The sequence below is a fragment of the Callithrix jacchus genome, chromosome 6 (assembly GCF_049354715.1).
Source record: "Callithrix jacchus isolate 240 chromosome 6, calJac240_pri, whole genome shotgun sequence".
NCBI classification, from domain to species: Eukaryota; Metazoa; Chordata; class Mammalia; order Primates; family Cebidae; genus Callithrix; species Callithrix jacchus.
The window spans coordinates 45,883,063-46,160,900 of NC_133507.1; the positions used below are offsets into that span (position 1 = coordinate 45,883,063).

The 277,838-nt window shown below is 37.1% G+C and overlaps 4 protein-coding genes, 3 non-coding genes and 1 pseudogene across 17 annotated transcripts; 2 read left to right on the forward strand and 6 right to left on the reverse strand.

Annotated features, from left to right (window-relative positions):
* Positions 1-3,402: 3,402 nt before the first annotated feature.
* On the reverse strand, positions 3,403-44,110 carry NUP35 (nucleoporin 35). Of its 6 annotated transcripts, none has more exons than XM_078327195.1 (9): positions 44,029-44,110; positions 33,615-33,785; positions 31,477-31,604; positions 28,122-28,179; positions 13,431-13,572; positions 8,929-8,998; positions 8,048-8,176; positions 6,817-6,981; positions 3,403-5,212 (listed from the first exon to the last, which is right to left on the reverse strand). In XM_078327195.1, the coding sequence occupies exons 2-9, from the start codon at positions 33,772-33,774 to the stop codon at positions 5,135-5,137; spliced, it is 930 nt and encodes a 309-aa protein (XP_078183321.1). In that variant the 5' UTR covers positions 33,775-33,785; positions 44,029-44,110; the 3' UTR covers positions 3,403-5,134. The 6 variants fall into 6 exon arrangements, with proteins under 6 accessions (XP_078183321.1, XP_035160226.2, XP_002749290.3 ...); XM_035304335.3 differs by having other exon boundaries at positions 8,048-8,197; XM_002749244.5 differs by lacking the exon at positions 44,029-44,110 and adding an exon at positions 37,921-38,023.
* An 18,950-nt stretch (positions 44,111-63,060) lies between these two features.
* On the reverse strand, positions 63,061-81,124 carry DUSP19 (dual specificity phosphatase 19). 2 transcript variants are annotated; one of them, XM_017973365.4, is made up of 4 exons: positions 80,741-81,124; positions 76,177-76,223; positions 72,095-72,129; positions 63,061-63,526 (listed from the first exon to the last, which is right to left on the reverse strand). In XM_017973365.4, exons 1-4 carry the CDS (start codon positions 80,964-80,966, stop codon positions 63,469-63,471), a joined length of 366 nt encoding a protein of 121 aa, XP_017828854.1. In that variant the 5' UTR covers positions 80,967-81,124; the 3' UTR covers positions 63,061-63,468. The 2 variants fall into 2 exon arrangements, with proteins under 2 accessions (XP_017828854.1, XP_002749292.1); XM_002749246.6 differs by having other exon boundaries at positions 72,095-72,247.
* Positions 64,969-65,382, reverse strand: LOC144576623 (ATP synthase F(0) complex subunit f, mitochondrial pseudogene; annotated as a pseudogene).
* Positions 81,125-90,548: 9,424 nt separating the features above from the next.
* Positions 90,549-90,660, forward strand: LOC118155147 (small nucleolar RNA SNORA77). The gene has a single exon (XR_004745368.1). It is a non-coding gene; the product is annotated as a small nucleolar RNA SNORA77 (small nucleolar RNA).
* A 15,335-nt stretch (positions 90,661-105,995) lies between these two features.
* LOC118154533 (uncharacterized) lies at positions 105,996-107,123 on the reverse strand. Its single transcript, XM_035304339.3, has 2 exons — positions 106,494-107,123; positions 105,996-106,245 (listed from the first exon to the last, which is right to left on the reverse strand). Exons 1-2 carry the CDS (start codon positions 106,856-106,858, stop codon positions 106,122-106,124), a joined length of 489 nt encoding a protein of 162 aa, XP_035160230.2. The 5' UTR covers positions 106,859-107,123; the 3' UTR covers positions 105,996-106,121.
* NCKAP1 (NCK associated protein 1) lies at positions 106,590-221,924 on the forward strand. 5 transcript variants are annotated; one of them, XM_035304330.3, is made up of 32 exons: positions 106,590-107,090; positions 120,505-120,522; positions 121,583-121,693; positions 143,121-143,213; positions 143,415-143,471; positions 144,167-144,309; positions 144,393-144,483; positions 149,935-150,072; positions 150,886-150,934; positions 156,681-156,837; positions 159,629-159,685; positions 162,470-162,566; positions 162,917-163,023; positions 164,451-164,583; positions 166,993-167,074; positions 168,972-169,030; positions 178,755-178,900; positions 180,970-181,102; positions 181,883-182,002; positions 185,446-185,585; positions 186,457-186,588; positions 189,388-189,606; positions 189,794-189,924; positions 190,215-190,312; positions 202,958-203,051; positions 211,949-212,031; positions 212,483-212,563; positions 215,826-215,919; positions 217,615-217,731; positions 218,330-218,439; positions 219,625-219,714; positions 220,996-221,924. In XM_035304330.3, exons 1-32 carry the CDS (start codon positions 106,983-106,985, stop codon positions 221,110-221,112), a joined length of 3,405 nt encoding a protein of 1,134 aa, XP_035160221.1. In that variant the 5' UTR covers positions 106,590-106,982; the 3' UTR covers positions 221,113-221,924. The 5 variants fall into 5 exon arrangements, with proteins under 5 accessions (XP_035160221.1, XP_035160222.1, XP_035160223.1 ...); XM_035304331.3 differs by having other exon boundaries at positions 143,127-143,213; XM_035304332.3 differs by lacking the exon at positions 120,505-120,522.
* Positions 114,894-114,955, reverse strand: LOC118154970 (U7 small nuclear RNA). Its single transcript, XR_004745212.1, has one exon. It is a non-coding gene; the product is annotated as a U7 small nuclear RNA (small nuclear RNA).
* Positions 221,925-271,236: 49,312 nt separating the features above from the next.
* Positions 271,237-271,343, reverse strand: LOC118154895 (U6 spliceosomal RNA). Its single transcript, XR_004745146.2, has one exon. It is a non-coding gene; the product is annotated as a U6 spliceosomal RNA (small nuclear RNA).
* Positions 271,344-277,838: the final 6,495 nt, after the last annotated feature.

Here is a 277,838-nt window from a genome sequence, read left to right on the forward strand (position 1 = left end):
GGCCAAGGCGGGCAGACCAACCTGAGGTCAGGAGTTCGAGACCAGCCTGACCAACATGGAGGAAACCCTGTCTCTACTAAAAAACAATAGCCGGGTGTGGTGGTGCATACCTGTAATCCCAGCTACTCCAGAGGAGTAGCAACATGGATGGAGAGGCAGGCCATTATACTAAGCAATCTAACACAGGAACAGAAAACCAGATACTGCATATTCTCATTCTGTGTGTATTCCATGTGGAAGCTAAATATTTGAGTACAAATAAACACAAGGAAGGAAGCAACAGAAGTTGGAGGGTGGGAGAAGGGAGAAGACTGAAAAACTAACTATCATATACTATGTTTATTACATGAGTGACAAAATAATCTGTACACTAAATCCCTGTAACACACAATTAATATATTTAACAACATTGCATATGTACTCCTGGGCCTAAAATAGAAACTAAAAACACCTAAATCTCAAAACGTCACAGTACCACAAAACTGCTTTCTTAAAAAGTTTTTGTCCTATTGCTGTAATATCTATGTGACCTTAGACAAGATATTAATGTATTCTGTGTTCTTACCCTCTGTTCTAGTTACTGTGTACCCTACCACAAATCAAAAAATGAATAATCAAATGTGGTAATATACACATGAGAATGTTATTCAGCCTTAAGGAAATTCTGATATGTTATAACATATATGAATCTTGAAGAAATCATGTTAAATAAAATAAGCAAGTCACAAAAATACCAATACTGCAAGATTCCATGTATATGAGGAAGCATAGTCAAAACTGTGGAGCTAGAAAGAATAGTGGTTGCCAGGACCTTGGAGAAGGGTCGGATATTATTTAATGGATAGAGTTTCATTTTTGCAATAGTAAATGAATTACGGCAATGGATAGTTGTGATGGTTGCATATTACGAATGTATTTAATATCAGTGAACATCTCTTAAAAATTAAGATCAGATCAGCACAGTGGCTCTCACCAGTAATCCCAGCACTTTGGGAAGTCAAGGCAGGCAGATCGCTTGAGCCCAGGAGTTCAAGAGTAGCCTGTGAAACATGGCAAACTCTGTCTCTACTAAAAAATACAAATTAGCCAGGCATGTTTGTATACGTCTGTAGTCCCAGCTACTTGGGAGGCTGAGGTAGGAGGATCTCTTTAGCCCAGGAGATTGAGGCTGCAGCAAGCTGTTATCACGCCACAGCACTCCAGCCTGGATGAGAGACCCTGTCTCAAAAGAAGGGGGGAGGTGTGGTTAAGATGGTAAATTTTATGTAATAAGTATTGTACCACAAGAAAATGCAGAGGATAACCACACTAGTTAAGTTATGAGGGCTCCATTGGTATGCAGCATGTTAGGACCACCCCTCACTAAAGGATAAATTATTTCATCTTGATCCTCCTATGATTAAAAAGAGATACAGCACTTCACAGGCTTCTGGATTTTAGAAACACAAATTATACACAAGAAAACCCCTCTGACCCATTTCTTACGTGGCTTAGATTTCAGTGAGGCCGAGTGAGGGAGTTCTGGAGCAAGTTCAGGCATATAGTACAAATAACTCAACATTTAGGTCATGTAACATGGCAAATCCCATGATGCCAGAGACATTCCTGGTAGACAAATATGCTACATAGAGTCTCTGGCAACCCCTGATTATCTAAGTCCTAACACAGACCTTTAGGTTTCTGGAGCTAGGTCATTTTTTCTGAAGCAGTTAACTAGTCACTATTTAAAGAGTAGCTCCTCACATCAGAGCACTTCAACTGTGACCAGAGCTATCCATCACAAGCTGGGTACTGTCAGATCCAACAAACCCTAAGACTAGACCAGCATAGTAATAACTCACGGTACATTCAGGATGGTGCCCACGAAGTTCCTGAGGCTCCAACTTTCATGAAAATGTGCCCCAGGTAACTTACCTCCAAGACACCAGCACCTCACTCTCGGTTCATGGCTTCATTGGGGTTCACCACTACTATCAGGTGACAGAGGAGGAAAGACCCTCAGGTTTGGTTCACAGATAACTCAGCTTGGTATTTTACTGTAAACCAAAGACTGACTCCTGCCCTATTAGTGTGAGTAGACCTGAAAGAGAGTGAAAGGGAAAAGCTACCTTCTGGCCTGAGCTTTAAGCAATAAACCTGGTCAGCACTTTGCTCATTATGTAACAAAATGAAATGCTCACTAGACCTTATGTCATCTTTCTAGGCATTTAGCTTGCTGGAGGTGCATTTTCTAGTCCATTCCTCAGGACACACTCAAGGGACACAACCCCATTCCCTGAATTCTTGCACACTGATAATGTCTGAGGAGTTACTTTTATACTTAACCAGTTTGGGTAGATACAAAATCTTTTACTAACATTTTCTTTCCACAGGTATCTTAAAGGCTTTTCCTCCTGACATAGTGCTGCTCTTTTAACTCTTGCTCTTATAAGTCACTTGCTGTTTCTGTCTAGTCAAATCCAAAGTTTGTATATTGCTATTGGCTTTTCCAGTATAATAATCTTGGGTAGGCAGGTTACTCTTCCAATGTGTAGTTCCAAATTTTTTCCAGCAAAGTAGTCACTGATTTTTTTCTGTATATTGCATTTTTTCTTTTCTGTCTCTAAAACTTGTTGTATCCCTACTAATCCTTTTTCTTTTTTCTTTCTGATTTCTAAAAGTCCTCCATTTTTATCTTTCATTTCTCTTAGGGCATTATCTGTTGTTCATCAGCTGTTGTTTATTCTAGCCTTAATTTCTGGCACTGATCTCTCAAGTCCTCCACTTGGCACTCTTCCAAGTGTACTTTACTTCCTTTTTGTCCTGTTCTCAAGCTTTTAAATAAACTTTCACTCCTGTTCAAAAAAAAAAATTGAGTGATTTTTTCCTCTATTACTAATATTTTCCCAAGTTCTTCAGTTTTATTTTTGTTGTTCTTTCATGTCTTGTATCATTTTCTAAACATCTTAAATTTAATTTTAAGGAATACTCTATAGCTTTTATCCATTTTATAAGCATGCTTTTCTGGTGTGCTTTCAATGTCTACGGGTATGCTATTTTTTTCCTTCTAGTCCTTTTTTTAACAATCTTGCATGACTATAGTTTCATGTTATTTATTTTTGTTTGAAGTCAGCTTCTCTGAGCTCTTAAAAGGAGGCTTGGTTCAGGGTAACTTTCCGAACATCCCAGATATCTCACTTTTGTTGTTTTTATATAGTGTTCAAAACTAAGATGGCTTGCTTTCTGAAATTCTCCTGGATCTCTTTAAATAAATGACAGATACAAAGATGGGTAAGATATATATGATACTGGGAGAAATAACAAAACAAAATATAGTAAACAAATATTTTTGGGCCAAAAGCAAACTTCACACTCCATGAAGGCCTATGCAAATAAAACATCCCCTCCAATAAACAACAACCCTTTTAATAAAAAGTGTTTTAATTCAAATACAAATGCAGGACTTTTAACATGGAATTTAGTAGCCAGTTCTACCTTGAATAATTGAGTTCTGCACATAACGAAATAGGATATAAAATGTAATCCTAAATTGGAAACAAAGACTTCAACATGAAAGTTTTCAGATGAAAAAATACTTTATAAATGAATTTTCATTCATGCCAGTACATTCCTCAGTATTACTTTTCAGCACTTTGGGAAGCCGTGGTGGAAGATTACTTGAGGTCAGGAGTTCAACACCAACCTGGCGAACATGGTGAAAACCCGTCTCTACTAAAAATACAAAAATTAGTCAGGCATGATGGCACATGCCTGTAGTCCCAGCTACTCAGGAATCTGAGGCATAAGAATCACTTGAACACAGGACGTAGAGGCTGCAGTGAGCCAAGATCACACTACTGCACTCCAATCTGGTTGACAGAGCAAGACACTGTCTCAAAAAAAAAAGATATTAAATCTGTCCAGTGGGAGTGGGATACTGACATTGTAATTCCATGTAGAAATATTCTTTTCTGATATATCCTCAAGTATTTACAGTAAAATGACATCTTATCTGGGATGTGCTTTAAACAAAATTAAAAAAGGAAAAGAAACAAGTATGGCAAAATTTCATGGTAATTAAAGTTGGGTTACAGGTAAATAACAGTTCATAACATAGTTTTTCTTTCAATGAACACTTAAAGCTTTTTATAATAAATCACCCTTTCAAAAATGTTCAATACATATTGATATCATTCAGATATTTGTCCCCTCCAACTCTCACATTGAAATATGATCCCCAATGTTGGAAGTAGGGACTAGTGGGAGGTCTTTAGATCATGGGGCCAGATTCCTCGTGAATGGCTTGGTGCCCTCCCTGCAGTAATGAGTTCATATGAGATCTGGTTACTTAAAAGAGTCTAGAACCTCCTTCTTCCTGCTCTCTTCCTCTCCTTCACCATGTGATATGCTGGCCTTTCTTCACTTTCCTCCGCAAGTAAAAGCTCCGTGAAGCCCTCACTGGAAGCAGATGCTGGTGTCATGCTTCTTCTACATCTATAAGCCAAATAAACTCTGAGCCAAATAAATCTCTTTTTTTGTTTTTAAGTAAATTACCCAGCCTCAGGTATTCCTTTACGGCAATGCAAACAGACTAATACACATATCATTGACAATGTTTATTATTAAGAAACTTTAGCTGTAGGTTTTTTAAAAGAATGTTGGTTTTAGAATACACAAAGAGGACACTCTGTGACAAGATATATACAAACAAGGATAATTAAAATATTAAATACTATCTAAATTAAAATACCATAATTCAAATTCCTAATTATAATCTTTGTGCCTTGGTAGAAATAACTATGGTTCCCCTTCATGAAATTCACCCTCATCTTTTCACAAAGACAATGAAGTCTCACCACAATTTCAGTTATTTAATTAACAATAATCAGTGCTGAGTTTTCTGTGCTGAAGCATGCACTGTTACAGAAAGCATAAAATCCTATTTACGGGGACTTTTAGTTTTCTTTAAAATGTATCTCAAGCATCTTTTAAAGTGCGAGCTACAAATAGGCTGTATCCTTAATGAAAAAGGCTTCTTTCTAAAAGAAGCATGAGATAGTATCCAATACTGCAGGAATGGTTATATAACTAACCGAAGGAACCAGCAGCACTCGGCTAACTGTTTTAATGTAGCAACCTCCTCCTTGATCTTCTACTACCAGCCAAACATGTACTCCATTGCTTTGGATACAAGACTTTCATCTTTTTTTGGTGTTTGTCTGTCAGAAATAACCTATTAAAAAAAAAAACACACACACACACAAAAAAACTGTTAGGTTATTGTTTCTTCAGTGTCATAGTCAATTCTAGAGTTAATTGCTCATTTAAAAGAGAAACATCAAAATGCATTTATAGCACTGAATTGTATATTTTTTTAATTAAAATATGGACTTAGAATATCCTATGCTTTTAAGAATAACAAAATTTTATACCTTTGGCAAAGCAAATAACATCTGTTTCTTAAATCAGAAAACTGAATAGCTGGGTGTGGTGGCTCATGCCTGCAATACCAGCACTTTGGGAGGCAAGGTGGGTGGATCACTCAAGGTCAGAAGTTCAAGACCAGTCTGGCCAACATGGCCCCATCTCTACTAAAAATACAAAAAGTTAGCTGGGCAGTGGTGGCATGTGCCTGTAATCTACTCAGGAAACTGAGGCAGGAGAATTGCCTGAACCCAGTAGGCAGAGGTTGCAGTGAGCTGGGATCACACCACTGCACTCTAGACTGGGCAATAGGGTGAGACTCTGCCTCAAAAAAAAAAAAAAAAAAAATTGAATAAATAACACAAAAGCAGTCACGCGAGTAGGCTCACACCTGTAATCCCAGCACTTTGGGAGGCCGAGGTGGGCAGATCACCTGAGATCGGGAGTTTGAGACCAGCCTGGCCAACATGGAGAAACCCCATCTCTAATACAAAATACAAAATTAGCCAGGGGTGGTGGCGGATGCCTGTAATCCCAGCTACTCAGGAGGCTGAGACAGGAGAATCGCTTGAACCTAGGAGATGGAGGTTTCGGTGAGCTGAGATTGTGCCATTGCACTCCAGCCTCGGCAACAAGAGTGAAACTCCATCTCAAAACACACACACACACACACACACACACACACACACAACAGCTGCAAAAAAAAAAAAAAAAAAGTTGGAGAATTTAAAATAACAGTAATAGAAACTAAAGGAAAAAAACAGTTCTAGAATAATCTCTAAATTTCAGAGGAAGTCAAAAAACTGAACTACCACTATCTGCCCTACTAAAGCACAAGTGTTTCATGTACCGTGTTTTCAGGACCTATTTCTGCAGCTGGTTAAGTTCAGAACCCTTGGCTAATCAGTAGGAGACAATAATAAACTGAATGAGGTTATAATAAATCTATGATTCTTCGAAGACATAGTTAAGCTTTTTTGAAATGAGAAATTTTTTCTGTCTAAATGGGAGTTGGTCAATGTCTTCATTTCAATAACCAAAGATACTCCAACCTAAGATTCTGCACTTTGGATACCATCGATTTGGTCATCAATTTAATAGTTTTAATGTGGCCTCATGTCAAAGATGTACACAGTATATATTTTGTATGTATGCAACTATAACTTAGAAAAAGTTAAAACAACTCTCTAAAAATTTTAAGGAATGGCAAATAATTTTTAATTCATGATAAACTTCCGACTAGCCAAGATGCTAACTTTAAAACAGAACATTTTTAAAGTATGAAGGTTTCATCAAGGTAATGGCCTCATCAGGAAACATTAAAGGGCACACAAATCAATACAATGAAAAAGTTAAGAATGCTATGCACTCAACCGTTAAAGTACACCTTTTTAAATCCAATCCTTAAAATACCTGATAATCACTAGTAGAAGCTTTGTATGCTGTAGCAAGAGGTCTCATGGTAGAAATCCTAGGAGTACTTCCAGGTTGTGTTGGTGTACCTAGAGTTTTGATTGGTGGTGTAAAGGTTAAAGATGGTGATGATAAAGCACATCTGTCATTGCTTTCCATAACACTCTGGAGAAACAAAGAAACAACTCCTTTGTTTATAAACATAATACATATCATCCAGTATTACATCCTGCTTGGAAAGAAAATTTAATTAAAAGATAAAGATCAAATACTTTATTTGATCTAATTAAACTTTCAAATAATTTTAGGCTTGAGAAAATATATGCTTATTAGGTAGCATTTGAGACTGAATGCTCAGCCAGAAATCTCACTTCAGTGACCTCAAACAATCTCAATATAACTACAGACCACAGAAACAAGAATTTCCTGAAACACTATGAAAAATCAGCAAGGACAAAAAAAATCTCAGGGAAATGTGGATTGGAAAGAATCAAAATCCAAAGCTATTTAGTGCTCAGTAATACCAAATACTCTTCTGTCCTCTGCAAACATTTGTTACAGCACAGTATGATAACTATATAACTACACAGCTATAACAGATTCTAAGAATAGGAACGTCTTGCTTTGTTCATTAATGTGTGTATACTAGCACCAAGCACAATGCCTGGTATGTAGAACAAGTTCACATAGACTTAAGAATGTTCACGATGATTTAACAAGCCACAAAGAAAAGTTTAAATTGTACTCTGTACTATTTAATGAGTATATACAGAATAATTTAAAAATATTTGAAATAGAAATATTTTGAAGCAAAAACCTTTGGAATTTAAAAGTTAACATTCACAAGAACTAATTCATTCTGAAATAGCACCATCCCGTTTAAGTACTTAAAAGAATCTGGTATCACTTTGCACAAGAGAATGGATTAGCAGTCAAGAGACCTAAAATCTAGGCCTCACCTTTAACAACTCTGGACAAGTTACTTAAGCCCTCTTGCTTTCTTTCCTTTAAGTGAAAAATGAAGAGGTGAGGATGGATTATCTTTAAATTCTAAAGTCTATGATTAAATACCTTTGGCTTACCACGAAGAGTACTGTAAATATCATCACATTTTACAAACTAAGATAAAGAGATACAGTGAAACCAAGTGACAATCACCACCAATTTCAATGCTTGGTCTTGTGCTCTTCATATAGATTAAGCTACTTTCCTTACATCACCAATAACTTACTTTGTCAATACATGGTTTCACACCAATCATGATGGATTCTCCAAAAATCCTTCCATCTTTGCTTAAGGCTTTCCGAGCCTGCAGTTTAGACTGATAACGAATATGCATCCAATTTCCTGTGTTAGACATCTGCAAAGAATGAAACTGTCTCTAAAAATAGAAAATATATAAAACCTACATCTAATGAATTGTACTAGAAAATAGAAATGTGAAGACAAATTTACTTCCATTTCATATTTGATGCCTTACAAAAAGTTGTAAAGTTCAACAAAAGTTGCATTTAAAACAGCTTCAACAATATCTCAATTCTCTACAATAAATATGTACACATTCTCTGAAAGTAAAATGCTTCTCAAAATGTTTCTTATAAAGAGATCACAGCAACACTTGCCATAAAATTATTTAAAACTACTCAATTTGATTTTGTATAGGAGTTAATTAAATCAATCTCTAGTAACAAAAAAGGATTTGTTACTTATAACTTGTAGCACAAGGTAGTTTTTTAAATGTTAGAGCTATAAAGCTCTAAATACTCTAAAAGTTCAGGAACCTCCTCCCACTTCCTTTATCCCCAATAAAAGAAGCTCAAACTGGAAAACAGTATATAATATTTGGTATAATTTATCTTTTTTAAGACTGTAAACTATGTAAGAAAAGGGGTGAGAGGAGGTAGATTTTCAAACTCTCTTCTCCATATCTTCTCACTTTATCTCTTTTTATCAAAAACTATGCAACTTCTAGCCTTCCAGACTTCAAAAGGACATATTATACAAAACATTTTTTAAAAACTAAGTTAAAAAAAACCCACAAAATTCAGAATCAAAGTTTCTCTCAATTCACAACTTAGTCAAGACTTTGAACTGAAAAAAATTAAGCCTTACCACATGTTTTAAGATATTCCCATACTGTGCAAACTGTAACAATATGTAGGAAGCAGATGCTTGAGGAAACCTATAGAAAAGAGTTTTCCAAACAAAACAGTCAGCTTCTACTATCCTGAATGCAAATTAATACAAAATAATGTTTCAAGAGAAATTCCCCCAACTGTGTAGAACATTAACAAAAGAGCCCTGATCATCCTGTTTACCCCGATAGGTGCTAATTCTGTGAATGACCAGTCAGTCAGTCACTCAAAAGCAAACACCTTAAAGTCAGTCTTGATTAAGCCATCCTTCTCCATCCTCAGATTCTACCTCTAAAGTCTCTAAAAATGCTACTCTCATTGCCATTATCCAGGTCTTAGAAAAAAGCTATAAAGTTGCTGTTTTATATATAATTTATTTCAATATGTGTATGTTTATATGCAATATATTTAGGTATACTAGGGTTATGAAAAGATAAAGAATTTTTGGCAAGGCACAGTGGCTCATGCCTGTAATCCCAGCACTTTGGGAGGCTGAGGTGGGCAGATTACGAGGTCAGGAGTTTAAGACCAGCCTGACCAACACAGAAAAACCCCCGTCTCTACTAAAAATACAAAAATTAGCTAGGCTCGTGCCTGTAATCCCAGCTACTCAGGAGGCTGAGGCAGGAGAACTGCTTAAACCCAGGAGGCGGCCGAGATGGCGCCACTGCACTCCAGCCTGGGCGACAGAGCAAGGCTCCATCTCAAAAATAAAAAAAAAGGAATTTTAAATTATAAACAAATCACTATACATTGAGCATTACTTAAAAATACTGAAATTTAGCCTTAAAACAAAAATAAAATTCAGCATCAATATCTATGATATAGAATCCCTTAAAAGGATGGTTACCAAAATTTAATTAGCCATATCTCTGCATGAAAAAATTCTAAGTAATTTTTACTTTCTTCTTTATAAAGTTCTGTAGGGTTTAAATATTTTACAATCACACATTATTCTTTTATAGTTCTAATAAAGCTATTTTCAACTTGAAAACAACCACTACCAATAGCATAGACATGGCTATCTGGAGGTTCTCTAATCTCGAACTTCAGTTATCTGAAGACTGAATTAGAACCCTGAAGAAAAAAAAAAACCTGAGTCTCAAAAATAAATGAGAAACTAAACACGTTAAAATCTATGTGAGGCCAGGCGCGACAGCTCACATCTGTAATCCCAGCACTTTGGGAGGCCGGGTTGGGCAGATCACTTGAGGTCACGAGTTCAAGACTAGCCTGGCCAACCTGGTGAAACCCCACCTCTGCTAAAAATACAAAAAATTTGCAGGGCATGGCAGTGGGCACCTGTTGTCCCAGTTACTCAGGAGGCTGAGCCAGAGGAATCACTTGAACCTAGGAGGTGGATGTTGCAGTGAGCTGAGATCACTCCAGCCTGAGTGACAGAGTAAGACCTCGTCTCATTAAACAAAATAAAATCTATGTGAATAAAATATTCACTGTAATCAGAACTGAAAATTCATTTGCATAAAATCTGGACATGAAATTTCTAATCACAAAGAAAAACAAATAGGTTGGGTGCCTACAGGGGAGAAATAAAACAAAAATGAAAATAAGAAAGAATGGCTGCCAGTGAGGGAAGTGCTGAAAAAATAAAACATAATTCTAAAACTCTTGGACCACTTTAAGTAGAAACTTATATCCCAATACTCTATAGTAGAATCACCCAAAACAATGAATATTTCATAACCCTAAGTCAGTAGGAAAAAGTTAAATTGCCAAAGAAAGAACATATATAATGTATCTTTTAGAGGTACTTCCCCATAAATGATCAAAATAGCATACTTTATCCCTTAAAGGAGAATGCCTCAGTTCTTAAAATTAAAGTCATAGAGGGTTATTAAAACATAAAAGTAAAAAATAAATAGCTGGGAAAGTTAATGTCTGAAATGTGAAAGAAGACTAGGAGTGCTTCAAGTAATTTACCTAATTACTGAAAATCTTAAAAGTTAAACCACTACTATGAGCCTGAAAAACAGATTTAAGAGTGGATATCTATTTTCAAAAACATGCATCCAAACTGGCTCATGCCTCTTTTCCCAACTATTCATGAGACTAAGCCAGAAGGATTGCCTGAGGCCAGGAAATGGAGGCTTCAGTGAGCTATGATCATGCTACTACACTCCAGCCTATGTAACAGACTGTCTCAAAGAAAAAAAAAAAAACATGCCAGCCCAATTGCTACTGATATAGGACTGAGTATAGGCTTTCTAGAGAACAACAGAATGCAATGATCCTGCTTTTTACCTAACAGAATCAATAACACATAAAATCTCTCTGGAAACATACACAAAAAAACAGGTGGCAATCATTGCCTTAAAGAGGAAGAAAACTAGCTAGGGACAAAAGTAAAAGAGGGCCGGGCACAGTGGCTCATGCTTATAATCCCAGCAGTTCGGGAGGCCAAGGCAGGCGGATCACAAGGTCAGGAGTTCAAGACCAGCCTGACCAACATGGAGAAACCCCATCTCTACTAAAAATACAAAAATTAGCCGGGCTTGGTGGCGCACGTCTGTAATCCTAGCTACTCAGGAGGCTGAGACAAGAGAACTGCTTGAACCCAGGAAGCAAAGGTTGTAGTGAGCCGAGCCCATGCCATTGGCACTCTAGCCTAGGTGACAGAGCAAGATTCTGTCTCAAAAAAACATAAATAAAAATAATAATAATAAATAAAGGAAAAGGGAAGACTTCATTGTACTTTCTTACATATCTTTTAAATTTTTTAATTTTAAATAAATTGAATACATAAAATCCACTAAACATTTATTGTGCACCTTTCTTCCTGCAAGGAGCTCACGTGTTATTTTTATGTTTTTTAATCCCCAAAAATATATAGTAAATAGAAACATTACAGTATCAGCATGTGATTCAGTTTGGCTGTGACCCTGCCCCGCCCAAAATCTCAACTTTAACTGTACCTCCCAGAATTCCCACGTGTTGTGGGAGGGACCCAGGGGGAAGTAATTAAATCATGGGGCCAGTCTTTCCCACACTATTCTGATAGTGAGTGAGTCTCACGAGATCTGACGGGTTAATCAAGGGCTTCTGCTTTTGCTTCTTCCTCGTTTTCTCTTGACTTTGCCATGTAAGAAGTACCTTTCGCCTCCTGCCATGATTCTGAGGCCTCCCAGTCATGTGAAACCGTAAGTCCAATTAAACCTCTTTTTCTTCCCAGTCTTGGGTATATCTTTATCAGCAGCATGAAAATGGGCTAACAGAGTAAATTAGTACCAGTAGAGCAGTGCATTGCTGAAAAGATACCCAAAAATGTGGAACTGACTATGGAACTGGGTAACAGGGAAAGGCTGGAACAGTTTGAAGGGCTCAGAAGAAGACAGGAAAATGCGAAAAGTTGGGAACCTCCTAGAGACTTGTTGAATGGCTTTCACAAAACTGCTGATAGTAATATAAACAATAAGGTCCAAGCTGAGGTAGTCTCAGATGAAAATGACGAACTTGTTGGGAACTAGAGCAAAGGTGACTCTTGTTATGTTTTAAAGAGACTGGTGGCATTTTGCCCCTGCCTAGATATTTGTGGAACTTTTAACTTGAGAGAGATAATTTAGGGTATCTGAAGGAAAAAATTTCTAAGCAGCAAAGCATTCAAAAGGTGACTTGGGTGCTGTTAAAAGTATTCTATTTTAAAAGGGAAACAGAGCATAAAAGTTCAGAAAATTTGGCCTGGCATGGTGGCTCATGCCTGTAATCCCAGCACTTTGGGAGGCCTAGGTGGACTACAAATTGGGTTCAGTGTATACTGCTCAGGAGATGGGTGCACCAAAATCTCACAAATCATGTGAAGAACTTACTCATGGAACAAAAAGCACCTCTTCCCCAAAATCTATGGAAATAAAAACATTTTTTTAAAGGTATTTTCAAGTATTTTGGACCTAAAATCTATTCAAAAATGTAACTAGGACTGACATATTCTGTTTCTATTAATAGTCAATATTTTGTGACTAGAAAGTATCAACTCTGTGACAGTGTATGTATGTGTACGTGTGTGTGTGTGTAAATGTTCAATCTGTTAGTTCAAAACTGAAGTCCACTAGAAGTAGAGAACTAGTCACTAGAAAAAGGGGAAGGAGTTCCCTAAGTCTAAAGGACAACCCTGTTCCATCCAGCAAATATGCTTAACAGAAAATAATTTGGGAAGAAATAAACAGACAAGAGATTTAAAAAACTACAAACCAATATCAAACTCTAGTTAATGATATGCATGCTAAAGTGTGAGAATAATACGTATTAATGCCTACAACTTATGAAATGTACCAACAAAAAGAATAAATTGATAGACAAATGATAGATAAAGCAAATGTAGCAAACTGTTAACCATATTATCTAGGTGGTAGTAATATGGGTGTTTGCTGTGCAATTCTTTCCATTTTTCTGCATGTTTGATTATATTCATTATAAAAAGTTAGAGTGGGGTTTTTAAAAAGGTAAATGATCCAAAAACCTTACCCAAACACAGTCACCCAAGAGTCATCGAGGTGATCTTCGGAAGTCAAAGAATCTCCTTGAGTATAAAAAGGATCCAATTGGGCAGGAGATAATGTCGTCTTTCGTGGCTGACCGATACTTGCTGGACTAAACATACTTTGCCCTATATTAGGATATTTAGCAAGTTAGTTACCAGAATAAACATCTTAATTTTAAATCAAAAATCTTAGTTTTAAATAAAAAAGTCTAATAAAGCTTGCAATTACATAAATAGTTCAAAACATACAACTGTGGTCAAATAGCAATTTCATGCTACTACACAATTAGAGAAAGTAATTGAGCATAGTTTATAATTTTGCAAATGTTTTACTAGGTATGATAAATTATCAAAATGCTTTATTAAGCATGTCTGGTTAAGCCGACATCAGAAGATATCCAGATCTTCTGTTGGATATCCAGATATCCCAGGAAACCTCAAGGACTTCTGTTGGTTTCACCTTCCAAATCTACCACTTTCATCAAAGCACCTCTGCCTTAAGAACATGTAAAAATGCAATTACTCACAGAACAAAATCTGAATGCCTTGGCCTCAGCTACATGGTTGCAACCTTACTTTTCCAGTATGCCCCTAAACAGTATCTACCCTACTCCTTAAAATGTGAATGGAATTCTCTTTTATTCAGACCATTTCCATCTAACATGTCTTATCCTTTTATTTCTTATTCTTCAGTAACAGCTACCAATTAATGAGTACTTCTGTGTCTAACATGCCATGCTAAACACTTTACAAATTCATTTTACCTCAGAAGAACTGTCCAATCAAGGCTATACATTTGTGAGAAGCAGAGACTATTTCCCTTTCATCTTCACAGTAGCAATAATAATTTACTCATTCAAGAAATATTTTTTCAGCACTTAAATATGCACCAAGCATCATTCTAGGTACTGAAGGTATAGCAATAAACAAGCAAGACAAATAAAAACAAAAAAATCCATCCCTAATGGAGCCTACATTCTAGACAAAGAGAGACAAATAAGTAAATATTTAGTGTGCTACAAAACTAAAAATGCTATGTAGAAAAAAAAAATAAAGCAGAGAAGGGAGACATGGACAATTTGTGTGAAAGGGTTAAAAGAAAAGAGATTTCACTGAGGTGTGTTAAAGCAAAAACCTAAATGACAAGAGAAGCAAAACATTTTGTAGAGAAACTAAGAACAAAGGCCCTGAGAAAAGACATGACTGGTCTTAGATGAATGCAAGAAGGCCACTATTTGCACAGTGAGTGAGGGGGATATGAGATGAGAACAAGGAGGTGAGAGCAGAGAGGCAGCAATATGGGGATGGTGAAGAAAAACTTTACAAAGCCACTGTAAAAGCCAAAGCTTTAAGTGAGGTAAGAAACCAGCAAAGCCTTTACAACTAATAATATCTCAAAAGCAAATGCAACAAAATAAAAGATTGACAAGTGGGACCTAATTAAACTAATGTCCTTCTGCACAGCAAAAGAAACTATCAAAATAATAAATCGACAACCTACAGAATGGGAGAAAACATGTGTAAAGTATGCATCCAACAAAACAATCTGTAAAGAACTTAAATTAAAAAAGAATCAAAAAGTTCTCAAAAGACATGCAGGAGACCAACAAACATGAAAAAAATGTTCGATGTTACTAATCATCAGAGAGACTGCAATTCAAAAACACAATGTGATACCATCTCACACCAATCAGAATGGCTGCTATTATTAAAAGGTCAAAAAATAGAAAATAGGCCAGGCTAGGTGGCTCGAACCTGTAATCCTAGTACTTTGGGAGACCGAGGCGGGTGGATCACCTGAGGTCAGGAGTTCGAGACCAGACTGGCCAACTGGGCAAAACCCCATCTCTACCAAAAATACAACTAGCCAGGTGTGGTGGCAGGCACTATAATCCCAGCTACTCAGGAGTCTGAGGAAGAAGAATCACTTGAATCCAGGGAGCCGAGGTTGCAGTGAGCCAAGATCACACCACTTCACTCCAGCTTGGGTGACAGTGAGACTCCATCTCAAAAAAAAAAAAAAAAAAAAAGTTAAAAAACAACAGTATTGTTGAGGCTGCAGAGGTAATCCTTATATGCTGTTGGTGAAAATATAAATTATAAATTAGTTCAGCCCCAGCAGAAAGCAGTTTGGAGACTATTTGAAGAACTAAAAACAGAACTACCATTTGAACATCTTGTTTTCTAGTAAGGTCTAGGACAGTGTTCTGAATAAAACAGATCTTAAATAAACTTAACAGATGTGCAGTAATCTGAAACATCTTTTTCCTAAAGTAAAGTTTACATTAGTAGGTTAAATTAGATTAGTTCTAGTTTCTTTTCTTTTTTTTTTTAAAGGAGAGAAGGAAAGAAAGAAAAAAAGGAGTAAAGAGAGGAAGAAAGAGGAAGAAAAAGTTTAGTTCGTTTCTAAATTTGAATTCAAAGAATGTAGAAACTCAAATTGTTTAGTAAACCTAAAGAGTTAAGATTTCTGAAATTCTTTTTTTTTTTGCACCATGGCACAATCTCGGCTCACTGCAACCTCTGCCTCCCAGGTTTAAGCGATTCTCCTGTCTCAGCTTCCAGAGTAGCTGGGATTAAAGGCATGCACGACCACACCTGGTTAATTTTTGTATTTTTAGTAGAGATGAGGTTTCACCAGGTTGGCAGGCTGGTCTCAAACTCCTGACCTCAGGTGATCTGCCCGCCTTCACCTCCCAAGTGCCGTGAGCCACCATGCCCAGCAGATTTTTGAAATTCTTAAGTGATGGTATTTTTTCTCTTCAGTTAGAATGATATCGTTGCATTGTAGGTTTTCTTTAATAACTCTTTTGATCCTGTCCAAGCTGTAGTTTTGTTTTGATATCATTTGGAGGCAAGACATGGACATTATTTCTAGAAGTCTTTTAGATTTGACTTTATGAATTGATATTTGTGCTCTCTATGCAGAATAACTGAACCAAATGCTTAATTTATATTGAAGTTATGTACTACGAACAACAGTCAACTTTTTTAAGTTCTTGTCTATTGTCCCATCTTATTTTTGGAGTTACACCTAAGTCTTGTGTTACAGGTTCGCTATAGACATAATAACTAAGTAATATTTGTTAAACCTTTTTAAAAATTCTCTTTCAGGTAATCTTCAACTATACTGGATATTGTTGTATTTGTACAAACGTTTAGGTTACATGTGTAGGAATATTAAAGTATATTGTCCTCTAATACATTTAACAATTTTTTCCCCTCATCACCACAGAAGCATTTAATAGGTATAGGCTGAGTATCCCAAATCTGAAAATACAAAATACAAATTGTTTCAAAACCTATAACCTGTGAAGCACCAGCATAACACTCAAAGGATATTTCAGATTTTCAATGCTCAACTGATAGTTATAATGTAAGTATTCCAAAATCTGAAACTCTTCTGGTCCCAAGCAGTTCTGATAAGGGATACTCAACCTGTTCAATATATTTTAAAACAAGGCTGATTTAAAATGAAACATCCCACTTTGACAAGTGCTATTATATTTTTAAGAAGCTGGTTATCAACAAACTTACCAACTATTGCTTTAGTAAGTAAGCAGAAGCATATATTTATATCAAAGATAATCTTAACTAAATTTAGTTCTTCCTACAAAGACATCCATTAACAAACCAAAGACAGTAAAAGGCATTTTACTATATAATCTGAAGCCAATCCAAATTTTCTATGGTCTATAAGTATTACCATTAAGAAGATAAAATTTAGTTAATGCTACATCATATAATAACCTTCAAGCAAGAAATTGAATGAAGGCTAGAATCGTGACAACCATTACAACCTTTAAAAATAAAACAAATCAAAATTAAGTCTCAAACGAATAAGCAACCTAATTTTTGCCCTGTCAACTACTCTGAAAAATATAATTACTTATACATAATCTAAAACTATTTATATAACTTTAGCATAATTGCCCCCCACCTAGTTAATGTTTAATTGCTCCACTGATTTTACTTCCTTTTAATCAAACTTCTGGTGCCCACATGCCATGCTTTATAAGATGGAAAGCAAGTGTGCCTATCAAACCACATCAAAACATACTGTAACGTGTCTCCTTGGGTAAATCACTATTCAGACATTCTTCCTAAGACTGGATTAAAGCAGAGGGTAAAAGACCTTATTACCCTTTATGAAAATGTCTTCAATTAAAGAGCAGATTCAATTATTTCAAAATAGGCCACTAACCTAAATGAAAATAAGAGATAAAAAGACTAGTAAATTTTAAACAGATAAAAGCCAAAGGAAATGTGGAAAAAAGAGGTTCCCCGTAGTGTTAACTTCTTATCATGAAACAAAGCAGCACAAAACTTAAGGAATTTGGTCTCCGCTCAATGAGAGGTCTGGCCTTTGTTCTGTTCCTGGAAAGTAACATCTAAACCCTGGGAACTTCCCCAGCAATATAAGTGCCTTTGTTACACATGTTGGGCCCCTAAAATGGTACCTGATAGTTTATGCTAACAAGGTGGTTCCTGGTGGGGGTTGGTCATTCCAGAAAGACAAACTGTATGATAAAAAGGTTGAAGCTTTGAGCTATATAGTATCAACCTACCTCTGGGAAGAGGAAGAAGACTGGAGATAGAAATCAGCCACTTGCTCCATAATTCAATCATGCCTATGTAAGGAAACTCCAATAAAAACTGTAGACACAGATACTCCAGTGAGCTTCCCTAGCTGGTAGTACACCATGTATATTGCCATATATTGACACTGGGAGAATAACACATCTCCCTGAGGACAATGGAAACAAAACTTCACATTTGGAACCCTTTACAAACTTCAAATTTGTTTCTGTTTGCTTTAATAAAATTGTAACCATGAGTACAGCACTTTCATCAGTGGGGTTGTGAGTCTTTCTAGTAAACTACCAAACATTACAAGCAGTCTTGGGAACCTCTTAATTTATAGCCAGCTGGTCTGAAGTGATGGTCCCAAACTTAGTATCTGAAGTATGGATAATCTTATAAGGACTATTTAATCAGACTTTGCAGTATGGCACACACATTGTACCCAAAGAGCATATTGAACAATGGGTACATGTCCCATCAAGCATGGGGAACTGTATTCATTTGTAATCCCTCACAAACACCTAATGACAGACCCTCTTAAAAAAGTCTCAGATTTTGGGGACCAATGATACTGTAAAAAAACCTCCTGGCTGAACTTAAGGAAAACTAGTATACGGTATATAAAAAGAGCTTAGAGGCCCGGCCTCTCTTTATCCCAGGCAGCCAAGTAGCTGTCACTTTACCACTCCACCCTCAAAAGACTAAAGATTTTGTCTCTGAAGAAAAGGAACCTCAACAGTTCAAAATTCAATTAGCCTTACAGCAGAAAACAACTATTGAAGTGAAAATCTGCAAATTGAAAGAGACATGCCCCTGCCTATGTTCTGAACACCAGCTGAGGCACTAAGGCTGAGTATTAAAAGATACTTCTTTGGGAACACTTAAAAATGAAGCCAAGCAAGATACAAAACAGCTTCTCTCCAACAATTCTACCTCACTGCCAATACTGAACCCTATACATACACTTATTCCAAGTAGCTTTTTAGTGCCTCATTTGCTAAATATTTGCTCACCAGCAATGACAGAAGGGTGAAAAAAAAATACCAAGAACTAGAAGGGATGAGACAATAAGAGCAAGTATAAAAAAAGACTGCTATTAACCTCACTGTTATGACATTTTACCTATGAAAGAACATAATGCTATATGTCTAAGTACATTCAAAGAACAACAACAAAAAGATTCTTGGAACTGGAATGACAGAGAAAATAAAAAATTGATTGACATGGTGGGGCACAGTAACTCACACCTGTAGTCCCAGTACTTTTGGAGGCTGATGCAGGTGGATCACTTGAGGTCTGAAATTCAGGACCAGCCTGGCCAACATGGCAAAACCCTGTCTCTACTAAAAATTCAAAAAATTAGGTAGGCATGGTGTGCAACATCTGTAGTCCAGGCTACTTGGGAGGCTGAGGCAGGAAAATCACTCGAGCCTGGGAGGCAGGTTGCAGTGAGCCAAAATTGCACCACTGTACTCCAGCCTGGGCAACAAAGCAAAACTCTGTCTCAAAACAAAACAAAAGCCAAAAGAAAAAGCACAAAAAAAATTGAGAAAATCTCTCAGAAAGTAGCATACAGGTATAAACAATACCAGAAAGGAGAAAAAAATAGATAATTAGAAATCTCTACAGTAATGCAATATACAATCAGAAGAAATTCCAAAAAAAATGGAATAGAGAAAGCAATTATCAAACAAATACAGGGAAGTTCCCCAGAGCTGAAGAATACAAGCATTTTGATGCAAAGGATCCATCAATTCTCCAGCAAAACAAATAAAAAAGTTCCACACCAAGTCACGTTTGTGAAATTGAGAATACCAACCACAGAGAGATCATAAATTTTGGGAAACAGTTCGCATACAAAAACTCAGGAATCATTACTGCAAATTGCTTCCACATAACACCGGAAGGCAGAAGACAATGGAATGATGCCTCCAAAATTCTAACCTGATATACCTAGATATACTATCAATCAAGTGTGAAGACTGAAAAAAAAAAAGCATTTCTGACATGAGGTCTTAAATTTTTACTTCCTAATAAAACTTTCTTAGAAAGCTACTCAAATATGTTCTTCACCAAAATTAGGACATAAAGAGGAAGGCATGCTTTCTAGGAAAAAGAACTCAACACTAGAAACTTGCAAGTCCTAGAATGATTGTCATATATCACCCCAAAACAAGAAATCAAGACAGAGGCTAAGAGAGAGAAGTTCTCAGTTTAAAACAAAGAAAAAAAATGTGCTTGAAAAATGAATGTACTAAAGCAGGTAGGTACCATAGCAACAGAATGTTTGCTTAAAATAAAGGGAACAAATGGCACATAGAAAATTAGACTAACAGAAAAAATTACAATTATTAACTACTGGAGAATCAAGAGTTTTACAGAAAGAATCCTATTAATTGGTTCAGCACTGAGCAGTATTTACACAGTCACAATAATACAAACACTGACAAAGGAATAAAGTTAGATATAACTATATTCAGATAATGTGAGGGGGAATATAATAAATATAATATCTTCAATTACTTTAAGAGAAACATAGCAAAAATAAAAACTGAAAATTAAGAATTAGCAATATTTCTTAATTTTTAATAAAATGTGGCTGGCTAAGTAACAGTCCTCCAAGATGGCAACATCCTAATCCCTGAAATCTTATGTGCAAAAGGGACCCTGCAGATGTGATTACAGATCCTGAGATGGGGAGATTATCCAGGTGGGCCCTATATGTAACCATTAAGTATCCTTACAAGAGGGAAGTAGAAGGCGATTTTACTTCAGAGAGGGTTATGTGATGATGGAAGCAGAGACTGCAATTATATGCTTTGAAGATGGAGGAAGGAGGCACAAACAAAAATCCAGCTAGATGCTGGGGGGGAAAAAAAAAAAAAAACAAGGAAGCTGATTGTCCACAGAATCTCCAAAGGGAACCAATCTTATCAACTCCTTGACTTTAGCCCAGTGGAACTGATTTGGATTTCTGACTTCCAAAACTCTTAACATAATAAATATGAAGTGTTTTAAGCCACTAAATTTGTGATAATTTGTTACAATGGCAGGAGTAAACTAATACAGCATCTCATTTGGACATGGAAGTAAATTCCAAAAAGATAGCTCTAAGATCTGGTCTGGCTAGTTCATAATAAGGTTAAATATTACTGCATTTCATTATAAGCATTAAAAGTTCTATTTATTTATTTTTTGAGATGGAGTTTCACTCTTGTTGCCCAGGCTGGCACACAGTGGTGCAATCTTGGCTCACTGCCACCTCCACCTCCCAGGTTTAAGCAATTCTCCTCTCCCAGACTTCTGAGTATAGCTGGGATTACAGGCGCCCACCACCATGCCCAGACCAGCCTGACCAATAGGCTGAAAGAGTTTTACCATGTTGGCCAGGCTGGTCCTGAACTCCTGACCTCAGGTGATCCACCCGCCTCAGCCTCCCAAAGTGCTAGGATTACAGTAAGTTCTATTTAATTTTCTAAAACTATCTACATTTGTTATTTTGACTAAAACATAAAATATCGCCCCCACCATAACTAGAGACCACTCAATGGTACCACAGCTAATCTGACATGAGATTTTGGTGACTAGCTAAAAATAAGATAATCCTAGATTATCCAAATAGGCCCAATATAACCAACAAGGTCCTTAAAAGGGGAAGAGGGAAGGAAAAGAATGATGTAGAAAGACTCACTGGACACTGCTGGCTCTGAAGATGGTAGAGGGACATAAGCCAAAGAATATGGGCAGCCTCTAAAAGTTGGAAAAGAAAAAAATAAATTCCCCTCTAGAAAGGAATGCAGTCCTGTTAACATCTTGATTTTAGTCCACTGAGGCCTATTTTTAGACTTCTGGCCTCCACAACTGTAACAATAAATTTGCGTTGTTTTAAGGCATTAATTTGTGATAATATGGTTCACCAACAATAAGAAACTACTATAGTCTAGAAAAGATTAGTGTTTATTAGGTATTATTAAAGAAAAATCATGCCTTGCCAAGTTGGATGCAAATACTGCAAGCCTCTTATTCAGTAGTAGATACTGGTTTTGGAATGTCATTGTCTGAAAACACTATATACATATATTAGTTACCTGTGGCTGCTGTAACAAATTACCACAAACTGAATGGCTTAAAATAGAAATTTATTCTCTTACAAGTTCTGAAGGCCTGAAGTCCAAAATTTTGTTGTTGGCAAGGTGGCATGCTTGCTGGAGACTCCAAGGAAGAATCCACTGCTTGCCTCCTCCACCTTCTGGTGACTGATGGCATGCTTTGGAAACAATACTCCAATCTCTGCCCACTTCTGAACATCACCTTCTCTCTCTTCTATATGTTTCTCTTCCTCTTCTGTTTCAAATTTCTTTCCACCTCTTACCTACAAGGACCCCTGTGATTGGATTTAGGTGCCATCCAGGCAATCCAGGATTCTCTCCCCTTCCCTCTTTAACTTTTTAGATGCTCCTTGAGAGCCTCACCTCTGGAAATCCTTAACTTAATCAAATGTAACAGTCACAAGTTCCAGTGATTAGTATATGGACATTGTTTTGGAAGCCACCATTCAAATTTCTACAGCTTATATCCATCAATACATTCAGTCAACAAACATTTACTGAGGCCCTTTGTACCCAGCTCTGAAATGGGTAAACACTGAAGACACAGGAAAAATCGGTCCTAAAGGAGTTCATAATCAAGTAATAAAAACAGATGAAAGCCGAGCAGAGAGGGCTTTAAAAGGAGCACATGTAGGGAGCAGCTAACCCAAACAGGAAAAATAAGAGTCCCTTTTAGCCTCCTCTTCCAAAAACACTATCAAAACTCTGATGTCCTCGCATCAACAAAACCAGCCATAAAGTACTACTATCACTTAATATCACACTTAACCTGTTAACAATATGCTAACACAAATAAGGATTCTAGTTAATTAACTAGTGACCTACCATGTGGGAAGAGAGCTGATATATAAGTGAAAGAACTTCTCAAAAAAAAAAAATTAAGAAAAAATATAAAGCAAGAAGAAAAGCAGAAGATAACTTAAATAGCAGCAGGAAAAAATACTGAGGAACGAGGAAGGGGAAAGTAGAGCAAACTACAATGTTCTTTACCAGGGCAGTAATATACCATAACTAAGAGTTCCTGATATTCTTTAATGTAGAATTTTAACTTATGACCAAGGTTTTCCTGCACCAGAAATAATATTCTAAAAGACATCTTAACATCCATTACAGAATGTTAAAAAAAACAAAAACAAAAACAAAAAATAACCCACCAGCCTCCTTACTGAATGCAAAAGAAACTAAGCACAAAATGGCTTATATCCATGCCATTGTATCCCATGACATCTCTTTATAAAAGTTGCCGATCTCAGAAAGCTAAGATTTACTAATCACCAAAAAAAACTTCACTTAACACTAAATACAAAAGCTAAGAAAAAACAGCTCTAAATGAAAAATCTAGGTTGTCCCCTTAATTTTCTTGTCAATTCCCTTTTCCTATTTCTTACCTATCACTGGGCATGCATAATAGATCTCCACAGCTTGTCATCTTTTCAAAAAAATTCTTCGTTACTTAGGCCCCATTAAGACTTTCTATATGTAAAATCCTTAAACTCAAAGTAGAAGCAGCAGTGGCTCCCAGTGGCCAATTTATGATAGGTATATTTTTCCTATCACAGCTCTTGTATTTTCATCTATGGTTCCTACAATTACAAAACCTCACAGAAGTTATCATATTAGAAAAAAAAATAAGTTGGCCAGGCACAGTGGTTCATGTCTGTAAACCCAGCACTTTGGGAGGCCAAGGTGGGCGGATCACCTGAGGTCGAGAGTTTGAGAACAGCCTGACCAACATAGGGAAACCCTATCTCTACTAAAAATACAAAATAATTACCCAGGCATGGTGGCACATGCCTGTAATCCCAGCTACTCGGGAGGCTGAGGCAGGAGAATCGCTTTAACCTGGGAGGTGGAGGCTGCGGTAAGCCAAGATCACACCACTGCACTCCAGCCTGGGCAAAAAGAGTGAAACTCCATCTCAAAAAAAAAAAAAAACCACCTTAAGTTAACAAAATAATACTCATTAACTTTAATCCTGTGCTTTTCCACTTGACAGCAATAAGAAAATTAAGATGTTTACTTTTCAGTCAACTAAGAAAGCCACTAAAACATAAAACATTACTTAACATCATGTGTTTTTGCATTTCTTTTTAAATTTTTTTTTTGAGAAAAGGTCTCACTGTCACCCAGGCTGGAGTGCAGTGGTGCAATCATAGCTCCCTGCAGCCTTAAACTCCCTGGCTCAAGTAGTCCTCCCATCTTGACCTCCCATAGTGCTGGAATTATAGGCATGTGCCACCAAGCCACACCCAGCCCTGTTTTTAGATTTTCAGTGTCCCTGGGATCACTTACTGACTCAATTAGTTATTTTTCTTGAAACAAGGTCTCACTCCATCACCCAGGTTGGAATGCAATGGTGTGATCATTGCTCACTGCAGCCTCGACTTCCCAGGCTCAAGTGATCCTCCTACTGCAGCCTCCGAGTAGCTGGGACTACAGGTGTGTGCTACCATGCCAGGATAATTTTTTAATTTTTTTGTGGAGACAGGCATCTCACTATGTTAGCCAGGCTGGTCTCAAACTTGTGGACTCAAGTGATCCGTCTGCCTCAGTCTCCTAAAGTGCTGGGATTACAGGCGTGAGCCAGTGGCACCTGGCATGACTCAAATAACTGAATAGTCACTATTTCTGTGTATAACAAAGCATCATCATCCACCCATTTGTTACAGTTTGATCAGCTTAAAGCTGTTAAAAACTTATTTTCCTAACATTCAACCTCAGTTATGTAGCTAAAAAGACTAGGGTGACATTCTAGATGTTTCACTATGACGTACATGATAGACTTCTACCAAGGTCTCCAAGATTTCTTTTGTTTTTTTGTTTTGTTTGTTTTTGAGACAAAGTCTCACTCTGTCACCTAGACTGGAGTACAGTGGCTGGATCTCAGCTCACTCTGACCTCTGCCTCCCAGTTTCAAGTAATCCTCCCACCTTAGCCTCCCAAGTAGCTGGGATTACAAGAGTGTACCATCATGCCTGGCTTATTTTTATATTTTTACTAGAGACAGGGTTTCCCCATGTTGACCAGGCTGGTCTCAAACTCCTGGTCTCAAGTAATCCGCTCTCCTTGGCCTCCTAAAGTGCTGGGATTACTGGTTTGAGCCACTGCACTTGGCCAAAAGAGGGCTCCAACATATCTGTCCTCTGGTTTGACTGGTTGGTAATCCAATCAACCACCAACTGCCAATTAACTTAGGGTTACTACTCAGCTGACTTTAGAATAAGGAACTATCTTAGATTATCCTCATAGGCCTGATATAATCAAATGAGCCCTCAGCAGCAGGAGAAGGCAGAAAAGTAAAGTTAGAGATACGGAAGTATAACAAAGGACTTGATCTGCCATTGCTATATCTGAATATGGAAGATGGAGAGCCATGAGCCAAGGAATGAGGGCAGCCTCTAAAAGTTAGTTAAGAACCTTAAGGTAACAGCCAGCAAGGAAAGAGGGACCTTATTCATTCCTATAACCACATGGAACTAAATTCTGCCAACAATTTGAAGGAGCGTGAAAGCAGATTCATACCCAGGGCCTCCAGAGAGAAACACAGCACTGCTGACACCTGAGCTCTAAGCAAAGGCCCAGATATCTGATCTCTAGAAACTAGAAGACAATACATGTGTGGTTTTAAACCACTAAGTTTGTGGTAATTTGTTATGGCAACTACAGAAACACAATACAGATTCTGGTACCACAAGTCAGGTACTGCTGTTAACACACAGCTAAAAATGTGGAAATGGCTCTAGAAATCAGGCAGTGGGTAGAGGCTGGAAGAATTCTGAGCATCGTGATAGAAAATGCCTACGTTGCCTTGAATAACACTCTACTAGAAATCTAGACTTTAAAGACACTACCAATGAGGGCTCACAGACTGCCTGAAGAAATTCAGACTTGGAGGATTCAAAGAATCTAATTTGTATTGGGTATTCCTTTTGTTATCCATTCTGACGACAACACCGGTCTTGCCCAGAGTATTTAATACATTTTATGTAATTATTAATTTGGTTAGGTTTTTTCCTTTTAAAAAAAAAATTCATTTATTTACTTTTCTTAGAGATAGGGTCTTGTTCTGTCACCCGGGCTGGAGTGCAGTGACAAAAATCAGCTCACTGCAGCCTTGAATTCCTGAGTTCAAGTGATCCTCCTGCCTCAGCCTCTCGAGTAGCTGCACATTCCACTACGTCTGGCCTGATTTGCTTAGATTAAAATCTACTGTCTTGCTATTGTTTCCCATGTTCCATCTTTTCCTCTTATTGCTTTCTTTTCCTTTTGTCTGCCTTCTTTTTGTCACTATCATCTCTCCCTAGTTGCTACAAGTAGCCTCTTAACTTGTCTTGCTTCTAGGCTAATTTTTACTCCCAAATTATTTGAAGCCAGCAACAGTCTCGGCCTTATTGTCTTCTACATTTTCTGGGTAAATACCAATTATTACAATAACCTACAAGGCCCTGTAATACGTTTGTCCCCATTACCTCTCCTCTCTGACCTCATTTTCTACTATTCTCCCGCTCACTTATTCTATTTCAGTCACACTCACCACTTATTCTTCCTTGAACACGCCAGACATACTCCTACCTCAGGACCTTTGTGCTTGCTGTTCCCCCCAACTGGACTACTATTCCCTGCCTCTCTCACTTACAGGCTTTTGAGTAAATTTTACTTGCCTCCTAACTGTCAGTGGTAGGTGGAATAATTTGGGTAGGTCCCCAAACAATGCTCACGACCTAATCCCTGGAACCTGTACAGGGATTAAGGTTGCAGGTAGAATTAAGGCTGCTAATCAACTGACCTTAACATACAAAGATTATCCTAGATTATCTAAAAGGGCCCAATGTATTCACAAGCATCTTTAAAAGAGAGAGGGAGACGTGACTAGAGAAGAACGATCAAAGAGTTATAAAGTTGGTGACTGTGAAGATGGAGGAAGAGAAAAAGCCAAGAAATGTAAGCAGCCTCTTGAAATGGAAAAGGAAAGAAAACAGATTATTGCCTAGAGCCTCTATAAATGAACACAGCCCCACCAATGCCTAGATTTTAGCCCACCGAGACCCATTTCAAACTTCCGACCTCCAGAAATGTAAGATAATGAATTTTGTATTGTTTAAGCCACTTTTACGTTTGTGGTAGTTATGGCAGCAACAGAAAACTAATACATTACCCTATTTAAAACTCTAAGTCTTCACTCCCTTTTCCCCTTTGCTGCTTAATTTTTTCCTCCACGAAATGCATTACCTTCTAACAAACTTTATAAATTACTTGTTTTGTTTATAAATGTAATTTCTGCAAATCAATGTAAGTTGCATAAAAGCAGGGATTATCTTTGTTTACTATTTCCCAGAGTACATAGTGAGGTGCTCAAATATTTGTTGAATAAATATTCAATGGAATTATACACATCTGACTACATATACACATCTGACTACATATGAAGAACTGTGCTAAGGATAATGATGATGATCATGATGATTAAAAAGCCATTAATCTTAAAGAAAAACTAGGTATATAATCAGTAGTTGCTTCTACTCAATGGCATTTAGATTTAGAACTATGCATTAACATCTCTCAAAACACCTTCATTATTCAGTGTCTTCACTATTCCTTTTCGGTCCAATTGCAACAGCTTTTTTATTGACAAGTTGTAATAACTAAGGAAACACTTCAAACATCTATTAAGAATATCATTAAAAAAAAAAAAATTCTGAATATTCACCCCATCATACCTTTGGGGTGATCTGATTTAGAAAAGAATCAATACACAAAGTATTTCCTTCCTGAAAGTAGTTATGGAGATTTCAGAAAATCTCCAAGTTTGAAATATAAAATAAAAAATTTTGGCAACTACCAACAAACGTCTTATATTATTTTCACTCAAATAGAGAAGTCTTTGGTGTTAGACAGAGTGGTTAAGCCCATGTTCACACCACTGCACTCCAGCCTGGGTAACAGAGCCAGACCCTGCCTCAAAAAAAAAAAAAAATCACTTACCTGTCCCAGGAGTAGACGTAACTCCAACCAGAGGACTTTGCATTACTGAAATGTTTGGCTACACAAAAACAGAAGAAAGTGTTATGGTAAAAATGCAAAACATAAATACTGTAAGTGTTAAAAGGCTTCATTAAATGGATAACTGAATTTTTATCAGGTGCTGGAGGTGCCTCTAATTAGCTCACAGTACAAGGCACTCTTTTTTCCATGTAACAGTATTAACCTAAAATATACTAGACCCCTTAGTATTTGTTTAAAATAAGAAAAGTCATACGTTTTTAAAAAAAGACATTATCTTCTATAAAAGGTGACACAGTAACTATTTGTTTTAGTTTCTAATGTATAATAAGTAAAATAACAGAGATAATGGTAGCTTTTAAAATGACCCAAATTCACACAGAAAAACAGAAGGGTGACAGAATCTGATTTTCAAAGATGCTTAGAAACCATGAAATATGATAGATTCAAATCAGTCTAAACAATAAAAGACAGCATATCCCTACCACTACCAGTAGAAAGTTCCAAAACTGGTAAATTATCCATTTTAGTCCCTTAAAATATAAGAAAATTAAGGATTAAAACAGTTAAAAATCCTTCTAAAACAAAGACAACATCTAATCAATAAATGAGAACAGACTCTCTCTAGAACTCAATAAAGATTTTTTAAAACAGATTCTAATTAAACTAAGGAAATCTAAAATAGCTTCATCTAGCAACCAGAACTAAATGCTAAGAGAATGTTAGGAGAGAGATAAAATTTATTATTCAATTATTAATGCCAATTCTTTCATGATTAGGAAAAGGTTGAGCAAAGTCCAGGGGGCATAACTAATTTGGCCTCTAATTTAGCAATAATATTCTTACCAACTTTCAAATCAAAAACATTCTCTATAAATTATGACCCATGAGTCTTTCAAACATTTTGAATATAGCAATAACTGTAAGCCTTTATCTGTATCATTGGAAAAGTAATGAAAACTTGCACAAATTTAGGAGCCAGTGGCTCTCATAACAATTTTTAAATTTTTATTATTTATTTTTGAGACAGTCTTACTCTGTCACCCAGGCTGAGTGTAGTAATATGATCACAGCTTACTGCAGCTTGAGCTCAAGGAATCATCTCAGCCTTCTGAGTAGCTGGGACTACACATCACCACACTCATTCAGGTTTGGCTTTTTTTGTTGTTGTTTTGTATTTTTAGTAGAGAAAGAGTTTCGCCATGTAGCCAGGCTGATCTCAACCTCATGGGCTCAAGTGATCTGCCCAAGCTCACACCTATAATCCCAGCACTTTGGGAGGCCAAGGGAGGTGGATTACTTGAGCTCAGGAGTTCAAGACCAGCCTGGACAACAGGACAAATCCCATCTCTACAAAAAACACAAAAATTAGCCAGGCATGGTGGCGCAAGTCTGTAGTACCAGCTACTAGGGAGCTGAGGTGGGAGGATCACTTGAGCCCAGGAGGTCAAGGCTACAGTAGGGCATGAGCATGCCACTGCACTCCAGCCTGGGTGATAGAGCAAGATCCTGTTTCAAAAAATAATATCAAATAAAAATACATAAAATCAAGCAATCGCCCACCTCAGCTTTTCAAATTACTGGGATTACAGGCATGCACCAACACGCCCAGCCCTCATACCAAACTAAACACAAGCTTTACTTATCAGCCTTTAAAATACCATCCCAGACCAGGATATCTATCCATTAGAAACAACAAATACATGTAATTTTACATTTTCTAGTAGGCATATTTAAAAAGTACAAACAGGTGCAATTTAGTAATAGTTTATCTAGCTGAACACATCCAAGACATTATCATTATCATTTCAATATGTAATCAACGTTTAAAAATTAATAAGAGGCCAGGTTCGGTGGCTCACGCCTATAATCCCAGCCCTCTGGGAGGCCAAGGCAGGTGGATCATAGGTCAAGAGTTCGAGGCCAGACTGGCCAAGATGGTGATCCACCCCCATTTCTACTAAAAACACAAAAATTAGCCAGGTATGCTGGTGGGCGCCTATAATCCCAGCTACTCAGGAGGCTGAGGCAGAGAATTGCTTGAACCCAGAAGGTAGAGGTTGTAGTGAGCCAAGATCATGCCACTGCACTCCAGCCTGGGTGACAGAGCAAGACTTTGTCTCAAAAAATAAAAAATAAAAATAAATTAATAAGATACCTTACATTCTTTCTAAGTCTTCAAACTCTGGTGTGTATTTTACACTAAAAGTATATCTCAATTAAGACTAGCTATATTTCAAATATTAATAGCCACACTTAGCTAGTGGCTACTTTTGAACAAGAAGGCAGGTCTAGAAGTGTTGGAAAGAAACAGTAATCTATTTAACACAGTGAACGAATTTTGCCTTACTTGACAAGTAAGCCTAGTATGCCAGATATGTCAAGCCTAAAAATATCACAAATCCACTGAAAAATCCTTTCTAGTATTCTTCAACTCTCAAACAACCTTACTAAATATGATTTAGGGAAAGGCATAAAACATATATCTAAGGTAAAGAGCAGACATATCTTTATATAAAAAAACTTATCAATTCAGTTGATAAACTTTGTTTGCATGTCCTACTAAGCACAATAATAATAGGAAAGAATACTTGTGTCTGTGAAGCTACTAAATTTTCTACTTAAAAGAAAGTCGGCCAGGCACAGTGGCTCACACTTATTATCTAGCGCTTTGAGAGGTCAAGGTAGAAGGATCACTTGAAGCCAGGAGAGCAAGACCTCGTCTCTACAAAAAATAATACAATTAGCCAGGTATAGCAGCACATGCCTATATCCCAACTAATAGGACAGCTGAGGGAGGAGGATTGGTTGAACCCAAGAGTTCAGGCTAGAGAGTTATGACTGTGCCACTGCACTCTAACCTGGGCAACAGAGCAGGACCCTGTTGGGGACCCTAAAGAAAGAAGAAAATAAAGAGAAGTCCATACTACTTCTCAGCTGACAAGTGCCCTACATCTAGATGAAACTCTAAATTTTCATTTGTTCTTTCACATAATTTTTAAATACTAAACATTAAACTTTATGACTTAAACTATAACCACATTCTACATGTATATTAAGTAGGCTGGAGGCATGGGCAGATGGATAAGGCATATCTGTAAAAACCTGAGAATTACCTATGAGAGAAAACAATCTAGAGTTTTACACTGTTAATTAAGTACAGATCATGATCAACAGAATTGTAGATTCTATGATAAATGTGTTTAATGCTTATTCTGTGCAACACAGTTACATTAAAGTAGACGTCAGGGAAACATTTCAAAGTATTGACCCTCACAGAATAGTCACATAAAAACATGACCTTATTCATTGTGGATGATGAGGGTATTTATATTACCTGTCTTCTTGAAGTTAAAGGTGTTGATCCAAGTCCTGGGCTAGAAATGTCATCATATATACTTCTAACTGGTGGAGCGCCACTTTTATCTTTATGAGCTGGTACAACTGGTTGTGGTGGTGACCCACCTACAGTGTACAAAAAAAAAAGGGTGAGAAAACAAAGGATTCTTCTATCTTTTTGGTAAGATTTTTAAAATTTGTATATTTCAAATACTGACTTAAAATTCTGTCTCCTATTCTATTCAAACTTTAATATGTTGAAGAGTCATCTAGGGATCTTGTTAAAATTCAGGCTCTAATTCAGAAGGTGTAGAGTGAAGCCTGAGATTATAAAGTTCTAACAAGCTCCCAGGTGATGCCAATGCTGCTGATCCACAGACTGCACTTTGAATAAAAGGATTCAGAGTTAAGTAGTTAATGAAAATCTTAGTTTTTAGAAAACACGTAACTTTTGCTCTCTCTACAAAATGTTTAACATTTAAATACAAAACTTGATCTCATTTCTCACTTTAAAGTAGGTATTAAACAGCTCCAGTCTGGATTCCAGAATAAATATAATTCCCTAATGTGGAATATGACTATCTAGATTAAGAAGATCCCATTCATATTTCTCACAGTAGAAAATATTTAAGTACATAACGAAGACAGAGTAAAAGGACCAACTTCAGTGACATAAAGATGTCTTTATCAATCAGAGAACATGCAATGCCAAATAGCGATGCAGCCCAGACCATCTATAAGACTAATGTCTGAGCCAGGACAGTAGAGCTTAAGCTATTTAAAGCACAGTCCATGGAATAAGACTGACCTGGGGTTTATAATGCTCTCACTAGCAAGTGAGCTTCAGCAAATTATTTATTGCATTCAGCCTCAGTTTCCTCTTTTGAAAAATGGGGATACTTTTACCTACCCTTTAAGAATGACAAAAGAAGGATCAGCATGCTGCCAGGCTCATAAGCAATCAATATATGTTGATTACCATAATAAAATAATACATTTGAAATTTAATGTTTAATGTAAAGTGAATTACTTCAAATATAATTCATAATTTTCCCTGATAAATCCTAAATAATAATAAACCATTTTAAAGCAAAAATACTTTAAGGGACAATTAAGGTAAGAAGAATTTTCATTTAAACATCTACTAAAGGATATTAGCTCACAATTAGAATTCAACCACTTCTGTAGCTAATTCTCACTACTCAATTAAAACTTCGAAGCTATTTTTTAAAACATTTCTTTGCTATAGGAATTCTGAAATTTTAAATACAAGCTTCATTAACATTACAATACTTTGCCCTAACAATCTCAAATTCTGTGTAAAAAAAACTCAGTACTTTCATTAAACATGCTGTATATGAGAATTTCAATTCAACTAAGAGTAAAGGCAGAATTCATATCTACATCTTCAAGTTACACTTCTTTTGACCGATTATTTCCTATTCTTGTATCCTAAGATGGGTAACTTTAAACGAATTCAGCTGAAGCTAAATGATGGCATTTCATCAACTCTAAGAGGCACTCTTCCCTGACCATAGTCTGACATCCCAAAACAGGAATTTTACAAAAAAATGGCATCTTAGCATTGTGTCATATTTAGGGTTATCTTTCCTGGTGGTACTTAAAATAATGCTGAGTTTTACATGTAAAGGCATCTTAGAATAAATAAAACAGAATACATCTTAGTAGTTTAGAAATTATTATAGCTTGTACTGCTTATACCTTCACTCCAAGAGGCTTAAAATAAAACCTTTGTTTTATAATAGAGGCATTGCTGAATTAAAAAAAAAAAATCAATGATTGTATTGATGAGGGTGAATGCTGCACCATTATACTTTTTAAAATTCTAGCACAAGCTTGTCCCACCTGTGGCTTGAATGCCCCATGAAGCCCAGAATGGCTCTGAATGCGGCCCAACACAAATTGGTAAACTTTCTTAAAACATTGTGAGATTTTTTTGGCATTTTGTTTTTCTTTTTTTTTAGATCATCAGCTATTATTAGAGTTACTCTATTTTATGTGTGGCCCACACAATTCTTCTTCCCGTGTAGTCCAGGGAAGCCAACAGATTGGACACCCCTGTATCTAGCATGTCTACTGATAGTACTATAAGATTATTTTAAGGAATTCACCTACCTGCAAGTAAAGGTGATCTCATTTCCATTACTCCTACTGAAGGGCCACTAATTGATCGAGGTTGTGGAGTCACTGGAGCTGGCAAATCCCCCATTAAAAATCCAGGTAAGAACTGGGCATTAACTCCTGGCTTTGGAGATGTGGGTGAACCCAGCATCATTGGTTCAGATCCTACACAAATCAAAAAATAAATTAAGGACTTTTCTGGTACAATATTTGATAGAAACACGCAAGAATCTAGCATAATTTTTAAACTTTAATCAAAACTTCTAGATATAATAGAACTATAGTTGCATTTATTTTTTAAAAACCAACAAAAATTATTTCTAGAAAAAAGTAAAGCTATCTTGTAATCACATTTTTTCTTTTAAATACAGAGGCTTGCTTTGTCACCCAGGCTGGAGTGCGGTGGCGCAATCTCAGCTCACTGCAACCTCCACCTCCTAGGCTCAAATGATCCTCCCTCCTCAGCCTCTCAATAGCTGAGTCTACAGGCCTGAGCCACCATGCCCAGCTAATTTTTGTATTTTTTGTAGAGATGGGGTTTCACCACGTTGCCCAGGCTGGTCCTGAGCTCAGGTGTTCCACCAGCCTTGGCCCCCCAAAATGCTGGGATTAAAGGCGTAAAGCCACCATGACTGGCAGCACAATACTAATCTGTTAGTTAACAGCTATTTTTGTTTACATTATTTCAGTGTTTAAAAATCACACTAATAACTTCTTTCCATTTCCGAATCCTTTTTTTTTTTTTTTTTTATTAAGACAGGGTTTCACCATATTGGTCAGGCTGGTCTTGAACTCCTCACCTCAGATGATCTGCCTGTCTTGGCCTCCCAAAGTGCTGGTATCACAGCTGTGAGCCACTACAACCGGTGTGACCAGCCCTGCAACTATGTATCAACTGAAAACAAGGCTAGGCTGTACTACTTACACAAAGTCTTAGCATACTAAACACAATGGTTTTAGCTTAATAAATTGTCTCTTTTTCTTCCCCATAAAAAGTGCATTATTATTGTGATAAAACTGTAACCATGCACATATTAGAGCACTTATGAAATAACAGTGATAACTAGCACCCTAACTCAGAAACATGCTGAGAAGAGTTGAAAAACTTACTTTTGGATCGTTTTTTAATCATTATTTCACATCAAGAATAAACACAGCCGGTCGTGGTGACTCTCATCTGTAATCCTATGTAATCCTACCCCATCACCTTGGGAGGCCAAGGCAGGAGGATTATTTGAGCTTAGGAGTTCAAGACCAGCCTGAGCAACACAGTAAAACCTTATCTCTAAAATAAAAAAAAATAAAATCACTAAATATCTCCCTAATATAAAGCCAATTTATAGAGACAACTGAAACTTCACAATTGTTGATACAAAAATTATCCCAATCTACAGAGAAGATATTGTTTCCCTTACGAAGATGAGCGAGCTATGTAATTCTAAATTCAGAGCAAAATAGCAGAATAAGGAAAACAATGTCAAAGATAGGGGTTCAGGTTCTCTCAGCAAAAGGGATTAAGCATAGCTAGCATCTACTTACAGAGCTATTGTTACAAGTATAGCAAGTATAGCACTTGACCTGGTGCCTGATACACAGTTAGGTGCTCAATGAATACAAATTCTTATTTTCTACAAGTATTTTATAATAGAAAAAAATGAATGATTAAAGTATAAATGTAGAATTTGCAATCTCTGCTTGTGAAAATAATTTTCAACTAGGTGACACACCTGAGTGTGACTCACGGCACTCAAAAGGGTCAAATGTTTGTTACGTTATTTGTATGCTTTTTATTAACTATTACTTAACTTCCAGACAGTCTTAAAAATCTGTTTCTTGATATCCAAAAGCTGCCAACTATTCTTCCTCTTATTTTCCACTGTACTACACCTAGATATTAACAATACAAGTGTATAAAAGATGAAAAAGCAAATTCGGTAAATGGATAAAGCAAACACTAAAACTCTAATTACATTGTAATTATTTTATAAAGTCCTAGTTACTATGTTACATGGCACTACAGAAATATTTCCTAAGAACATCCACTAAAATTAAACCAAAAGTCTAAACAAAAGCATATTCTTAACAGATATTTAGAATACCATATTAAATGCAAAGTTTTGATAACATTCACTATTCACTCCCCCTCCCTAAAAGAAAAAAGAAATATGGTAACATAAAGTAAGAATTGTTTTAAGAAAAGTTTTGATATATCTGGATACATACAGACACAGTAGAAGGCTCAAGCCTGTAATCCCAGCACTTTGGGAGGCTGAGGCGGGCAGATCGCTTGAGCTCAGTCAAGATCAGTCTGGACAAAATGGCGAAATCCTGTCTCTACCAAAAATACAAAAAGTAGCTGGGCGTGGTAGCACACGCCTGTGGTCCTAGCTACTGGGAGGCTGAGGTGGGAGGATCGCTTGAGCCCAGAGGCAGAGGTTGCAATGAGCCGAGATTGCGCAACTGCACTCCAGCCCGGGTGACAGAGCAAGACCCAGTCTCAAAAGAGAGGAAGGGAGGGAAGGAGGGAGAGAGAGAATAAGGAAGGAAAAGAAGAAAGCACCAGAAAGCAAGGAGGGCACATGGGTTCATAATTAGGACCTTCACTAACCACCCCTCAGGCTAAATTTCACTTAAAGCAAACTTAAGGAAAAGATGCCGCATGTCCTCAATTCCACTTCACAGCCTGTGCTCCTAAAAGATACGTACTCAGCTAGCACAGTTTGTTGAAGGCAACACTTAGTTTTACTACACCAGTAGGTACCTGGAATATCTGTGAAATGTGGACTTGATCATTAATACTAGCTAATGTCAGGTTTCTGGAGAGGCAATATATAGGGATTGGTTTATTCACGTTTGTAACCCCAATAATGGGCACTCCAAAATGTTTCTGTTGAATACAAAACTTTGTAACTGGAAATGAAGAGTTTTCTGATCTCTAAAAATATATTAAATATCAGGACGATATCTGTATATAAATTTTAATGCAGAGTATCTGCATTATTGACGTTATGCATTTAGTTTTTTACGACATACTAAAGTAATTCAAGTTATTCTTTTTTTTTTTTTTTTTTTTTTTTGACATGACCTCTCGCTCTGTCGTCAGGCTGGAGTGCAGTGGCACGATCTCGGCTCATTGCAGCCTCCCACTCCCGGGTTCAAGGGATTCTCCTGCCTCAGCCTCCCGAGTAGCTGGGATTACAGACGCGAGCCACCACGCCAGGTAAATTTTTGTATTTTCAGTAGAGACGGGGGTTTCCCCATTTTGGCCAGGATGCTGTGGATCACCCGACGTCGTGATCCGCCTCGGCCTCCCAGTGCGGGAATGACAGGCGTCAGCCACCGCACTCGGCCAAGTTACTCTATTCTCGAAAGGGAAGTATTTTACACCAAACAGGGCAAGTATTACATACCCTTCAAATCTAAAAAGACTAGTTCTGCACTATATATATCACACTTGCTTTTCCAAGCTCATAATATTATAACCTTTCAGGTAATCTCTGTAACAGTAAGACGGTTTATTTTCTGTTCCAAAATCTTCGACGGTTCTCACAAGTCGCAAAACTCAGCAGGAAAACAAGGAACTCGCGTGCTGTTAATTGGTAGATTTTTTTCAAAGACGACATATTTCAACGAGTCTCCTTAATGAATAATGGGAATAAATCTTTAAAAATTCAGACCGTGACTTATTAGAGAAAAACACCTCCTATAATACTTTCCCCAGACAATGGCGAGAAATATCGTGCGAACTCCTAGCTTGCTATTAAGACCAATATCTCAATGATTACCAACCATCTGGTTGACTAAATGGTAACAATTAAAGCTTCCATTAATAACAGATTCCTTCTGCAAAGCCCGGAAAAGAGGAGTCCAAACAGGAACTAGAAGCAAAAGAGTTCAAGAAGCAGTGGACTGTACCCACTCACTTCAGGGCACCGCCCACCCACGTGTACCGCGGTCAGTTTCTCCCAGGGATGCTTCCGGGGACGAGAGAATCCAGCTACTAGCATTGCTTCTCAGGTATTAGAAGGAAGTTAAAGTACGGGCCAGTCTGGCGTGGCCGACGTGAGGGGGCACAAACACAGGTCAGTCACCGCCCGACGGCCTTTTCTTCACCCTCCCAGGGCCCACAGCTTCCCGGCGCCGCCTTGGTAGTACCGAGGCGACGCACCGAGTAGGGGACCGACTAGGAACTTGGGGGCACCCAAGGGTTCCCCCTCCGCGACTGCATTTCAGTCTTGTCCGCTTCCAGGCCGAGAACATGGATGGCACAGCCAGCAAGGAAAAGCAGTTTTTTACTCACCTAACGCGGGCGCCTGGGGTTCCACGGCAAAGGCTGCCATTGCGTCGGCAACCACAGTTAAAAACCAGTACCTTCCCAATTTTCAAAAATGGCGGAAACTCTCCCCACTTGTAAAGGCGCGCTACCTTATGGGGTTGCGTAACTTCCGGACTTGCGCTATACTTAAGTTGTGGGCGCTGGAGCCATTTTGGAATAGGGTAATGTCTTTGTGCTGACTAGGAATTTCCGAGAAAGGGGTTTTTTCCGCCGGGAAGGTGGCGAACCAGCCTGGGAGCTGTGGTTCTGGGAATGTTTTTCGTCCCTTTGTGAGCTTCCTGATTTGCTGGTACTTGACTTACATAGAAGTACAGATTATTTTACTCGTGGTTTCATAATTAGCGTGAGTTGGCCCAGTGCGCTTTCATCGGTCAGCTTTTCTGAGTAACACCTGGAAAAGTCAACTTGATGAAAACAGTTGGTGCCTCTTTCCAATGTCAATTTCTGGGCCTAGTGCATTACGCTTTTTTCTCAAAGCATGTTTTCTGCTATCTGTATGCCATTTCTTTAAAATTTTTTATTACATAGACAATTATACATAACGAATACGCTGTTTTGTTGCATATTAATGCATACAAAAATATTGCTAATGAATGCATATGTGCACATGTAAAGAATGGAGGATAATTATAAACACCCATGAACACTCCACACCGTGGACTCTTGCGTGCTTCTGCCTGTGCCATCCCTGCCGGTCCATGTCCCCTCACTTTGCTGCTTTTCTTTAGGGCATGGTCATACGTAGATCAAATACACATATTCTGCATATGTGTGTTCAAAAATATGTTCTTTAGTTTTGCTCAATCACTTTTATAAAATAATGCGCTACATATGTATAACTGGGATATTCTCTGCTCCATACCACGAGAATTATTTCCAAAATATCCACCCATGCTCAGCTATTTCTTCTGATACCTCCTAAAATCTCAAATCCAGAAAGAATTTTGTCTTTGGAATGAGGCAGTAACAATTCCAGGATTAAATGGTAGGTTCCCAGAAATCAGATTTTAAAACCACTCACAGATTGAATTGACTTTTTGAAAATGGGTGTGTGAATTGAATTGTGTCCCCCAAAAAAGTTATGTTCAATTCCTAACCCTAATACTTATGAATATTACCTTATTTGGAAGTCGGATCTTTGCAGATGTAATAAAGTTCAGACAAAGTCATATCGGAGTATCACAAGCTCAGTAACCTAAACCAGCACAAATATATCTCTTATACTTCTGGAGGCCAGAAATCCAAAATGAGTATGGTGGAGCTAAAATAAAGGTATCAGAAGGACTATTTTCTCCTGGAGGTTCCAGGGGACAATCTATTTCCTTGCTTTTTCTAGCTTTTAGAACCTATTTATATCCCTTAGCTTGTGCCACCTTCCTGCTTTTTCAAAGCCAGAGATGCAGCATCTTTGATCTATCTGACACTGCTTTGTTCAGCTTCTGCCATCACATAGCCTTGTGGTTACATTTAGGGCTCACCCAGGAAATTCAGAATAATCTTCCTATTTCAATATCCAGTAGATGTGATTAAGTTAATAATTGCATCTTCGAAATACTTTTTTGCCATATAAGGTAACATTCACAGGTTCTAAAGCTTAGTGTGTGAGCATCTTTGGGGACTATTCAGCCCACAGCACAGACCAATCCACTTTTTAAAATTAAGCTACCAAAAAAGGTACATCAGTGAAGAAATTTCTATACACATTGAGGCTGGGTGTGGTGGCTCACACCTGTAATCTCAGCATTTTGGGAAGCTGAGATAGGTAGCTCAATTGAGCCTGGGAGTCTTAGACATAATGAGACTCCACCTCTATACAAATAAAAAATAGATTTTTTTAAAAAAGAAATTTATATACAAATTATGATCTAGCCAAACAAAAGAACACTATACACATGCTGAAATGAATTAGATGGATTTAATATGAGTGTAAATATTAACCTATGTGGGTGAGCCCTAAATATTAGCCTAGAAAAATCTCTGTGATAGATATAATGGAAAAAAAAAACATTATTTGAAAACATAAATACATGTGCATATATATATGGCACCATTTTATTTTTATTTAGTAACAGGTTTATTTAGGAACAGATGCAGAGAAAGACAGAGAAGAGTGATGCTTTTTTAAATAAAGGAAAATATTGGAAAAGATTTGCACCAAGCTATTAACAGGAGAGATGGTGGAGGAAAGGGTTTCTATATTGGAGGATTTAAGAATGGCCTTTAACTTATTTTATGCAAGTTTTCTTGTGATTACAGCTGTTATTACTATTTTCTTTATTTTTTTAATTAATAACTTTTTCCCATTAAGGAAGTTATTTTCCTTTCTTTACCTGCATTTCAATCTTTTACCCTTTCAACAGGCTCTTTCCTTACCAAGTTATAAAGAAGCCCAATATTGAAACCCTCCCTAGATCTCATTCTTGGGCCTACCTACCATGTGATAATTTCTCTCTCATTTCATTTTTTTCATGATCTCAAAAGAAATGTCTATATATTTTAGTAAATTATCTGTTTCCCTATCTTTACTATTGGGATTTTTAATTAATTACAGATTGGCTTCTTTGTCATGCTCTTCTGAAATGAAACTACTGACTCCAACTATTTTTTTTCTAATTGCCAAATTAGACCTGCCTCGCTGACATCTGCAGTATCCAACAGCTTCAACGATCTTTTCCTTAGTACAAGTGTTTTATTTTTGGTGATCCTACCCTTTCTACTTCTCATAACTTCCTATTCCTTTTCTGCTTTTTCAATAATTGAACCCATTTTCTTTCTAACCTGGAATTATTATTGTTGTTCAAGCCTTTGATCTCTCTTTTCTTTTTCAACTTTTAATGGTCTCCTTGGAATCCTTATTGTTGTCACACCTATGCAAATAATTTTCAATACCTATGCCCAACATCTCTAAAGCCAAATGCCACTTTTCCAGATGCTTGCTGGACAACCTACCTGTATATCAAACCTCAAAAGCAAACTCATCTTTTGTCCCTTTTTCTGTTCACCTCTTAGAAACTCAAAATTAAATGCATAGTGTGTTAGCAGAATTTAGAGTCAGACACACCTGAATTCAGAGCCGAACTCTCACTACAACCTATAAAACTTGGATTTGTATTTGATATCTAGATTTTGTTTGTAAAATAGAAACAACACCTACTTTGAAAGGTGGTTATGCTTACTTAGTACAGTGTCTGTTCCACTTTGCTTTTTCTGACATTCACATTCTTGCCATCAGACATTCAGATATTCTTTCTGCCTCTTCAATTCCTATACAATTGCAGTCAACTCTTCACATCTCCTTGCCTTCAGTTTCTCCCACCAAGCCTAACACACCAGTAACCAAACGTTCTTTGCTTTTTTGAGACAGCGTTTCATGCTGTCATCCAGGCTAGAGGGCAGTGGCTCAATCTTGGGTCACTGCAACATCTGCCTCCTGGGTTCAAGCAATTCTTCTGCCTCAGCTTCCCGAATAGCTGGGACTACAGGCCCATGCCACCACATCTGGCTAATTTTTGTACTTTTAGTAGAGACAAGATTTCACCATGTTAGCTAGGCTGGTCTCAAACTCCTGACCTCAAGTGATTGCCAGCCTTGGCCTCTCAAAGTGTTGGGATTACAGGCATGAGCCACTGCACCTGGCCCAAAGCTTTCTTCTTCATACACATTACCCAGCTGTCTGAAAACACTCACTGAGTTTTTATTTTCTACAGAAGCCTCCTTTCCTTCAGCCTCCACAAGGCTCAAGAGTGCAGCACATGTCATCTAGTAACATCCTTCATTATACTATATACATTCTCAACTGGACAGCAAAGAAGGAAAAAATCAGAATCTCTCACAGTGGGAGGGTGGAAGCATCCCTTTTAGAAACTTCCATAGGAACCCCTAAAGGCAATACACATTGTTACCCTACTTTCACCTTGGGGTAACTGAGAACCTTGAATTCAAAAATAAAATCCCAGGGCATGGTGGCAAGTACCTTGTCGTCCCAACTACTCAGGAGGCTGAGGCAGGAGGATCACTTGAGTCCAGGAGTTCCATGATGCAGTGAGCTAGGATCCTGCTACTGAACTCCAGCCTAGGCTACTGAGCAAGACCCTGTACCCTGACCGCCCCCCAAAAAGCTAAAAATTTTCTTCACCTCCTCACCCTAACCATTTGCTCCAATCAATTCTCTCATTATTCCCTGTTGAAACACCTCATTCTCTTGTGAACAGCTCTTCACATTGTATTTTTGGCTCACATCAGCCCTCTGCCTAGCATCCCTTAGCTTTCCAACCCAATTTGCAAAGTCTTGTGTTGCTTTCAAGTAGCAGCTCAAGCCTCTTTCTGTCATGAAACCTGCTCCAGCCATGCCAACTGTGAATCATCTTATCTCTGCACCTCACTTTGCTCTAAATACTTGTCTTTTAAGTTTTCTTTCCAGTCCCACTAGATGGATTTTTTTGAGGCAGGAACCATAAGTTTTTCTACTTTGTATTTCCATCACTTTTCAATGAATGTATGTTGAAAAATAAATGGTTATATTAGGTATCAAGTCAAGCATAAACAGGGCAAGAGAGGGCGCCCCCTGCCCCAATTAGAATGTCAGGCAACCATCAGGTGATGGTCAGACTGTTGTTAAAGTGTCTCTTTAAAATAACTGGTTACAGCCAGCCCCAGGGAAAGGCAGTTTCCCAATAGAAAACTGGTGGTCAGCAGCTTCCCAATAAGATCTCAGGAGTTGGCAGACTGGGCTCAGGCATGCATATTAAGAGGCAAAATGGAAGAGTTTAACTGGTTTAGGACCTCTGGAACATTCAGCTGTTAAGGGAAGAACACCTCTAGTGAGCATGCGTACAACTCCAGTAAACACACTGCGCATGCTCACCTCCAGAGTGCTAAGGGGCAGCCCACTCCAAGGGGAGGATCAAGGGGAAAGGGATGCAAAGTGCTGGGAGTCTAAGGTCAAATGGGGAAGTCCAAGGTCAAAGAAGTACACTCTTGTAAGTTTACTTTACTTTCCTTTTATTCCTGCTCTAAAGTTTTTTTTAATAAACCTTCACTCCTGCTCTGAAACTTGCCTTGGTCTCTTCTGCCCTATGCCCCTTAGTTGAATTCTTTCTCCTGAGGAGGCAAGAATTGTTGCTGCAGACCCATATGGATTTGCCACTGGTAAGATATTTTGGTGCTGTCTAACTCAGATTCCCACCACCGATAATAAAATGATTAAACATTAATTACAAGCTGTAAATAAACATTAAACAAAGGATAATTATCTGACATGACTTATTTAATGCAATTTTGCATGTTTGCCAATTTTAAAAATCATAACTGCACATTAATTCTATTAAAAGTGCTTATTATCATAAAATAAAGACCTGTTTACAGATATGGTGAACATGCAATATTTAGAAATATTGTATGTTCACTATATTCCTCTGTACATGAGTATTTTCTTGATTACAATACTTTTTTCTCTACCTTCTATTCTAAACATATTAAATAAACTGTCAAATGGAACCTGTTTCCTATTTCTGTTCTGAATTCAGGGTTCCCCAAATGCCTCCCTCCCAGGACATCAGATTTGATCAAAATGCTATTTTTGTAGACCATTGATTATCAAACTTAGGTAGGGAGCCCTTTCTTCAACAAAGGTTGGTGCAGATGCTTAATAAATACAACTGCCCAGTTAGGAGGGGAGCAACAGAAAGAGTACAAGTGTTCTTGCCCCCTAAACTGCCAACTATCACAACTCTATGTGACTCTTGAAACAATAGTTTGGAGTACCTAGGGCTACAGAGAGCTGGGCTATATTTCAACTTTCTTCTAAACTGAAATTTTGAAAAAGTCAGAAATATGTAAAAATCTCATATTTAAAAAATTTTTCAATAAGTTTAATATATTCACACCCAAACTGCTTGTGTATCTGTCATACATACTGAATATTCATCAACCTATTTTTAAGTGTCTAACAATATGCAGCATTTGTATATAAATATAAAATCAACTTGTTGCTCTTAAAAACCCACTCTCAGTTTATTCTATTAAAAAAACAAATAATTTTATTAAATTGAAGTGAAGAAAAAAGATTCCCACCTTTAGTAAGACTTCAGAAAAAAGATGGAGTTTGTCATCTTCAGAAAGAGAGCATCTTATCACTCACGCTCTCACCATCTCTACCTTCAGCACCTGATGTAGCATGGGCTACCATTCAGTTAGTGATGTCACATAAGCACACAGAGGAACCATGACTTTATAGGGACCAAGGACAAGTGATCTGCAAACACTCTTTGTGATGTATAAGATGTAGAGATCTGGCTGGGTGTGGTGGCTCAGGCTGAAGCAGGAGGATTGCTTGAGCTCAGGAGTTTAAAATCCACCTGGGCCACACAGTAAGATCTCATCTTTCAAAAAAAAATCATCTTTAAAAAAAATCAGAGATCACCTTTAAAAGAATACAAATATGAGGGAGGAGGGTGGCTCATGCCTCTAATCCCAGAGTTTTGGGAGGCCAAGGTGGGTAGATCACCTGAGGTCAGGAGTTTGAGACCAGCCTAGCCAAAATGGAGAAACCCCATCTCTATTAAAAAAAAAAAAATACAAAAATTAGCTGGGTGTGGTGTAATCCCAGATTACAGGTGCCCACATCAGGAGGCTGAGGCAGGAGAATTGCTTGAACCCAGGAGGTGGAGGTTGCAGTGGGCTGAGATCACGTGATTGCCCTCCAGCCTGGGTAACAAGAAACTCCATCTCAAAATAAATAAATAAATAAATAAAATTTTGCTTATTGTTATTTGCATTATCTGACCTATAAACAATCATGACCAAAGCCATGCCTTTATAAATTTTAAAATAAAATATTACATGTGAAAATTTATGAAGTTTTTCTGATCATTTTACTATAGTAAACAACTGGCAGAAAGAAAGCAGCTAAACTTCAAAAGAAACATCAGTTTACTTGAGTCGTCTGTTGTCTTTAAATCAATTATATGGTTCCTTTCACCTGTAGGAAGTGAAAAACTAACTTTAAATCTTATGTAACTTTCATGTGTAATTTTATTTCCTGCTCTTCTATTCGAACTATCAGATAATTTGATCAGATGTTTAAAAGTGGAAGTTTATAGCAGGCAAAACTGACAACTTTAAATAAAAAATGCTATGGATTTTAGAAAGAGCTTTGTCTGGGATTTGCCTTGAAATAATTCGCTAGGGTAGGGAGGGCAGAAAGGGAGGAGGGATGATGGCTAGGGGTATACATTAAACCAGAAAAGCCATGAGTCAATAAATGTTGATGGTAATTAATTATGCTATTCTTTTTATTCTTTTCCTTCTTGAGTTCTAGAACGTAATGCTATTTTCTATAAATTTGTGTATGTTTGATATTTTCCCTAATTAAATTAAAAAAAAAACAATAAGCCTAAATTCTAGAGTGTTCACAAGTCATGCATTCTGTCTCAGCTTATATGAAAAATGAGAGGAAACAATCGATGAAAAACTCTGGGCATAGTGGCTCTGGCCTGTAACCCTAGCAACTCAGGAGGCTGAAGCAAGTGATCACTTGAGGCCAGGAGTTTGAAATCAGCCTGGTCAACACAGGGGGACCCAAGAAATAAAGACAAAAAGTTTTGCCAGGCATGGTGTTGTATGCCTGTAGTCCCAGATACCTGGAAAGCTAAAGTAGGAGGATTGCTTGAGCCCAGGAAGTTTGAGGCTGCAGTGAGCTACGGTCACACTACTGCGCTCCAGACTGGGTGACAGAGTAAGACCCTGTCTCTACAAAACACAAACAAAAAAGGAAAACATGAATCTTTCCTTGCTTGATAATGCCTTTGTTTATCGAATCAGCATGTTGTTGAGCAGGTGCAAATCTTGACTTTAAATACTTAATAGTTATGTGACATTAACATCTCTAAGACTCACTTTTAAAAATCTGAATAGTGTGAATAATTTTCCTACCTCACATAATACATTGACTTATTTACCCAGTGACAGATATATATAATATATTCAACAACTGAATTTTAGCCTCATGGTCTTACCTGTGATTCAGCATATGGCATAGCCTTTGATAAACTAATTTGGCTTCTTCTCCCATTAATCTGCCAAAAAAGTCTTTCCAAAATCACCAAAGACCTCTGATATGTTTTGGATCTGTACCCAAATCTTAAACTGAAATGTAATCTACAGTGTTGGAGGTGGGGTCTGGTGGGAGGTAATTGGATCATGGGGGTGGATTTCTCATGAATGGTTTAGCACATCCCTCTTGGTACTGTCTTTGAGATAGTGAGTTCTCATGAGATCTGGATGTTTAAAAGTGTATAGCATCTCCCACCTCACTCTCTTGTTCCTGCTTTCACCATGTGAAGGACCTGCTTCTGCCTGCCTTTCACCATAAGTAAAAAGCTCCCTGAGGTCTTTCCAGAAGCAAATACCACTATACTTCCTCTACAGCCTGCAGAACTGTGAGCCAATTAAACCTCTTTTCTTATAAATTACCTAGTCTTTAAGATTTGTTTATAGCAATGCAAGAACACACAAATACAACCACCATGAGGCTAAATCCAAAACATTTTTGGTTCTAACCTTTTGTATCTTCTCAGCATGAGTTCTTGAACACTCTCTTTGAAGACTTTCAGTTTCTCTGGCAATATATTCTCTTGGATTCCCTCCTATTTCTCTGATCATATGACTGTGTTTTTCTTGATTCATCATCCTCTACCTCACCACTAAAAACTGTTCCCATAGCGAGGTGCAGTGACTCACACCTTTAACTCTAACACTTTGGAAGACTGAGGCAGGAAGATCACTTGAGCCCAGGAGTTTGAGACCAGCCTAGGCAACACAGCAAGACCCTGTCTCTATTAAAATAGTAATAATAGTAATAATGATAATAATAATAATAAAATTGTGCCCCAAGGCTTTATCTTATGATCTGGTCTTACCCTACACTCTTTCCTTATATGTTATCATCCATGCAAATTGCCTACAATGACTCTCAGTTCATACTACCAGCCCAGGTCATTCTGTGTGGTACAACTTTATGTACTCAATTACCTATTTGACATATCTGTTTGACTTGGATATCTCAAAGGTACTTCAAAATCAAATGTAAAAAGCCAAACTCATGGTCTTTTTTGTAAAACTTGAATATTTATCTAAGGGAATGGCACCACCAGGCATCTAGTTATCAAAGCATAAAACTACGAATGGTCTTGAAAACCTCTCTCCAATAACAACTCAATGCCAAGCCCTGTGAATTCTTCCTCCTAAGTACCACTTAAATTCATCCTTTTTTTTTTTTTTTAATTTTTACTGCTTTAGCAAAATCCCAATTTCATCACCTGAGACCTGGACCCAGCTTCCTTAATGATCGTGCTTTCCCTCCCTAATCCAGTCTCCACAGTGCAGTCAGAGTGATCATTTTAAAGTAATATTCTGCACAATTTTCTCTCCTGCTTAAAACTTTTCCATTTTGCTGGGTACAGTGGGTCGCACCTGTAATCCCAACAGTTTAGGAGGCTGAGGCGGGATAGCTACAGGTAGTCCCAGCTGCTTGGGTGGCTAAGTCAGGCAGATTGCTTGAGCCCGGGAAGTTAAGGCTGCAGTGAGCTCTGATCATGCCACTGCACTCCAGCCTGGGTGACCAAGCAAGATCCTATCTCAAAACTTTTCAGTTTCTTTCACTGTTTAAAAGGCCAAAATCCTAGAGCTGCCTACAAGCTCCTGCTTGATGTAGCCTAACAGTCCAGCCTCATCTGAAACCATCTTATTGCTTCTCGTTCACTGCTCCAACCATTCAGCCCTCTTTTCATCACTCCAATGTGTCATGCTCCTTCCTAACCCTGGGTCTTTACATATTCTCTTTCCTCAGTTCTGGAAGACTTGCAACAACCCACTCTCCCTCACTTAGTCAACTCCTGCGTCACTTTTATAACTGATGGTAAATGTCATTCAAAAGTCAGAAAAGCCTTTCCTCATAACTAGATGAGGTTACTGTTTGAGCTATATACTTCTGTACTTTAAAAAATAATCCATATCTCCCTTCCCAACTAGATTATAAACTCCATGAAGTCAAAGACTTGGGTTTTTTCATTAAGCCTTTTAAAACTGTTTTAAATTTTGAGATATTTATAGATTCACAAGCAGTTATAAAAAGATAATGCAGAGAAATTTCATATGCCCTTTAACCAGTTTCTCCCAATGGTTACATCTTGCAAAATTATAGTACAAAATCACAACCAGGATATTGAACGTTGATACATCAAGTTAAAGGACATTTCCTGGATCTTTCATGTTGCCCTTTTAAAACCCCGCCAACTTCCTTCTGCTTCCACCACTTCCTTAATTCCTGACAATCACTATTCTGTTCTCTATTTCCAATTTTGTTATAGTAGTGGAATCACACAGTATGTAACATTTTGCAGATTGACTTTTGTACTAAGAATGATTCTTTGAAGATTCATTCGGCTTGATTCACATATTATTAGTTTGTTCATTTTTATTACTGAGTGGTATTCCATGGCATGGATGCATCACAGTTAAGATGGCCATTCAACCACTGAGGAACATTTGGGTTGTTTCCAGTTCTGACTATTACAAATAAAGTGTCTATAAACAACCATGTACACATCCATGTACAATGTTTTGTATTAGTATACATAATCATTTCTCTGAGAAAAATGCTCAGGTGTATAGTTTCTGGGTCATACAGTAGTTGTATATTTAGCTTTTATAGAAACTGCCAAAATATTTTCCAGAGTAGCTGTACCATTTTGTATTTCCACCAACAGCATTTAAGTGATTCTATGTCTTTATATTTTTGCCAGCATTTGGTATTGTCATTATTTGCCATTATCTCTTTCTTTAGCCATTCTGGTGGGTATGTAGCGATATCTCATTGTGGTTTTAATTTAACTTTCCTGGTAGCCATGATGTTGAACATTACATCATGTGCTTATTTGTCATCTGTATAGCCTCTTCTGTAAAGTGTCTCTTTATACATTTTGTCCATTTCCTAATTGAGTTGATTTTTTTTTCTTGTTGAGTTTTGAGAATTTTTTATATATATTCAAGATGCTAATCTTTTGTCAAATATATGGTTTGCAAATATATTCTTCTAATTTTCATCTTCTTAACACGTTCTTTCAAATAGCAAAGTTTTTAATTTTGATGAGGTCCAATTTATACATGTTGCTTTTGTGAGTCACAAGTTTAGTGTCAAGTCTAAGGACATTTGACTAGCCCTAGATCCCAACAATTTTCTTTTATTTTCTCCTAAAAGTTTTTAGTTTTCCTTTTAAGTCTGTGCTCCATTTTTTCAGTTAATTTTTATTGAAGATGTGCGACTACATGGAATTTCCTTCTCTTTTTTTGGCCTATGGCCTATATGCATGTCCATGCAGCATCATTTGTTAAAAAGTCTATCTTTCCTTCATTGAATTGCTTTTGCACCTTTGTCAAAGATCACTTGAGCATATTTGTATGGGTCTACTTCTGCATTTTTTGTTCTGTTCCATTGATTGAAGTGTCTATTTCTCCCAATACTACACAGTCTTGATTACCATAGCTATGTAACCAGTGTTGAAATCAGATTATTTTATTCTTTTTCAAAATTGTTGTAGCTATTTTTGTTTCTTGCCTTTTCATATACATTTTAGAATAATCTTGTCTATATATATAAAAAGTCTTGCTGAGTTTTTCATAGGAATTTGATCAAGCCTGTCTATCAATTTGGGGTACATTAATATCTTTACTTAATTTTTTAATACAATAACAATTTTCTACATTTATTTAGATCCCGTTTTATTTCTTCATTAGCATTCTGTAGCTTTTGACATATAAGTCCTATACATGTTATATTAACTATTTCTTCACTTTTATTTATTTATTTATTTTTTGAGACAGTCTCACTCTGTCACCCAGGCTTAAGTGCAATGGTGCAATCTTGGCTCACTGCAACCTCCGCCTCCCAGGTTCAAGCAATTCTTCTACCTCAGCTACCCAAGTAACTGAGATTACAGGTGCCCACCACCATGCCCAGCTAATTTTTATAATTTTAGTAGAAATAGAGTTTCACCATGTTGGCCAGGCTGGTCTCGAACTCCTGACCTCAGGTAGTCCACCCACCTTGACTTCTCAAAGTGCTGAAATTGCAGGCCTGAGCCACTATGCTCAGCCTCTTCACTTTTTTTTTTTTTTTGAATGATTATACATGGCATTGTATTTGGTACTGTTTTGTTTTTTTTTTTTTTTGAGATGGAGTCTCGCTCTGTCACCCAGGCTGGAGTGCAGTGGTGTGATCTCAGCTCACTGCAACCTCCGCCTCTTTGGTTCAAGTGATTCTCCTGTCTCAGCCTCCTGAGTAGCTGGGATTACAGGTGTGTGCCACCATGCCCATCTAATTTTTGTATTTTTAGTGGAGACAGTGTTTCACCATGTTGATCAGGCTGGTCTCCAACTCCTGACCTTGGATTTGCCTGCCTCGGCCTCCCAAAGTTCTGGGATTACAGGTGTGAGCCACTGTGCTTGGCCATTGTATTTTTAATCTTAGTGATTGTGTTTGTTGCTAGCATGTGGAAATATAATTGCATTCAGTTTTTTTTGTAAATTCTTTGGAACTTTTTATGTAAACAAGCATGCAGTCTGCAAAAGGAACTCTTGTATTTCTTCCTATCTGATCTGTTGCCTTTTATTTCCTTGTTTTGATTTATTACACTGGCTAGGAGTTGTAGCAATATATTGAGGAAGAGCAGTGAGAACAAAGCATCTTTGCTTTGTTCCTGATCTTAGGAGAGAAGCATTTAGTCTTTCACCGTTAAATATAATGTTATCTATAAAGTTTATTTTATTTTAATTTTTGAGATGGAGTCTTGCTCTGTCCCCCAGGCTAGAGTGCAGTGGTGTGATCTTGGCTTACTGCAACCTTCAACTCCTGGGTTCAAGCGATTCTCCTGCCTCGGCCTCCCGAGTAGTTGGGACTATGTGTGCATGCCACCATGCCTGGCTAATTTTTGTATTTTTAGTAGAGATGGGGTTTCACTATGTTGGCCAGGCTGGTCTCAAACTCCTGACCTCAGGTGATCTGCCTGACTCTGCCTCCCAAAGTGCCAGGATTACAGGCATGAGCCACTGTGCCTGGCTATAGAGGTCTTTTTTAAATGCTTTTGATCAAGTTGAGAAAGTTTCCTCTCTATTCTTATTTTTCTGAGAATGATGAATTGGTGTTGAAGCTTGTCAAATGCTTTTTCAGTATTAATTTACATGATTATGTGACTTTTCTTCTTTCACCTGTTAATATAGTTGATTATACTGATTGATTTTCAAAAGTTGCGACAGCCTTTCCTCTCTGAGATAATCCACTTGGTCATAGTACATAATTCTTTTTATAAATAGCTGAATAAAAAGCTGTCACCTACAGGAAGGAATAGCTGAATTCTTTTTTCTAATATTTTGTTAAGGACTTCTGCATCTATAGTCAAAAGTGATATTGTCCATATGCTTTCTTTGCCTGTTTTGATTATCAGTCTAATATTAACTTCATAAAATGAAACGAAAATTGTTTTCTCCCCTTCTGTTTTCTGGAAGAGATTGTGTAGATTTGGTGGCACTAGGTACTATATTGTATATACATAACTGATCACAGTCTACTACTGTTATCATTTTAACCATTTCAAATAAAATACGGAAATTTTTATGCCCCTTTATCCTTCCCCATTTGCAATATAATTGTTTTAGATATTTCCTCTACATACAGTGAGAAACACATCAGACTGTTAGAACTATGGTTTAAACCTTCAGACTTAATGTAGTGACTCAAGATGACATGGAAAGCTTATTCTATTTAGTCATGTTTTGTTTGCAAAGTTATTTCTTGTTCCAAGATTTTTTTCCTTTATCATTTTGTCTCTCTTTAGAGAATTTCTTTTAAGGTATTTTTTTAGAATAGGTCTGCTGGCCACAGCTTTTCTTCATTTTCCTTCATATAATAATGTCTTGAGAATAGGCACAGTGGCTCACAACTGTAATCTCAGCATTTTGGGAGGCTGAGGCAGGCTGATCACTTGACTCCAGGAGTTTGAGACTGGCCTGTGTAACATGGTGAAATCCTGTCTCAACAACAACAAAATACCAAAAAATTAGCTGGATATGCTGGCACATCCCTGTTGTCCCAGATACTTGAGAGGCTGAGGCAGGAGGATTGCTTAATGCTGGGAGGCAGAGGTTTCAGTGAACTGAGATTATGTTACTGCACTCTGGCCTGGGCAATAGAAATTCGAAACTAGCCTGGCCAACATGGTAAAATTCTGTCTCTATTAAAAATACAAAATTAGCCAGGCATGGTGGCATACATTTGTTGTCCCAGCTGCTCAGAAGGCTGAGGCAGAGGAATCACTTAAACTCAGAAGGTGGAGGTTGCAGTGAGCCAATATGACACCATTGTACTTCAACCTGGGCAAAAAGAACAAAGCTGCACCTCAAAAAAAAAAAGTCTTATACAGACAGAAAGATAGATAAGGTGTCATTTTCTTTGCTGCTTTCATGAATTTTTCTTTGTCTTTCAAATGTTTGAGTGTCTTGATGTGCATTTTTTTTGGATGGGTGGTTATCCAGTGGGGTCTGTTCTGCTTCTTTAATCTATCAATTTATTTCTCTGGCCAAATGTATGGCGTTTTCAACCATTATTTCTTCAAGTACTTTTTCATCCCTGACCTTTCACCCCGCTTTCCAGGACTCCACTGACAGGAATATTCAATCTTTTGTTATCATCCTACAAGTTTCTGAGCATCTGTTCATTTTTTCAGTCTACTTCACTCTGTTTAAGTTGGATTGTTTCTATTGTTCTATCTTCCAGTTCATTGGGATTTTTTTTCTGTCACCTCCATGCTGCTGTTGAACCCATCTTTGGAGATTTTTATTTTGTTTATTTTTCAGTTCTAAAATTCTAATTGGGTTTTTTCTTATATTTTCTATTACTTTCATGAGGCTTTCTTTTTTATCATTTGTTTCACACATATTCATAATTTCTCATTAAAACATTTTTGTCAGTGTGTGATTCCTGAAGGATCTAGAACCAGAAATACCATTTGGCCCAGCAATCCCATTACTGGGCATATACCCAAAGAATTATAAATCACTCTACTATAAAGACACACGCACACATATATTTATTGCAGCATTATTTACAATAGCAAAGACTTGGAACCAACCCAAATGCCCATCGATAATAGGCTGGATAAAGAAAATGTGGCATATATACACCATGGAATACCATGTAGCCATAAAAAGGATGCGTTTATGTCCTTTACAGGGACACGGATAAAGCTGGAAACCATCATTCTCGGCAAACTAACACAGAAACAGAAAACCAATCACTACATGTTCTCACTCATAAGTGGAATTTGAACAATGAGAACACATGGACACAGGGAGGGGAACATCACACACTGGGGCCTGTCACGGGGTAGGAGGCAAGAGGAGGGATAGCATTAGGAGAAATACCTAATACATGCAGGGCTTAAAACCTAGATGACGGGTTGATGGGTGTAGCAAACCACCATGGCACATATATACTTATGTAACAAATCTCCATGTTCTGCATATGTATCCCAGAACTTAAAGCATAATAATCATGATAAGACACATTAAAAAAGAAAACTATTGGCCCATATCCCTGATGAACATTGATATATACCCAAAAGAAAGGAAATAAGTATATCAAAGAGATATCCGCACTTCCATGTTTATTGTGACACTGTTGACAATAGCCAAGATTTGGAAGCAACCTAAGTGTCCATGAGCAGATGAATGGATATCACATGTAGTACATCCACACAATAGAGTACTATTCAACCATAAAAAAGAATGAGATCCCATCATTTGGAAAAACATGGATAGAACTGAAGGACATTATGTTAAGTCAAATAAGTCTGGCACAGAAAGACAAACCATGTGTTCTCACCCCTTTGTGGGAAATAAAAATTAAAACAATTAAACACATGGAGATAGAGAATAGAATGATGGTTACCAGAAGTTGGAAAGAAGAGTGGGGGTATGAGGGGTAGTGTGATTGTTAATGGGTATAAAAATGTAGCTAGTCTGAACAAGTTCACAGCAAAAATAAAAATCAAATTAAAATGTAGCTAGATAGAATAAGATCTAGTATTTGATAACACAACAGGGTGATTACAGTCAACAATTGATTGTACATTTAAAAATAAGAGTGTTACTGAAATATTTGTAACACAAAGAAATGATGTTTGAGATAATGGATACCCCATCTACCCTGATGTGATTATTATTATTATTATTATTTATTTAAGACAGAGTCTCCGCGGTGGCTCAAGCCTGTAATCCCAGCACTTTGGGAGGCCGAGGCGGGTGGATCACAAGGTCAAGAGATCGAGACCATCCTGGTCACCATGGTGAAACCCCGTCCCTACTAAAAATACAAAAATTTAGCTGGGCACAGTGACGCGTGCCTGTAATCCCAGCTACTCAGGAGGCTGAGGCAGAATTGCCTGAACCCAGGAGGCGGAGGTTGCGGTGAGCCGAGATTGCGCCATTGCACTCCAGCCTGGGTAACAAGAGGGAAACTCCGTCTCAAAAAAAAAAAAAAAAAAAAAAAGACAGATTCTCACTCTGTTGCCCAGGCGGGAGGGCATTGGTGCAATCTTGACTCACTGCAACCTCTGCCTACCAGAAGCAACCTAAAGGTTCAAGCAATTCTTCTGTCTCAGCCTCCTGAGTAGCTGGGATTACAGATGCCTGCTACCACACCTGGCTAATTTTTGTATTTTGAGTAGAGATGGGGTTTCACCATGTGGGTCAGGCTAGTGTCTAAATCTGACCTCAAGTGATCTGCCCTCGGCCTCCCAAAGTGCTGGGATTATAGGAGTGAGCCACTGCACCTGGCCTCCTGACATGATTATTATGTATTGTATACTTGTATCAAAATATCTCATGTGCTCCATAAATATATACACCTCCTATGTATCCATCAAAATTAAAAAGAAAATAATTGGTATAAATTATAGGCTGAATCAGTCTGGATCTAATCTGGAGAGATAAACCACACAGAGAGTTTAAGTTATAGTTAAATACATATAGTTAATACATAAAGATGTATTAACTATAATGGGATTCAAGTAATGAGGGATTGTTTAAAAAGTAAAACAAATTCTAAACAATATAGAAATAGCAACTAAAAAGAACAGCCATTCACTCCTAGGGCTAAGATAGAATATTCAAGGAAGAAAGTTGGGTTTAGTCTGGCCAATAAATAAAAAACAAATTAAAGATAATAATAAAGGAAGATGGACTACAAGTTGAAGTACAGATCTTGTTATTTAAAATATGTACAAATTTAAGATATGTACAAATAATCTCAATGCAGTCATGATTGGAATGTAGGGTAGTTTAATCTGACAGTCACTCAGCATCTTCTCTTAACTTAAAGTAATAAGTAATTTAAGATTGTTTCCATCCCTAACACTTGGGCCGAGTGAAGTCATGGCTCTGGATTACTGAGCTGTTAACCAGCAGAACTTACTGAAACTGTGCCTTCTAGGATGCCAAGAGTTGAAAATGGCTCTCTCGTGCATATAGTCTTTTGACCACTGGCTGCCACATAATGAGTCTTGGGCCTGGAATACTTCCCAGTGAAGAGAGAAGGAGTTTTCCTAGCCTGTACTGGGTTTATTGCCTTGCCTGGAATTATATTTTCCTATCTTAGATACAATATGTACTCCTTTGTTCTGCTTAAGCACATTTATCAGTGGACCTCAGGCGTGTCCCCAGATTTCTATATTTTACATCCCATGGGGGAGAAGGTCAAGGTCTTTCTACTGCAGCAGAAAGTAAGGTGTGTGCAGCTACATGGCCTGTGTTGACTTAGAATGGATCCAATCTTCCTCTCCTCTTGCTGTAAGCAAACACTATCATTTGAGCCTGATGTAGTTATGGTCTGTTCTCCGTGACCTCGAATTATGCATTGGTCTCTTCCCCAGGTAACACTTACATGCCTTTTAACTCTGACCACATGGCTCGGCCACTCAGTGAACACTGAAACACCAGGCAAAGCTGTTAACAGACGGTGTCTCACCAGAGGCACTCTGCTATAAAACCACCACAGGGCACTATCTGGAAAAGTTGCTAGCTAGGGTGGCGGTGGAGGCAGGTGGGGGCGGTGCTGCAGGTGCCAAGTGCTAGAGAAGCCACTTGCACAATAGGCCCAAACAGTAAAGCTGTGAGTACTGAACATTCCTGACGCTGGAAATATTGTCTGTACTGAAGGAACTTGCCAAGCAAGCACAACATAACCAGGTAGAAAACTCCCACTCTCGAAAGATCTCTTTGGCATAGCATCCTCTACTGACAAAGCATGACATCATTCCAGTTGTCAAGGGAAAAATATTTAAAGGGTACCTCTCCACATTCGGAGAGTGGGCAATAAAGAGTGGGCTTGGAGTTGAGAGACAGTAAATTGATAATTAGTACATAAGCAGTTCTTTTATATCTTGAGTGAAGGAAAAATCCTATTATACTGAATATACTTGCTGGTTATTTGATCAGCTTTTTAACTTTTAAGTAATTTGGTAGACTTTAGGAAAAGTGCGCACATATTTGCTGCTGTTTAGGGTCCTGTGTGGATCCTGTTTTAGACCTATCTTTCCAAACTGTCATCTTCATGCACTGTCAGAACATGGCTACACATGTGCATTGTGGGTCATTTGCCAAAGCTTGTACTGTGATCTCCAATATGTAGCTTATTGTAACAACACACATCCTTTTTTTCCCTTCCTTCCTCCCTTCCTTCTAAAACCCAATTTTTGAATGTCTGATATGGTACACATGCATTTTTAAATGCTTATTGTAGATAAAAAACATAGTCAGGGAAGGGGACAATTTTAAATAAGGTGGTCAGGGAAGGCTTTACTAAGTAGGTAACATTCAGAGATATGATAACTCTAGGGGAAAAGTGCTTCAGGTAGAAGGAAAAGCAGTGGTGAAGGGAAACCGGGGTTATGTGTTTTCAAGGAATAGCAAAGAGGCCAAGGGGGTTGAAGCAGAGAAAGAAAGAAAGCAGTCAGCAATGAAGTCAATGTAACAGCCTGTTGGCATGAGCGTGGGAGGTGGGTGCCAAATAATCTCAGTGCACTCATGATTAGAATATAGAGTAGTTTAATCTGACAGTAACTCAGCATCTTCTCTTAAAATAAGGTATTTCTATTGAATTTTCATTGCCAATTTGTCCACAGTGATGCCAATTATAAGCTCTTACTTTGGCATTTATTTATTTATTTTTGAGATGGAGTCTTGCTCTGTAACCCAGACTGGAGTGCAGTGGTGCAATCTTGGCTCACTGCAACCTCTGCCTCCCAGGTTCAAGCAACTCACCTGCCTCAGCCTCCCAAGTAGCTGGAACTTACAGGCTTGTGTCACCACACCTGGCTAATTTTTTTTTTTTTTTTGTATTTTTAATGGAAACACGGTTTCACCATATTGGCCAGGCTGCTCTCGAACTCCTAACCTCCTGCCCACCTTGGCCTCCCAAAGGGCTGAGATTACAGGAATGAGCCATTGCACCCAGCTGGCTTTTCATTTCTTGAAGAGATAGAATAAACAAATCTTCATAGATCTAAACTAACTTACATTCTAAAATTTAAAATTATGTGTCTTGCCAACAGATTTTTTTTTTTTTTTTTTTTTTTTTTTTGAGACAGAGCCTCACTCTGTCACCTAGGCTGGAGTGCAGTGGTGCTATCTTGGCTCACTGCAGCCTTTGCCTCCCAGGAGCAAGTGATTCTCCTACCTCAGCCTCTCGAGAAGCTGGGATTACAGGTGACCACCACAACTCCTGGCTAATTTTTGTACTTTTAGTGATGGGGTTTTGCCATGCTGGCCAGGCTGGTCTTGAATTCCTGCCCTCAAGTGATCGGCCTCCGCGGCCTCCCAAAGCATTGGGATTACAGGCGTGAGCCACTGTACTTGGCCATTAACAGATTTCATAACACAGAATTTAACAACAAGTAACTGTTATATCTTTTAAAACAAATAGTTTCAAAGAAATATACTAATGGGGAAATATTAAAGTTATCATATTTATTAAAGTATATCAACACCTAGAAACAATAAAGGGTACATGATAAATATATATAAAAATAAGTAACTCAAAACTTTACTTGAAATAGAAAAGTTTAACTATAAGTTATTTTTAAAGTATACATCAATTGTAACAAACATTGATTATAAATGCCATTTTATGTATTGCAAGAATATACAACTTAAAAGCCTTCTGGTTTAAATTCCAAAATAACTACAAGGTAACTAATTATGTTCAGGATCCTTTGGGCAGAAAAATCAACTATTTAGAGTCACCTGGAACAAATAAATAAGTAATCATGTCACATTTCTGTTGTTTTTAAATGTATCATGGTTTTGCTTATAAAGGTATTAACTCATTGGGTTAGCTCACTCTCTAAGGTTATAAGATGATATTCTGATTTATACTTTCTACATTTATGACTATTTGGAAAAACACTTGAAGGGGACCTTCTATATATATTTGAACAATCTGAGTTACAAATAATCATGCTGACAAATTCAGGTTTCCCCACTACCACTGAAATTATCAGTCAGAGTCTGAGCTGAAAAAAAACCAAGTATCGTATTCATACATTCTAATCAAGGTTCAATAGGAAGAAGGAAAGAAAAAGTAAAATTGCAAATAAACTGTTAAATACTATACTCCATTTCCCCTGAAATATTAGTCTTTGAATTAGTATAGTGGTCTAAATTTTGTCCGCAAAAATCTAAGAAAAATATTGTTTGGGTTTTCCAAAAATCTATATACTTCTTGAGTTTTCAATTCAAATTGTATGTAATCACAAACCTGTTTTAAAGCATAAAATTAGAAAAACATTTAAAAATTATTAACCTTGTGGCTCACGCCTGTAATCCCAGCTACTCGGGAGGCTGAGGCAGGAGAATTGCCTGAACCCAGGAGGCAGAGGTTGTGGTGAGCCAAGATCACGCCATTGCACTCTAGCCTGCGTAACAAGAGCTAAACTCCGTCTCAAAAAAAAAAAAAAAAAAAAATTATTAACCTCAAATAAATAGAATTGTATGCTCCAGTGCCTTTGTTCTACTCATCTTTTTCAGTTTGTTGTTTAAAGCCTCTATATTTATTTTCAATGTTTAAAAAGACATGCTGTTTTCAGTTTCCCTTTCCTTTAAAAAATGGCAGAATAGGCCGGGTGCGGTGGCTCATGCCTGTAATCCCAGCACTTTGGGAGGCTGAGGCGGGTGGATCAAAAGTTCAGGAGTTTGAGACCAGCCTGACCAACATGGTAAAACTTCATCTCTACTAAAAATATTAAAAATTAGCTGGGCGTGGTGGCATATGCCTGTAATCCCAGCTACTCAAGGAGGCTGAGGCAGAAGAATTGGGAGGCGGAGGTTGCAGTAAGCCAAGATCATGCCACTGTACTCCAGCCTGGGCAACAGAGTAAGACTTCGTCTCAAAAAAAAAAAAAAATGCAGAATAATCTATGTAAAAAACAAAGAAGCAAAACTCCTTGAAATATTTTTCCTCTCCTTTAAAACAGACCTATATTATGTACATATCTTTTAAGTTTACAATATGTGAGGAAGAGGATTATAATGATAGAGTTCCTTTTTTAAAATAACTAGGAATGACAGTCATTTATCTCCATGGGAAGTGCAATAAACATATTGTATATATGACCTAATGCTTTACATGGTACCACTAAAAGACTGAATTATATTAACTGATCTATTTTAATACAGCAAACTACAATTTGAGATGAAAACAAACTTGATGCTCAAGGCACTTCTGTAGAAGATACAAAATATAAATGTTTAAATTTTTTTTTTTTTTGAGACAGAGTCTTACTCTGCCACCCAGGCTGGAGTACAATGGCGCAATCTTCCCTCACCGCAACGTCTGCCTCCTGGGTTCAAGCGATTCTCCTGCCTTAGCCTCCCAAGTAGCTGGGATTACAGGCACGCACCACCACTCCCCGCTAATTTTTTGTATTTTTAGTAGAAACAGTGTTTCACCATGTCGGCCAGGCTGATCTTGAACTCCTGACCTCGTGATTTGCCCGCCTCAGCTCCCAAAGTGCTGGGATTACAGGTGTGAGCCACCATGCCCAGCCAAATGTTTGAATCTTAACCAGATCACTGCAGGCAACAACTAAGCATACAAACTACAGACATAAGTAATATACAATCCAGGCTGGGTGTGGTGGCTTTGCTGTAATGCCAGCACTTTGGAAGGCCAAGGCAGGTGGATCACCTGAGGTTAGGAGTTTGAGGCCAGCCTGACCAACATGGTGAAACACTGTCTCTACTAAAAAAATACAAAATTAGCTGGGTGTGGTGGCACAGGCCTGTAATCCCAGCTACTTGGGAGGCTGTGTTAGGAGAATCACTTGAATCTGGGAGGCAGAGGCTGCAGTGAGCCAATATCACACCACTGCACTCCAGTCTGGGCAACAAGAGCAAAACTCTGCCTCTAATAGTAATAATAATAATATCACGATCCATTATGAACAAATTCTATCAAGGCTTCATGTGACATTTAATGGCTGAAAACTAAAAAGGACACAGCAAAATCAACTGTATTTAAATAAATGCTTTCTTGTGAATGGAGAAGGCTCATCCAGAAAACCCACAGTGATACTGACTATAGAAACAACCTTATACATCCATCTCATATTTAAGAGACTTCTGCCTGCCTTGGTTGACTTCGAAGAGCTCACTGTAGGTTGATTATATTTAGACTGCTTCTTAGCAGAAGTAAAGCGTTCATAGCATTGCAAGTGATGGCATCTTGTCAGGGTATAAGCAGTCTCAAAACATAACTTGCATTTATCACTTCTACTTTTTGTTCATGACAGCATATGAAAGTCTGCCTTCTCAAATGCAGAGATGTGCTCAATATGCACTTTCCATCTATACTTGCTCTCTATAATATATATTTAAGAAGAGCTCAGGACTTTTAAAAATAAAATCTACATGGCAATGGTATCTTGTAAGTCATGAAAAACTATCTGGAAACTATCAGGCCAGGTGTGGTGGCTCACGCCTATAATCCTAGCACTTGGAGAGGCTCAGGTGGGAGGATCACTTGAGTCTAAAAGTTTGAGATCAGCCTGGCCAACATGACAAGACTCCTGTCTCTACAAAAATAAAAATACAATTAGCCTGATATGGTGGTACACAGCTGTAGTCTCAGCTACTCAGGAGACTAAGGCAGGAGGATTGCTCAAGCCCAGGAGGTAGAGGCTGCAGTGCATTGTGTTCACACCACTCCACTCCAGCCTGGGTGACAGAGCAAGACCCTGTCTTGAAAAACAAAACAAAAATACTGTCCTAATTAATTTTAACTACACCTTATTCTGAAGAAAAAATTAAAATCTTTAAGCAAATTTATAATGTGCAGAGCTCAGTCTTGCAAATATGGAGACATTAAAGAAAAAAGAACCTATTCAAAGGCCAAAGATAAAACTGTAAACAATTGTAGGTCTCCTAAAAGTATGTAAGTTTCTTACAAAACCATAACTCTTCACCCTTTAAAAATATGTTCTCCAGGCCGGGTGCGGTGGCTCATGCCTGTAATCCCAGCACTTTGAGAGGCCAAGGCAGGCAGACCAAGGTCAGGAGTTCAAGACCAGACTGGCCAATGGTGAAACCCCGTCTCTACTAAAAAATTCAAAAATTAGCTGGGCATGGTGGCTCATGCCTGTAATCCCAGCTACTTGGGAGGTTGAGGTAGGAGAATTGCTTGAACCTGACCCAGGAGGCAGAGGTTGCAGTGAGCCAAGATCACACCACTGCACTCCAGCCTGGGCTATAGAGCAAGACTCCCATCTTAAAAAAAAAAAAAAAAAAAAAAAAATGCTCTCCAGTAGAATACTGAAGTAGAAAACAGGCTACTGAACAAATCATATCTTTAAAATGATCTTGCAGTATCAAACATTTTCTCAAAAAATTATGACATAGCATCCAAAAACAGAATGCTAGTCACCCAAGATAAAATGTACAAAATGTAAGAGAATAAATCACCTATTCAAAGTACCAAAAGCTCACAATAATGTATGAGAGAACATCTATACATTTAAAAAAAAGAAAGAAAGAAACTCAAATAGAATTGAAAAAAAAATGAGGCCGGGCACAGTGGCTCACGCCTGTAATCCCAGCACTCAGGGAGGCTAACGTGGGTGGATCACCTGAGGTCAGGAGTTCGAGACCAAACTGGCTTACATGTTGAAACTCTGTCTCTACTAAAAATACAAAAATTAGCCAGGCATGATGGTGGGCACCTGTAATTCCAGCTACTTGGGAGGCCGAGGCAGGAGAATTGCTTTAAACCAGGAGGCAGATGTTGCAATGAGCCAAGATCATGCCAATTGCACTCCAGCCTGGATGACAAGAGCCAAACTCTGTCTCAAAAAAAAAGAGAAGAAAACAAAATGAAAAGTGCATATTTTTCATAAGCGAACATAAGAATTTTGTGAATACTGTAGCCACTATATACATATTGCATAAACCTTCAGATACTTATTACCTCTTTTGGGAGATTTAAGGTATTCAGTTTTAATCTTAAAAAGATTTTTTTTTTTTAAATTGAGATGGAGTTTCGCTCTTGTTACCCAGGCTGGAGTGCTATGGTGCAATCTCGGCTCACCGCAACCTCCATCTCCTGGGTTCAGGCAATTCTCCTGCCTCAGCCTCCTGAGTAGCTGGGATTACAGGCACGTGCCACCATGCCCAGCTAATTTTTTTGTATTTTTAGTAGAGACAGGGTTTCACCATGTTGACCAGGATGGTCTCGATCTCTTGACCTTGTGATCCACCCGCCTCAGCCTCCCAAAGTGTTGGGGTTACAGGCGTGAGCCACTGCGCCGAGCCTTAAAAAGATTCTTAAAAAAAATTTACCTCACTTTGAAATAGTAAGTTAAGTAGCACTTCAAGTTTTTTCCTTAATAAAACCTGTTGCAGAAAAATAGGCTTCATTAACTGATTCTCTCCATGCTCTAAATACATATTTTAAATTTAAACCTTTTTCTTCTACAGAAAGCAATGATTAGGAATACACTGTTATTTTCTCTTAGCAATTTACAAAAGCATTTAATCACACATTATAATAACAGATAAAGTAATGACATTTGAAATTTATTTACACAGTAGTTCAGGACAATCAAATTGACCTCCATTTATGCTTAAAAAAAGACAAGAGGGAAAAAATGAGTTTCGCTAGTCTACTCTCCACAAAAGGGAAAAGATGGCTATAGAAGCAAATTCAGAAACTACAGTTGTCCATCATCTGCTACAATGCAAATCATGAACTGTTCTCCTGTATTCTGTCACACTTATTGCTTTCTTTGACCTCTTGATATGTATGAAGCTGCTCCATAAAGCCAGAATTTGGACATATAGAAGGTCTTGCATTTTTCACCACAGAAAAAGCACTGGTAAATGAGGTTTGTTCAGAATTCATCAGGAAGCCTATTACAATTGCAGCAGCCCTGGAAACTCCTGCATTACAATGAACAAGAACCACTCCATCCTACAATAAAATCAAACAAAAATCTTCATTATTCATTTGAGAAAGGTTATTAAATCAATTGCACTTTCTTATACTACTTGAAATCATAAATATTCAATTTTATCTATTTATTTGATTCAATTTATTTGATAATTGAAATAAAATTCATCACCAGCAATGAATGGAAACTCAATCAATCAATCAATCAACCTATACTTCCCTTACTTACTATCCCATGATTGAAATGCTTTAATGATGTTTGGAATTCTGAAACAGTATCTTGCACTAAACTAAAGTAATCCAGGAAAGAGCACATAAAAACCTAACAACTTAGTAGACAAATGTATATAAATAAGAAAAAAAAACACAGGGAATATATGTGGAAACAGAAAATAAAATCCTAACTATAAACGAAACAGAAAGCCAGAAATGTTCCAGAGAATACGTAGTGTTCTCATAAAGAAACTAGTGTCAGTGGCTTACAACTCTGCTTAAATAATCAGCAAGGAAAACATTTTCTACCCTTGAACATATTTTATGCTGGCAGGAAGTTACTTAAAAATATTTAAACTTATGAGGTAGCAAAATGTGACACAAATAGCTCATAACAATGTAAAGTGGAAAAAGTAATCAGACACCAGGATGAGGTCAACAAATGAAAAACGTTTCAGGTAACTTGCAAATGATACTTTCCTAGTGAAAAGAGACACAGTACAAGACCAGTGCTGATGGGGGCAATATTGTATTAATAATGAATGTGATAGCTCTGATGGGACAATATTGATATAGCTTGGTCCATCTGAAGCTTCTAAAAAGTTAATGAACTAAATGAAATGTGGTGAACTGTAAGCACACCCTCCGGAATTACACACTTTAGTTACTTCATCTCCTGATTCTTTATTTGGTACAGCACACAAAAAAAGAGGAGGGGTGGTGGGGAACTTACTACTAAAGCACATATCAACAATACTATTGTTATGACTGTTTTATTTTACTTTTGCAAGGCAGTTTTCTGATTCGTACATCTGTTGCAAAATTCCTTTTCTTGATCTGCTGTAACAAATTTACAAGTATGTCTCTTTTCAAGAAAGCCATATGATTAATAACAAAAGTTAGTTAACATTTTGAAAATCCTCATATAAAAAAGGACAATATCAATTGTTTTCTTTTTTTCACATCTTACATTACCATGGGATAAACTGTTTTCTATAGATATTTATGACTCATTTCCAAACTCTAACAGTTTATATATAAGAAAAGCAAAACACAAATATTCATTAAAGACCTTGGGAACTTTTCTCATTTTGTAGTGATCACCCATTTTTCATAAAACTTAAGATGTTTAAAAATTATACTAAAATAATTGATGGAAATTATTAATGAACTTCATTTAGTGTAAAATTATCTAGATATGCCAAAGAAACTTGCAATCATAAACTTAATAAGCTTCAATGTCACTTTTTTTTCCAGTCATCTTTTATTTGGAGGTTAATTCCCATTAGGATAGGAAAGGATTCAACAATGATCGAGATTCTCTTCCTTATGGAAGGGCTTGGGCCAAGAAGGTCATGGCGGAGAGTGCAGAGCTTGTCCTCTTCTTCAGTGGTACTTGTGTAGCCACTCATGCTTGAGCTCCTTGCAGAAAAGGCAGTAGCTGAAGAGCATGTAGCATCCCAGCACCATGGTAATCCTTGAGATGCTCCCTTTCCTCATGTTGATGTACTTGTTACAGTACCGGTATTAACCTCTTTGAAATGTTCTGGCAATGCTACTAGGGCTGAAGTCCCACATCAAGATCCACTTTGGCAGCTCCCCTAGTTTGACCTCCAGAAGTTTCTTGTCCTTCACTGGGACGACTGACACCATCTTGGAGTCCTGCTGTCCACTCCAATGTCACTTTTAATATTTTCTGCTTATACTATATTTCCTGCTACTAATTGGCTCTACCTTATGATCCATACATAGGCTTTTGAACATTAAACTAGCTTTATTTTCAGTCTCATACATTGTGCATCCAATTTTAGCTAATGTTTCAAAATGGTAATATTATTTTCTTCTTTCTGCTTTATATAGCAGCTGTTTTTCTAGAGCTTTTGAATTTACCTACTTTCTACCTTTTGATTATTCCTTTAGCATCATACTGTCCTTAAAAGTATTTCCAGAGAAATTATTGGGTTTATATCCCTTTTCCAGAGCTCAAAACAGTAAAAAACAATTTACAAAGCATTTTTTCACCCTTTGCACTTGCTGTTTTCCTATGTCTAGAAGAACTTTGCTCTTTTTGGTACAGCTTAATTCTGACTTCTGTTCTAAGACTGCTTCTTTCCAAGTAAAATAAGGGCAGGAGGAATGTCTTGGCCATCTTTGTATGCCTAGTATTTAGTGCAATTCTTGGCATATATTAGGTATTCCATAACTGTTTGCTAAGCCAATAAATCTGTTCTACATTTCTGAGAGGAAAGTTTTTTTTCAAAAATTCAAATCACCATTTTGCTATGGGCTAGTAGTAATTATGCTAGAGGCAGATAGTAATTATGCTATGATATTTCCATTTCATAGAGTTCTCTTTGTTCTCGTGCTGTTATGTATAGTTTAAAACTAGACCGCAAGCTCCTTGAGGACAGCAATGTGTATCCCTCACGTATTCTCAAAGTAAGTAATTAACAGTTGTGAATAGTAACTAAGCCAAGCCCAGGTGTTTTCCCTTATATTTGACTTTCATTAAAACTTTAGCATGGCCAGGTGTGATGGCTCACACCTGTAATTCCAGCACTTTGGGAGGCCGAGGCGGGCAGATTGCAATGTCAGGAGTTCAAGACCAGCCTGGCCAGCATGGTGAAACCCTGTCTCTACTAAAAATACAAAAAGTAGCCAGGCATGGTGGTGGGTCCCTATTATCTCAGCTACTTGGGACGCTGAGGCAGGAGAATCACTTGAACTCAGGAGGCAGAGGTTGCAGTGAGCTGAGATCATGCCACTACACTCCAGCCTAAGCAACAGAGTGAGAGACTCTGTCTCAAAAAAGAAAAACAAAACAAAAAACCTGGGCATAAGCATTATTCACAATAGCAAAGACATGGAATGAACGCAAATGCCCATCAATGATAGTCTGTATAATGAAAATGTGGTACATATACCCCGTAGAATACTATGCAGCCATAAAAAGGAATGAGATTATGTCCTTTGCAGGGACATAGATGGAGCTGGAAGTATTATCTTTAGCAAACTGACGCAGGAACAGAAAACCAAGCACTGCATGTCTTACTTATAGGTGAAAGCTGAACAGTGTAAACACATAGACACATGGAAGGGAACAGCACAAAATGGGGGCCTGTTGGGGTGGGGCGGGGTAGGAGGAGGGAGAGCATCAGGAAAAATAGCTAATGCATCCTGGGCTTAATACCTAGGTGATGGGTTGATAGGTGCAGCAAATCACCATGGTACACATTTACCAATGTAACAAACTTGCACATCATATACTTGTACCCCAGAACTTAAAAAAAAACACCTTGAGCATAATGTGGTAGTCTACAAGTATCTGACAACCACCTATGATGAAATAAGAATTCTGCAGTGGAATGAAAATCAATTGTCACTAAAAATATACTGCTTAGTTCAGCTTTTGGGTGGGGTGGGGGAGTAGCCAAAATCTCTCAATGAACTAAGCAATGTCTTGGTTTATATTCAGACACAACCTTCTTATCTTGCAGAGGTCTGGTAGCAAACTGGACAACACTTTGAGGAGCACAGGTCAGAACAGTCCACTCATGACTCTCCACAATAGTAGAGGGCAATGTAAACAAAGAAATACAAAAAAGTGATGGGTAGACTGCTTTGAAACAAACTGGAAGAAGTAAGGCAGGAGAATAGCATCTGGAGGCAGGGAACCTAAGGCTGATTCACGACAACTTCCTAGAACTAAACTGAAAGGAAAACCCTAAATTTCCTTGCCTAAATAACAAAAGGACAAGAGGCTACACTGCCTTTGCAAACCCCTCACCTTTTCCACATGTCAGACGGGAACTTTGCTGTCCACAACCAATCAGACTGACTGCAGGCCAAGTCTTTGTTTGCACAGAAGTATAACTTTGTAATTTCACCCTAGCCTCTCATTGGTTGCTTCAGGCATCCAATCAGATGTTTGCACAGGAGCATGACCTTTGTAAATTCCGTTCAGCCTCTGGTTGGCTGCTTTTTGCAACCAATCAGACTGACTGCAGACTACCACTTCATTTACATGAGGTGAGCATGAAGTGGCCAATGGGAAACTTCTAGCGGGTATTTGGACCCAAGAAGATTCTATATCCTGTCCCTCAGCCTGCTGCTTTGGCCTACTCCTACACTGTGGACTGTGCTTTTGCTTTCAATAAATCCCTGCTTTCACTCTTTTTTGTTGCTTCATTCTTTCTTTTCTTTGCTGGGCATTTTGTCCAACTATGTTCAAAACACCAAGAACCTGGACAACTTGCAGTCATAACTTTCTACCGGTAACAGACGCATCTAAAAACTTAGTGAATTTAGGTACTTATTTAGATTCATGTTTCTCTAATGAACTTTTACTTATATTGAACAAAAAACTATGAACAGCTTACATGTTTCATAGTAGGAAATAGGATAAATTATGGAATCACCAACTACCAGAATACTAGGCAAAAATTTAAAATGATTTAATATCATTAAATACAAAAAGCAGGCTACATAGAGGGGACCAGGGCTGGAGACGTGACCAGGAAGGAACTGAGGACCAAGAAGAGCAAAGATCAGTACTAAAGACCCAGAGGTCCCCATCTCATGTGTGATGTCACCCTTCACCCCTCCCCTCCTGAGCAGGGATCCAAGAATGTGCCAAGAGTCCCTCTGGCCTAAGGCAGGTGGGCCTGTATATAGGGTCCACGTGCAATAGGGAAGGACGTTTTCTATTTTTTGCTGCCCCTTTCCCAGCCACTGTCTAGGGCAGAGAAGGTATTTTCAAGATAAAGCACAGGCACCACAAATAAAAGTCATGAAGTTGCCCAAAAACAAAAAAAAAAAGCAGACTTATATCTAAGTGTGGAAGTAGGGTGATCTTAATTTTTACCTGTATTTTCCATTTTTTTCTATAAAGAACATGGACTACTTGCATAAATCACATCTTATAAATAATAAACATGAAATATCAAATATACATTGTCATACCTTGTACCTTTTGCACATAAAAAGAAGGGGCAAATAAATTTAGTTCCTAAAAGGACTCTTTGGGCTATACAAACTACCATTATTGTTCCTCTCCGGTGTATTTCTGTCCCTTCAGGCATAAAGGAAGGACAGAGAAACCAAATAGAGTTTTACAAGTTCAGAAAGAAACGAGGAAAGACTTGGGAAATGGAAACCATTCCACTTGGCAACTGTATGTGAAAAGATGAAAACAACAAACTAGGGCCTAGAAAAGTAGTTTTGAAACATGTAATTCACTGAGTAATTAGATTTAACAATACTTGAATATAAAATAGACAAAGCCATGAAGAGATCTTTTCTTAAAAAAAATAAAAAAATATTCAAGAATTCTATTGCTAAAACTAAATATATATATCAGTCTGCCAGGCATGATGGCTTAAGCCTATAATCCCAGTGCTTTCGGTGGCTGAGGCAGGTGGATCACACGAGGTCAGGAATTTGAGACCAACCTGGCCAACATGGCAAAACCCCATCTCTACTACAAATACAAAAATTAGCCAGGCATGGCGGCATATACCTGTAATCCTAGCTACCCCTGGTAGGTTGAGGCAGGAGAATCACTTGAGCCCTGGAGGTGTAGTTAACATGACCTGAGATTGCATCACTGCACTGAATTTTTAGGGAAGGTAAATATTGGCTGAGGTTATGATCCCAGTATGAAACATAAGGCTTGACAGGGTAGAACATATTCATCTAATTCATCTTATCAGAAACATCTTCTGCAACTCCTCAGATTCTTGTGGTGCCACCATCTCACAGACCCTCTCAGCATGCTCCACCTAAGCCACCACCTCCATGGCTGACTGCTCTCCCCTTGGGTCCATTCACTTTTGTCTGTCAAAGAAGGGACTCTTCTTCCATGATGTTCACAGCATAGACAGGCATACTCTGGACAGGCATACTCTGAGTTCTGGATTTTCTATTTCTTACTTGGTTGAAAAGTTGTATTACAGGGCATTAGATTTGGCTTCATGGTGGCTGCTGAATGAGTGAAATGTTATAACCCAGAATTGTGGGGTTGGTTATATCCCCACTGGTAAAGTTTGACCAACGGGAAACAAGAGCTGACAGAAAGCCATGTAGATAAATATCTTTCCCTCCTCCCTCCCAGGCTGTGTTGAGGTGCAGTTTCTTTACACTGCCTGTCCAGAGATATTTGGGGTGGTAGAGTAGCTGTCCCTGCTGAGTATGCAACTATTTCCCAGTCAGCTCACTGTGAAATAAGCCCAGCAGAGTAAACACATCACTTTGTATTGCTTCTCATCCCACCTTGAATCACTTTTCTTTCTTGCCACTCTCACTGCCTAAAGATTGTACGTCTCAAATTAAGCATCAGCTCTAAATCCTCATCTCAGGCTTTGTTTTTAGGAAACCCAAGCTAAAATCCACTCTAATTAACTACTGGCCCAAATTAAGGCAAACTTCACTTTTTTAATTTATTTAAAATTCCAAGCTTATTAGAATATTCAATCTCTTGCTTTTCTTTCTAGATACTATTACCCGCTCCAATTTTTACTTGCAACATTTACATCTCATCTAATGTTAATATGAATATGGATATCTATACTTTGCCATCTCTGGCATATTCTACATTACCTTAGAGAAGGAGCTAATACAGAAACAGCATTTTTATTTTTAAAACTATTAACTCACACACTGGAATGTAACAATCCAGAGCCTGTAAATTTTTTCACAAGAAAACAGAATGGGTAATATTAGGCTTTGAATTAGAAAACCTCTTCCTTGGCCAGGCACAGTGGTTCATGCCTATAATCCTAATACTTTGGGAGGCCAAGGCGGGTGGATTGCCTGAGCTCAGGAGTTCAAGACCAGCCTGAGCAACATGGTGAAACCCCATCTCTATTAAAATACAAAAAATAAGCCAGGCATGGTGGCAGGTGCCTATAGAGTCCCAGCTACTCAGGAGGCAGAGGCAGGAGAATCGCTGGAACTCAGGAGGCCTAAGTTGCAGTGAGCTGAGATCACGCCACTGCACTATAGCCTGGGTGACAGAGCCAGAGATTCTGTCTCCCAAAAAAAAAAAAAAAAACCTCTTCCTTTGCTTCCATCCAAATACAGTCATGTATCACTTAACAATGGTGATGCAGTCTGAGAAATGTGTTGTTAGGCAATTTCTTCATGGTATAAACATCACAGAGTGTACTCACACAAACCTAGAATGGTATGGCCTATTGATCCAAGGCTACAAACCTGTACAGCATGTTACAATACTGACTTGTGGGCAACTGTAACACAATGGTATGTATTTGTATATCTAAACATAGAAAAGGTATGATAAAAATACATTATTATAATCTTATGGGACCACCATCATATATATAGTCCATCTTTGACCAAACATCACTCTGTAGTGCATGACTATATCTGCTATTAAATAAAGTAGATGGACACTAGAATTGAATAGTTATATATTTTCCAGGTAGTCTACTAGGAAGCACATAGAATAGTGCTGGGTACATAAGGCATTCAATAAATACTAGTAAATTAAAGGGAGAGAAACTGGGAAGGAGCGAAAGTAGAAGGGAGAGAAGGTAGGCCAGAGTTCAATTAAACCCAATTCTAATCCTGTCACTGTTAGGTGTTCCAGAAGAGTTATTTCTCTCCGTAAATGCTCCTACTTTCCCATCTACGTATCTTACATAAAGTCTGTAAGAATTATTTGCTGACTAAAACTGATGCCATTTCAAGTAATAATTATTAATAACAGCCAACAAAGAAACCTTGCCTGTCAGAATGTTGACTAGAATCCAATAACAAAATTGAAGTACTATATGACATTGGCTATTGGTCTTCTAACTTCAGAAAACCAACAGACAGCTTCTGATCAGCATTGTCATACAATCCAAGTAAAGCAATACACATTTAGTCCTTAGAGTGTCTTAAAATTTTATTGCTAAAAATGCATAGTTTCATAATAACTAACTCATTCATAATTTCATTAAAATGAAATGCACAGCAATCATTATAAATAACACTCATAAGTCTAGAGCAGTCTCTGTTTTATAGTCCCTCTGATTATCCTGCAAATTGGTGAGAGGTCAGGTGGCTATAAACCCTCAAAGGAAATCTAACTACATGTCTACAGAGAAAAACTCGGTAAGTAGAGGATTTTATCTCTTAACAATTCTCAGTAACACACAGGAAAATGAGAAACTGAATTAACGTTAAAGTAAATATATCATTAAAAAAAGAGCAATTAACCAAATAACTGTAGAAAATAATAAAATATTGTTAGAAGGGAAATTTCTTAATGGATTTTTTGGAGATTCATTGCAAAAATAATAAAGATTGGGTAATGAATCCCTACTTTCAAATTTTTGCTTCTGAAGAACTATGGATCAAAACAAAACTCACCTTCCTTTTTGCTTCTTCAATAAATTCAAAACATTCTGGAAAATAAGACAGGATGTTGGTTTCAGGCAGATCCAGTATAGAAATGCTCTTATATGTAAAGTCATTGAGGAAAGCATTTTCAACTCCATATGCAACATTAAGAATATGAGTCACCTTAAAGAGAAAGAAAAAAGATGATTTTTTTAAATCCCATGAATTAAGTTATCTAAAAAGAGACTAGGGTGTTGATATCTGTAACAAGAATGGTAAAAAATTTAAATACAACTCACTTAAATGATAATACTGCTTCATCCCACACCAGAAGTGCTCCTTCTACTATATGTTCTCGTTTTCTCTCTCTCTCTCTCTCTCTCTCTCTCTCTCTCTCTCTCACTCTCTCTCTCTCTCTCTCTCTCTCTCTCTTAACTATTATTATTATCATCATGTAGAGACAGGGTCTCTTTCTGTCACCCAGGCTGGAGTACAATGATGCAATCATAGGTCACTGCAATCTTGAACTCCTATGCTCAGGTGATCCTCCCGCCTCAGCCTCCCAAGTAGCTGGGATTACAGGCAGGTACCACCACACACAGCTAACTTTTTTTTTCAGGGGAGGGGTTTCACTTTTTTGGCCCAGGCTGGTATTGAACTCCTGGCCTCAAATAATGCTCCCACAGTGCTAGGATTATAGGTGTGGGCAACCACACCTGGCCTATATATTCTCATAGCCCTGGACTTGCCCTATTATAGCTCATACCACTTAGAGACTGTCTCTTTCATTGAACTAGAAACTCCAAGGGGGTAGGGAACATGTTTAACTTAGTGTTACAAGCAAATGAGCAGTGAGTTTAGCAGAAAATGCTTAAAATCTTGTTGAATTAGTCTGTGAATATCCATATAAAAACTTCAATAGGAGAAATAGATCAGTGGTACACAACTTTCCTTTCAAGAGTCATTTTCCTATTTTCCTTCATATTCTACACTTAATAAAATGGTTCTCCAGGAGGACTGCACATTAGAGTCACCTGATGAACTTTTTTTTTTTTTTTTTGAGATGAGTCTTGCTCTGTCGCCAGGCTGGGGTGCAGTGGCGCAATCTCAGCTCACTGCAGCCTCCAACTCCCTGGTTCAAGTGATTCTCCTGCCTCAACCTCCAGAGTAGCTGGGATTACAGGCACGAGCCACCACGCCCAGCGAATTATTTTATTTTTAGTAGAGAGACCTGATGAACTTTTAAAAACTATCAATACTACAGGGTCTCATACCCAGAGATTCTGATGAACTAATCTGGCTGAAAAGTAAGGGGAGGGATGGTTATAAAATATTTTCTTTCAGGTGGTACAGTTGAGGAACCTCCTCCTCTTCCATCTATGTATTTGAGCCCCTTTTCCTAAAGTCCACCAAGCATGTGGAAGCCACATAGAAAGTCCATTAAGAGAATCCAAAGGTTGAGAATCACTTGAACTTGGGAGGTAAAGGTTGCAGTGAGCTGAGATCAAGCCATTGCACTCCAGCCTAAACAAGAGAGCAAGACTCTGTCTCAAAACAAACAAACAAACAAAAAAAACTAACAACTCTGTCTACATCTGTACCTTCCCTCTGCCTTCTGATTACATGGAAGGATGTGCTCATGCATCTTCGATATAGCTTATTTCAGAATCTTTGCTTGGAGTCACAGTGCTTCCTACTTTCTTGCCATCTCCCTATAGCCATAATTCTTGCTTTTCTGTATCTTCAATTCCTTCCTCTACCATCAGCAAACATGCTCAAAGTTCTCCCATCCCCCTCCTCACCTATGGCTCCTCTCTCTTCCCTCCCTACGCCCCATGATATCACTTCTTCACTTCTCAATCTTTTGCAATATGGCTTTGACCTCCAATTTAAATGAAACTTGCCACAAACGCACTTTTTAACCACCTCTCTGTCAGCAAGTCCCATGGACATAATTTAGTCCTAATTGTACATAAACTTTTGCAGCATCTGACATTGGCTTCCATGACACCATCTTTTTGTTTTATCTTCTTTTGGCCTCTTTTAGATCTTCCTTTTCCACTGCAGACTCTTCTTCCTTTCATCATTTCATATAGGGTGATATTCCTCAATTTATCAGTTCTGTGATAAGATTCTGTCAAAGACCCTTTTCTCTCTTACTTTACACTTTTCCCCAGGCAACTTCATCTATTCCAACGATCTCAGTAACTACTTAAAAGTGGAAGATTCCTAAATCTATATATTGACCTTCACATCCACATATCCACCCACCTAGATGATCTACATCACCCAAAATCTAAAATATTCAAATCTGAGCACATTGTTTTTCCTCCAAAGCCTGTTCCTTCTATGTTGTTCTCAAGCTCGTGGAATAATAACCTTACTTACTTATCAAAGAAAGCTAGACATCAGCCTTGACTCCTCCTTCTCCCTTAGCCCCACTCCCTATCCTGCCAAATAAGTAATCAATCACAAAATTGTAAGAATTCTGCCCTCTAAAAAGCCCCTCACATTTATCTAATTCTATCTCCACTACATCTTAATCTCAGCCACTATCATCTTTTCCTTAGACTACTGCATTAGCTTTATAGCCGGTTTCCCCATCTCTAACTTGAGCAACCCTCCAATCAATTTTCTACACTGCTTCTAATTAAAAATCTTTCTAAACTGCATATTTGATCCTGCTACTCTCTGGGTAACTTCTCAGTGGCTTTCCACGGTCTTTTGGATAAAATCCAAACAACTTAACTCTGGCTTACCTGGCCTTTTGTGATCTGGCTCAAGCTTATCTCTCTGGCCTTGTCTCTTGGTGCCCTTCTTTCTCACACTCTCTATTCCAGGGTCACAGAACATTTCTGTCCCTGAAAGCATTAGCCTTTCTCTTCCCTGTCTCTTGAAAGCATTAGTCTTTCTGCGCCTTCACACATACCATTTATTCTGTTTGGACACTTTTCTTTCCTTTTTTGAGACAGAGTCTTGTTTTGTCACCCAGTCTGGAGTACAGTAGCAAAATCATAGCACACTATAGCCTTGAACTCCAGGGGTCAACCAATTCTCCTACCTTGGCTTCCCAAAGCACTGAGATTACAGGCTGTTGACTCCTTTCCCCACCTCTTCAGGTAAAAACTTCAATATCACTTTCTCTAGGAAGGCACCCCTGACTCACCTATCCCCCAAAAAACAAAACAAAACAAACACAGGCTAAGGGCATCATCTCCTATGCACTTCTACAGCACCCTGCACTCCCCCATCAAACCACGCAACACGCTGTTCTGTAGCTGCTTATTTGTCTCTCCTCGCTGTCTACCCCTTAGGTCAGAGGCTTCAAGTGAACAAGAATCTCATGCACTCCTGCAACTGCAGCAATTCTATGACCTGAAACAGTGCTCAAAAAAATGGTAGATGGCTAAAAATTCTTTTGAGTAAATATGTAATAAATCACATCAGTTGTAATGGAGTAGAGTGGCTAAAAATGGCATTAGAGAAGACACAGTATGTGAGTTGGGACTCAAGGCATGGGAAGGTCTTTGATAAGCAGAGATGAGGGAAAGTTTATCTCATACAGAGGAACTACATAAGCCCAAGCAAGAAAGACATGCCTCCAAGGTCAGGTTCATGAGGGTACATGAAGGAGATCGAGAAGAATGTAAAACTGGAAAGATGGATTACAGACCCACATATTTGAATTGTATGCCAATTCTTTTTTCGACTCTATTAAAATAATAGCCAAAATGTTATCAAATAAACTCTGTAATATATCAAAGATGGACCAATACAGTTTTTCCTAAAGAAAACTACTAAAATATTCTGTGTATATGGTGCCAGATTTAAAGCATTTTTTTTTTTTTGAGATGGAGTCTTGCTCTGTCGCCAGGCTGGAGTGCAGTGGCACAATCTCGGCTCACTGCAACTCCTGCCTCCTAGGTTCAAGCAATTCTCCTGCCTCAGCCTCCTGAGTATCTGGGACTACAGGCCCACACCACCATGCCCAACTAATTTTTGTATTTTTTATAGAGACGGGGTTTCACTGTGTGGGCCAGGATGGGCTCGATCTCTTGACCTCGTGATCTGCCTGCCTCAGCCTCTCAAAGTGCTGAGAGCATCTTTTTTACCTTGTGTTTTTTCAGTGTATCCAAATCATGAGCAGCATCTTGTGACCCTAGAAGAAATAAATGATACCACCTTGAACATAAATATAATCATCTTGACCTTTTATACAAATTTCTACAGCAATTCTGTTATTTACAAAAAAATGACCAACAACTTGGAAGGACCTTAGTCCAACTTTCTGAAGCACAATTTGATAACAGTCATTCCACATAAACTCTTGGACTCTAAAATTCTTCTTCTAAAAATTTGTCCTAAAAGTTATAGATGTTGTAAAGATTGGCTGTAAGGATGTTCACCACAGTTCTGTTTGTAATACAAACAAAACAAAAACAAAAGAACACTAAAAGCCCAATAATAGCTGTTGCGTTAAATTAAAAAAAAAAAAGGTACAATTGTGTAGTGAAATACATACAGTCGTTACCACCATTAAAAATAAGAAGTCTAAACCTGAACAACATTGTGAGACCCCATCTATAGAAAAAAAAATTTAATATATATTTTAATGTCCAGGCACAGTGGCTCGTGCTATAATCCCAGCACTTTGGGAGGCCAAGGTGGTGGATCATCTGAGGTCGGGAGTTCGAGACCAGCCTGACCAACATGGAGAAACCCTGTCTCTACTAAAAATACAAAAATTAGCCAGGCATAGTGGCGCATGCCTGTAATCCCAGCTACTCCAGAGGCTGAGGCAGGAGAATCACGTAATCAGTAGAACCTGGGAGGCGGAGGTTGCAGTGAGCTGAGATCATGCCATTGCATTACAGCCTGGGCAACAAAAGCAAAACTCTGTCTCAAAGAAAAAAAAATTTTTTTTAATTTGCCAGGCATGGTAGTGCATGCCTGTAGTCCCAGGTACTCACAAGAGTAAGGCAGGAGGATCCCTTGAGGCTAGGAATTCGGGGTTACAATGAGCTATGGTTATGCCAGTGCACTCCAGCCTGGGTGACACAGCAAGATGGAAGGGAGGGGAGGGGAGGGGAGGAGGAGAGGGAGGGGAGAGGAGGAGAGGGGAAGGGAAGGGAAGGGAGGGGAGGGGAGGAGAGGGAGGGGAGATAGAGAGAAATTAAAAAATTAGCCAGGTGTGGTACTGCGCGCCTGTAATCCTAGCTACATGGGAGGCTGAGGCACGAGAATTGCTTAAACCTGGGAGGTGGAGGTTGCGGTGACCTGAGATCGTGCCACTGCACTCCAGACCAGGTACCAGAGCGAGACTCCATCTCAGAAAGAAAATTAAAGAAAAGAAAAGAAGGAAGAAGGATGTTCCCAATATATCTGTTGATAAAAGCAGGTTACAAAACACCATTGTCCATTTTTATAAGAACAAAAAATATGTATATCCTTAAAAAATGGACAGAAAGTATATAAAGAACAAAATGTTAATAGTGGGGTTGCAGGTGATTTTTTTTTCTTCTTTATGCTCATTCTGACTTTTTACAATAAACATCTCTTTCTTTTGTAACTTAAAAAAGGATATTACAAAAACCACACACCCACAAGATGACTTCATGACAGCTGGTTTGGGAACACCCAGTAGCTTAGAGCAAATGCTGTTGGTCTGCAGGATCCCACCCACACTCCATGTACCACTAGGGCTGTGCCCTTCTACAATCTCTTTCTGTCACAGCCGGCTTCCCAGATCTCCCACACTTGGAAACTGGTTCCAGCTAATAAGTACATTCATATGGAGAACAACTACTTAAAATAAAGTGAGTTTCACAACTTTAAGATTTCAAGCATTTTACTTTCCTGAATTAGGTTCTATTTCATAAACTTTGCTTTTAACTTACCTATCTGGGAATTCAGCCAACTTTATGTGATTTTAGGTAGCTGAAAGGCCAACAAATAAGCTGTTTGGCCAATTATCTTCTTGATAATAACAAGTTTACAGGTTCCTTACTGAACGCACATTCAGCTTTATTCTACTTAAAAGCCTATCAAAATATTAACATTTGTTAAAGCTGGGTGGTATATACATAATTGTCTATTATTTTCTGTAATTTTCTATAAATTTGAAATACTTCATAATTTTTTTTTAATTCTATTTTGTAATGTAGAAAGCCCTACCAATTCCAGGAGAAAAAAAATAGGTTCAAAGAATTGAAACTTGGTAGTTTAGCCAGGTGTGGTGGCTCATGCCTGTAATCCCAGCACTTTGAGAGGCCAAGGTAGGTGGATTGCTTGAGCCCAGGAGTTCAAGACCGGCTTCAGCAACATGGTGAAACACCATCTCTACAAAGAGTACAAAAAATTAGCCAGGCATGGTGGTGTGCACCTGTAGCCCCAGCTATTATTCAGAGGCTGAGGTGGGAGGATCGCTGGAGCCCAGAAGGCGGAGGTGGCAGTAAGCCAAGATCATGCCACTGCACTCCAGCCTGCATTTATTTTGAGAACCTATCTCAAAATAAATAAATAAATAATAAATAATTACACACGTGTGTGTGTGTGTGTGTGTGTAATTTGCAACGCCTTGGACAAAAATGCCGTCTAGAAACTTTTATCCATCCTTTAAATGATTTGAAGGCCTATGTAATATTTTTAAAATTCAATCACTTTTTAAGAGTTTATAAACTAAAAAAGATTACATTGTTACAACTCTTCATTTTCTTTATTCACCACCAAAACCAAAAGTTGTTTGGCATGTGATGCTAGGAAGAAGCTATGTCACTTTTTTTTTCCAGAGCCATCAGTCATGGGTGATAGATAAGGAAGCTGTGTCATTTTGAGGAGGTGAAGGAAGCTCTTAGAACCAACCTGCAGACAACCCCAGTCTCCCAAACATAAACTAAGTCGGGTCAGAAACAACTCTTTCATCATTCATGTAGAAGAAGTTGAGATGTAACCACCCATGGGTCCTTCAGGAATAAGGCACATGTAATTAGGCAGAAAAAGGTACACTTTCAGAAGAGAGGAGGTTGTTTGGAGAAAACCTTATTAGGGCTAGTTTCAGAAGTTCCTCCCAGGACTCTCCCACTATCCTGGGGAGGTTTCCAACCCCAATCTGAGAACGCTAACTTGATCAGCTCACTTTGGGTAAGTCAACAAAAAAATAATAATAAGCAAACTCATGAAGACCCTAAATTGGTTAATGATAAATTAAAATTCTACCGTAATTATTCTAAGCCATGATTACTACAGCGGAAGCCAAATAACTGAAAAATGTGTCGGGACATATTTTCTTTCCTAGATATGGTGAGCAAGACCTAGGTGAACGTTTCAGATTACCTAAATAACTTGATTTTTCAGTGTAAATGTGACAAGAATATGATATAAGTTTTCACAGGGCTGCAGAAACTAATTAGAGATATTTATTCGGTGAATTTAAAGATAGCCGATGTAGCAATTCATATAATATATAACTCATGTATGCTGCAATTGATTTGCATCAAAAACCTTTTACAACAACCTCAGGGGGGTCCAATGACATAAGCAGATATTGTTACTTCATCTTTACAAATGGCTTTTTGGAGGACCAGAAAGAATAAATGACTTGTGCCAGCTAATCTAGTAAATTAGAGGCAGAGCAGGGCTGAAAACTTGGTCTGTTTGAAGCAGTCTAGTATAACAAAGCACAGCAGGAGTCCATCAGACTCGGGTTTGATGCCTACCTCTGTTATTTACTAGGTGTGTTACATTGTGTAAATTACTTCACCAATCTTAAATTCCGGTTTCTATTTCTAAAACAAAGCTGATAATCCCTACTCCCCAGGATTCCTCAAAGGAGTGAGACACTAGGTTAATAGTACTTGGGCTCTTTCTCAATCTTCTGTCTACTCAAGAATGCCTTAGCTGCATAGTGACAAGTCATTTAGTCTTTCCAAGTCTTAATTTCGCTATGCATAAATGAAAATAATTCAGACGTACTTGAAAACATTCTTGACTATTTTTTTTAAGAACACCATACCATATTCTCACCAAATTAATAAGTTTGTACTTTTATAACGTTGCTTCATTTGCTATTTGTGAACTACACTTGTATAGGGACTCAGTATTTCCACAATACAAAAAAAAATCATAAAACCTTCAGACTCATAGCTATAAAATAAAAGCTCCCATTCTCCTAAACACTCCAAAAACAGACACCATAAATAGATGTGGCCACAGGAGGCATGTATTCCGCACAGTTTGTAAGAGCTGCACAGGCCAGCAAGCACAGGATTATTTCAAGTATTAACTTTTCTATAACTTTAACCCTTGTCACTTGTAGTTCTGCCTGATAAAAACATTCTTTTTCATTTTTTTTTTAAAGCTATATCCTTTATAAGCCAAAGAAACACAACATCAATGTGTTATTCTCCAGAGAAGTTAGAGAAACTGGAAGAAAGCTTTTCTAAAATTCAACTATGTGGTGCCAAGTGCTACTAGGATAGCATCTATGCTTCCTATGGGTACACTGTGCGGCAGAAACGGCTCTAGCTGGCTAATGGAAGTTCCATATCCAAAACAAGGAAACATTCAGCTTTTCGGCAGGATAGCTGATAATACAGACTACTACGCATAAAGTGGGGAAATGAGAACGTAATCTGGCTAAAAGGACTCAGTGATTTAGTGGCAAGTCGATATACTCACCTAGGAGCAACCATGGCTTAATAACGCCAACTTGCAGGTCCGAGCTAAGGTCCTGCACATAACCACAACCACCCCCACTGCTCGGCTCTACTTCTTCCACAACATGAATTCTGGCATCTTTCCATGTTTCTATAATTTTCTTTCCAGTTAGCGTTGTCACCCTGGTGCATTGCTTCCTGAGATTATTCCGGGAGAATGCTTTAATTTCCTGGTTAAGGGAGTGCATTACATGAGCAGTGGCTGGGAACAAATACAAACAAATCCAGCAAGCACAGATAATGGCTGAACTGCTCGTCCCTTAGTACCCAGTAACAAAGACACCCTCAGAGGTGCTCGCCAACCCAGGTAACAGCAGCAGCCATAGGCCAGAAGACGGAGTTGTGCAGCTACGTTTTTTCCAGCGACGCAATGTAAGGAGAAATTTGATTGGTCATTGAGACACAAGTGTCGATTGGATGCTGTTTCTACTTCCTGTCGGGCAGAAACCGGCGTTTTCCCGAAAGGCTCAAGGGGAGATCTTACTGTTGCTGTTTAAATTTACCTTTATTATATACGCGGAATGGGAAAATATAAGACTTCTTTGGAAAGAGGGATATCTCCTGGTTCTTTGAAGGCAGTGATTTTTTATTTATTCTGTTGATGTCACCTACAGCAGTAGCAATAGACGATCCGGTCTGACCTGGGTATCGCTCCCACGTAAGGCCGGCGGAGTCACCTTGCAAATCATCCTGTGTTCCAAAGCCTTTCCTGACCGTCTGCTTTTAGGCTAGTCCAGGAGGGCTGGCGCAGACGTTAAAAGTTATTTCTCGCTTCCCTTGTCCTTCACATCTTCTTTTGCTGTTACTGCAAGAGGAACATTTACTAGATAAAGTTGCTTTGCATATTTGTGAGGCAACAGTTTGAATATCCGGGAAAAAAGATTTCTTTTTAAAATTTATGCTTATATTTGTAGATTGACAAGAGCTTAAAATTTATGTATTTTCTGACTTTCCGCCTACGTTTTCATTTCATACAGTAAATATACACTCTAAAGAAGAATTGCAGCAAGTCCATCTATACAAAGAATTAAGAAATCAATTATGCAAGCGTCCAAATGTATAAAACAGATAAATTATAGAACAATGATTCTGATTACCAAAAAAAATTTTGCAAAAGGAACTACAAGATTCCTTTAAAGATAATTTTTTCAAACCCCTGTTCAAATAAATCCAATTTTAAATAGATTTCACACAATGTATAAACACATATATAAAATGAAGAAGTTGCACTTATGAAAACTTTTTTTCCAATACCACATATTAAAATTTGTGTTGTTGTTGAAACTTTCTGAAATAAAATAAACTGTTATGGACTGAATATTTCTGTCCCTTCAAAATGCATATGTTACAGCTTTAAACTTCAGGGTGATGGTATTTGAAGACGAGACCTTTGGGAGATTTCCCAGCTCCTCTGGGAGATGAACCAAAGAAAGATGGTATGAGGACATAAAGAGAAGCTGACTGTCTGCAGGTCAGGAAGAGAGCTCTTGCTAGGAACTGAATAGACCAGCACCTTGATCTTGGATTCTCAACCTCCAGAACTGTAAGAAAATATATTTCAGATGTTTAAGCGACACAGTTAATGGTATTTTGTTAGAGCAGCCTGAGCAGACTGAGGTATAAACCAAATTTCTCCCTCTTGAAAAAAGAACAGGCCCGGTATGGTGGCTCATTCCTGTAATCCCAGCACTTTGGAGGCCAAAATGGGTGGATTGCTTGAGCCTGGGAGTTCGAGACCAGCCTGGGCAATATGATGAAACCCCAACTCCACTAAAAAATACAAAAAATTGGCCGGGCGCGGTGGCTCACGCCTGTAATCCCAGCACTTTGGGAGGCCGAGGCGGGTGGATCACGAGGTCAACAGATCGAGACCATCTTGGTCAACATGGTGAAACCCCGTCTCTACTAAAATTACAAAAAATTAGCTGGGCACAGTGGTGCGTGCCTGTAATCCCAGCTACTCGGGAGGCTGAGGCAGGAGAATTGCCTGAACCCAGGAGGCGGAGATTGCGGTGAGCCGAGATCGCGCCATTGCACTCCAGCCTGGGTAACAAGAGCGAAACTCCGTCTCAAAAAAAAAATACAAAAAATTAGCCAGGTGTGGTGGCATGTGCCTGCAGTCCCAGCTATCCAGGAGGCTGAAGTGGGAGGATCACCTGAGCCCAGAAGGTTGAGGCTGCAGTGAGTCATGGTTGTGCCACTGTACTCCAGACTGGGCAATACAGTAAGACCCTGTCTCAAAAAAAAAAAAAAAAAAAAAGAAAGAAAGAGGGCAAAATATAAGCTCAGGCTATATACAGGGCATCCTAAAATGAAAAACTGAAGAAGTTATTTGCATCCTTTAAATAATAATCACAGGCTCATCAAAAACAACTCTTAAATCAATCCATATATTTATCATCATAATGATCAAAAAAAACAAGTGCTGTTAAGCACTTACTGCATGTTAGGCACTGTGCTTATATAAAATTTTAGATTCTTAGTATTATCCCTTAGCTGCTTAACAATGCTTTACACACATTGTCCTATTTCATCCTAGGCCTATTATGTACATACTACTATAATCATCTTTATTTTACAACTGGCAAAAACTCAGGTACAGAGAAAGCATATCACATATTCTATTTTTCACAACTCATAAGTTTAGAATCACAAATAAAACCTATGTTTGTTTTAGTCCAGTGCCATAACTCTTATTTACTGTAGAATACTGCCCTGCTTCCAAAATAATTACAGTTAACGAATATTTATTGTGCATCAACTATGTGCCAGGCAAATACAGCAGTAAATTAAAACAAAAGTCCTCTCTTTCATGGATCTTATAGCCAAGTGAAGGGAGTAAGAAACAAATATATATATATAACCATGTTGGGTCGTAATTTAAATGCTAAAAAATATCAAACAAAATAAGGGAATGGAGTGAGAGGGCAGTGTGTTATTTGCTTTAGGTTGGTAAGAGAAAGCACCTCTGATACAGTGAAAATTGAACAGAAACTTGAATAAAGTGCAGAAGCTAGCCCCATAGATATTTGGGAGAATAGCTCAATAACCAAGTATTTAAATCTTCTGAGAGATTTGGAGTGTCTATGCCAAGTGCTGAAACAGGAGCGCACTAGTAAGAGATGAAGAGGTTCAAGAAGTACCTGGGTAGCTAATATGGCTTTAAAGGAGTAAATTAGGGGAAAGAGTTGGAGGATATGTGGACAGAGAGAAATGGTAAGAACTTTTGGCTTGTATTCTGAGTGAGATGGGAAGCCACTGGAGGGAACTAGGGAAAATAATCATATGATGGATCATGTGTTGTGCTACCCAGATCCCTCTTCAATGAATATTGTCTATTCATTGTCCTACTACCATGGGTACTATTGGCTGACTGGTAACAATCACTTCAGGGGCTGCTGCAGCTGTAGAGGGCTGCTTTGTTGAGGTTGTGTGCCTCATGGAATAGACCATATCCATGACTGATTGGTGAGGAAGCATAAAGGTCTGCATGTTAGCCCAATTTGGGACAACTCTGAGGAGCCGTTCTAGCTTTAAAAAGCGAACATATGGTTGGCTAAGCCTGTCTGTCATTGGATCTGTATAACCACTTGCCTTCTCTGTCTGCCTAATTCTGCTTTCTTCTTCCCTTCCACAGGTGTTGATCCCAAGGGCACTCTTTTAAAAGTCTTGCATGCTAAACTCTACCTCAGTCAGCTTCCAGAAACTTAATTTATGACAAGTGACATGATATTGCTGATGCCATAGAAGGGACTTCCTGGCTGTTTTAAGGAAAGGGAGCAGGATGGAAGCTCCCTTTCCTGCTTGCTGTTAGGAGACTACTACAGAGATCCAGATGGAAGATGATAGTTGCCTGGGCTAGAATGGCAGCGGAGGGAAGGTAAGAAGTACTCAGATTCTAGGGATACGTGAGAATTATGCCAAGAGAATCTGTTAGTAAATTGATGTGGAGTGATTCAGATAATTCCAAAGTTCTTAGCCTATGCTACCAAAGAATAGATTTACCAGTTACCAAGAAAGAGGTGACATGAATATGAGAAGTTTGTGACCTGTTAAGTTTAATACTCATATTAGTCAGCCAAATGGAGATGTCAATTAGCCACATGGAGACACCAAGTAGGCAGCTATACGTGTGAATCTGGACTTCATAAGAGAGGTATCTGCTGGAAATGCAACTTTTGGAGTAATCAGCTTAAGGATGCTATTTAAAGCCACAGAACTGAATTAGATGGTCTGATAGTGAGGGTTGATGGAGAAGCCAAATGTATACCAAACTGACTTAGAAGTAGAGGTCAGGGAGTTGAATGAAAATGAGTGAGAGACAGTTCTGAGAGTACAAGTAAAGAAAAATGTATTAAAGTGGACAATGTGATCTGCTGTGTCATACACTGCTGATAGTGTTGAGTAAGATGAAAGACTGCATACTAGACTCCTTCAACAAGAACAGAGATCTAGGTCCCAGGAATATACAAACAGTAGCTGATTCAATCCACATGATAACCTAATAAAATAGATATTATCCACTCTCTTTTTATAAAGAAGAACATTTAATTTGGAACTTAAGGACACGGGCTTTGTCACACAGTCCAGATCTGTTAGGTAACAGATCTGAGTAACAAGGTTGAACACAGTTCTGTCTTACTCAAGAGCCCATATTCTTTGTACCACATCATTCTATAGAGGAGAGGTAGAGCTGTTGGTTATACACTGATAGCCTCAGCTAGAATTAATATTCTAGCTGGTAATACTAGAATATTAATGTCTGCAGTAACATTGGTTGTTAGTATTCTGACACCTGGATGCTATCCAACTCATATCAACATGTTGCAGAAGAACCAAGGTCCAGAAAAGTTAACTGATTTGCCTAAGGGCACATCACTTGTGATCCCAGGTCCCTTGACTCAATATACAATTCTTGTTGCACTGCACTGTATGGCTTTCCAAAAAAGTCCCTTAAGGGCAAAAATCCTTTTCACAAAGCTAGCCTAGAGTGCTGGCAGGAGAGAAATAAGAGGCAAAATGTTATTAGACTCAGGCCAGAGGGGAAGAACAGCATTCCACCCCTAGAGAAGGGATTGCTTATGCTGAGACATGAATGGTAAGAGATTGTCCTACAAGAAAGGGCACATTCTTACAAGGGCTAAGTGGCCTGGGATCTGGGGAAAAGGGAAAAGTGTGAAGTGAATACATCCTAGAATATGTTCCTGTGTTCTCTATATAAGTCTTCTCTCCTAACAGATTTAGAGTATCTACATGAAGTGCTATGTGAAATGCCTAGGCATTTTCTGAGCATTACCTCTAATCCTCACAAAAATCCCACTTTTAAATAAAGTAACTAAATCGCACTGAGGTAGTAAGCAGTGGATCTTTTGTATTCAGTCTCAGGTCTGTTGAATTCTTTAGCTTTTTAATTTTTGTTTTTGAGACTGAGCCTTGCTCTGTCACCCAGGCTGGAGTGCAGTGGCTCGATCTCAGCTCACTGCAAACTTCACCTCCTGACTTCAAGAGATTTTCCTGCCTCAGCCTCCTGAATAGCTGAGATTACAGACATATGCCACCATGCCTAGCTAGTGTGTGTGTGTGTGTGTGTGTGTGTGTGTGTGTGTGTGTGTGTGTATGAAACACATATATATGGGGTTTCACCATGTTGGCCAGGCGGGTCCTGAACTCCTGACCTCAGGTGATCCATCTACCTCGGCGTCCCAAAGTGCTGGGATTACAGGCATGAGCCACTGCGCCTGGCCACCAATCTGATGAATTCTAAGATCCACTTTTATCCCACTACATTACATGCTTTGACATGTTACATAATAAAATCTGCCATAGGAATATGTAATCCTCATTAATTCAAATGTGACTTATAGGGGTAAAAATCATTTACAAATAATAAAAAAATCCTCCCCTTTGCATTACAGTTTCTAGCCTGAGTTAGTAATCTCAATTTTGCACCCCACTGACAACATGCAGACGCAGCCTGAAATGAATATAGAGAAAAACAAAATTGGCCAAGCACGGTGGCTCATGTTTGTAATCCCAGCACTTTGGGAGGCCGAGACAGGCAGATCACTTGAGCTCAGGAGATGGAGACCAGCCTGGGCAACATGGTGAAACCCTATCTCTACAAAAAATACAAAAAAAGTAGCTAGGTATGGTGGGATGTGCCTGTAGTCCTAACTATTTCGGGGGCTAAGGTAGGAGGATTGTTGGATCCCAGGAGGTTGTGGCTGCAGTGACCCAAAATCATACCACTGTACTACAGCCAGGGTAACAAAGTGAGATCCTGTCTCAAAACAAAACAAAACAAAAAAACCCACGAAATTCCTCTCATAATTATGGTACCTGCTTCCTGTGTGATCCTTTAAAAGACTTAAGAGATGGAGTCTTGCTCTGTCACCCAGGCTGGAATGTAGTTGCGTGGTCTTGGCTCACTTACAACCTCCTCCTTTCAGGTTGAAGAGATTTGCCCACCTCAGCCTCCCAAGTAGCTGGGATTACAAGTGCCCACCAACACACCTGGCTCATTTTTTGTATTTTTAGTAGAGATGGGATTTCACCATGTTGGCTAGGCTAGTCTCCAACTTCTGACCTCAGGTGATCCACCTGCCTCAACTTCCCAAAGTGTTGGAATTATAGGCATAGGCCACCGTGTCCAGCCTTAGTTATTTATATATTGATAATATAAGAAGTCATACAAACAGAGATAGAAAGTTTCTTTCTTTTTTTTTTGTGAGACAAAGTGTCTCTCTGTTACCCAGGCTGAAGTGCAGCGGTGTGATTTCGACTCACTGCAACCTCCGCCTGCCAGGTTCAAGCAATTCTCCTGCCTCAGCCTCCCAAGTAGCTGGGATTATGGGTGTGGGCCACCATGCCTAGCTAATTTTGTATTTTTAGTAAGACGGGATTTCACCATACTGGCCAATCTGGTATCAAACTCCCGACCTTGTGATCCACCTATCTTGGCCTCCCAAAGTGCTGAGATTATAGGTGTGAGCCACCATGCCTGGCCAAGATACAGAAACTTGCTGCATTGCCTTCCAAATAACAATTCCTTGCATGTCTGTGCTAATATTTAAGGATTATTTTTACTTTTATTATTATTTTTACTTTAAAAAATACCATATATTGGCTGGGCATGATGGCTCACTTTGTAATCCCAGCCTGTAATCCTAGCACTTTGGGAGGCCGAAGCAGGTGGATCATGAAGTCAGGAGTTCGAGACCAGGCTGACTAACATGGTGAAACCCTGTCTCCACTAAAAATACAAAAATTAGCTGGGTGCGGTGGTGCGCACCTATAATCCCAGCAACTCAGGAGGCTGAAGCAGGAGAATCACTTGAACTGAGAGGTAGAGGTTACAGTGAGCCAAGATTGTGCCACTGCACTCCAGTCTGGGCAACAGAGTGAGACTCCATCTAAAAACAAACAAACAAAACACAAAACAACCCCCAAAATGCCATCTATCACAATGAATAGAATTCTAAATTTCTAAATACAGAAATGTAGAAATTTAGAATTCTATTCATTGTGATATATGGTATTTTTTAAAAGTAGGCTCCATATACTCTTCCAGCTCTTCCAGCTGTAAACTTCTGTGGCCAGTGATGCTTTTACCCAAGTTTTGCTCTGGCCTTTTTGACTCATTCTGCCCACTCAGCCTGGCAGGCTGTGCTCAGCTCGCACAACTAGCCCAGATCCCATGCCTCCGAAGAGACCAGAGCCAGGCACGGAGGAGTGAGCAAGCAGGGGTCCGGCCACTGCGCAGACAGGCACATCGGCCTCTGCAGCAGGGTAGTCAGCTCCAGATGCCAGCACAGGCTCTAGACTTGAAGTCCTGACCTGGTGATCCACCCACTTGGCCTCCCAAAGTGCTGGAATTATAGGCGTGAGCCACCGCACCTGGTCGACATGTCTTTATTTTAATCTTCAATCCTTTCTTTTTCAATTGAGTCAGGAGTCACTTGTAACTTCTTTTCTCGGACATACCCTTAAAAAGCTATATATTTCTCTGAAAGTATTTATGTAGATATTTTATAATGTTGAATGATTAAATGCTAGAAGCACTAGAGCTATACATGAAGGTGAAATGCTAACTTTTCAAACAATGATTATTTAAAGTCATACTAATCTGAATGAGGCTATGTAGAGTGAAAAGACTTTTTTTTTCTTATTTCTGAGGGGTCTCTCATTCTATATTAAAAATCTTTTACTTCCTGAGACTTAGATTTAAAAGATTAAGATTTTAAAACTTTATGTAAATTTTTAAAGGCTTGAATCTAATTATTAATACATTGACAAATAAATGTTTCATTTTAGAATAAGCCATGTTAGATGGACAAATTTGGGGGGAAATTTTCACAAGTCATTCAGTACTGAAATTCTAGAAAGCCGTGTGATAATAGTACTAAAATGAAAGCAAATAAATGTTATATAATCAGCTTTTTTGCTGACCTGGGTTTTGTATTTTGTTGACTTTCAGCTGAAAAGGTTATCCTAGCTCTAAAACTACATAATGCCTAACTTTGAAAATGGCAGCAAATACTAAGAAATCTTACGTGATTTCCTTTTTTTTTTGGAGATACAGCCTCACTCTGTCACCCAGGCTGGAGTGCAGTGGTGTGATCTTGGCTCACAGTAACCTCCACCTCCCGGGTTCAAGTGATTCTCCTGTCTCAGCCTCCTGAGTAGTTGGGATTGCAAGCATGTGCCACCGCACCCGGCCAATTTTTGTATTTTTAGTATAGACAGGGCAGGGTTTCATCATAATTCTTGGCCTCAAGTGATCCACTTACCTCGGCCTCCCAAAGCTCTGGGGTTACAAGTGTGAACCACCACACTCAGCCCATACATGGCTATTTTTAATGAAAAGACTCTGAAAGAAGTTTTATAGTTTTACTTTTTGTATGTGCTTTAGCTATTGTAGGGTGTTTGTTTACTAATCAGATGTGTTAAAATCGCTGTCTTAAAAAAAGCAAAAAACATTTATTTTGTTTATTTTATGTATATTTCTTGTGATTCTATAAAACAAGACAAAGTACATGGCTTACTTTATTTTTTTATTTTTTTTTATTTTTTTGTTTAAGAAAATTTAACTCTGAGAATTCCAAAAGGCTTACTTTAAAGATACATTTAAATACATATGCAGTAATTAGTCTTGAAAAAATTAACTCTGGTACATGAGAAAAGATTTCTTTTCACACAAGAAAAGAAATAGATGAATAATGGAATGTAGCTTCAAAGCTAAACGTGGCTAAATCATTGGTGTATTTCATCGCTTGCATAATCGAAAAAGCATTATCATTATTCTAATTCTAGTTATTATTACTTACACTACTGAATTTAGTACCCCACATTGTACCCTATACACAATGAAGCCTTGAAATTTCCAAGGAAAATAGAAAAAAAACCCTCGAAATTGTGGAGGAAAAAACGTTTCTTGTTGACAAGTTCATTTACTCAAAAAAGTTGTTATTATGATGCTTTCCATTTGACTTAAAATAATAGGGGAAGGAGGGTTGTAAACCCAACAGAATTAGCCATATGTTGATAAGTATTGAAGCTGGGTGATGGGTACATGGGAGGGGCTTAATTTTACTAGCCTTTCATTTTTTGTTTGAAAATTTGAAAACATCCACCATAAAATTTAAAGAAAAAGGTCAAAATATTAAAGCAAATTAACTTTATCAGAATATATGCCTTTGGATCTCTACAAGTGATCACTGAAAGCAGCTAGCTCTTGGGAATTTACTCATGTTGAAAAATTTATTTTCTTTGCCAACTCACTCAGCATCCAGTGGGTGCTTCTTCTGTCAGCCAGTGAGCATTTCAGGGTGCTGTGGCCACTTTGACCTCTCTAGGGTGATGCAACTGCCTGGGGACATAGATGGGAAAAAAATTCCTGAAGAAAAAGAAAAGTCAAAGCAAAAAGGCTGGGTGTGTTGGCTCATGCCTGCAATCCCAGCACTTTGAGAGGACGAGGCAGGCGAACCATGAGGTCAGATCTAGATCATCCTGGCCAACATGGTGAAATCCTCTCTACTAAAACTATGAAAAATTAGCCACCTGTAGTGCCAGCTACTCAGGAGGCTGATACAGGAGAATTGATTGAAGCTGGGAGGAGGAGGTTGAAGTTAGCCAAGATTATGCCACTACACTTCCGCCTAAGGGACACAGTAAGCCTCCATCTCAAAAAAAAAAGAAAAAGATTAAAAAAAGAAAGAAAGAAAAAACAAACAAACAAGTACCTAACTAGCTAGAGAGGGAGAGAGAAACTAGGTAAATATCTATGGCCAATATTCAATGCTTTGGGAAAAATAACTCACGTAATTTTTGTAATATATTCTGAGTGTTTTACCTTTTTTTTTTTTAATGTTTCTACTTTAAGAAGCAATGATGTCTAAGAAATGTGTTCTCATTTATTTTACTTGTTAGGTATGTTGTTATTCTTTAAACTTGATTTAGACTATTATGTTTTTAAAAAGTGGCTTTATATCATTATACAATATTACTTTTTTTTTTTGAGACTGAGTTTCGCTCTTGATACCCAGGCTGGAGTGCAATGGCGCGATCTCGGCTCACCGCAACCTCCGCCTCCTGGGTTCAGGCAATTCTCCTGCCTCAGCCTCCTGAGTAGCTGGGATTACAGGCACGTGCCACCATGGCCAGCTAATTTTTTCTATTTTTAGTAGAGATGGGGTTTCACCACGTTGGTCTCGATCTCTTGACCTCGTGATTCACCCGCCTCGGCCTCCCAAAGTGCTGGGATTACAGGCTTGAGCCACCGCGCCCGGCAATATTACATTTTTAAATGTCTATAGTTTGCAAGCCCTTCTACCACCAAAGGTCAGCACTATGTGGAATTCTATTTTATTTTTTTTTTTGGAATTTCATTATTGTTTTACAAAAAGAAGAACAACATAACTTTATTGTGCAAGTGTGCATGAGCTCTTGTGCATCCGTGTGTATACACAGCTATTTATGTCTTATAGCATAGATGGCTCTAGCTTGCAAGCTGTAGAGTCACACAACTGTGCTCATCTCCATGGTAACCATTTCTAAGATAAATGCACTTCTGAACAATGGTCCCAAAATAGTCTATTACCCATTTTTGTAGATTTCCACTGTGGTAGCTAAAAAAAATTTTGGAAAACCTTGATCCATTCTTTAACCAACAAAAATAGAAACAACAAACACATATCCATATCTGCAGAGAAAATATGGTTAAATATAATGACATTTTTTACAATAAATTCGAGATTTCATGGATCTGATTTTTATTTTATGAATTACCTATACGTAATGTTTCTCCTGCAACTTTTTGACTTCCTACATTTAGCTATTTATCCTTTCTGAGATTTCTTTTCTTTCTTTTTTTCTGAGTTAGGGTCTCACTGTCACCTAGGCTGGAGTGCAGTGGCAAGATCATAGCTCATTGCAACCTGGACTCCCAGGCTAAAGGGATTCTTCTGCCTCAGCCTCCTAAGTAGCTGGGACTATAGGTGCACACCACTGCGCTGGGCAAATTTCTTTCATTTTTTTGTTTGTTTGTTTTTTGTAAATTTTTAGAGATGGGGGTCTCACTATGTTGCTCAGTCTGGTCTCCAACTCCTGGGCTTAAATGATCCTTTTCTCTTGGCCTCCCAAAGTGTTGAGTTTATAGGGGTGAACCACCATGTCAGGCCTGAGATTTCTTATCTATAAAATGAAGGGGAAGAAATTATCTCTGAGGTCTTTTTTAGGTCTAAACTTATGACTTTGTGATTTCTCCACTCAAACCATTATGAGAAAATAAGCAGGGGAAATAAAAACAACTGAAACATGAGTCAGACAATCTTTGCCCCTTGTTAGGTTAAATAAAGGAGATTCTTAAAACTATTTACCATCACATCTGGAGTGCATTCACATAAATTTCAAATAATTTAGTCTTTTTTTTTTTTCCTATTAAAGTTGGCAGCATTTTCTTAAGTTTAGAATATCTTAGTTTTCCCGAATGACGATAGATTATAAAGTGGTCTCACAATGGGGGAAATCCCTTTCATGGTTTTAAAGATGCTCATCCTGCATCTACCCCTCCACATTGCCTTTGCTGGGAGAGGGAGCTCCTCTAAGGGAGCAGGAAAGCCTTTGTGAACGTCCAATGTACATGGGCAGAATAGATGTCAATAAAGAGAATGGTAAAAAGCAGGGCGGATTCTACCCAGCCCTCTTCAGCTCCTGGGAAAAGCTGAATACTTGGGTTTGGTAGCTCTACCACTCCCCCTAACACTGCAACCCCCAGGGCCATTAAATCACCTACGTACCAAGATTTAGAGGCATAGGGAGAAGATAGGCCCTTTTTTTGGGGGGGGGGAGGGAGGAAGGCAGGAAGGGAGGGAGGGAGGAAGGGAGGAAGGCAGGAAGGGAGGGAAGGAGGAAGGGAGGGAGGCAGGAAGGGATAAAGGAAGGAAGGGAGGGAGGAAGGAGGGGGAGGGAGGGAGGGAACGGAAGGAAGGAAATCAAACAATGAGAAAGATATTGCCGACCTGGACCTAGAGGTTTACAACTTGAATTCTTTTTTTTTCTTTTTGAGAGAAGGAAAGAAAAAAAGATGAGTAAAGGAGAGGAAGAAAGAGGAAGAGAAAGAGGGAGGGTGAACGGAAATATTGCTTTATTCTGAAAAAAAATGGGTATTAATAATGGCCAATCAATATTTCATTTAAACCTATGAGTAGGTGTGATGTGGTATTGACAAGAATGTATATTTTGTGTATTTGAAGTGAAGAGCTCTATAAATATTTATTAAGTTTACTTGTTCCAGATCTGAGTTCGAGTCCTTGATATCCTTATTAATTTTCTGTCTCATTGAATCTAAGTCTCTATGTTATCCTTATAAGGGTAAACCTTTTTTCAGAGCAGCCTTTATCAGAATTGTGACACCATCTTGTTTGCTTTGAGAGCAATCCTTCTTCACCACTCAACTCTGAGTACATTCTCTCAAATGGTTTCCTGCCTCTGGAGTGCCACATCTTCTCTCACAGCTTTCCTGAATGCTGATAAGTCCTCTCCTTCTGCTCTCTTCAAGGAAGCAGAACTTCCTCCTTCTCTTATCAGGGAACTTCTTACACCACATTCTGAACAGACCAAGACCACCGATGTTATTCTTTTCCCAACCCCAGACCCACTGGACCCACTCCCAAACAGACTAACTCCTCTTACCCCTTCCTCCTCAATATAAGGCTGCCTACTGACCTAATCCTTGCTAACAAAGCGAAAGGAGGGTCTGGAGCATTTGCATCTACCTTTTAGACATAAGCACATTTAAAAAGAAGCCCTCTGAAGTCAGTGCCACTACATTTTTGGCTAAAACAAAAAATGTTGGGACTTTAAAAGAGTAGAGTGGCACCACAGAATCTCTGTGAATGGGATGGTTTAGGTAATGGGCTCTCGTCAGTGCCTGGTTTCCGTTAAAGTGCCACAAAAGATGGAAAACAGCACAAGTGCAACTTCATTTTGGTTCCCATAAATTAGTCTGGATTTTGTACCTTAAAAGTCCAACCCAATCAGTCATTGTCTACAGGCCAAGCAGGACCTGAGACCACCATGCCTGTCTTGTTCTGATCCCTTGTCAGACCAAGAACAGATATACCTGTCAGAAGGCACATTTATCTAAATTACATAAGTCTTTGGTTATGACCCTAGGACACTTTAAAGAGACAGATATACATTACTTTTACTAAGACCTGCCTACCTACGTTTTCTTTCATTGGCATAGAATTCCTTAAAAATTTCTTGGTGTAGGTGTACTGTAACTCCTGCAACTCTTTTCTACTGTGAGAATTTAGATTGTGTCGAATCTATGTTATTATTAATATTATTTTTATAATCCCCGGGTGGGTATTATTGTTGACAGGATAGGTAGCACAAGTTCTGGTAGCTTCATGTCTGCCAGTTCTTAAAGAAGAGTGAATTACTTAGAAGAAAAAAAAGTGATTCATTTAGTAAGAGGGTTTTTTTTTTTCTTTTTCAACATGGTGACTCAGCAAAATGAAACCACTGGGTAAATTCTTCATTTGCTTCTGAAGAAACCAGGATTTAGGAAGCACTACTCATATAATTACATGCTGTTAGCTTAACTTCAGTTTGATAAACATGTTTTACCCCTTGGTTTGGCTATTGCCAAGAGTGTCACTTTGATATTTATTCTTATCATCTCCTCTTTTTTAAATGTTGATAAAAATTACCATTAAGAAATGTGAAAATGTCTAGCTTGGCACACCTGTAGTTCCAGCTATTTGGGAGGCTGAAGAGGGAGGACTGCTGGTGGCTAGGAATTAGAGGCTGCAGTGAGCCTATGAATAGCCATTGTCTTCCAGGCCAAGCAACATAGCAAGGCCCTGTCTTTAAAAAAAAAAAAATGAGCTGGGAGTAGTGGCATATATCTCTGGTTCCAGCTACTTGGGAGGTTGAGGCATGAGAATCTCTTGAACCTGGCAGGTGGAGGTTGCAGTAAGCTGAAATTTCGCCACTGCACTCCAATTTGGGCACCAGAGTGAGATTCTGTCTAAAAAAAAAAACAGAAAGAAAAGAAAAAAAGAGTTTCTATTACTTACGCTATTTTTATTCTAATTTATTACTTTTGCATACATAAAAGAGTTCTGGTTTAGATTACGGACAAACCAACCCTTTATATTCAGATTTGGGAAAATGTCATTAAGTGCCAAAGCTGGGTGATCGTTACGTGGGAAGTTAATATACTCTTCTATCTACCCTTTTCATGTTTGAAATTCTCTGTAATAAAAGGTTTTTTTAAAAGCCCAGATGCAGTAGCTGATGGCTGTAATCCCAGCACTTTGGGAGGCAGAGGCAGGCAGATCACCTGAGGTCAGGAGTTTGAGACCAGCCTGGGCAACATGGAGAAAAACCCGTCCCTACTAAAAATACAAAAATTAGCTGGGTAGGGTGGTACAGGTGCCTGTTGTCCCAGCTGCTTTGAAGGCTAAGGCAGGATAATTGTTTGAACCCTGAGGCAGGAGATGGAGTTTGCAGTGAGCAGCTATCGCGCCACTGTGCTACAGCCTGGGCGGCAGAGGGAAACTCCGTCTCAAAACAAAACAAAACAAAAAAACGAAAAACCCTTCCTGCTGAAGGCAGAAACAACTCTTGAAATGAAAAGGACATAAAGAGAAAAAGAAATAATTTCACATGAATTAAGCTAATCTATCTATCATGGAGAGAAGGAAAAAAAAAAAACCCTTGTTTCTAGTGCAGTGTTTGATTATATTTTCACATGACCTTGTTCCACAAAAAAATCTGAGGCAGTTTAACTAACTCTGATAATTGTAGTCAAGTTCATTGTTTTGGGTCAAACTGATATTTAACATTAAATAATGATGGAGGCAGTTGTGATATTTACTTTGTATTAACTTTTTCCTCACAAAAACAAAAGCAAATGAAACAGAGGCCGGTTGTACACACGTGGAATGGGAGTTTGCCAGCTAGCATTGAAATCAAGAGAAGAGGTACTTTACTAATGAGAGAACATTGTCAACACCCAAAGACATGAATGTCTCGATATTTGAACGCTGAACCAATACCGAATATTTTTAGAACCTGTTGCTTCTCCTACCGTTTTTGTGATCCTCTCACATATCTTATGCTTTTTCTTGTTAAGTTTTACTTCTTAGGAACAGCGTATGGTATGAATAGGGTGTACAAGCAACAGATTTCCAAATGTGCTATTTTATACAGAGCAGTGTTGAAAGCTGAAAAGCTGGCTGGGCCTACTTTAGCAGCCAGTTTCTGAGACTAAATTTACAGTATTTCTGCAATCATTCTGAGGCAGACTAACTTATGTAATGTGCAGAAGCCACAGGATTTCTTTAAAACACTATACATTTCATTAAGGAAGCATCCAACCTTGTATTACTTATAACAATAAGAGAAAGGGATATGTAGACAAATGGTAACTTGCAGACCATTGAAAGACTTTTTGCTAAACAGTAGTTTCATTTCTTCCTTTACTCGAAGCTGTAGTCAAGGTGTTCAAATGAAAGCAAAACAAAACAATTTGAGCCTCATGTTTTCAGTTCTACTTCCCACCTTCTGTTGGAGGTGCCAAAGTTCTTGGCAGCCAGAGGGAGGCAGATAAAGAGAGTAATTGATCTACAACAGGATATTTATTCCTGATAAATGTTGATAACAGAGGCTACCCTATTACAGCTGTGAAAGAATTCCCATTGGGTGATGCATTGAACTCATCAGGAAAGAGGCTCTTTTACAGCTCCAGATGATGTTTTGAAACTTGTGGGGTTATTTTTTTTTAGATGGAGTCTCGCTCTGTCACCCTGGCTGGAGTGCAGTGGTGTGATCTCGGTTCCCTGCAATCTCCACCTCCTGGGTTCAAGCAATTCTTATGTCTCAGCCTCCCGAGTAGCTGGCATTACTGGCACTGGCTACCGCACCCAGCTAATTTCTGTATTTTTAGTAAAGACAGGGTTTCACCATGTTGGCCAGGCTGGTCTCGAACTTTTGACCTCAGATGATCACCTTCCTTGGCTCCCAAAGTGCTGGGATTACAGGCATGAGCCACTGAGCCCTGCATAAAAAGTTTTCTTTCTGACATTTATATCAGGTTAAACCTGGATGCTTAGCACATGATTACTGGGGTATACAATTGCTCTAATTATGCCATTTTTGATAGACTCATTACAACGCAGAGTGGTCCCAAATCTAGGGTCTCTGGGGTTTTATATAGTCTTAATGAAACCATAAACTATTTAAAATTGTACTAAAATATTTGTATATATTTTATGGATAGGATGCACAACTTCAGTAGATTTGTACAGGAGAGCCATTACTCAAAGCTAATTAAGAACTGGGCTCGGTGGCTCATGCCTGTAATCCCAGCACTTTGGGAGGCTGAGGCGGGCAGATCATGAGGCCAAGAGATCAAGACCATCCTGACCAACACGGTGAAATCCTATCTCTACTAAAAATACAAAAAAATAGCTGGGCATGATGGCATGTGCCTGTAGTCCCAGCTACTCAGGAGGCTGAGGCAAGAAAATCGCTTAAACCCAGGAGGTGGAGATTGCAGTGAGCCAAGATCGTGCCGCTGCACTCCAGCCTGGCAACAGAGCAAAGACTTCATCTCAAAAAAAAAAAAAAAAAGAATTTATTTGGCCAGTACCAGCATAAAGAAAAAATTAATTTGTCTTGTTTTTATTTCTGCTTTGACTCCATGGGGAAAATGAATAAAAATGAGAGGCTCACTTCATTTATTTCTTCTGATTCAATTCATGGGCTTTAAGTCTTTCACTGTCTTTTGAAATACGAGGGTGGGCCACACTAATTCTGTTATTTCCAGGATTGCACAGCCAAAGTTCTCTTCTGATGCTTGGAAGTTCTGTAGTTTGTAATGTAGCAGGTGCGTTTTTAGCTAATGTAGTAGATAACAGAACTACTAGCACTTTTGGCTACTATATTAGATAGCATAACTCTTTATTTAAATAAGCTTACAAATGTCTACTGCTCAAGTCAAACAAGTCTATAAGTAAAATGTGACTTAAGAAAGTATTTATACATTCATATGTAATGATAAAGTCTGCATTAATGTGTTCCTAATATTTTACATGTAGAATCAATGATATGAAATAAATAAATTGGACACTAGATAGGAAATGTGGGTTTCCTGTCTTCACAAACTAAAAGTAAATTGTTCATCTTTTCATTTCAAATACAGCACAAATGAAGACCATTGGGAATATAAAAAATGTAAAAAGTAGTTGTAGAAAATGTAAATAAATTCTGATTCTAAAGGTTTGCGCGAAGAGTTATGAGTTGAAGCAATTAAAAATAATCAATGAAGTGGTAAAACTTTAATATGCAAACAGTCTAGGTGGGGCAGCTATGTTCATAGTTTTAAAGCAGAAAAACAGGATTTTACAGTAGCAGCTTAGTTTATATGACTGTAGTTAAGTAACACTGGATTTTTTTTTTTTTTTTTTGAGACAGGGTCTCACTTTGTCACTGAGGCAAAGTGCAGTGGTGCAATCTCAGCTTACTGCAATTTCCACCTCAAGCTATTCTCCCACCTCAGCCTCTCAAGTAGCTAGGACCACAGGCACATGCCACCATGCCCAGCTTTTTTTTTTTTTTTGTATTTTCTATAGAGACAGGGTTTCACCATGTTGCCCAGGCTGGTCTTGAACTCCTAAGCTCAGGCAATCTGCCCAACTCAGCCTCTCAAAGTGCTGGCATTAAAGGTGTGAGCCACTGCACTTGCCCTGAATTTTAATTTTTTAAATTATTATTATTATTCTTTTGTAGAGAGGGAATCTTGTTATCTTGCCCAGGCTGGTCTCGAACCCGTGGCTTCATGTGCTCTTTCTGCCTCTGCCTCACAAAGAGTTGGGATTGCAGGTGTGAACTACTGCACCTGGTCTGGATTTTAATTTAAGTGGGAATAGAAAGTTGAATTTAAGCACCAGTGAACACCTGACTTATTGTAAACATTTAGATTTCAGCAATGTCTTACTGGAGAAAATCGTCTTATAATGAGTTTATAATACTTTAACATAATTTATATTTTTATAATAAGAAAAAGATTAATGTCCTTAACATTTGCACCTAATCAAGGCTTAGAAGTATAATGTTTATGGTGTGTACTAAATGTGAAATAGTGAAAATGTCATTTTTGGAAGTTATTACTTTGAAATAGGAGTTTGTCAAGCACAGCAATTTAATACAATTAAGTAGATTTCTAATTCTTTTTCAGTTGAATGCTAAAACACAATGTGTTGGCTATTTAAAGTACGCTATTATTCTCTAGTCACTACTCTCATTTCTTTTGCCACTCTCTCCCTGCATTATGCTCATCTCAAAAAAGAAAAAAATCCATAGCCCTCTATCTTCTCTGGGCATGAAGCCATGTACCAACATAGAAAATCACAAAACTGGGTAGAGCAGAGCAATAATAATAATAATAACTTTGCGAGTAGTAATAAAAATCAACATTTATAGCTAGTACAAATGACCAAGATACAATGCTAAAAATGATCTTATATATTCCTCAGAACAATCTAGTGAGGTAGGTATAATTATCCCCATTTATGGTGAAAACCCAGCAATTAGAGAGCTTTGGTCAGGTGTCCAAGTTCACACTACCGCAAGTAGCAAAGCCAGGTTTTCCACTCTGTTAATCTGACCCCAGACTCTAGGCTTTTTTCCTGCTATTTAAATACATGACACCAAGCACAAGTGAACATTTTACATTTTCTGATGTATGACCTCCCTTTTAGGATTATAAAATATTTCTATTTCATTGGAGAAATAGAAGATATGAGAAAATGGGAAATTCTTATCTTCTTAAAAAGCCAATTCTACTGGCCTATATCAGTGCACTCCAGTGGTTAAGAGTGTGAGCTCTTTCTTTTACCAGTTGTGACCCTAGACACTTATTTGTTTAACAGGAATTATTATGGGTACTTACTTGAAGAGTTTGTTATGAAGATGAAACATATTAATATATGTAAGACACTTGGACAGGACATGACACATTGAAAGTGATCAATAAATATTAGCTAATATATCTTGTCTCCTCCCTGCACTCCCTCAACCAGTCAAAAATCAGTCTGGACATATATGATCTGCATCCCATCCATCTCTCTTCCTTGTTCTATCAAGGCCTCTGCTCCTTTGCTTATTCCCTCTTTCTCTATTGAATCATAAACCTCTCCCTCTCTACTGGAAATTCGGGCAACTTCCATTGAAGTTAAACAAAAACCCTCCCTTAACCCTCTAGTTACTGCCCATTCTTACATTCCCTTCACAATCAGAAGTCTCAAAAGGCTTATTTACATATGCTATTTTCACATCACTTTCTCCCATTCTAAACTTAATATCTACCATTCTGCTGAAATTATTCTTCTCAAAGTACCAAAAATTTACAGGTTGCCAAATTCAACGTGTACTTTTCTGTTTAGTTTTCTTCCTATTCCATTTCTCAGCAGTAGTCAAATTGGTTGACCACATCCTCTTGAAATACTTTCTTCTCCTGGCTCCTGAGATGCCATTTGCTTCTACCTTATGGGTCACTTTTTATTTCCTTCCTTCCTTCCTTCCTTCCTTCCTTCCTTCCTTCCTTCCTTCCCTTTTTTTTTTTTCTCAGAGTCTGTCTCTATTGCCTAGGCTGGAGTGCAGTGGTGAGATTTTGGCTCACTGAAACATCTGCCTCCTGGAGTCAGGTGATTCTCTTCATGGGTTACTTCTGTTCAGTCTCATTTGCTGACTCCATCTCCTCTATTTAATTTGTAAAAGTTGAAGTTTCTCAGGGCTTTGGATTGCACACTATTTTTCTTTTTAAAAAAATACTCTTCAAAGAGTATCTCAATTTATTCTCCTGGCTACAAATAATATCCAAATTATGATAACTTCAAATTTGTATGCTAGGCCTTTCCATGAAGGTCCAGTTCAATAGATTCAATATCCTTTCAAATTTTTGAAAGAATATTCAAAAGAATATTTTACATTTAGAGTAGACCAAATGTAAAAATGTAAATAGATTATTTTTGTTCAGCTGAAAGTTAGTATCATCAAAAGGCTTACTCCATATTCTAACTCATTTTGTTCTACCATTGATATTGCCTATTTTCCATGTAGCATCTTAAGGTTCAAAAATTATAAATGTGAAAAGATCAACCAATATTTGTATTTACTGATATATATTCCATCACATACTATTCATGCATAAGTCTAGCCTAATATAGTTCTAAAACAAAAAGAAAAAACAACAAAAAAGGAAAGCTAAATCTATAGTTTTTAAAAATTAATTAAATAATTTTAAAAGATGGGGTTTCTCCATGTTGGTCAGGCTGGTCTCAAACTCCTGACCTCAGGTGATCCACCCACCTCGGCCTCCCAAAGTGCTGGGATTACAGGCGTGAGCCACCACGCCCGGCACATCTATAGTTTTGTAGAGCAGGCACAAATAAACATGTGTGAGTTATATTACCAAAGATTAGGCAGGCTATAAGATGAATCTAATTGGTTATGAGTGGTCAAGATCAAGGGTTTAATTTTATTTATTATTATTATTTTTTAACTTTTCAGATCAGCTGTATTTCTGCATCTCTTCTACTGACTACTGGTGATATCTCATGTTCCTTTAGGCCAATCTCAGTTACTCTTCTGCTATATTGAGTTGCAGTCTCTGGCTAAGTCTTAACTCCTTCCTTCATTTACTACAGATACTAACATACTCTGTCATTTCCTCATTGTCTTTCCTAATAATTTTTTGGGAATAAATTTCATACCTTGTGATCTTTGCCAGGCAGGAAAACAGGACTTGCATTACTATTAAACTACAGAGAAATCTCTTGTCCTTTTCCATGGTCGTTCACCCAGAGTTAGTTCCTCTGTTTGCATTATGATCTCACCAAATGCAGTCTTATAAGCAATTTTTTAGAAAGCTAATTCCTTGAAAGATTCTATTAATTTGTTATTCACTTATGTCTGACTCTTCCCATAGCTTGAGCCCTTTCTCTTTCTGCATTCAATTTTGTCAGAAGATAGTAGATTCCCAAAGGAAGTGTTCAAGGACAGACAAAATTACTATGTCTACTTCTCAATTCTCAGGCCGTTTCAGAGAGAAATTTTTCATATATTTCTAGTCATACTTAAGTAGTAACGTCTGGTTAGAAGTTTAATGGGAGGAAAAACATTTGTCTTTAAGATCAAGTGGAGCACTACCTTTGATAGCAGACCTCCTAATCCAAGGGTTTTATCCTAAGAACCCATAGAGATGCCCTTAATCATTTTTTCTCAGTTTCTTGCCTTATACAAAGAAGCAACAGTGGGTTGGGTCAGCTAAGTGATTTAAAAAAAAAAAGAAAGCATAAACATTCTTCATGATTAGCAAAAGGCATTGCAGAAATAATTCTCATGCTAGTTTCTGGAGAAAGTAAAGTTAAAGAAAGCCACCTAAAAGAGCTGGTGTATTGGTCAGGTGAAAATATAGCAATCTCTAACTGTGAATTGTAGGAACTTAAATGAAGGAACTATTTATAAAAGTTTGGGCAAGGTTATACAACTCCAGAGGAGACTACAGAATCCTGTTCACTGCATGCATGAAAATGTAGTATCAGCCTACTGTTTCATCACAGTAGTTATGAGCATGCACAAACTTTGGAGTCAGGCTGATAAGGGATCCAATACCAGCTTTACCAGTTTCTATGAGTTTGATCTTTGGCAATTAAAAAAAAAAAACTACCTGCATTTCAGTTTTCTCATCTGTAAAATTAAAGATGATAATATCTCCAAATATTTTTGAGAGAAGTAAATGAGAAAATATAATGGAAATGGTAACAACATTTGACACAGTGCAAAAACAGTAACTATTAAATCTAGTTATCACCCCATTTTATTCCTATTAGAGATACTATAATGTTGGCCGCAGAAACTTGTTATTGAGGATCACATTTGGCTGTAAGTAATAAAAAACCCCAAATAAAAGAAGCTAAAAGTTTATTTCTCTTTCATACAAAACCAGGTCTAGACAGGCCAAGTATGATATGGCTGCTGTGTTCTAAGAAGTCCACATATACCTTCCATGTTTAGTTTTGTCATCCTTACTGAGTGGCTGTTGTCTTCTTGGTCCAAGATAGTGGTCATTGCATCCTTGTTAGGTGTGGCAGAATGAAGGAAGTGAGGAAGAACTGGCAAATGGGGAGCAGCAGCTGTCTCTTTAGGAAGGTTTCTGACAGCTTACATCTTACGGGTCAGAACACAAGCTGCAAGGGAGGCTGGATGATGTAGTCTTTATTTCTTTTTTTTTTTGAGACAGAGTCTTGCTCTGTCACCCAGGCTGGAGTGCAGTGGTATGATCACAGCTCACTGCAACCTCTACCTCTTGGGATCAAGTGATTCTCCTGCCTCAGCTTCCCGAGTATCTAGGATTACAGGCATGTGCTACCATGTCCGGCTAATTTCTGTATTTTAAGTAGAGACAGGTTACACCATGTTGGCCAGTCTGGTCTCAAACTCCTAAACTCAGGTGATCCACCCACCTCAGCCTCCCAAAGTGCTGGGATTACAAGCATGAGCCACTGTGCCTGGCCTCTATTTCTTCTTTTCTCCTTCCTTCCTTCCTTCCTTCCTTCCTTCCTTCCTTCCTTCCTTCCTTCCTTCCTCCCTCCCTCCCTCCCTCCCTCCCTTCCCTCCTTCCTCCCTCCCTCCCTCCCTCCCTTCCTTCCTTCTTCCTCCTCTTCCTCCTTCTCCTTTTCTTTCTCTCTCTCTCTCTTTCTTTCTTTCCTTCTTTCTTTTCTTTCTGGGGTCTTGCTCTATCACTAAAACTGGAATACAGTGTTGTGTTTACAGGTCACTGCAGCCTCTACCTTCTGGGCTCAAGTGATTCTTCCATCTCAGCCTCCCGAGTAGCTGGGACCACAGGTATACTACCACATTCGGCTAATTTTAAAATTTTTATAGATATGGGGGTCTCCCTATGTTGCCAAGACTGGTCTTGAACTTCAGGCCTCAAACAATCCTCTTGCCTTGGCCTTCCAAAGTGTGAGGGTTATAAGTGTGATGGAGCTGCCGGACGCGGTGGCTCACACCTGTAATCCCAGCACTTTGGGAGGCCGAGGCAGGTGGATCACGAGGTCAAGAGATCGAGACCATTCTGGTCAACATGGTTAAACCCCATCTCTACTAAAAAATACAAAAAATTAGCTGGGCATGGTGGTGCATGCCTGTAATCCCAGCTACTTGGGAGACTGAGGCAGGAGAATTGCCTGAACCCAGGAGGCGGAAGTTGCGGTGAGCCGAGATCGCGCCATTGCACTCCAGCCTGGGTAACAAGAGCGAAACTCCGTCTCAAAAAAAAAAAAAAAAACAAAAGAATAAGTGTGATGGAGCTTGAGCCTAGGAGTTGAAGACCAGCCTGGACAACATAGGGAGACAAAAAAGTTTAAAAGTTTTAAAAAATGCATATACACATATGATCTCAATCACAAATTCCTTTTAATGCAAAGTGTAGAGAAAGACAAAAATTATAATTCATCTACACCTTGTCTCTTTTACTCAAATAGATATGTTTCATTACAGTCTAGTGATAGTATGTCTATAAATTGGTGACAATAAATATTGAATAATGAGACCACTATCTACAGTGTTCTCCTATTGGGTACTCTGAGTTATAAGCTACTACAAGTATTCAAGTTCATATGGCAACATGATAGTTTTTCTTGAGGAGTAAGAGTTGTGTTCAAATTTATAATAGAGTACCATTTTCTTGTTCTCCCTATAAGGCAGTTTTTAAAAACTAGAAAATGAGGTAATCTTTTATTGGTAGAACTCTGCAATTCTGCATCTAGAATTAGTTGCTAGTAGTATCCTAAAAGAGCACATATTTCCCCCAGTGTTCAGCATCTTTAAATTTTCTCATCTGGCTACCCCAAACCCCTCCTTGCAGCCTCACCTTCTCAGGTCTGCTCTTACTATTCCAGGCCCCACAACTTTGCCTCCTCTAAATTGAAATGTTATCAGGCTGAGAAGTAACCAGATAAATTAAATTCCTTGACCAGTTAATGACTAATAATAGCTCGACAGGCGATCTCTCTGAAGTGTTTGTATTTTTAAGACCCTTTAGATGCAAAGCATTCATTCAAGGTACTGCAGCTTTGTATATAGAATTTCAGGCACACTGGCAGGTATGATTATGACTTTTTTTTTTGATGGGAACAGGACCCTTTTTAATGGCCGTTAAATTAAATTCATTCAGTCCACTCCCTCTTTCTTGTTGGAATATTAAAATGAAGACTTCAATATTCCAACAATATTTTGTTAATTTAATGTAAGCTAGTCATTACAATTTCTTTTTCAAAAGTGTTTTGATCAATCCAAGGATGGCTTATTATTCTTAGAATGTCTTATTGAATGCGGCAGGATATTTTGTCACTGACTTAAAATTAATGAATATCATACAAAAGATTAACATCTTGAGAGAAGGCAAAGCCAAAAATATCAGAGGCCTGAGTTCTCTTGGCTGAAGTTTCTCACCCCAACTACGTAAGTCCTCGATTAGTTCACTTTTGGAATCGTGTCTGATACATTTGACAAGGGAGAAACCTTGGAGTGTCACTAAGAAGAAATTGATCAGGAAAAAAAATGAGGTGGCAAAGAAGAATGTTTTCAAGAAGAGGTGGGATTTAGGGTGGAAGCTGGAAAAAAATGGGACCGGTTCCTTTATGCATTGAACAAACATTTATTTTTTGCCTTTTACAGGCCAGGACCTATTAGCATCTCCAGCGGATGAGTGCTCCTCACCGACAAAGTCCAGATCGTGATAATCTCAGGGACATGAATTACCCTCACTTCCGACCTCCTCTCTCACAAACTGGCTCCTGGCGGGGAGACTGAGGATGGGCTGGGGAGGCTGGCAGAGGCGATGCTCGCCTCGCGGAGCACAACATCTGCTGTGTTCTGCGAGAGCGCCTGTCAAGCAGTGGGAGGAAAAAGCGCTTGGAGCCACCGGCCCACTCTTAAGCAAAACTCGCCTGGAAAATATCTCGCCTCCCAGCAGAGTTTCTCCCCGTTTCTTTCTGAGGGTGGTGCGGAAAGGCAACTTTTGGGAACTTGAAGGAGAGGGGTGTGGGGCGAGGTGGAAAGAGCACAGAACGCCACCCCACTAGGTCCCCGCTTGGGACTCCCATCCTGGCGTCAGGCGTAGAGGGCTGTCCCACCCAGACAGAGCCAGAGCGGCGGCGGCTAGGTCAGGCGCAGGGTTCGCAGGCCGCAGTTCCCCATCCGGCCTCGCGGGGGCGCCGGCGCCGCCGATCAGGTGACCGAGCGCCCGTCCGGGGCTGCGGAAAGCCGCCTCGTTCTCAGCCGCCAGAGACGCCGCCGCCGCCGCCGCCACACCTAGTGGAGGAGCCGGGGAAGGCGGCTCGTTGGGGGCTGGGGCGGAGAGCGCCGGGGGTAGGGGCGGAAGGGCGGCGGGCGGAAGGCAGGAGGCTGCCGGGGCGCGAGCTGCTGCGGGGGAAGGGGCTCCAAGGCGTCCGTCGCGGCTAGCTCTGTCGCCGGCGCGGGATCGGGGCGCGAGGGCCATGGGCGCGCTCTCCTAAGGCGGAGGTCGCTGGCGGGAGGGGAGGAGGCCCGCGAGAGGCTGCTGCGGGGGCCGCGGGCCGGTGACTGGGCGCCAGGCGGCCGGCGGCGGCGGCGGGGGCACCACCATGTCGCGCTCAGTGCTGCAGCCCAGTCAGCAGAAGCTGGCGGAGAAGCTCACCATCCTGAACGACCGGGGCGTCGGCATGCTCACCCGCCTCTACAACATTAAGAAGGTGCGCACGGGCCGGGGAGGCCGCGGCGGGGGCGGGCGGGCCTGGGAGGGATGGAGGGCAAGGGAGGCCGTGGGGTTGGGGGGCGGCGGGCGGCGCCGGGTGCAGAAATCTCGGCGTTGCTGCTCCAGGCCCGACCTGGGGTCGCCTGGATGCACAGCGGCCTAATACGGAGTCCCAGGCGCCTCTCCTGGTGGTTCGCCGGCCGGCCGAAGGCAGAGAGGCCATTTCCCGGCTCCCAGCGGCGGGATCCGGCGCTGGGCCCAGCACTGGGTGGGGGCGTCGCTGTAAGCCGCGAGTTGCCCATCCTCGGCGCCCCCGCCCCCAGGACGGGACCCATAGGAAAGGGAGGGTGGTGGGTGGGCGAAATTCTAGGTGGGTAGGAAAACTTGAGTGTTCCATATTCTGGCGGAGATGGCAGCAGTGAACAGGGATTACACCCCACATCCCAATTTTTTGGTGTGGGAATGTGGGTAGGGAAGGGCTGATTGGTTGAATCCCGTATTCTCTCCACTTTGCCACTTTAGATTGCTAAATAGCCATTGAGAATATGTTGACGATTTGAGATTATTTCATGTTGAAGGTGGAGAGGAGGGGGAAGTGAGGGTGGAACCAATTTTCTGAAATACTTCTAGGCTGTGAGTCACTAGAACTGGAAAAACAACATTCTATGCTTTCCCCTGTGCTCCTCCTCATATTAGATTTTCCTATACCATTTCTTAAAGTTCGGTGTCTGTATAAAATAAAAACCGCAAAACGCAAAAATGTTGCTATTACTGCTGATTTATAGCATAGTCTGATAATTTGAGCAGCTATAGCTGATAGGCTCATTGAAAGGCTTTTATATGTCCTCAGTACAGTAAGGAGTGGAAGACTGCACTGGAAGTTTAGAAAAGTCCATGTAAAGATAGAACAAATATTACATTCATTATCCTGGGGCAAAACAACAAAATGACTTTCTTCTTAAGGCAAGGTTGCTAAGTTTTAAACAAACATAAAGAGAAAAAGAGATTTTTGGACATTCTAGATCCTTTGAGTTTATAATTTGTCTTTAATGTCATGTTTTCATACCTATATTTGTGGCTTTTTAATATATCGTGAATGTTACCTTTTGGTTTAATCATAGCAATAGATTGTAGTTTGAGAGGGCTTCTGAAGAAATATATGTATATATTTTGAAATTCATATCCAAGAGTTTGAGTGTAAAATTGATTTACTTTTCCAATTTGATGTTGCCATTGTAATTCTAAAGAGTGTTTAATGATGATAAATTTTGGATAAGGACAAAAATGTGGTTGCTCACCTGATTGAAAGGATTGCTTACTCTAAAGTGCAATCTGGAGAGTAACTGCAGCATGCTTATTCAGTTTGTTACTTATGTGGCAGGAGCTCAGTGTCATGACAAAGCAGCTCCTCTGCATTTACCAAGGAGCCTTGGTTATAAATTTATATAGGTTGGGAATAATTCAGTTTTAAGTAGTATTACTTAGAGGTTGCATTGATCTAAGTTGTTTGGGGAGATTATATTGCTTAAAAAACTTCGAAATTGGTTCCTATATGAATTTTGTCCAAAAAAACAAGCAAGTCAAACATTATAAAATTTACTAGACCTGTGGTATTGTGGTTTAAAGGAAATGGTTACAATGGTTTCTAAAAGAGGAAGTGAGAGTAACATCAAAAGTGATTTGGGTAATTGGGCAAAATACCTTTTCTAAGCATTAATTAAACATTTTTATAGGATAAATATAATCAAACTTTAATATTCCACCTTCATAAATAAGATTAAATGAAATTCTGGGCATTTGAACTCTTATAACTCCAGTTCACTGCCATTTCTCAAAAGCACTGTTTTTATCACTTCCTGTTTTGAGAAGCTTCAGGCTCTTGTATTATTGAACTAGTGAAAGTTAAACTGAGTTAAATGTGATCATTATTATATCCATGTCAAATATTTTGATTTATTGAAATGTTATATTTTAGCACTTGCCTTATATTTGTAGCTTCTTAAGAAATACATTGCCTACCTTGCTTGAGTGTGAGTTTTCTCTGGGCAACGACAGTGTAATTTTTGAAATACTAGAGTATTTAGGGCCTTATTTGATACTAGACATCTTTAGTTAGGCCATGTTGAAATGAATGAATCATTTGCCTCCGCAGTCTCAAAACCTGTGTGCTCTGATTTTTAATAATAATAGTCTTGGGTTTGCTCCCTTTGTGTAATTTTGCATGTAAATGGATCAGATAAGATTTTGGATCTTTCACCCTATAGAATTGTCGGTGAATCTGGCATATCTTCCCAGCTGGCTAGGGACTGAAACATTTGTTCAGATATCTTGCCAAAGAAGTGAGTAAGATCTGTTCACCATGTGTTTATTAGGTTCATGCTGTCTGCATTCTTACGGCATTATAAACCACATAATCTTTTCAATCTCAACCTCTTCTAGTCCTAAAAAAAAAAGTTCCACCTATAACACATGTCTACCGATCAATTATCACATTTTTGTTAATGCAAGTGCATTAGATTGTCTGCCGGATCTAATTCCTCTGTTTCAATTGGAAGTATACAGTGGAAATGATATTTTAGTGAATGTATACAATGAAAAATAGTTAAGTAAAATAACTTAGTATTGTTAATAATATGCTTTGACGCTTATTAGGGGAGTTGGAGCATGATTACTGAAGAATTTTTTTTTAATTTCATCAGTCAAAAATTTTTGAGATCTTAATATTTACAATTTATGGGAATTTTAGGGAACTTGTAGTTTGATGGAGGATGTAAGAACACATAAAAGCAGATTTTAGGGAAAAGACGTGAAGGTGATTGGTAGTTTTACATTTAAATTTACTTGTTGCTTAATTCCTTTTTTTAAAATTTTGTTTTAAATATATGGCTTCCCTTTTCCAGATCTAATAATGTCACTCACTTATGTGGAGATTTGTAACATTTTTAAAGGTTCTAGCATAGCAGGTTTTCTGGTGGGATTGAGAGCACTGGGTCGTAAGTTAAGAGACTTTGCATTCCAATATTCAGTCACTGAGAGTTCTCTAACATTGGTTAGGTAATTTAACTTTTTTGAGCTTTACTTTTCCTCATCTGTAAAATGGAGAAAATTAACTGTAAAAGGAACACTAAAGTCTATTCTAGCTCTATCTTTTTTTTTTTTTTTTGAGAGAGAGCAGTCTTGCTCCATCGCCAGGCTGGAGTGTAGTGGGGCGATCCCAGCTCACTGCAACTTCCGTTTTCCAGTTTCAAGCAATTCTCCTGCCTCAGTCTTCCGAGTAGCTGGGATTATAGGCACGCACCACCATGCTCGGCTAATTTTTTGTACTTTCAGTAGAGACGGGTTTTCACCATGTTGGCCAGGATGGTCTTGATCTCTTGACCTCGTGATCTGCCGGCCTTGGCCTCCCAAAGTGCTGGGATTACAGGCGTGAGCCACAGCGCCCGGCCTCTAGCTCTATCTTTATGAATTTTTGGTGAAGGAGTAGAGTAGAAATTATTGCCCATTTTAAAAAGTAACTGAACTCAGTTTAGTTTTCTATAGGGAGCATAATGCCTGCCCTACCTATTTCACAGAATTGCTTCTGAAGATAGAGGATATTTGAAAATAGTACTTAGTAATCTGAGGATCTTTTTTGGGAAACATATGTTTTTCTGAAATTGTCTAGCTGCTTAACAAATCTGCCAAATACCAAATGCCCAAAGAAGACATTTTGCTGAGTTAAATTTTGGGGTTTACTCTTTCTTTTTTTCCTTCTCCTTTCTTTTCCTACACCATTACCAACATGAGATTGATCTCTGTATTGAAAAGATCTCAGTTAATACTTGTGTTTTTCTCCATCTATTAAATTATTGCCTGGATTGTAAAGAAAAGGAGAAAAAACCATACAACTATTACAAACTTTTTAAAAATGGAGTATTGTGATGGTTTAAATGCAGTTTTACTTTTTTAAGGAAATTAGAGGAATATTTTTCTTTTTTTCCCTATTGTCCTTTTCTCACGATTTTGGATGCATTTATTTTCTAAGGAAAAATTTAACAGGTTAACAGGAATAGCATTGTAAAATTGAAAGTCTTTAGCTGGTATCTGCTTACTTAGTGGGGCAAGAAAAGATGTTTGTGAAGGGAGCAGTGCAGGGTAAAGGGAGGGGAACTCGTTTTAGTCTTCCCTTTCACTATTTGTTTCCATTTAGGGCATTATTTTCATTTTTGGTCAGTCAGACACAGAAGCATGTTCCAAAGGTGCTTAGGAGAAATAATTATTTTTAATTTCTAAGAGGCAATGATAATCCATCTTTTGTTTTCTTTATGGAATTGTTACGTAACTTTAAAATTTTTTAATGATTACCAAAGGAATATATGTTTATTGTCAAAAACTCAAACATAAAATAAATGAGTGATTTCAATTATCCACTTTCTGCCCATCTTTATAACTTTATAAGCTATTGAATTGTTAGTTTGTAAGTAGGGTTGTATATATGCCAGTTTCAAATGATTTTCTTGTTTTAAGTAGAAGAACCTATGCTGGAAAATACTTTGTTATTGTGTAGTTGATTATTTTAGATATGTGATAGTAATAAAATTGCATCTTTAAAACTGTTTTATAAGCCATCATGTGAGCTATTCTTTCAGTTAGTCTCAAATATTAAGGTTTTCCTTTTTAATGTATTCATTTACTCTTCATTTATTGAATGTGTTCCCTGGCATTAAGAGGTAAATTAAGATGAAGTCTCTAGTGCCAAGAAATTAGTGTCTTAGTGGGGAGAGAGATGTATACGTACTTAACTAAAATGCATTGTGTAAGTAGGATTGTGGGAGTCTTGAGAAGAGAAATAAAGATTACAATCTGGGAGAGATGGCAAAGAGAAGGAGAGTGACATCTGTACTCGGTTTTGAAGTATGAATAGAAACGTCAGACAGGCATTGACAGAGAGTAGCTAGTTCCTGTTTCAGATTCCAGAGTTTTTATTCAGTAGAATATACAGCCGGTCCCCAATGTATGATGGTTTGACTTAACAGTTTGTTGACTTCATGTTGGCACAAAAGCTATGACATGCAGTAGTAAGTGATACGATACTTTCTTGTGATCTGATACTCTGCAGGGTACTATATTACCAGATGATTAGTCTAATGGAAGTGTTTAAGATAGGCTAGGCTAAAATATGGTGTTCGGTAGGTTAGTTATGTTAAGTGCATTTTCTTCTTCTTTTTTAGAGACAGGTTCTGGTTCTGTCATACAAGCTAGAGTAGTACAGTGGCATAATCTCGGCTCACTGCAACCTCTGCCTCCTGGCTCAGGCGATCCTCCCACTTCAGCCTTCTGAGTAGCTGGGACTACAGGCATGTGTCAGCATGCCTGGCTAATCTTTGTATTTTTTTTTGGTAGAGGTGGGGTTTCACCATGTTGCTCAGGCTGGTCTCTAACTCCTGGGGTCAAGCTATCCACCCACTTCAGCCTCCCAAAGTACTGGGATTACAGGCATGAGCTACCACACTTGGTTGACTTACCATATTTTTTTTTTTTTTGAGACAGAGTTTCGCTCTTGTTACCCAGGCTGGAGTGCAATGGCGCGATCTCGGCTCACCGCAACCTCTGCCTCCTCGGTTCAGGCAGTTCTCCTGCCTCAGCCTCCTGAGTAGCTGGGATTACAGGCACGTGCCACCATGCCCAGCTAATTTTTTGTATCTTTAGTAGAGACGGGGTTTCCCCATGTTGACCAAGATGGTCTCGATATCTTGACCTCGTGATCCACCCGCCTCGGCCTCCCAAAGTGCTGGGATTACAGGCTTGAGCCACTGCGCCCGGCCTACTTACCATATTTTTAATTACACATAGGTTTATTGGAATGTAACCCCATCATTAAATTGAGGACCTTCTGTATAAAAATAACAAAATACAGTCATGCTGCATAATATTTCACATAACACCTAAATGATGGGCTGCATATACACAGTAGTCTCATAATACTGTGTTCTTACTTTTTTTTTTCTGTGTTTAGATACCTTTAGATACAGAAATACATACCATTATGTTACAATTGCCTACAGTATCCTCATTGTACAGGTTTGTAGAGTGAGAGCAATAGGCTATATACCATGTACCCTATGTGTATAGTAGGCTATACCATCCAGATTTATGTAAGTACACTCTGATGTTCACACAACAATGAAATTGTCTGATGACATTAAGCAATGCATGACTGTGTCTAAGAGTATAAAATAATAATGCTCTTCTTGCAGGTATATAACCTATATAACCTCTAAACTTTATTTACTTTCTAGACATTTTTCATACTTGCAGAATATTCTGTGAGTTGAGAGAACTAGATTCTAGATAAAGCTCTGATACTTTTTTTAGTTTGAACAAGTTATTTAACCTTTCTGTGCTGTAGTTTACTTGTAAAGTGAGGAGATTAGTGGGTCTTAGCCAGGGATATGTAATAGAATCATCTTGGAAGGTTTTTACAGATTTCATACATCTGGACCCTGTCCCAAACTTACTTAAACAGAAAAAAAAAAATCCCTGAAGTAGTTCCAATGTTAACTACTGAAATAAGTGAAATGTAAGTTTTTAAATACCTCTAATTTCTTTTCCTGCTAATTATTAACTGTAGTGATATAATTTAGTTGTCTGGGTTATAACTAAATTTCTGGAAGGCTGCACATTGGCTCTCCTCTAGCAAAACCAGATCCATGATACTTATTTGCTTTCTTCTTCTGTTATGCTTCAAGCTGTATTTTTTGGCTTTCCAAGCCATGCTAGTCTTACTGATTCTAACTCTTGTAATCTTAAACAGATATTCCAGTTCTCTCGTGTTTTTGGAATACACTTTTATTAACCTCATAGGCTAATAGGAGAATTAAATGAGTTAATTCATAGGAAGTATTAGTACAGTGCTTTGTAACAAGGGTAAGAGCTGAATAAAGGTAGGTATTGTAACTACTTCTATTTCTGGGGCTTAGAACATAGTGAACACTTAATAAATGTTTGTTTCCCCCACACCACATATTAAATTAAGCTCAAGATTACCTTTTAGGAAACATTCCTGACTATTCTATTTTACTGCTTGATACAGTTTGATATCTACTTAATGCTGAGACAAAATAATTATTTGTATTTCAGAAGTATGCATTTCACAGTAGTCCTTTAAATAACAATTTCTTTTTAACAGCAAAGTGTGACAATACATATACTTAAAAAAATTATAGTAACACTTTTTCTTTATAAACTGAGATGATCCTGAATATTGGAAGCTGAAAACTGTTTAAAGGCAACAGTGACATATATTCTTGTAAAGTGACTAGTAATAACTCATTTGAATCACTAAATTATTATTTTTTTTGAATCACTAAAAATTTTAATAATTTTGACGTGTATAATGGGTTGAAGTTTGTCAAGTTCATGACTTTTTCAAACTTGTCTAAAGGACAATAACTGTGATTTCTGTATTTTTATTATTGGCTCCAATTAAGAGGTAGTTATTGATACAATTACATTAATTTGAAAGCATTTCCAGCAATTTCAGTATATTTTGCTATCAAGCCTCCAAGTTGTTAGCAGTAGATTGCTTTCTTTTCTTTTTTGCTAGGGAATCCAGAAGCAGCTTTCTTTTCTTTTTACCTACCCAAGATAGAAGGAAAGTGCTAACTTAAAGCAGATCAGTTGGCCAAAATATACATGATAACACAGGAGGAAAAAGATAATTGGAAAACTAGTGATTAATTTGAGTCTCATTTTGCTCTTGATAGGTTTTTCATTATTGGTGGACAATTTTCTTTTCTTTTTCTTGTATTTTTTTTTTTAAAGGGGCTTTCCAGCAAAAACTGGAAAGCCTGCTAGACAAGTTCTAAAAGAGCTGTAACACTGGACAATTTTCATACTGTAACATTTTCATTATTTAAAAAATTGTAACATAAAATAATGACAGGTGTATATTACTTTGACATTCCATAATTTCAGGTAATGTCTGTTCTTCCTCTCGGTATTAATTTCAACTTGTTGAAAACTCAGGGAAGAATCTTTGTCCCTTTATTCCTTCAATTTTGCAAAATGTGTGGTGTTTCTTGGTTATTAAGTCAAAGTTAAATTCCTCTTTCTAGTGTAAATTGGCCACAATTTGTATTTTTCTCCTCATCCATGACATGATTAAGATGGGGCTGGTTTCTGTGCTCTCACAAATATTCTCACTCTGACCCCTGAGATTTTTTCATATTTTTTCAATTGATTCATTATACTAGAAAATCATTTTGTTCTTCATATTTTGGCTTTTTTTTATTATTGTACTAGAAAATAAGTTATGTTGTTCTTCCATATTTTGGCAAAGGAATGTGTTTTATTCCTGAGTTAGACTAGGAATTAGAAAAAAAAAACTGAAGCTAGGCACAGTAGTAGTGCAGCTCATAATTCCAGGTACTTAGAAGGCTGAGGCAGGAGAAACCTCCTAAGACCAGGAGTTCAAGTCCAGCCTGTGTAATATAGTGAGATGCTGTCTCAGAAATATAAAATGGATTGAACTGATCAGATTTTTACCTTGATAGAAACTGCTTCCTGAAGTTTTAAGCAGCTGAGGTTTTGAAAAAGTGGAGCATGATTTTAAACATTATTTTTGGGAGGGCACATATGTTTTTAGATAAGCTTTTCTAGTGTTTTGGAATCAGGTATGAATTTCTCTGTGGGCCCTGTCAGTTAGTAGTTATGAAATCTTGATCAAGTTACTTAATTTTTCAGAAGCTCCTTTCCTCTCTGTTGAGTGATAGTTTGGATAATTTCAATACACAGGTGTTTTGCACACAATAGTTGCACAGTAAATGTTCTTACTTCCAATATCTTTTGTATCTTGATTAGTTTGTTGTTGTTTTCTTCCTCTTCTTTCTCTCTCTCTCTCTCTTTTTTTTTTCTTTCTTGAGTCAGGGTCTCACTCTTGCCCAGGCTGGAGTTTGTGGTGGTGTATACAGGGTTCATTGTAGACTCAACCTCCCTGGCTCAAGCAATCCTTCCACCTTAGCCTTCCAGGTAACCAGGACGATAATTTTTAAATTTTTTGTAGGGATGGGGTCTCCCTCTTGCCCAGGGTGGTCTCAAACTTGTGGGATCGAGCAATCCTCCTGCCTTGGGCTTCCCAAGTGCTGGGATTGTAGGTGTGAGCTACTGAGCAGCCTGTTTTCTTGTGTCTTGATTGTTGCCTAATCTCTTATTAATAGATACCGGAATTTTAAAATTCTATATTTGTTTTTTTTTTGGCGTGTTGGCAAGTTCTTCAAAAAATATGTAACATTAACCATGTAAAGTTAAGCTGTGGTATGTAATCTTATGCTGTAACAGCTTGAGGAAAGGCCTCAGTATGGGGATTTGTGGTAAAGTGGCAGAAAGATTTGTTTTAAAGTCATACTTTAAAATCGCATGGAATCTAGGCTTGTTGCTTCTAATCAAAGATGTTTGTTTGTGTCCTGAAAATACACTGTATAGTTTTCGGAAACATTCTTGTCCTTTGTTTTTAGTAGTAACATCAGATTTGTGTTTCGAAAAGGAAATTAGAGATATTGAATTGACAATTAATACTGACCTAGAATTGTTTTTATGGAAAATCTTGTTTCCGTAATTGAAAACTCACTATGTATATGCGTGTATATAGAAAAGTTTTATTTAGAGTATTTTTTAGAACTTATTTGTTAACTACATATGTGCCAGGCACCAAATAAGCGGTTTATGTTTATCTTATTTTTTAAATATCTTAACAGTGTACCCTATGCAGTAGGTAGTAATAATATCCTCAATTTATGGATTAGGTAACTGAGGCTCAGAGGTTAGACAACTTGCCTAAGGTCATATAAGCTATTATCCACTTGACTCAAGAGACAAGGTTTTTAATTATTATGTTTAAGTGTATCCTTTAACATTGCTATACTTTTATCTGCCACATTAAATAGTCCTAACTTTTTTCATTTTAAAGATTGTAATTAGAATATTCATGGAGAATAAAGTTCCAGTTCTGATAACTGGAAATTTAAGTATATAAATATTTATATTAATTTTAGATCTTCTGAAATTTGAAATTATAGTATTTTATGTTTTATGGAAACATGCAGACTCAAGATAAAGTAAAACAAAGTATTCAGGGCAGTTTTTGTTTTCGTTTTTTAATTCTGTACTTTATGCATAGTTTTCTTTCTGTGTAGTGAAATACGTCTTTTAGTCAATTTTCTGAAAAAGCTTTTTTTCGGTAGGGCTATAAAATTCAGGGATTTAGACATAATTTTACATTGTATTCACCTTTTTTTTTTTTCAATTTTTGGGGGTATGTGGGGGACAGAGTGCTCAAATATTTAATTGAATTGGTAATTTATTAAATCTTTTAAGTCATTGTGATAAGCCTTTCTGAAATATATTAGTCTAAAATGTTTTGATAGCTAAATGTAATAGTGTATTTAGTTTTTAAAAATTTGGTACTTCAAAAGGTGATAACTTTGAGTTAAGGATTAATTTTGTGTAATATTGTAAATGTAATAGAAAGATACATGTTTCAAGTGTACCAACAGCCGGCTGTTTTCTAAAAATGCAAGTTGTGATTTCCTTGTTCTCAAAATGAAATTTTTTTTAGTTTGGGTGGGGAAGAAGATGAATTTTTATAAACTACAACTTCTGGTTAGTTGAAATTTTGCTATACTGTTTTAATATAGCAGGAAACCTTAAGTTTTTAAAAAATTGTTTTGTAGAGATAATAAGGTCTTGCTATATTACCCAGGCTGGTCTCTAATTTCTGTCCTCAAGTGATCCTCCCACCTCAGCCTCTCAGAGTGCCAGGATTACAGTTGAGAGCCCCCATCCTAATCAACCTTCTAATCTGAATTATTTGTTATGGTTCTTTGCCAGGATATATTTTACCTAGCTGATAACTTCTGGTCATGTCAGTTTATTTTTTTCATATACTTCTTTTTTGCCTAAGTATTCCCCATACAAGTGTCTCTCTTATTAAGCAAACAAATCAAGTAAGTAGATTTTAGAAAAAGATAAAATGGAGCACAGTACTTCTATATTTATTAACCTCTAATTTTTTTATTGGCATTTTTTGAGCACTCCTAGTATGCCAAATACCCTGTAAAGTCTACAAATACACTTTCATGCAGTGAACAAAAACTTTTTAGCATAGGTTGTAATTATTATCTGTTTAACAGATGAAGAAACTGAGGCGCAGATAGGGAAAATCACTTGGTGATGGGTACACAGCTGTTAAGTGATTGAGCCAAGATTTTGAACATGGATAACCTGTCTTGAAACTCAGGTTCTTAACTATTAGGTTAAACTCTGTACACTTACAACAAATATAGACTTGAGGCTATATTTCAGCTATGTTTAGATGTTTAGGCTTAAAGTGAATAAAGGAAATATTTGAGAGGGAATTGTGTTTAATAGTTGCATAAGGAAGTTAACACTAACTTGCTAGTTCTCTCTATATATTATAATAAAAACTGTTACTACTATGAGTACTATTCATATTAGACTTTTACTTGGATAATTATTATAATTATAGCTATTATTAAAAAGCAGCTAGCATTTTTAGAGCACTATGTGCTTATCATTTTGCTAAATGCTTTACATGGATTCTTTATCTCTCTTCTAATCCTTATAATAACCTGTGAGGTAAGTACTAATTTCCCCATTTTTCAGACAAAGAAACTTAGATTAGGAGATATTTTGTAATATATTCGAGGTCCCATGACTAGTAAGTTGTGAAGATTGAAACTCAGTTTTATTCCAGAATCTTCGTTTTTAACCTTTGAGGCATACTGCCTCCCAATTAAGTATGTTAGATAAGGTCCACTGAGCAGTGTGGAAAAAGTAAATCAATTCCAGGGAAAGCAGATTATACACTCCTTAATTTTCTTCTGATTTTTTTTTTTTTTTTTTTTTAGTTATAAGAGACAGAACTTCACTTTGTGGCCCAAGCTGCAGTACAGTGGTGTGATTATAGCTCTGTAGCCTTGAACTCCTGAGCTCAAGTGCTCTTCCTGCCTCAGCTTCCCAAGTAGCTAGGAGTACAGTTTGCACCATCACACCTATATATGTATATATTTTTTTCTCTTAAAGCCCTGAGCTTACTTCTGTAGTTTAAAACAATTTTTTTTGTAGAGACAGGATCTTTCTTGTTGCCCAGGCGGGTCTCCAACTCCTGGCTCAAGCCCTTTGGCCCCCAGTTCTGGGATTACAGGTATGAGCCACTGCACTTGGACAAAATGAAATTCTGTCCTTTTTGTTTTCAGTGTAAGAAGGAAGAGCTGCTCGTTTATGTATGTACATATGTGTATACATACGCACATGCGCACACACACACTTCCTTGGTTATCAACCAAAGAAGTTATTTACATGTCTATATTCTTAAACAGTAAAATCTGTGATTGTGGGAAGTGGATATCTGATCTATCATTTTCATTATATATGATAGTCTCTAATAGAGACTCTTAGAATGGATAGCAAAATTTTTCTATAGTTAGAATATGAAAGATAATACATATGAAAATACTGAACATAATTTGGAATCACTTTGGGATTCTGCACTACCGCAATTATGTTTATGATACTTGATTTTTCATTATGCAATTGATGCAAGGCAATGCTAATCTATAGCTATTCGTGTTTGGGCAGATTTTTAGTTACATGATTATTCTTAGCTGTTATGTAATATTTGAGGAAAGAGTGTAAATTGGAAGATTATAAGAATATTTTAAAGAAATGATAGTCTACTCAGAGGGAATGTTGGATATGTTTTAATATTTATGATGTTGAAATGGAATTTACATAGTAGTAGTGTCAATCTGGTTAAAGCTGATGAAGTTCTAAATTTCTTAAGATTTTGTTTTACTTAATGATATTTGAGAATTAAGAGATTTCTTACTGCATTCCTATTTCCATTTGGAAAATGTAGGAATGTTTTAACATTGATTTTTCTACTTTGGCATGGTAGGAAGTTAGGTCATGTTTGAAAAATAGTTACAATTTGAGCTGAAATACAAAAGTCATCCAATAACGATTTATTTTTATTCTTGGCTACCGTTTCTTTTTAAGGTATGTAAAATTTCACTGATGGTTTTGCTCTTGTTTTTATAGCTGCATGTAGTCTTTATTTTCCTTTTTTCTAGTACGATTTTAAGTTGGTTTAGAAAGAGCACCAAGGAACTGACCTGATTGTACACGTACACAGTAGTATTTAAATATATATGAATAGTATATACTCTATAAATTTATTTTATACTAAAACTTGCTACTTAGAATACCTTTAAAATTGTAGCACCATATAATTCTAATCTTGTTCTGTTATTCATAGTCTGCAGTGCATAAGTTTTCTTCTGAAACGTATATCATAGTTTGACAATCATTGTTTACACGTAATTTTCTCTCTTTTTATTACAATGCTTCCCCAGCAAGGACAAGTTTGGAAGGTTTGCAAAGCTTTTCACCTTCCCTCTGCCCGCTTGCCCGCTTTCAGATCAGTTTCATGTTTCATAACTTCTCTTTCTGCAATCCACAACATAGCCATAGTAAACAATGGAAAAATATAAAATTGCAATAGTGTATTTCCTCACACATGGCAGACAGATACAACTTTTCAAAGGGCACATCCTTTTTAAAATGCAATAAAAAGAAGCTAAATAGAAATGTTATAATTTTCGTAATTCCCAAAGGAATAACATCTCACTAGCAAGCAGTTAATTAAATGTCACATAATGAAATAGGAACAGTATTCAAGATTATGTTCTGTATTGCTGATAGTTCAGGTAGAATGTTCTTTCTAAAAATAATATCTTACATTTGTATAGTGCTCTACAGTTTACTGCAGAGAATGCTGTACTGCTGATATGGTCAAAATGTGAACATTTTCATTTGTTCTGTGCTTATGATATATAGAACAGATGTAGATTCATTGTTTGAAGTGCTGCTGGTATGATGGAAAACAGTGTTGTAAATCAGGTGTTCAGAGGATCAGGCAACATACCTTAGCACTATAAAGACAATTTTAGCAGCTTCCAGTTCTTTTGAACTAGGGCTCTTGTATTAAAATGTTTAAAGTGAATGAGGAAAACATTTTGGAAAAGACATTTAAACATAAACTTTTATTTTATAACACTTAGAAAGAAACATGTCTAGTACTCTACTGAATATTTAATTTTGTAATATTTTATTAGCTTCAGATGAATACAATCCTACCTCAAATCAAGAATTTTTTTTTCTTTTTTTTTAGGTTTGAGCTTTTTCCTTCACTGCTGTTCTGCGCTAACTGCTTTGAAACTTTCCATGCATTTTTTTCAGTAGAAGAACATCTCTGTACTGTCTCCCATTGCATATTTCAGCTGTGACAATCCCTGCACTTTGCCTATTCATTTTATCACCTGCTCACCAAAAACAATAAATATCTCTTTAATTTCTAATTGCAGATTTGCTATTTTTGATTTTAGAAGAAGGGTGCATTTCACTTTTTTTTTTATTACTGTTGTTTTATAGGCATGTGGAGACCCCAAGGCAAAACCATCTTATCTTATCGACAAAAACCTGGAATCTGCTGTGAAATTCATAGTCAGAAAATTCCCTGCTGTAGAAACCCGCAACAACAATGTAAGTCATCTAAATTTTTCTGTTACTGATTTTAGCCATCTTTGAGGGAAACAGTGGTCAACACAGTGCTTATAGTAGCTCTTATTTACCTAATTTTAAATATTTTTATATACAGAATATATACCTTAAGGGTTTTGAGACAATATTCTTATCTGAGACCAGAAAAAAATAACTCTTAGCTACATTGCCATTTTATTACAGAAAAGATAAGATCTTAGATTCCTATATATTTATTCCCTTTCCAATTGCAACACAAGTAAGGTAATAGATATGTATATATATTCCAAATATTTGTATGAATACTTGGGATTTTTTGTTTCTTATAAACTTTCTGTTGACATTAGTAAATGTCTTCATAGAACTGTTGTTTTGAGTAATTAGCTGTATTTAATTTTAAAATCTATTTGTTTTTCTAATACATATATATTTTGATAATTGACAATGATTTCTAAAGATTAAATAGTACAAGAAAGTGATTGTGTTCGAGTCTTTATTATCCCCATATTACTTTGTATGTGGGAAAGTTTTTTCTTAGTATACTGAGGTATGGTCATTTTCAGAGTCTTCCTGATGTGTTTACATATCTTTATAATAATTTCTATGAATAACTACTTTTGGAAAATTAGAGTTATTTTTCACCTCTGTGTGGCATTTTCATATAAATTTTGACTCAGAATCTTTCTGCCTGTCTTTTTGCTTTTTTCTCTGATATTTTCTTGTTACAATCTTTGCTGCCTTTTGCTTTACATACAAATTTGGTTTAGAAATTTCCTCTCACATATGATCTCCTTAATTTTGAGAAACTCGGTTGAAAAGATACATTGTCAGCTGGTCTGAAAATAGTGAGTTATCTCAATTGATTGTTCCCCATCAATTACAGATCCAGCTCCTTGTTCTATTCTTTGCCCCTTCTTATTGCTACACTCGACTAGTCTAAAAATGAAAAGATAATATTGCCATCTTTCTGTTTTCTCAAATCATGTATGTGTATTGAAGATTCGTATTGAGCCTGTTGATATTACTTTTACTTAAAAGCACTTCCATGTAGAAAGAAAATACTACTAAGAACTAACAAAGTCAGATGCAGTGGTTTTTAAGGTATTTCTTTAAAAAAAACAAGTCTGTTTTTTGGGAGTACAGGTTAGTAGAGGTCTTGGATTTATACAAGATAATTTGTTTTTGTAGAGATGAGATCTCACTATGGTGTCCAGGCTGGTCTTGAACTCCTGGGCTCAAGGGATCCTCCTGGCTCAATGTCCTAAAGTGCTGAGCTTACAGGCTTGAACTGCTGTGCCCAGCTAGAAAGATTGTTTTATAATTATATCAATATATTAAGGCATTATAATTAGTTCCTGATTACAAAATAGGTGATTCAAAACTTGTACTTCTTAAGACTTACAGTCTTAAGACTTATAGTCTTAAGAAGTATTCTTAAGAAGTATTCATGTGGAGAACTCTTTTTTAGTTACTAACATTAATTGGCTAACTCATCTGAGAGATTATATACCCACTCTAAAAGAGAGATTTTATGAAAATCTGTCATTAATTTTATATATACTTCTTACAGCTCATAAAATTTCTGACATGAGCTCTTCAGAGTCTTTGAAACTTAATTTACATATGTGGTTGTGTGTAAATTTATATGTGAGTGTATGCATTGTTCCTTAGTATTAGATCTTTCCTTAGAAAATTTAGAAATATCTGGTGAAATAATAGTAAAATTGTCGGTTAAAAGGCCAATTAAGAATCTGCTGTTCTTGAAATGCAGGGCAAACTGTTTATTATCATGCTGTTGTTTTTTGTTTTTTAATAGTTTTGCTTTTTCTAACTTTTGAAGCACAAAATTGATATTTTTAAGAATAGTTTTATTGAGATATAATTTACATACCATATAACTCACCTATTCAAAATATACAATTCAGTGTTTTTTAGTACATTCACAGAGTTGTGCATCCAATACCACAATTAATTTTGGAACATTTTCCTCACTGCAAAAAGAAACTTCATGTCCATTAGCGGTCACTCCTGATTTCCCACTAACACCCCAGCTCTAGGCAACCACTATGTAGCGTTTTCTGTCCATCTCTATGCCTATTCTGAATATTTCATCAGGAATAATGTAATATGTGATCTTCTGTGACTGGTTTCTGTCGTTTAACATAGTTTTTTCAAGGTTTATCCAAGCTGTAGCATGTATCAGTACTTTGTTTTAAGAGACGGGGTTTCACTGTCGCCCAGGGTGGATTGCAATGGTGCCATAGTAGCTCACTGTAACACCAAACTCCTAGACTGAAAGAATCATCCCACCTTAGCCTCCTGAGAAGCTAGGACCACAGGTGCACACCACCATGCTCAGCTATTTTTTTTTTTTTAAATTAAATTTTTTTATCCAGACATGGTCTGGCTATGTTGCCTAGGTGGGCCTCCAACTCCTGGGCTTAAGAAGTCCTCCCACTCTGACCTCCCAAAGCTCTGAGATTATAGCTGTGAGCTGCTGTGCCCAACTTTCATTTCTTTTCATTGACGAATAATATTCCATTGTGTGATATACCACATTTTATTTATTCATTCATGAGTTGATGGATGCTTGGATTGTTTCTACTTTTTTGCCTATTATGAATCATGTTGCTATAAACATTTATGTGAATGTTTTTTATGGATATGTTTTCATTTCTCTTGGCTTTATAAACCTAAGAAAAGAATTGCTGGGTCGTGTGGTAATTCTGTGCTAAACCTATAAAATTGATTGTACAGTGTTGTTGAATGTTTTGACTTACTTGTAGCATTTACTTTGTTTTGTTTGCAAAGCCTGAGTTTTGTCATGTTGCCTTTACAGCTATTCTATGTAATGCTACTCTGTTGTTTCTTTTTTTTTAGCTGCTGAAGTACTATGTGTTGAGTATATATAATGTCTTGTAAGCTCAGTTTTGATCTGGGTCTGCCAAAATTTTGGCTAGAAGTTCCTAGCCAGCTTTGGGCAGGACCTGAGAATTGAGGTTTCAGTTTTATTTTTATTTTTTTTTAACTTATTAAATTAGTTGATGACACTTAAAGACTGGAAAAGATAGTAGCATCTGGGATTCATAGGAGGTTGCAGATTTCTGGCTAGTGCAGTGTGGAAGTGGTCTTGATATCATAGTCGTTTCTTTTTTTCTTTCTTGTTCTTTGGATCATTATGTAAATACGTGAAACAGAACATGCTTACTTTTTCTCAGGGATCTATTTCTATTAGTACTATTTCTACTCTGATTCATGTCTTACAAGTAATGCTTGTCCCCAATTTCAGAAAAGGTACTCATTAAAAACAAATTTCTGGTGAAAATGCAATAATTTTTTTTTCTTTTTGAGCCACAGTCCTTTGTTGCACAGGCTGGAGTGCAGTGGAGCGATCTCAGCTCATTGTAGACTCTACCTCCTGGTCTCAAGCAATCCTCCTGCCTCAGCCTCCCAAGTAGTTGGGACTGCAGGGGTACATCCACCATACCTGGCTAATTTTTTGTGTATTTTGTAGACATGGGGTCTTGTTGTGTTGCCCAGGCTGGTCTCAAACTTCTGGGTTCAAGTAATCCGCCCTCATTGGCTTCCCAAAATGCTGGAATTACAGGCTTGAGCCATCACACCCAGCCTCAAAATACATATTTTTTTAAGTTTCTAAACTGGATTCTTATAAAAAGTTTACTCTTATCTTGCAGCCAAAAAATTGTTGATTTTTGGTTTGAGTGTGTGTATATATATATATATATATTTTTTAGTAACTGCCCTCACCTCCATACTTTTTAATCCTTTTAGAGTCCTTGAGCATGTAGTCATTTGATATGTAACAAGAGGGCACTGGTCACAGGTAGCAGGATTGGTGCATAAAATGGCTTCTACAGTGATGATGTTGGACTCTATTGAGTCATTTTTACTTTCTTGTTAAGGGAGTTTTGTACTTCCAATTCTGATTTAGGGAAAATCTAGGACCAAGGAATGAGGTTTTTTCCTTGGGTCATGATGTTGAACTGAATGCCCCCCATGTGGTTCATATGGTACAAACCAAGCTGGTCAAATGAAATTCAAAATTAATGAAAGCCATACCGGTTTTATAATTATAGCAGCTACTTGTTTTCTAATGTGTGCCAGGTTATGTGTGTGGTTTTTTTTTTCTTTTTTTTTTGGTGAGATAAGAGTCTCCCCCTGTCACCTTGGCTGAAGTGCGTGGCATGATCTTAGCTAACTATAACGTTTGCCTCCCGAGTTCGAACGATTCTCCTGCCTCAGACTTCCGAGTGGGAAGGTGCATGCCACCACAGCCGGCCAATTTTTAAATTTTTAGTAGAGATGGGTTTTCACCATGTTGATCGGGCTGGTCTCGAATTCCTAACCTCAGGTGATCTGCCCACCTCAGCCTCCCAAAGTGCTGGGATTACAGGCCTGAGCCACCGTACCTGGTCCAGGTTTGTATTTTAATCAAGTTCCTCATTTAATTTCAGGTTAAGCAAAGCATTTCTGAGCTGTAAGATTATTTAATTTATCTCTAATATAAATGCTTTCATTATTTTGAAAGTGTAACTCAAATGGAATTTGTTTCTTGTCGGTTTCTTATGAGTACATGGAGGGGAATCTGTTATTTTCCTGGATGAAGAAATAGTAGAAACTCCTTTCTTATTTTCTTAACACATAGAAATTGTTTTGCTCAGGGAATCTAAAAGGCAATTTAAGCAAATGTTCAGGTCTATGTTAAACCTTTTTTTACTAATTTTTTTCCAATATTTTTTAAACTTATTTTTTTCTCTTTCCTATATTGCTTTACACCTAAAAGCTAGTTCATATTTTTTAAAACAGTAAAAGTATTATCCTGCACAATAGTTTTGTTATGGAATAAGCCATAATCGTTTTGTTATGGAAATATGTTAGTGTAACATTTTGGGTTTGATTTCCAAATTGATGAGAAAATGATAAAAATTACTATCCTATATATGTTGAATTAGATCTTGAAGTCCTTAAGAATAGAGACATTGCTGGCGAGTAGAGTGCCACAAAAGTGATATACGGATTCTAGACTAGGACACAGGCTGTTGTTGAAATAACTTGAAAATTACGTTTTTCTAAGTTGGAGGAATCTTTTATCTTACAGATATTATTTATCCCCTCTCCCAAGGAATATAGAATTAAGATGTTATGTAAAACATGTTTTTAATTTAAGTAGCTTATTAAGTTACTCTAGGAAAGACAAAGCAACTCCAAGTGTGATAATTAGCAGTGAAGTTGGTTCAGAGGCATAGCATTAGAGTCTTTTAAAACTCTCTTATCCCTAGGGCCTGACACCTAAGAGGCGCTAAGTAAATGTCCCATTAATGAATGGAACTATTTGATACACTTCAACATAGGTAGCTTTCACTTGTATTCAAAGATCGCCTTAGATTTATGTCAGGACCTGAACTCATCAACACTTTAAAAAAGTTACTGAGTTAATTTTAGCTAAAAAAAGATTGTATTTTTTAGTAGAACTATTCAAATACATCTCATTAATGGTATTACTGAAAGTAACTGCGAAAAAGAGCAAGAGTCTCAGTTCCTAAGAACATAAATGTGTTTTTGGGGTGGGGTGGTGGAATTGGGGATAGGTGTAGGAAGGCCCTTGACACATGCACTGTAGTTTGGTAAGGTCTTAGAAGGAAATGGTAAGCATATTTAACTCCTTCCTAACTTGTCTTTTAGAGGGTATTCCTTGTTTTGTCATGACTCCTATTAAGATGGTAACATACTGGTTCAGAGGATGGACTTTGGATTCAGTAAACCAGAATTTGACTTCTGGTCTTTCCATTTACTAGCTGAATGATTTTGGGCAGAAATTATTTAACATCTTAAGGTATCATCGTTTTTTGTTTTTTGAGATGGAGTCTCGCCCTGTTGCTCAGGCTGGAGTGCAATGGCGTGATCTCGGCTTACTTCAACCTCCGCCTCCTGGGTTCAAGCAATTCTCCTGCCTCAGCTTCCCGAGTAGCTGGGATTACAGGTGGCTGCCACCACGCCAGGCTAATTTTATATTTTTAGTAGAGACACGGTTTCACCATGCTGACCAGGCTGGTCTCGAGCTCCTGACCTCAGGCCGTCTGCTCACCTTAGCCTCCCAAAGTGCTGGGATTACAGGCATGAGCCACTGCCCCTGGCTAGGTATCATTGTTCTTATTTCTAAAATGATAATAATGCCAGTAAGGAGCAGTTCAGTGTCTCCTAAAGCATGTAGTACAATGTGCGGCAAATTGCTCTTGAAGAATGGAAGCCATTACTTATATTTACCTGTTTGACTTTTTTTGGTCTACTAACTGGCTTTTCTTCTGGGTACCTTTTAAATGTGGGTATTTCTTAATGACTCCCCCTCCCCGTAGCGTATATATGTATATATGAAAACATTTACTGCTGTGGCTTCAAATAAGTACATATACAATCTCCTATATTCTGTGCTCTAGATCAGGGTCCCCAATGTCCAGGGCATAGACAGGTACCAGTCCATGACCTGTTAGGAACCCGGCTGCCCAGCAGTAGGTGAGTGGCGGGTGAGTACGCTAAGCTTCATCTGTATTTACAGTCACTCCCCATCACTCACATTACTGCCTGAGCTCTTTCTCCTGTCTTATTAGCAGTGGCATTAGATTGTCATAGGAGTGTGAACCCTACTGTGAACTGTGCACGCAAGAGATCTGGGTTGTGAGCTCTTTAGGAGAATCTAATGCCTGATCGGTCATTATCTCCCATCACCCCCAGATGGGACCATCAAGTTGCAGAAAAGCAAACTCAGGGCTTCCACAGATTCTACATTATGGTGAATTGTGTAATTATTTCATTACATATTACAAAGTAATAATAGAAATAAAGTGCACAGTAAATATAATGTGCTTCAGTCACCCCAAACCACCCCCTGTCCTTCCACCCCAGTCCGTGGAAAACTTGTCTTCCATGAAACTGGTCCCTGCTGCTAAAAAGGTTGGGGACTGCTGCTCTAGATCTGAATTCTAGCTACCCCTTTGGACAGCTCCACAAGCTAAACAGGAAACTTTGTATCCAATATGGAACATGTGATTAGCCTACATTTTTTGACTCCCTTGAACTGTCACCATCCACTTGGTTATCTAAACTAGAACTTTCACAATCCCTTTTGACTTGCAAAAAACGTCAAACTGGTTATTTATGGCTTGTCCAGGTTCCCCACTATAAGGTCATTTGAATTTATCCCCTTTAGATCCGTGTCTCCTGCTGGACATATAAATGCCATGTTAATCCAAACATTGATTTTTATACCATCCAGTCTCTCCTACTGTTGCCCTCCCTTCCTCTCTCTCTCCAGCCTCCACCAGGGGAATCAGAACAAATTAAAAAACAGTCGCTTTTTCTGTGGTACCCCACATCTCCATCTTCCTGGACCACGTACTCATCTTTGGATCCCTGTTGACTGGCATGTAGTAGGCTAACAAATATGACTTTGGTTTAGAAGGGATCATCATGCTGTACAATAATGTAACTGGAAGTGGTGACAACATACTTCATTATGAATAAATATATATGCCCTAATGGAAACTCTAAGGAATATTTGTTCCTGACCAATTAAACATTGCCAGAATTTAAGGAATTTTGAAATGATGAGAATTAACTGATATGTCAGTAGTCTTTTAAAAAGGTATCATCAGTATTGAGTTGTTAATGACTCTTGCGTATGTAAAAGTCATTAATTCTATCTTAAACAAACAACTCCTCAGAAGATGCAAGTAAGCCTTGCTTTGATTTATTTGGAAAGTAATTGAAATAGGTCAAATAGTAGCAAGGAATTACATCAGCACTGGTAACGTGCCTAAACTGATTTAAATTTTTTTATTTTTGCCTAAAGAACATGAATACATGGTAATGAATAGTCCAGAAGAATTTAGGATGAAAAGTGAATATCACCTAGTTTACTTTTTCCTGTCCTAGTCATATTCCTGAGGGAACTTCTATTTTTAGTATTTCTGCAGGTTACTGCCAGAACTATAACAAATATGCTTATTCCCTTATAACTTCACTTACCAACTTTAGACAATCTCTCCTCTATGCAACAAAAAATGAAGATTTAGCTTGCTCAGTTTTCTTCCCCTTACTCCCCGACTCAAGCCCTTTTCTTAGTGTTTAATAGCTTTTTGTTCATATTTTTGAATCACTGATTACTTCCTTTTTTAACTTTAATATAGTTCTTTTTCTAATATTCTCACCCTTGGTCATTTATCCATTTATTTTTGTGTTGTCAAAATTGTTTATGCTTTTTTTTTTTTTTGGTTCTGTACTTAACAGTGTTCTGATACTGTATTATATGTTGGTTGTAAAAAATTAAAAATTAGTAAAGGCCTAAGTGCTTGGTTTGCATTTCTTCATTCTGTTGTCACACTTTGGGCTGTAAGATGAATAATTTAGCATTAAAGTGAAATTTAATGCTGAAGAATATTTTGCATTAAAGTGCAAAGGAGTCTCTCTTCCTAAATTCTGTCATTTACTTAAAATTATTTTAGTTTCATAGTTATACCACAACTTTTTGAAATGAGTTATAAGCCTTTTTTAGTATCCTTTAATTTATTTGGCCTGATAATCATGTGACCTTTTTATAATTTTTTGTTTTCCTGGAGCCTACTCTCCTCTAATCCTCTGCCTTCTAACATCCACCTAGACAATTTTTGTAAAAGCCTGCTGCATAGCTTTCATTATGGGTTATATTTTTATCTTCAGTGTAATGATTTTACCTGTGCTTTTCCATTGAATTTTCATGAGTTTGAGAATCCCTTAAAATTGCGTATAGAATTTGTGTGTGAATGAATTTTTAAGCTTTTTTTCATATTCTCAAGGGTGGTTCTTATGATCCCAAAACACATCTATTTTAAAATATCTTCTTTCTTATCCTTCTTATATAATTACCTGGGCTTTCAGAATATTCTGTGCATCTTATATACGATATATTTTTGTCATGCTAAATCATAACCTCTTCAACTCAAAGAGACTTTCTGCTTTTCTGGAAATGAGACTGCCAATGAGCATTATACTGGGGTTCCATGGCTTAGTCTCCAAGTGTATGCAGTCTGCATTTTTCCATATTCTTCAAACTATTTGAAGTCATATCTTGCTTCTAAGTGATAGCTTTTCAGGTTTCAAACAGTTATTAGTCCCTTTGGCTGTAGTGGTGATTTTGATGCCCTTCATAGTAGCAGAGGACATTATCACTACCTAATCACCTTTGGTTTCCTTGGTTGTTTCTTTGGGGCCGTTAGCCACTTTAACCTTGTACCTTTTTTTTTTTTTTGAGACAGAGTCTCACTCTGTTGCCAGGCACCAGGCTGGAGGGCCGTGACGTGATCTTGGCTCACTGCAACCTCCGCCTCCCGGGTTCAAGCAGTTCTTCTGTCTCAGCCTCCTGAGTAGCTGGGACTTCAGGCGTGTGCCATCACACCCAGCTAATTTTTGTATTTTTAGTAGAGGCGGGGTTTCACCATGTTGGCCAGGATGGTCTTGATCTCTTGACTTTGTGATTCTCCCACCTCGGCCTCCCAAAGTGCTGGGATGCACCCGGCTAACCTTGTACCTTTTAAGTACCTTTAGTATGTTATCTTCTCAATGTTTCTTCATGGCAGGTTTGGTACTACCTTTTGTCAGATCTAAAGTTATTTGCTAAGATTGAAAATAAGACAGTAAAAGGTACAATGGAATAAATTACACATGTTGTAGAGTACTTATTTTCCTTTATTCTTCCTAGTACTCAGCTTGGCTAAGAGTATTTTAAATAGGTACATTAATGGTCCCTGGCCAGGAATATGCAGACTAGTATACTGTTTTAGTTCTCATTGTCTAGTGTAGGATAGAATGTAGAACATAAGGAAAATATATTTGCTTGCTTTATTTTTTTAAAGGAGTGTTGTATTTTGAGAAAGTATGTGTATACTTTCATTGAACAAATGGCCATGTTTACTTTTGCCTCTGGGATTTTGTTTATGCAGTTTCTACTATCTGGAATAGTCTCTCGCATGTTCTTTCACTAGGCTAACTTGTCTTTCAGGTCTATGCTTAGATGTCATCATTCAGAGAAGCCCTTTCCCTGACCTTTCCAAATTAGTTTAAGTTCTACATATGTATGTTTCCATCACACTCTCCACTAATTATTCATTTATTTACTTAAGTCCTTTATTGAGTGTCTTCTATGAGCCAAATTCTGTTCTGGAAGAGAAGGATCCCGCAGTGAACAAACAGAAGTCTCTGTTTTTATAGAGCTTACATTATGGTGAACAGAAGTAAATAATGAACGAATAAGAATATAATACCAGGTAAAGAGTTCTGGGAAGAACAAAGCAGGGTAAATGCATAAGACTAATGCCTGGCAGATGCTAATTTACTTAGGGTGACCAGGAAAGGCCTTACTGAAAAGAAGGCATTAGGGTAGAGATTTGAAGATAGGGAATGAGTTTAGCTAGGGGAGAAGCATTCTGTGCTGAAGGAACAGCAGCTCCAAAGACTCAGGGGGGTGCATGCCTGGCATGTTCAGGAAAGAGGAGGCCATTATGAGCAGAATAGATGATTGAGGGGGACCTTGGTGGGACATGAAGTGCCAGTGGTTGTAATGAATGGGCAGATCATATAATGCTCTCTGGATCATAGTAAGGACCTTAGCTAATTACCCTGAGTGTGTTGAGATGCCATAGGAGGGGAATAGCAGAGGAATGAGGTGATATGACTGTGATCACTATGGCTACTTGGTAGAGAATAGTCTGCAGGAGAGCAAAGGTAAAAACAGAATAGTTAGGAAATTTGTTGTCGCTGAGATAAGAGCTGATGTTGGCTTGGACTAGGACTAGGGTGGTTGAGGTGAAAAATGTTCAGATTCTGGATATATACTTTAAGGTTTTTTGCTTGAACAAATGTCAAGATAGAATGGGGTGAGAAAACAGGAGAAAGAGGTTTGGGGTAGTACAGTGGGAGTAGTATAGTGAATGCAGTGGGGAAAGTATCCAATGTCTCAATATTAGACATGTTAAGTTTGAGCAGCTTACTGGAAATCTGAGTGCCAATTGTTTATATGCATCTGGATCTCAGGTTAGGTTTAAGGCTGAGAGTCAAGTTGAAAAAAAATATTGAGGGATTTAAGAGAGAGAAAAAGGAGTGGAATAATCATCTGGGAGAGTGGGAAACTGAATTGACAGTAAAAATTGAGTAGTATTGCTACTCAGTTATGGTTAATGATCATGAAATCAGGTTGAGATCAAGTCACCATAAGTATATGCTTTTCTACTATTGTAGGTTTTATCAGATGATTATGAAAGAAGGAGAGAAGGACAAGGCAGTAATTATTATGATGGGCCATTTAAAGTTAAGATGGATAAGATAGAAAGTAGGGCCTGGTGAGGTGGCTCATGCCTGTAATCCCAGCACTTTGGGAGATTGAGGCCAGTGAATCACTTGAGGTCAGGAGTTGGAGGCCAGCCTGGCCCACAGACAGGGTAAAATCCTGTATCTCCAAAAAAAAAAAAAAAAAAATTAGCTAGGCATGGATGGCGGCATTTGCATGTTATCCCAGCTACTTCGGAGGCTGAGGCATGAGAGTCACTTGAACCTGGGAAGTGGAGGCTGCAGTGAGCCGAGATCATGCCACTACACTCTGGCCTGGATTGCAGGGCGAGACTCCATCTCATAAAAAAAGGGGAGCATAAGAGGATGAGTGACAGTAAAAAGACGGTAGAGTGAATGAATAGGTGGTCCCTCTTGGTTCAAAGAATTTGTGGAGGCAGAGTATTAGAGATTTTAAGTGGGAATTATTCTCCCAGTGATGCCACCTCACTTCGTCTCCAAATCTCCCAAGAATAACAGAAGGTCAAACAGAGGCCAGGATAACTTAAACATAAACTTTATTCCTCTTTACAGGCTTAAGGAAACTTAACATCAGCTGTCATGTAATCTGTCAGTATGTATTCATGTACCAAAAATCATTCATGGATACCTACTCAGTGCAGCTTCTCCTTTAACTTCCCTGTTTTGCTCAGCATTTTCACCACTTTTAGAAGCTCTGACCTTTCTTATTGTGGTCTTTATCACACTAATATATAGATTTTGTTTTTGTTGTTACCCTTTTCATGTTATTGCCAGTTTGTGAGAACCTTTGTCTTGAAGGGTTTATGGGAATTGATCATTGTAGTTTTTCACCATCTTTGAACCTTGCACCTAGAAGTTAGTCAGCTTCTAAAACTGAATAATCAGCCTCTAAAACTGGATAGTTACATTAAAAACAACAAAAAAGCCAATCAAACAAATTAAAAAAACCCCAAACAAGTGGGAGTTCCCTGTACATTTATATTACACATCCCTCATATAGACAATGAGCTTGTTTAGAGGAGGGTCAGTGATTTTTCTCAGCTTCTCCCACAATGCCTGGTAATAATAATAGGTTGTTGTCTAAATGGATAATATGTTATTACAGTAACTCTTCACCTTATCTGTACTTTTCATGTCACTTGTCTCTCTGAATCACATCTCAGAGTTCAGAAGGAAGTAATTCTACTCCTAGGAATTCTCCCAAGAGAAATGAAAATATGTCTATCCAAGGACATGTTCAGAGCAGAATTTGTTATTCATGATAGCCCCAAATTGGCAGCAATTCAAATGCCTATTAACTGATGAATGAATAAACAAACTGTGGTGTGGACATTTAATAGAAGACTACTCAGCAATTAAAAGGAGCAAACTACTGATAAATGCTGCAACATGAATAAGTGAGGCCAGATGTAAAAAGCTACATACTGTATGATTTTGTTTTATAGAAAGTGTCAAGTTTCCTTGACATTTACAAAAGGCAAGTTTATTGAGACTAAGCAAATCCCTAGTTGCCTAGGGTTTTGGAGTAACAGCAGGATTAACTGTAAATGGGCACAAGGGAACTTTTTGGGATGATGGAAATGTTCTACAGCTGGATAGAGTGGATGGTTTCACAACTCTATAAATTTATTAAAATTATTGTTCGATTATGATGGGTGAATTTCATATTAAGTAAACTGTACCTTAATAAAACTGTAAAAAAATGATTTTGAGCAACTAGAAATGTTATACTAGAATAAATGAAGTTTATTCAGAGAAAAGGATTTTGGTTCTCCTATGACCAAGCTTGTTGAGTCTGATTAGGGAAAATTGTAACAAGTATATTTTCTGGCACACACTACATTAAAAAGTTACTCCCATCAGGAACAAATGATAATTTATAGGAAGAGAAATAAAAACTCTTATGTATAGCAGGGAAGGACCATTTAATGTTGTCAGATTATCTTGTACATGTCAGTAGCATCTGAGGCCATCTTGACATAAATAACTGTATAATTATCAATTACAGTGATGACATCTAGTCAGTAAGAAAAGCTTGATTTATGTCTTTACATAAATGTACTGGTCTTTACATTTATGTCTTTACATAAATGTCTTGGTTTTGAAAGTAGGTTAATCACATGTTAGAAAAGTTTAAAAATTATTAAAATCGAATGTAAAGGGACTAGCTTATTTATTTTTCTATTTGTAATGGAAAATAGTGCCATTAAATGAGGTTAATTGTATTATTATTAATACAACGTCATGCCCTTTATGCAAAGATGGTACACTTGACCAAGCCTACTATACCATGGTATGTAATTAGTGATTTGTAGTACTGATGATAAAATTAATTTCAAGTTTGCTTTTACTTGACCATCTATAGCCAGAATCTTAAATTTCCAAAAATTTTAGCTGTGGCAAATTAATGTGTTCAGGTGGTAAAATAGAAATTATTTTAATCTATATTGCTGAACTTTATATTAATTGTTTCAACTACCTTTTGCTGCATAACAGATTACCTCTAAATTTTGTGGCTTAAAACAACAGCAGCTTGTTTCTTATGATTCTGTGAGTTGACTGGGCAGTTCCTCTGCTGATCTCACTGGTTCTAGGTTATAGCAGTGCCTTCCGCTCATGCATTCTGGGGGATGAACCCAGCTGGAACAGCAGGGATGCTGAGATGCCCTCTCTCTATGTGATGTGATATCTCAGGCTTCCTCACATATAGCATTTCAGGGCAGTGTCCCAAAAGAGCAAAATCAGAAGCTATAAGACCTTGCCCTAGACTTAGAAGTGACTCATTGTTGCTTCTGCTGCTTTATATTGGTTAAGACAAGTCACAAGGCCTGCCATGATGGGAATGGTGGGAAAATAGACAACATTGCTTAATAGGAGAGGTAGTAGAGTTCTATTGCAAGGAGACCTGGACACAAATTTTAATTTTTTTTCCTTTGCCTTTCAGTTCTTTTTCCTTTTTTCTATTTTGTTGCCTTTCAATTCTTTAATAGAAAACTCTTCGTGCATTTCAGAATTAATTTAAACAGAAGACTAGCAATGTGAACTTAGAAAAAAAACCTTAATTATAAAGTGAAAGTCTTGAATTAGATTTTTTAGAAGTCTAAGTCTGTGTAGTTGATTATAATGTAACTAAATACAAATGTTGTCTTTAGCTTGTCCCTACACTACTTTTATCTCATTGTATAGCAACTTGAATGTTGAAGTATATTGAAGACGTGTTTCAAGTTTTGAAATCTCATAGACCTGTATTGGCATCTTATACTTTTCTGGTCTGTTTCTATATCTGCAAAATAAGGATTAAAATGTGTTTTGATTGAGAAGATGAAAACCCTCTGGAGATGGTTGGTGCTAATGCTTGCACAGCAATGCAAATATGCTTAAAGCCACTGAATGGCACACTTTGAAAAGGTTAAAATGGTAAATTTTATGTTATGTGTATTTTACCACAATAAAAAAAATGTACCTTGGAAACGTACTAAGAGGATTCAATTTGGTAATAATTCTTAAACACTCAGTAATTCAGTAATGCTTATTTTTACTAGGCTAGTGTTAGGATAACTTTACTTTTTTTTTTTTTTGAGAAGGCGTTTTACTCCTTTCCCAGGCCTGAGTACGATGGCACAATCTTGGCTCACTGCAACTTCTGCCTCCCAGGTTCAAGTGATTCTCCTGCCTCAGCCTCTGGAGTGGCTGGGATCACAGGTGCCCAACCTGCCATACCTGACTAATTTGTGTATTTTTAATAGAGACAGGGTTTCACCATGTTGTCCAGGCTAGTCTGGATCTCCTGACCTCAGGTGATCCACCCACCTCGGCCTCCCAAAGTGCTGGGATTACAGGCATGAGCCACCACACCCAACCTGGATAAGACATTTTCCTAAAATGTTTTTACTACCTTTTCTGAAATACTTCCAGTGGAATCACTTTGTGTATGAAAAAAGAAATATACTACTAAGGATTTTAAATAGGATTCTGAGGTTCTTTTAAAACATGACTAATCTTTGTGTTAATTAGAATTTTCAGGTAATCTTAAGAGATCTGCTTATATTTGATATGCATATGTCAGTTTCTTTAATTACTAGTAATTTGTTTTATGCTTTCCTATGGTGGAAGGATATGATGTGAAATCTTTTACCCAACCTTGGGGATTTCATTCAAGGGATTATATCATTTTTGAAACTCATTCGAGACATGAATTTATACCTACTATGAAATTCATTTATGACTAGCAATTAAATTTTAAAATTAAGGACACTCTTCATGTCTTTTATGTTGAAAAACTTGAGGATCTTTTATTGTTGTTTATAGTGCGCTTACTGTGTGCCAGTACTCTAGATGCTAGAGCTACAGCAGGAAATAATACAGACTCCTTGTCTTCTTGGAATTTAAATTCAAGTTGGGTTGTTAGACAGTAAACAACTAAAATAAATATGTACTTCCTTTATTTTTTTTCTCTGAGGCGGAGTTTCGCTCTTGTTACCTGGGCTGGAGTGCAACAGGCGATCTTGGCTCACCACAACCTCTGCCTCCTGGGTTCAAGTGATTCTCCTTCAGTTTCTCAAGTACCTGGGATTACAGCCATGCACCAGCATGCTCAGCTAATTTTGTATTTTTGGTAGAGACGGGGTTTCCTCGTGTTGGTCAGGCTGGTCTTGAACTCCCAACCTCAGTTGATCCGCCTGCCTCAGCCTCCCAAAGTGTTGGGATTATAGGCGTGAGCCACAGCACCCAGCATGAATATGTACTTTCATTGAGGGATAGGTGGTAGGAAGAAATAGAAAGCTGGGTAAGGAGTTAAATGGGGATGAGAAGATCATTTTACATAAGGATGGCCTGTGAAGAGAAATGGGGTGAGGGAGTAAGCTATGCTAAAAAATGGTGAAGAGCATCCCAGACATGAGAAAGAACAAGTGCAAAGGCCCTGAGGTGGGAACACACTTGGTGAATGTGAACACAGCAGAAAGACCAATATGAGAACTATACTGAGTGAGGGTGGAGGAGCGTGAAAGGAGATGAGGTCTTAGAGATAGGTAAGGGCTTTGATTTAGACTTTATTCTGAGGCACTGGAAAAGATTTTGTAGTTCTAATTGTGAGGTGAAATTGTTAGAATTAAAAATGATTTTTGTATTGAAATAATGTTTGACTTATAGAAAATTTGCAAAATTAGAATAGAGAATTCCCATATGCTCTTCACCTGCTGTTAACACTTGCATAACATCAGTGGGATCAGTTTTTTCAGGGTACTGTAGTGCTTTAAAATGTTTGCTCTGGCCAGGCGCGGTAGCCACCTGTGATCCTGTGCTGCCTGTGATCCTAGCACTTTTGGAGATGGAGGTGGGTGGATCACCTGAGGTTGGGAGTTCCAGACCACCTGACCAACATGGAGAAACCCTGTTTCTACTAAAAATATAAAATTAGCCGGGCATGGTGGTGCATGCCTGTAATCTCATCTACTCTGGAGGCTGAGGCGTGAGAATTGCGGAGGCTGCAGTAAGCCAAGATTGCACCATTGCACTCTAGCCTGGGCAACAAGAACAAAACTTAGTCTCAGACAAACAAACAAAAAAATGTTTACTGTGCTGCTGCTATGTAGAGAAAATTGAAGAGGCATGAGCACAGGTACAGATAAGATGCTACTGTAGGAGTCCACTTGAGAGTTGATGACTAGAGTGGTAGCTGGGACAGTTTAGGCAGAAATTTATCCAAATAGCATCTCAGTGCTCTCTTATTTTAAACAGCCTGGCCTAGAATATCCTACTAAGAATGTGAACAAAGCATTCCTTGAAACCAAATTTCTAGAGTTGGTTGTTTTTAAAGAGGAACAAAATACTAGCAAAACTTAGATTAAGAAAAATAATTTATTATGAATAAGCAGTTTCAGTAACAAAAGAAGGTAATAATTGAAATGAGCAAATAAAAACTAGACCTATGTTCCTTTATATTCAATGATTTAGCTCTGTAGTCATTGATTCCTTATAGTTATTTGCCAGTGCTTTTTCTTTGAAAGAATGAAATACTTTAGGATTTAGAATAAATAATAAATTTCAATCAATTTTCTAGATACTTATATTTGTGTGGAAAATGCTTCTTAATTGAACAAAGATTAATTACCAGGATTTTTCAGTATAGAGATAGGTTCTTTGCAATAAGCATGCCTGATGTTTATCCTGTTTATTTCCAGTTTTTACATATTTTACTTGAATATTTAGAATAATGACCCATAGCTAGAAATTAAAATGAAAGCATTATATAAATATTTTGCTAAAATATTTGCATGTATCGCATGAATATGCTTTTATAACTATTAGTGTAGTGAGGCTGGCCACAGTGGCTCACACCTGTAATCCCATCCCGAAGCAGGATGATCACCTGAGATTAGGAGTTCGAGACCAGCCTGGCCAACATGAAACCCCATCTCTACCAAAAATACAAAAAAATTAGCTGGATGTATTGGTGTCTGCCTGTAGTTCCAACTACTCAGGAGGCTGAGGCAGGAGAATTGCTTGAACTCAGGACGCGGAGGTTCAGTGAGCTGACATTGAGCCACTACACTCCAGCCTACGTGACGCTATCTCAAAAATAAATAAATAATTAGTGTAATGAATAGTATCAGTTTTTTTTCACAGTAGTATTTTTTTAATGTTCTGTTGCATAACTTCAGTGTTTTACTGATCTATGTTCTTAAGCCATTTCCTGCTTTTTATTTACTGTAAAACAATGATATCAGTTGAATTAAGAAAACTTTGTTCTAGATATTAATAATTTTTGGTGGTATCTACTCTCTCTCACTTTAGGAACTAAAATGTAGCATTTTTTGTAATTGAAGCTAGAGAGTTGTAGATATTTTTGTTCTTTATTGTTATAGTTGACCTCTTACACACAGACTTTATGAAATTTATTTTTACTAAAATGGGGAACTTGATTGCATAAAGAGATTAAGAGGATTGTGTGAGATGCCTGTAAAATGTTTGGAACAATCAATGCCTGACACATAATGCATACTCAGTAAATATCAGCTCTTATTAGAAACACTATGGGTACTATTGGCGATTATTAAAGTTTTTCTTCTTAACGAGACTTTGAGTTATATTAAAGTTTTATTCTAATTCTGTAGAATTATCTGCAAGCTTCCTTTGTTATTCACCTAATGTTTAACGTACAGCTTCTGGCTGTGAGGCGTTGCTACAATTCTTATGTATATAATCTTGGTTAATTGTCCACATCAGCTTCCATTTTGTTGAGGAGGGTATTAGGCTGGAGATGTTGAGTCGCTTAGCCATGGTTGCATAATAAGGTATGCTTTTTAGCATCACCTACCAAAACATGTCATCTAACACGATAGTCTTTGAAATCTCTAATCTGATAGATGTTTGCATTGCTTACTTCCTTATAGGCAGAACTGTATGATATGGACCGCCTAATTATGCTGGAGATAGCTATAATAGAAGGTGATAGCTGCTGTCGGACATTATACACATTTAGAAAAGGGAGATGTTAGGATTTCAGGGAAGGAATTCAATCTGAAAATGAGGTTAGCTTTTAAACTGAGTGCTTTGGGAATAGTGGGGTTTGGACCTGTTTAAGTGGTGGGATTCTGACATTCCAGTAGAGGAAACAGTAAGAAAGCAGGAGATTTGTATAGAAAATAGTGAATAGATTGTTTTGGCTACTGTATGTAGAGTGTAAATACATGGAAAAGAATGCATTGGAAAAGTAAGTTAGGGCCAGATTGTGGAGGGCCTTGAAATCTTGACTATTTTGAATTTAGGTATCTAATAGTTGTTGGATAAATGTTTGTAGCCAAGTAGCGTCTAGTCATATATGGCTTTGGGGAAAATAAAGTTGAATGAGAAAGTAGCCTGTGAGGTTTTATAAAAAGGAAATGATAGGTGTGTAGAATGGTAGAAAGAACACTTTCAGAAGTAAGGAGATGAGATTTCCAGTCTTGGCTCTGTCATTAAGTAGTTGTAACTTTAAGAAGGTTATTTTAAGATCTGGAGATCTTAGGTTCTTAATATGGAAAATGAGGTTTGTATATAAGACCATTTAAGGCTCATAGTAAGATGGTGACGGTATGATTTATTGTCCAGACTAGGACACAGAAGGTAGAAGGAAAGGGGACACTATTAATAAAATTACACTAGGGCAGCTGAAATAAATTGGGATTATTAAGCCCAATATAAACCAAATTATACCCTTCATATCTTATTATGAATGTACTTTCACCTGTTGTATTTTGAAAGTCATGTTTAAAGTACTGAAAAGCAGGAAAAAGGACTAAGACATCAATTCTTTTTTTTTTAATTCTTTTTTGCTTTTTTTTTAACTTCAGTTTTCTGTGGAACTAAGACATCAGTTCTCAAAGTTTAATGTCGAATAGGGTAACAAGTATTCGCTTCATGTTTTTAGAGTAGTAATGATCAAAATGTACATATAAACATGGAATTGTTCTGACACAGATTATATTGTGCAAAATAGCTACTCTCATAGATTAAACTAAAAATAGTCACTACAAGTATATATCTTAATTTGCTGGCATTTGGGGGTAGTAATGAAATATTTCATTTGTGAATTTTTTTTTTTTGAGATTGAGTCTTGTCTCTGTCACCCAGGCTGGAGTGCAGTGGCTTGATCTTGGCTCATTGCAACCTCCGCCTCCTGGGTTCAAGCAATTCTGTCTCAGCCTCCCAAGTAGCTGGGATTACAAGCATGTCCCACCACACCTGGCTAATTTGTGTATTTTTTGTAGAGACAGGGTTTCACCATGTTGGCTAGGCTGGTCTCAAACTGCTGACCTCAGGTTATCCACCCACCATGGCCTCCCAAAGTGTTGGGATTGCAGGCTTGAGTGTGAATATTTTCTAGTTAGAATTCTTTAAATGTCTTCAGGTACTATGATATTTAGGGTGGTTTACCCAGTAATAGTAAGGTCTACCAGACTGCTGTGCTTACTGTTTTAAATTGACTTTTTGTAGTTTAAAAAAAAAAAATTCCTCTGGTGTTAGGCTCACTGCTGAAAATTTTCTGACTTATAGTGGTCTAGTACAGTTATGTGTGGAAGCATCTCTCCCTTAATGTTCTTAAGTATAAATAAGAACTATATGAAGGCCTCAACATTATATGGGCTTTGATAGCAAATAGGATATTTTGAGCCACTTGTATTTTCTAGCTTTTCATGTTCTGAATAAGCTTCTCACACATTTAATAGGATAAAAGGCAAATTCAGATTCAGTAGGTCTGAGGTAGGCCTGAGAGTCTGCTTTTCTAACAAGCTCCCAAATGATGTGGGAGCAGCTATTCGGTAGACTGCACTCAAGAGTATCAAGGTTCTAGATCATTTATTGGAATTCTGAGAATCTTATAGGACATTAAAAATAGCTAGATTCTTTTGGAAATTATATCAATAGTTGATTTTAAAAGAAAAATTGGGCTTTTGTAAATTATACAGTTAATTAAAATACTATTTGTCTTTCACATTTCCCTCTTTCATGTCTTAACTCTAGTTTTGCTTCTTTCTCATTTCTTTTTTGTTGTTGTGGTTTTTGCTTTTGTTTAATATATTATTGTGTTTTGTGGATCTGGTCAGGGAACCGTTACTGTATTTTATGTTTGTATCTACATTTTATTTTGCATGCGTAACGTGGCTTTACCTGGATGTTCTTTTTGGTAAGTTCCAAATTTATATAGCATATTGTTTTTTTGTAGTATAAGTTGTGATGTTTTTCACCTTCTTTTCTCCCGTTTCTAGTAATGTGATCATGCTCATGACTTGTTTTTATTTTTTAAGAGTTCATTTGGTATTTTTTTCCTAACACTTCCAGATTTTCCTTAATAGTAGTGTAATTCGGTACTAATCTGCTTTGATTTGTTTTATAGCCTCACACTGTCAGTGCTGATCACTATTAGCAGTTGCTGTCTCGAGTACTTTGGTTTTTTTTAAAAAGCCTTAATCATCTAGAAATACTATTCTAAAAGCTTGTGCTTCCATATAGCAGTCATAAAAGAAGATAGTTTGTAGTAAAATGAAATACTTTTGTTTTCTATGAACAATTTGTTGTAATTTTGGTTTTACAGCAACAGCTTGCACAACTACAGAAAGAAAAATCAGAGATTCTGAAAAATCTGGCATTGTATTACTTCACATTTGTAGATGTTATGGAATTTAAGGTATGTATTTTAATATATAATGTTTAACATTTTGTAAGTAGATTTAATGTTTACTAATTGTGTAAATTGCTCTGTCACTTGTAAATAATAAAATTGGAGTTCTTCCAGAACTGAAATATAAAACATCCCTTGTTTGTTTGTCTTTTCTTAATTTAAACAGATTTATACAGATAAAAGACTGAAATAAGTATTTCTTTTCAGGACCATGTTTGTGAATTGCTGAATACTATTGATGTTTGCCAAGTCTTCTTTGATATTGTAAGTATGATGTCCAGTTTTTCTCCTTCCAGAAGAGCTCAGGGGACCAATTGCTTTTTTTCAGATAGATTATATAACTAACATATAAAGTTTTAGCATTATTAATCTGCTTGTTTTATAGCTTTTTTAAAAAATAAAGTGTATATTCTCTATATTTGTTTAGATTGTCATTGAGTATAAGTCTTGTACATATTGGGAAATACACCTTAACTTTAGTATTTTATTTAATAGACCCAATTTTGAAAAGTTAAGTGGATAATATTTTTGTAAAAGGCATACTTGATGGACTCTTTCTTAGTATGATAATTTTTGGATATAGGAAGTCAAAGCAAAAAATGTCTCCATTTAGTTAATGGTGAACTTTAAAAAGAGTAATTTTCTTCCTCTTTGGTGAGATTGGCATCAGTGTTCTTTATTGTTCCGGCTTTTGTCCTTTTGAACTGTTACGAGTTGGAATATGGTGATCATAAGCTTTTTTTCTTTCATTCATAAAATTGGGTCAATCACAGAATTGTTATCTGTAACTCCCAAATTTTAGACATGCTTTTAGTGAAAGGAATTAGATGGCATTTCAGAATGGGGGATAAAATAAATCCAGAAAATTAATAGCTCTCAGTAGCTTCTATGAAGATTTTGTATGTGTTTAAAATTTTAAGAAATAGGAAGTAGTTGAACTTGATTTTTTTTTCTCCTAGACTGTAAACTTTGATTTAACAAAGAACTACTTAGATTTAATTATAACCTATACAACACTAATGATACTGCTGTCTCGAATTGAAGAAAGGAAGGCAATCATTGGGCTATACAACTATGCCCATGAAATGACTCATGGAGCAAGGTAGATCTGCATTATAAAAGTCTTTCTAAAATTCTCAATTTGAGGGATTACAACTCATTGAAATTTGATATGTCTGTTTTAAGTGACCGAGAATACCCACGCCTTGGCCAGATGATTGTGGATTATGAAAACCCTTTAAAGAAGATGATGGAAGAATTTGTACCCCACAGCAAGGTAAGAGGTGGCATTTAGGCATATAAGAGAATAGGCATATAACATAGCATGAGGATGGATAGTTGGATAAAGTGATAAACTTCTTTTTTGAAAAATACTATAATGGGATATAAGTAATAGTTATGTGTGCTTTTATCTAATTATGGACCAGAGAACTAATTAATGAGATTCGAAATAGTGTATAGAGAATCAAGGATATATTGATTGATTCATTATAGTTTTTTAGATTTTAATTTAGCATTAAACAGTAGGATTTACCATATGGTATTTAAGAGTTCTCTTCTCATACCAATGGATTGTAATAGCAACTCTGCAAATTATAGTATAATATTTGGCAAGTTACTTAACTAACCTCACGGTACGTCAGTTTTCTTATCAGTAAAAATGGAATAATAAATAGTACTTACTTCATATCGTTCATACAAGAATTGAATGAATTACTTCATTAAAAAGTACAGAGTATTTGATAAATTTTAGCTATATTATTATTGTCTCAAGAAAAAATGACAGGAGTTTTATGGAAATAATTTGAAATGACTGTTTTAGGAGATATTATGAATAGTTCTTAATGAAATTATTTTGGTTGTAAGTAGTCTTGTCATTATGGATTCTCTGCAGAAGGGCTAATTCACAGAACGGTAGTTTCTAAGCACTTCAAGGATATTTATAGGTATTTCATCCAATCTCATTATTTATAGCTAAAGATTTAGGGCTGGAGCAGTGTCATGACAAGGTAAGTCATTTGTGACAATGGTGGCAAAACCAGAACTGAAGCCCAGGATACTAGAATCTTGGTCTACATTGATTGTTCTCTTTGAATGCTGAGACTATTCACCTTGTAGAAGCCTGTCTTTTTTCTCTCTCTCTCCTTTTTTTTTTTTTTTTTTTTTTTTGAGACAGCATCTCCCTCTATCACCCCAGCTGGAATGCAGTGGTGCGATCTTAGCTCAGTGTAGCCTTCAGCTCCTAGGCTCAAGTGATTCTCCTGCCTCTGCCTCTTGAGTAGCTGGGATTACAGGCATGTGCTACCATGCCTGGCTAATTTTTTGTATTTTTAGTAGAGACAGGGTTTTGCCATGTTTCCCAGGCTGGTCTTGAACTCCTGAGCTCAGGCAGTCTGCCCACCTCAGCCTCCCAAAGTGCTAGGATTACAGGCATGAGCCACTGTGCCCAGCCACTGTGCTTTTTTCTTGACATACAGTTAACACCAATAATTTCCTTTGAATTTTTTTACTCCCATGAAAATTCTGAAGAAATTCTTCCAGATTTGCATAACTATATTGTACACAAATTTATGTAGGCTTTATGTCTTGGAATTGGTTAAATCTAAGTTTGAAAGAAGCTTGTAGATGGCGTCAGTTTTGAAATTAAAAAAAAAAATCAGCATTGTAGATGGAAGTGTCAGAATTCCTCAAAATGCTGAACATATCGTGGTCATCTCCTATCTCTCATATTAGTAGTGGTTTCTTGCCACCCAGAACTGTCTTTTCTATTCTTCTCCTCTGTTCTCTCTAAATCTATTTTGGATTTTTCTCTAATTGTGGATGGTCTTGTTTTTATTTAGTTATTTTAGATTTGGTTCTTTCTCCATTTAGGTTTTGAAAATTTCCTTAAAGCCTGTTGGGTATCTTTTTAAGTTCTCTGTAGTCATTAGCACATTAACATATTCAGTATATAGTGGGTTATTGATAATTACATAGGAGAATTATTCATTTGAATTAGACCATTTATTTTTCAATTTTGATTTTTTTCTAATATTCCATGATACTTTAGAATTTTAATCAAACACTGTCATGTATTTGTTTCTTTTGTTTTTGTTTGTATTTGTATTTGTCAGGGTTTGTTTCTTTTGTTTTTTGTTTTAGATTCATGGGGTACATGTGCAGGTTTGTTAAATGAGTATATTGTGTGATGCTCAGTTTGGGCTTCTAATAATCCAATTGCCAAAGTAGTGAACATGGTACCCAATAGATAGTTTTTCAACCCTTATCTCCCTCCTTCCCACTTTTAGAGTCCCCAGTGTCTGTTGTTTCTTTGTATCCGTGTGTACACAATGTTTAGCTTCCCCTTAAAAGTGAGTACAATCAATATTTGTTTGGTTTTCTGTTTCTGCATTAATTCTCTTAGGATAATGGCCTCCAGTTCCATCCATGTTGCTGCAAAAGGACATGATTTTGTTCCTTTTTATGACTGCATAGTATTACATGGTGCATATGTACCACACTTTCTTTATCCAGTCTACTGTTGATGGGCACCTGGGTTTTCAGGTCTTTGCTATTGTGAATAGAGCTGCAGTGAAAATATGAGTGCAAGTGTGTTTTTGGTAGAACAATTCATTTGCCTTTGAGCATGTACCCAGTAATGGGATTCCTGGGTTGAATGGTAATTCTATTTTTAGTTCTTTGAGAAATCACCAAACTGCTTTCCACAGGATTTGAATTAATTTGCATTACCACCAACAGTGTATAAGCATTTTCTTTTCTCCAGTAGTGTTGTCAACATCTGTTATTTTTTTTTGACTTTTTAATAATTGCTATTCTGACTGGTATAAGATGATATCCCATCTTACCAGTGGTTTTGATTTGCATCTTTCTGAAGATTAGTGATGTTGAGCATTTTTCCATATGTTTGTTGGCTGCTTATATGTCTTCTTTTGGGAAGCTTTTACTCATGTCCTTTCCCTGCTTTTTAATGGAGTTGTTTGTTTTTTTTCTGGTTGATTTAACTTCTTTTAGATTCTGGATATTAGTCCTTTGTTGGATGCATAATTTGCAATTATTTTCTCCCATTCTGTAGGGTTGTCTCTTTACTTTGCCTTTGCTATTCGAACTCTTTTTTTGGTTTCATATGTATTTTAGAATAGATTTTTCTAATTCTGTGAAAAATGACAGTAATTTGATTGGAATAGTGTTCAATCTTTAAATCGCTTTGGGCAATATGATTGTTTTAATGGTATTGATTCTTCCAGCCCATGAGTATAGAATGCTTTTCCGTTTCTTTGTGTTAGCTGTGATTTCTTTCAGCAGTGTTTTGTTCTTCTCTTAGAGAAGTTTCACCTCCTTGATTAGGTGTATTCCTATTTTATTTTATTTTTTTTTTTGTGGTTATTGTTAAGTGGGATTGCATTCTTTCTTTTTTTTGAGATGGAGTCTCACTCTGTCACCTAGGCTGGAGTGCAGTGACACCATCTTGGCTCACAGCAGCCTCCACCTCTTGGGTTTAAGCAGTTATCCTGTCTCTGCCTCCTGAGTAGCTGGGATTACAGGCGCCTGCCACCACACCCAGCTAATTTTTGTATTTTTAGTAGAGTTGGGGTTTCACTATGTTGCTCAGACTGGTCTCAAATTCCAGACCTCAGGTGACCTGCCTGCCTTGGCCTCCCAAAGTGCTGGGATTATATGCATGAGCCACCATGCTTGGCCACAATTGTGTTCTTGAGTCCTCAGCTTGAATGTTATTGGTGTATAGAAATACTGCCAATTTTTGTATGTTGATTTTGTAGTCTGAGACTTTGCTGAAGCCATTTCGTTTTCTAGGTATAGAAAGAATTATATTGTCAATGAACAGAAATAATTTGACTTCTTTTTTTTTCTATTTGGATGCCTCTTATTTCTTTATCTTGCTTGATTGTTCTGGCTAGGACTTAGAGTACTATGTTGAATAGAAATGGTGAGAGTACAGATGTCCTTGTCTTATTCTAGTTCTTAGGGGAATGCTTCTAGCTTTTGCCTATTCAATATAGTGGCTGTGGGTTTGTCATAGATGGCACTGATTATGGCTGTGGGTTTTTCATAGATGACACCGATTATTTTGAGGTATGTTCCTTCAATGCCTAGTTTGTTGAAGGTTATATCATGAAGGGATATTGGATTTTATCAAATGATTTTTCTGTATCTATTGAGATGATTATATAGTGTTTTTAAAACTTTGTTCATGTGGTTAATCACATTTATTGATTTGCTTATGTTGAACCAACCTTGCATCCCAGGAATAAAGCCTACTTGATCATGGTGAATTAACTTTATGATATCCTGCTAGATTTGGTTTGTGAGTATTTTGTTGAGAATTTTTGTGTCTATGTTCATCAGAGATATTGGCCTGTAGTTTTCTTTTTTTGTTGTATTTTTGCCAGATTTCATTCTTTGAAAGAAATGAAAATAGTGACACAACATACCAAAGCCTCTGGAATGTGGTAAAAGCGGTGTTAAAAGGAAAGTTTTTGGCACTAAAAAGATGATAGAAAAAGCTGCAATTAATAACCTAACCTTGAACTTAAAGGAACCAGAAAAACAAGAATGAACTAAACCTAAAGGTGTCATAAGAAAATAAATAACTAAAATTACAGAAGAGCTAAATGAAATTGAGACCCAAAAACCATACAAAGGATCAACGAAACAAAAAGTTGGTTCTTTGAAAGGATTGTCAGCAAGGTTGACAGACTCCTAACTAGATTAACAAGGAAAAAAAGAGAGAGTATCCAAATAAGCACAATCAAATGAGAAAGGTAATATTACAACCAATCCCACAGAAATATAAACGATCTTCAGAGACTACTAGGAACATCTCTGTACACATAAACTAGAAAATCTAGAGGAATCGTAAATTTCCCTAACACACAACCTCCCAAATTTCCCAGGATTTCAAAAAATTAAGTTAACATAATTTAATTTTAAAAGCATTCTTAGTTGGCTACATCAGAATCACTTTGTGTAGCTTAATAAAAGGATAGATTCTGGCGTTCTGTTTCCAGAGGTTCAGGTTCACTAAATTTCAGTTGGAGCCCTGTATTCTGTATTCGGGAAAAAAACTTCTCTGGCATTCTCTGTGCAGTCAGGTTAAAGAATCACTCTTTACAGAATTTTTAGGAAGCAAGGATTAATAGCAAAGGACTTTTATGAAAGCACACAAGGAACAGTTGAGATGAAACGTTAAATACCTTGAAAATAAAGCTGTAATCAACAAACCAGTTGGCAAAGAGAAATAATTTATTAAGATGAGGTACGGTGGATTATTTTTATAAGACATTCTTTAGAAAATTGCGAAGCATGTTGAGTTTTGTTAACACTTACTCATATAACCCTGAAATCTTTTTCTTTTAGAACTATCAGAATGGAAACTTATGTATTGACAGAAAGATGACAATAGGCTCCCTATCCCTTTTGTAATAAAGATCCCAACATTGCCACATATTTTAACCTTTAAGAAAATAACATGAATTTCTGAGCTAAGCTTTTGCTCAAAAACGCAGAATCTGTGTAGCTTTTATAAAATTTACCATAAAAATTCTGGAGGAGAGGAGCCACAACTCAACTCAGGTATTATAAGGAACATGGCTGTAATTAGGCTGTGTTGTTTTATGATGGTATAGTTATAAATGCAAAGCAATTGTAGCTGGAATATAAATGGAAAAGGAAAAAAATTCTTCAGCTTTTTTTTTCGTATTTTAATTAGTCTCTTTCAGATGCACTAATTTCTCTTCAAATGGTATATCCTCGAAGAAATCTTTCAGCTGACCAGTGGAGAAATGCCCAGTTACTGAGCCTCATCAGTGCACCTAGTACAATGCTCAATCCTGCGCAATCTGACACTGTATGGTTCTATTTTTCTATTTTGAATGAAAATAAAGTGATTTTTAAAAAATAATAGTTAAGCAATGCTGTTGCAGTTTGTTTCTAATTAGCATTAGCTTATTACTTGAAGCTCATTATAAAATGTTCATTACTTAAGTCATATTCAGATTTTTTAGCTTTAGAGTCTTAATGAAAACTGATGTTGAATTAATACGATGAATAGTAGGAATATTTTTTTCTTTAAAGTTTAAAATTTGTTTTGCTTTTCATGGTAGAAAAATCTGAAGATGTAGAAAAGTAAAAAGAAAAAAAACACCCCAAATCTCACCAAGTAGAACCAGGTGACAAAATCATTGTTATATTCCGTTATGTTTTTTTCAATCTTTTCACTGTATTTATGAACATAGGTGTTACTACACACATGGAGAATACATTTATACAGCTACTGATTTTGGTGAGAAAGTGAGCATCCAGATACATACATGTCTTCTAACTTGACTAAAATTTTATCTTTTGGAATATTGTTAACTTTGAAATAGGCTTGAGAAATTAATAAGTTGTCATTTATCAGATTAAAGACAGCAACAGTGTTTTTTAAAGAGAGGTTTGGGCGTATGCAGGTGTGAAAGGGGCATACTTCTTATTGTCATTTATTGACTGTAGGTTTCAGTATAGGTAATAACACTTTTATCCAACTCTTCAAATTTCTTCTGTTAGTATTTGGGCCAAGAGTTGGGTAGTAAGTTACCAGGAGAAAGGGAGGAGAGTGGCTCAATGTGGAATATTTTTTAGAATTTCTTTTAACTGACAATGTATATATTCTCTTTTTAAGATGCCTTGTGAATATCTCTCTTTGGATGCAATGGAAAAGTGGATTATCTGTAAGTAAAATGGGTTAGTTTTGTGATTACTCCTCAGATTTTATGTTTTAGAGAAAAAAGCAGGTGGCATGGTTACTACCTCTGTACTTAGCCCTGTGCTAACCCATCTATGTCCATCACCTCTTTCAGTCCTCATATTGATCCCATCAGAGTAGATAGTCTGTTTGTTTGTTTTGAGATGAAGTCTTGCTCTGTCGCCCAAGCTGGAGTGCAGTGGCACAGTGTCATCTCACTGCAACTTCTGCCTCCCATGTTCAAGCAATTCTGTCTCAGCCTCCCCAGTAGCTGGGACTCCAGGCAGACAGCACCATGCTCAGCTAATTTTTGTATTTTTAGTAAAGATGGGCTTTCACCATGTTGGTCAGGCTGGTTTTGAACTCCTGACCTCAGGTGATCTGCTGCCTCAGCCTCCCACAGTGCTGGGATTATGGGCGTGAACCACTGTGCCTGGCCAGGTAGTCTGTTTTAAAGTTGAGGAATCTAAAATTTAGGCCACATAGATAGTGAGTGACAAAGACAAGGTAAGAACCCCGCCCAACTCCAGGACTCATGGGCTACATTATATTGCCTTTCTTTCTTTCTTTTTTTTTTTTTTGAGACGGAGTTTCGCTCGTCACCCAGGCTGGAGTGCAGTGGCGTGATCTCGGCTCACGGCAACCTCCGCCTCCTGGGTTCAGGCAATTCTCCTGCCTCAGCCTCCTGAGTAGCTGGAATTACAGGCACACGCCACCATGCCCAGCTAATTTTTTTTTTTTTTTTGTATTTTTAGTAGAGACGGGGTTTCACCTTGTCGACCTGGATGGTCTCAATCTCTTGACTTTGTGATCCACCCGCCTCGGCCTCCCAATATATTGCCTTTCAACATAACCTTCTAAACTAAATTTTGCTTTTGCTTTTAATGATTATTTAAATATTATGTCTGTTCACTTAAAGTTTTTGGTTTTAATTTACTTCAGTTTATATAATAAATGACTCATATGTTTGGCAGTTTTTTAGATGCATAGGAGATAAAAGTACTCGCTTCTGCTCTTAAGAAGCTTAGAAACTATGGGAGAAATAGACACAAGCTTTTTTTTTCTGGTTTTTTTTTTTCCATTATTTTATTGTGAACATCAAAAGAGTTGAAATAATTGTAGAGTGAACACTCATAAATCTACCACCAAGTTTCTATGACTTCTAATAGCTTGTTGTATTTGCTTTTAAGCTGTTTATTTATTTATCAGCTTCAAAAGAGATTTTATTTGTTTAAATTTTTAGGTTCCTGGTACATATGCAGGTTTGTTATATAGGCAAATTGCATGTCATGGGGGTTCGGTGTACAGATTATTTTGTCACCCAGGTAATAAGCATAGTACGTGATAGGTAGATTTTTCTTTCCAACCCTTAGGTAGAGCCTGGTGTCTATTGTCCCTTTCTTTGTGTTCATGTATACTCAGTGTTTAGCTCCCACTTATAAATAAGAACATGTAGTATTTGGTTTTCTGTTCCTGCCTTAGTTTCCTAGGATAACAACCTTCAGCTCCATTCATATTGCTGCAAAGGATACGATCTCATTGTTTTTTATGGCTTTGTACTATTCTGTGGAGACACACAGGTTTAATACAGAATGAGAATTTCTATAATATAGATAAATTCGTCCTACTCACCCCTAGGCTCACTACCACAGGGGAGTCATTTTGGAGTGTTGGTGTTTTTTCATTCTTACAGGTTTTGTTTTTGATTTATTAACCTTTATTGGCCCTCCATATCCTGGGGTTCTGCAACCAGAGATTCAGTCAGTAGCCAATTGAAATAGGGGAAACATTTTCACAGAGGCCCAAAAAGCAAAACTTACCGCATAATGAGTACTACAGTGAGTTCACACAAATGAAGTGATGTGTAGGCATTGTATTAGGTATTAAAATGAATCTAGAGGTGATTTAAAGTATGCAGGAGGAAGTATGTAGGTTATATTTAAATACTACACCATTTTATACAAAGAACTTTAGCATCCACAGATTTTGGTATCTCTGGATGGTATTGGAACCAGCCCCCCGCATTGACAGATGACACTATTTGTTGACTTTTTATTACCGTGTTTATGGTGAAGGACCAGTTTTTCTTCTTTAATATTTTTTTGATTGATTCTTTAATAAAATAAAGAAAATGAATTACTAGAATTACCAGAAAAGTAAAGTAATAAAGACATAAAATCCAAGCCCATAGTTTTTATTACTAGATTCAGTCTAATTATTAGGTTTCTACTCAGAAATCACTGAAATTTTTGTGAACATTTCTAAATACCCTGTTCCAATACTTAGTCTCATTATGGACTAATACTTGGAGTGTGTTGTTTTTAGTATGAAAGAGGAAGAATTTAACACTACTATCTGCCCTTAGCTATTTTTATTATTTTATTTGTTACATTTGTGATATTTATATTTTCTTCTATAAAGATAATTGAGATTTTCATGCTTTGTCTCATAATTGATTTAGAAAAACAGCTTTCAGAGTTATGGTCTTGCTCAATTATGTGGTGATTGTTAGTTGTTTTGTGTTTATGGATGTGCAGCTGAATAACTGAGTTAATTAGTAGAGTTCGCTGTCATAAGTGACCTCTGGAGTTACATAGGATTGTTCCCCCCACCCCAACTCTTTACCTTAAATGGGAATACTTATAGCATGGGTTTGTGTAATGAGCTGGGAAGTCGATCAGGAAGCAGGCTACCCTAAAATGGGGAATACATAGGCATGGAGAAGGCAGAATTGGGATAACCACTATTGCCAAAATAAGGAATGAGTTTTACTTCTTTCATGTATTTGAACCCTCAGTAGAGCTAATATAGAGGTCAGGAGTTGCCTCAAATTCTGCACTTCTTTTTTTGGAACTACTACCCAGACTAGGATTTTTCTTTAGTAGGTAGTCTACTTTCTTTGGAGCTTTGTTGTGGATTAGTTCAAAGTGTGGTTCCTGAACCAGCAACATCAGCATCACCTAGGAACTTATTAGATATGCAGAATCTTGATCCCTACCCAAGACCTACTAAACAGAAACTCTCTGGATAGATCTTAACAATCTGTTAATGTACTGTCTCGGTGATTCTGGTGCAAGCTAAAGTTTGAGAATCGCTGCTCTGGATTATAACCTGATGCTAAGAGTTGTGCAGGATGTAGAATACTGAGGACTCAGCTACTTGGACTACAGTTATAAAATTAATTATCCTAATGCTTATTTTAGGGTTCATTTTTTAGTCTGTTGATTAGACTTGGGAGAATCCTTGGGAAAGATTTTTTTTCTTTATCTTCAGAGTTTTAGATTACTAATTTCTGCCTTTTTTTTGTATTGATAGTCTAATTTTATCTGTTTTCTGCCTTCAAAGATTTTCTTCAACTTTCTTGTCTAGACTTGGTCTTCTGTTTTAAGAGCTTCTTTTAAATTTTTACATTTTTTTTTGTCCTTTCATCCTAACTTTCAACAAGGAGATTAATGTGTAGTTTAATTAATAAGTCATCCCCCTAATCTTGGGCAATTTATTTTATTTTATTTTATTTTTTTTTTTGAGTCTTGCTCCGTTGCCCAGGCTGGAGTGTGGTAGTGCCATCTCGGCTCATGGTACCCTCTGCCTCCCAAGTTCAAGCAGTTCTCCTGCCTCAGCCACCTGAGTAGCTGGGATTACAGGTGCCCGCCACGGCACTCGGCTAATTTTTGTATTTTTAATAGAGATGGGGTTTTCACCATCTTGGTCAGACTGGTCTTGACCTCAAGTGATCTGCCTACCTTGGCCTCCCATAGTGTTGGGATTATAGGTGTGAGCCACCATACCCAGCCTGGGCAATCTATTTTTAAATTCTTTTGCCTTTTTCGGTCCATTCTAAACAAATAAATATACTTAAACTCATAACACATATCTTAAAAACAAACACTTTAAGTGATAAAAATTTTCAGAAAAACTTTGTATTAGTAGTAGCAAGTATTTTGTAATGTAAGTACACAAAGAGATGGAGGACACTGAGTAAAATCTGATTTCACTCAGGATTAGGGTGGAAAGTCAAGTAAATAACAGGAAAATGTTTTATAAACAAAATTTCTCTTGAGAGTTCTTTAATCTTTCATACATGTATTCTGTTTCTTTGATTGTGTGCCAGATTCAATAATTGGCTTGTTTTGGGGGCCGTGTTACATGAAAAATATTTTTGTATAGTTGAAGTCAAAGCAGTTAAATATACTTCTTTGTATATTTCATATATCTTAGAGAATATGATATATGCCTACTTACAGAGTAAGTTATATGCCTACTTACAGAGTTAGCTTGATTCTGTAGTGGCTCAAGAAGGAAGCTTGAGTTAAGAATCAAAAGATAAATGGCAAGTATTATGTTAAAGTGTCAAGATAGGTGTACAGTTATAATAGGAGTTAAAACATGGGAGTGATTATTGAGAGTCGTAGGGAAATCTGAAAGAAAATGGGATTGGACTAACTGGCCCACTGCAGAACCTCATGTATAGTAGACACTGAGTAAATGTTTCTTGAATGAAAGTTAAGGTTTTACATCCTAGTATAGAAGACTAGAAAGGGTATCAGTCAACATATATAAGATTATACATTTATGTAATATTCCCAGATTGATAACAAAAGGTAAAAAAGATATTTAGAATTTGTGTAATAGAGAGCAATTTAATATATTGAAAGAATATTAGACTTTGAGGATGAATGCTTGGGGCAGAGTCCTAGCTTTATTACTTTAACAGTGTTTTAGTGAAGTCAATGACCCTTCACTTCTTCAACTATAAAGAAGCATATGGGCCAGGTGCAGTTGTTCATGCCTATAATCCCACTTCTTGGGGATGCTGAGGTGGAAGGATTGCCCGAGACCAAGAGATTGAGACCAGACTGGTCAACATAACATAAGACCCCATCTCTACCAAAAAAAGAAAAAAGAAAAAAAGTAAAGAAAAGAAAGAATACCACTTGTCTTGTCTACTATGTACGATAATCATTTGAAAAAATATATTTGAGAAGACTTAATAAACTATAAATTGCTATTAAAATGTGAGATGCTATTACTTTATGATTTATTCTTGATTTAGGAAAGTAGATTCACTTTATATATATGTGTATATATATGTGTGTGTGTAGATATATGGTTATTTTTTTGAAATGAGCCATCTTGGCTCACTGCAGCTGCTGCCTCCTAGGTTCAAGCTATTCTCCTGCCTCAGCCTCCTGAGTAACTGGGATTATAGGTGCCCACCACCTGTATTTTTAGTGGAGACGGGGTTTCACCATGTTGATCAGGGGGGTCTTGAACTCTTGAGTTGTGATCCACCTACCTCAGCCTCCCAAAGTGCTGGGATTAAAGGCATGAGCCACAGCATTGAGCCCCAGATAAGTTTTATTTTAAGTTATTGTAACAAGTGTAATGATTACTGCATTATATGTTAATTAGAAATTTCTGATCTTTGGCTGAAAATATTTTATAAATGTTACTTTTATTAAAATGACTTGATTTATAACCCAGAAGTGACATTTTTTTTTCCCTTTTGTCAGTGCAGGTTCATATAACTGGTTTTGCAAAATACAGAAAATTATAATTGGAAAAGAAACATATTGTTACCATGTTTTCTACATATGTATTGTTACTGTTACTCAGAAGTCTCAATTTAGTGATTGTGGTTACATTTCTGTATTTTTCAAAAGCCACATTTTCACCAAACTTTGGAATACTTTTACATTTGCACTTATATTTGCTTTTCTTTTTATTTAAAGTTGGCTTTATTTTGTGCCATGGGATCCTAAATACTGATGCTACAGCACTGAACCTTTGGAAGCTAGCTCTTCAAAGTAGCTCTTGCCTCTCTCTCTTTCGGGATGAAGTTTTCCACATTCACAAAGCTGCAGAAGACTTATTTGTAAACATACGAGGGTATGACATTTTCATTTATTTTGTCTTTTTTGGAGAAGGGTGAGTGAGTTATCTTCACTGAAGTTTTGGGGATAAAGGAGTTGTCATACCATACAGGAAGATACAGCTTATGCCGTTTGACTTGGGTCCCAGGAAGTTGTTTTTAACAGTCATCCTAATAGGTAACAATCATATTTTTTACAGATAGCTTCACATATTAAAAAAAAAAAAATGAGGTTATCTGCCCTTTCAAAACATTTATTAGAGAAGGAAGATATGTCTTCTTTTGCAAGTCATGTATGATTGTAGATGTGAACATACCATATACATTTAAGAGGTTTAAAATTTTTAGAAGTGTTATTTTAGACTAGAGTACACTTGTAAAAGTATATGAAGCAATCAAAAATACTTAATTGGATTAGTTTTAGCAATTACAGAAGTCATACCACTGCACGTAGGAAGAAACTATGTTGTTTTTATTTAAATAATAGAAAGTATTCCACATGATTTATTTTTACTTTCAGTTAAGCCAATAATTATATGAAATGTGTTTCTTTGAAATTTTTAATAACTTTATTTCTCTCCACTCGAGATTCTGTATCCAATATATAAAAGCCAAATTGAACCCAGACTTGATGCCAATTATGAAATATTTTAAAAATACCTGGAATCCCCCCTGTACTTATGTTGAATATTTATGTTGGACTTGCTACCTTCAGATAAAAATGAAGTTTGCCCACATTTATTTTACATCCAGTTCAATAATGTCCTAATAAAATTGAGATGAAATAAAACTTCTACATATTTAAAAATAAAAATAAGTCTGACACTAAATTTAAGCCAATATATCTCACATTTTAGCATACATAAGAATTACCCTGAAATGCAAATTGAAATCCGGGTTCCTGAGCAGCATGTCTAACCTCCTATATCTGTATCTTGGAGAGGTTAAAGGAATCTCCCCTTTTCTTCCCTAATACTTTATTGAGATAAAATATACAAACAAAAATACATATATCTTAGTGGTATAACTCATTGACTTTGCATATGAATACTCCTGCATGACCACCACTTAAATCAAGATGTAAGAACATTGCCATCATTTCTGGAAAATTCTTTTGTTCATCTTTCTAGTCAGTATTGCTATGCCTAATCACTACTTCCCCCACTCCTTTCTCAAGTGACTACAGTTCTGATTTCTGTCACCATACTGATATTCTGAGGCCAGTGATCTGTCAGTCATATGATAAATAGTGCCCGGTGTACTTTTCAGCTCTTATTTTAGATGGTGGAATACCCTGAAATATTATATGCAAGATGGGCTTTGTCATTTTCTAATTGATTTAGATCGAAAATCATGAAACTTATATTAATATCATGTATTAGCATACTGACAAACTCATTGTGGAATCATATTTAAATATATATAAATATTTAAAATCAGTTAATCTCTGTATATTGAGTGAACTTATATATGATGCAAGTAAATTTAATGGCACCATGAAACCAGTTGTCTTTGTTATACTTTATTAATGATAAGTTTATCATTTGAGAGTCTCCATTTAAAGTTGTGAGAAGTTTCTGTTTTTAATTTGTAAATGATCATCCAGTTTAAAATATGAATTTTCATAGTCAAACCATAAGTACAAAAGCTTATTAATTATAGAGGGTGATGATTACAGAATTATTATATTTTGAACATTTGCTCAAAGAATATGTAAATCTTAGAGAACTTAAGTGTAGAAGTTGAAGTTCATTTTAGTGTAAGTGATTTTTATATATTATTTATTTTTGAGATGGACTTTTGCTCTTGTCACCTAGGCTGGAGTGTAGTGGTGTGATCTTGGCTCACTGCAACCTCTGCCTCCCGGGTTCAAGTGATTCTCCTGCCTCAGCCTCCTGAGCAGTTGGGATTACAGGCATCTGCCACCACGCCTTGCTAATTTTTGTATTTTTAGTAAAGATGTGGTTTTGCCATGTTGGCCAAGTTGGTCTTGAACTCCTGACCTCAAGTGATCTACCCACCTTGGCCTCCCAAAGGGCTGGGATTACAGGTGTGAGCCACCACACCCAGCAATAGTGTAAGAAATTTTTAGATAAGTTGTCAGGAAGATATTTTTTCTTTAACATTTTAGGAATTTTGATTTTTTTTTATATCTATTAATCATGAAATTATTAACATTTGTTTTTACGGTGGCATCTTTAAGCTGATAGATGTTGGTGTTTCTTTTAATTAAATGGTTTTTTTAATTTGAAAAATAAGATTTTTTTAAAAATATAGATTAAAATCATACATAGTTCTCTTAAAAATAATTTAAAGTAGGTAAATGCTTTCCTGCCTCAGTTTTCTCCATCACAAAACGTTTATATCCAAACAGTCACTACTTTTGATCACACATATATAGCTTTTCAGAATTTTTTTATGCTTATGAGATAGCTTTGATTAAAAAGTCAGAAATTATAGCTTTGTCAGCACTTTAGATTTTTGGAAGCTGATGTTAATTACATCAGAAGTATGATTTCAGTGTCTCCATTGGGGATTAAGGAAGGAGTAACATTTAATAAAATAAAAATCTACATTGTGATGTTTAGTTTTATTGTTGGATTTAATATAATGTGACTTTTTTAAGGAAGACTTGATTAGACATCTAAGTGCTAGGAAAGGTGTGGGTAGATTCTTCCCTGAACTTCCAGTTTGAGGGCTAGTTTTTAAATTGATATTGTCATTTTTGATTGACTTCTAGGAGTAGACTTACTCATTTTGACAGTTATTGATCAAATTAAACTGATGTTCTAATTTTTTTGCACATAGCTATAATAAACGTATTAATGACATAAGAGAATGCAAGGAGGCAGCTGTGTCACATGCGTAAGTAGTTTTATTTTGTCTGTGGTTGTTTTAATCAAGAAAAATTCTTAAAGCATTTTATTAAAGTGAGTACAGATTAATAGTATGCAAGATGTGGAAGTAGAAGAGGGGGACTTTCAGTCATTGAGAAATATTAAGTAGATAGCCTCTTTTAAGTGTTCTTGAAGTATTGATAAAATGCCATAAGGAAGTATTACACTTCCTTATAAGTAAGGACTCTTTGGTATAATCTCACTGACACTATGCTCTGCATACCAACATGATTTTTGTACTACTACATGAAAATCAGTATATCCTTATAACTCTTCCAGATAATATCTACTTTTTTTTTTTTTTTTTTTTTAAGACTGACTCTCGCTTTGGCACCCGGGCTGGAGTGCAGTGATGCCATCTCAGCTCACTGTAGTCTCTACCTCCTGGGCTCAAGCAATTCTCCTGCCTCAGCCTCCTGCCTAGCTGGGATTATAGGCACCTGCTGCACATGCCCAGCTAATTTTTGTATTTTTAGTAGAGACAAGTTTTCACCATGTTGGCCAGGCTGGTCTTGAACTCCTGACCTCAAGTGATTAGCCCACCTCAGCCTCCCAAAGTGCTGGCATTACAGGCATGAGCCACCATGCCCAGCCAATATTTACTTTTAAGAGTGCAACTCTTCCCAATTTTAGTTTCTTATATTAGTAAATGTATAGATATCCTGAGAAATTAGTGTATTTTAAGACTTTAAACATCTTTCTAGTTTTCTCATAAAATAATTCTAAATAATTTTATATTTCACTTTAATTACTATGTATATGATATACTTAATGTAGAATATTTACTCCAGTGAACTTAGGTAATATATAGTGATAATATTCTTTGATCTATCAATATTTCTATATAAGGCAGAGAGAAGACAATCATCACTCCATAGATAAAACTGTAAATCTACAAGAAATTTTAGAATTTAAGTTTAGGCTATAAGATAGATATTGGGAATTTAAACCATCTTTACTCATTGTATCTGTGCTATATCATTCCTCATTCATATTTTATTGACTTGAATGAAATACATGTGCTTAATTTTTCAAAAATGATTTCTAGTGCAAATAGCATACTTTGAAGTTTGTTAGAATTCCTCTCTAGACTTGCAGAAGTGCACATAATTATTATTTCTTCATGGGATAGACTCTACGATAGGCAGATATATATATAGGCATAGCTATCTTTTGTAAAGATCTTTTACAAGTAAAGTATTGTTATTTTTCTTCTTCCATTTATTAAATAATTATAGTAAGCAGTAGTAACTTCTAGGACTAATTACCATGTGCTCGGCCCAAGTGCTTTATAGACATTTTATCTCAATAAACATCACAGACTCCTTACAGTAATCCTGTGAAGTAAAATAATCAAAATAACATTTGCTCATTTTCTTCTTGGAAATGACAGGATGACTTTACTATTGTCAGGAAAAAGAGCTTGTCATTGAAATTAAAGTAACATGAAAGCACTACATATCAGGCATCATGAAAGATCGTGCATCTTTTGAGACAGGTGTCATTATACTTATTCTATAGACAAGAAGCTGAAACTTAGAGTTGGAACCTAAGGTCATGCGGAGAGAGCACAGATTTTAATTTGAGTCCTCTGAAACTGATCTACTGTGTCACAGTGAAATTACTAGTGTTGTGTATTCTTTATACTTGGGTTTTTGGCATATGCATCTTTCATACACACACACACACACACACATTTATTTTATGCACCTCTAAATTCTAAAACTTTCTTGGAGCAGTGTGTATTTTGCGTGGTATGAGGAGTTGTAATACTTAGAACATTTTCTGATTTTTTTTCTTTCTGGTAATATGTGAGAAAGTTTTCTAATCTTAATTTTAAAATACATAGTATATGACTATTTATGATTATCCCTTCCTTTCCATATCTTCTATTTTTGAACAGGAGTGCCAAATAGGTCTCATCCCAATACCTTTATTGACTGTAGCTCTTGTGTATTCAGTTTTGTATATTTAATAGTAATATACTTAATAAGATTATAACTAGATATTTATTAAGTTATACTTATTAATTTCTATGTGGAAGTGACAAAAATGTATATAGTAAGTTAGTTCTTGCCTTCAAGCCTTCAAGGAATTTTTTTTTTTTTTTGAAACAGAGTCTTGCTCTGTCACCTAGGCTAGAGTGTAGTGGCATGATCTCAGCTCACTGCAACCTCCGCCTGCTGGGCTCAAGTGATTCTCCTGCCTCAGCCTCCCCAGTAGCTGAGATTACAGGCACCCACCACCACACCTGGCTAATTTTTTGTATTTTTAGTAAAGATGGGATTTTACAGTGTTGCCCAGGCTGGTCTTGAACTCCTGAGCTCAGGCAGTTCACCCAACTTGGCCTCCCAAGGTGCTGGGATTACAGGCATGAACCACTGTGCCTGGTCACCTTCAAGGATTTCATAGTCTATAAAGTGCTTAAAACTATATGGTACTAAAATTGCAGAAATTATTCATAAATAATAATTTATGAATAGCTGGATGTTGGGAAATGGTTCTTGAAGTTTGGGTAGGATTTTGATAGATAGAGAATAACGGAACAGAGTTTAAAAAGCAACACAAGAAAGGCAAGGATAAATAGAAGATTAGACACTCATTTAATGACAAACACATAGAAGATGATTTTTATAGGAGCTTCTGCTTCCTAAAAAAGGACTTTGGAAGTTGAGCCTGAAATGCTAATTACTTTATTGCCAATAATAATTTTAGTGAAGCAGATAAACTATGATGATGTCTTTCCCTGTAGTGGTTCAATGCACAGAGAAAGACGCAAGTTTTTAAGATCTGCACTAAAGGAATTGGCTACTGTCCTCTCTGATCAACCTGGCTTGCTAGGTCCCAAGGTAATTCATTTAATGATTATTTCAGTAATTGTGCCATATTAAACTTTTAAACATTTCTATATGCTATTTTCCTGAAATTTGAGTCAGGGACTATGTAAATGGATTTTTATATTTAGTGGAGAATGAATTTGCTGACTTGACATTCATACATCATACCTCCCTGCATTCTTCTCCCTTATATGCATGCTCTCCCTTATACATACAAGTTTTCTTCTTTCCTTTCCTGTTAGTCTCTTCTCTCTTTTGAATTGATATTATCACTTCTTGCCAATGACTTTTCACATAGAGATTGTCAATCAGTTTTGTTTTTAATCTTTGAATAAGAATACACACTTATTTTTTTAAAACAGGCACTTTTTGTTTTTATGGCATTATCCTTTGCCCGTGATGAAATTATCTGGCTACTTCGTCATGCAGATAACATGCCAAAGAAGAGTGCAGACGACTTTATAGATAAGTAAGTTAGCAACATTTAAAAAATTATTTTCTGTATATAGATGCTTCTTGATTTACAATGGGGTTATGTCCTGATAAACCCATTGAAAGTTGAAAATATTGTTAAGTTGAAATGCATTTAGTGCACCTAATCTACTGAATGCTAGAGCTTAGCCTAGCCTACCTTAAATGTGCTCAGAACACTTTTATTAGCCTACAGTTGGGCAAATTTGTCTGGCAACATAGTACACTAATAGAGTATAGGTTGTCTATCTTTCTGATCACATAGTTGACTGGGAACTGTGACAGCATTATGATTGAGTATCATACTGTCTATTGCTAGCCTGGGAATAAAAGCCAAAATTCAAAGCACAGTTAGTGCTAAATGTGTATCATTTCTGCACCATTGTAAAGTAGAAAGATAGTATGTCCAAACCATTGTAAATTGTGCACCATCTGTATACTGATTTATGGGCTTGGGGAATGTGGAGACTTATATTTGAAGCAAAAATATTTTGTAGAACTTGGAATATTTGTAATATATCATTAGATGATATTAATTAGAATGCAAAGTCAACTTTAGTTTTAAATCAGGGCTTTTGTTTTCTCATAGTATGCTTCATGGTGGTAAAGTTTTTGCTTTCTTGCTATGCTCAGTAATATTTCTTATGGAAGTCATTTTTCAAAACTATTTGCTACACAAAACATTTAAATAAAAATTGTGTTTATAGAGTTGCAACTCAGTGTGTCATTAAAATGTTTTCATCTTATTTTAGTTCAGTCTCTCAATAGGAGTTAGAAAAATGGAGCAGAGAAATAAGGGCATACAGGAAAATTTTGTTTCTTGCTGATCCTCTTTTGATATTTTTTGATGTATGTATAAGATACCCTGTTTATTTTATTTTTTTAATTTAATTTTATTTTTTGAGATGGAGTTTTACTCTGCCACCCAGGCTGGAGTGCAGTGATGCCATCTTGGCTCACTGAAACCTCAACATCCTGAGTTCAAGCGATTCTCTTGTCTCAGCCTCCCAAGTAGCTGGGATTACAGACACCTACCACCATGCCAGCTAATTTTTGTATTTTAGTAGAGGATTTTACCATGTTTGCCAGGCTGGTCTTGAACCCCTGACCTCAAGTGATCAGCCCACCCTGGCCTCCCAAGGTGCTGTGATTACAGTGTGAGCCACTGTGCCCTAGCCCTGTTTATTTTCAGTTTGGATTTTCTGCTATCCATTTTTAGCCTTAGCTTTTTTTTCTTTTTTTTCTTTGCTTTCTGTGATTTCTTTATTCATATGAAATAATTTAAAAAGGAAATAATTGACACTAAATATTAATGCCCTTTATAAGAAAAAAAACTTTTAGAAATGAGATCAAGGGCATCTAATATATTCTTTAATAATCATGAATTTATTATTTTAAATTTTTTTTCTTGAAATTTAAAAAAAGGCACATTGCTGAATTAATATTTTACATGGAAGAGCTTAGAGCACATGTGAGAAAATACGGACCTGTAATGCAAAGGTATTACGTGCAGTACCTTTCTGGCTTTGATGCTGTTGTCCTCAATGAACTTGTGCAGGTAAAAACTATCTTATACTATTTCTCTTTTGTTCCTTCCCTCCCACCTTTGATAGTATTTGATTTGTTTGTTCAACAAGCATTTATGAAATATTATGTGCCAAGCAGTGGATAAATCATGTTTATATTTTGTCAAAGAGATCATTGCCTAGAAGGGAGGAAACAATTGTAGTCCAGTGTGATAGATGTTGGGCATTAAGTGTATATAAAGCTCAGAGTAAACACAAGGAAGGAAACGATTATTTATCCTGAAGGTGGAGATATATACTAACCAAATTATAGAGGGCCTTGGGAAAGAGGAGTTGGGAAATTATATCTATAACCCAAATTATAGAGGGCCTTGGGAAAGAGGAGTCATTATTCATGAATCAGTTGTACTGCTTAGAAAGATCACCATGGTTCAGTGTGGACGATAGATTGCTAGCAACCAAGGGAAGAGTCAGAGAGACCAAAAGAAAAATGACTGCAGTAGGCTAGGTGAAAGGTGATGAGAGCCGACACTTGGGCAGTAGCTATGGAGATAGAGAAGACATAGTAGAGACAATGTAATTGGTAATTAAGTATTAGAGGGAAAGTGGAATAAAAATATTTTGAAGAAAATTGTTAGAGGATGGGCAGTAGATAAAGATTTTATATAGAAGTTCTAATTTAAATGTAAATTTTTTTCTTAATTGGTTTGTTAGCCTTTGTTTTGCTTTCCATAATTTATTTATTCAGTCTTCTTCATCTTTATTTAAATTTAAAAAAATTTATTCCAAATAAACTGACCCTAAGGAAATAGTATTTTATTTTCCTTCACTTTATAAAATTACATGATTCAAATGACTCTAAGCTAATATATGGTGTAAAGAAACAACAGTTAATAATCCTCTTTATATAAAGACTACTCTAAAGCTGCTAGTTTTCCAGTTAAATAACAATACTTTGAAGTTCTCCTTTTTTTTCCAATCGACCTAAAAATATAGATCAGGAAATAAATTGTTTATATAATATTTTTATCTTGAATTATATATGTATTGTTACAGGCTAGTATTCTAAACTATGTAGGTTATTTCTTCTTTTATCCACTAGATGGAGCTCAGATACTTCCCTTCTGTGGTCATTAAGTGTAGTATTATTGCCTTGCTGTTATTTTATTTGAATAGTTATTACCAGATAAGCCAGAAGCTTTTGTTACTGTTTATTATTTATTCATACTAACATACAGTTTAAAAAGTAAACCAGAATTCCTGAGTCACTTAATCTATTTTTATATAAAGTGGAATTTACTAGTACTGAGAAAACTATTTCTTAGCATTTCTTCTGGGATTATAGTAATAGTATAGTATCATAGGCAGTAATAATGCTTATTAGTAATTGTCAGATTTATTGATAGTGTATCTTAGCGAATCTGTGGAATACCTCTGTAAGAGTGGATATAGTTATCCTTATTTGTTGAAGAAGAAATGCCTTATGTGATTTGCTCAGTATCACACAGCTCATAATATAAAGCCAGTAGTCAAACCTAAGTTTTAATTCCAAAGCCTGAGCATTTTACCACCCTATTCTGTTGCAAATTATATTCACAATGTTTTTCACCATTTGCTAGCATATAAATTTAGAACTAAAGTTGTAAACCTGTTAGCAGAGTTGATTACAATAGGTGTTAATATTTTATTGTGGTAAAATATATGTAACAATATTTATCATTTTCATGATTTTTAAGTGAAGTGATATAAGTTTAATGATATGTACATTCACATCAGAATGTTTTGAAAATGTTTTATTTATGCTGTTTAAGCTAAGCATCCACTTTTTTAAAGGAATTTATTATTTTTTTTTCTTTTTGTTTTTTCTTATTTATCTTTAAAGGAATTTATTTTTAACAGGCACTTTAGATACAGTTTCTCAAATATTCATTTTTTTAAGCCAGGTTGAAGGGTTTTAGGTCTTAATTTTGTTGAAGGCTAACATAAACACAACAAAAATCACTCATTTTTTAGTGCATGTTGTAAATTTTGGTAGCTGTGTACATTTGTGCAACTATTACGACACCACATTCAAGACAACTTTTCCAACGCCTTTAAAAGTTTGCTTATATACCCTTATGATACACCTTCATCATTTTATGCTAAGCCCTTGACAGCAAGTGGTATTTGTCACTATACTTTTGCCTTAAAAAATATTTTTTCATATAAATTTTCCTAGTGTATAAAAAAAGCACTTTTTTACACATAATCTTTTTTATTTCTTTCACTTAACCTAATGGTTTTGAGATTCATGTTATGGTGTACATTAAAATTTTGTTTCTTTTTTATTGCTGAAAGATACTCCATAGTGTGGATATACCAGCTTATCAGTCCACTAATTGATAGACATGAGTTGTTTTCCAACTAGATGTTTTTAATGTTACTTTGTGTTTGTTTTTCAGAATCTTTCTGTTTGCCCTGAAGATGAATCAATCATCATGTCCTCTTTTGTTAACACTATGACTTCCCTAAGTGTAAAACAAGGTAATAAGTCTTTTTAAATAAAAGCATATTTTCTTCTAATTAGATTTTCAAACTTGATTATTAAGGAGAGAATTTACCAATTAATTTGGCTAATGATCTATTATCTTTTATCTTAATATTCTTCTCTGAAGCAAAGATTTCCAAAATGCGTTTGTGATGCTATTTACAAAAATTATAATTATAGTTTGATATTTCTAATTATTAAGCAGGAAGAAAAGCATTTTGTAACAAAAACAATAAAGAGGACTGCATTTTGTAGCAAGTCATATATTTGATTCAAGCATACCAATAACAATATTTAATGCCATTTATAAAATATTTAGTCTATGCCAGGCACTTTATATATTTATTATCCCATTAACTCCACATTGTTTTCTCAACACTATTATTACTTTTGACAGATTGGAAACTCTAGATTTGAGGGTTAACCTCTCAGTTACTGAACATAATTTGCCAAGCACTAATAGCTATTAAGCAAGATTAGGAATTTGAGCTCAAATCTGTGAATCTAAAAAATTGATGTCATATAATCAATCACCTTGCCATTATTTGAATACTCCATTCTATTGGATTGAGAGTATGTTTTAGTTTTATAGTCTTCTAATAAGAGATATCAGAAACCTTGAAAACTTGTGAGTAATAAATATATAAAGTTTTCTTAGTTCAATCTGTATAGCTACCACATTTAAGTAATGAAGCTACAGTAATTTTGTCTGGTCATATATGGTTTATATAAAGTTATTTTGTTGAATGTCAGCGTGCTGTCCAAAGTTTCTATGCATAGGCTCTCTCACATTCTATTCTGCCTCCTTCAAATTGACATGTAAGCACACTGAGAATCAGAGAGCTTAGGAGAGAAGCCTTTACTTCCTTAGCACAACTGTCTCCTTTATCATCATCTTTACAGGATTTGAGAATTGTTTCACTGTCTTCACTCTTACATTTTAAAATGCTTTTATTATTTAATTGTAAAATACACATAAAATTGGCCATCTTAACCATTTTTGAGTGTATAATTCAGTAGTGTTACGTATATTCATATTGTTGTACAACCATTCTCCAAAATATTTTCATCTTGCAAAACAAATTCTTTTAATGGTTATTGAACAACACCACATTTCCCTTTCCTGCCAGCTCCCGGCAACCTCCATTCTACTTTCTGTTTTTGTAAGCATGACTACTCTTGATACCTTATTTAAGTGGAATCACAGAGTATTTGTCTTTCTGTGACTCATTAATTTCACTAGGTATGATGTCCTCAAGTTCAGCCATAGTAGCATGTGTCAGAATTTCCTTTCTTTTTTAGGCAGAATAATAGTCCATGATATTTATTTATTTTATTTTATTTTATTTTATTTTTTGAGACCAAGTCTTGCTCTGTTGCTAGGCTAGAGTGCAGTGGTATAATCTCTGTTTACTGTAACCTCCACCTCCAGGGTTCAAGTGATTCTTCCACCTCAGTCTCCCAAGTCGCTGGGACTATAGGCACACACCACCATACCCAGCTAATTTTTGTATTTTTAGTAGCGATGGAGTTACACCATGTTTGCCAGGCTAGTCTCTAACTCCTGACCTTAGGTGATCCACCCGCCTCAGCCTCCCAGTGTTGAGAATACAGGCATGAGCCACTGCACCTGGCCTCCATTGTATTTAGATGCTATGTTTTGTTTATTCATTCATCTGTCAGTGGAAACTTAAGTTGCTTCTACCTTTTACTATTTTGAATAATTTTTCTATGAGCATGGGTATACAGATACCTCTTTAAGACCCTGGCTTTAATTCTTTAAGCTATACTCAGAAGTAGAATTGTCTTAGCTCTTAAAATTTAAAATGTTCTTATAGATTTGTGAAAATATTAATTTGCTTTATAATTCTTTTTTTTTTTCTATTACCACAGTTGAAGATGGGGAAGTATTTGATTTCAGAGGAATGAGATTAGATTGGTTTAGGTTACAGGTAAGAATAACTTTTTATTGTCATTCTGTTTTGTTATTTTAGTTAAAATGAAAATTTTTGTGACAGAAGTATAAAATATTTATCGTTATATACCTATCGAAAAGATTTCTTTTGCATACGTAACCATAAAAGAAATATTTTGTACTAGTTATTAAACTTGGATAAATATATTTATAACGTAAGCCAACATGAGTTTTTGAATCGATTATTATAATTTTAAAGTATCTAAAAATTTAAATCCCAATCTATCTCTTGATCATCCTGATTCAAATATTTAATTCCAAAGTGAAAGCACAAAATCTTCTCTGAGAAAATATTTAAAATCTGTGGGCGTCAGCAAACCTTTTTTAATAGAGACAGTTGATAAAAATTTTAGGCTTGCAGCCCCGTCATCACAACTGCACTCTGCCAGTGCAATGTGAGGGCAGCTGTAGACAGCACATAACTTAATAGGCATGGCTGTATTCCAGTAAAACTACTTATAAAACAAGTGGGTAGCCCACAGGCCATAGTTTACCACCACCTGATCTGTGCCAAAAGCTTCAAGTTTCTGAAAAACAGAAATAAATATTATTAGAGTGTTTATTTAATAGATAAGTCTCATATAAATAGTTCATAAAGGCTTTAAAATTTCAAGCCTAACACCTTGGTGTACGCTGTAACCTTAATGATAAAAATTAGTTACCCTCTAAATATTTAAGTAGTTATGGGAAAATGGCCCAGTGTTCTCAGTAATCTGCGTCTTTTAAAAATCCATATATTTTTAAATGATAGTGGTCATATCATTATATAGTCATTTGACTCATTATAAAGTTAAACCATTCAATTGGCCCCTTTCCCAGTCTCATTCTTCAGAAATACTCACTTTTAATAACTGGTCTGTATTTTTTTAGATGTTCAAACAAGTAAATGAGGTATTACTATGTACTGTTTTGCTATTTGTTTATTTATTTATTTTTTAAATACTTATTTGTTTATATTTTAGAGACAGAGCCTTGCCCTGTCACCCAGGCTGAGTACAGTAGTGTGATTATAGCTCATTGTAACCTCAGGCTCCCAGGCTTAAGACAGTCCTCCCACATCAGCCTCCTGAGTAGCTGGGACTATAGGTGCAAGCCCCTACACACAGCTAATTAAAAAAAAAAAATTGTAGAGACTGGGTCTTGCTGTGTTGTCCAGGGTGGTCTCAGACTCCTGGCTTCAGCAGTTTTTCTGCCACAGCTTCCCAAAATGCTGGGATTATAGGCATAAGCCATAGTGCCTGGTATGTTTTGCCCCTAAAAAAATAATAAAACATCTACTCATTTAATTAAAAAGAGAAAATATAAGAAGTATTTGTGGAAGATATTTTTAGATGGATGCAGTCTCAGTAATGACTCTCAGGATGCCCATACTTTTCTGGCAGTCTGCTTAGTACTATGAGGTGCTTTTGCTTTTCTTAGATTCTTTCCTTCCAACCTCAAAATACGTAAGCACTTCTATACTCTACAGGGAGCTTATTTTTAGAACTGGAGATTTTTATAAATAAAAGTATTAAGTAACTTCCCAGTTAGTGGGAGATCAGGGAAGTACACTTGAAATACCACCATCCCAAAATGTTAAATGTGTATATATTATAGAGTATTTTCTTATTACAAATAAAGTTTTAAAATTGATATCTCTGTTTTTAAAAAGGCAATGAAACAATACAGAAGTAGAACTTGTAATGTAAAAAACGAAATGAAATTTGCTCTGCCAAAGGGTATACATGTTTAAAACTTTGAAAGTCATTTCACAAAGCTTGAACTGCTTTAATCTCCTGTTCTCAGTTTATGGGAGTGCCTAAACTAGTACTTGGGCTCAGAGAATTTTAGAGATTTAGATGCATTTCAAATGCACATTTACATTTGAAGTATTCGTGTGAGAATTTTAGCTTTTTTCAATCACAGCAAAATAAGAAGCATTGATGAACATAAAGAATATAGACCCAATTATTCCTATGTGTAGGTTTTTTTAAGTTTTTATAAGATTTTTATAACAGCATCACTAGCTAGCTGTCATTCTTTTTCATGTAATCTGTATCTGCATGTATTAGTTTTCTAGGACTGCCCTAACAAAGTACCAACTGGATGGCTTGATAGAAATGTGTTATTCCATAGTTCTGAAGGCTATCAGTCTAAAAGCATGGTGTTGGTAGTGTTGGTTTCTTTCAAGGACTGCAAATTCCATGTTCTCTCCTAGCTCTTGTGATTTGCTGGTAATCTTTGTTGTTCCTTGCTTGTAGTTGCATTACTTTAAAGGCATTCTCCCTGTGTTTCTTCACGTCATTTTTCCTCTCTGCATATTTCATATCCAAATTTTCCCTTTGTATAGGGCTACCAGATATATTTGAGTAGGTCCCATTCAAATGACCTCGTTTTTACTTGCTTATCTCTGTAAAGACCCTAATTCCAAATAAGATTACATTCTGAGGTACTGGGGGTTAGGATTTAAGCACATCTTTTTTTCGGGGATACAATTCAATGCATAACATTGCTTTTAACCACGTTTAGAACATGTAGTCACTCAGACCCTTTCTACTGCATAGAGACCCTCTTTTTTTTAGTGACAAAAACAGGACAACGCATACCGAGGAAGGAAAGAATGGGACAAACAACTAAGCCGCAGAAATGTTGGCTAGAAGTAGAGAACAAAAGTTCAAGGTAGGAGGCAGTGTCCGGAATCTAGAAGGTTCACATAGGTATGGAGGAGCAACTCAAAGGTAAAGGTTCCAAGTCAACAGATTAGACTGTAGGATACAGAAGATAAAATACTGAGCACTATTTTATAATCTGTAGAAGAATAGCACATTCATCTTTTGAGGATTTTATTCTAACTATGGAGATGAAGCATAAAAAATGTAAAATATAGCAGCTGAAAATCTGAAAAATTAAGAGATGTCATAGAGTATGTTTATCAGTTAAATTTCAGTCTTCTTAGAAGGGATAAAGCCTTTTTCAAGTTTTGAAATTGCTTTGAACAGGAAAAAGGAAAGGACAAACAAAAGAGTAAAGAGATTTTTGAACACAAAGTATTTACTGTAAGAAGAGGAAAATATTCACAAGAAGTATGAATGATCTGACTTTGACCACTGACCTTTGGTTTTAGGTAGAAGTACAAGAATTGTTAGGTAAAAGCACATAGCCAGAGAGTAGTGAAGAGTTCTGTAGATAACCAGTAGTCATTGAGCAGAACAGGACCAGAAGAAGCCTTTGAGAGAAGTTCAGTAATGTGCTTCGTGTCTTCACTGTTATCCTATTTAGTTTGGTTCTAAGGTCATTGCTTTTTCATAGGTCACTTTCATCTTTCTCCGTCCTTTTCCTACTCTTAAGAATTCTATGTTTTCTTTGTCATTCTTTTCTACTTCCTAAGTGATCTCATTCTGCTGTGTATTCCATCAGTCCCTTCAGCATTTTCAGTTGCTCTTTCAGATATCTTTTCTCCTCTGTTTTCTAATTTATTCAAATTGTTCATATTCTTTTACTTAAGCCTATCCTCTTTTAGTAACATGTTTCTCCCTCCATTGTTGTCAGGCAGTTCAGATGAGTATTTAAATCATTATCTTGTTTTGTTACTGTCCATTTCTTCTGAATCTGTTTTCACAAAGTTATTTAAATTCTGACTTAATTTTATTTTACTTTAAAGTTGTTTTTTTTTTTTTTTTTTTTGAGACAGAGTTTCGCTCTTGTTACCCAGGCTGGAGTGCAATGGCGCGATGTCCACTGCAATCTCCGCCTCCTGGGTTCAGGCAATTCTCCTGCCTCAGCCTCCTGAGTAGCTGGGATTACAGGCACGCACCACTATGCCCAGCTAATTTTTTGTATTTGTAGTAGAGATGGGGTTTCACCATGTTGACCAGGATGGTCTCGATCTCTTGACCTCGTGATCCACCAGCCTTGGCCTCCCAAAGTACTGGGATTACAGGCGTGAGCCACCATGCCTGGCTAGTTTTTTTGATACATAATAGTTGTACATATTTATGGGGTACATGATACACGTATACAATGTATAATGAACAAATTTGGGTAGTGGGAATATTCATCACCTCAAACACGTATATTGGAAACATTCCAAATCTACTCTTACTAGTTATTTTTAAAGATGCAGTAAATTACTAACTATAGTTGCCCTATTGTGCTAACAAGCACTAGTTCTTATTCCTCATATCTAACTACATTTTTGAACCAATTACCAATTCTTTTCCCCTACTTTCTCCCTGAACTTCCCAGCACCATGCTCCCCTCGCACCTCTCTCCATCGGGGAGATTTAACGGTTTATGTTTAAATTTCACAGACTTGGAAAAAAAACTAAAGTCAGTCACTCCAGTAAAAGTTCTGAAAAACCTCCTTTCGTTGGCCTGGGGTCTTAAGGAAGGTGGGGGTTCTTCCCAGGTTAAAAGTCCCCTTCTTCCACACCCCTTTAAACTCCACGTTTGGGTTGCTTCCATGAACACTCCCTTCATGGAAGCCATCTTTCTATCTCCTAAATTTCCCCTCTAAAGTCTCCTTCCACACACTCTCATAAAAGCCTGTCTTCCCCACCTACACTCCATCTCTCTCTATTCCCTTCCACTCAGTATGGAAGCTGCTTTCCTCTCCTAAATTAAATCTTTCTGGATTCTCTCACTCAGTGTGAGAGTTAGCTGTTTCTTTCTGTCTCCTTCCCTGGTTTCTGTCTCTCTAAATAAATAAATCACTTTCTACAAACATTTTTAAGTCTGGCATTTACTGCACACTGCGCTTTGGTCCCCTCTCTTATTCTTAAAAGGGCAGAAAACCAAAAACCTAAAAAAACCTCTTCCTCTCAGGGAAGCTAAGGGCACCCTAAACCCCTAAACCCCAATATAACACTTCCACTTAGGAGTAAGAATATGTGGCATTTGTTTTTCTGTGCCTGGCTTTTTTCATTTAATATAATTTCCTCCAGTTCCATCCATGTTGTTGCAACAGACAGGATTTCATTCTTTATTTATGGCATAATATTCCATTGTGTTTATATTTACCATTATCTATTGATACACACTTGGGTTGGGTTCTATGTCTTGGTGATTGTGAGTAGTGTTGCAGTAAACATGGGAGTGCAAATACCTCCTCAGTATGTTGATTTTTCTCTCTTTTGAATATATACTCAGCAGTGCAGTTGCTGGATCATATGGAAATTCTGTTTTTAAATTTTTGAGGAACCTCAAACACTACTGTTTTCAATAGTGGCTCTACTAATTCAGATTCCCACCAGCAATATATGAGAGTTCCCCTGTCTCCACATCCTCACTAACATTTATTTTCTGTTTTTTGATAATAGCCATTTTAACTGGGGTGATAGGACATCATATTGTGGTTTTGATTTGCATTTCTCTGATAATGCAAATTATCTCTCTGATAATTTCTCTAATGTTGAGCATTTTAAAAATACATCTGTCGGTCACCTGTATGTCTTCTTTTGAGAAAGATGTCTGTTTACATCTTTTGCCCATTTTATAAATCGGAATTATTATTATTATTTTTTGCTATCGAGGTATTTGAGTTCCTTATATATTCTGATTATTAATGCCTTGTCTGTTGAATACTTTGCAGATATTTTCTCTCATTCTCTAGGTTGTCTCTTCACTGTAGGGGCTTTTTAGCTTGATGTGATCCTATTTATCCATTTTTGCTTTTGTTCCCTGTGGCTTCTGAGGTCTAACTCAAGAAATCTTTGACCAGACCCAATATTCTATCATGTTTCACTAGTGTTTTCTTCTAGTAGTGTCATCGTTTCAGGTCTTAAAGAGTCTTTAATTCATTTTGATTTCATTTTTTTTAATATGGTGGGAGATAGAGGTCTAGTTTCATTCTTTTACATGTGGCTATCCGGTTTTCTCAGCACAATTTATTGAAGAGATTGTCCTTTCCTCAATGTATATTCTTGGCATCTTTGTTGGAAATGAGCTGATAGTAAATGTATGGATTTATTTCTGGGTTCTTTGTTCTGTCCCAGTGTTTTTATGCCAACACCATACTGTTTTGATTACTATAGCTTTGTAGTAGATTTTGAGATTTGGTAATGTGAATTCCTCCTGTTTTGTACTTTTTGGCTCAGGATTGCTTTGGCTCTTCTAGTTTTTTGTCATCGTCTTTGTTGTTTTTCAATTTGAATTTTAGGATTTTTTTTTTCTATTTCTGTCTGTAGATCATTTTGGGTGGTATATTTAGCAATATCAATTCTTCCAAACATGAACATGAGATATCTTTTTATCTCTTTGTGTCTTCTTCAGTTTCCTTCATCAATGTTTTACAGTTTTCATTGTAGAGAAATTTTACTTTTTGGTTAAGTTTACTTTTAGGCTTTTTTTTTGGTAGCTATTCTAAATGAGATTTCTTGATTTATTTTTTAGCGTGTTTGCCGTTGACATATGAAAATGCCCCTGATTTTTGTATGTTGATTTTATGTCATGAAACTGAATTCGTTTATCACTTTTAATAGTGTTTTGATAGTTTTTAGGTTTTTGTAAATATAAGATCACATTTTCCTCAGATAAGGACAATTCGATGACTTCTTTTCCAATTCGGATGCCTTTTATGTATGTCTTTTGTTTAATTGCTTTGGCTAAGACTTCCAGTCCTGAGTTGAATAAAAGTATTGCAAGCAGGCATCCTTATATTGTTCCAAATCTCAGAGGAAATGCTTTCAGTTTTCCCCGATTTAGTGTGTTGCTAGCTACAGGTTCATCACATATGGCCCTTATTGTTTTCTTCCATACCTAGTTCATTAAGAGTTTTTATTATGAAGAGATGTCGAATATCGTTGGATGCATTTTCAGCATCTATTGAAATTATGCAGTTTTGTCCTTATTGATGTGCATATGTTGAACCATCTTGTATTTATCTCACTGGATCATGATCTTTTTAGTGTGTTGTTGAATTCTGTGTGCTAGTATTTTGTTGAGCATTTTTGCATCTCTGTTCACAAGTGATGCTGGCCTGTAGTTTCTTTTCCTGTAGTTTCGTGTCTTTTCTGGTTTTGGTATCAGGGTAGTGCTGACCTTGTAGAATGAGTATTTGAAAGTATTCTTTCCTCCTCAATTCTTTGGAATAGTTTGAGTGGAATTGGTATTAGTTCTTCATATATTTGGTGGAATTCAGCAGTGAAGCCATTGGGTCCTGGGCTTTTCTCTCATGGGAAGCTTTTTATTACTGCTTCTATCTCATTACTTGTTATTGGTTCTTTCTGGTTTTCTGTTTCTTCTTGGTAGGATGTATATGTCTAGGAATTTATCCATTTGGTCTCGGTTCTCCAGTTTATTGTCAGGTAGTTGCTCACAATCCATAATCCTTGGAAGTTTTTTGGTATCAGTTGTAATGTCTCCTTTTCCATTTCTGATTTTTTTAGGGTCTTCTCTCTTTTTTTTCTTACTTACTCTAGCTAAAGGTTTGTCAATTTTGTTTATTTTTCCAAAAAATGAACTTTTCGTCTTGTTGAGCTTTTGTGTTCTTTTTAGTCTCAATTTTCCTTATTTCTGCTCTAATCTTTATTACTTATTTCCTTCTGCCAACTTTGAGTTTGGTTTGTTCTTGCTCTTCTAGTTCTTTAAGGTACGTTTTTAGGTTATTTGGTCTTTCTACTTTATTAATATAGGTGTTTATTGCTGTAAACTCTCCTCTAACTACTGCTTTTGCTGTATCCCATAGGTTTTGGTACATCGTGTTTCTATTTTTGTTTCAATAAATTTTTTATTTCCCTAATTTCTAGATTGTTCGGGAGCATGTTGTTTGATTTTCATATGTTAGTTTCCGAAGGTCCTCTCATTGATTTCTAGTTTTATTGCACTGTGGTCAGAGAAGATACTTGATATTATTTTAATTTTTTGAACTTTGTTTTGTGGCCTAAAATATGGTCTCTCCTGGAGAATGTCCCATGTTCTGATGAGAAGAATAAATTCTGCTCTTTAAAAATATGGGACAGTTAATGGAACTCTTTATTGAATTCATGGCCACAGCTACAGCTAATTCCTGTTTATACTCTAAAGCTGATTATGGTAAGTAAAACTCCTTAGGCTTGGTTTGTGATAAATGTCAAGTATATTTTGTCATCAGAATATTGACATCATTCTTCCTCATTCCTTCCTCTTTTGTGGTAGACGGAAACAGCAAAATACAGAAGTCCCCTTTGTGGTGTCACTGTCTCATTGAATAATAACATCATCCACCTAAAGTTCCCAGGCCATGGTGGGGTTTGACATTTAATTTTTGTCCTACTTACATAAGTGATAATTTACTCTCTCACTATTTCATGGGTACTGGCAAGATAGGGAGCTCCTAGGGTCAGAGACAAAAGACAAAAGACTTAATTCACTGTACAGAAAGCAGCATGGGCATCAGCATATATGCATTATTTCTGCTATTTTCCTAAGCTCTGCAGGGGTGGTATAGAGGATCCAAAATGAATTCTGAGCATGTATTGGGCTTGTGTTGTAGATAAGGAACATTAAGTTTGAGGAACCTTGTATTTTATCATCAGCCATAAGCATACTTGCTCTTTGTTCCAAGGGAGACATTACCTCATCCCTCAAATTTGATAGCTGCAAGTATAATCCTAAGAAATGTTGTAGGGAATGAATGGCTCAGTCCTTGCCTTCTTGACGTACCCAGGAAGATGTGTGGGAGCATGAGACCTACGCAGGAGTATCTCCCAACAGCCAGAACCCTGACTATCATCGATAATTCTTCTGTTGACCACTACATCTAATTATTTCCCGGATTAAACTCTTTTAAACTACCATTACTCAAAACCAGACCATCGTAATCCTGTCTTATTGCCACTACTGCCTTCTAATAGATTTCTGCTTCCTTTTCCTTCCCAGTCATGCCTCCCTTTTTCCCCCACTATACAGAATAATCCTTCTAAAACAAAAACTGGCCACCACACAGAAACCTTAATGCTTCACTGAAAAGTTTAAATTCTTTAACGTGGTATACAGTGTTCATGATCAGTTGAATCTCATGTTTTACTATTTCTCTTCTCTTCTTTGCAGTCAGACTCTAGCGATAATAAGCAGTATTTATTCTGTAGGCACCCCTTCTATTCTTATTCTGTGCCCTTCTGAAATGTCCCCACTCCATGGACATGATCTGCTCTTTGTGATTTGGTAGCCCAGTTATAGAATTTATTTCTCCACAACCTATCTCAATGATTTTTGTTTAGTTCTATCACTTTTTTGGCGAAACTGCACTAAATTTTACTATCTTCAGTACTTTTCTAGAATTTGTCAAATTAATACAGTGTATTAGATGATCCAGTTTTTAGTTAATCAGTGTAATCTAAAGCCTTATCGAATCAACATTTGCAGTATTTACTTTTATCTGATTGTTTCCTTTGTATGTTTTGTCTCTTAAATTAGATTAAACATTTCTTTTGGTATGGTTAACATGACAGTTAATTGTTTTATACTTTAGATATTGTAACTGCAATTCCTTTGAGGTTCATTATGAAGGACTTATATATTGGACTCTGTTTTCATGGACATCAGTATTTTTGTTTACTAAATAAATTCTTGATAGGAATTTCAAGTTAGGGTCACTATAGACAACTAACACAATAGATGTAACTGACAGTGTCACAGTAAATAGTTTAAATATCTTTCAGTAATGCTTTTCCCCCCTGTTAAATGACAAGTCCAAAGTCATTGATTTCTACCTAAACTACTTTTGTTTTCTCTGTACTTTGTAGGCATATACTAGTGTCTCTAAGGCTTCACTTGGCCTTGCAGATCACAGAGAACTTGGAAAGATGATGAATACAATAATTTTTCATACAAAAATGGTAGATTCCTTGGTGGAAATGTTGGTGGAAACATCAGATCTCTCCATATTTTGGTATGTTGTAATTTTCTTAAAGTTTAACCAAGTTGGGATTTTATGTCTATTTTTAATTTTCTAAAAGAGCAACTTACTGATGTGACTTTTATTTCTTAAATTTTTTTGAGGAGTTGAAAACAATCACTTCAAATTATGGGCCCTTCTTTGCATGATTAGACTTAAGGCAAAAAAATGTTGTGGATCAGGGTCAAATAGAGCAAGTGTTGGAAATTAAATACCTAGTAACTCCACTTTTATGGTATTAAGTTTAATATAAATATTAAGATGATGTGTGACTGCTTCCTGCATTTTGCTTCACTCTCCTCTTTTATAATCTTTTTGTTATACTTAGTTTACTTTTCTTCCCTCTTTTTCTCCCGGAAAATATGGTCCCCAATGGCTATAATTTGTTTTCTTAGTTTCTATCATAGTAGTTATGTAATAAATCTTTTAATGAATAAGTCAACTTGGTTGTGATCACATTAATAAACAGTGGGGTGGCCAGGTGCTGTGGCTCACTCCTGTAATGCCAGCACTTGGGAGGCTGAAGCAGATAGATAACCTGAGGTCAGGAGTTTGAGACCAGCCTGGCCAACATAGTGAAACCCCATCTCAACCTGGGAGGCAGAGGTTGTTGCAGTGAGTCAAGATCACACCACTGCACACTCCAGCCTTGGTGACAGAGGCAAGACTGTCTTAAATACATACATACGTACATACATACATACCAGTGGGGCTAAGATTCAAACTTAAGTATTCTTGCTTCAGAGTTGTATAATATCAGCTCTGTTTTTTGCTTCTTGGACTTTTTTTTTTCCTTTAGGGAAGAGGACTGGATAACCTGGTAGGCCTCTTGATTTCTAAAATGCTGAAATTATCTCAATGGATAGTGATAGTAGTTTCTGTGTATTGGATAGAGATCATCATGAAAAGCTGCCCACTGCATTTATTTTGGAAAATAATATAATCTATGTTGATTTGAGCAGTTTCTTAGGAAGGCTTGAATTAACAGAATCGCAAAAGAAATTCAAATCACCAGGTAGAGAAAGCATACCTCTTAAAATAATGAAACACATTAGGAAATACACTTTTTAGATTTAGACACATCACAGGTCAAATTTGCAAGAATTTTTAAGATTAGTTGGAGCCCGAGACTACTGTCTCTCTAACACAAAGTCTACCTTAGGTAGAACATGGAACATTATATGTTTAGGTATATTTAGCTATGCAAAGGATCCTATTGTAAAAGAAGAATACAACAATTAGAAAGTCCTGTCCCCTTTCTTGGAACTGAAAGGACTTTGAGTAATGTTTGAAATTTGTAATTTTCAGTCATACCTAAATTTTTTTCATAGTAGCATTCTATTTTGCCTGTCACATCAAAATAAAGAAATGTTTACTACTTCTGTTTGTCTTACTACTCTAGGATGTAAAGTGTTTTATTGACTCATATTCTTTTATATTTAGATTTAACATCTTAAGTATAGATACAAATTAAAACTGATGGCAGGCTGGGTGCCGTGGCTCACACTTGTAATTTCGGCACCATGGGAGGCTGAGGTGGAGGATTGCTTGAGCCCAAGAAGTTAAGGATGTAGTGAACTGTGATTGTACCATGGCACTCCAGCCTGGGCAACAAAATGTCCCTCTGTCTAAAAAAAGTTAAAAAAAAAAAATTGATGGCATATGATTACCCAGGCTGGTCTCAAACTCCTGGGCTCCAGTGATCCACCTGCCTTAGCCTCCCAAAGTGCTGGGATTATAGGTGTGAGCCACTGCACCTGGCCTTAATAATGGTATTTTTTTTCCTGTTTATAGTGACTTAGGTGTAATGAAATTTGATGATGTAAAATGCCATATATATGGTTTATTATTATTTTTTAAATTTTTGTTAATGTTATATAAAGAATATTTTTATTACTTGGGATAATTATTGGTGTGTAAAAATACTTTGGGGGAAAACATTGTCTTAAATAAATGCTACCAGTTATCTTTCATTCACTTGAATCAAATTAACTATAAGGTACCGTATCAGAAAACTTTTATTTTAACTGTAAAAATTGTGATTCTGATTTTTGTTTATATAGTTTTTATAGTCGTGCTTTTGAGAAGATGTTTCAGCAGTGTTTGGAGTTACCCTCTCAGTCAAGATACTCAATTGCATTTCCACTACTTTGCACTCATTTTATGAGTTGCACGCATGAACTGTGTCCAGAAGAGGTAATTACAATGTACTACTGTGAGTTACATGGTATGCAAACTAAACTAGATCAAACCTGTAGCCAACCAAATATTTACAGTCCTAAGTGCCTAACTTAGCTTCCCATTGAATACATCTGTATGCAGAATCAGAAAAATGTTTGAATAGATATGTAGGCTTAATATATATATGGATAAATAAACATATATATAGTAAGAACATATTATAAAGTCCCTTGGAATTACCTTTTTTAAGATAAATGATGGGTCAGGTATTAATATCTGTGGAAAAGATTGATATAGTAATTAATTTTGTATACTTAAGTTTCCTCTTTAACTGTCATAGAAAGGACTCAAAAATTAAATGTATGGATTACTGAATAAATGTAAACAAGTCACTAACCCAGATTTTAAATGAAATAAGATTGGAAACAGAACTCGAAATCTGTTTTCTTTCATATTGTATGTTTAATATTTTAACGTTTAAGAGCTAGATACATAGGACTTTGTGGAATTTGAATATTAAATACATAGCTTTTCATGTTAAGCAAAATACTGATTTTTCTCAAGACTCCTCCCAGTTACACGTTGCTTTCATAATCACCAAGTACTTGATCTCGGTTCTGTTCAAATATAGCATGGTTAGTTGTTACAAGAGGCAAAAGCACTCTTTAACATCTCCCACCCTCACTTCTTACTGCAGACTGTGCCTTTAACCTAATTTTTCATGTCTATTTAGAAGTTTTTTTTATTCAAAGTACTTTCTTTATAACTTATATTATTATTATTCTGCCTTAACAGCGACATCATATTGGAGATCGCAGTCTTTCCTTATGTAATATGTTCCTAGATGAAATGGCCAAACAGGCTCGCAATCTCATCACTGATATTTGCACAGAGCAGTGTACTCTTAGTGACCAGGTAATAATTTAAATGTTTTCAGCAGATAGGAAATGTGTGTGTGAAGGCAAGAAAATGTGCTTTTATCCAGTTGTTGTTTTACTTTCCATTCTTTAGTTCCCACACTGTTAGTAAAGCCCATACCTCTGCTGTCAAACTCCATTAATAGGTATAATTTCTTAGATGTAAACTTTTTGGTAAGGCTCTGCATACTGTTTGTGTTCTTTCATCAGACACTTATAGTTTTTTTGTGTGTATATTGTTAGCACCTGATTCTGCTGTTTCATTGAAAGTTGTAAAATATTCTGTCAGTTGGTTTTACATGTATTAGTTGTGATATGTTTTTTAAAAGATTTCCTCATCTACTACTTGTTTATCCAGTGGTACAATTTGTAAAGGAAAAGAAAATAAATGCCTGATTCTTTGCCTTTATTTTCTAGGTGACTGATAAATTATATTATTATGAACTCCTGGAATTAAGCATATTTGGTGATTTTCAATCCATTGTACTTATAATTTGTATTGAAGCTCAGATTGCCCCATCATTGGCTATTGGGAGTCCATTTAGTCACTTGAGAGCTTTCTTGTTATCTGGTGTGACAAGACGTACCATCCTCATCTTTTCACACCTAGAATCAGCTGCTGCTTTTAGTGGGAAATGGTATTTCAAGACCCAAATCTGGATATTAGAGATGCTTTTTGTTCTCATATAGCCTCATCAGGATTAATTTATTCCCAGTCATTCATAGGATTGTACTGATAACTCTAATTCAAATTCAGGACTACCAGATTCTTTATCCTCTTCTATATTACATCAATGTCATCTGTCTTCCTTATTGAGAATCTGGCTTTCAAGGACCCAGAAGATGGAAGAATTTTAATTCTCATAATCACAGGTTTACTTCAAAAATAAATGCATAATAATCTCAATAATATTAATTCTACCACCAACATATAATTATTGAGAAAAGTTTTAAAAAACTGCCCATTTTCTCTGCATTACTGCCTGTGTTGGGGGGTATGGGGGGGTTAGTACCATACTGAACTATGGGCATTGTAAGTTCTACCCCTAGAAACATTCATTTGATCTTTCTGTACAAATGTTTGATGCTCCTAGCTGCTTAACATGTTGATTATCTCTCTAGTAATTTTAATTCTCTGAAGCTCATTCTCTATCAGCAGACCTTTTTAGTAAAGGGCTAGAAAGTAGGTATTTTAGGTTTTGTGTAACACATGGTCTCTGTCCACAGTTACTCAACTCTGTCGTTATAGTGGGAAAGCAGCTATAGACAGTATGTGAACAAAAGAATGGCTGTGTTTCATTAAAATTTTTTCAAAAATAGATGGTGAGCCAAATTTTGCCCTGTTTTTTCTATTTAGCATTAATAAATACTATTGTTGGGTATTCCAGATTTGCTGACTCTATTCCCCACCCCACTCCCATTTACTTGTATCTTCTCTTTCCTCCATCTCTATTGCTCTTATCTTGTTCTAATTTTGATTTCATTTCCAGCAGTTTTTCCCCAGCATGGGTACTGTCTTGGTAGAGGGTGCTGGCTGATCATTTTGACAGTTAGGACTAAACTGCTGCAGCCTCATCAAACCTCAAGAGGCCTTACTGTAGGCTCTTGAGTCCTCTATACTTCAAGTGAATACCTAAGGCTCTTGCAGGATTCCCTTTCTCACTGTCTTCAGGTTCCCTGTTGTTTCTTTCTGCTCTTCCATATAGGCACCATAAATCTTGTGGTAATTGATACTTTTTTGTTGCCTTTCACTTTTATTTTGGGAGTTGTGGAGATACTTTGAAACTTGATTTTATAGTCAGTGTTATTTGTGGATTTTGGTTTTATGCTCTAGTAGTTCTGTCTCTTGTGATGAGAGTTATAGATATTCAACACACTGCTGTCTTATGTACTTTTCTTATGTACTTTTTTCCCCAAATATAGTTCAATCCCATGGCTTTAGTTACCATCTAGGTATAATGACTAAATAACTTTCTTTGGCCCAGTACTGTCCAGTAGAAATACTATGCAAACCATATATGTAATTTATAATTTTGTAGTAGCCACACACAAAACTTAAAAAGAAACAAGTGAAGCTAATTTTAAAAACATTGATTCAACCTAATATACCCCAAAATATTATTTCAGCATGTAATATAATGAAAGATAGCTTTTATACTAAATCTTTGAAATCTGGTGTTTATCTTACAAAACAGCTGAATTTGAACTGGGCACATTTCACATGTGGCTACTGCACAGTGAAGCTCTCCTTCTACCTAAAATGTTTTCATTTCTTGATTGCCCACTTTGTTACCTGTCATGTGAAATCAATTATTTCTCATTTGTCCCTGTTTTTTTTTTTTAAATTAGTGGTCTTAACAATGTGTTAGGTAGAAACCTCTGTGTCATATTTGATTCCCTCTTTTCTCACACATCTAAGTTACTGAATCCTTTCAATTTTATCTCGGAAGTCTATCTCAAATCTCTTCATTAAACATTTATTTATTACATTTGCCTATTTTGTATCTTTTTTCATACCTTGTCTGAACTATTTCTAGCAGCTTGTTATAATTTTCTTTTCTGAGTGTTGTGTTCTGACAGTGTCAGAGTTAGCCTTAGAAAATACCTGCTCATGGCCAGCACGGTGGCTCATGCCTGTAATTCAGCACTTTGGGAGGCCAAGACAGGCAGATTGCCTGAGGTCAGGAGTTCAAGACGAGCCTGGCCAATATGGTGAAACCCCATCTCTACTAAAAATGCAAAAATAAATAAATAAATAAATTCGCTAGGCGTGGAGGTAGGCGCCTGTAATCCCAGCTGCTCGGGAGACTGAGGCAGGAGAATCACTTGAACCTGGGAGGCAGAGATTGCAGTGAGCCAAGATGGTGCCATTGCACTCCAGCCTGGGCAACAAGAGTGAGACTCCATCTCAGAAAAAAAAAGAAAAGAAAATATCAAACTGTCGCTGTCTTTTAGCTTTCACTTTACAATCCAACCTCTGGCTTGACATTCAAGGCCCTTCCTAATAGTTGAAACCTCTGTATTTCACCTTACATGTTATGCTCCACCACCTAGTAGTTCACACTACAGCTCTGAACCATCATGTCTTTACATAGTTTTTTTTCCAAAGGCCATTTAATCCTTCCAGTGAAATGTTTTTTTTCATTCCTTGCTTGCCTGGTATGTTTTACTTGTCTTTTTAATAATAATTTAAATAAGCCTCTGTGAATTTCCTCTATGAAGTGTTTCTTCACTCAAGATTTATCCGTTTCTGTTTTCCACCAAGCTATGTGCATTAGCCAAGCTAGCTAACTAAGCTCTATATCTCACTTATATTTCTGTCCTTTAATACCGTTGTGATATTTGCAACATAGCCTGAATTCAGCTAGTATTTGCTTGAGTAGTTAATATGCTTTCAGAGTAATTGGTGTAATATAAGATTTCATTCTTTTCTAAATTTAGTTGCTGCCCAAGCATTGTGCCAAAACTATCAGTCAAGCAGTGAATAAGAAATCAAAAAAACAGACTGGTAAGAAAGGGGAACCTGAAAGGGAGAAACCAGGTGTTGAGAGCATGAGGAAAAACAGGCTGGTTGTGACCAAGTAAGTGTCCACTTATATTATACCTTTTTTCTCCAGGTAAAATATTTATTTCATTTTTTCTATGACATTAGTACTGAGGAAATGCTAATAATTGTATATTCTTCATTTTCCAACCATTTAAAAAAATCTTTCAGAGCTTAGTTAACTTGTTAGTTGCTTATTTCCTCTCAAAAAACAGGTTTTGGCCTTTAGAAAAAAATATATGTAATAGGTGATATTTGTCATTTTATACTAAGTACTGAAGGCCAATTATATGTTTAAAAAATTTTGTGTAGTACATTATAAGCAATCTAAGTTTTAATTTATTCAAAATCAGATAACTGAGATTTTATTTTGGCACGTTTGTGATATTAGAACATACCCAATGTCATTATTATAAAACAGAAATAACAGACCAGGTAGCATTCAGGGATCTTTGTTTGCTTGTTTAATTATTTGGAGGGGAGGTATAGGTCGATAATAACTGGGTGAATATTTTTTATTTAAAGTAAATTTCCTAGTTTCTTGCTAAGTCGAGTAAGCCATTGCCCTTTTATAGACAACTTTCCTTCTCTTGTAGTACAGAAAGTACTACAAGAATTGGAAGTGGTTGCCTTTATGAGTGCAGAATAAGTTCTACCTATTATATATTAAGTCAGTAAAGTCATTACTACCTAAAGGTAGAAATAAATGATATCTTTAGAATATTGCTCTTCTATGTTAGTTATACCCTTAAAGATTTTGAACTTTCTCAAAAAATTCAGAGATTAAAAAATCAAATTCTGCAAGTATTATTTCCAAATAAGGTTGATATAGTTATAAAATTAATTCTGTATTGCCTGTGATGACATGTTGAACATTTTACTTAACAGTTTATTAATATTTTTTTCAGCCTTGATAAATTGCACACTGCACTTTCTGAGTTATGCTTCTCTATAAATTATGTACCAAACATGGTGGTTTGGGAACATACCTTTACTCCACGAGAATATTTGACTTCTCATTTGGAAATACGCTTTACCAAGTAAGAAAGAATATTAATTGTTTTTGTTTCTTGACTCAGTAATGAATTTGTTATTTAATTGTTTATGTCTGTACAGTGTTTTCTTTTATAAGGAAAAGCATTAGTAGAACTGGTTTAGTGTTAAGAATAATGAACTGGGAAGTACAAAGAATAATGAACTGAAAATTACTTAAAATACCGAGATTGTTTTCTTATACTTATTAGTATTAACTAGTAACACCAGGCAAGCCAGTTAATATCTCTTAAGTCATTGCTTCTTTATATACAAAGTGAGAAGATTGGAGAAAATCAATGTATTTCAGCTTGCAGGTGGCAACCCAGTAGGGTCATAAGATCAGTTTATAAGGTTGTAGTCAAAGTTTAGAGAAAGAAGGGAGAGGGAAAGAAAGGACAAGAGGATGAAAAAAAGGGGGGAAAAAAACCAGTACACTGTGTGCATTAAGTATATATATTGCTTTGTGAAGCATTTTGTTGCATATATGCTTGTGTGTTGACTTGCAGTGTTAAGATGCATGTCTTGCAGTAAGTCACGGTGAAATGTTTGAAAACCTGAGGACTAGATGAACCCTTATATGTTTTCTGAATTCACATATTGCTGTTAAGCCAATAGAATTCTAGATTCTTGAGGTCTCAATTCTAATTAGAATTTTCTAAGTTAAATATGAATATATATTTTATGTATGTATATGAAATAGTACATTGATAAGTCAGACACCTTTCAACTTTATAGATATTACTTTAACCTTTTTCTAAAGTTGCATACTTATTTATTAATATTTATTAATAAAAATGTTTGACAATTTTTTTTCTTCAAAGCCTTGAAGCAATATACAAAACAAAATTTTGCCAAAGGGTTTTCAAAGTTCTTAACAGGTGGTATTTGTATTTGCACAATATGCTTAACATTTTGTAAGGTACTCTAGGTAGTAGAATAAAGATAGAACTGTAGTTGGCGAGATACAACTAAAATAATTAGAGAACATAATATGACAGTTTATAAATTGGCACTAAGTTCAGCGTTAAATTATCAGTTGACTTGAGAAGAGTCTGGCGATGAACTGTCTTTTGTTCTCCTTAGTAAGTCAGGCATCCTGACAGTAAAACCCAGAATTCTCTAGAACTTAGGCCAAAGGGACATTGTGCCTTGTGGTGTTTATTATTCTCAAGTGGGTAGAGGTGGGAGATTGGTGAGTGGAAGGGGTTCAGTTTACGGCTCCCTTGTAAACAGTCTGCTTCGTTAATCCACAGAGAAGCAATTTTTTTTTTTTAAAGCAAACATCTACTTAGTGATTAGGATCAAGGCAAGGGGAACTTTTACCTTGGAAAGTTGGTTTTTTTTGAGACCACGTTTTGTTCTTTCGCCCAGGCTGGAGTGCAGTGGCGTAATCTTGGCTCACTGCAACCTTCGCCTCCTGGGTTCAAGCAGTTCTCCTTCCTCAGCCTCCCGAGTAGCTGAGACTACAGGCATATGTCACTATGCCCAGCTGATTTTTGTATTTTTAGTAGAGATGGGGTTTCGCCATGTTGGCCAGGCAGACAGCATGTGATATTAGTGGGTTGGTTTTTGTCAATCACTTGAGCACAGTCTTAGGATTTAGGGATTACACGCTAGAAAAGCAGTTTTCGTCTTGAGTTGCTTCTTCTTGGCCTGTTTCTAGTGATGGGATTTGTTGGTTGTCTTTAAGGATCCATCTTTACAAATATAAGTCTAAGATCTTTGCAGATCTAATGCTCAGGGAGTTTTAAAGAAAGTGAAATAGGGGTGGCTAGTATAGGATAAGATCATTCAGGGAAGTACTTTCAAAATTTGTGTTTCCTTTTAGTCTTATACAGTTTCTTGAGATATAGACAGAACTGTGTTTTATGTGCTATGAGTGATTAAAGAAAATATAGTTGCTTATTGCCTTATTTTGTTTGACTGTCATAGAGTTTGTTGAAAGGCAGCACTAAGTGAGGCAGCTGTGTGGTCAAATCTTAGTCATAATCACTTCCCTTATTAATTTATGTGAATCCTGAGCTTTATTTTTTTTCCTCTGGGAAATATAGTGATAAGTACATTGTAGGTTTATTAAATGTGAGGATCGTAGGTAATTTATATAAAGCCTCAAAAATTACTGGCACCTAACTGTCAAATAAATTCAAGCTGCAGACTAAATAGTTCATTGTCCTTGCTGCTACAAACAACTCACCATGTTAAAGCAATTTTTAAAACCCTCTTTATACTTAAATCATTTTTGTTTCTGATATTCTTAGAATGTTTTTAATCATTTGTATTCACATTTCATTGTAGTTTTTAAGTTTTCTTTTCTTTTTTTTTTGAGACAAAGTCTTGCTCTGTTGCCCAGGCTGGAGTGCAGTGGTACAATCTCAGCTCACTGCAACCTCTGCCTGCCTGGTTCAAACAATTCTCCTTTCGAGTAGCCGGGATTATAGGAACGTACCACATGTCTGTAATCAAAAGGCTAATTTTACCCAGATAATTTTTGTATAATTAATAGAGATGGGATTTCACCATGTTGCCCAGGCTGGTCTCGAACTCCTGACTTCCAAGTGATCTGCCTACCTTGGCCTCCCAGAGTGCTGGGGTTATAGGCATGAGCCACCATTCCTGGCTTTCATTCTTTTTTTATGTTGTTTCATGAGAAGTTAATGACAGTCATTTTACAACTTTGTAATAAATTATTTTTAAAGTTAATTTTATTGCTTGTTTAATATTAGATTGACAGTATGTTGAATGGTTTATTTTATATGAATGGAAAAGTCAGAGGCATTTCTTATTCTCCTGTTCCTTCTCCCCAGGTCAATTGTTGGTATGACTATGTATAATCAAGCCACACAGGAAATTGCAAAACCTTCAGAACTTCTAACAAGTGTAAGAGCATATATGACCGTACTCCAGTCAATAGAAAACTATGTGCAGATTGATATTACGAGAGTATTTAATAATGTTCTTCTTCAACAAACACAACATTTAGACAGTCATGGAGAGCCAACCATTACAAGTCTATACACAAATTGGTAAGGAATGAATTTAGAAATTATAGTAATAGAAAGTTTATAATGAACTACTTAGGAAAATTAATTTTTTATGAATAAACACTCGTTCATATTATCAACCAACTTAAAATTATATGCAGGAATATATATCATAATACATTTTGAATTAAGCAGTTTCTTCCAGTTATAAATTTACTTTACTCTTTAGGTATTTGGAAACTTTGTTACGACAAGTCAGCAATGGCCATATAGCGTATTTTCCTGCAATGAAAGCATTTGTGAACTTACCTACAGAAAATGAATTAACGTTCAATGCGGAGGAGTATTCTGACATATCAGGTGAATAATACTATACCACCGTTTAGAGAAGAAAGAAAACTTAATTCTTTTGCTGGTGTCTTGATTCTTTTGACTTTTGATTCTGTTGTGACTGTTCCATTCAATTATATGCATAACTGCATATTGTATCTTAGACTTACTTTTGCATTTTATATTCTCTCTTTCATTCCAGAGACTTTTTTCAGGATTTTACATTAGTTTTTATAATGAGATGTTGCATTGTGTTAATGTTCATTTTCTTAAAGTATTTGCTCTGTCAAAAGTATAAAACTAAGTACATTTTCTTTCAGAAATGAGGTCATTATCAGAACTACTAGGCCCATATGGTATGAAGTTTCTAAGTGAAAGCCTTATGTGGCATATTTCATCACAAGTTGCTGAACTTAAGGTAATATAGTCTTTATTAATTTTAGCTTTTAAACAATTCCTGAAAAACATTTCAGGAATATGAGCAGCAAGCCTAGAATGTTGATTATTTTAATCCAACATGAAAGTACTAATAGGAAAATGAAATTAAATAGCCAGCAGGGCCTTTTTATGGCATCTTAGTTTAGTTTTCTCTATTTTGCAGGTGAGAAAATAGAAAGCCAAAAGAGGTGAATTGACTTGGTAAAGGGGACTGAACCTCAGGGTTTTTGGCTTGTGGTCAAGCCTTCATAGTATTGTATCATGAATTTTTTCTTTGAAATACCAGGTTCAAAATTCCAGCCAAAGTTAAAAATTTATTCACACTTGTAGTTTGAATGTATTTGCTTTCCATAGATTGTAATACAAACATTATTAGGCTTACTGCTTTTTGTTCTTAAGTAATCTTTTAAATTATCTTATTCCCTCTAAGTTGGATGAAAAATGCCTTTAGAGCTTAATGTTTCAATAAAGATGTAAAGGAACTGAAGCAACAGTATTTTAAATACCTTTTTTTTAGCATTTTAGAAATATCCTAGGGCTTAGGTGATTTATATGGAATCAATCTGTATATATAGTAACTATGTAGTTTTTGAAAGAATTTGAATTTGAACTTACCAGCAGAATAGAGAAGTCATGTTTTAAAATAAACATTTTCTTTATGAAAGCTTTTTGGTGATTACTTGTGCCTTGAATTTTTAGTTTCTCTCTTTTTTTTTTTTTTTGAGACAGAGTCTCACTCTGTTGCCCAGACTGGAGTACAGTGGCACAATCTCAACTCACTGCAGCCTCTGCCTCCAAGTAGCTGGGACTACTGGCATGCGCCACCACACCCAGCTAATTTTTGTATTTTTAGAAGAGATGGTGTTTCACCATGTTGGCCAGGCTGGTCTCGAACTCCTGACATCAAGTGATCCGCCCACCTTGGATTCCCAAAGTGCTGGGATTACAGGATCTCGAGCCACCATGCCTGGCCAATTTTTGGTTTCTTAAGAAAATGGTATATGGTACTGGTAAATAGCTTACAGTTCAGATGTAGCACATAAGAGTTCTAAATGTGGTAATCTGATCTACTGAAAATTGAGCAAATATGTAGAATAAGTTAATTCCCACAAACTTAATAATATTCTGCTGAGTAAATAGCAAGAGTCAGTGTGACTAGAAGCTTAGTATAGTCAAAGATTTTAAAAAGTAAGGCAATATTTCCCATTGGTAAGAACGCAAGCTTTCAGCCAGGTGCAGTGGCTCATGCCTGTAATTTAGCACTTTGGGAGGCCAAGGCAGGTGGATTGCCTAAGGTTAGGAGTTTGAGACCAGCCTGGCCAACATGGTGAAATCCCATCTCTACTAAAAATACAAAACTCAGCCGGATGTGGTGGTGGGTGCTTGTAATCCCAGCTGCTAAGGAGGCTGAGGCAGGAGAATCACTTGAACCCACGAGGCAGCGATTGCAGTAAGCTGAGATCGCACCTCTGCACTGAAGCCTATGTGACAGAGTGAGACTCTATCTCAAAAAAAAAAAAAAAAAAAAAAGAACTCAAGCTTTCGAGTTAGGCTTTCCTGAATTTCAGACCTATCACTTACAAGCTTTGATTTCGGGCAAATATTTAAACAAAGCTTTTACTTTAAGAGAATTTTATGAGATCATGCATTTCAAGCTTTTTAGGTGCTCAGCATAATGTCTCTTATTTTGGTGTTCATCATATTATTATCCTCTCATTGCTATTTTTAAAGTGTTCTGCGATTATTGTGTAAAAGTCAACTTTTAGATACCTTAAAATATAAAGTTATAAACTTTATATTTTACTTAATCATGACTCACTGCCAGCTTAGCCCCCTGGGCCCAAGTGTTTCTGTCACCTCAGCCTCCTGAGTAGCTGGAATTACAGGCATGTGTCACCAACTCTGGCTAGTTTTTTGTATAAAACTTTATATTTTGTAACTTATCAAGTTGTAAACTTTATATGGTTGTAAATATACAAACATTGAAATGCTAGTCTTGGTTCTTTACAAGCAGTATCATTCTTATTTATTAGACTCATTCTCCTGTAAATACATGATGTTTTTTCATTCCTGTTCTCAGATAACAAATTTCTCAACTCCAACTTTTGTTTTCCTTTTTTTTTTCTTGTGTTCCTTCAGTATGAAATAATAGAAGAACTATGGCTCCATATTTTTACTTCAGCCAGCTATTTTTTATTTCAGATTGAATAAGTAGGCACTTCTAGAATTATCTGTATTATTTTTTCTTTTTAGTTATTTAATTTGTTGGTTGTGGTATCATGGTGCAGTAATAAAAATTAACCTATTTTGAGTCTCTGTGAATTCATTTATATGAACAGTTCCTTAGTACTGCAAGGATATGGCCTTCCCCTTTTAGTTACCTCCTTCGCTCCTCCAGCCTGGCTGGCCTGTTTGCTGTTGTGTTATCTCAAACTACTCTTCCCTGAGACATGGTCATAACTTGCCTGTTCATGACATTCATGTATTTTTCAAATGTCACCATATCAGAATGTCCTTCCTGACCAAACTTTCAGAAATAGCAGATAGCACTTTTTATTCTCTTCATTCAGCTGTATGTGTATCTTAATTTTGACCTCTCATGCCATGTATTTGTTTATGTCACTTTCACTAGAGTTCTAAACTCTCTTAAAACTTTGCTGTAGAGTAGTGCCTAACACATAGTAGGCACTTAGTAAATATTTGTTGTATGCAAAAATAAAAATAGCTGGCTTTCTTTGTTGATTTGTTTGAGACAGACACGGTCTTGCTTTGTCATCCAGGCTGGAGTACAGTGGTGTGATCATGACTCACTGCCAGCTCAGCCCCGCTAGACTCAAGCGATTCTGTCACCTCAGCCTCCTGAGTAGCTGGGAATACAAGCGTGTGCCACCAAATCCAGCTAATTTTTTGTAGAGACAGGGTTTCACCATGTTGCCCAAGCTGCTCTCTGACTCCTGGGCTCAAATGGTCCATCCATCTCAGCCTCTCAAAGGACTGGGATTATAGGCATGAGCCACTGTGCCTGGCCCACTTTTCTTAACTCTTTATTCCAGGACTTTTCTAAGATCTTCACTTACGTTGTTAATTCCTTTACATTTTTTAAAGAGGTGTTTTCCTTATTTCATAAATTAGGAAAGGGAAGCCAAGAAAGATTAAATAACTTGTGCAAGCTCACATTTTAGTGAATAGTGAAACCGAAATTTGAACTCAGTCTGTCTAGCACCAGAGATTATGCTAGTACCATGCTATACTGCCTGTAGAACTGAGAGGGATCTCAGTAGTCATCTAACCTACTCTTGTCTGATGAAGGAGCACATGTTGCATTTTTCAAGGTATATTATCTGGTCTTTTTGAAAATGAGGCCATCTTATCAATTACTGTACAATCTCTGGTTAATGTTAATTTAGTATCTAAGTAGTAATTTTTTATTGGTCCTCAGTCTTAAGAGGCAGAGATTACCTTTGACAAGATTATCCTTCACATAACATATTTTTCTTCTCTGTGTGGAATATATTCATATGTAGTTTCTTTGCCATCTTTGTCACTCCTTCCTTTGTACAAACTTTTTTTTTTTTTGATGTCACTCTTAGAAAATAGTGCCCTGAATTAAGAATGAGCTTCAGATAGAGATCTGATTAGTGAGGGTACATTTATCTATTCTAGATACTGTACTTACTAATACAGTTTAAGATAGCATAAACACATTTGGTAGCTATGACATACTGTTTTCACAATCAACTCTTAATCAGATGAATTTTCTTTTTCCTTTTTTTTACTTATACTAACTTTAAACCATGACTTTCCACATCTTATATTTTGTGAAATTTTTAGACCTGAGTGTATGCTTTGCAATTATTCGTAGTAAAGTTTATTTTGTTAGGTATTGTCCGTTATACTAAGGTCTTTTTTTTATTACAGATTTTATCTTAGTCTTTTAACAATTATTTTACAAACTTAACTATCTTAGCCTCGTCTCTGAGTGTGAATCTTACCAAATATATTCTCATTCTTGAGAAGAAATGGAAGGTGCTTATGTTTTAACATTTCTGTCTTATATTTCAGAGTGGCTATATTCTCTCTTTCTCAGATATTATTAAAATTTAAAGTTAGGGGAATGTGGAGCTACAGTAAACAGTGTTGACTTTTTAAATATCCTTAAACTTAAGGATATTTAAAGCTTAAGGTTAAACATATTTAAAACATTTTTTTCTTGAAAACTGTTGATGTTAGCTTTTTAGTAATCTACGTGATTTTTTTCTTACTTGACTTTACATTTTACCTTTATAATAATAACTTCCATATTTTATTAATGATTTAATATTATAGTAATTATGATTATGTTTGGTATTTGTTTTTACTTTTTTGCCTCTCAAATACTAAATTCTGGCTTATTTGAGGATTATGTTTTTCAAAAAGCTTCATATGAAATATTTATATTTCTAATATGGTGCCCTCATCATTTAGTTCTTCAGAATAAGGTTTGAGATCTCTCCTAATAACCTCAAGATGTAGTCCAGATTGCAGTACAGATTGCTTTGTATTCAACTACTTGTGTATTATTAAGAACTTGAGAGGTGTTTATTTGTAACTTTGTTTTCTCAGCTGCTGTGTACTGAGGCATACTTCATATGTATTCTTGTATTTTATTACATAAGAAATCCTACAGATCATAATGATGTTTCATATAGATTAATTCAGTGTGTTGTATACTAGTCTGTCTCATTGAAATAAATCTCTAAAAGTAATCATTCTGCCAGTGATGACTCTTAATTTTTTTAGTGTCGTATAAAATTACTTTCCTTAGAATAACCTAATTTTTGAAATGATAGAAACAGAAGAACTTCCAGATTTTTGCTTCCAGTATTGGTAGGCTAGGTAATTCAGACCACCTTTTTTCCAAAGAACAACTTAAAAAGCTCGGGGAATGATCCAAGATGGCCGATCGCTAACATCTCGGGATTGCAGCTCCCAGTGAAAGCTCAGACAACGAGAGGACGCCACACTTTCAGACAAATTTTGGTTGCTCACGGAGCAGAAGATTCCCAGTGGAGGAGCTCCATGGGTCGCCAGCGCGAACCTTGTGGCTGGCGCAGCGGTTTCATTGGCACCTTGGCGCGGCAGCTCTCGGTGCAGAGTAAACGGGACTGGTTCCCCTTCTGACCAAGGTTTGGAGGAGCCACACGGGTTGCCAGCGCAACTCTTGTGGCCAGTGCAGCGGTTTTGCCGGCACCTCGGTGCAGCAACTCTCGGTGCAGAGTAAATGGGACTGGTTCCCCTTTTGACCGAGGTTTGGAGGAGCCACACGGGTCGCCAGCACGATTCTTGTGGTCAGCGCAGCGGTTGTGCCGGCACCTCGGTGCGGCAGCTCTTGGTGCAGAGTAAACGGGACTGGTTCCCCTTCTGACCGAGGTTTAGAGCTCCGGGAAGGCAGAGTCGCCTATTACAGACTCAAGAAGGAAGCCAGACTGGAGATTACTGGGCAGAAAAGCACCATCAGTCTTAACACTGCTGTTTTGGCTGGCGCAGTGAGTTGCTCATATTTCGGCCCTGGGAATTAACAACTTGGACGTCCACTCAGAGACCTAATTTGAAAGTTGGGAATTACAAAGATGACAGCTGGATAAATTTACAATGATGGGAAGAAACCAGTGTAAAAAGGCTGAGAATACTCAAAATCAGAATGCCTCTCCCTCTAAAGAGGATCACAGTTCCTCATCAACAAGGGAACAAGACTTGATTGAGAACAAGCGCATCCCATTAACAGAATCAGGCTTCCAAAGATGGATAATAAGAAACTTCTGTGAGTTAAAAGAACATGTTGCAGCCCAATGTAAAGAAACTAAGAACTTTGAAAAAAGGTTTGACGAAATCCTAATGAGAAAAGACAACTTAGAAAGGAATATAAGTGAATTAATGGAACTGAAGAATACAATACAGGAACTCTGAGAAGTATGCACAGGTTTAAACACTCGAATTGTTCATGCAGAAGAAAGGATATCAGAGGTTGAAGTCCAACTTAATGAAATAAAATGAGAAGACAAGATTAGATAAAAAAGGATAAAAAGGAATGAGCAAAGTCTCCAAGAAATGTGGGACTATGTGAAAAGACCAAATTTACGTTTGATAGGTGTACCTGAATGCGACGGAGAGAATGAATCCAAGCTGGAAAATATTCTTCAGGATACTATTCAGGAAAATTTTCCTAACCTAGCAAAGCAGGACAATATTCAACTCCAGGTATCACAGAGAACACCACAAAGATATTCCTCAAGAAGAGTAACCCCAAGGCACATAATCGTTAGATTCACCAGGGTTGAAACGAAGGAGAAATTACTAAGGGCAGCCAGAGAGAAAGGTCAGGTCAATTACAAAGGGAAGCCTATCAGACTTATAGCAGATCTCTCAGCAGAAACTCTACAAGCCAGAAGAGAGTGGGGGCCAATATTCAACATCCTTAAAGAACAGAACTTTCAGCCCAGAATTTCATATCCAGCCAAACTAATCTTCACAACTGAAGGAAAAATAAAATCTTTTATGAACAAGCAAGTACTCAGAGATTTTATTACCACCAGGCCTGCTTTACAAGAGCTTCTGAAAGAAGCATTACACATAGAAAGAAACAACCAGTATTAGCCTTTCTAAAAATATACCAAAAAGTAAAGAGCATCAACATAAAGAAGAATTTACATCAACAAATGGATAAAACAGCCAGTTAACATCAAATGGCAGTAATCCTAAATTTAAATCAACTAAATCCCCCAATCAAAAGATACAGCCAAAACCCAACAGCATGTTACATCCAGACCCGTTTCACTTGCAAGGATACACAAAGACTCAAAACAAAGGGATGGAGAAAGATTTACCAACCAAATGGAGAGCAAAAATAAATAAATAAATAAAAAGCAGGAGTTGCAATTCTCATATCTGATAAAATAGATCTCAAAGCAACAAAGGTATAGTGGTAAAAGGATCAATGCAACAAGAAGAGCTAATGATCCTAACACCCAGATACATAAGACCTATAAAGAGACTTAGACTCAACGAGACAGAAAATTAATAAGGATATCAAGGACTTGAACTCAGATCCGGAACAAGTAAACTGAATAAATATTTATAGAGCTCTCCACTTTAAATATACAAAATATACATTCTTGTCAATACCACATCACACCTACTCATAGGTTTAAATGAAACATTGATTGGCCATTATTAATACCCATTTTTTTTAGAATAAAACAACACTTCCCTTCTCTCTTCCTCTTTTTCTTCCTCTCCTTCACTCCTTTGTTTTCTTTCCTTCTCTCAAAAAGAGAAAAAAAAGAAATCAACTTGTAGACCTCTAGATCCAGGTCGGCAATGTCTCTCTCATTGCTCGATTTCCTTCCTTCCCTTCCCTCCCTCCCTCTCTCCCTTCCTTCCTCCCTCCCTTCCTCCTTTTCTCCCTTCATGCCTTCCTCCCTTCCTCCCTTCCTAAAAAAGAAAAAGAAAAGGAAAAGCTGGAGCTATATATATATATATATATATATATATATATGTATCTATAAAAGAATCTTCTTTAAAGAAGAATTAGAAAGAGTGAAGTATTTCTAGGCTAACACCAAGGACAACCTGGGAAATTAGAGACTTCAGCCCAGCTTTGGAAGCCACTTTTCACCCGGGCACATGTACTGAAGCAGAAGTAAAACTAAGCTGAATTCTGGTGGCCTTGAGGGGCAAGGGTGTAAGTAGTCAAAAACCTAGAGTAGAACCTTCTCAAAATGAAGCATGGGAAATCTGCTTAATTTCTCCCAAGCCGTCTTTACATAGACATTCCAAAGGGTTAGACCTTCAGGGTAAGGGTGAACTGGAAATGAATCACCCCTCCAAGATTTGCAGCCCTGCTTGTGCTGTCTCAGGCTTCTCAAGTCTTGGACCTGGATTAATGTGGTCTTAGGTTAGCAGTGCCCCAACATACTTAGCAGAAGCTAACACAAATCTTCTCTGGAGAAAGGTGTCTTCATCCTAGGCTTCAGATGATTCCCTCAAATAATTGCCATGATTAAGTCATTGTCTTGTTTTCAGCTTCAGGCCTTCCTTCCTATGCCATCGCCTTCAATTTCTGATTCCTTCCTCCCTCTTGAGGTGTGATTTAACTTGCTTCTACATTGCATCTTTATTATAAGAACTTGCTAATCAGATTTCTCACCTCTGCTTATTCTTTGCTCTAGTTTCCATCTTCCAGGAATTTGTTGACTTTTCTCATTTGGTCTCTTTTTTCCTGCTGTTTCCTTTTTTCTTTTTTTGTAGGTTTATTCCTTTATTTTTCACCTCTGATTTGAGTGGATATCTGAGGAGCAGTTTTAGAGATATTTAAAATTCTCTACGTTTAATCAGCACTTCTACATAGTTTACATACTTGCTTGAGCATTTTTTTCTTTCCAACTTTTAGGGGGTGCATTTGCAGGTTTGTTACATAGGCAAATTACATGTCACGGGTTTGGTTTACAGATTATTTTGTCACCTAAGTAATAAGCATAAGTACCCAATAGGTAGTTTTTTTTTACCTTTACCCTCCTCCCACCTTCTGCCTTCAAGTAAGCCCTGGTGTCTGTTCCTCCCTTCTTTGTGTCCATATGTACTTGATGTTTAGCTCCTACTTTTTAGTGAAAATGTAGGGTATTTGGTTTCTCTTCCTGTGCTAATTCCCTTAGGATAATGGCCTCCAGCTCTATCCATGTTGCCACAAAGGACATGATCTCGTTCTTTTTTATGACTGCATAGTAGTTCATGGTATCTATGTACCACATTTTCTTTATTAAGTCTATTGTCGATGGGCATTTAGGTTGTTTCATGTCTTTTTTTGTTGTTGCGAATAGTGCTGCAGTGAACATACACATGCATGGATCTTTATGTTAGAACGATTTATATTCCTTTGGGTATATACCCAGTAATGGTATTGCTGGATTGAGTGGTAATTCTATTTTAAGTTCTTTGAGAAATCTGCAAACTGCTTTCCACAGTGACGGGACTAATTTACATTCCCATCAGCAGTGAGTAAACATTTCTTTTTCTCTGCAACATCACCTGCATATTTGAGCATTTTTGTAGGAAACATTTCTAAAAGTAGATCAAAGAGTACAAACGTTAACTATTTTGATATTACCAAATATCCCCCTGAAAGATTGTAGCTCACACTCTTCCTCAGCAGAACATTGTGATGCCACTAATAGCATTTTAGTCTTTATGGAATTAGTATGTACAGTGTTTTGGGGGGAATTGTAATATTTTAAAGGTTATTCTATATTTTCTTTCTTTCTTTTCTTTTTTTTTATTTTGAAGACAGGTCTGTCACCTGGGCTGGAGTACAGTTGCATATTCATAGTTCACTGCAGCCTTGAACTCCTGGGCCCAGCCTCCTGAGTAGCTGAGAAATATAGGCATGTACCACTGTGCCCTACTAATTATTTTTTTTTTGCTTTTTTATTTTTTGAGACAAAGTCTTGCTCTTGTCACCCAGGCTGGAGTGCAATGGTGCAATCTTAGCTCACTGCAACATCCGCTTCCCGGGTTCAAGCAATTCTTCTGCCTCTGCCCCCCAAGTAGCTGGAATTAGAGACACCTGCCACCTACGCCTGGCTAATTTTTGTGTTTTTAGTAGAGACAGTGTTTCATCTTGTTGGCCAGTTTGGTCTCGAACTCCTGACATCAGGCGATCCTCCCACCTCAGCTCCCAAAGTGCTGGGATTACAGGTGTGAATCACCATGCCTGGTCACTTCTTTGCTTCTATTTCTGTTTTTAAAAGATTTAATCTAAACGGATATAAACTAAGTATCATTTGATTGTATCTTTTTCTTTTTATCAGAAAGGTGACCTTAATTATTTTAGTTACTATTTTAGCTGAGGACTTTCTTGTTTTGTAGAGTAAATTTGTGTGCTAATTTAAAAAGTAGGGCTTCTTTATATTTGATGGTTGTGCATAAATTGTGTCAGATATAATCAACACTATGTACATGTATTCATGATGAAACATGTTTATTCCTTTCAAGAGAAGAAAGCAACCATCTTTTTTTCTACTAAAAATCTTGGATGTTTTACAGATCAATTCTTCTAGTTCTTTATAATATCCTAAAAGACATTTTTTCAAATGAAGTAGGAAATTTATATATGAACTTTGTCGAGAATTTTAACACTTTCTTTTTAACACAGTACCAAGTAAATTAAATCAATAATTTAAAAACATTTTTGTTTCACTTGCTTTGTCTAAACTTATTATAAGCCATTTCATTGGTAATTCCTATTATTACTGCCAGCTTTCAGTTTGTCAATGAGATGAATCAATAGGTTTAAACATAGAGCACAAAGAGTAACAAGCCAGCAAATACTTTAGGGTAATGGTTCTCAAATTTTACTTCTCAGACCAGCAGAATAAGCATTACTTTGGAGCTTGTTTAAAATGCAAGTTTTTGGTCTATATCTCAGACCTGCTAAATCAGAAATTTGGGTCTGGGACTCAGCAATGTATGCTTTTGTTTGTTTTTTTTTTTTGAGATGGAGTTTCGCTCTTGTTACCCAGGCTGGAATGCAATAGCGCGATCTCGGTTCACCGCAAACTCCGCCTCCTGGGTTCAGGCAATTCTCCTGCCTCAGCCTCCTGAGTAGATGGGATTACAGGCACGCACCACTATGCCCAGCTAATTTTTTGTATTTTTAGTAGAGGCGGGGTTTCACCATGTTGCCCAGGATGGTCTCGATCTCTTGACCTCGTGTTCCACCTGCTTCGGCCTCCCAAAGTGCTGGGATTACAGGCTTGAGCCACCAAGCCTGGCCAGCAATATATGTTTTTAAGCAGTCCTCTGGAGAATTTGATGCACACTAAAGTTGGGGGACCATTTCTTTGGGGATTAAGAACATGGATTTTAAAATGTGACATACCTGAATTCAAATTCCAAATTAACTATTGAATATCTTTGTAACTTTGGGCAAGTTATCCAACTTCTCTGACCTTAGTTTCCTCAGCTGTAAAAATTGGAATATTACCTCCCTCGTTTGGATTGTAGTAAATGTGATTGTAAGTTACCTTGTATAAGAGCTTAACAAATGGTTATAGTTGCACTTGCTATTAAACATGTATTAATATTTTTGAAATCGTATGTATCTTATAGTTTAGTAGTTTTTTTGTTCCTTTTAGTGACACATGGAATAAGATGCATTTTAAATTAGATGGTGTTGATTCACTTATATGTGATGCTCTGTTTAAAGTGCATGGTCACTGTCAGGCTTGGGCAATCGAGTTTGCATGTTTATTGAATCCAATTTTTGGTTGGGAGAGTTTTGACTTGGCCCAGAGAGAGCAAGCAGTCTAATCAGAGACCATAGAAGTTAAATTCAGCAAATAAATGTGACTAGAGCTTAACTTCTGATTAGGTGCATAATAAGAAATAATCTGAAGTAATATCATCCAGCAACCTAAACGAAACTTATGTTTTCAAAAAATATTTCATGAATTTTCTATATAGTTTTTCCCTTAAATCAGTTGTTGTCAACTTTTCATTTGTAAAATACCTCCGTGGCACTTTATATCGTTGCTGTACCTTCCCAACCAGCTCTGCTGAATTGAAATATCCAGGAATGAAGCCTGGATATGTGTATTTGGAAAGAACGCCACAGGTGATTGTGATGTGTAGAAGGGCTGAGAACCAATATAGAGAACAAAAGTAAAGAAAATTCTGATTTAAAAGAACTTTGTAGAAATAAAGAGATCAGAAATTAAATTATAACATATTATGAAAGAACTGGGAACTGTGATAGTGGTGAACTTAGTGATGAAAGCAGAGGGCACAGGTAACAAACAGTGCAAGAAAGAACAGAATGTCTCACTCATTTCTCCATTGTTTTAGAAACTCCGTTTATTGTTGTCCAGGCTTATCTCTGACAAAATGAAATTAATTATATTTGTGTTAGTTATAATTTTTAAAGTAAATTACTTTTTTAGTGTTTCTTTTAAGGAGAATATTCTTCAATGAGTTGTACTTTTATTGAATAGTTATCCTTCACACCCTTCCCTTATTTATATCTCTTCCTTCTTTTCCCTTCCCTTTTCTCAGTGGTCCCTGAAAGAGAAGTGGATAGTTTATACCTCCATTTTATAATTTTTGTTGGGAAACATTGCTGTAGTATAATCCCCATCAAGTGGTACCATGCCCTACCAAGTTATTCTGTCTCCGATTGTGTGTTTCCAGTGATAAACTCATTGTTTACAGGCATACTTTGGCCAGGTTTAACTTTAGCAAATTCTTTTGTTTCAGTTGGAATTTGTTGTTATGTCCATTTTAGTGTCTACTTTTTATTATTGGTGCCGATCAATGTCTGAGCATAAGATGACTCTTTATCCTACTACTTACCTTTGCTGCTTTCCCTGAACTCCTTCCTTCGTGAATTTGTAAACTGAAGGAAAACACTAGCCTTATGTAAATAATTTTCAGATTCTTTTATTGAAACAACAACAAAAATATATAGCATAGAGCATCTGGATTTCATGAATTTTGTTTCCTCCTTGCCAGATTGTAATTTCCAAGCATGCTCTTACCTTGTTAACACAAAGAGCTCTGTGCCTGACCTAGGATCTTTCTTTTTTTTTTTTTTTAGAAACTTGTGGTGGAGAATGTTGATGTGCTAACACAAATGAGGACCAGCTTTGACAAACCAGACCAGATGGCTGCACTCTTTAAAAGATTATCATGTGGGTAATTCATGATACCTTTTATAAACATAAGAAGATCTTGACACTCAGTATTTAATTTTGGCTCAAAATTTGTAACATAAATACAAGTGGTAAATTATGAAAAGTACTCTTTAGCTTATAAAGAGAACTAGAACATTTTTGCAGTCAAAGGATCATGTAAGTGTGTGTGTGGAATATCTGTTTCACAATTTTCCTAAACCATACTGCTGGTATATTATTTGTCAGTATTTCATGAACATTATCAGAATCAATTTGGTTTTAAACTCCTTAAATTTAATACAGTAAATCTACATTAATTTAGACTAGAAGAATTAGCTTCTTCGCCTGTTAACTTTCTAAAAATCAATTTTATAAGTGTAATTTACATACAATAAAATGTACCATTTAAGTGAACAATATTATGGATTTTGACAAATGGATGCATTTATATAACCATTGCCACAGTCAAGATACAGAACAGTTCCATCACTTTGAAAAATTATTTGCTGTCTCTCTGTATTTGGTTTGCTACCCCCATCTCTGGCCCCAGGCCAGACAACCACTGATCTTATTTTTGTCATGATATATTAAATTTATGTCTGGCTTCTTTGACTTAGCATAATGTTTTTGTTTTTGAGATTCATCCATGTTGTTAAGTGATCAGTAGTTTGTTACTTTTTGTTGCTAGCTAGTATTCCATTGATGAAAACCTGAACCTACAACTTAAAAAAAAATTTTAATGTCTTCTTGACATTGATTCTTTCTGGGAGGTATATTGTGAAATAACAGTGAATCTTAAATATTTATTAAAGTGTGTTCAGCCAGATAACTGTTTTACTTATACTTGAATTAATGTTAATTAATGTTATTTTCTTTGCTTTTTTTACTTGAACTGTTAGTTTTAATGAAGGTATTTTAAAGTCATGCTTTTTGATTACTTTAAAAGCCTTCTCAACACTAAAAAAGGAATGAAATCCCAAATGAAATACTCTTTGTATTTGAGAAAGCCAGAAAACAAGTTTATTTTTCTAAATAAAAAATAATCCAGAAGAAAACTGAAGCCATACATGTATTTAACATACTTCATATTTGACATTTTTCTCTTAAATGCTTTAGAAAATCACTTTATTAGGCTATTTTTTTTTTCTGTAAAACTTACTTCTTATTGAATAAGAATTTGCATAAAATTAAATATTACCTTATAGGACAGATCAGTGGTTGACAGGACTAATAAAGGGAAAGCAAAGAGGGATATTTTTAGGGTGATCAAACTGTTCACCATAGTGGTGATACAAATCTGTCATATGTCCCATACAATGCATACCACTATGTGTTATATAATGGGAACACATATCTATATATGTTAACATTTGGCACTGGTGCAGTGGCTCAGGCCTGTAATCCCAGCACTTTGGGAGGCCAAGGCAGGCAGATCACTTGAGATCAGGAGTTCGAGACCAGCGTGACCAATATGGTGAAACCCTGTCTCTACTAAAAATACAAAAAAACAGTAGCCAGGTATAGTGGCACATGCTTGTAGTTCCAGCTACTCAGGAGGCTGAGGCAGGAGAATTGCTTGAACTCAGGAGATGGAGGTTGCAGTCAGCCGAGATTGCACCATTACACTCCAGCCTGGGCAACAAGAGTAAAACTCCATCTCAAAAAAAAAAGAGAGAGAAAACAATTTGAAGCTGTACACCAAAAGGAAAAGAAAAGACCATTTTTTGTATGATACTTTATATTATATGATACTTAAAAGCATAAAATTTAAAAAAAAACATGAAAGACTTGGTAGCATTATAGGGAGAAGGAGTATGAATAAATAGGAAATGACTTTTTAAATCTCTTGTCTTTTGTTATTGTTCATTGGTTTACTATCTATTTTTCTAGTCCTTTTTCTTTATTCTTATTTTTTTTCTTGTTTTCTTCCATTTTTTAATACTCATTTGACCACCCCATTGGCCTTAACTCTATTTACTTTCCTACTAACAATCTTTTTACTGTCCCATCTAGTTAGAAGCAAATAATCCACTGCAGTGTTTAATACCTTGTTTATTTATCTCTCATATTTGTGGAATTGGTTAAAATTCCAAACAGAATTTGCAAGTTTTCAAAATAAAGTTCATAGTCTTTTGTCAAGATTCAACTTACTTGAATGCTGTATATAATAGTGGTGATTCATAGCCACTAACTCTTTGGCCATTTTGGAAGTGACCAAAACAGAAATCTAAATTGTTGAATATTAATGACCCATATATATCAAATTTGTCTTTAAATATAATTTTATTAAATTTTTTTCTATAATTTGGAAAAAGAAACGGTTCACTTGAGAGTGACTTATTTAGGAGAGTAGAGAGAACTACTTTTTCGGCAATTGAACTGTCTTCCAAAATGTTCTCTTTTATTTTTGATTCTTGTGTGCTTCTTTCTCCCCATGTTCATATCCAGAAGTCAGTATGTTTTTGAAGGAGTTTTTCACAGTCAACAAGCACATTCTTTTAAAAAGATAAAGCATTATGACTTATTGAATTAGATCTGAATCGGAAGGCAATCTGGAATTTATTCATTTATTTTTGTTTTTAATTTTTTGGACGGAGCCTTGCTCTGGCACGCAGGCTGTAGTACAGTGGCGTGATCTCAGCTCACTGCAACCTCCACTTCCTGGTTTAAACAATTCTCCTACATCAGCCTCCCAAGTAGCTAGGACTACAGGCACACACCACCACACCCATCTAATATTTGTGTTTTTAGTAAAGATAGGGTTTCACCATGTTGTCCAGGCTGGTCTCGAACTCCTGACCTCAAGTGATCCACCTACCTTGACCTCCCAGAGTGCTGAGATACAGGTGTGAACCACCGTGCCCAGCCTTATTATCATTTTTAAGATTTCCTGTATGACTTGAGCAAATCTCGTTATGTCTCTGTTTCATAATTTTCTTTCTCTGACTTCTATTTCTTGGCACTAGGTTCATTACTTTACTGACTCCCTGATTCCAGACTAGAAACATTTCTGGTTTACCTACAGCAATTTTTTCTTTTGAAAACTCATTCTATAAACCTGTAAGTTGCCTCCAAAGATCTTTACTTTATCAGTACTTCAGATGTTATTATTTCCTGAAACTATTCCACCAGTAAAAATCTTGAACTTTGAAATTCAACTCTTAGATCATAGCCATGACTCCTAGCTCTCACACTCCTTTGCACCTATTGAACTTTTTGTTCTAGCTCATTGAAACTTTTGTGCCTCCCTGCTTTCCTAATGACCTCTTCCTGGCTTTATGTATTTTATCCACTATGGACTATGAAATTTGGTTAGTGCATTCTCCCTTAGGCTGTCATACTTTGACTTTTTGCTGCATTCATCCCCACAAAGCAATTTTCCTGATCCCTAGAAGGTCTCCTGCACCCTGAAAGCCAACTACTGCTTGTGAAATAACATTTTTTAAGTCGTTGTTAAATTGGCCTCTTATTCATCTTACCACCTATCTGTCTTTGAAAGTTTGTGACTAGGTTGTATTCACTGTTTGATCTTCCCACCTGTCCACTCTTGTTATACTGTAATTGTAGTGTTCACGCCAAGGGCTTGAGACAGTTAGCGTGACTCGCCCCATCTTGGCTGCTGGACCTATCTGCTCTCCCCCCACTCTTGAGGGCTGTCGAGTCGACGTAAAAATGGCCAAGCCACTGAGGCAAAAACAGAATGCAGAGTAAGGGCCTGTGGTTTATGAGGACATTGTGCTGACTGCTTCATATCCCCTTTAGTCTCTGTGTAAGCAATAGGCTTGCTGCAATTGAGGTGCCTGAGAGGGGCAGAGACCCCTGCCCATATTTTCTCAGGAGCTGAGCCTTTGCTCTACCTCCTGATGGAAAACATAGTTAACAAGCCACCTTAAGGGCACCATTGTTTGTTTGCACTGTGTATCTTTGAAAAACATATATTAACTCTTAAACTGCTTTGTAAGCTATTATCACAAGCCCCCTTAAAACTGCTTTGTGAGCTGTTATCACAGGCCCCTGATAACTATTTTTACATGATTTCTGTTCCCTTTTCTGTTTGCCCCCTTTTCTGCTGAGCTAAAGTAAATGTAACAAGAAAAAAGGTATAAAAGCTGTAACCCACAAAATAAAGTTGCTGCTTGACTGCAAGTAGACCTCCAGACTCCACTTTTCTATCTTCTTTGACTTCCACATGCTCTCTCCCTCAGGTTGAATGAGACATCTACGTTGGTGGTCTCAGGGTCTCCCGCAGGTCGGTAGCCCCCCGGCAGATGTGCCGGACCCCAACATGTAATATGGCCACTTTCCTGAAACCTTTCTGAAATGGTTTGTTAGTGACTGCTCATTTGCAAGATTTGGTGCTTTTTCCTCAACTCTCATTCTGTTTATTTCTCTGTAGGGTTTATCTCTTTTATCCGTTTTATTAAAGCTTTATTTCTTTAGTTGCCAAAACTTTTATCTCTACTCTCAACTTCAGTTTTGCAGGTTCATCTTTTATGTAGTGTCAGTTTGTGATATCTTACTCTTCCATTTTTACTCTGCAATTCTATTGGGAAAATTTGATCCAAAACTTTCTCTTCCCTTATTCAGTCTTACTAGTGAGTCTTAAATATTCGTCCTCAGCCTTCACTCTCTTTTATTGATCTACAGATGTTTAATATGAAGTACTAATTTGACCAGGGCTTCTCAAAGTATAACCCAGGACAAGCAGATACCCCAGAGTTCTGATTCAGCAGCTGAGGTGGAGCCCAATAATCTACATTCTTAAAAAGTTCCTGGGTGGTGCTGTTGCTTGTATTTTAACAAGTCCTCTGGGTCATTTGGAATTACACTAAACTTTAGAAACACTGATAGATATTTTCAACTATATGACCCACAGGTTTTTCACAACATCTCTGGAATGGGAATTATCTCTTCCATGGCAGATATACGCAGCTGGGGAGAAAAAACCTGATATTTTCTTTTTTTTGAGATGGAATCTCGCTTTGTCGCCCAGGCTGGAGTACAGTGGTGCGATCTTGGCTTACTGCAACCTCCACCTCTTGGGTTCAAGTGATTCTCCTGCCTCAGCCTCCCGAGCAGCTGGGACAACAGGTGTGTGCCACCATGCCCAGCCAATTTTTGTATTTTTAGTGGAGATGGAGTTTCACCATATTGGCCAAGCCGGTCTGGAACTCCTGACCTCATGATCCACCCACCTCAGCCGCAGAGTGCTGGAATTACCAGTGTGAGCCACTGTGCCTGACTGATATTTTCTCTTTTGACTATTTTGTTGTCTGTCTCACATCCATCCAGTGACTCACACTGGAAAACTTGGACATCCTGATTCTTTCACTCCTCATATTCCATATGTAGTAGCTGTGTCGTATAGATGAGAGTTTACAAAGTGATATGTCACATTTGGTCCTAAACTATACATTGTTTGGCTATACGCTACATTAAATTTTTTAAAAAATTTTGGTCATTTTTCCGAAAAGCATTGCCAACAAAAGCCAAAATAGACAAATTGGACCTAATCAAACTCCACAGCTTCTTCACAGCAAAAGAAACAGTCATTAGAGTGAATCGGCAACCAACAGAATGGGAAAAAATTTTTGCGGTTTACCCATCTGACAAAGGGCTGATATCCAGAATCTACAAAGAACTAAAACAGATTTACAAGAAAAAAACAAGCCCATTCAAAAGTGGGCAAAGGATATGAACAGACACTTTATATCCTATAAAGAAGACATGCATGAGGCCAACAAACATATGAAAAAATGCTCACCATCACTGGTCGTTAGAGAAATGCAAATCAAAACTACATTGAGATAACCATCTCATGCCAGTTAGAATGGCGATCATTAAAAAATCTGGAGACAACAGATGCTGGAGAGGATGTGGAGAAATAGGAACACTTTTACACTGCTGGTGGGAGTGTAAATTAGTTCAACCATTATGGAAGACAGTGTGGCAATTCCTCAAGGACCTAGAAATAGAAATTCCATTTGACCCAGCAATCCATTACTGGGTATATATCCAAAGGATTATAAATCGTTCTACTATAAGGACACATGCACACGAATGTTCATTGCAGCACTGTTTACAATAGCAAAGACCTGGAATCAACTCAAATGCCCATCGATGATAGACTGGATAGGGAAAATGTGGCACATATATACCATGGAATATTATGCAGCAATCAAAAACTATGAGTTTGTGTCCTTTGTAGGGACATGGATGAACCTGGAGAACATCATTCTCAGCAAACTGACACAAGAACAGAAAATGAAATACTGCATGTTCTCACTCATAGGCGGGTGTTGAACAATGAGAATACATGGACACAGGGAGGGGAGCACTACACAGTGGGGTCTGTTGGGGGGAATGGGGAGGGACAGCGGGGGGTAGGGAGTTGGGGAGACATAGCATGGGGAGAAATGTCAAATATAGGTGAAGGGGAGGAAGACAGCAAATCACACTGCCACGTGTGTACCTATGCAACTATCTTGCATGTTCTTCACATGTACCCCAAAACCTAAAATGCAATAAATAATAATAATAATAAATTTTGGTCATTTTTAAAATGGGAAGAGGCATTTCTAAACAGATTTCTTTTCACATAATTCTTTATATTTTGAAAAGCCTGAACAGCTCCCTCATTGCTTGAAGGATGTAGTATAAACTCCTTAGCATGACATTCAAAAGCTGTTATTTGGATTAATGAAATAATTGACCAGCATTGCTTTTCTGCCTGTCCCCCACTACCTATTTGCCTGATTCAAGACCCACATAGCCTCTGTTCTAGTGTTAGTTCCTTGGGAAGTTAGTGGATGTTATGTGGGGTGAAGGGAAGTGCCAGTGGTCAAATGGTTTGGCAAATAATCCATTAAACAGTACATTGAGCAGTATTTCTTATTGTGAAGTATCTTAGAACTTTTAATGTGTCATTGTGCACATTCAAGAAGAGGTTGTAGGGTATAGTCTTTGCAAACTTGATTAAATTTTGGGTACCATACTTTGGAAAATATAGGACTATATCACACTGAATCTTCTCTGATTCTTCACTTTGTTCTTTGTCATTTTTCTGAATTTGTCACTGCTTATTTTCTGGACTGGAAGGCTTTTTTCTTCTTAATCCTCCTTTAGACCCAACTTGAATAACATTTCTCAGAGAAATCTTTTCTTTCACCATCATTTCTTTCTCTGAATAGTAACAATTTCCTAGTCTCCCTTTTTTTTTCTTTTTTTTTGAGGTGGAGTCTCACTCTGTCGCCCAGACTGGAGTACAGTGGCTTAGTCTTGGCTCATGCAAACCTCCGCCTCCTGGGTTCAAGAGATTCTCTTGCCTCAGCCTCCCAAGTAGCTGGGACTACAGGCAGGTGCCACCATGCCCAGCTATTCTTGTATGTTTAGTAGATTCGGGATTTCACCATATTGGCCAGGCTGGTGGTCTCCAATTTTTAAGTGATCTGCCCGCCTCCGCCACTCAACCTAGTCTCATTTTGAATTACCGTTTAATTGAATATCTGCTGGCTATCTGGGTATCAGGCACTGTGCTGAGTGCTACAGGTAGATGAAAAGATTGAGTAGTTCCTGCTCACATGGAATTGTTAATAAATTTGTGCCTTATTTTGTTAACAAGACTATTTTAATTCACCTTTGGCTTATATTAGGCCTATTTGTATGCTTTAATAAAAGATGCTGTGGTCAAAGTTTAAATAAGCTATACAGAAGGCAGAAAGTCAAAAATAAAACACTTTTCTCTACTCCTACTCCTCAACTAGTAACTTTAATTAGCACTTACTGTAGTATACATCTCTTTGCAGAAATTTGTTATGTACATACAAATATTTGACTGTGTATATATCTTTTATTTTACATAAATGGAATTACATTTCTTAGTTTTCATGACAGCCCATTTAGATTGTCTGCTATTTGAGGTCTAGATCAATATTCTGTTTATTTTTCTTCTTTTAGTACATAGTATAATGCTTTGTATATGGTGTTCGACAAATGTTTGTTTGGCTTTACAAAACGTGAAGGTATTGAACCATTATATTGACCCTTCCAATCCTACTTTGTTAACGGAGTTGTTTTTTTTTTTTAGAGATGGGGCCTTGCTCTGTTTCCCAGGCCAATGTGCAGTGGCATGATCATAGTTCACTGCAACCTCTAACTCCAGGGTTCAAAGGATTCCCCCATCTTAGCCTCCCAAGTACTAGGACTACAGGCTCATGCCACCACACCCAACTGATTTTTTTTTTTTTTTTAGAGACAGAGTCTTGCTATGTTGCCCAGGCAGCTTGTGAACTCCTAGGTTCAAGCAGTCTTCCCGGCTCAGCCTCCTAAAATGCCAGGATTAGACATGAACCACCATGCTCAGCCTTGAAAATCTATTAATAATTTTTAGAAAAATGCTTTCTAACCAATATGTAAGTGATCAAATCTGTTCATGGGCTTCAACAAACTGGTCCCACCAAAACAGCTTGTGTTCTCAACGGGCAATTTTTGTTTCTTAATTCAAGTTCATAACAATGTAAGAATTTAGCACTGCTGAGTTCCTGGGCCGTTTGAGGATTTAACTCCTGTTCACTCTGATCACCTTCTTTTTCACTTAATCTCTCTTCTCTTTTTCATGCCCCTACTATTTCTGAAATGGGGTTATATAGTTAACTACTTGTGAACCATCTATCCCATTTAAAAGAACATAGTATACTCCAATTGATGTAAACTATAGCTACGTAAAAATTTAAGCAGTTTAAATATTAGCTATCAATATGTTTGCCTCTTTAATCATTATTGTAATCAAATTGCTGTTAATTGTGCCTTTTATCATAGGAATTTTAGGACTTTAATAAATTTAGATTTTTTCCAAGGTTAAGAAAGAATCCAGTTCACACTTTTTTATTCTCTTCCTTCTGTTTCTTTGAATTTAGCTGTTGACAGTGTCTTGAAGAGGATGACAATAATAGGTGTAATTTTATCCTTCCGATCATTGGCACAAGAAGCACTTAGAGATGTAAGAAACCGTTACAATATATACTCTTTATCCAAACAATCCCTTTAAATGTCTCAGAAATTGAAAGTTACTATTCAGATTCATATTTGGCAATGATACAATTAAAATTTCAGTTTTAGTAATTAGAGAAAATAACATACATAGAAATTAATTATTTAAGCTCAGTTTTTGTTTTAGTACTGCTCCTTGGAGAGAATAACTTGCATGGTTATTGCAGTACTTTTTCAGTGCTCTTTATTATCATTAGAATATTTTCCATTTTACTGTACTTGCTTTAATATTGAATAATTTTGAATGTATTTCATTCCCGTATATCTTGGAATTTTGGAAAAATAAAATTAGGTAAAGTAAAATAATTTTTATGAAAACTAGAATTAGTTGGTAATATTTTGTAAGTATAGGGGTTGCCATTGAAAAATAATTCTGTATTTTTATTTGTAATCTTACCTAGGTCTTGTCCTACCACATTCCTTTTCTTGTAAGTTCAATTGAAGATTTTAAGGATCACATTCCAAGAGAAACTGATATGAAGGTAATAATATAATTTATAGTTGGCATTTATGGTCTCTAAAATGAAATATTTAAATTACATACGCCATAAAATATAATAAATCCTAAGTACTGTATAGTTTCTATTTTATAGAGGTTAGTTAGCATGCTTGCCTTTGTAATTGAATCTAAAGGACTCAGCACCAAAATACTACCTAGGCATTTTGAAAGTCAGTCTTCTTTGATCACCTATAGCAATGCAAAATTGACTAAAAATAGATTTTTTTTTTCCTAAATGGATAGCTGTTTATACATGGTCATAAAGAAAATTAAGAAAGATGAGGCAATAAAATAATAGTTGTGTTGTTTTAAATACAGTAAAATTCAATAAATTTTTAAAAATAAATGTTAAAAGGTCATTTCTTATAAAAGGATGTGATTGTAGGCTGTAATTTTAAAAAGATTTTTAGTATTCTGTTTTTAAGTAATCTATATAAAACAACAGGTTAGTAGCCTTCTGTGAGCTTACAATTTTTATTTTGAAATCTGTTGAGCCACGAAATCCAGCCATTCATGTAATTCTAGCAATGATTGACCAGTGATTATGCATCTAGTAAGTGATATATCAGGACTCACATTTGTGTTTTCTAAGTTGGCTTATTTCTTAGATGTTTCTTTTTCACATATCTTGAAAAACACTGACTGAAAAAAAAATAATGTCTAAACTCCTTCAAACGACACCAAAACTCAAATTGGTGCCACTCAAACTTTTTGAGATTTATCTTCTACCACTTCTTTCTTCCTTCTCCCAGTCTCCTTTTTCTTACTCTGCCCCTCTTTTTATATGGTATTCTGTGAGCTAACTAGATCTTTCTGTTGCATTCTCACAGCTGTCTGTTTTACCTTCAAATTTATTCTACTTGAAAATACCACCCTTTTCTCTTTCTGCCTTTTGAAATCCTGCGTGTATTTTAAGACCTGATTCAATCACCATTTTCTAAAAACCATTCCTAGATTTTCCAGTGATAAAGAACTTTTTTCCTAGTGTTATCAGAGAACTTGTTTATCCATTGTGGAGTTGACTATACTCTGCCTTGTGTTATATTTTTCTACTTATATTTATACTAAATTGTATATATCTTGAAGATCAAGACTTTATTTTTTGTTGTTGTTGCTGTTGTTTCTCTTACAGTGTTTCCCACAGAATAAACATTTGAGATCAGGGATTGTCTTATGATTTCATGATTGAAAACCATGTACAGATAGCTCAAAATGATTTCCTAAGTGGAAACACTAAAGAAATAAATAGTTAAAAAAAACAAAACCTGTTTAGTTCTTGAGAGGACACTGGTGTGCAGAATTATGAGAATTTAATTAATATCCTGAGCAGCCATTCAGTTTTCACCTGACCTAATCATGCTTTCAATAGAACTTAACTGTTTTTTTAAATATATTTTTCAACAGCTTTATTGAGTTATAGCTCACCTATCATAAAACGTACTCATTTAAAATGCACAATTCAGTGGTTTTTAGTGTAGTGACAGAGTTGTTCAACCATCACCACAGTCAATTTTAGAACATTTTCATCATCCCAAAAAAGAAGCCTTGTACCCCTTAGCAGTCACTCCCCATTCCACTCCTTGTCCCCCATTCCCAGCCCTAGGCAACCTACTAATCTACTTTCTGTTTAAGTTAGCCTACTTTGGACACTTAAATAAATCATCATTTGTAGTCCTCTGACACTGGCTTCTTTCACTTAGCGTATTTTCAGGATTCATACATATTACAGCATGTCAGTACTTTTTTTTTACTGATTGTTGAATAATGTTTCATTGTATGGATATGCCACCTTTTATTTATTCACATCAATTGATGGACATATGGGTTGTTCTCACTTCTTAGCTATTATAACAATGCTACTGTGAGCATCCGTGTACAAGTTTTTATGTGAATGTATATTATTTCTATTGAGTATATAACAGGAGAGAATTGCTGGGTCATATGAAAACTGTCTGTTTAGCCTTTTGAGGAACTGCTAAATTGTTTTCAAAGTGGATGTGTCATTTTGCATTCCTACCAGCATTGTTTGAGGGTTTCACTTTTTCTGCATCCTCACAAATACTTGTTATTATCTGTGTTCTTAATTATAGCCATTCTAGTGAATGTGAAGTGGCATCTCATTGTTTTGATTTGCATTTTCCCGATGGCAGATGATACTGAACATGTTTTTATATATTTATTGGTTATTTGTATATCTTCTTTGGCAAAATGTCTATTCAAAGCCTTTGACATTTTAAATTGGGTTGTCTTTTATTTGTGAATTCTTCATATACTTTGGATACAAGTCCATTAACAAATTCATGCTTTGCAAATCTTTTCTCTAATTCTGTAGGTCGATGATATCTTCTAATTTCAATGAAATCTATTTTTATCTATTTTTGGGAGTATTTTTGTTTGTTTGTCCTTTTGGTGTCAATCTAAAAGAACCCATTGCTAAATGCAGTGTCTTAATGATTTGTGCTATATTTTCTTCTAAGCATTTTACAGTTTTAGCTTTTACATTTAGGTTTATTATTCATTTTGAATTAATTTTTGTGTGTGAAGTAAGTAATAGATTACAAACATTTTAAACTAGAACTTAATCCCTGCCATGTTCTTAATTTTTTCTAAGCTATACTGGTTTACTTCATATTTTATACTAAGGTTTGTTGTCACCATATCAGAGGTAACCAGTTATGTAGATAGTTTTTATCTGAGGTTATTGAACAGTCAGAATATCTTGAATATTTGATATCTGTATATGATACAGAAAAATTACTTTAGTTATTAGAAATTCCCTTATCAGATTTTTAAATACAAAACCTATTATAAGTAATTTTCCACATTTACAGGTATGATATGATTAGACATTGAACCACTGTAATTTTTCATTAAACTACTATGGACATAAACATAGGTCTAGTAATATTGATTCACTTTTGTTCATGTATTTATCTTCTCTGACTTGATATTTTATATTCATGCTTCCAAGCAAAGTGATAACTTTAGAATGATTCAGCTGAAATGTGCCACGGAAAGTATACAAGTTTTGTTTGGCCTACCAGTAGGAAGTTAGAACCAGCAACACTTCACATGGTATTCAACCTACCTTGAATCTGCTGTTCAATATATTTAGTTATGTTGTAGTTTCTGCTTCAGCCAAGTTTCTGAAATTCTCTGGTGTTCTAGGCAGACTAATAAACAGGGAGCTTTCTCAGAAATTTGTTAGACTATTTACTGCTCTGTAATTTGTATGTTTTTATCAGGTTGCAATGAATGTATATGAGTTATCATCAGCTGCTGGATTACCTTGTGAGATTGATCCTGCGTTGGTAGTAGCTCTTTCTTCACAAAAATCAGGTAAAATGCATTCATAAATATTTAGTACTCTTAAAGTTACCAGGGCATCATAGGTATAGATATGATATTTAATCATATATTCAAATGCCTGCTTTGCATTAAGCTTTTTAAATTTGTTATTGTTATTGCTGGTAGTTGGAATATATCAGTGCATAAAACACAAACATCCCACCTTCTGGAACTTGAGATTACTGAGCCATTTAGTGTGTACAGATGCAGCAGTCAGGAGGATCCAGGTCTGAGCCTTGAGCCGTTCTAAGATTTAAGAGCTCAGGGAGAAAAGGAAAAACCACCAAAAAAGAAATTTAGAGATATTGAGAAGGCAGGACCAATGAAGTAGAAGAAAAACCTGGAAAGAGTAGTTTCAGGAAGATAGAAAGGAGATGATAAGCTGTGTAGAGTTAATTGGTGGTACTGAGAAGGTCAGTATCAGTGAGATTTTGTGGGCAAAAGGCTGATTAATGAGTATTTAAGGGAGAATAGGAGAAAAGGAATTGGAGATAACTGTAAGAATACAACTCTCTTAAAGAGTTTTATTATAAAGGGGAGCAAAGGAATAAAATTATTGTAGTTGGAGGCAAGAGCAAAGTAAGAGAAGGATTTTTTAAGATGAGAGAGATTATAGCATTTGTATGCTGATGCAGGATGTGGTCCAGTAGATAGCAAAAAATGGAGATCTAGAAAAGGGTATTCTATTTTTATTGGACTAGAGTTATTCATCATCAAAAGTTTGTACAGTGTTATATAAAATATTTAGAAATTTTTAATATCAGCCCTTTAAAATGTAGTGCTTAGAAGGCTCTAGATATTTCTGGATTTCTCTACAAAGTAAACGACAGCATTTCATCTATTTCTACTACTAAAATGCCCCCTTTTTTTTTTTTCATTTAACGATGCTTTTTGTTTCCTCATTCGTACTGTGTGTTACAGTCACATGGATAATTATAACTATTACTTGATTTTCTACAACTGTATTTTTTATAATCAACCAAATCTTTAAAATGTATTTTGGCTTTTTTCTTATATTCAATTCTTAATTACATCTGATGGTGAATAGTAGCCTAAATAACCCACAATTTGAGTGCATATCACAATAAATGTTTAAGAAGGGGTTATGTCTTGAAAACTTTAGGACAATGCTAGGTATTTTTATTCATGACTAGTTTCTTCTGTCTTCTAAAATAGAGAGATTGGAAACCCAGTCCACTTTCCATATTTATATCTTTTAAATAGTAAATTTCAAATTATAGTCATATCTATTTCAAAAAGTAAGAATTGTTTTTGGTGATTTTTCAGAATAATTTATGAGATAATAAGTTTTCTAAATTATAAATAGAACTTTCTCATAAAGAAATAATTTCTCATTAGTTTTCAATTAGGAAATTTTAGGATCACAGTTATCCTATTTTTTTTGTTCTATAATCTTACAATTAAGAGAAATGAAATCGTACTTTACTATATAATCGGAGCTCCTTGAAATATGCCTAAGTAATTGATAGTAGTCAATAGTAACATAAATTGTTTCTACTTTATATTTTTATAAACCAAATTTTGACCAATTCTAAGAACGCTAGTAAAATATTTTACTATTTCTAAAAAAAGTCAATCATTCTTAAAATAAAAATGTTTTGTCTAGTTTAGATTATCAAATCTTGAAGAAATACCTTGATTTTATTTTTAATTTTTGTCCTTTAGAAAACATTAGTCCAGAAGAAGAGTATAAAATTGCCTGCCTTCTCATGGTGTTTGTGGCAGTTTCTCTGCCAACACTGGCCAGTAATGTGATGTCTCAGTACAGCCCAGCTATAGAAGGTAATAATAATAGTTTAAAAGTGTTTTGGCAATGGAAAAATCATGTATTTTGGTATAGTAGATACTTCTCTCTTCAAGTAATTGGTGCTCTTTTGTAATGAAATATGACTTTTAAGTTCTGCCACTAACTAGCAGTAGAACCTGGGGTAGTATGTTTCCCTTTTCCTAAACTGCAGTTTCCTGATATATGAAATATGTGTAAGTAAGCTCATGTGTGCCTAAATGTGTGTAGAAGTTAGTGAGGGAGTATCCAACTCATAGAATTGTTTTAAGGATTGAAAGATAAAATGTTGTAAAGCAGCTAAGCACTTCTTTTTTGTTTCCAAGATACTGTAAAACTGATGTGTGATTTCTTTTAGATGTTTTCAGAAGTTTTTGCCTTTTTAACATATGCATGATCATTTTTGTTGCTCTCTTGCTACACTAGTTTTAAAAACTTAAGTGTTCATGAAAGTCAAAGGAGACCAAGTTCGGTCATGTTCCAACCCTACTCTTAATTATGCCACTATTTATGTAGATTGTGAAGTCGTTAAAGATTTGCCTTCTATGTATTATTTGCTATTTTGGGGTCTGCACAACCCTATTTGCATCTTCTCAGGGCATTGCAACAACATTCATTGCTTGGCCAAAGCCATCAACCAGATTGCTGCAGCTTTGTTTACAATTCACAAAGGAAGCATTGAAGACCGTCTTAAAGAATTTCTGGCGGTAGGTATAATCAGATTACAGAACTGATCACGTTTTATAAAGGAAACTGAAAATCAGAACTACAAGATATAAGAATAAATTCTCTTTATTTTTTCATTTTATCTAGTGTCCTCATTGTGTTTTCATATTTTCTAAGGTATATAAATTTCAGTCTCCTTTTATTTTTATTTATTTATTTATTTATTTTCTTTTTTTAGAGGGAGAAACAGGTGAAGGCAGGGCATTAAAATTGAGGAACAGTCAGTTATCATTTGCCTTAGACTTGGAAGTCTCTGAACTCTGCAATATGACCTTTCTTTCTAAGCTGATGTTTGTACTGCCCTAGAAATTTTCCTAGATTTGAAAGAGAAAAAAAGTAAAGGAAAATTGAGGTCAACAGGGAGACTATTCCCTTAAAAAAGACATATTTTACTTATTTCCATTTCTTCGGAGAAAGACTGTTAATGGCTGATAAATTAATCATTAAAAATACTACTCCCTATCAAAAGAGAGGAGTGCTAAATGTAGCCTCATAAAACATGGTTTTTAGTTTCTGTATCAGAGTAGTTCTTCCTTTTCTTTATTACTGTAACCTTTCCCATACTTTATTTAAAGGAAAGACCATGGCATACTGAACTCTAGAACATTTACTTCTTTTTTAGTTACAAATCCTGTCCACTTTTTTAAAAAATAATTTTTAAATAAAAATGCATATATGGTACTAACTTGAGGGGAAAATAACTTCTATTTCAAGAAAAACACTATTAAAAATTTTAAATGTTTCTTTCCATTTGCAAATAATTTCTTCATTCAAGAGTTTAATGTCTTATAGTGTTTCTGTGAAGTCAGATCCAGTGTGAAACTGTCTTTTTACTTGGGAACTAAGAAATATAGGGGATAGGATAAGAGAAAATAATTTGAATCATTTTAAAAAGCAGACTTGTTCTGGAAAAAATCAGTTTTAAAGACCAATAAGAATATTTGATTACATTTATTGTGTTAGTGTCTTTTTGTGCCTTAATTGCTCTTTAAATTATTGCTTAAATATAGAGTATCTAAGCTCATCTTATTTCTTATTTAATTGCCCATTATTTTTTATCTAGCACTAAGTGATTGAAATGTATTGAAAGTTGAAGCATACCAAAAATAAGTAACTAATTAACCTGTTATTAACAAACTCACTTTATGTGTATGTATACTTTTAAGCTTGCATCCTCCAGTCTACTGAAAATTGGCCAGGAGACAGATAAAACTACAACAAGAAATAGAGAGTCAGTTTATTTACTGCTAGATATGGTAAGTCTCATTTTGATTTTTACTAACAATAAAATAGTTCCAGTCTTTCCTGAGAATCTTTTCTTAGCATTTTAGTTGTTGAATACTTTTTTGATATCTTTTATTCACTTCACATAAACCATACCTTTCAAAAATTTGCAGAGAAGACTGACATCACTCATATTTTATCGTTTTGGTAATATCAGAAAATAACAAAATCAAAGGTTAGCATTAACTAAGAGTATTCTTTTATAAACAGTTTTTCCACCTGTTGGAAAACACTTAGGCCTTATATTTTTCTAGTGTAATGGTTTCAGCTCTCTTCTAATTCTCTGATTTTTCTACGTTCTGAACTCTATTCTACCCATCTGCCCATTTTGTGTAATTTTCTATAATTCTCTGTGCCTAGTCATTTCCCTCTCTGCAGTAATTGTGAACCAGCTCTGCTTGTTTCTACCACGTGGCTCTTTCCCCACTCAGAGTCATTTTCCTTATCTGCAGAAATTGGATTTATCCTAATGACTCAGCACACCCCACAGCTCAGATCTTTTTCCAAATCATTCCTGATTAATTTGGCCTACATTAATCTGTCTTCCATTTTGAATTCCTCTAGAATTTGCAGCTTTCCATGTAATTATAGTTGGTCTTACATTTGGTTTTGCTTCCTAGCTTAGTCTTGGATTGCCAGTTAGAATTGATAGCATGGACCATATTTTAAATATTTTTGTTGTCTTTTATTTCTAGTATATCAGTGAGGAAAACCAAAGTGCTCAGTATATTCTTGTTGATTAAATAATTTATTTTAGCTGGGCACGGTGGCTCATGCCTGTGATCCCAGCACTTTCGGAGGCCAAGGCAGGCAGATCACCTGAGGTCGGTAGTTCGAGACCAGCCTGACCAAACACAGAGAAATCCCGTCTCTACTAAAAATACAAAACTAGTTGGGTGTGGTGGCTCATGCCTGTAATCCCAGCTACTTGGAAGGCTTAGGCAGAATCCTTGAACCTGGGAAGCAGAGATTGCAGTGAGTCGAGTTCGTGCCATTGCACTCCGGCCTGGGCAACAAGAGTGAAACTCCATCTCAAAAATAACAATAATAATAATAATTTAATTGAGAAGTAGTACTTTGTAAACATTTTGTTATACATTCACTGTGGCATATTTACATTTTAGATTAAGTAAAAAGGAAATAATAATGTCTATTTCTAATAAGAACAGTATAGATATTATGCCTTACTGGTTGTCAAGAACTGTTTCTATTATAAATAATTTGAGTTTTGATGCATTTTTTGAATTTTTCAGATTGTACAAGAATCCCCATTTCTTACAATGGATCTTTTGGAGTCTTGTTTTCCTTATGTCTTGCTGAGAAATGCATACCATGCTGTCTACAAACAAAGTGTTACATCTTCTGCATAAAATATCTACTTATTCAAGACAAGCACGCATTTTTATTGCCTTGGTTTTACCTGTAGACTGTGGAACTATTTTACCTTAAGGCCTGAAAATGTTTGTGGATTATAAATTTCTTTCATACGGTTGTATTTTCTGATCATTGGTTTCTTAATATGGTTGTACTACAGTATACTTGGTTGATTTAGGTTGCACATTCACTGAATTCACTGAGATTATTCATATAATTTTAGAGTATCATTTATTTGAAAAACATACATTATCTACATGTTTTTGATATTTGATAATGAAAAAAATCTTTGCTTGTTTATTTCTGAAAAAAATTGTATTTAGTGATTATTTTAGATAGTGATATTATAGCATTCATCTGTGTATAAATTATTTCATATAGGGAAGAGTTCTGATCTGTACCTATGGTTCTTATTGAAAACAAAATTGGATGTGCATTTCCGTGATGTTAGGAATACATTTCTACTTTATTTTGAAACATTTGCCAAACTAAATACTATAACACTGTATAACATTTAAAAATATTAAAGGACTGCTTAGAATTAGAAGCAGATCATTTCCCAAAATTCTAAAAACAGCAGCATATGTTGTTGCTTGTATAAAGCTTAGCGATGATTTTTAGACTAACTTCCATGGTGCCCTGTTGGCATTAGCACTACCATTGTACCCTGCTGTATAATAAACAATCTTAGACATTTATCAACTGTTGATACAAATGTTAGTTCCTAACCACTTTTTATATATGTTTTAAATTTTTGAAATTCAAGTGTACCTGCCATAACATAAAATAAACACTAGACTGTATCATAGTTCGAATGATTTCCTTAATTAAAATCCTTGGACATTCATTTGATAATACAAAAGTTTTTGTTTAAACTTAGTTTAAAATAAATTTTGGTTTAGGAATGTCTTAGTACAGCAGTCGATACAAGGTCAGCTATTACATGATTTGTTTAAATGTTTTGAAAAACATTTCATTGGAAAAAATACCAAAATTAGAAAATAAAATTATACAACACTTCTTAAAAATTAACAACTTAAAGCTTGTATGCTATCAACTTGCTCATTTGAATAACCAGATAGAGTTATTTAAAAGAATAGTGAAAAAATCGAGTGATCATGAGACTAGTGAGAATGTTGAGAACTGCTACATTAGTCATTAATGAATGGGAAGGACATAAAGGGCCTATTGCTTAATGGTTGGCATGGAGGGTAAAGCAGCTCATTTAGTTTGAAAACTAACCAGATGTTTTGCTCTTTGGTTAGCATTGTTGAGACTGTTTCTCAACAGCTTTGTATCCGAATATCATAAAGAGCTTCTGTTGTTCACAGCATCTTATATATATGCTGGTAACTTGTGTTAAGAAAAAAAGAAATCTGCTGTGAACTCAGTTATAATATTTTTCCTTGTTCAAATATAGAGACTAGAATGAAATTGAAGTACTAGAAGATTATCATACTGCTATTTTGTGTATGATTTGCCCAGTCTGTATTTAAAGTAGACAGTAGTTATCACTATCTGTTGAAAAATTATAGTGATTTCATAAAGATTTTTTTAAAGGGAAATTTTAGAATGGCATAGTTCAGACCTGAAATAGTCTGATTTACACAGTGAACAGTCAGAACTAAGATTTAATGCCGTTTGTTTTGAAATATTACAATCTTAGAGGGGAAATAACTTTGTTGGCAATAATGTCTTAAGAGGTAAAGTAAGCATTTGCATATGTAAACTTTGGAATCGTATGTGAAAGGCATAAGGATGAAAATAAGGCATTCTCTACCACTGCTAGGCCAAGAAAAAAATGACTCCTTCATAGTCACCTGAAGTTCTTGTCCAAATTTTTTCTCATACAGCAAAAATATTTTTTAAATCTTGTTTGTTTTCATCTTTATTTTCTTCTAAACTTACATAACAACATGTTATTTTTGTTGTTTTCTCTACATTCATTTAATCATACTTTACATACTGGCCTGTAATCTGCTTATTTCACTCAATAGTAGAAGAAATGTCTTTGATATCCTTTTTAATACCTCTATAGATACCATAACTAATTTAACAGTTTCATGGCCAGGTGTGGCGGCACATGCCTGTAATTTCAGCACTATGGGAGAACGAGGAGGATGGATGACTTGAGGTCAGGTGTTTGAGACCAGCTTGGCCAACATGGCAAAATGCCATCACTACTAAAAATACAAAAATTACCCAGGTATGGTGGTACACACCTATTATCCCAGGTACATGGGAGGCTGAGGTGGGAGAATTGCTTGAACCAGGGAGGACGAGGTTTCCGTGAGCTAAAATCGCACCACTGCACTCCAGCCTGGGTGACAGAATGAGACTGTCTCAAAAGAAAAAGAAAATACTTGGTTAGATTGGATAGATATTTAGACAATTTATTTATATTATTATAAATGTATATCTATATTTTTGTAAACTTGACCTGTTATTATTTTTTAGAATGATTTCTCAGACATAAAATTACTTGCTTTCTACTGCTTTTTCATTCATTTATTTAAGCAAGTATTTTTAGATGCCTGGATTTAATGGTGAGTAAAATGGTACCCCTTTTATAGTTGAGCTTGGATATTAATGATGGTATACAATAAATGAGCAAACTTCTGATGGTGACAGGAAAGTATACAGGATGATATGCTGGGAAGCAGTTGGGGAAGCAGTAGAGAAACTACTTTAGAAAGTGTCATCTGTGTAGGAGAAAACATTTGCTCTGGTACATGAAGGATTAGAAGGAACCACAAGTGGGCTGAGGGGCAGAATGGTAAAGGCAAAGACTTAGAAGGCAAGCACAACTTGGCATGTTTGAAAAGTTAGAAGTGTATCTTCTGTGTCTCTGTCACGAGGAGTACTCAAGGTCCCTCTAGGAGCCTCATGGGCTAGCTAGCTCTTTTTCTTTTCTGATCACTTGCTTGCTTGCTTTCTTCTTTGCTTATATAGCCAGAGTTCACAAATCAAATCTAATGTAGGTTAGTTAATAAAGGAAATGAACATGAATTCACTGATAGGCTCTTGCATTAATGTGAAAATGGTAAAAAGCCTGTTGTACACCATCAGGCCTTCTAAATGAAACCCAAATTCTGTAACGTAGTGAACTGTAACTTACTGATTAATTTAGTACATGATCATGCACATTTTATTATAACGAGTTGCTTTTCTGAGACTTCAGTGTATTATTCCCAAGGCTTTTGTGAATAATCCTTAAAGTAGTAACTCCTTACATCTGTCTTTCATTTCTTTATAGTCACTTGAAATGACATCATGAACCATCATTTCATTTCAAGGCCTTAGCCTGAATTTTCAAATAGACAATATGCCCTCTTTCTCCACAGATTTGCCATGACCTTCTGCCGTTGAAAAAAAGTATTTGCTTGAGATTTTTAAATGTCTTATTCTTTAGTAGAAAAGTTATGTTTTTAGTTACTTGGTCCCATGGAACTGGAAGGAAATTTAAATAATATTTATTGACTCTACTTTGGTATTATTTTTAGAGTGGAAAGTAACTTTAAATATATTAAAATTTTATTCATTTTTGCATGAACCAAACTTTCCATACACATTGCTGTCCTTGACCATCCAGATTAAACATGTCTAATTCTGGAATGTTTCCTTTCCAATAAAAGTATTCAGCGTGTCATTTTGGCCTAAATAAAATGGGATAAATTAGCAATCCAAAGTCAGGATCCTAGCCACAGAGGCCCATGTCTCATTTTTCTTTTAAGTATACCCCTCACCCCAGCCCATACTTTTTCTTTCTCTTAAGGATTGAGATAGATGGACAATTCTCTTGGTGGTCTTGGTGCAGATGCATCTTGGGCACCTTTTACATGAGGGCCACAAACTTGGTAAATGGGTGGCCTGGAGATGGGGCTGTACTAGGTATGTGACCTTGGTGATTGCCTTGTCTCAGTTGTAGTATGTGGCTGAGTTACATTCATGGTACTCTTAAATACGCATACTGACCAAATGCCAATAGCTAAGGCTTGAAATTATTTGGCCAAAACCAAAACTGAAGATTGCCACCATAAAATAAGCTTATAGAATCCACGAATAAATAGGAAATCATATTTTTAAATTACTATAATTTTATTAAAGCTCATTTCATAAAATTTAATGCAGTATAAAATCATTAATTTCTCAGAATTATCAGGTGCTAAATTGCTCTCACACACATTAAACTACTAATTTAAGATAGTAAGTAGTTATTTTAAATCATAGAGCAGGAAGAAACTCATGAGGTTGCAACCAAATTATATTTGTTTTTTCTCCATTAGTAACTGACTAAAAATATGTCTTTAACTCTCGGAGTTGAAGCTTTTGTGGTCAGTGATATAATTTCACTGAAGCATATTCACAGACTAAAACTGTGCACTACTCCATGATGTGTTTTGAATGTTTTCAGAAACAAACCTAAGATGATGTTGTCCTTGTTTACTTTATTTCAGATAATTTTTTTGCATGTGTTTGCTGCATCACCCTGTTACTTGAGAAATTGTCCCTAACCTTTGTGCTATGCTCTTAATGTTCGTGTCTCCCTGGCCACAAAATTCATATGTTGAAATCTGATCATCAGTGTGACAGGATGTGGGGCCTCTGGGAGGTGATTAGGTCATGAGAGTGGAGCCTTCATGAATAGGATTAATGCCCTTGTAAAAGGGGCCCCAGGGAGCTGCCTTGCTCCAACCACCATGTGAAGACAAAGCAAGAAGCCACTATTTATGAACCAGAAAGCAAACACCAAATATGCCAGCACATTGATTGGCTTTCCACCCTCCAGAACTCTGTGAAGGAAATTTTTTTATAAAAACAAATTTATCATTCACAGTTCTTGTTTATAAACTTTATAAGCCACTCAGACTAAGGCATTTTGTAATAGCAGCCCACATGGACTCATATTGTAGTTCTAGAAATGTGGCACTGGAATGATGTAATTGGCTCTCAAGATGACAGTATTGCTTCTGAATTTTTATTTTCAGATCATCTTTAATTGTGTGAACACCAGTTTTAGCATCTTCCCCTGAGTAGAAAGAGATTCTCTACAGCAAGTATTATGTAAGAAGTACTGGTAGCCAGACACAGTGGTTCACACGTGTAATCCCAACACTGAAAGGTCAAGCCGGAGGGATCATTTGACCCTAGGAGTTTGAGATCAGCCTGGGCAATATGTCTAAACCCCATCTCTACAAAAAAATACAAAAATGAAAAAATTAACCAGATGTGGTTGTATATGCCTGTAGTCTCAGCGACTTGAGAAGCTGAGGTGGCAGGATCACTTGAGCCCAAGGGGAGGGGAGGGAGGTGTAGTGTGAGGCTACAGTGAGCCATGATTGTACCAGTGCACTCCAGCCTAGGTGACGGAGCAAGAGCCAGTCTCAATAAAAATAATAATTAAGGCCGGGTGTGGTGGCTCACTCCTGTAACCCTGGCAATTTGGGAGGCCAAGGCAGGCGGATCACCCGAGGTCAGGAGATTGAGACCAGCCTGGCCAATGTGGTGAAACCCTGTCTCTACTAAAAATACAAAAATGAGCCAGGCATGGTGGCATATGCCTGTAATCCCAGCTACTCGGAGGCTGAGGCAGGAGAATCGCTTGAACCCAAGAGGCAGAGGTTGCAGTGAGCTGAGATCATCATGCCACTGTACTCCAGCCTGGGCGACAGAGCAAGACTCTGTCTCAAAAAATAATAATAATAAATTTTTTAAAAAAGAAGAAACATTTGCATTCTGAAGGCGTATTCATTCCTTGAACTGAACTGATGGAGAGCATTCAACATATAAAACATAGGGAGAGTTTTACTCCAAGTTACATATAGAATGCTTATCTTTATTTGAGAGGAAATACCCAGTTATTAATAATCAGAATGTTATAGTAATTACGTATGACCATAACTTACATAGTCACATGGTCATTGATTGCACACAGATTCTGGCTGCCAGAAAGCACGTTGAAGTAAGTAGTCATTTAACCATTTAACTGTTAGATCTTGCAAAAGTTGAAGCTGACGCTGAGGAGCAGGTAGTGCACAACATTCCAGGTTGCTGCTGAATGTCAGTTCATTCTAAATTCTTGCTTTCAGCAAAAATGTACAAGGGTCTTTGTGTGCAATCTAAAGCAAGGGCTAGCTGGCAGAACTTGGGATGGCAAGGAGGGGAAAATTCGACCTTGACTGATAGTAGTGGTTTTGTCAAGCCAAAAATACTGACTAGAGTAATAATGAGAGCTAATGTTTATTGAGAGCCCACTGTGTGCCAGATACTCAAGTTTTCTCTAATTCAAACTTACAAATATTGCTTATTTAGTCTTCACAATAACCTTATATCACGATGACCCCCATTTACTGATATGGAAACTGAAGTTCAGGAAAGGCAAAGCAGATTGTACAAACTCACACTGCAAGGAAGTAGCAGAGGCCAACATTTAAATCTGGTCCCAGAGCTGTGTTCTTGTCATTATCCTGTGTCTTAGATCTCTCAAATGTGAGTATGGATTTTTCTATCCAATAGCATTTTTAAATTAACTTTTAAAAAATTTGAGGTCAGTTTGATGGCTCACACCTGTAATCCCAGCACCTTCCACAGGCTGAGGTGGGCGGATCACGAGGTCAGGAATTTGAGACCAGTCTGACCAACGTAGTGAAACCCCATCTCTACTAAACATAAACAAATTAGCCAGGCATGGTGGCACATGCCTATAATCCCAGCTACTTGTGAGGTTGAGGCAGGAGAATCGCTTGAACCCTGGAGGTGAAGGTTGCAGTGAGCCAAGATCGCGCCACTGTACTCCAGCCTGGATGACAGAGCAAGGCTCTGTCTTAAAAAAAAAAAAAATTTTTTTTTGAACAGCCGCTGGGCGTGTTGGCTCACGCCTGTAATCCTAGCACTTTGGGAGGCCAAGGCGGGCGGATCATGAAGTCATGAGATCAAGACCATCCAGGCTAACATGGTGAAACCCCATCTCTGCTAAACATAAAAAATTAGCCTGGTGTGGCTAATAAAAATTTAGTCCCAGCTACTCAGGAGGCTGAGGCAGGAGAATCAGTTAAACCCAAGAGGCAGAGGTTGCAGTGAGCCAAGATCACACCATTGCACTCCAGCCTGGGTGACAAGTGAGATTCCATCTCAAAAAGAAAAACTGAATAGCTTTTGGGGTATAGTAGGTTTTTGTTTGCATGGATGAATTGTATATTGGTGAAGTCTGAGGTTTTAGTGTACCTGTCACCCAGGTAGTATGCATTGTACCCAATATTAGTTTTGTTATCCCTAGACCCCCTCTCATCCTCCCTGTTCTGAGTCTCCAAAGTCCATGATATCACTCTGAATGCCTTTGCATACACATAGCTTAGCTCCCACTTATAAGTGAGAACATATGGTATTTGATTTTCTGTTCCTGAGTTGCTTTGCTTAGACTAATGGCCTCTAGCTTCATCCAAGTTGCTGCAAAAAGACATTTTTTTTTTTTTTTTTTTTTTATGGCTGAATGGTATTCTGTGGGGTGTAGATACACCACACTTTCTTTGTCCACTCATTGTCCAGTGGGCACTTAGGTTGGCTCCCTATCTTTGCAATTGTGAATTGTGCTGCAATAAACATACACATGCAGATATCTTTGATATATTGACTTCTTTTCCTTAGGGTCAATGAGGGACAAAAAAATAACACTGAGGGCTTACATTATGCTACTCTTGACACTAGACATTTTCATATCCATTACTCTTTTAGTCTCTACAACCAAATTACTTGTTAGGGATTGTTTTTTCGATTTTTATAAATGAATGTGGAAACCAGCTCATAAAACGTTAAATTCCTTGCCCCAGGGTCACAGAATTATTAAGTGACAGTGCTGAGATTAAAATCTAAGGCTATTGGATTTCTAGCTCATATTTTTTCTACTGTATCATGTTCTTTCCCGAAGCACTAAAAGCATTTCCTGGGTATATGACTATGGGCTTGGGGATGCTATGCCCAGTTTCTGTCCTTCCTGGTCCTAAGTTGCTTCTTTGCTTCTTTACTTTTTCTCTCTGATCCTGCTGAGTTAATCTCTAGTAAATCAAATTTCTTTCCTAGTCTGCCTTATCCCACATGTATAGTAGATAGTATGTCACATATTTGTGAATTTTAAAAATATTTGTTTTAGTTTGAAATCTCAAGCTCACACATACACACTTTCTGTGTCAACAAAAATGGTTTTTACTATTTTGTGAAGGTAACCCAGCTATTGAAGTGAGATCCCTGTTCTCATCCCTGTTAGGCATACAACACTTGGTCTAATATTAGAGTTAGTGCAGAGAGCTCTCTAAATGTGATTGATTGATGAATCTGCCTTTATGAAAGATGAACGTATTTTCAGGATAATAGCTGATTCTTGAATTGTGTATTAATAATTATAATAATGGAGTATGTTAGTCATTTGTAGCTGGACAGAGCCTTAGAGATTATCTGGTTCAACCTACTCAAGAGTTAGGTAATTTAACCAAATTAACAAATATGGGGATGTGTGGGGACTAGAAGTCTTAACTGCTTGATTCTTGGCTCATCTAGTGTTCCTTCTACTGTGCTGTGTTGCCACATATATGCTGATCTTATATTTATGCAGTCATAGTGATCATAATAATAAATAGCTACTGGTTCCTGGTAGGATTTTGGGGGTAGATACGAGTTGAAGTATAATGCCACAGCATCAAACAAATCTGCGGTTTGAATCCCAGCTCTGTCACTTATAGGCAAATTACTTAACTTCTCTGTTTCCCTAAGTGTGGAATGTGACTAATATCTACTTTAATGGCTATCATAAGCATTAAAGTAAAATAAGACCGTGCATATAAATTGATTGAGATGATGAGAAAGAAGAGGCTGCCACAAAGTAGGCATTCAGTGTAAATGGTGGTAGTTTCTCTAATCTTATTCGACTATTTGGTTTCACTTATAAAATTGCCTTCAAAGAGTCTTTCATGGTTTTTGTGAGTATTATAGTATCAGAACTTCCATTCATAAAAATGTGACATTTTTGTGTTAGTCTGTTCTCCATCTCTGGTCTGAGTCTTTATCTTAAATGGGAAAGATTATATTCCCTCTCAGGTAACTTTAACAGAAAATAATGCTAAAATTAATTTTAAGACTGCTCTATACTGTGTATATATATATAACATTTAATATATAACACATCTTAAAATAATTTTTAATATATGTACTGTATATTTTTGGATATATACTGTATATACTATATTTTTTATATATTGTGTATATATAGTATATAAATATATTATATATAAAATATATATAACATATACAGTATGTATGTATATATGTTATATATACACAGTAATATACTGTATATATAACATATTTTATATATATGTTATATTTATATATATTTTACATGTTGTATATATACAGTATATATACATACTGTGTATATATGTTATATATACACTGTATATTGTTATATATACACTGTATTTACATACAAATAAAATATAAAATTAATTTAAGATATATATATATACTGTGTATATATGTATATGTTATATATACAGTATATATATATTTTAAAGACTATACTGTATATATGTTATACTATATTTGTATATACCATACACAACAAAAATATATAAGATGCAAAGCTTGTATTTTCTTTTCCTGTTTGTTTTTTTGAGATGTCTCGCCATGTCTCCCAGGCTGTAGTGCAGTGACTCAGTCTCAGCTCACTGCAACCTCCACCTCCCATTTTAAGCAGTTCTGCCTCCCAAGTAGCTGGGACTACAGGTGCATGCCAACATGCCTGGCTAATTTTGTATTTTTTGTAGAGATAGGGTGTCACCATATTGAACTCCTGTCCTCATCATCTACCTGCCTTGGACTCCCAAAGTGCTGAGATTACAGACTGAGCCACAGTGCCCAGCCAAAGCTTGTATTTTCAAATGTTACTGCAGTATCCAGAATAATTGCGACAATTGCTGTTGGAAGCCTCTGTGCTTTTCCACATGCTGTTTCCTATCTCTGGAATGGAATGTTCTCTTATTCTGGCTGGCAAACTCCTGATCATACTGTAAACAGTAAGCTCAAACGCCACTTGCCCTTTCCTTACCAGGCCATCTATTTCTTCTGAACCCTATAAATGCCTTTATTATAGTACATACTGAATCATAATGTAATTATTATTTATCTTTGTCTCCTTTGGTTCTGGGACTGCCTTGAAGTCAAGGTCTAGGTTTATTTCATCTTTCTTACTGTTTAGTCATATTCCCTACCCTGTGTAGCTATGAGAATCTTACTTTGAGGTTGGAAAGGCTGGTGGCTGAACAGTTGCTACAGACCTCCATTGGTACAGATGACCTTAGCTTCATATTGGGAACAAGCAGTTATATTTCTTTTTGTTCCTGTGGAGAAGCATCAGAGATACAGGCCGCTGGGGATTCCTACACCTGTAAAAGCAGCGGCTCCATGGTGAAACAAACACGTTTCTTTCTTTTCTTTCTCTTTTTTTTTTTTTTTTTTTTTTTGGCAGAAGGGGAAGCAAGGCACTTCTTACATGGCAGAGAGAAAAGGTGGAGGGTGGGGAGAGGGAGAGGAAACAGCCCCAAAGACATGGTTTCTAAGATTTCTCCCAATGAGACAAATCACTTGTCTAGGATGTCAGGGGGAGAAGATGCAGAATCTGAGCCCCTTGTATAAATAGACAAAAGGGTGAGAGCATTGGCAAGAGATCAAAAAGGCATTCCATGTAGCAGAAAAATAATTTTCAAATCTAAAAATGTAAGTGAAATGCCAAGAGCAGAGAGGCCATCAGAGAAATTACAAAGTGACTACTCAGGTCATTGTCCTGAAATAAATGATCATTTTATTCTGGTAACTCACCCCTAGCTAGAGTCAGTACTTCATAGAAAAGACAGGAGCTGTGAGACACTTAACTGTAACTTACCCCTTTATAGAAATGCCTCCCATAGTCAAGCTGGTCTGATGATCTCATGTCATCATGCACAAGGATTAGCAAGTCTTGAAATTTTATCCTATCAGTGTAACTCCTCATCTAGTCTCAAGATTGCATTGGCAAGTCTTTGGCAGCTGATCAAAGAACTGATCACTCACAGTTCTGTGAGTAATGCTCACACAACAGCCTTGGAGAATGAATGCCTCTGCTGCTGGAGGTCACAGCACCCAGAAAGTAACTAGAGGGAACAGCTGATAGCTACTGTAGTGAGTTCTGCTATTCCTGTCACATCCTTGCAGAGATCCAAGGGTTGCTGGCAAGTGAAGTAGTATCATGCCTCTGGTTTGAAGGATAGATCACTCAACTCTGAACTATTCTCTCTTCAGCTGTGAATCATACAACCTTTTCAAAAAAAGTCTGAACATTTGCATTCTATACAGAATACTACAGTTGGAAAATAGGTGTGGTATCTAGAGAAAAGCTTCTAAGTCCTGCAAGCCACCCTATGTGAGGCCTGTTCTAGAAATCTGCTTTGCTTCATTTATTAACTTCATTGTGCCTTTGGAAGTAGAAATTCCTAAAAGTGTGTACAGAAAGTGAGTCCTCAGAATGAGTTTCATTGCCTCTCCTTATGAGAGGAAGTGACCTCGAGAGCAGCTGCAGCCCTAGGAGGAACACCCAGGTAGACGTGCTCACAACATGCTCTGACAACTGGTACGGTTGGATTCCCAGCTTAAATAATCATATCTGCTCTTGGTTTTATCACTCTTTACAAAATTTGGTTTCTTTAAAGGGAAGGGATGAAAAAGGTAGTAAATGCTACTCTGAGCCCCCAAAGCATCCCTCCACAAGAACAAAGAGGAAAAGTCATTACTTGCTCCCAGCATTACACAAAGCACATCTCTACCAATGGAACTCTGCAGCGTCTGTCTAGCCATTAGCCTTTTCCACTGCACAGCATGTTTTCTGTTGGGGTAATTTATTAGAGAGGAATTTGTTCCCTTGCTTTTTACTCTTCAAGTTAATAAGAACCCCTCATGTCATTCTAAGTGACTTAAGTTTTAAAGGGAATCAGAAAAGGAGAGAATATGCTATTGTGGCACTTTTAAAATGCAGTGTCCTCAAAGATGTTATAGTGGGCAATGGGTTTCATATAAATTATATACCAGTATCTCCATTTCCTCTTATAATTACTTTAATTGGTTTTTTAAAGGTTGATATACTAAGAGTTAGTTTTCATTTAAAAAGTAATGCTTGAGTGGGAAAGTTAAAGAAATAGAAATTGCCAGCTTTAAATCTATTCATCCTGGCAGTGAGTATGTATTATATTTTCCAGAGTCCAAAACCTCATCTCCTTCCACTTGCCTTCTCCATCCCACATAAACTATAAAAGTTAGAAATATTATATTATGTCATATCCTAACATTAGTTCAATGAATATAGTTCTTAAAACACTATGTGCTAGCTACTGAGGACAGAATGATAAAATACAAAACAAAGCAACTAAAAACACAGTTTAACTAGTCTTATCTACGATTACCTGCTCAACCCATAGCTTTGTTTAAGGGGAGATACTGCTAATGGGAGTTCCTTCTGTGACTGTACATTCTGATCACAATATGTGACTTCTCCCTGGCTACAACTGATTAAATGAGGGAGGAAAACTGATTCAAGGGGAGTTAGGTGGGTTCTTATCAGACTTTCTCTCTCAGTTAGAACCAAGAGGCCAAAGGTTGTGGTAGCTACTTAAGCAGAAGGTTTCATGGAGTATGGGCTGTGTAGCCATTGCGAAGTTTCCTGTATTTCCACAGGCTGTGAGGGCAGAGAGCCTTCTAGAGTTCTGATCAAGAAAAAAGAATGGGGTAGATGCAAATAGAGAAGCAAAGAAGCACATGAAAATGAGGAAATAGACTCTTTTTCATTTTGATTAATTTGACTAAATTATATTTCTTGCAATCAAAAGGGCCCTGTGAGTGGAGATCCTTGTCTTCATTCATTTTCTTTTGCTATAACTGAATACCTGAAAATGAGTAATTTATAAAGAAAAAAAAATTATTTCTTAACTATTTTAGATGCTGGGAAGTACAAGGTCAGGAGTTCTCATCTAGTGAGGGCCTTCTTGCTAGTGGCATCTCTCTGTACAGTCCTGAGGTGATGCAGAGTATCGCATAGTGTGGGGTGGGATGGGGCTCACCAGAGAGAGCCAAACTGACTTTCATAGCAGATTCACTTTTGTGACAATTAACCCACTCCCTCCATAGCCCATCAATCCATTAGGTAGATTAATTCACTCATGAGGGCAGAGCTCTTGTGAACCAATCACCTCCCAGAAGTCTCACCTGTCAACATTGCCGCACTGAGGACCAAATTTCCAACACATGAACTTTTGGGGGACATATTCAAGCCACAATAGTCCTCAATAAATATTTGTTGAATGAATGAATACACAGGACATAGTATCTTAAGTGCTTGGCATGTACACGAACCAGATATCATCCTTGACGTCACAGAGCTTATAGTGGAGGAGACAGACTTTACATATTTGATCTTGACTGTAAAACTAGGGTCACAATTTATCATCTAATGAAGGAGGCAGACAGTGAAACAAATAATGACTATTCGACATGGTAATGTCAAAACTGAACAGAGGCTCAAGTGAAAAGTTTCAGTGATAACCATGCCCAATGGATAGGTGAATGCATTGGAAAATTAGTATGCTATCATTAGCAAAAAAAATAAATTGCATTTAACTAAAGTTCAGCTAGCTGAATTTCTTCCTTCCTCTATCTTTGGTTTTGAGATCTGGCTATAGTATTGTGCTAGTGCACTTTCATAATAGATCATTGAGCTTGTTAAATGTACCTTTCCTAATTCATACTTTTTCCCTTTTGCTGAGAAAAATACCTTTCTTGAATATATAATTTTTATAGGTCATTGGAAAAGAGTACTGCACAACGGGATTGTTACAATGTGCTGAAAGATGGCACTTGTATCTCATTGCCACATAGAGGGCTCATGTGAAAACTCTTTGATCTTTGCTGGCTTTTTAGCTGAAAGGATTTGGAAATCTTTTTGGCACTGGCAAAAACAGAACTGTGGTGACTGTTTATAGTTGATTGATTTTTAGCAATGGGTAAAAAACACTTTGTTGAAGCCAGTTTATTAATATGTAATGGGCAACATGTTGCCTTAAAGGCAAAAGCATGTTTTTCTCATATCAAGAAGCTCCCTAAATTTTTGCCGACATCCAAAGATATTTTAAGAGAGTCTACATTTTCTTTTTCAGTCTGTCCTATGCTGAGAAAAAAATTACAACCCTCTGAACTTCAGCAGTTTTTTTAGGTAAAAGGTATTTTTCATGATGTGATTGATATCGTAACTACTCAGCTGGACATAGGCTTTCAAGGGCTAAGTCCATTTGCCAATTTGTTTGCATTTTCTACTCCAACTAAAAGAATTCAAAAGGCATGAAGTGTCTATTGTAGAAAATACATGAATAATGCAAAAGTCATTCTCAAGTGACCTATCAGAAAGGCCTATCAGAAATACAGTTACTGCTTTCTAATAAAATTATGAAAAACTTAAAGCATAACCATCTTGTATTTGTTGAGGCAATTATATATAAAGGCAAGTTTCTCCTGAAAGTTGTTTTGTTTTTTAATGATTCCCATCAGCGGCAATCTGTGTTCTCAGTGCAACAGTAGGTGTTAACATGAAAGCTCAAACAGCTTGAGAGAACAAAAAGCATGTAGCAAACCTAACTGATGACTTTGCTGGCTCCAAATCATGATGATGGCTGTACATAGATGACTGAAAAACTTAACATTTGAAGTCACATAATATTGACTTATGTTTTCATGGTTCGAGAGTTTGTATTTCAATTTTTTCACATAGTCTGTTTATAACAGTATATAAAAGTCATGAACTGATTGCCATCTTTGGGTCTTATTCATGTAGTGTAGGCTGTCTTGTGAATTAACCCTCTTCCCATGTGTTTGAATTCCTCACTATGTAAGGCTTGGTAGTGTTAGCATGATTCAAGGGTGAAGTTTTCAGCCCTCTGACATCAAAAGATAAAGCAGAGGCCATAAAAACTCACTGCATCCTCCCTAGACTGGTAAGAACCACTTGCCAGTGGTTCATGGTCAGTGGACATAAAAGCCCTCACTGTATCCTCCCTAGACTGGCCAGAGCCACTCCATAGTCAGTGGACTCCCATAACAAGAAGGAATGCTGATCAGTTGTCAAAGAGCAGAAAGGGAGGGGCGGTCATGAGGTTGGCTGAAATCAGAGGTGCAACAGGTCTTTCTAAGGGGCTGGTTTCTGTTTAACCCTTAGGAAAGAACACCTAATGGCAGTGAGGGAGGGGGTAAATGAGATGTGCCCAACCTCCCATCCCGTCATGACCGGGAACTCTAGTTTTTAAAGTTTCCCTGAAGTCCTCTTGGCTGGGAGAGGGTCTTTTCAGTCAGATGGGGGCTTAGGATTTTATTTTTATTTCCAGGTTATAACATTGGACCATCAGGACATGAATACAGGTTGAGTATAAATACTTAGCAAGCACCTTCTCAGTAACCTCTGTAGGTTGTTGACAAGCCAATGTTCTTGATGTCTGCCCAGTTACCCCTCAAAATGAGGAGTGAAGACATTAGATGATATTGCCAGGAATTGCCTAGGAAAAAAGGTGTTTGAAGATGCATGACTGTGAGGGTGGTAACTTCAGGGTTGTTCTTTCACACTCATTGTCTGGTTCGATGTACACAGAAATTCAGAGCACAGCTGCAGACCTCAGCATCACCTGCTTCAGTTCTGAATCCTGAATTGTTTGAGGCTCTCCTAGAGCTGAGACTCTCCTTTGCAGGTCCAGTGGAGACCAGCACTTTCTTTGCGAGGTAGTGTAACTTCCTTGTTTCCAAGGCACCAGGTATTGTGGGCACATATGAGGATACATTAACATCGATGCCCAATTTAGAATCACCGTTTTCCCCACATGCGTACTCAGACCTCCAAGCTTGTGAAAAATATTTCCTCTCATCTCTCAAAGAATTTTAGTACATCTGCCTGGATACAGAAATACAAATCATGCTGGCTTTCATACTCAATCAAAAACTAGCTTGAGTGGGGTGGCGAAGGTTGTCCCACAGCAGATTTACTTGGACTCCAAAATGATGTGGAGTTTAGTAAGGTAGCTGTTTGAGTTTGAACTCAGCCCTTTGGTTTCCAGGGCACCTGCAGGCCACCAAGATAGTAGAGTCTGAACCAGTTAAAGAGCCAGCTACCACAGCTTTGCAGCAACCACTGTTGCTCCTTAACTCTAGGGCTCAGCAGTTGAACTCCTCAGAATAAAACTTTCTGTCTGAGACCCTATCATTTTCTTTTCTATTTTGGCCTCCACTGAATGCCCACCCTCTCCATTCCAACAGACTTGGTTGTACGTGTCTGAATACCAAATGTGACAGAATTTGTGGCCTTTGATCAGGAGGCTGTTTGGCCCTTATATAACCCAGTGGCTGAGAATGGACTCCAGGGAAGGGTTTTTCTTAGGATTACCCAAGAAGCTCATTTTGAACCTCCGCTCGGGTTGGGCTCCCTGTTCTATTCTGAGAACTAGGAATCATTTAAAACGGAGCACAGAAAATTCTCACTTATCATTGACTTATTTGTATTTTGGTGCCCTGTGCCCTAAATAACTTCTCAAGGAAACCTTGGCTTTAAAAGTGATTGTTCATTTAAACAAAGAAAACAACAACATACAAGAAAAGGCAGTAAATCCAAGCACCCATCAACAAATGAATCAATAAACAAATGAGATAGATATGTACGGTGGCATATTATTTAGCCTTAAAAAGAAAATAAATTTTGACACACGAGACAACATGGATAAACCTTGAAGACATTACACTGAGTAAAATAAACCAGCCACAAAAGAACAGACACTATAATTCCTCTTATATTTGGTACCTAAAGTAGTCAAATTGATAGAAGGTAGAAGGGTAGGGGCGAGGAGAGAGAAACGAAGAGTAGGTGTATGATGGGAACAGAGTTTCAGTTGGAGAAGATGAGAAAGTGCTGAAAATGGATGATGGTGATTGTGCAGCAACATGAATGTACTTCTTAATGCCACAGAACCGAATGCTTAAAAATGGTTAAAACGGTAAATTTTATATAATGTGTACTGAACCTATTTCCAGATCAAAACAGAGATCTACTACATTCCTTTTGGTGGTATCAAAATAAACCATTATCTTGAAATAGTCTAAATGCTTTACGTGTCCTATTGAACAGTCTGATTATTGCATTCTTTAAAAAAAAAAAAAAATTACAGGCCAGGCATGTTGACTCACACCTGTAATCCCAGCACTTTAGGAGGCTGAGGTGGGCAGATCACAAGGTCAGGAGTTTGAGACCAGCCTGACTAACATGGTGAAACCCTGTCTCTACTAAAAATACAAGAATTAACTGAGTGTGGTGGTGCATGCCTGTAATCCCAGCCGATTACTCAGGAGGCTGAGGCAGGAGAATTGGTTGAACCTGGGAGGTGGAGGTTGCCGTGAGCTGAGATCACGCCACTGCACTCCAGCCTGGGCAACAGAGTAAGACTCTGTCTCAAATAAAACCAACAACAACAACAAAAACAGTAGTGAACATCTAAATATATGTATTTGGGCATTTGGCTAAGTGTATATGCTTGAAAAAGTCCCAGAAATGGCCAGGCGCGGTGGCTCACGCCTGTGATCCCAGCACTTTCGGAGGCCAAGGCGGGTGGATCATGAGGTCAAGAGATTGAGACCATCCTGGTCAACATGGTGAAACCCCATCTCTACTAAAAATACAAAAAATTAGCTGGGCACGGTGGCAAGTGTCTGTAATCCCAGCTACTCAGGAGGCTGAGGCAGGAGAATTGCCTGAACCCAGGAGGCGGAGGTTGCGGTGAGCCGAGATAGTGCCATTGCACTCCAGCCTGGGTAACAAGAGCGAAACTCCGTCTCAAAAAAAAAGTCCCAGAAACATGTTCTTTAGGTGAAAGAGCATATGTTTTAAAAATATGATATTGTCAAATTTCCCTCCATAGCAGGTGTACCAGTTGACACTCCCTCCTGCAATGTATGATCACTGTGTCCTCACGGTCTGGGAATGGATATTCAATTTTTTAACCTCTGTCAATTTGATGGATGAAAAATATTGTCTGAGTGAGGTTGAACATCTTTTTTGTATGCTTATTGACTTGTAGGAAGTCACATATTAACAAAAATTTACACATATTAATGAAATTGGTTTTGCCTGTCATATATTTGGCAAATGTTTTCTAAACTTATCATTTGTCTCTTTTTTCAACCATACAGAACTTTTAAATAGTCATGTAGACTGTGTCCTGTTTTTCAAGATTAAAAAAAATCCCAATGTTATTTTTAGTACTTTTATGGTTTTATTCTTTTTCTTTTTCTTTTTGAGTCAGAGTTTCACTCTTGTTACCCAGGCTGGAGTGCAATGGCGCGATCTCGGCTCACCACAACCTCCGCCTCCTGGGTTCAGGCAATTCTGCCTCAGCCTTCCGAGTAGCTGGGATTACAGGCACGTGCCACCATGCCCAGCTAATTTTTTGTATTTTTAGTAGAGACGGGATTTCACCATATTGACCAGGATGGTCTAGATATCTTGACCTCGTGATCCACCCACCTCGGCCTCCCGAAGTGGCTTTATTCTTTTGTTGTTGTTGTTGTTGTTTTGTTTTGTTTTGTTTTGTTTTGTTTTGAGAAAGGGTCTTTCTCTGTCCCCTTTGTTGAGTAGCACACATGTATATAAATATAAGACCTAGGCTGGAGTGCATGGCATGGTCTTGGCTAACTGCAGCCTCAACTTCTTGGGCTCAAGTGATCTTTCCACCTCAGCTTCCCAAGTATGTTACTAGAGACGTGTGCCACCGCCAACTAATTTTTATCTTTATTTTTTATTTGTAGAGATGGAGTCTGACCATGTTGTCTAGTCTGGTCTTGAGCTCCTGGGTGCAAGTGATCTGCCCACCTGGGCTTCCCAAAGTGCTGGGATTACAGGCATGAGCCACTGCGCTCAGCCTAGGTCTTATATTTATATACATGTGTGCTACTCAACAAATATTTTACACATCATGCAGTGCAATTATTCTTAATCTTTTCCCTTCCATTTGACAATAGAGTGAATGCTTGCAGGGGACTGTATTTCCTCTTCAAAGATTTCTTTCAATCTCTATATACCATTTCTTCTTGAAAGATTTTTCTATTAGTAACTTGCAATTAACAAAGATAGGAGTCTGTGGGTTTATTGTCAGATGTGTAACTATTTTAAAAACTGTTTCTTAGCGCTTTCTGTCCCCTTTTTCTGGACTGTTTCAAGTCTGAGAGGGAAAAGTACTCCTCAAGGCTGGAGAAGCTACTTGGTTGGGTTGTGGGCCACTGAGGGAACATTGATTTCCCCAAACATTAAGTCCTTGTGGTGCCTCAGCCAGAATCAACAGCTGTCATGTCTTCAATTACCTTGGGGCCCAGGCTGCCATGGGGAAACAGGGGTCACATTCAGCCTTGCTTGGCTCCTTGAGAGGTGACACTTTCTGTGACTAAGCAAGTGACTGATGCAGTGGAGGAGGAGGGATGTAACGGTGGAACTGTGAAAACTTGCGTGATAACCAAATTTTAATCAATCTAGAAGGAAGCTTCTTTTTTTTTCTCCCAAACTATTTGAAATGCTCACTAGCGTCTTTGGGGTTGGGGAATTAACATAACTTCCTTCTCTCACAGTCCTGTCTTCCAGCCTCCCTGTGGGGTTTCTCTTTGAAATAAGAGTTGTATGTGTGGAAAGGATTCAGAAAGAAAGCTTGGAAGCCAAGAAGAAAGGCAACCGGCCTTCCTCTCCAAAGAGTAACCAAATACAGCTGTAACTTTAGACGGAGGTGCTTGGGAAAACTACTTTTATTATTATTTTTATTTTTTAAAAAGTAAGTGTACATTGAGAAAAGAATCTAAAATGTAGCTTAGGAAATCTAGCTTTAGACGGAGGTGCTTGGGAAAACTATTTATTATTTTTTAAAAATTAAGTGTACATTGCAGAGAAAAGAATCTAAAATGTAGCTTAGGAAATCTAGCTTTGATGCTCTAGTCCAATATATTATGCAAAATTTAATAAGGTAGCTGTTTTTTTTTCCTTAGGAAAAGAAAGTGCACAAAAATTAACCATTAAAAAAACCTAAAGGATAAAATACCAACTTAGAAATACAAACCAGAGATTCCCAACCATCCAGAGATACAGTATAACTACAAGCAAAAAGAAAATTTTAAAAAAAGCAAATTTTCAGGTCCAAGCATATTTTTGAAAACCTATTTCCATTTCCTTCTGTATTAGCTAAAGTCAATTTGAGCAATTATTAAAGGAAGTTAAAATTCTCTTGTGTTTTGTCTACCTGTGGGAACTATAACCAGACCTCAGGGGAAACAGGATATGTACAATAAATCCCCCTTTTATGACTGTAAGTGAATATGTTTTATGGTGTTTACAATAGCCTCCTGTGGGAGAAACAAGTAAATTAAATTTTGTTACATATTTCTAAATAGCCTCTGCTGAATAATAACCTGTTTTGTATATTTAGCACCTCTTCCTAAAAACAGCTTGTGTCTACACTGTAGGTAGCAGTTAATCAACTGTGATATTGAAATGAAGAGAAAAGGGGTGTTTGACACTGAGCATGTGAAAGGTTATAAGCAATGGGGTTTCCCCGTTGAGCACATTAGACCACAAAGATATATCGTATTTTATTAGTTTGAAGAGAAAAAAAATAGGTGGCTCAAAATCTAGATGTTTCAGGAATATGTTGCATTAGCTCAACTTTTTTTCTTCTTTTTCTTTTTAAAGGAGTCTCTAATTTCTGAGGCTCGAGATTAGGAAGAGATATACCCAATACTCTGAATGATGTGTTTCTTTCAGCTCATTTAAGAGAAATTTGATAGAATTATTGTTACCAGAAAGCTAACTTTTAAAACAGAAAACAAAGAAGAAACAAACTATTTTTCCATGCCTCAAACCAAATTCAAGAAAATTTAAAAAATATAACAGAATCTTCCCCTGTGAGAACTCTGCACTGAACCTTTTAGCATATCTATATGCCTATTCCATGTGCCTTTTTCTAAAGAGATTCTACTGTAGCTTAAGTAAGAATGGAAAGATACCAGTAATTGTTCACTTCGTGTTTTTTATGCACAACATCAAGGCCTTCCTTCATGTTGTAGGTTGAACACCAGTCTTCTAAAGCCAAAAAAGAAAATTTCCATACTTATTTCTTTAAAGCATTTTGCTTAAGAGCCAGCATTCTACAGAGAGGAATATTATACCAGAAATATTTGACTCTAAGGTGATATTCCCTGGTGGAGGTGACCACATTTCCTTCTTTGTTATTAAACTGGGAAGGGAGTCCCAGATGGATAAAACAAGGAGTTGGATGCCAGCATAAAGTTTCCTGTTCCTCGTGCTACCCTGCCATTAGTGCTTTGGCTAATAAATTGGATCCCATTTTGCTTGCTATATAAAGGTTCAGTGTGGAATTACTTTCCTCTTTGAAATCCTGAATATATTTCCCAAATGAATTTAGAGCACATTCAAGCAGCCATGAAATGACTTATCGTATTTCAGCTGATGGGTGACTTAGTGACATAGAATTTGTGTGAAAATGCAGCTATACCTCAAGAAGCCCTAGATCAAAGCTGCTGGTGCAGTTGTCACTGAGTAACTTTGAGGCTGTGGCCTGGGATGGTGGCTGTGATGCACTTCCCATATCACCTGGCAGCATGGTCCAGAAGAGACAGCTCCTGCCTGCAATAAAGCTCAAAGGGCAAAAGTTGACATCTGTAGAGTTTGACCTTGAAAAGTATGAGCACATAAAAATATGCATAATGATTTGCTTATTTCTTTTAAAGTAAGGATAGTATAGGCTAGCAAGTGGTTTACATAGGTTATTTTTTTTCCTAGTGCCCATCACTTAAATGATTTTTTATATTATAAAATATTTCTTCAAAATATTTATTGAAGAAAACCTACATGTTTATTAAAGAAAATCCATGTTTATTCAGAAAAAAACAGAAATCAGGAAAAAAAGTTAAAATCACCCCAAATCTCATCCCTTAGAAAGTTTTTATTAACATTTTAATATCATATTTATATCTACATGTAAAAATATGTGATATGGAATACTATACATGAAACCATTGAAATCTGTCTGTATATGGATATACATGCATACATACATATGTTCTAGAGTTATATGTATTTCTATGGCTATATCTACATTTATATCTATAACTACATCTACATCTATCCCTATATATCCATCTGGCTTTCTAATTTTTGTTCTCTCAGCATTTATATCTATATGTACATTTACATGCTATCATGCCATACCCACTGTTGGATAACTTTCAAAAACTTGACGTGAATATTTCTCCATGCCATTTTCTTCTTCTATTATATAGTCTACTAAATCAGTTTTAATGGTTTGATGCATAATATTCCATATAGCGTAATTTTACCAATCCCCTATTATTTATTAGAATAAATTTGGAGAAGCAGCATTATGAGTCAGAATTATAAGGCTTCCGCCATTCGGTGACACTTTGTCTTCCAGACAGTCTGTTCCTGTTTCTACTCCCACTCGCAGGATCTGACAGGGCCTGCTTTCCTGCCTCATACCAAACATGTCTTAAGTTTTTCAAGGTAGCTTTTTTAATCTGAACAGTTCAACGTGCCACACAGACATCCACTTGACAATGTTTTCTATATTAGGCAGGAGAGTGAAAGGGTTGTTATGCTTGGTTTATTATAAAATACCAAATATTTGGCTGAGGTAAGAAACTAAAATTGGGTTGAGCAAAGACCAAGAATTGATTTCTGGTCAACTGACTTTCCAGTTATGTTTATTTTAGCTATATCACCAAAATTTCGTTTAACTATATAATAATTGTCATTTTAGTTAAGAGTGTCATGGTTAATTTTGCCACACTATTTAGAAATTTCTTCAGTTCAGAGTTTCAAACAAATTCTAATATACTAGAGTTCTGTGCTGCCCATGCAATTTCCTGTTACCAGGAGAAAGTAAGTTTTAAAAGAGACCTGTAAAAAGACACTGAAATAAACCCCTTGATATCAAAATCTCCTTTAAACTGTAATTGTTAAGTAAAACATAAATTAATTTGTAAAATACAGATTAAATTTCCTGATAATACTCATTGACTTCAAGGAATTGCACTGGTTGCAAAATGCATTCTGGTAAACACAAAACATTGCAAAAAATAGCCTAAAGTTTTTGCCAAATGTACAATATTCCAGCATTTACTCATCCCCAATTTTTGCTATGTTATCATATAAGGTGGCATAATAACATTACATATTTGACTGATGTTTGACCTCAGTTCCTGACACACAGCTCCTAAGTCGCTTGGAAGTTCCCGGGTGATGGGGAGCATCTTTTGTTCTAATGAGGCAAGACTTCGTGGGCTCCTCCATGTTCACCAGAAACACCAAGCCGTGATTAGAAGCTCAGAACTTTCAGCCCTGCGCCCAGCCTCTGGGGAAGGAAGAGGGACTCAAGATTGAGTTAATATTCAGTCATGCCTACATAAGGAAGCCTTTGTAAAAGTCGCTAAAGTATGGGGTTTGGAGAGTTTTCAACTCCACATCTGTGAGCCAAGAGGGCAGTGCACCCTAACTCCACGGGACAGAAGCTTTAGTCCCTAAGGTGTCAGGTTTGGAGAGTTTCCAACTCACATCTGTGAGCCAGGAGGGTGGTGCACCCCAACTTCCTGAGCTTGCATCGCTTCCAAATCTCTTCCTATGTATAGTATTTCTCCACCTGGCTGCCCATCTGTATTCTTTATCATATCCTTTATGTAATAAGGCAGTAAATGTGTTCCCAAGAGTCCTGTGAGCATACTGAATAGATTCGGTTCCCAAGAAGAAAAGTCTCAAAAGAAGGGCAGGCAATCTTTGTAAGATAGTATGGAAAGCTTTAATTCGCTCACTCCAACATAGAATGGGTGGAAGATGTGATGACAGTCAGATGGAGAGACCACTGTCTGCCCCAGCCAAGCCCACTGGCAGAGGGCCATTCTGGGAATGCCTCACGAAGGCTCAGCTTCCAGCTACCCAAATGCTGGAGACCTGCTGTGGGAGCAGGTAGTCTGGAAGGCGTGCCAGTGTGTGCACATGTGTCTGCCTGTGTGAGTGTGTGTGAGCCTGTGTCTATCTGCACAGTATATGAACCTACACAGCAGCAGGAGGCCCTAGGTGTGCTGCTGAGGCAGGGCAGGTGTGGTTGGGAAAAGCCTTATGCTTTTCTTTTTAGTGTGTAGCTGAGCCTTTCCCTGTAGTTTTGGATGCACTTGGCATTTTTAATAATCTTGTAGGTATCTTACTCGCCCCAAGCCCAAAATAGTTTAAGACATTTTATATGAAAGATGACATTTAGGCTGGGTGTGGTGGCTCATGCCTGTAATCCCAGCACTTTGGGAGGCCGAGGTGGGTGGATCACCTAAAGTCAGGAGTTCAGGACGAGACTGGCCAACATGGTGAAATCTGCCTCTACTAAAAATACAAAAATTAGTCGGGTATGATGGCAGCAGGTGCCCGTAATCCCAGCTACTTGGGAGGCTGAGACAGGAGAATCACTTGAACCCGGGAGGCAGAGGTTGCAGTGAGCCGAGATCATGCCACTGTACTCCAGCCTGGGTGACATAGCAAAACTCTGTTTCAAAATAAAAAAAGAAAAACGAAATTTATATAATCCTTAGCACTCAAAAAATCAGTCTTCACCATCTGCAAAACCCATGGCTTTGGTGACTATACTATTCCAACACGTATTCTGATTTTCTTGATGTTTTCTGACTACTAAAATGTCCCTGTATTTTACCTTCCTTGAAAGGAAAAGCAAAATGATGGCTATTTCTAAATGTAATAAGCTGTAACCTATTAGTATTTGTTGAAGACCAGCATATCTACCATGCTTAAGGACAGCTCCACCCAGACATCTAAAACCTACCTTGGCAGAGCTCATCAGCTCAGTTATATACACTAGAGCTAAGAAAGACTGACTCATTTAGAACTGACTAGAAAGAAAGTAGATGGAGGAGCAAATTATTAAGTGGTGTTACTAAGATAGAAGTAGAGTAATTAACAGTACTGAGGAGGAAAGTCAAGGAGGGAAGGTGGAAGGAAGGAAGAAAGTAGAAAACAAGATAGGGAAGAAGGAAGAAGGGAGAGATGTTGGCTGTGTAGGAGACTCTAGGACCTAGTAAGGGTTTATTCAATATTCCCTGTAGAAGGAATAGGGTCTGGAAATAGGGGTTGAATCACATAATCCAGTAACTTTCTTTTTCTTTTTCTTTTTCTCTTTTTTTTTTTTTTTTTTTGAGATGGAGTCTTGCTCTGTCGCCAGGCTGGAGTGCAGTGGTGCAATCTCAGCTCACTGCAACCTCCGACTCCTGGGTTCAAACTATTCCCCTGCCTCAGCCTCCTGAGTGAGACTACAGGTGCACCCTTCCATCTCTACTAAGATACAAAAAAAACAGGCTATTTTATTGTATCTTAGTAGAGATGGTATTCACCATGTTGGCCAGGAGGGTCTCGATCTCCTGACCTCATTATCTGCCCGCCTTGGCCTCCCGAAGTGCTGGAATTACAGTCGTGAGGTACCGTGCCCGGACATATTCAGTAACTTTCTAATTATGGCATTGATTTATTGTATTCCAAGTGCCACAGCATGATTCTCATATGTGTTCTGTTCATTTCTACAAACTCAAGGCATAGAACAGGGTAAATACTTTGTAAATATTTGTTGAACAAACAAATTCATTACTTTCACAAAGACGGGTTACATTATCTCTGTTATCCATGTTTTAAAACAGATGCAGAACTCTCCTCATCCATCATAGCATAATGTGACTGAAGGTCCAGAGAAAGAGTGGAGCTGACCTGGCTTTTCAGGAATCTTGTACTGGGGAGGGTTGCTGAAAGCACCCGGGGCACCGCTCACAGGTCTGCTTATTCTTTGTAATTCAGGAGAAGCAAAGAGTGGACAGTCCTGGAGTGAGAATTTTCAACCTAGTATGCAAATTCCTCCACTCTTTGTAGAAACCAGGATGATGGTCTCCTTAGTTATGAAGCATACTATTGGTCAGGCTGTCTCATCCAAAGGCAGAAATGGCCTCATTGACAGCTCCCAGAACTATTACTGTGTGGAAAAGATCTGTAGCCAGTTCCCTAGGTTTCCAGTGGAGGATGAACAATTACTAATTAGCCATTTCCTTTGATGAGAAAATATAAGTAATAAGCTCAGATGGGATGGATGAGGGAAATATTGGGTTGTGTCTGGCTGGAGCTGAAGCCCTGTACATTGGATACCATGAAACCTGGCATACTTGAACAGGCACCGTTCACACATGTGACAAAGAGATGCGATACTTTTCTTTAGGGTGGGAAGAGATTCTTGGCAGAACAAATAATAATGATAGCTAACACGTATTGGGCTTTGCTAGGTGCCAGGCACTGTTCTAAGGATTTACATGTATTAACACATTTAATCTTCACAACAACCTCATGGCGTCTGGTAGTGTTATCACTGTCATTTTATAGGGAAGAAAACTGAGGCTGAGAAAGGGTAAGACACCTGCTCAAGTCACACAGAGGCTTCTCTAATGTTGGGGAAGGGAAATAGAAGCAATTTAGTGAGTCCCAGCCTCAGAAAAAAATAATGGGGGGGGGGTGCTTAATTCTAGCAGGCGTCTGCTTCCATTCCAAAAGGAGTCAGAAGCTCACCCCAGGAGTGTGACTTTTAGCTGTTTGCCAACTTAGTAACCTCCCATGTTGTCTATCCTCATTATTCTTCTCAATTTTCCTGTAAAAATTTTCTTTACCACATGTTAAGTGAAAAGAACTTGTGTGCTTATATCAGGGGACAGTGAATAGAACTTGGGACCAAGAAATAGGTTAGGGATGATGGCTGTGTCCCTAGGGTCCCACAGAGCACAGGTTTGGGTGTACATGGAAGTCTTGCAGATAAGCAGATAATTCCAGGAAATGCAGACTATTTAAATTGTGGAACAGACCCTAGTCCTTACTGAAGAAGGGTGTGGAACATCATTTTCTGAAGATGTTCAGCTTTAGCTCCTAGCTCATAGGCTACATTCCCCAGATTTGTGTTTTTATGTTATCAATAAGAAGGTGTAACTTCCTGTCTTGTGGCCTTAGCACCTCCCAGTCTCTGCCCACCCCTGCCAGCCATTCCCAACCTGGATAGTTTGGCCTAACAGAAGCAGCTGCTTCCCCTAGACTTGCTTCTGAAGTGTTGCTAAGAGCAAGTTTAATGAAAGATAATGTAAAATTTTCTATTATTTTTATGGGTGAGTATTTGTTGTGCCAAGCTATTGTCCTGAAAACCGACAGAAGAGATCATAAAGATCGAAACCCTGCATTTCCTCCTGAAAATTATGGGTGAATTAGAGTGAGATAATTATCAAATAAGTCTGGTATATGTAATTAATTTGATGTAACTGTATGTCTTGGTCTGCCCAGGGCTATAAAAACATGATGACCTTTCATTATGTTTTTTACTAGTCTTACGATGGTTTGAACAGGGTGTTGCTTCAAGGCAAGATAAAATAATATCTAAGATTACAACCAGTTTGATATTCTATTTCCATTATATGATATAATTATAATCTAATTATGTAATATTATAATGTTAACTATATGTTGCTGTATATCGCAAGTCTAAGTCAGTAGGACCTGAGTTCTGCAAGCCAGTATTTATGAGCTATCTTCACAGCTCACCTTTCTAGGAATCTGTTTAGTAAGTTCATTTGATAAAAATGTAACAATCAAATGTGTATGAGAACATATATAAAAGAGAAATATAAAAATATATATCATAAAATTTGTCCTTCAGAAATTTTACTACTACTATAATAAGACAATAAAGGTAGTAATAAATCTTCATTTAATGGACAAGTATGAAAAGTTGAATGAGTAAACATAAATGAAATTAATGGAAATTTTATAGACTATTAAGTGATAAAATGCTAAATAAGTCTAACAGACAATAAGTTCACTAAAGAAATTCAGAAATTGAGTTGACTTATCCTTGAATTTTATTATTAAAATTACTTGTTTGACATTGTTAAAGCTAGAATCTCACCTAAGGTTTATACCGTTTTCATAGGCACTATCTTACTTTACCCTCAAAACAGCCTTTTGATATAGAATGAGGAAGGACTATTATGTCTAATTTACAGATGAGGACACCAGGGGTCAGAGACGTTCAATGATGTACCCAGGGTCAAGATGTTATATATTTGGTGGAGTTATGAATAACTTCCTAATGTTGCTGTTCCTTTATGTTACAGTGAGTGAAGACTGTATTATGACTTACTTAAGACTATATTATGGCCTAATTAATGAATTACTCAGCCATTTGTTAATTAATTCTTGCAAGTTATTTTTTGAATGCCTATAAGGTGCCTGGTTCTTTCATAGGCACAAGAATAAAATGGATATATCACTGTCTTCATTTGAATTTACGTTCTAGGGGAAGAAAGTAAACGATAAAACAAATACATGAATTATGTAGAGAGTTATGGAGAAAAATAAATCAGTGGAAGAGGAGAGACAAAGAGGGCTGTGGGATTGGGCATTTACCTTTTCAAATAGGGTAGTCAGGGTAGGTTCCATTGAGAAGTTAACATTTAAGCGAAAACTTTAAAGAGGTATAGGAATGAGTTACATGGACATCTGGAGAAAGTGTACTGCAGACCGAGGGATTAGCAAGGGAAAAATCAATGCCTCAAGAGCATTCCCATTCCCAGTGTGTTCAAAACACAACAAGAAACATATATGCTAAAGTGGAATGAATGAGGGGACGGGTAATAGGGGACAAAGTCAGAGAAGAGAGGAACAGGGAGATCATGTAGTGTCTGTAGGCCATTGTAGGTTTTGAAGTTTGCTAAGTGAAAGTAAAGGACACTGGAGGAGTCACATTGATCTAATTTATGTTTTCAAAGTATCAATTTGACTTCTGTATTGAGATTAGTCTATAAGGAGCTGAAAGTGGAAGCAGAGAGACTAGTTACAAGGCTACTGCAATAATCCACACTTGAACCATGGAGCTAACATGGAGTAATGAGGCCAGATGTAATGATACCTAACATATTCTGAAGGTAGAGTTAAAAGGAAGAATGACTCCCAGATTGTAGCCAGAACAACTGGAAGGAAGGAACTATTGTAACTGAGATTGGAAAGATTGTTAGTGGGCCAGGTTTTTAATTTTTCATTATTTTGTTTGGAGGTGAAAGTGGTGGTGGAAGATCAGGAGCACAGTTTCGGGCATGTCAAATTTAAGATGTTTATTAGATTTCCAAGTGGAAATGTGGTGTAGAGTTCAGGGGCAAGATCTGGGCTAGAGACATAAATCTGGACATCATCAGTTTTTAGACAGAATATAAAGCTGTGAAATTGAATGAAGTCACTAAGGGAGTAAGTATAGAGAAAAGAATCATATCAAAGACTGAACTCTGAGAACTTCCAACATTAAGAAATTATGGAGATGAGGATTTTGAGGATTATCTCCTAGGTATCCAAATGGTCTGCCATCACCACCACCACCACCATCACCACCTCCATGACCATGTGACCATTATGTAATGCTGGTGATGTGAACTGGATCTGTCATAATTGTGTGTGTGTGTGTGTGTGTGTGTGTGTGTGTGTTTGAGACGGAGTCTTGTTCTGTCGCCAGGCTGGAGTGCAGTGGCGCAATCTCGGCTCACTGAAACCTCTGCCTCCTTGGTTCAAGCGATTCTTTCGCCTCAGCCTCCTGTGTAGCTGGGACCACAGGTGCGTGCCACCACGCCCAGCTAATTTTTGTATTTTTAGTAGTGATGGGGTTTCACCAAGTTGGCCAGGATGGTCTCGATCTCTTGACCTCATGATCCACCTGCCTCGGCCTCCCAAAGTGCTGGGATTATAGGCGTGAGCCACCATACCCAGCCCATAATTGTGTTTCACAGAGCAAATTTACACTTGATCTCCTTCGTATATATGAAAGTGGTGAATTTTCTGGGTAGAGAAATTACTTAGCTGACTCTTCTGCATAACAAGGTGGCTGCCTCTTGTTCTACAACTATCACGTATTGGTTCGGAAAGTCTTTGCTCTGAATTAACATGCCTCAAATAAAAAAGATACAGAAGGCAGTTCCAGAAAAAAAGAATACATTCTCATTTCAATTACAAATATGAATCATCTGCTATGTGAACAACACACTGTAAAGAATAGTGTGACATAAAGAGTTAGGATATGGCCCTCAACCTTGAAAGCCCCAGAAATTAATATATGCACATACATTAAGGATTGATATAATTAAGTGATGGAGCTGTGATGAGTGCAGTCACTGAAGGCTGTTAAGGTTGGGGAAGAGTTCATGAAGATCATGCTAATATATCAGCTTGGCTGGAGCAGAGAGAGTGCATTGTTAAAAGAAAATCTCTGGACAAATTAAATTTAGCAGAGTTTATTTGAGCAATGATTCATGAATTGGACAGTATTCAGAACCAGGACTGAACCCTGAGGCTCACCAACATTAAGAAATCGTGGAGATGAGAATTTCCAGGAGGTTCAGAGAGCTTTACCCAACAATGTGGAGCAACGTGGCAGGCAATATTTATAGACAGAAAAAGGAAATAATGCACAGAGACAGCTTGATTGGTTACAGCTTGGTATTTGCCTTATTTGGGCATGGTCTGATTAGTTGGCAGGCTGTTATTGGCTTATGATTAGCTGAGATTCAGCTACTTGCTACTACTCTCAGGTGTTAGCCTGCATTTTGTTTATATGCTGTTAGGTTGCAGTTTGCTATAGAGAAACAACGTAAGGAGGCAGAAACAAAGTAAGGAGGTGGCCTTGGCCAAATTTAGTTTAATTTAGCAGTATTGAGAAACAGCTTTGGGCTGGCTGAGAGAGAAGAATAGAATGGGTTCTATGGAAGGAGCATAAACAGTCCAAGAGCAGAAAGACCCTTGGTGTGGTGGTGGTTGGAGAGCATGGACTAAACAGGGGAGAATGTTAGGGGTCTGAGGATCCTGGGCCAACTCCCTACAGGGCTTTGATTAAAACTTCAAAGGGTCAGTCTCAGCTCCAGACCACTTCTTATGCCTCTTTGAAGAAGCATAAGTTTGGGGAAGGCTGGACACCAAGACTCTAGCTACCGCCTAATGCTGGAGAGTGGGTCTGAGCCACCCCGCTGACCTTCTGGGTCCTCTCTGAAGCGCTATGAAGGGCACAGAGGGTGACTTCTGAGGGCTGCTTTATTTCTTCCCTTTACCTTGGATTTAACCTCACTAGGAAAATGTGTTGAGAAATTTTTAAAAAACAGTATTTTTTATATCAAAATATTCTGAAAGGACAGAAGTTGCTAAGCTAAAAAAAAAAAAAGGCACATGCTCTATCTTTTCATTCACTCACTAATTCCCATTCACTCATTCTTACAATCTACACTTATTGAACATCTGTAGCATATAAGGTACCATACTGAAGATAGAAGATAGAAGGAGTTCAGTCTCTCCTTTCTCTGGAGGTCCGTGACTTGTGCTAAGATCATGTTATGTTATGGTTGGAACACTTCCTGCTATTACAGGATTCCTTCAGTGCCCTTCACCAGCCAGAAATCTCTGCAGCTGCTGTGACCTCTGCCCAGGGCTTCACTCAGCCCCAGGGACTCACTCCACCCACTCAGCCTGCAGGGTGTACTCAGCTTGCACCTGGGCTGGGATCCCGCATCCAAACAGGGACTCTGCCCTCAGCCTGCAGTTGGACCAGGTGTGCCACGAGTGGCTTCTGCACTGGGCACCAGAGTCTAGATGAGGGGAATGCGGTGGCACCTGAAAACTCAGAGATGCCAGCAACTACAGAGCCCCAGTGGGTGTCACAGCTCTCACCCAGGAAGTGCTGAGGTCTGGGCCCCCAAGAAATGTTGTAGATTTTGTAGTTTGGCAAGCCAGCCAGGAGGGAATGGTGCCCAACTGCTTCGCCTCTTCATTACCACAGCTAGGCAAACAGAGAGTGTTACAGGCTCTCCCTGCCGCCCACAGCTTGGTGAACAAGGGTATGTACTGCCCTGTGGTTTTTCCACTTCCTACCTCAGGGAACAGGAGTGCACGTTACAGCTCTTTTCACACCTGCCGTTTGGTGAGTTCCTGGTTCTTGTCCTACAAACGAGAGGAATGAGGTACGTGGATGCCGGAGAGTGAGCAAGGCAGAGAATTTTATTGAGTGACAGAAAGGCTCTTGACACGAGAGGGCACCTGAAGTGGGTAGCCCTCTGTTTGAGAGGAAACTGGAAAGCAGGCAGACATCTGTGAGGCTGAGTCTGGGTTCAGAATGGGGAACTGCGTGCTGATTGGTCCATGGGCAGGTCTGGAAAAAGCACCATTCCATTGGCTAAAAGGCATGGAGGAAGTTCTCACTCCGATGGTGGATTCCACCCACAACTGGCAGCTCAGTTTTCAGGCTTCGGGCCATCTTTAGCTTGAATGTTGGGGTTTGACTGGGAACCTATCCCTGCCTGCCTAGGAATTTGTCTGTCTCCTGTCACTATCGCTGGTAGGACAAAAAAAATCAATTGGGTATCTGTCCCATCACATTCATTTTTCATAACCTCAAAGAGTGGGTTCAGTTTTATACAGCTACTCTCTGCTCCTGCATGCCTCAAAGGAGAAAGTAATGACCAAACACTTAGCTAAGAAGGCAAATTGTTCTCTTTATTGTAGTCAGTTACAGGGCTGAAATTGTCCGTGTGTTCATTTTGAAGGATAATGATCTACAGAAAATCCTAGTGTTAAAGTTACTTAGTTATAATTTTATTACAATAACAAGTGATATGTTTCACTGAGCAGTAAAGAAGCATAAAGCATTTGGTGGAATAGGTCGTTTTAAGACTCTTCTAGTCAAAGCATCTGATTTCATTATTAGCAGTGTTAGATTGTTTCCCAAAAGACTTTTTTTGGAAAGACTAAGTTTGAACTTCAGAATATATCTTAAATGTCATAATTGCTTTAACAGAAAAAGATAAACCCTATGACTGTTTTCATAAGTTTTAACATTACTTTATGCCTTTGCCATCCAACAAAACTAAAAGGAAATGAATGAGCTCCAGAGCTTCTGGTGTAATTAATCTAAGTTTTTGTTTGTTTGCTTTCTGAATCTTTAGAGCAATAACTGCTACCTTATCCCTTTAGGACTAGGCAAATTCAACAATACTGCCTTTGGCAAAAAGCTTATTTTTTCAAAGGTTGTGAATTCTAGAACATTTTCAAAACATTACACTAGAGAACCTTGGAAACTAGATCCAAGATGGCTGATCACTAGCAGCTCGGGATTGTAGCACCCAGTGAAAGCGCAGAGAAAGAGACGATGCTACACTTTCAGATGAATTTTTGTTACTCACGGACCAAGAGATTCCCAGTGGAGGAACCCCACAGGTCGCCAGCATGACTCTTGTGGCTGGCGTGGCGGTTTTGCCAGTGCCTTGGCGTGGCAGTTCTTGGTGCAGAGTAAACGGGACTGGGTCCTCTTTTGGCTGACGTTTGGAGCTTCAGGAAGGCAGAGTCACCTATTCAGCTGATTAAAGGACAGACTCAAGAAGGAAGCCAGACCGGAGATTCCCGGGCGGAAAAGCACTATCAATCTTAACGCCTCGCTGTTTTAGCCGGTGCAGTGGGTTGCTCAGATTCTGGCACTGGGAGTCAACAAATTGGACATCCACTCAGAAACCTAATTAGAAAGTTGGCAATTACAAAAATGACAGATGGATACATTTATAACAAAGGGAATAAACCAGCCTAAAAAAAGCTGAGCATACCCAAAATCAGAATGCCTCTCCCTCCCACAGTTCCTCATCAGCAATGGAACAAGGCCTGATGGAGAACGAGTGTGTACCATTAACAGAAGTAGGCTTCAGAAGGTGGATGATAAGAAACTTCTGGGAGTTAAAAGAACTTGTTCGATCCCAATGCAAAGAACTAAGAACTTTGAAAAAAGGTTTGATGAAATGCTAACGAGAATAGACAATTTAGAGAGGTATATAAGTGAATTAACAGAGTTGAAAAACACAATATGAGAACTTCGTGAAATATGCACAAGTTTTAACAGCTGAATTGATCAAGCAGAAGAAAGGATATCAGAGGTTGAAGACCAACTTAATGAAATAAAACAAGAAGACAAGATTAGAGAAAAAAGGATAAAAAGGAATGAGCAAAGTCTCCAAGAAATATGGGACTATGTGAAAAGACCTAGTCTGCGTTTGATAGGTGTACCTGAATGCAATGAAGAGAATGAATCCAAGCTGGAAAATACTCTTCAGGATATTATTCAGGAAAACTTTCCCAACCTACCAAGGCAGGACAATATTCAACTCCAGGTAATACAGAGAACACCACAAAGATATTCCTCAAGAAGAGCAACCCCAAGGCACATAATCGTTAGATTCACAAGGGTTGAAATGAAGGAGAAAATACTAAGGGTAGCCAGAGAGAAAGATCAAGTTATCCACAAAGGGAAGCCTATCAGACTTACAGAAGATCTCTCAATAGAAACCCTGCAAGCCAGAAGAGAGTGGCGGCCAATATTCAACATCCTTAAAAGAACTTTCAACCCAGAATTTCATATCCAGCCAAACTAAGCTTGACAAGCGAAGGAAAAATAAAATCTTTTGTGAACAAGCAAGTACTTATAGATTTCATCACCACCAGGCCTACTTTACAAGAGCTTCTGAAAGAAGCGTTAAATATAGAAAGGAACAACCAGTATTCACCTTTCTAAAAATATACCAAAAAATAAGAGCATCAACATAATGAAGAATTTACATCAACTAATGGGCAAAACAGCCAGCTAACATCAAATGGTATGCTGCATCCAGACCCATCTCACATGCAAAGATACACAAAGACTCAAAACAAAGGGATGGAGGGGGATTTACCAACCAAATAGAGAACAAAAATAAATAAATAAATAAATAAAAAACAGGAGTTCCAATTCTCGCCTCTGACAGAATAGATTTTGAAGCAACAAAGATCAAAAGAGGCAAAGAAGGTTATTGCATAATGGTAAAACGATCAATGCAACAAGAAGAGCTAACAATCCTAAATGTGTGTGCACCCAATGCAGGAACACCCAGATACATAAGACTTATAAAGAGACTTAGACTCCCACACAATAATAGTGGGAGACTTCAACATCAATATCAGATAGATCAATGAGACAGAAAATTAACAAGAATATCCAGGACTTGAACTCAGATCCAGAACAAGTAAACTTAATAAATATACACTCTTATCAGTACCACATCACACCTACTCACAGCTTTAAATGAAATATTGGTTGGCTACTTGTTTGTTATTTTCTCCCCTCGTTTTTTCCTGTCTCCATTATTAAGCACAATTATTGGCATAAAAGAGGTTTCACAATACCCATTTTTATACTGCATTCTAGTCTGGGCAATAAAGCAACATTCCCGTTTCTCTCTCCCTCTTCCTCTTCCTCTTTCTTCCTCTCCTTCATTCCTTTTTTTTTCCTTTCTCTCTTTCTTTTTTTTCTTTTTCTTTAAAAAAAAAGAGAGAACCTTTAATTAGTAGCAATCAGGTTTCACTGAAGCTTAGCCATTTGATATTTTGTCTATACGAAAAAAACTAGCCGAATATGCATCCACCAAAGAGCATTTATTCCATACACAAAAATATGCCATGTCAGACAAAATGGCAGTCCAGGAGAAATTGCAAGTCAACATAATATGTAATGGGTTTTTGGGAAATATGTAATGTGAATAATTTATTACCAAATCTTAAATTTAGATTGGCAAATTAATCATTCTGCAATGGGAAGTCTAAGTCCAGAGTTTTTTAAATTAATTTACTTTAAATCAATCAAATAGGTACAACATTTGTTGCTGGATATTCACAGAGTTTGAAGAGCTTTATAAATTAAACATTAAAAATCTTTTTATTTCGAATAGAATGTCTTTTTAGAGAGTTGTTTTTGCTCACTTAACTCAATTTTAAAGCTCCTGTCTTCTCTTCCTATCAAGATATGCTTCATAAATAAAGGCTACAGGCAGATCTGAGCTATGATTAATTGCATCATTCACAAGTATAGACTGTCTCATTACTCCTAGAGGCCATAGTAATGAGACATGGAATCTAATCCCAACCTTACAACGATTAATTTGTCAAATCAGGACCATCTAATCAGAGTTAGAAAGAAGGAAGAAGGTAGTGTTGATAAATAGCTGGTGAACCTGGCTGGGAAGGCTCTTTCTTTCTCCCTGTTTCTTCTGCAAACTAATTCCCAATCCTGAGCAGTTTCTATATGTCTCCATGACCTGCTTTTTTTCTCCTTCCTCTTTCGACCCTAAATTATCAACAGTGAAGCAAGTAATAGATACTTCTGATCAAATAATGATTTAAGCTACAAAAATTTCATTGAGAGTTGTTTTAGTATTGAAAATAGATTTTTTTTTTTTAATCCTAATACCATGTGCAAACAACCAGGTAGGTCAAAATTCAGTTGTATTCAGCTTAGCTTTTTTGTTAACTAGTCAAATTTATTTATCAGTATATAGATTCAATCATAGAAATGAGCAAATTGTTTCCATCTTTTAAAAACTTAAAATATAGATATAGTATTGACCTAACAATAAGTAGAGACCATAAAAAGAACTGAGTATATAGATCCGCATTTATGTATGTATAGTGAGACAAAAAAGAAGAAAGAGGGGGGAGAGAGAGAGAGAGGCCTTGGGTTTGGTGAGCAAATGGAGTTCAAAGGTCACATGAGTGGAGGGCTTTTGCAACCTCTGGAATATTTGCAAAGGTAAATCATTTCCAGACCATGTCCACTCTCAAGAACAAAGATTCATTTTGAGGTTTTTACTTTCAGTTTTTCTCTGCTCCTCTGGTATGTTCTCCTTTATTAGTTTAAGTTAATGTGCTATGTTGCTTCTGTAGTGGCTACTCGAGACACATTTTGAAGGACATATTTCACCTCACACGGTCTAATGTCAATAATTAGACAAGCAAATAATCCTTTCAAACAATGAAAGATTTTAAAACGCCTTAATGCTAATCACTCCCTTTGGGATTACATGATATTGTTATTTAGTAAATACATATTTATGTGAGGACATGCTCTTAAAAAAAAAAGAAATTAGGAGAAATCAGTTAATGATTGCCCAGATATAAATCTTCATAAACACTGTATAATACCAATTAATAATGGAAGTATATAGACATTTTTACCCCAAAGTGTAATGATTTTGTAACCATTCCATAACACCGGGGAACATATTTAGGGCTTAAGTCCTGGTTCACAGGCTCATGTGAACACGCTTGGAATTCATTACTTCTATCGGTGGGGAGTTGCAAATAAAACAAGCAGGAGAGTCTTGGTGACAGTATTACAAACCTGGAAGGACACATGTTGGATTACAAGCAGATTCACATTCAGCTCAGCAGTTTTCATGGACCTTGCCTCAGAATCTTAGATATTTTATGGCACTAACCACAGTACATATCAGGTTCCCGAACAGTACTCGTATTATAAAAATGTGTAATACACCTTTGGCCTTATAAAAACATACAGTATGTCAAAAGCAACTTTAGTCCTGGATTTTCTGGGGGATGTAGGGAAAAGAGGTTATTCAGCGCACCATCTGTTCTATCTTATATGTATGTCGTGCTTAATCTCCAGGGCATTTTTGTTTATAGAAAAGCAAAGAACAGGTAATATGATACGAAAATTTGCTGGGTAGAGGTCATGGCACACGAGAAAACAAAAATGTGAGTTGAAGCCCTAGTAAACAGTATTTTATATTCTATATATTCTGTGACTTATTTGTTCTTTGTGATACTATTTACAAAAATAACCATTAGTGATCCAGCAATTCCACTTCTTGCCATAAAGGAACCAAAATCAGTATGTCATAGAAACGACTGAACTATCATGTCCATTGCAGCGTTATTCAGAACAGCCAAAATATGGAAACAACCAAAGTGCTCATCAACAGATGAATGGATTGAAAATGTGATATACATCTACAATGAAATACCATTCAGCCTTTTAAAAACGGGAAATTCTGTCATTTGCAACAGCATGGATGGACCTACAGGACATTATATTAAGTGAAATAAGACAGGTTCAGAGAGACAAATGCCGCATGATCTCCGTTGTATGTGGAACCTAAAAAAATGGAACTCATCATAGTAGTGAGTACAATGGTGGTTACCAGAGACTGGGAAGGCGGGTGTGGACGGGAAAGGGGAGCATTTGGTCAAAGGGTACAAAGTTTGGTGAGACAAAAGCAATAGGTTTTCATGATCTATAACACTGCATAATGACTATTGTTAATAATGCATTGTATATTTTAATTGCTAAAAGAATGCATTTGAAATGTTCTCGCCACAAAGAAATGATAAATATTTGAGGTGATAGCTATATTAGTTAGCCTGATTTGATCACTCCTCGATGTATACCTATATCAAAATGTCGCATTGAACCCTAAACATATACAATTATTATTTATCAATTAAAAATAAAACTCAGAAAAAGCAACCAATATTATTGTAAAGAATAGTACTTATCAAAGTATCTCTTTGGAATTGTGTCCTTTTTGGTGCTCTCTCCCTAAGAGGGCCTGCACAGAAGTCTCCTTACCATCCCCACTGTAGGAGAACTAGACTGTAGGAGAATACAGAGTCCCTGAGGCCAACGGGATGAAATTAGATTCCTGGTAAATCTTGAAGGGATCCAGTAAACAAACACCTCTTTTGCCAATCAAAACTAAAAATTCATTGAAACAAAAGTCTCAGCAGATTAACTGATGGATATTATTACTAATATAAAGTTGGTTGGAGAATGTGGCTTTAGATATGCAACTAACAGGTTTTGCTCATTTTTGACCTGAGAATTCATAAGAATTTTTTTTTTTTTTTTTTTTTTTGAGACAGAGTCTCGCTGTTACCCAGTCTGGAGTGCAATGGTGTGATCTCAGCTCACTGTAACCTCTGCCTCTCGGGTTCAAGTGATTCTCCTGCGTCAGCCTCCCGAGCAACTGGGATTACAGGTGCCCACCACCACGCCCGTCTAATTTTTTTGTATTTTTTTAGTAGAGACGGGATTTCACTATGTTGGCCAGGCTGGTCTTAAACTCCAGACCTCCTGATCTGCCCTCCTCCACCTCCCAAAGTGCTGGGATTACAGGCGAGGATTACAGGTGTCAGCCACCCGCCGGGCCCCTGGATTCATAAGAATTAAGTACCCAGTCATGGGTATGCTGGACCACTGCAGGGCTCCTCTGCCGGCTGAGCCACCCCTAGAAGTGACCACATGGGGCACCTGAAAAGTGTCGCAGAGTTCCAAAGGAGAGAGGAAAGCCCAGATGCCTTTCTTCGCTCAGATTTGCAGGTCTGAAAAGTTGCTCCTCCATTCACGTTCCTCCCGTGTTGTTTTTAGTCCTGGGGAGAAGAGTGGACATTTTCTCCTCTCTGGAAATATATTCTTGTTTCCCCATTAACGTTAAGCTCCTCCCTAGCATCCTTCAATCTCGTTTGCTACACTTCTTCTCATTTCCTTTGTTCTTTCCACATCTGTCTTTCCCTGTCTTGGGGTTCATATTGTATTGATCATGGGAAGTCATCAAACATTTTTCTCTGCCCATTTTCTTAATAATTTATTTCAATCATATATAGTAACCATAGTGATACAATAGTAATATATCTTTATATTTATGAAAATTGTGTACTGCAGGCTGGGCGCAGTGACTCGTGCCTGTAATCCCAGCAATTTGGGAGACAGAGTGGGTGGCTCACTTGGGGTCAGGAGTTTAAGACCAGCCTGGCCAACATGGTGAAACCCCATCTCTCTTAAAAATACAAAATTAGATGGCCATGGTGGCACGCGCCTGTAATCCCGGTAAAGGAAATATGTAATTTATATATTTTTAGATCTATATGTGAATGAAACAAATCTTCATTCTCCATATTCAGGAAAGAAAAAATAAATTGCTTTTAGGTTGAAACATGGAATGTGTGAATACCTACGGAGCATTACATTTATTAAAAAGATAGAACAAGTTCATTTATAAACAGATCCTAGAGCTAGTCATAGCTAGCTGGAAGACATTGATTGGCAGTCTATTTGCATAATTTTTTCTTTCCTACATGTGATCGAACTCTTTTCTATGTAAAGTCGTTTCTTGACTGTTTTTAGTTCCTTCGTCATAGTTTTACTATGAACAAAGTGTAATAATTTTATAGTCTTCTGTCTGGTTCTTCTTAAATATTTAGGGGAAATTTTAGCCTGTTGTTGGCTCTACCACGATCGTCAGAGAAAAATAGGCTCGAAAACAAAATGCACAGCAGATGTGAAGCACTGTAGAGTTCCCCACTGAATCGCCCATCAGAAATGATATTTTTAACACTAGGCAGCCCAATGGTTAATGTGACAACAGGTGACAGAGAGGTCCTTGAAGCCTATAAAAAACCTGGCAATAGTGATCTTACAGATACTTGTAGTTAAAAATTGTTTATACCTAAAAAAGGAAAATGCAATTTTCTGCAAAATGCATGTCCATGGATAATGTGAGAGGAGAAACAAAAATAAAATGAAAATATAAACCTATAACCTGGTAAAATGAAACATCAAATGTGTCACCTGCAGGACAAATAATTATATCAAATATACACATTTAGGCTAAATGAAAAGTGACCAGATAAATATATGCCAACATTGACATACGTTGGTAAAATGTAAGCAGTTTTTCAAAAGCAGTTTATAGGCACTATCAAAAATGCCAAGTTAATCATATTCCATCTGCCAATTCTTTTAAAGCCCTATCTCCCAACCTCCTTCCTTCCACATTTGGTGTATGGTCTTTCTGAAGAAAAGTCATGTATATGGCCAGGCTTGCAGGGTGATGTTGTCTAAACCCTTTGAAAAGTATTCTTTCATTCTACATAACTTAATTTTTAAAAAATCAAGTTTAGGAATTTACCAACCTCTACACTAGAACATTCTTCACATCTGGTATAAATCTTCTTTGCTGTAACATAAACAATGTCGTAACTTAGTTTTTCCTCAGTTAACATATAGGACTGATCTGTTTATAGTTCTTTCCATCTTGTAAAGAAAACTTATTAGAGTTTAAGTTTTATGATGGCCCAGACCCTGCTTTGTTTATTGTGTTCTCTCAACAACCTAAAATTGTCTGCTAATTAGAAGGTGAGCAATAAATGTGAATGAGTTGGGTGAATTGTCTTTTTCAGAATAACAATATTATTTTAAACCTTCCTCAGAGATTATATTCCATTTCCTTCCCCAGGGTGGCTTCATAGTTTCCTCTGTATCCTGTCCAGTTTGGTCCTATTAGACACAGTATTCTAGACCTTAATAGTTGTATTTTCATTGTGTTAATCACCATGATTATCATCATCAGAAACATTAAAATAAAACAATATAAATGGACTCCAGTGGACATTGCACTCCAATGCCCTCTTGGGAGACTTTTGAATGTTTTCATTGAAAGCAGATTATATTTTACTTACAAATTAGATTTGTTCTAGTTTCAAAACTGGGAAAAAGGGAATCTAAGAAAAGAGATGTTATTTCTTACTCTTGCAAAATATTTAAAGAATTCAAATTGTTTTTGTCTGGCAATTACTAGTGATATGTCAACAATGGAAGTTCTATAAAGAGAGGAGATGAAGAATTTATAGATATTGTGTACTGCAGGCCAGGCACGGTGTCTCATGCCTGTAATCACAGCACTTTGGGAGGCAGAGGGGGTGGAATACTTGAGGTCAGGAGATTGAGACCAGCCCAAACAACATGGTAAGACCCCATATCTCCTAAAAATACAAAATTAGCTGAGCGTGGTGGCCCGTGCCTGTAATCCCAGTTACTCAGGAGGCTGAGGCAGGAGAATCACTTGAACTCGGGAGGCAGAAATTGCAGTGAGCTGAGATTATGCCACTGCACTCTAGCCTAGGCAACAAAGTGAGACTCCGTATCAAAAAAAGAAAAAAGAAAAGAAATTCTGTATGGCCTTCAAAGTGCAAAAGAAACTGCAAATCAAAAGCACAATGAAATGCCACTTTACACCCACTAGGATGGCTATAATAAAAAAGACTATATAAATGTTCTATCTATAAGTATTGACAAGGATGTAGAGAAGTTGGAACTTTTATACGTTGCTAGTAGGACTACAAAATGGTAGAGTCACTTTGAAAACAGTTTGAGAGTTCCTAAAAATGTTAAGACAGAGTCACCACATAATCCAGTAATTTTACTCCTAGGTGTATGCCCAAGAGAAATGAAAGTATGTATTAATGCAAAACTTGTACACAAATGTTCACGCCAACATTATTCATAATAGCAATAAAAGTAGAAACAGCCCAAATGTCTATCAATTAATAAATGGATAAGCAAAATGAGATATATCCATTCAGCAGAATTTATTTAGCAATAAAAAGAAATTAAAACTGACACATGCCACAACACAGATGAACCTAAAAGCACTATGTAAAGTGAAAGAAGCTAGTTACAAAGACCACAAATTATATGAGTCTATTTATATAAGTAGGCATATGTATGTCCAGAATAGGCAAATCCGTAGAGATAAATTAACGGCTATCTAGGGCTGGAGGTACTGGGGAGAAATCGGAGTGACTGCTAATGAGTATGAGGTTTCATTGTGGGGATGATAAAAATGTTCTAAAATTGTTTGTGGTATTGGGTGCACAACTGCATGAATAAACTAAGAACCACTGAATCATATACTTTAAAAGAATAAACTTTATGGAAATCAAATTGTGTCTCAATACAGCAGTTATAAAAAAAAAGATATCTGAGGGATTGGCAGCAATTTAGTAGGTGAGGTATTTATATTAAAACATGCCAGACTTTTTCTTTTTCTTTTTTTTTTTTTAGTAGAGATGGGGTATCATCGTGTTAGCCAAGATGGTCTTGATCTCCTGATCTCATGATCCGCCTGCCTTGGCCTCCCAAAGTGCTGGGATTACAGACATGAGCCACTGCACCCAGCCAAAACATGCCAGACTTTTTCTAGTGGGCACTGGGTCAAGATTGGAGGAGTAAATTTCCATGCAGAGACAACGCAGTGCTGTGATGGAGAGCACAGAATTTGCAGAGGGATTGTATGGATTTTAATCCTGACATGACCTCTTATTAAGTCAGGGATTGTGGGAAAATTATTCTGTGGCCTACTGTCCTCATTCACCAAATGGGAATAATGATAATGGTACTATGTTTTAGAGTTGTGGTGATTAAATATAAGCTTTAACAGGGCCTGGTACATAATAAATTATAGTAAATGCTATTAGATTGGTGCAAAACATAATTGTGGTTTTTTCCATTACTTTTACTGCAATTACTTTTGCACCAACCTAAATACGTAAGTATTTGCTATTATTATATAGGCTACCAAATTCAAAGCATAACCCTCTGGAGCTGACTGAATTTCAACTCTTTCTGTTTCCAATTGAGTGAGTAATCACATGAAAAAAAGAGCCAAAATTTTAGTAAGAAAAAATGGATATCTAAGGAGTAGATTACAGAAAGACAATAAAATACAGAGGAATAAAATATTTGTATTTGCCTTCTCATGCAGCTACATTTTAAGAATTAGTATCTTGTATCTGTGAAATGTGATTCAGTATATCCCAAGAAAAAGGCAAGACATCAGCACTTGCCTTTTGAGATTATAATTAGGAAACTCTCTAGCTACTAAATTAACTACTGAGTTACTAAGCTTGTTAGCATTGAGTGGATCCCACTCTTCTGGCCTGACTTACGTTATAATAAGTCAGTTCTCTGTGATGGAAGAATGGACAGAAAGATTGAACGTATTTGCCAGAGGTGGAGTTAATCGCCAGTGATGGGAAGAGTGAGATAGCTGAGAGCCACCTTGAGGATCAGGGTCTCAGTTTGGAAAATATCTTGGAGGAAAAATTGAACAGGATGGTTAATGTTCTTGGGTTAGCAAAAGGAGCAGCAGGTGGGGATTCCCAGGTGGGGCCAATTATTGATTGGCGATCTAATGATACTAAACCTATTCCCAGGGAGGGTTCTGTGAGCACCAGGAGGATCCATCTTAAGATGTAGGTCTTTTACTTCAGCTAATTTATTTTGAAATATCTCACCTTGCCCCAAAAAAATCTTTCAATAGGCATTTCTGACATTCTGATTAGCATTTATTCTTCAAAACCGAGGACAAAATTTTAGACTTAAAAGATGCATTGGATTTAGTACTTTATGTGGTTGCCAAGTTGGCAGCTTAGTTTTCTCATTATTTTTATATCAATGAAAAAGACTGATTCACCTTCCAGGTTAAACATAAGTTGTATGACTCACATTTAACAAATCATAGATGTATGAGGATTAACCTGGTTATTGCTTCTTTTTGTTTTGTTTTTGGGGTTTTTTTTTTTTAGATGGAGGCTTGCTCTGTCACCCAGGCTGGAGTGCAGTGGCTCAGTCTTGGCTCACTGCAACATCTGCCTCCTGGGTTCAAGTGATTCTCCTGCCTCAGTTTCCCAAGCAGCTGGGATTACATGTGCACGCCACCATGCCCGGATAACTTTTGTATTTTTATAGAGACTGACTTCAACATGTTGGCCGGGCTGGTCTCCAACTCCTGACCTCAAGTAATCCGCCTGCCTTGGCCTCCCAAAGTGCTGGGATTATAGGCGTGAGCCACTGTGCCCAGCCTTTTGTTTTGTTGGATTTATAGTCTTGTGAGGGATCATTTTAAGACCAGTTTCTAATTTGGCCTTGGTCACAATTAGTTGTTTATGTGTCTACGTTATAACTGAGGCATAAAACTCATTTGGAATGACCTGAATGCTAATTGGTCGCTCCTCTGTTACCATAAGAAGAAATGAGCAATAACGTAAAGCTTTAAAAATTATGACAACACAAAAGATGTAGCAAAATGTATAGGTCTATTCTAGAATAAGATGGTAGAAAGGGTGTTTTAGAAATTATCTGTAATTATGTCTTGTCAAAGGGAGATTAGAAACAAATTCAGAATCATCTGGGTTTCAACTGATATAGTGAGAGCCTACAGTGTGGGGTTCTTTTGGATGTGCCCCCACTTCCCCTTTCAGACCCTGAAAACCTTTTGGACTGCCTGAAGAGTCTAGATGATTGTAAGGTATTACATAAACTGAATACCATTATGTTCATTATCATATATCTTTATACAGGCATTTTCTGTTTCCAGGTATATAAGAAAAGCATACACAGACATGTGAAAAAACATACTTTGTTCTGCTTTTTTGCTATTGAGCTAATGATATGTGAAAAGGAATACAGATGGTATTTAATTATAAACAGAAAAAGATGTTCAATATCATTAGTCATTATAAATTTACAAATTAAGACCACAATGACTTATCAATACATGTATTAATGCATATATATGTATTAATATATGTATGTATGTATTAACATATATATGTATTAATATATATTAATACATATATATCAGAATGGCTAAAATAAAAATAATAAAACATCAAAAAAAAGAAGGAAAACACACACTACCAACAGAGGAGAATGGTGTAAACAGAACTCAAACTAGCAAGCACAGTTAACTGCTGTATTAGTCCATTCTCACACTGCTATGAAGAAATACCCAAAGCTAGGTAATTTTCATTTGTTTACTTATTTTTGTTTCATATGAAATTTTTTAGTAAAGAAATAACTAAAATGTAAGTTTTTTTATTATACTTTAAGACTGGGATACATGTGCAGAATGTGCAGGTTTGTTACATAGGTATACGTGTACCATGGTGGTTTGTTGCACCCATCAGCCCATGATCTACATTAGGTATTTCTCCAAATGCTATCCCTCCTTTAGCCCCCAACTCCGGACAGGCCCTGGTGTGTGATGTTCTCCTCATGGCTTTGGTGTTTTAGTCATGAAGTCCTTGCCTATGCCTATGTCCTGAATGGTATTGCGTATGTTTTCTTCTAGGGTTTTTATGGTTTTAGGTCTTATGTTTAAATCTTTAATGCATCTGATGTTAGTTTTTGTATAAGGTGTAAGGAAGGGGTACAGTTTCTGTTTTCTGCGTATGGCCCGCCAATTTTCCCAACACCGTTTATAAAATAGGGAATCCTTTCCCCATTGCTTTTGTCAGATTTGTCAAAGATCAGATGGTTGTAGATATGTGGCATTATTTCTGAGGCCTCTGTTCTGTTCCATTGGTCTGTATATCTGTTTTCATACCAGTACCATGCTGTTTTGGTTACTGTATTCTTGTATAGTACAAAGTCAGGTAGCATAATGCCTCCAGCTTTGTTCTTTTTGCTTAGTATTGTCTTGGCAGTATGGCCTCTTTGGTTCCATATGAAATTTAAAGTAGTTCTTTCTAATTCTGTGAAGAAAGTAACTGGTAGCTTGATGAGAATAGCAATGAATCTATACTTTGGGCAGTATGGCCATTTTCATATTGATTCTTCCTATCCATGAGCATGGCATTTTTTCCATTTGTTTGTGTCTTCTCTTATTTCCCTAAGCAGTGGTTTGTAGTTCTCCTTGAAGAGTTCTTCACATCCCTTCTAAGTTCTATTCCTAGGTATTTAAGCCTCTCTGCAGCAATTGTGAATGGGAGGTCACTCTTGATGGCTCTCAATGGCTCTCTGTTTATCTGTTACTGGTGTATAGGAGTGCTTGTGATCTTTGGACATTGATTTTGTATCCTCAGACTTTGCTGAAGTTGTTTATCAGCTTAAATCCATTTGGGGCTGAAACGATGGGGTTTTCTAAATGTACAATCATGTCATCTGCAAACAGAGACAATTTGACTTCCTCTCTTCTTATTTGAATACACTCTATTTCTCTCTCTTGCCTGATTGCCCTGACCAGAATTTCAAATAGTATGTTCAATAGAAGTGGTGAGAGAGGGCATCGTTGTCTTGTACTGGTTTTCAAAGGGAATGCTTCCAGCTTTTGCCCATTCAGTATGATATTGGCTGTGGGTTTGTCATAAATAGCTTTTATTATTTTGAGATACGTTTCATCGATACCTACTTAATTGAGAATATTTAGCATAAAGTGGTGTTGAATTTTATTGAAGGCCTTTTCTGCATCTATTGAGATAATTGTGGTTTTTGTCATTGGTTCTGTTTATGTGATGGATTATGTTTATTGATTTGCATATGTTGAACCAGCCTTGTATCCGAGGGATGAAGCTGACTTGATCGTGGTGGATACGCTTTCTGATGTGCTACTAGATTTAGTTTGCCAGTATTTTATTGAGGATTTTTGCATTGATGTTCACCAGGGATATTGGCGTGCCATTTTTTGTTGCTTTTGTGTCTCTGTCAGGTTTTGGTGTCAGGATGATGCTGGCCTCATAAAATGAGTTAGGAAGAATTCCCTCATTTTCTATTGTTTGGAATAGTTTTATAAGGAATGGGAATCGCTTCTCTTTGTACCTCTGGTAGAATTTGGCTATGTGTCTGGTCCTGGGATTTCTCTTTTGGTTGGTAGGCTATTAATTACTGCCTCAATTTCAGAACTTGTTATTGGTCTATTCAGGGATTCAACTTCTTCCTGGTTTAGTCTTGGGATGGTTTACAAGTCCAGGAATGTATCCATTTCTTCTAGATTTTCTAGTTTATTTGCGTAGAGGTGTTTATAGTATTCTCTGATGGTAGTTTGTATCTCTGTGGGATCAGTGGTGATATCCCCTTTATCATTTTTTATTGTGTCTATTTTCTCTCTTTTCTTCATTATTAGTCGGTCTAGCAGTCTATCTATTTTGTTAGTCTTTTAAAAAAAAACAAGCTCCTGTATTCATTGATTTTTTTAAAAGGGTTTTTTCTGTCTCTGTCTCCTTCAGTTCTGCTCTGATCTTTGTTATTTCTTGTCTTCTGCTAGTGCTTGAATTTATTTGCTCTTGCTTCTCTAGTTCTTTTAATTGTGATGTTAGGGTGTTGATTTTAGACCTTTCCTGCTTTCTCCTGTAGGCACTTAGTGCTATAAATTTCCCTCTAAACACTGCTTTATCTGTGTCCCAGAAATTCTGGTACATTGTGTCTTTGTTCTCATTGGTTCCAAAGAACTTATTTATTTCTGCCTTAATTTCATTATTTACCTAGTAGTCATTCAGGAGCAGGTTGTTCAGTTTCCATGTAGTTGTGCAGTTTTGAGTGAGTTTCTTAATCCTGAGTTCTAATTTGATTGCATTGTGGTCTGAGAGACTGTTATCATTTCCATTCTTTTGAATTTGCTAAGGGGTGTTTTGCTTCCAATTTTATGGTCAATTTTCAAATAAGTGTGATGTAGTACTAGGAAGAATGTATATTCTGTTGATTTGGGGTGGAGAGTTCTGCAAATGTCTATTAGGTTCATTTGGTCCAGAGCAGAGTTCAAGTCCTGAATATTTTTGTTAATATTGTCTCATTGAAATGTCTTATATTGACAGTGGGGTGTTAAAGTTTCCCACTGTTATTGTGTGGGAGTCTATGTCTCCTTGTAGGTTTGCAAGAACTTGCTTTATGAATCTGGGTATTCCTGTATTGGGTGCATGTATAGTTATAGTTAGCTCTTCTTGTTATGTTGATCCCTTTACCATTATGTATTTTCCTTGTCTTTTTTTCTCTTTGTTGGTTTAAAGTCTGTTTTATCAGACTAGGATTGCAATCCCTGCTTTTTTTTTTTTTTTTTTTTTTGCTTTCCATTTGCTTGGTAAATGTTCCTCCATTCCTTTATTTTGAGCTTATGTGTGTCTTTGCATGTGAGATGGGTCTCCTAAATACAGCAAACCAATGGGTCTTGACTCCTTATCCAGTGAGCCAGTTTGTGTCTTTCAATTGGAGCATTTAGCCCATTTACATTAAGGTTAATATTTTTATGTGCGAATTTGAGCCTGTTGTTATGATGCTAGCTGGTTATTTTGCTATTAGTTAATGCAGTTTCTTCAAAGTGTTGATGGTCTTTATGATTTTGTATGTTTTTGCAGTGTCTGGTACTGGTTTTTCCTTTCTATGTTTAGTGCTTCCTTTAGGAGCTCTTGTAAGGCAGGCCTGATGGTGACAAAATCTCTCAGCATTTGCTTGTCTGTAAAGGATTTTATTTCTCCTTTGCTTATGAAGATTAGTTTGACTGGATGTGAAATAATGGGTTGAGAATTCTTTTCTTTAAGAATGTTGAATATTGGCCCCCAGTCTCTTCTGGCTTGTAGGAATTCTGCACAGAGATCTGCTGTTAGTCTGATGGGCCTTTCTTTCCAGCTGCCCTTAACATTTTTTTCCTTCATTTCCACCTTGGTGAATCTGACAATTATGCATCTTGGGGTTGTTCTTCTCAAGGAGTATCATTGTGGTGTTCTCTGTATTGCCTGAATTTGAATGTTGGCCTCTCTTGCTAGGTTGGGGAAGTTCTCCTGGATAATGTCCTGAAGAGTGTTTTCTAACTTGATTCCCTTCTCCCTGTCACTTTCAGGTACACCAATCAAATGTAAGTTTTGTCTTTTCACATAGTCCCATATTTCTTGGAGGCTTTGTTCATTCCTTTTCATTCTTTTTTCTCTAATCTTTTCTTCTCACTTTATTTAATTAAGTTGATCTTCAATCTCTGATATTCTTTCTTCTGCTTGATTGATTCTGTTATTGATACTTGTTTATACTTCATGAAGCTCTCGTGCTGTGTTTCTCAGCTCCATCAGGTCATTTATCTTCTTCTCTAAACTAGTTTTTCTAGTTAGCAGCTCCTCTAACTTTTTTTCAAATTTCTTAGCTTTCTTGCACTGGGTTAGAACATCTCCTTTAGCTTAGAGGAGTTTGCTATTACATACCTTCTGAAGGCTACTTCTGTCAGTTCATCAAATGCATTCTCTGTCCTGTTTTGTTCCCTTGTTGGCAAGGAGTTGTGATCCTTTGGAGGAGAAGAGACATTCTGGTTTTGGAATTTTCATCATTTTATGCTGGGTTTTCCTCATCTTTGTGAATTCATCTACCTTTGGTCTTTCATGCTGGTGACCTTTGGAAGGGGTTTCTGTGTGAATGTCCTTTTGGTTAATGTTGTTGCTATTCCTTTCTGTTTGTAAAAATATGGATGGCTTCACGAACTTGCATGTCACCCTTGTGCAGGGTCCATGCTAATCTTTTCTGTATGGTTCCAATATTAGCATATGTGCTGCCCAAGTGAGCACAATGCTGGTAATTTTTTTTTTTTTTTGAGATAGTGTCTTGCTCTTGTTGCCCAGGCTGGAGTGCAATGGTGCAATCTCAGCACACCACAACCTCTTCCTCCCAGGTTCAAGTGATTCTCCTGCCTCAGCCACCGAGTAGCTGGGATTACAGGCACATGCCATCATGCCCAGCTAATTTTTTTATTTTTAGTAGAAATGGGGTTTCTCCATGTTGGTCAGGCTGATCTTGAACTCCCAACCTCAGATGATCCACTCACCTCAGGCTCCCAAAATGCTGGAAGGCATGAGCCACTGCACCTGGCCCAAGCTGGGTAATTTTTAAAGGAAAGAGGTTTAATTGACTCACAGTTCCACATTGCCTGGGAGGCCTCAGAAAACTTACAATCTTGGTGGAAATCAAAGGAGAAGCAGGCATCTTCTTGACAGGGTGGCAGGATGGACTGAGTGCAAGCCGGGAAAATGCCATCAGATCTTGCGAGACTCACACACTATCATGAGAACAGCATGGGGGAAACTGCCCCCATGATCCAATTACCTCCACCTGGTCCTGCCCTTGATACATGGGGGTTATGGGGATTACAATTCATGGTGAGATTTGCTGAGGGTGGGGTGGGGGGAGGACACAGCCAAACCATATGAGTTGCCATGTCATGCCAGACCCTATTGACTTCAGTAAGGATGGCACCATGTTCAAGAGGCCAAAGAAGGGACTCAGAGCCAATAAATGAGATGGAGTCTATTGAGGGAACTTAGATACAGGGTAGTCCAGTGGCAGTGAGCTGGACAGGAGAACCACCACCATTTGTAGAAAGCATGCTGTTTATGCAGATTTTTACTTAGCACCCTCTCCCTAGGAACCTCTACCTGAAAAACCTTCATTTAACCCAAAATAAACAGTTTCAATCCCCTGTATGGCCTGTGTTCCATAGGATGGGGTGGTGGTTCATATGTTCCTTATAAATAAGAAATTAACCTCTGGGTTGGCCACTTTTGAATTCCTTAGGTCGCAGCTCTAATCTAAAAACACATTGTTTTTAGACTGTAGGGCCATTCTCAGGGTATGCTTAAGTTATTGCTGCTGTTGGGTGCATCTGCCATACATGCCATTAACTTCATGATTTTGGGTAAGTGATCTTATTTCGACTCTTCTCTTCAAATTAAGGTATGGAGGGGAGGGCTAGGAGGTGAAAGAAGTCGGGGGACTAGATTGCTGAGGTTCATTCCACCAGTAAGATACTAAGGTTCCTTCTGGAACTTCTTTGAAGCTGGATCTATCGTTCTTCTGTTGCAATGGGGGTGGAGTGACGCTGTGACCCTCAGGACAGTACATGAAGGTCAGAGGGCCAGCTGATTGTAAGGTCAAGTCTCACTGGGGCTATTATTATGGCCTTTGAGTGGTAGAGGTATCTAGACAAACTTTAGAAAGTCATTTAGCTATTAGGTTGCTTTATTAAAATTTTGTTTCCAATTTTCCTGTGATAAAAGATAAAAGGAGATAAAATAATGAAATCTTTTTAGCATGAAAAGCATTTACTTGAGGTAAATCAAAGCTTAATATTGAGTTCAAAAGAGTGATTCTTAAACTTGTACTGTACTGTCGTGCCAGTTATTCCTGGGCAGCAGTGTTAGGATTACCTGAGAATGTATCTGAAACGCAAATCTCAGACCTACTATGTCAGAAATTCTGGATGAAGCCCAGCAACCTGTGTTTTCAGAAGCCTTCCAGCGGATTCTGCTGCATGATACAGTTTGAGAATCATTGCCCTAAGGTTGCTGCACTGAACAGTTGGGAAGCTTTTATTGGTTTGCTTGGAGACGGAAAGGGTAAGATCTTCTTCCTAAAGCAGAAGTCAAGAAATTACTAGGTAGAATACCTAGATAGAGGCTATGAACAAGAAGGTCTCGCCATCTGAAGTCCAAAGCTTCTTACTGGACTTGACATCTTGACATCTTTCTATTCTTAAGAAGGTAGAGCCAATACCTGACAATTGGTGTGCAGGCTGAGACCCAGGATCACAGAGATCCCTGTTACTTCCCTTTCCAGGTTCTTTTCTGCCTATGAAGCAGATATTAGAACTGTTAAAAGAGCGTGGATTCAAATACTACTCTGCCAAGCCCTTATCTATCTGTGAGAATTTTGGAAAACTTCATTTTATGGAGCCTTCTTTTCTTCATCTTTAGAACTAATATCTTGTGCAGTTTATGGGCTTAAAAAGTAGTTTATGTATCTCACATAACGTACTCCCAAGTACTCAATAAACACTAATTCCTTGCTCCTTGATACCTGGATAGTACAGAATGGGCCATTCTGACTCGATGGTGCTCAACTGTACCAGTTGTTAACTATCTTACATATCAGCTCTGCTTGTGAAAATGTAAGAATTTTTTTAATTCACAAATAATAATTGTATATTGCAAACACATTTTCTTATAGGAAAAATATGGGTGGTCTTATTAATACAAACCTAGGGTAGGATTAAAGTTTATTTAAACAGATGAAAAAATAATGTGAATATTTAAATTACTGACAAAATAACACATTGCAAATTGGGGCAGGGAGGGGGAAATTGGTCAAATTTGAATTTTGGTAATATGGCTATGTCAAAGTAAATATTTTTTTTTTATTTTTGTTTTTTTAGATGGAGAAACTCCGTCTCTACTAAAAATACAAAAAAAAAAAAATTAGCCAGGCATGGGGGCTCATGCCTGTAATCCCAGCTACTCGGGAGCCTGAGGCAGGAGAATTGCTTGAACCCAGGAGGCAGAGATTGTTGCCCAGGCTGGAGCGCAATGGCACAATCTTGGCTCACCACAACCTCTGCCTCCTGGGTTGAAGCAATTCTCCTGCCTCAGGCTCCGGATAGCTGGGATTACAGGCATGTGCTCCCATGCCCCGCTAATTTTTTTTTTTTTTTTGTATTGTTAGTAGAGACGGAATTTCTCCATGTTGGTCAGGCTGGTCTGGAACTCCCGACCTCAGGTGATCTGCCCGCATTGGCCTCCCAAAGTGCTGAGATTACAGGCATGAGCCACTGTGCTTGGCCTAGCATGATCTTTTTCTTGACATTGCCACAGAACACCTACCTGTCAGGAAGTTAAACCAAATGCCAATGATCATGGTGCCGTTACTCATCCTAAGAAGCTTGGCTGCCCATCGCTGGATCTGGGTGCACTTCCTAAGCAGTGGTTGAGCCTAGAATTGACCCATAGTCCAAACTAGGTGCTGGGGGTGCTATGCTGCAGCTCTCAGACAGCTCTCCTCACCTCTGGAAGAGCCTCCTACCTCCAGATGTGCATTGTGTAGAGTCCTTAGAAATCCTCAAATCTGGCATTCATAGATTTTTTTTTCCCAGCAGAGTATTGGTATATTAATAATTTGGTGGTGGCTCACACTTGTAAGTCCCAGCATTTTGGGAGGCCAAGGTGGGCAGATCATTTGAGCCCAGAAGTTTGAGACCAGCCTAGGAAACATGGCAAAACTTGGCCAGGCACGGTGGCTCACACCTGTAATCCCAAGAGAGGCTGAGGTGGGTGGAGTGAGGTCAGGCATTCGAGACAAGCTGGCCAACATAGTGAAACCCTGTCTTTACTAAAAATACAAAAATTAGCTGGGCATGGTGGTGTGCACCTATAGTCTCAGCTACTCAAGAGGCTGAGGCAGGAGAATCGCTTGAACCCTGGAGGTGGAGGCTGCAGTGAGCTGAGATCACGCCACAGCACTCCAGGGTGGGTAATACAGCAAGACTATCTCAGCAAAACAAAAGCAAAAGATGTTTGTGTGGATGTGGTGAAAGAGAACACTTATACACTGCTGGTGGGAATGTAAATTAGTACAACCTGTATGAAAAACAGTATGGAGATTTCTCAAAGAACTAAACTGGATCTACAATTTGATCCAGCAATCCCACTACTGGGTATTTACCCGAGAGAATATACATCAATATGTCACATGGACAACTGCATGCATGTTTATTGCAACACAATTCACAATTGCAAAGATATGGAACCAAACTAAGTGCCCATCAACCAAAGATGTGGAACTAAGAACTAAGTATCCATGTCCATCAACTGATAAGTGGATAAAGAAAATGTTATATATATGTATGTATACACACACACACCATGGAATACTACTCAGCCATGAACAAGAATGAAATAATGTCTTTTGCAGCTGTTTGGATGGAGCTGGAGGCCATTATACTAGATGATGTAACTCAGGAATGAAAAACAAAATACCATATGTTCTCACTTATAAATGAGAGCAAAGCTATGGGTACACAAAGGCATAACTTCGAGTGGTATAATGGACTTTGGAGACTCACAAGTGGGGACCTTGGGAAAAGGATGAAGGATAACAAGCTACATATTTGGTACAGTGTACACTTCTTGGGTGACAGGTGCATTAAAATCTCAGGCTTCAACACCATACAATTTATTCATGTAACCAAAAACCACTTGTACCCCCAAAACTATTGATATTAAAAGGAATATATATATTGCATTCCAAATTCCATCAGCTAACATTCTCAAATCTTATTTCAAGAGAAACTAAAGATGAATTCTCTTCTTTGAAAAATCATACATGATATTTAGGAAAACAGAGCATGCTCAGACGAAAAAATAAATTTTTTTTAAGTAATTGGCAGGTGCCAAAGAATAGTTTGTAGGCCAGGCATGGTGGCTCACGCCTGTAATCTCAGCACTTTGGAAGGCTGAGGTGGGTGGATCACCTAAGGTCAGGAATTCCAGACCAGCCAGGACAACATGGTGAAACCTTGTCTCTACCAAAAATTAAAAAAAAAAATTAGCCGGGTGTGGTGGTGGGTGCCCGTAATCCCATCTACTAGGGAGGCTGAGGCAGGAGAATCGCTTGAACTTGGAAGGCGGAGGTTGTGGTGAGCAGAAATCACACCACTGCACTCCAGCCTGAGCGACAAGAGCAAAACTCCATCTCAAAGAAAAAAAAAAAAAAGAATAGTTTGTAAAAACAAACACTGTTCAAGGGTAACTAACCAGAAAAATGAACACAACTAGACAAGGTACTCAAAAGGGCTTCCTTAAGACAGTGACATTTATTTTGGGTTTTTATAAAAACAAATTTGTATTAAAGTTGTGAGGGGAGCTATTAGACAAAGAGGATAGCTGACTTTGTGCAGGGGAAGGAAAACAGAGTTTGTTTCAGATAGTTGTGGAACCATTAAAACTATCGGCACATTTCTTCTCACACTGTAAGACTTAAGATGAACAGAAAAGGCCAGGCGCTGTGGCTCAAGCCTGTAATCCCAGCACTTTGGGAGGCTGAGGTGGGTGGATCACGAGAAATCGAGACCATCCTGGTCAACATGGTGAAACCCCGTCTCTACTAAAAATACAAAAAATTAGCTGGGCATGGTGGCGCGTGCCTGTAATCCCAGCTACTCAGGAGGCTGAAGCAGGAGAATTGCCTGAACCCAGGAGGCGGAGGTTGCAGTGAGCCGAGATCGCGCCATTGCACTCCAGCCTGGGTAACAAGAGCAAAACTATGTCTCAAAAAAAAAAAAAAAAAAAAAAGATGAACAGAAAAATGTATTTAGCAAACAATCTATTGCATCTACTCCTGATGTTTTTTTCGAATTTATTGAAAATCTCAGCTATATTTTCCTTATATAGAATAGCCCCAAAATGCTCTAATATTGTGTTTAAAGTTGTTTTTCCTCTAAATTTTACTTGATAAATCATTTTTTAACTTCATTTGTACAATTTTTGACTTTGTTCTCTTACATGACACTGGGTAATTGTAGACCAGGCAAAGCTTGTATACTAACTGACTCCTTGTCTACCATATGGTGGTTCCGCCCCCCCTTCATAAGTGGAACTGACTTCCTTCCAAAGAAATTTACTGCAGTCACAAACTGCTCTTTATGGTCATTTTAGAGATAAAATTCCATAACTCAAGTTAGCATTGACATTTTATCAGTGCCGTCAAGCCACTCTAGGGAATGGAAACGCGCATCTCACTGCGTGCTCTGAGTGGGGACATATTTTCTCTGCTTATTATGGACGGTGAGAGATTGCTGAATTAATGCAGAGAAGTATTTCAGTGATGCAGAGCAAAAGTGACTTCCTGTTTGGTTTCAGGGTTTGTTTCTTTCTCCTCTCAATGAAGGCTGTGTCTTCTGACATTAGGCAATCCTTTTGCTCAGTGATTTCCCATTGAGAGGGCATAGTGCAAGGGTCTCTGCAGGTCATGCCATTTACAATATAAGCTGGAAGGGAAGGGTTGCGGGGGGTGGGGAGGAGAGCGGGCTCATTAGTGAAAGGAGCAGAGCAGGAGGGGATCTGTTTTCCATTTTCTCTTCCAGATTGAACTCATCTGGATGGAAAGGGTTTGACTGTTGTTATAATCATCATTACCTGCGTGATATCGTTTTCCTACACTTTTTTTTTCTCAAATGTCGGACAAAGTTGTTGCTGAGAAGAGTTATTAGCAGATAAGATCTGCTGTTTTATTCTTGA

Bases quoted from the DNA above. Each gene is read 5' to 3' on its own strand.
- NUP35 (XM_008998590.5), bottom strand. From the start codon at position 37,960: ATGGCAGCCTTTGCCGTGGAACCCCAGGCGCCCGCGTTAG. The intron at 33,786-37,920 runs GTGAGTAAAAAA...TGATTTGTGTAG, and splicing joins ACCCCAGGCGCCCGCGTTAG to GATCTGAACCAATGATGCTG. The intron at 5,213-6,816 runs GTATTTTAAGGA...TTTTTTTAATAG, and splicing joins CTTCTACTAGTGATTATCAG to GTTATTTCTGACAGACAAAC.
- DUSP19 (XM_002749246.6), bottom strand. From the start codon at position 80,966: ATGCACTCCCTTAACCAGGAAATTAAAGCATTCTCCCGGAATAATCTC. The intron at 76,224-80,740 runs GTGAGTATATCG...TATTTCTTCTAG, and splicing joins TAAGCCATGGTTGCTCCTAG to GGTCACAAGATGCTGCTCAT. The intron at 72,248-76,176 runs GTAAAAAAGATG...TTTCTCTTTAAG, and splicing joins ATACACTGAAAAAACACAAG to GTGACTCATATTCTTAATGT.
- LOC118154533 (XM_035304339.3), bottom strand. From the start codon at position 106,858: ATGGCCCTCGCGCCCCGATCCCGCGCCGGCGACAGAGCTAGCCGCGAC. The intron at 106,246-106,493 runs GTGGGACAGCCC...ACTGCTTGACAG, and splicing joins GCCGCTCTGGCTCTGTCTGG to GCGCTCTCGCAGAACACAGC.
- NCKAP1 (XM_035304330.3), top strand. From the start codon at position 106,983: ATGTCGCGCTCAGTGCTGCAGCCCAGTCAGCAGAAGCTGGCGGAGAAG. The intron at 159,686-162,469 runs GTAAGTAGTTTT...CTTTCCCTGTAG, and splicing joins GAGGCAGCTGTGTCACATGC to TGGTTCAATGCACAGAGAAA. The intron at 167,075-168,971 runs GTAATAAGTCTT...CTATTACCACAG, and splicing joins TTCCCTAAGTGTAAAACAAG to TTGAAGATGGGGAAGTATTT.